Here is a 282,693-nt window from a genome sequence, read left to right as displayed (position 1 = left end):
TTACCCCCGCAAAACCTGCAAGTAAAGACTTCGTACATGCACAAGATTTCACTAGACTCAGGCTCAATACTTTATTTGGTTAAACAGTATCAAGAACATCTATGCAGCTACATAAATAATCACATCCAGTTAGTGCTGTCAGCTGAGCCAAAGTAGAGCTTTTAAGTGCCAAGGACTTAGAACATCTCTTTCTAATTTTATCCTGGCTTGAAGTATGTTTAGAAGATAAGGTATAGATAAAATCAGATAAGGAAAACTATTTAGTATTCTGTCACTTGTAAAATGTTGATCAGTTAAAAATAAAGGAGGTGAGAAAAATATGCTAATCTTTTTCAAGAAACAAACCCATATCTAATGTCTGGATTAAGAGCTGTGCTCAATAAGCAACAAAAGATGATTACAAACAGTCCACAAGGGCTGTTGACAGACATCCTGTTTCTGGTGGTTTGTACATACTTCACAAAGAGATGGTACCTGCAGAAGTAGTGAATCTCTATGCCTTGTCTTAGCCGTAGCTAATTAGCTGGAAGATGGGTAGAAAAACAAGAATGACTGAAATGAGTACTGGAGCTGTTTGGAGATGTTCCACCTGACTGATTTTCTGCTAGAAAATGTTTTTTCCAAATGATTCTTTCAAACAAAAACATTTTGCTAGATGAGGTAGCCTCAATGAGACTGTCATTTGTGGACCTTCCAGGCTGTTGTCCCACTTTGCCAGGCTATTCAGCAATCTGCCAGGCAGGTGGTACAGAGAAGAGCTCTTTTCCTCTTCCTCAGCTGGATGTGCAGTGCCTCCTGTGCTCTGGGTCCCTGGATCACTGAGCTCTCCCACCCTGGGGCCATGCAACCAGTGACCATATCTGTTCTTACAGCTCCCTCAGCTGACTGTGTTGGCTGTCCAAGTCTACCACTCCAGCTGATATTTTTCTTAATATGTTTGCAATATTTCTCAGGTTGGATATAAAGTTGCATCTTGTTTTGGCTCTGAGGTGTACAGGTTCTTCACCAGAGGGATTTATTTTGTGCTTGGCAATTTATATCTTTGTGTCACGGATATAAAGTCTTTGTAACATACAAGGCAATAAAAATGTTGAGCTCAGCAAGCTGTATTCCAGGAAGAAATGTCAGCCATGAACTTGTCCCTCCTGGAAGCAAGATATTACCTTAAGGAGAAACAGAGAAGTCAATTATGTTTGTTTATCACAGCATCAGGACTAACTTACTGGTGGTGGGAAGTTTGTATTCATCTTTGTCTTTTCTATACAAAAACTACTGTACTAATAAGGAAGGAAAGAAGAAGAAAAAAATGGGACAATCGCTAGACAATTAATTCTTGCAAAAGAGAAAAATATGTTTACAGAACATTGTTTATGTTATGGGGTGGAACAACCATTAGTGACTTTAAACATGAGCCATTTCAGTCTCTCTAACTCCCAGATGTTCCTGCTGGCAGAGGCTGCCTGTCCCCCAACCCTACCACTGGTGCATCCTTAAAAGGGATACGCAGTGATGTGTTTTCACCTTACAGCTAAACAGGTCAAATGGTGATTGGTTTCTGCAGGCAGTGGTTGTGCTGTTTCTCCATGTGCTGGTTCTAGCCTCTCATACAGCCTGTGGGTGCCATTCCAGTGCAGAACTAAGGCTTTTTTTCACTTGCCCAGTTACTGTATCTGACATGAGAGAAGTAATGGGAAGAGGGCGCAGGGTAAAGCTCCTGTCAGTGCTTCTCTACACGTGACGCTGGCTTGGCTGTGTGGCATTACACCCTAGGGGACATGTAGATTACTCCTTCGGTGTGGACTGGATGCCATGCCTGGAACTCAGGACACCTACTCTGAGGGACAGAAGTTTAGGAGGAAATGGAGTTTTTTGATCCACAAAATACATGTTTGTGGGTCAGATGACTTCCCCTTTTAGTGATAATTAGTGAAATAAGAACGAAGCCAGTTTTTAGAAGTGTGTGTTGTCGCAATAAAGAAAAACAGGGTTGAATTGAAAGACTGGAGATTGTCCCATGGCACAATGTTTAATCTGTATCTGGAATCATGCCTTTTCCCTTTGTTTTCCTTGGAACTCTAATTATTAAAGAAAGAAGGAAAAGTCCAGCACAGCAACAAGATAAAGCAAGACATTTTAAAAGCCTCCTTCCCTCCCACCCCCCGTGAAACATTTCATTTTAACCCTGAACTAATGGACACAGGGTAAGCAAGTTATTATTCCTTTTCTTTATGAGGAGAATACACCAGTATTTTCCTATTCCTGATCAGAAGATTTCACCAATAATATAAACGACATAGAACACTTACATTTTATTTCATATAAAAAATAACTTTGTCACAGTTCAGAGAACTTGTGAGATGGCCAGGTTTTTTTCTTTGAATAAATATTTGCCTGTGCTTTCCCATTTATTTCTCCTATTTACTTACCTTTTTTTTTTTTTTTTTTACTTTTTGTGGTTTTTTTATATATATATAACAAATTACCTCTCAAGAATAAAGCAACACATGAGATATACTGTGGCAGGAATCCCAGTGCAGTGCAGCCTATAGAGCTGCTGAAAGAAAGGCTGTCAAGCACTAAGTAAGAGTTAAGGAGAGGGTTCAGTGAAGGAAGGCTGGCAGTACTTTTAAAACTGATCCCCACTGGCCAGCAAAGCTGCAAGAGCTGCTGGTGTTGGTGGTGACTCATGTTGCATTTTAGTTGATAGATAGAGCTGCGGGTAGTGCCAGGGTCTGAAAATATTGCTGCTGAACTTTGTATGGCCCAAAAGCTTGGATAGCAGGGTCCAATAAGTTATGAATATTTTTGTATGCATATTGTATGGGCTGAATCTTACAGGCAAGATGGTGGGCAGGTTTCAAAAAACAGGTGCTTGAACGTCACATCTGGTCAATGGCGCAGTGTTTGCGGTTGCAATGAAGCAGATGGTGGTCAAGTTTCAGTGACAGTGGCTTAGTTTTAGTACTGGCATGTATTATTATACACAGCAAGTTTGTTTGAGGGTTGTTAGTTAAACATGTAAGCAATCCACTTCTGCAGTGAAGATTCCAGTTCTGAGCTTTTCACATTCCTTTAATCCCTGGGAAGGGACAGGGGAAGCATGAGCTCCAAGAGAAAAGCACATCTTACATTTTTAGAAGGTACTTTAGAGAACATGTTCACATTATTTTGGTTATATGCATTCCAAAATTAAATGCAGTTTCACCACAGGAAGATGTTTAAGTCATGCAATCTCATCTTGAAAAAGTGGAAAATTAACTTCCCAGTGTGATATTTCAAGGCTCACTTGTATTAAAGGTTTCTATCTCTTTCAGTACAATATCAAGAAACTCAATCTTCTCGGGGCCAGAGGTAGATTTAAAAAAGCAGAGAAAGGATGCCTGCCAGAGCTCCTTTTCCATCAAAGGTTCTTCTTCCACATTTGCTGGGAAGGAAACAAGGAATAATTACAGAATCACAGAATGTTAGGTGTTGGAAGGGACCTCCAGAAATCATCAAGTCCAACCCCCACTGCCAGAACAGGGCCATCACAGAATCTAGGGCAGGTCACACAGAAACGTATCCAGAGGGGCCTTAAAGGTATCCAGAGAAGGAGGCTCCACAGTTTCTCTGGGCAGCCTGTTCCAGTGCTCTGCAACCCTCACAGTAAACAAGTTTTTCCTCATGTTGAGGTGGAACTTCTTGTGTTCTAGTTTGTACCCATTGCAGCTTGTACTATCAGAGGGCACAACAGAAAAAAGATTGGCCTCCTTCTTGACACCCACCCTTCAGATAATTATATACATTAATAAGATTCCCTCTCAGTCTTCTCCAGACTAAGCAGCCCCAGGTCTCTCAGCCTTTCCTTGTAAAACAGGTGTTCCAGTCCCTTAATCATCCTCATGGCCTGCCGTTGGACATTCTCAAGTAAATCCCTGTCCCTCTTGAACTGGGGAGCCCAGAACTGAAAGGACTGTTAATCTATCTTCCTTTTCTCCAAATAAATTCCAAGAATTACCTGAGAAATATTCTGTCTACATCCTTGGAGTGGATGTGCTCTTGCTTCTCCAGGTCCTCTTCAGCAATGACAGAATTGCTGTAACAGGAATAAAATCAATTCCTTACCTGGATTTGTTTTGAAACTAGAAACAGATTGTTAAAAGAAGAACTTGAGACCAAATTTGCTCCCAAATATTATGAAGAAATGCTAGTTTGGTGGAGTGTGTGTGTGCAAGTCATAAGAATATGCTCAACCCTCTAGGATTTTTGCTTGCAAATTTTAGAAAAGAAAACGGTGCCTCAGAAGGTAAATAATCTCAACAATTATTCCCACAAGGAAAGTTTTTAGTGCCCGTGAGAACATTTTGGCTTGCCTTTGTGGGTATAAACAGTGCAGTTTTGTTTGGTTGGCTGTCCATAGGTGTCATGAGGATGCTGAAAATTCAAAAATGCATTGTTTCTGTCATGTGATATTTTCTTCTAATTGTTTTGGACAGCTAACAATGGAACAAATTTTACCATATAGTTCTGCTACTGTTGTTACATGTTAGTGCTTAAATTGCTTCAGGAGCTTGGAAGGACCTTCTAACAGCAGCCAGTCTTGACAACTGGGCTCCCTATTCTCAACAAATGATATCTGTTGTCTCATTTCCAAAATGCTTGTCTTCCATTTCCTTCATAATTGCATAATACTTTTACGAGATATTCTGTGTCCTGAATCTCATTTCTTCTCATAACTAGATGGAAGAGGCTTTATAAAAGTCTCCTTCAGTGGGATATTGTTTGAATAGCAGCTCTCTAATATTGGAAGGATTTTGCAGACTAAACATACTGTTTAGCTTAGTTTATTTTTTTATAGTTATTTAAGATGGTAAGTTAATACACTCTTGTGCAAAATCATAATGTTCACCAGGAGGATTAAATGATCCCACTCAAAGTCTGTATAGTTTGTCTGTAAACAGGGGAAGCAAATTAATAATGATTCACAGAACTCTAGGCTCAGTGCGAAAGAGGTCTTTCTACCCAAAACCCAGAAACTGCTTCTTGGACATGAAGTGCATAATGTTTTGAGAGATAAAAAGAATCTTTGATTTTGGTGTACAAACTTAGAAATCCAGAAGCATTAGGATGGCAAGAAAAGGAGGAGACATTCCTCGGCTGCCATCAAAAATATAAGCTAGGTTCAAGGAACTGGCCACCAAGGAAACAGGTTTAAAAGAAAAATCCTACAGAGAAGAACACGATGGTTTGCAGGCAGGACGTGCTCTTCTGTAACAGAGAACAGAGGAGGGTGGCAAGGGGGCAGGTGGTTGAAATTCCTCTTCTGTCTTACTGAGAGTAAATATTCACAGTTCAGCATTGTCTAGGGTGAGAATTGTCGGTACACCTGCTGGCAAATACAGCACACTGAGATGGAGCCGGGCTTTCCCCGGCAGGCGCCGGGCAGGGCTGGGCCTTGCACAGGCTCCTCTCACCGCGGGGCTGGGCCCACGGGCCCCACGGAGCTGCCGCCAGAGGCGGAAAAATCTGCGCCAGGCAAACTATTCTGACTTTAGTCGCTTCAAAAGTTCAACAGATGAACACCGCAAGGAAGGAGAAGAACGCGTGTTTTGGGTGGAAGAAGTGCAATTCGTTCCCGCACGCGGCCCCCAGGTCGGAGTGTGCAGGGCAGGGCCCTGCTGCTCATGGCTGCCGTGACTGCAGGGGGTGCCGGGCCCGCCAGGCTCCTGCTGAAATGTCTTCAGGCAGGTTACCCTTTTTTGCTAATGTGTATTAACGTTACCTCACTGCTTGTAGAGTGAACATGGAGCCCTAATGAATGATCATTGCCATAGACGTATTTAGCCAAGGAATGCAACCTGTTCACAGATATTTTTGATGACTGTAATGAGCTTACTCTGGAGACGCCATCTTACCCTCTACTTGTTGTCTATTTGCAGCTGTAGCATTTTCATAGCTAGAAAAGGAGTGTGCTTACCCTTTTAACTTCCAGAGAATTAGTCAGAGGACTTGTTCAACCCATAAAATATCACATTATTTTGTTTTTCATGTTTGGGGTTTCTTGGCTATACCTTGTTTATCACAGTGTAAACATTTGATATACTTCCAGGTAAACATATCTGATAAGACTTTGCATAAAGGAGTATTTTACACTATTAACTAAAATATTTATTTAGTCCTTAATTCATAGGACTGAGGCTGGAAGTCTCTCATAGAAATAAGCAGCAAGGTTTTGAGTGATTTCCTCTAGCATGAATGTTAACTTATTACTAGCTTTACTAGCAAAGTCATGGCAAAAAACATGGAACTATTGCAGTCCTGTAAAAGTCCATGAAAGATGGCTGTGAAACCTGTCTGAAGAACAAGGACTTCATTCTCTGCATGGCTGCAGTGGTTCCTGCCTTCAGCTGTATGTCTGCTGCAGAGAGCTCAGCTCCCAGCACTTGAGCCCCTATCAGGATTTGCAGTGTATCATATCAAGATAAACTAAAATAGCTGTTTTATTCTGTGGTCTCTTAGCAGTTGTTCTGTCATCAGCTGAATCATTCAGGCAACATGAAAGGGAATCTCAAGGAATATGGTAGATAGCTGGATACAAACTGTTCCTTCCTCTAATAGGAGAAAAATAGGTAAGTAATTCAGTTTGAGAACATAGACACAAGAATAGTAATAAAGAAATGTAGTAGGGAGAGAAAGGAAGAGACATTGAGAAGGTCAGGAAGATATTGGGTATCACATGGCTTGCAGGATGCCATGACTTCTTGTTTTCAAGTATGTGTACATTTTGAGGGAAAGAGGAAATGAGGCAAGTTTTGGGGCATTAAATTTGGCAGGTAGTTCCTTTGAGGACAAATTGGTTAGTTTTATAAGGCCATTACTTGCAGCTGGGATTTGCTACATAGTACTGAAATGTACATTGTAAAAGGAGGGCTGTAGGGATTAGTGTGCTCCCACAAAGCAATTTCTTTTTCCTCATGATACAAACATTTTTCCTTCTTTTTTTGGTAGTGAAAAGGAAAGTTAAGGAATAAGTTCCATATTTGTGAATTCCTCCAAATACTACCAAAGATTGTATTAATATTGACTTATGTGAACAATAAACTATACAAAATTCTATTTGCCCGTCTTCTGTGGCTTGTACAACTCACACTGTATGTGAGGTAGTTCTTTTGCCTGCAATACCTTGAGCTGAGCTGAAACTGCAATCAATCTGGAAAAGCTGCAGTACAAACTGAATGTACTGAACCACAACATTGACGAAAAATGGTCTTATCTCATGTTCTGTTGTAGTTTCAGACTGTTTCCTAGCCTGATGCCAGAATTTAGTCAACAGGATTTTTTCAAGGACTAACAGGATTTGGAAAGAAAATATTTGCATAGGCATCAGATGCTCTTTTTGTTCCATCCACTTTCTTAAACTGACACTGAGGCTGGCCTCTATTACTGAAAGTTAATACACCATTTTTGAACAAAACTATATTGCTCTTCAGCAAGACATACTGTAGCAGTCATGTTTAAAGGGGACAACACAGCAGCTCTTTAAAATAACTTCATTTCCAGTCAGTACTAACATAGCATTGTGCTCGATGGTTAGTTAACTAATAAACTCTAATCTTTCAGTAATGGGTTTCTTCCAGTGAAATGATTTCTTATGCTATCTTGTGAGGTTAGTTATCTATTACTAGCCTGGGGAGGTTTATGTTTTTCACTTTACCTCCCAGACCTGAGCTGCTAGCTTTGAGTATAAGAGTGTAAATAAATGGCTGGGCTTTAAGAAAGGTCAGAGTGACCAAATATCTAATTAAAACCTTGCACAGTTGTGATTCAGTCTTCTAAACCAGAGTTCATGGGAGCTAATCAACTGCAGGTTGTACAACTATGTGCATAAACACAGACAAGAATCTCACTTTTGGCACCTGTTTTTTGGAGAATTTTGGCACAGATTTCCTGAAGTGCAGCATATAAACCATTGCTATTTGACAGTTTCTCCAGAGAGTAACCATGACAGCTGTCCCGTGATGTGTCTATTAAGGAAACAAGAACAGGCTCAGACCATTGCATTTTAATCTCCCCCTCTGTATTTCCTCTGATCTCAGAAGGAATTTGGCCAGGGCTTTCCACTGGTCCATCTTTACTGGAAATTTGTGCTGAATTAATTGGCAGACTTTGTAATGCTTTTCTACTTTGGCCAGCAGTGATTACAAATCGGTGCAACAGCAACCTGGAGATGACAACTGCTCAGCTGCTTAAAATGAACAGCAGATAGCTGTTCTCTTGGGGTTATAGACTGCAAGCATAAAGTTATCTTTTTGTTAATGCAATGGCTGCTTCAAGTTTTTCTGGTTCTCTAATAATGGTCTTATGTCAAGGGGTTTTGCAAATGCAAGTTTAACACCATGTTTTCTTTGTATACCAATGACATGTGCTTGCAAATAAAATTCTCCTAAACTGGAGAAAATGATGTTTTAGAAAACACTATAGAGAAGAAATACCAGGAAAAATCTGCCATGCGCTTGGAGGGAGATATTCACCTCAAAATCAGCTGTTTTTGAGTAAGGGCAACCTAACTTAGATGAAGTATCAGTTCCTGCCTCACTGCAGATAGAGTTTAACAGCTCATTTAGCAGCTGCTGCTGGTTATAATCTTGCATCCCTATCCATTTGGGATCATCCTACATAGTAAACAGGTGAGGCAGTAACTGTTAATGGAGAAATTAGCAGCTACTATATAGAGATGCTGAAGTTTCAGGAGGTTTTGAGTAGAAGGAGAGAACACTTTTTAAAAGGAAGGGAGGAAAGGAGTTGTTTTGTAAAGTTTAATGTGAGGAGTCTCTTTTATTTAAGATGTTTATATAAAATATGTAGCTGAGTGATTTAAGAAGTGAAAGCTATGCTGAATTACCCTTCTACTTCAACTAACAGGATATTTGCAGTGGTCATCTGAGCAGCTCAGGTTTGAAGATTCCTACAGAAAACTCTGGTACAGAATCCTGGATATACACTCTGCAGGTTAGTTCAGTGGGATTCTAGTACTGCAATTTTAAGTCAGCATTATTCATCAATTGAATAATCACTCATATTTTATGAAACATTCCTTGCAATGTGGGCTTGAACCCCTTCAGGGAGAGGAAAGACTGGAACCAGTGTTTCCTACACAAAGTGTCACCTCCTTTACTGCTGACAGAAGCTGTATTTTAAAATAAAGATTGTGAACTCTGCCCAATCCATTAAAGTGATGGGTTTCAGAGCAGCGAAATATGAATGAACACTGTGATGGTGTTCTGGGTATTCTACTGTCTAGAAGCAACGCTTCATGGAAGCTTGTACTGTTATCTGCAGGCAGAAATCACCTTGGCCTGCCTGTATGCTGAGCTGTTGGGAAGGGACATAACTGTAGCTGCCTTGAGCTTAATGGTGTGCTACACTTGCCTGCCAAGTCAGGAGTTTTACTTCAGGATTTCTGCTGTGCAATTTGTGAGCCTCTTGTAGCATAGGCAAGAGCTTGTGTCTGGTTGGTAATGAGTCAGTCAGCTCAAATCTGCTGGCAAAGTACTCTAAAGATAACCTGTGTGCTTAATAGAAGGGTAAGGTAAACCCGGCCAGAGTATACTTTGCATAGTTACTGTCTCTCTTATCAATTCTGTGTCATCTTTATATTTTCTGTTATCTTTTGATAAAGATTTGAAAGAAATACTTCCCATAACTGCTGAGAAATAAGCTTGGGAGCAGGGGTATAGATTTGAACTACTACCAGGACAGAATGTACTTACTTCTCAGTAATTTATTAAAGACAGTAAGCTCAGCCCGGCTCATGAATGTGTGACTTAGAGTCTGACCAGCAGTATTTCCCAGCACTACACAGAGATGTGTGTATGTACTCTTCTGTTTTTCTTTGTTTTAAACTCATCTTTCTGCTTTTTATGGGGAAAGAGTTTTTAGCCAAGTTCTACATGTGTTGCCTTCTGCTAGCTGAATATCAGGGATATTCAGCAGAGAGCTACTAGAGCTGAGCCCAGACCTGCTCTGATAACTCCCATAAGCTTTTGTTTTGCTCTTTGGCACTTAATGAGCTACATTGGCTGCTTATCTATGAAATACCTTATGTCACTGCAGCTGTTTCCTTGAACAGGTATGTGACCCTGTCAGAAATAAAAATAAGAGGAAAAAAAAAAGGGCAAAAAGTTGGTGCTTCTCTTTTTTTTCTGTGTTTTGGTGTTGTTTGTTTGTCTTGTTTAATCTGCATTTGAAATCCATTGCAGAGCCTAGAAGTGTCTTGCTTAAGAGCTGTAGTGTTTTGATTGCTTCATAGTCTATATGAAGTGATGTCCACCATGTAAAATTGCAGTACCTGTAAATTGTGTAAGTAATGTTATGTGTTCTTTATGAACCAGCAGAGTTTCTTTCTTTTTTCTTCCTTGTTCAGTTTTTGTATTTTTCAGCTGTACAGAAGGACAGGGGAGGAAGGAAAAATAAAAGCCAGTTACATCACAGGTTTTCTTGCATAAAATGAGGCTGAATGAGTTAAAAAATACTTTTACAAATTAAAGGGTTAAGAAAGAGTCACTGGGATATAAATGAAATAATATAAATGAAATGATATAAATGAAAAATCACCACTGAAAATGCAGAGATTATCAACATGTTTCTAGAAGAAAATGAATGTCAGGGTGTGTTTCTCTACTTCCATCTGAAATATTCTCTTGAAACCCATTACAGAAAGTGGATGTAGAATAAATGGCTTTGATATTGCAAATACATAGAAAAGAATGTCATGTATTTGTTTTATGTCACTTAAACCTATCAGGCTTAATGAACTACTGTTTCTTGCTAACCTTCCTTGACCTAACTTGGCACTTCCTTTGTTAGTTAAGGTTTTGCATACTTGCAGTTTTTGATACATTGTTCCTATGTCACAGGAGATAGTATCCAAAAACAGAACAGAGCAAAAAAGTGTCAGGGGATTAACATTTCAGTTATAAATCTGCAAGCAAATTTGAACAGTCTGTTCTATAATATTTTGTAATTCTGGCATAAAAAGACAGAAAAGCTATGCTGGTAAGCTGCAAGAAGTTTTGTGTTTGTGTGTATGGTATGTGGGGGGTTTTGTGTGTTTTAAATCTGGCCAGATCTCTGTGTGGTCTGTAGTTCATCAAAGGTTTGATAATCAGGACCAGGCTAATGTGGAGTTAATTGTTGGCATTAATGTTTTGTTGGAGATTATGCTTGATATTCCCATCCTGTCTTGTGCGTGTGAATTTGTGCAAAGCTTGTCTCATCAATTGCCTTTCATTTCTTAGCTTGCAACATAAAACCAAAATACACTTAGTCTACAAGGAGTCTGGAAGGATTTAGATCACTAGTGACCATTAGTACCATGTCCTTGGTCAAGCTGGCTGAAACCTATTTATGTCTAAATTATGCCTTTCTGAATTTCTGAGAGATGGGGTTGTTTGCATTTTTTAAAAAAATCTTCCTTTTCAAAAATATCTTAAATATTTTTTTCAGATGTTCTTTTTGGAAGCTAGAAGAAAAAAAAAACCACAAAAATAAACAAAACCAACACAACAAAACCAACCAAAACCAAACCCAACAAACAAAAAACCCAACCAAACAAAAGAAAACACACACAAAACAACCAACCAAACAAACAAAAAAACCCAACTAAACAATAAAAAAGCTCCCTTGAACCCAGAAGAACAGTTTTGCTATGGGGTTGGTGTACAAATAGGATACACATTGTAGCTTGGACATAGTAGGAAAGGAGCTACCTTTCCCACCACCTGCTGTCAGCAGGGTGACCTTTTTCTGCTCAGGCCCATGAGCTGAGTGGAGGCAGCTGTGCTGCTGGGACTTGGGCACTGGGGAAAGCAGACAAGCTTCGGCAGCAGAGTATTTCCTGAGGGAGCGATGTTGGTGTAGGGTGTAACTTTGTATCATTACTCTTGTACTGCTTTACATTTAATTGCAAATGCTTCCCTTCTGGTTGCCTGCTGTCACCTTCTGGCTCCTTTCCTTGGTAAAAGGTTATCTGAGCAAGGCTGTTGTATCTCACCAGGTAGCAAATGCCTGTTTCTCCTTTGTTCAGGTTTCAGGGGAAAAAAAAAAAAGCCCGATGGAAATATAAGAGATCACATGGATGTACCTCTGTAGACATCACTGAATCAATGTTTGTGGTAGAGGTAGTTCTCTAAATGTGTTGTGCTTTTTCCAAGTATACCAGGAGGAAGCATGCCTCATTGACTGGGGACATTCATGGTTCTATTGAAAGATGGAAGAGTAACTAAACAGAACACTTTATTTAAAAAAAAAAAAGGGAGGGGTGGGGGCAGGGGGAAGGAAAAAGAAGAACCACCTCTGGCTTCTGGGTACCAGAAACAATACTGTTTGCTTTGATCTTTTATTTACACAGTAGTTATTTTAATCTCTCTTATTCCAATTACAGTGGCAAATACATATTGCCTGTTTCACTTCTGTTGTTGGCTTTTCTATTCCAAGTATTGTAGTCCATGTAGGATTATCTGGAAATACTAAGTTTGTTCTTGATGTAAATTGATTGCTGCCAGTTGCTCTTGAGTAGAGTTTTGGCCCATAGCTGATGGAAAAGAATGGCATAGTGGTGTGCTGAGCATGGTTATAAAACAACTAGAGTGATCTTTATATCTCATCTAAGTGTCTGGCAGACGATTCTTGTACTTCAGCATGCCTGTATTTTCTTTCAAGCTGTGCACTGAAGCAAAAGGATGGAGATTTTTCAGTTACACCTCTAATCTGATCTGTGCTGTTGGATGACTTTCTAAATGAGCCTGTTAAATCTAGGTACTAACTGCTCTTTTTTTGCCCCCACTTATGGCATCACTTTCCCTTTATTTTTATGGAAAGATTGCATGATATAAGGGAGCTGAAATACAGCCGTTCAACAGATTCATATGATAACTGATGGAACATCTTACTTATGGAAAATATTACTTGAAGATATGTGGCTGTTAGATATAGCTGATGATCTTCAGCTTTCTTGTCTTTCCCTTCCTTCTTGGTATCTAACCCTGCTAATAAGCTTGTGAAAAAAAACATAGTAAGTTTAGTTCCCTGTCATATTCCAAGTCTCTTGCTTAAACGTAAAATCCCAAAACAAAAGGCAAAATTCATATGAATGTCTCAGTTGCACACTTGCATTAGTTTCATAAATGAAACGTTTAACTCAGCTGAACACTTCAGTTGCCCTGGCTACAAGCTCTTTATGTATCAATGTTTTCTTCTTATCAGAACTTGTCAGTAGCTTTCTATAGAAGAAGAAAATTTTAATCCCACTAGTCTTTTCAGTTTTGACCAAAATCAATGATATCTGAGTTGCTGCTGGTAAAGATTTCTCAGCTCTTTCCAAAGTTGAGAGAAATACACTTAAAACATATTGTCTGGACACTCAGGTGGTGTATGAGAGACCTGGCTTGAAAACCCCATGTCCTCCATTCGTTTTCAGAGGGCTACGTAAAGCAGCAGATGACTGGCTGTATTACTCTCTTCTGCTTCACTTTGTGTAACCAAACTTAATTTTCTTCTGTAGAGCATCTGAGGATGCTGATCAAATTGTTATTTCAACCAGGTTTTGGCAGAAGGTGGAAACTCACTGTGATGTAACCTAAAGCTGTCTGTTTGTGGGTTGTAGGGATTTAGGATATCTACTTCTGGCTTTGGATGGCAAGGTCTGGCAACTAGTTATGTCCTGAAAACACAAAGGGGCACCCAAAACTAATTGCTGTCATTACTAGCTTCCTCTCAGCCTCAGTTATCATTGGTTCAGTCTTCATTAACACTTTAAGGAAACATTTTGTTGTTTGCAATGGCACATTGTGAGATCACCTGGAGAGTTTGTGCTCTACAGGAGAAATCTTTCTAACATATTGCAATCACAGAGCTTGCCTCTGTCAGCAAGCATGGATAAAGTGGGGCAAGTTTCTATGAGCCAAGGGTGATAGCTGGTGGTGACAAGTCTCAGTCTTGCATTTGTCCTTTTAGAGTATGCTTTGTTCATGCTAAGGGGAATTTGTGTTTTCTCTTCTAACTGGAGTAACAGAAATGACCTTTTGGAGGATAATTAATTGGATCTTTTTGTTTGCAAATTTCTACTGTCTCTAAGATGTAAGTGTGGAGACTTGCGTACACTGTGGTCTGTAGAACTGGAGCTTCACTCCTCATCAAGGCAGCAAATTATAAAGCTCTGATATCTGTTGATGCTGAATTAAGGACTCAGTGGGGACCTAAAATTCCAAAATATCTAGTCATCGTACACTAGTATAGAAGTTTTGAGTAAACAAATGTGTAAGAGTTTCTGAACTTTTGTACAAAGCATTTAATGTGAACAGCAAAATTTGAAGCATGATTTTTCAGACCATTTACTTTCCAATTTATATTTGTGTCAAATTCTGTCAGTATGTTGTTTAGGCACAACACTGCTTGGATTCTTATTTGGTTTTATTTATAGAATCATAGAACTATTCAGGTTGGAAAAGACCCCTGGGATCACAGAGTCCAACCATCATCCCTACTTCATCACGGCTTCAAGCTCCCTCTGTTTGTTGCTCATACTGTGTGCATTGGTACAGATGCACTTCAGATGAGCTAATGATTCTGACACCTTTTTTCCACTGTGGCCTCCATTTCCTACCAGACCCTTCTCAGGTGCTTCCACAATTTCTAAACATCTATCCTTTCTCTCAAATGAAACAACAGAGAATCCTCCCTAGTCCATCGTCCCTCAAGCCCTGGCATGTTTCCCTTGAGCTTGTCCCTAACAGGCCCAGTTATCTCTCCTTCCCCTTTCATATCTAGTTTAAAGTTTGTGTTAGAATTTGAAAATTTTTCCTTCTTTTACACTCATATCTTAGTACTAACTCTTTTATTTACGAGTAAAGCAGTCAAGTTTCTGGAATTTAAAGTCTCTGGAGAAACATTATAGTGAGCTGCATTCTTTACAGATGCAAGAAGGTAGAAATCAGCTGCACCTCTGATAGCTGCAGCTTTTAAAGGAATTAGTAAAAGGGAATGTTAGTGATGCATCTTAATGAATATTTATTAATGTGCCAGAATAACATGAGTTGCTTGATTGGCTGCTGTGCCTTCTGTAATGCTCACATACCCATTACAGTTTTGGTCATGTCAGCTATTAGCTACGTCACCTTAATCTTGTTAAACAAACTGCAGTCTTCACAGAGTGGAGGTAAACATGAGTTTCACTGTGAACAGATTGGTCAGATTGCTTTATATGGGCTAAACTGTAACAAGACCAAGGACAAGTGTGGCTTTTGGCAGTCTTCCAGTCTCATTTGGAATGAGGCAAAAAAAGCATCTTTTAAGTGATGTTTAGGAGTCCCTCATCAATAATGGGAAAGAATTCCTGTAAGGAAGCTTTTGAGGTTTAACAAATTTTAGGCCTTTTAATGTGAGTCTGTGAATAGAAGATAAAATCTACAAACTGGACTTATATGATTCTTGAAGAGTATATACATTTTTTTTCACTTGGTTCATTAAGTGAGTCTTGCACAATCCTGACACTTCAGTTAAAAGCCAAGACATCAAAACTACCTATAATATTTTAAATCTTCTGCCTCAGATTTTCTAGCATCTGCTGAACTAGCCTGTGTATAAGAGAAGAAAAATCTGTTTCTACACAGAAGTTAACTAAAGTGACTAACAGTAACAGAAGTTCTTTGTTCCTCTTCTGCATGAGGTCTAGGTTCTCCTGGTATGTACCTTCATTGGCTCATTTCAAATTTCAGCTGTTGCTGATGAGGTCCTAAGCCCAACAGCTGGCTGAATAGCAGAGTATATGGGTGCACAATCCAGCAGCCAAGATGTGGAGCTTGTTTCTCTAGCATCAGAATTTCAGGTCTACTTTTTGAAGTTAATTCTCAGAAGGGCTGGCAAAGGCTGGGTATGGTTCATCTTCTCTCTAGCTGAAAAGGATAAGAAACAGGAGTGGCAAATTAGATCTACTTCTGACTATTCAGGACTTTTTATGAAGCCAGATGCTTCTAATGGTAGGGAGAAGAAAAAACTAAACAGGAAAAAAACCCCTTCCCCTGGTCCTCAAGAATGTACTGGCTGGGGAGAAGATGAAGCAGCAAGAACTTGAAAAGTAAAGCAAGTGCACGGGCTTGTTGAGTGTGTTGTTTTGTTGCTATGGGGTTTTTTTTTTCTCTCCACTGAATAGTTGTTATGCCTTCCCATTCTGGATACTGTCATCTGCAGTTCTAGAAGTGCTTTGCCATCACCTGTCATTAGATAGAATTGTTTTGTTACTTCAGTGTTTTACATTACTGGCAGGCTAATATAATTTGCACTGAATAGGAAAAAAGGGTTACAGCAGCAGGTTGTGCAGATGTGGTGTGACTGTAAAGGTACCATTAATAATGAAGTAAAACTTCTCTCATGAGATGTGCTGATTACATACTTAAGAACTATGTATGGGAGTTGTAATTAAAGAAGGAAGTCCTACCTCTGTTTTTTTAAGTGTGATCTTTATTAAAGAATGAGAGGGGAAGAAAATCTAATAGAAAAAAGCCACAGAAACAAGAAAATGGTTCAAGCAATAAATAACTGTTCATCTAAGCTAACTACATCTTTTTATAAACCAAAATAGCTAGGTTATTAATGTAGTTGGTGAGCTTGCTTGGTTTTGAAGTCCAGTTGGGTTCTTTGTGTGTGAGAGATTAGCCATATGTTCCCTGGAAACTCTTGCTGGGAGCTGGTGAGGTCTTTCAGATGTTTTTGGGGGATGTTAAGCTGATGCTTGATAGCAGTGTTACTTTTAAAAGCATGAACTAGAAACAGAGGGAAGCATAAGACCTCAGCTACATGACAGAAATCATGCTGTATCCAGTTGTTGCCTTCCCTTCTCTTGGAGCAGTTTTGGCTGCACAGCAGTGCTGACTGGAAGGGATAGTTCTAGTTGAAATTTGATATTAAAGTGACTGAGGGATATAACTGGACTCTTTGCATGTTTAAATTGGTGTGGCTTTGGAGAGGTTGGAAAGGAGGTGTGTAAAAGGGTATAACTTAAATGTTTCCCAACCATTTCCTAAATGCTGGTCTGCTTGTGAAACTACCATTGAAATCTCATTTCTTTCTGGCAGACAGATTGTTCTTTTACTATCCAAGTTGTCACAAATTGTTGTTCACCCACTTTCCTGGTCAGTAAGGGTTGGTCAGGATGAGGGCAGGTTTAATGCAGGAATAAAATACAATGATCTTTAAATCACTCCATATGGAAGTTGTTCAAGTTGTGCCTTTACATTTAAAGTGCTGGTTTGTGTTTGCTTCTCTTCTTTTTTGATTGATGTTGTAGGTGTAGGTACATCCCCTCTTGTGATATTGTACTTCTTGTTTCTTCACTTATCTAGGAATCTGTTTTGGGATTAATCCTGCATTGGATAGTGTGGTTGCATTTGCCATTTTATTTGTCACACTGTAGTAAAGCAGAGTATGCTTTGTGCTTTTAGCTTCAGCGAGCTTTATCACTCATTACAGACTTTAATCATTTGTTGATGTAAATTATTTTCAAATCTTGCATTTCACATTAAAAAGAAGGGTAATGGTAGGCAGCTGAATTTAAATAACAGATCTAACAGTGCAATTATTTCCTGATAGAGTTCTTTAGACAAGAAGCAGTAACAATTTTAGCTTCCTGTATGTGTTTGAGGACCATATTTTCTTTATCACATAAGATGAGATTCTGCTATGCCTGTCCAGGCAGGTTTGCTTTGTACATCTGTCAGCAGAGATGCTTGGCCAAGAAAGAGTGGAGCTGGAAACAAAAGAAAAACAGCAACAGTGGAAAACTGACCAAAAGCCATTTTGATTCATTGAGAACCAGAGGAATGTTGAGTTTCTATACTGGTATTTCCCATGGGATCCAAATTGCCCTCTTTACAACACTAGTCATAAATACTTTTTTCATTGCTTCAGTAATATTATTACACATCTGGGCTAAATATGATCAGTCTTAGATATTGCTGTTCCAATGTATGCTGGTGAATTTGCATGAATGAACTGTGCATAAGTTGGGAGGCAGAAGAAAGCTTCTGATCTCTTCCACATGTGGAAGACTTTAAATTGTTTCTGAGAGGTTTAGAAAGTTTTGTGTTGGACTAAATGGGAAGCCACAGTCTTTTTATAGTTTTGTTTCTGTTCTTAGCTCTTGTTATTTCTCATCTTGCAGGAGTGGTGTCCTAATTAAAACATTCTGCCTTGTGAAGCCTGCTAGTCACATGTTAACTGTGGTTTTTCATGGAAAAAAAAAAAATCAATAAAACAGAAATAGGAAGGTCTGTTGGAAACTTAAATTTTCTGATTTATGTCTAGATGTTTTACTGATGCAATTTGTCTCTAAATGCCTCTGTATAACTTAATGATTAAGGCTGATTGTTATGTGGGGTTTTTAAGATGCACACATGAAAAATATTTTCTAATATAAAAATGCATAATTATGCCCTCTTACCAAAATAGATGATGTAATTTAAGATTGCTTGATGTGGTAATGTGGATATTCTGGGTTTAGTTTGACATTTTAGAAGAATTTATATTAATGAATAGCAGAGTTTTACTCATTGTCTCAATTTTTAACCCTGTTCCTTTGAACACTTAACTATCACCACTAACAGTACAGTAATTGCACCCAAGCACTCCTGCAACTGATAAATTTCATGAAGTATGACGTTGGAGTTTGGTTGCCTTTGGTGCAGGGGTAACATTTTATCTGGTGGTTGTAGTGGATAAAGAAAGTGCCCTAGTCTGTTGTGGTTTTCCATTCAAAGAGTCCTGAAAATCCAGCTGCCTTGCGAGGCAAGGCCTGTGCCAATGGAGATGGATAAAGCTGTCCTGCAGCTTTCTCCCAGGGTAATGTGAGGGGTTCTACTCAAGCCCTTGTGGGCTGGGAGTGGGTTGTCTATCTGCATGGGTCTTGGTCAAAGAGGAAGGTGGAGGGGAAGAAGTCAGGCTAGAGATGAGTTAGCCTTCTTCCAGACTTCTTTGAGCTGCTTGTTTTATTTGGGGCAATGTTTGTCCAGGAAACATGGTGTGTGTCTGTGTCTCATTAAGTTTCTTACCTTACTCTTTCATGAGTTTTCTAAGGCAGCATGCACTAACTCCCTGGGGCTTTCTGTGAGAACTACCAGCATTAACATAATGTAAACATATGGCAGTCTAGTCCTCTCTGTCCAGAAATCTTTCCAAATTACATCACTGCTAAAGCCTAACTGCCTCAGAGTCATGAGATGAGCTTTTATCAAACTTGCTTCTCAGCAGTGGTTATAAACTTGTGCTAGTGGGGTCAGATAGTTCTTGGCACTGGAACTGAGCTTTCTTCTACTGATGTGAAGTGTGGGCAGAGTAGATTAATACCTTTTTACAAATGCTGTTGTTGTATTCCAGTTAGCTGACTTCACTTGTAAATTGTTAGATGCTGGGTAGAAAAGTTATCTTACAGCCAAAATGACTGGCAGATCCAGTGCAGATACAAAAATTAGAATTATTTCACAAGCTGTGGAAAAATAACTGAGTTATTTAGACTATTAGCTTCATGCACCACTGCATAATAATTGGTAAATCCAGACTCAGTTGCTAGAGGCAAAATGATTAGCATGTTCTATTAGGCTTTCACCAGTCAGAACCGGCAGTTTGCTAGATTTTGTCTTTTCTGTTTGATCTAATTTCTGATTGTGCTGAAAAAAGCTCTGAAGTCTTTGTAATACTATAGCTTTAATCTATTAGTGAAGCAGGGCTAGGCAGACATAATTAGCTTGGTAACTGCTCTGATTTTTACAATGACTTACTTTAGTTTTATAATCAATACTAGAGGTGGCTTTCACCCACTCTTTAATACATAGCAATGTAAAACTATCTGGTTTTAAATGTCAGTGAACTGTTCATCCATTGTGCTACAATTGCGAAGACAATACAGGTTTATCATCCTTTGAACAATTTTATACTTCTACCACTAATCATGTTGCTAGGAAGTAATTGCAACTCTGATGTAGCAGCAATAAAAGGTTAACTAGAGTAGTCCAACTGTAATTTGTTCCGTGGAATTGTTGCTGTGTTTGTATTCTGGAATTGCATTTGATAACGTGGGATTCACCATCTGAGTCTCTTAATTAATCCCTCTGAGACAATCAAGAGGCCCATGCAGTCTGTGGGTTAGATGGGTGGCAGCCCTTCAGAGCAGCAGACAGCTGCTGTAGGCAAGCAAAGTTTTACTTTGCCTTGGTTTGAGGGGGACTATAGGAAACCTGTCTCCAAACAGCATTTCTGGGAAGGCTTTGTTGTGTGCTGACACACAAGTGGTGCTTTGGGGCATGTTCTCTGGCCTGATTATGGAGACAGACTCTGGCAATGCTGGACACCATGCTGGAAGGCTCAATGTGTACAGGGTGGGGAGAGGTCTTTAAAGGAGCATCAAAGTTGCTTCTGAAAGAGTATGCACTTGTCCAAAAGGGCTGTAAGTGATGACAGTAATCTAAAACCAATGCAATTTACAGGATGTAAGACTTGAGTTATTTAAAAGAAACAAACCATAAACCCTTTAAAATATTGTTAAATGTATGAATGTTAAATACCCTTAAAAATAATCAGTATTGAATGTAAAGAGAAATTGAGGCAGGTAGAAAAGGAAGCAATCTGGAGAGTTATCAAGATAAATATACAAAGAAAGTGTACTAGAAAACAAGAACAGAATGGCTACCAACAAACTTGAAAAAATACAGCAAAATGAAATGTAGCAAGGGAGTGAAGAAGAAGAAACAAGTGATTTTTGTATTGGTATCTGAACTGAAATGAGAAAAAATATCACTTATAAAGTCCATTTCTGTTATAAAATTATTTCAGCACCTGACAAAATTTTGAGTAAAGGGCCAAAAGGAACAGTGATTCACAGGCTAGAATTTTCTAGATATCTCTTCCTTTCGAATTTTTGAATTAATGATGAACTTCTTGACTTATGAAACTAAAAACTAAGTATATCTTCATTGATAGGGAGTAATTAATAGAAAATATTGATGGCTTCCACTGTTGAGAAGTGTTATCTGCCATGGTACTGAATGTCTCATTAATAATTGACCAAATCATGTGTTGTGAATGGTAAATCTTTATATAATTGCAAATGTATTAGAACTGCTTTTAGAATTTTCCAGTCAAAGTTCTTTCCCTGAGTGTTCATTAAATTAAAGTTACAGTCCTGTACCCTTTTCCTCTATGCAAAGGCTAAGTGGATCATGGCATGGTAAAAAGGAAATAATACCATGAAACAGATGAGTATGTAAGCATTTCTTCAGGGGAAAAAAAAAAAAGAATAAAATTGTTTTCTTGTTTGCTCACCTGTTGTTACTGAGGTGATTACTGGAATCCCTGTTTGCAGACAAGGAGTGTGAGAGAAAGAAATATTTGCCTTGGCTGGTGCTGTATGTAACAACTGTCCTAGTGATGGATATTCTTATCAATCTGAGACTAGCCAGATACGCAAGACAGGGCACAAAGCAGAGGTAACAACTTAAACCTGTGAATTCCATGTTCCTTAAGGACTTGGCAAATACAGTGACAATTTGCCACTTGTGGTTCTTGGCACTTGTGATGTCTATGAAATTTAATCTTTCAGCTGTGGTTTCACGTTATACCTTAGTCCGGGTTACCAACCTAACAGTGCACTCTTACTACTGCTATAAAGCTTCTGTTCTTTGCAACTGGACAGCAATGTTCAAAGTAAGTCTTTGCTGTGTGTTTTAGGGTTTGGCTCACTGACTTGTTTCCCACAGAGATGTACGTGCTACAGATCTATGGGGTCCCATAGAAATGACATACAGGGTATGTGGTTGTGAAAGATGAACTGCAACCTTGCCTCCTGCCTTCATATTGTGAAGTTTCAGGTCTTTCCTCCTTATCCTTAGATTTGTTCAGCTGATGTAGAAATCCAGAGGATGTGTCGATGAGGAACTAGAGTTGTGAAGGAGGTCTGTAGCCCAGCAGTAAGGGGTTGCTGTAGTTAAAACTCCACACCAAAATAAACTTTTCAGGGTGGACTTACCTTGTTTCCCATTTTGTCAGGTTTATGTCCTTGCAGTAAGATGCTGCTCTTAGTCCCTGGGTTAGGTGTATTGTACTTTGAGTTGAGCAAAACCTGAGGTACAGGACACAAAGATTTCTTTATAAGCATGGTCATCTTGAGGTAACGGATGGCAATTCTGCAGGGAAAATAGTTACAGATAAAAGAGCTTTTCAGTAAATGGCTTAAGATGCTAGGGGTGGGTAAAAAGAGCTAGTAAATGTGAAACCTTTAGCTGATATAGTTAAGAAAGCAGGCTTGATTCAGTTGTGTAAACAGTCATCTAATCCTACTGAGGTGCCCTAGGATACCTGTGGCCTCCATTTGTCCCTGCAGCAGGGAATTGGCAGTATGTCCACATTCCTGTGTTAGATCTGCCAGCCCCAGGGGATGTTTTAGTCCAAGAGCACTACATACTGTACAGTTTTTATGCAGCTGAGTCGAGACAGGTTGTGTATGTACTTAATGCTGACCATCTGCAGAATACCTCAAGATATTTCATTCTATGTCACTGTTTCTATAAGCCTATAGAATGCAGACACATTAAAATAAATGGAAAGACGTTACCTGGAATCCATAATATGGTCTCATGTTTTTGCCAATTTATATTCTTGTCTAAAGAACCAATTGTACAGTCTGGCTGCTTGGCTGATATCTTGTTGCTGGTGTGATGAGAATTCATAGTTCTTAGAATCTGCACACTCTAAAAGTGTTTGGCTACATGGTTTGCTTCCCCAACATGTAATTTGCACCTCCTGTGTTTTTCTTTCTACATTGTTGCACCTGCTTTTTTCTTTTCATTTAAAGAAAAAATGTTGCAGTCCTTTGTGTGTTCTAATCAGACCATGAAATGGGGCTGCTACTTTATAATTTAATTTTTAAAAATTATAATTTTTTTAGAGTTTGCATTTTAAGATTTTGAAATCAAAGCATCTCAAAGCTATACAGCTGTTCTGGGTTACTGAGAGCTTAAGTGGGCAATGTTACTGAGAGGGGTTACTGCCCCTGTGAAGTTTCCCTGCAGGAGACTAGGCAAGCCTGTGTTAGGATGCAGTTTTTGTCCTGAAAAGGCTATAGTTTGTAACCATGTAATCCAGATAGCTGGCATGTGCAGCAATATGTTCCTCTTGAACACTCCTTCTGTTGCACTGTTTCCCCATGTTTAATGAATGCTAGACTGAACACCAGCTTCCAAAGGGACCTGTGATTGTGACAGGACTGTCTATTTAGCAATACCTGGAAATGCTACAGTCATTTCCCTCTCCTCTGAGCTAGTATGTTCCTAAATATCCTCATCTGCCCTGTAGTTAGTGATAAACATCTCTGCTCATAATATTTGTTTAAATGGGTTGTCTACAGTACTAAGTTCTGGTTATAACTTCATTGTTATGCTTAGAGTGAGACCGTGTATAGTTGGTCTTGGAATTTAAAACCAGAAATATCTACAGGTAATATGGAAGAATGGAATAAGAGAATTTGTCAGAAAACCCTGAAAACTTATTTTTGGAAGGCTTTTGATCATACTGTGGAGAGACTTTATACAGTCAAATTTAGCACTCATCTGTGCTAAAAAAATAGTTTTGACCAACTCTAATTATAAGCATGTTTACTTTGGTTTTTAGACCAGATATACAATCTGCATTTGTTATTCGACACTTACCACCTGCACACCAGGAGCATAAAACTCATGAAAACGGCAGTAGAACAACAGAGTATAAAGAAAGTAAGCCAACATAGCTTATCTTGACAAATTAAAAAGGCTCTGTCAGCTGTCTTAAAAACAACAATTAAAAAAAACACCAAAAAAAACCCTTAGACCATCTGTTTGGTACGGACTGGTTGTTTTTTTAGGGAGCCTCAATAGGTCAAGAATTTCCAAGGCTGGATACAGTTAATTGCTCTAATGATTCTTTTAATCTGTTTTTATCTTCCCAGATTTTTTGTATTTGAAGGACTGTCATTGCTTTGACTTTAAAAAGTTTTTTAATTCATATTAAGTAAATGAGGGGAGTTTGAGAATTCTGCCAATTTAGCTATTTAAAAGGTTTTTTAAAAAAAATCTTTAACAGTAGCCCTGAATGATTAATGTGAGCAAATGCCTTTTAGTGTTGCCTGCCAGTGGAAAGTATACCTGAGCTCATTCAAGTGCTGTTAATGAAAATGTTAAAAGCAGTGATTTGTTATTGCTGCTACCATTAGTTACTGTTTTATGAATCATGTGGTCTGATGAAATGTACTGTTGTCACACTTCGGGTATCACAAGAAAAATCAAGCAGGAAAAATCTCTACCGGTTAACCATAAATATATTTTGGGAAAAGGACTCTCTCTTCTATCAACTTTAAAATAATACATAAAAGCTTTTAGTTATTTCTAGAAGGAAATATAAAGTTAATATGCCCTCCAAGAACAGGGATTGCTAGACTCATGACCTGTTAGCAAAATAAACACTAAACATTTCATACCATAAAACTATGTGTGTGAGTCCTTCTATGATTTCTCTGAGCATTCTCTGTGAATTGTTTTTTAACTCCTTCTGGACAATCCACTTTCCACAAGGAGAAACATTCTGTCTATCAACACAATACCTGATCAGCCTCTTCATGTAACCCCTTTAGAAGACTAGGCTAAGCCTGTTTAGAAAGGTGACATCCTTGGTCATCACAAGCCTCTTTCCCTCAGAGATCAATACCTAGCTTTTTTTTAATTTCTAATCCCAACAGAAATGGGAAGGCTTTTCACAGTGTAATTCTTTGCTTGTTTAGTTTTTTCTCTGCTCAGGTGGGCTTTTGTCACAGGTCTGTTTCCCTGCAGAAATTGTTTTTTAATAGTTTCTACAGTTTTAATTTGCTATGAGACACTGGCATTGTAGGACCACTGAATCCCTGGCTTCCTCTGGCTTTTTAGTGTCTCTGCTGAAGTCCATTAAATGAATTAAGAGATTCCAGTGTTAATGAGATCTGAGAAGTCAAATTGGTTTTCAAAAGTAAACCAGAGTACTTCAGTACTTGATCAATGAATTAACAAGTTGTCTTTTACAGTTTATACACAGGAGAGATCTGTTTGTGTGACAGGGTGATGTTCAAATGTCAGGTGGGCTTCTATCTAATTAGGGTGCCTGAAGGGAAAGCAAAGTATTTGTGCATACTGAGAGAAAAAAGACAAGACACTACTGAGGCTTATCACTGGAGATAAAGTCAGGAAACACTGGCAGTATTATAATATACTGTATGTCAAGCACCTTTATAGCATATGTAGTGCATCATCATGCAGCATAAAAATCAACTGTACACCATGTGAATGCTTTACTTTGTACCTTAAGATTTGGTTAACAGCTGTACTCCACAATTTATATTTTACTTTGAAAGAATATAACAGCAACCAAGTGCAGCAATGCAGATACTTTCTTCTTGTGTTGCATATAAGAAAATACAGATTTTTTTTTCCTAGCAGCAGAACTACTTTTTCAGATTTCTCAAAACAAGAATACTGAAAATGTTTTATTAGTTGACAAATATCAATATAAGAGTATAACTTAGGCTGTCATTTTTGGCTGAAAGCTTCTTATACCTATTTTTCACTAGTTTTTAGGGTTCTATTGAGGGGAGAGGAAAACCAAAAGCAGAACTCTTCTGTGGGAAAGGAGGAAGATAGTACCTCATCAGTTCTGACATCAGCAGAACAGTTTAGCTTGTAGTTTCTATGTACTTAAAATCCTAAACACTGACATGCCAGAAGACAACTTCCTAAATTTTCCACCTTTCTCTTTAATTTACCATTGAATTAGTGTCAGCAGTTTGAAGGCTGTGTTTGAGTTGTTCATAGAATTTTGACTCAAGAAATCATGGATAAGAATCTCTTTCTATGTGCATGTAGATTATTCTCTGTGTTTCATCAAAACAGGACTGTGGTGGCTGTTGAGTATTCCTTATAATGGCTTTCCTTTCAGGACTGTCATTGTTAACCTGAAAGAGAGCAACATCATTAAAGTATAGCTGAATACCTAGAAAAGGAAAGATAAGGCAGGTTGAATTTAGGGGACCTGTATGGAATGCCTTTTATTTATATCTTTTGATATGTCCTCTCATCTATAATTAGCACCTAACAAAAAATATGGATTCTAGAAGAATGGATTTCTCCTTAATGTCAGAACCTTGTCTTATTAGTTGACCAATTTGCTGCTGTTTTGCTGTTTGATTTAGTACTGTATGTTAGTGGCTGGACAAAGAGCTTGTTTCCTTGGGGACAAGAAGCATGGCATCCTCCACATCTCCCCTTAATGGAAAAGCCAGTTTAATCCTGCCTATTGTAATCAGTAGAGCAATGGTAATGTATTGTAAATATTGGCCCAAGACTTCAAACCTTAGAGAGCTTAAGTGGTACATGTTTGATTCATTCACTAGTTCTAGAAAGAATAAGAGCGTATGTGTGACTTAGGTGGAGGAGGAAATCCAGAGAAGATGGTTGGCACGGAGTGGCCAAAGTCAAAGGAGTAGCTGAAAGGTGCCGAGATCCAACCCTCCTTGCTTTTGTTAATAATTGTTCCTAAAAATGGGATTAGATCCCTGATGAGGTAGCCTTGTTTCTGATTTCTAATCTATCCATGAGGCTAGAGGTGCACAGTGAAAACCTACTGCTGAAATTAAATTTCCTCTGAAATAAGACAGAAAACTGAGCCCATATGTCACCATTATTTAGGGAAAATTTTGATTTCTAGAGCTCTTCTGCTGTAATCCAGGATTTGTAGCAGATAAGTTGAAGCTCTGTGCATATGTAAGAGTAAACATGTCTAGTAATACAAAAATATACCAGAAGATAAAATGGGAACTTTTGATAATCCATTAGTTCATGATGAATTATATGGCTTTTTTTTACAGCTTGACTTTGTTAGTGTTGAGAGAACTCTAAAGATGACAACTTAACACCAATGTCTTTCAGAGGTTGGCATCTTGGTCTTGCAGTAGAGTAATTTGAGTTGAACCTTTTAAGTGCTGCTGAAATTTGAATATAGACTGTGTTGAAAATCCTCATGAGCACCTTTGTAGAGTGGTACTTAGTTCTGGTATGAATACCACGAAAATGTGAAATCACTGGAGACCTAGAAACAAGACAGACAATAGCAAGATTCAAATATGTACTGTTTTAGCAAAAATGTACACAACTTATTTTTGTCCTGATTTAAGCCCTTACTTTTGACTAATTGATTTGTGGTTGGTAATACTGACATTTCTTTTGTGGAAATGCAAATGTCTTGTTGAATTTCCCATAGCTTCACATGCTAAAAATAAAATCAGAAAAAGACAGAAAAATGCATTGTCTTTCCCATCGGCATTAAAAGCCAGCAGATGGAACTTTGAAACTTCCTCGAGCTTCAGATTAGTGGGAGTGGTTTAGTCATTCAAACCAGCAACTGCTCTCAGCCAAAATTTGGAAATCCAGCTGAGTTGGTTTTGGCTTGCCCTTCAGTGTCAACAGGGAGGCTGCTTTTTGAGAGTCTATAATAGTTTTATTGTTATGAGTAAACCAGAAAATAATCTAGCCTGATTTTTCAGTTATGTCAGTCTGCCAGAGGCAGTGGCAGTAAAAGCCAGTATGAGCTTATTTCTGCAAGGACAATAATAACAAGTGATAGTTAAAGGTCACAGAGCATGACTGGCTGAGCATGAATTACTTTTCTGTATGGCCACATGTCAGGAAAAGAAATAAATCACTCTGGAGCATTTTACATAGAAGTCTGCTCTGTTTTCCCTAAATCTTCTGCTGCTGGAAGCAGAAAATATGTCTTGGAACCTTTTTTTTAGCCCATTTTACAAAGGGATCAGTATTTGGTTAATATTTACTCTTGTGAAGACCAGAGTAGTATATACAGGTAGCAGTGGCATAATCCAAATTGTTTTGAAGTGGCAGCAATGGCTGCTGGATCAGATTCTAAAAAGAACAGAACCAATAATTGGTTATTAATCTAGTTGTGCCTTTTGCTTGTATCCTTGGCTGGGTATAGTTGAAATATTTGCCTATAGGCAAGGTGTGAATGCAAGTATTTAAATTCTGGGTGCAAAAGAATTTGGGGAGGATGAATAGCAACAGTTTTCACTCCCTTTAATACAAGAGGTGCTAGGCATTTATTTCTGCTTTTTGTCAGCTATGTTGTACATCACACATTTCTATTGGATGAAAGAAAGAGCTCATGACACTGTCTCACTTTGTTGGGAGCCTGAGTTTGAATGTAACATGTAAAATTTCCTAGCCACAGCCATCCTTTTCCTCTGTGATGTGATCTTCTTGTAAGCTTCACAAGCAAACTAGAATTCTGTTTTCATTGCTGCACTGTCTGCAAGTAGGTCTTGCAGATCATAGGCCCATCTGTAAATATTTCAGAAGCCAAATTTATGTACCATGTATATGCACATATATGTATATTAACTTTGAGTCCTTTGGAGGCACTAGGGATGTTTACAAGGCAGTATAATTCTTGATTGTACACCTATAAATATTATTATTGGACTATATCAAAGAGGGCAGTTGAGCACACTAACTTAGGGAGCACTACGCTTCAACGTTGCCTTCTCCTGCATATGCAGACCTCCCTTTGACCTTGGTAGCATTTCACTCTGCTGGACAGAGCACTGAAAACTTTGTTCTTCCTGGTCTCTGAACCTATCCAAAAGCTGACAACATATATATTTCTATACACTGCTTTAAGCAGGGGTATGGCAGATAAACCTGCCCCTGTCACATGTCCTTAAGATAATCATATATGCTTGCAGAAATGGCAAGTGAGGGAAAGTATTTATTGCATGCTATAGATATTTTCAGTGTGATGCATGCTAAGCATGTCACAAAGTTGTTTTACAGTTCTTGTGTAGAAGACAGCATACATTATGCAGCATGACTTACTCATTTTGCTATATGGGAAATTTTTTCACTAATCCATCTGGGATACAAACATGGAATTACTTACATTTGCTCATTATCAGCTTTTCAAAAGATTGGGGCCATTGTAGCACTTCTTCCAAAGACACCCTTTAAAAAAAAAGAAGAGATTATTAGCTTTAGTTCAAAGTATTAAAAAAGCTAGATTAATTTATGTTCTTGAAAAACTGTCCCCTAATTAATTTAGGTCTGCATGAAACATTTTAAAAGTTTGTTCTGTATGTCCTGATGTTGTGTTTACTGTGCTGAAGAGAATACTCTTCTTGCTGTAACAAATACTGTTTCATCTCAAGGTGTTCCATGTAATTTCTTTGGAAATCAGGAGTACTAGCTTTCTAGGTAGCGACTTCTTTGGGCCAAGACTCATTATATAGCTTGTTTATTAAATGTTAATGTCTGTATTTAGTAGCAAAGTCTTTAAGGGCTCAAGATCTTATTGTAATATCTAAGGACCTTTAACACCTAAGTTATCAGCTAAGAGCTAAATATAAGCTCTCTACATAAGGCAAATAATGAAAGGTTAATACAATTCTAGCTGTAAGGGCCTTTCACCTCTCTCTAGTCGTTTTCAGTGCAGTATGACACATTATTACTAATCTAGACTGTTCTTGGTGGTGACTAAAATCAGATTTCTTTCTTTCATGTTTGCTGCTCTTAAGCAATAATTTCACAAGCTTGTAGGAGTCTCCTGCCTGATTCTGGGAAAGAGTATGGAAGTAGTGAGGTAAGAGGCTAAACAATTTAAGGAAAAACAAATGTTTGAGGGCCAATAGCTCCATTTAAATGCATGTAGCATGTGCAACAACTATTTGTTAAGCATTGCATTTATAGGAAATCAATGCTGGTAACTTAAAAAAAAAAAAATCATTATGCTTATTTTAGAAGAAAACACAAGGGATATATTCCAGTGAGTGCTTTCCATTATGTGTTAGCCAAACTTGAGAGGATATCCCTTCTTGTTGAGTACTTTATTTTCATATAAGCTACAATTTTGACAACAGTTATTCAGTATCACAGAATGTTTTTAAAAATTTAAATGAAAAGCAAAATTGGCTTTGGTGTGTGAGCTGCATGATGCTTCATAGATTTCTGCTGCAAAACAGCCATTATTAGCTTTTTTTTTAAAACTGGTGATCACTTGTCTGTTTTTCACTTTACATAAAGTCTCTCTTACCCTTGTTATGTGGCTCTCCTGATCACTCTGACCTGATTGTATAAATACATAGAAACAGAAATTTTGGAGAACATAAATACTATCAAATTCTGGGGTCAAAATCTCTCTAACTCTTGCCGTAGACTTTTTTTTCCTCTTGGGAGCTACTGGCCTCTCCTGTGTACAAACTTATGAAGCATGTGGTTATGAGGAGTGAGAATCTCTAGTTCTTTAAATTTTTTTTTCTTCAGAGCTGCTGCTGAGTCACCCTGACTCTTATCAACGCAGATAATTTTCACCGTTGTCAGCAACAGTGTGCGTATATAGAAGGAGTCACAATCTTGTCTGTCTTGCTGAGCATCACCAGCAGGGCCACCTTATTCCATTTCTGATTATTTAGCTTCAGCATTAATTTGTGAAGCAGAAATAATGCCACCTGATGGGGCAGCTGACAGAGTGAAACCTTTTTGTCTTTTTACTTTCCTTTTGAACTCAGGAAATTATGAAAGGTAGTAACAGAAATGTGAACACAGGTTATTAGGGTCTGAATTAATGCCGCTTTTTGCTGAAATACATGTTACACAGAAAAAAAAAATAATACTATCTGAAGTAACTAAGGCTTTATAGCTGGGACTCCAAAGTTCAAATTGGAAACTGCTGTTGTTGTGCCTTCTGGGAGCGATCGTTCACACACTGTACCCTCTCCAGCTTGAGGGGCTTCCCTGGTCACTGCTGTGTGGGAGAGAAGTCTCTGTCCAGGAGGCACTTGTGGTAAACGCTGTCTGGAGTTCTGCCACTTAACCTCACCCAAACAGCAATGTCAGGAGTCACCAGGCATGTCAGTATTGCTGTGGAGGACATGTTTTTCTCTAATCAATAAATCAATACTAAGTATGATCTGATTCCAGTTGGCAGTTTTGTGAGATGGAAGCATTTAATCACCCCAGTGTGACACACCAACCAACGTTCTAGCTATGACTGGCCTCCACCAAGGCTGGTGGCAGCTGAGGACTTGTAGGAGGAACTTGGCCATGTCCTTTATCTTAATACAAATATATTCAACTTTTGCCAATAATCTGAACTCTTTTAAAGGATTGACCCAAAATATTGGGCTTGCAAATTTTTCGCAGGCCCATATCTGGACTTTTTTCTAGGGTTTAGTTAGGCCTATGCCTATTTTGTATAAAAAGTTCCCACTGGCATATACCATCCTTCCACTAGAGAAATGCCAGTTTGCACTTCATGTACTCTAAAGGAAGTGGCTGTATGAAGGTGGTCAGCTGAGGCAGTTGAGATTTTGCACTGTTTTGCATGATCTTGCAAAGAGGACTTGCTCTTTGAATTTAGATATTGTTCTTTCTTACTTCAGTGCATGTAATGCAGAGCATAAGATTCTTACCGTTGCTTAGAACTGATCCCATTTTCTTCGGCTCTGAATACCTTGCAAAACCAGAAAGTATTTGGACTCATTCTCCTAAACATGGAAAACATGTGAGTTTTAAACCTGCTGTGCTCATTCTGGCTATCTTAAATTCCACTTATAATTATGTCTCCATGTAGCAGTGTTACCAGTTCTAGCCATAGTCTTTTTTTATGCATCTAATCTTTATCTGTGAGTCATAGCTGAAGTATTAGACCGAAATACATTTTTGTAGCATGCAAGAACTTAAAACAAAAAACCTGTCAAGCCATCCAATGCATATCTCATGGGGGGGAGAACAGATATGTTAATAATTCTCCCTTTGTGCTTCTTCAATTGTGAAAAGAGATTACAAGTTTAAGTCTGACACAAAGCTGAAGAAAACCACAAGTCTTTTCCCTGAAAGTTCAGAGTGACCTGGATCAGGGATCAGAGCTAAATGTAAACTGGACAATGTTGAGTAACTTGTTAAGTGTATGAGTTTAATGTTCATATTTGTCCAGCAAGATTCTCAAAGTCAATAAATATTGGTATTAAACTTGCTTTTGTGTAGAGATGATTATTCATAAGACTGTAACTTTTTATCAAGAATGAGACAGTCTGTCAAAAGAAAAAAAAAAAATCTTGACCTGAAGTATGTTTCTCTTTTTCTTTGGCTTTCAAAAGATGCAAAATTCTTAGCAAAGTTTGCATGGTACAGTGGGTAAGTTTGTACAGACCTGTATGAAATAAAAACCATAGTCTTATATGCTATTTATTTAAACTTATTGGTTTTTTTAGCTTTTGGTTTAACTGGCACACACTTCTCATACAACCAATTATTCCTTCAGACTAAAACACAGAACAAGACTTATGTCCCAGTGCAGCCTTCTGGACCTGTGAAATGATTCCATTTACCTTTAGTTGTGTTTTCCTTGTTTCCTGACATCAATATCCAATTTTACATTATATGAGAGTCTTACCCAGTAAATTTCCTACAGGATATTGAAACCTCCTAACTCTGCCTAACTGCTATACTGCAACTTCTTCTGCTCAGGCTCCCCACATCCTTGTAGGACTGCCAGTGGCCATTTTCTGTTTCCTACTTTTGTGGAATTCTCGGAACTACACTGTGTGGTTTCTGCATTACTTCCTCTACACTTGCCTATTGCCTATTCATTTAATATTTACTCATCTCACCCTCTGCCTAAAAGCAATCTTTTAAATCTACACAATATTCTGTATTTAAGGTAAAGTTTTGCACCTGAATTCTGACATATGGTTACTGTTTATCACCTTATTTTAGACTATTTTTCCCAATGCCCTCTATTTTGGGTGTGCTCATGTTGCAGTTGTTAGTCTTCTATTCACTGAAATACAAGGGAAATACAGCATTTGTGGCTTTTTTTTTTTAAACCTGGAGAAGCTTATGTAGGCTGCCTACCATGCAGAATGCTCAAGAAACATTAAATGAAATAACATTAATTTATTTCAGCTACTTATGCCTACATTGAAAGTGTCAATCAAGAATATTTTTTTCCCCAGGTAGTTGCTGCACAAAGTCATATTTCTACAGGGAAATTTTATCATACTAAGGAACCACTTAAATTTGAATTAGAAGCTTTAAGCAAACATCATTCCCCAGTGCTTGTTGAGTACATATTTTTGCCGAGTACACATTTAGAGCTTTGTGATTCTCTTATTTTTATATTGGAAACGTTTCTTAATAGAAATTATTTTATCTTTTCCAGTGCTTCTTTGTAGTGTCTTCTTCCCACTGAAGCATAGTCTATGCTTTGTTAGTCTAATGTTGCTTGTTTCTGCTGGCAATAGTCCTAAAATAAGGTGGGAGTAGTACACAAAGCTACAATGTGTTATTGAACAATTTGTATAAGTTTTGAGCTGACTAATTGTAAAGTGACTTTACCTTTATTAGTGTCTTGTCTTCTACTATAAATAGTTTCCCATCTAAATCTTAACTACTTAATGGAGCTTTGTAGCATTCAGGTAACTAGGTTCAGATTCTGGGAGCCGTTTCACCCTGATACGTATAAATAACATGTATCCTTTTTGTTTGCTTATTCTAAGTTTTGTTGCAACAAGACCACAAGTTTTTTAGTGTAGGATCTGTGCTTCCTGCAGGTCTTGTAATCAAACAAACTCACATGATTACACTTTGAGAGAAGGAATTGCCTGACTGATAATAAATGAATCTAAGTCCTGCAGTTATTTACATCTATAAAAGATACAAGCAGTACTGATCTGGAAGTGACTGTGGAACTGTTATTATACTTTCTTGGAAAAATATTAGGAAAATTGCTTTGCTAGATCAAATAAAATGTTCTGTTTTTCACAATGCACCATACATTTTTATTTCCCAGCACAGTCACAGGTTTTGATGCACAGCATCAGTTTCAGCAGAGTCTTCAGTGAGAAACTCAATTATAATAGTTCTAATTAATTGCCTTCTGTAATGTCACTCAGCTTAGTTTATAGTAAGACTATTCCACAAAGTATTCATACATAGATAAGGATAAAGTTGTTGATACATCAAAACAATTTCTAAAGCAAATTCTTTTGCTATTCTGAGAATTTTATATGCCAAGAGAAAAGCAGTGTTTCGCTGCTTATGCTGTGCTTCTCTGCTAATATTTTGAAGTACAAAACCTCACTTGCAGAAGCTCCTCTTGAGTCATTTTCCTTGATTAAAATGCTTCATTTAGTAGTTGTATTTGTAAGGATTATTTTTCAAATTATTTCACTTTTTTTCATTTCTTTTTTTTTTTGAGTAGATGCTCTTGTCACCCTTTGGCAGCATTTATGCTGCCTGGGTTAGTGTCTGACTCCTTTCTTATACATACCATAGGCAAACTGTGGCTGTGGTTTTTATCAGAAAAAGCTCAGTTGGACTCTGTGCCACTGATAGAGGCTGTTTGCTCTGAAATTATTTTGCATTTCTACTGATCAGCTGTAATGACAAAGCTGGTTTACTTCATTTAATCTTATGTTTTGTGAGTAATATTTTCCATGTCTTTATCAAAGTCCTTTATATTAAATTTCAAGTCCATGTTGAAAAGAAAAAAAAAGGCAAAAGTAACCTTGTACTAAACTCAAGTTTCACTTCCTTACAGGCAACATTATGAAGCAAGTACTTCAGATAGCCTGGGAGAGCCTTTATTTTCTGCTCTGACCCATTAGTGTGAGTCCTTTATGTGATGCTAACTGGTGAACGTGGTATTGTACACCACTGGAGTGATGCTGAAGCAGAACAGTCTTTAAACTTGTATGAGGTCCCCTGTAATTTTTCTCACAGCTGTTGCCTGGGTTGTGGCCTCATTTTAAATTGAGACTCAAGTTATTTATGTTTCAGTTATTCTTCTCTAGCTGTGTGTTTCAGAGCAGCTGTGCAGTGTAATGGCACTGAAGTTGCTCTGTCATGTCAGCTGTAAACTTATTTGTAGTGATGCTGGGGCTTTGGGAGTAAGCACAACTCAGTTATTTGTTGTAAGTTAGTCACAGAGTATGTGGGGATGAAATCTTTCCAAGGGGCTTTCTGTCCTTTCTGGGGGGGTAATTGTGAGTTGTGATCTCTAGAGACTTGCCTGTGTCTACAAGGCAGAGACTGTGCTGGGGGGGAAAGGTTAGTCTTTCCTCTGCTTCATCTGACAACCCAGCTGCATGCAGTGTGCAGTTTTTCTTTTAATCTTATCTCTCTGCTTTGATTAATCTTTCTTTCTCTCTTACAATGCCTCCTAGTCAAAGCAGGTACTGTGTAATATTTGAACTTCCTTTGAAGCTTGAACCTACAATAATATATTACACTGGTTTATTTTATTGCAGCTCACCCTACTGGTATACAGGCTTAGTGTAGAAGGATGTACTTCCATTTTCCAACAGTAACGATTCTGCTAGGGAGGAAATGTGTGGCATGCACACCTACAGCAGAAGCTAGTGTTTGAGCAGGGCAGCAGGAGAACCTGCCTGTAAGAAACTCGGACAGGACCTGGCCTGTGCTTATGGAAATAGAGGGACAAATATCATACAGTGATTTATTTTATGTGGCAGCTATGTAGCTACATATTATGTTGCGTTCTTCATACATTCACACAGGTCTTGGGAGGGTTTTGTTCTATTCCTGTAATAGCAATGGGCAGGAGCAAGTATCAATGTAATTGAGCTGATTATTCAAGTAATCAAAATAGCAAGATGATCCAACTTCTGTGCCTCCTCAAAAATAGTATTTCTAATGCCTTCATGTACATGCTGTTATATCCCCCTCAGATGCTTTTAGTATATAGCTTTGGCCTGAAATTGACAAGCTAAAAATGGCTACAAAGAATCTTACCTGTAGACCTACTTAAATATAAAAACAAACAAAAAACCCTCAACAAACCCCAAACAAAACCAAAACCCACCATATAGATAAATGTGAATCTTAGAAAAATTTCATAATGAAAATACCGGTTATGTTAATACTGTCCCCTAGTAATTTAACTATTATTTAGCTGTTTGATTTACATCTATTTTGTACAAACCTTGTATGTATATATACATACATATGCAAGGTCTTTTGCAAAAGCTTTAATGTATCTTAGTTTTCCAATAAATTTTATTGGCATTAAAGGGTAGCTCATCTAAAATCTTTGTATTAAAATGAGTGATAGTGAATAATTTGGGGCTTTTTTCTGTTGTCATGTGATGTTCACTATCAGGACACCATGTATGAGATAATGTCTTTCTAAATTTAAATTGTGCTTTGAGTATTAGTAGCCAGTGACTGTTCAAATATTTTTTTACATATTGCAGACATTAAAAAAAAATACTTTCATATTGCTTAAAATGGAAATCAACCTTTTTTTTCCCCATGAACTTGTTTTTACTATGAAGTTAAAGAAAATATATCGAAACCTCCTTTTGACTTGTACCATTGAAATGATATTCAGGTACAGAATTTGTTGCTTATTTGTTTGCAGTATCATGGAATCCTTGAACGTGCTTTAAAGCACTGCTGGAAATGTAATGAATATCTGAAGGCACTTAAAATTGCTTGCATGCCTTAGTGTTAGTGGTTGACTTGTTGGCAAATCTTCCTTTGGATCACTGCAGAGGAACTGTAAAATTAAAGAAGCTGCCTGTCTGCATACTCTCAACAGGACTTGAGGCTTGTTGTTATTTCCTTAAACTTGTTGCAAATATGATTTTACAAAATGTTTCTCTGAGAAAGCTGATTTCTGCTAGCATTATTTCATAGCTTGATACCCAGAATTTTGCCTTTCTGCCTTACTTTCCAGAGTATTTAAAGTTCACAGGAGTGAAAAGTTCTTAGTCATTAACCAGATATGCATCACTGAAAAATTATGATTGAATCTCAATCATATGCTTCCTCTTATTACCTAGATATTCCACTAGATGTCATCTGGTATCACCACGAAGGAGAAGGTGTAATTTCTGTGCGCAACAGTTCAAACTGGTCTCATGAGGGTGGATGCGGATGCAGACTGGGGAAACTAGTTTTGTTGTAATGAAAGGTCTCATCTAGCCTGAAAGAGATCGCTTGCCCAGATAGGTGGGGTATCCAGAGGAGCAGGAAACTGAGACATAGGTTGGATGGGCTGGTTAACACAGATTCTGATACGGCCTTGGTCCTTTGAATTCCTTATGCTGCCATGGGTATGGGCACAGCACACCCTTATTGTTGTGAGGGCTTGGGCTGTGTAGCAATCACTTATTGCTTGGTTCATTCAGCAGTTGAGCTGGGCATGATTTTCAGATAGAAAATGATGAGGAAAATTGAAAAGCTGAAGTATCAAAAATGTGATAATGGCTATATCGTATCACAGCTGCTGAATTTGTCAGTTGTTCTGGCCTGATATTTTCCTAGGAGTTATCTATCAATTGCCAGCTAGTTTGGAAAATGTGCTGACCATCTTGATTGCAACAATTTATTATTTTCAGTGATAATGTTTCCAGATGAATACTTGCTTGTGGTCTTGTATTTTCTTTTCTCTTAGCTTGTCTTCACTTACCTACTAATTTTTTTGTTAATTCTCAAGTTGTCTTCTTGTCCTTATATTCATTCTTTCTTATTTGTTTCTATCTTAGTGCTCTTCTGCTCAATAGACATCTCACCCACCTACATCTGTTTCACACTAGTGAACGTGGAAGTACTGTCTGTTTCATTATTTGTACCCATTCTTTCCATCTACCTACATACTCTCTTGCTTGCACATTGCTGCCCTGTCTCTTGCACTACACCCACACGCTGGCATTCATGACGGTAGGAGCACTGTTTGCTGGGGCTTGCCTGGTACTTACATTTCTGATGCTGTGTCTTACAAGGGCATGTAAATAGGAGTACTGAGGATGTATGTAGATGTCTAGGGCCAAACACAGGAAAAGCAGTAAAATATTAAGAGGCCTTTGTTAACCTCGAGGAGAGCACAAAGTGGATACTCTGATCTAGGTGCTACTCATCCTCATTGCTGTTTGAGGTGTAGTATAGAAATTTATCAATGTTCTTGCTTGTCACCTAGTACAGCCATTGAAGTTTCCAGAGGACAGTCATATTTCTCTGATTGTGTCTTAATTGGTGGCTTTAAGGTCCTTTTGGGAATTTTTTTGCTTTATCATTGAAAATAGCCTCAGGAAATGTTAGGTTCAGTGTGCAGCAAAGATGTGCTCACAGAGCAACAGGTAACTGTTCACAGGTTCAGCTCTTTACTGTAGGCCCAACAACCAAGAAACTGTCTGCAGCTATGCAGATGAAGTGGTTTCTGTTTCAGGATAGAAGTAGGCATAGCCTGAGAATAGTCACTCACTCCAAGAATTTGAATAGTTTTTGTATTTGAGGTGTGAGGTTAATTGATAAGGTTGAACAAAACTTACATTGCAGCAGGTCTCTGCAGACTCTATTAATGATCATCTGCTGAGTGAAAACAGACTGAAGCCTGGATAGCATTTCTGAAAACCTTACCTCAGTTGTACACTATGACCTTTCTCTTCCCTTTTTCTTCCTAAAAGCCATGATGTCATTGTGTGAGCCTGATACCCTGCAACCATCAGAGTAGAAAAGAAAATCATGTGACTGGAAGCTTGGACTAGTTTTTACATTAATTTTCAACCCTTCCATTCCATCAGGCTTCAGAGGAGCAGGTACTCTGTTAGGGACCAAACTGTAATCAATAACATTACTGGCATCTTCAAAACGATTGCAGTTTGGTCCAAGTTACTCAGAACAGTTGACCATATTAATCTAGGGCCTCCTATCCTCCAGCACATGAAGAGTTCCTGGTTGGAGTTTGAACGTTGTTTGAACATCCTGTGTGTTCACTGTTTCCTCAGACTGGCATGATCAAGTATGTTGCCTTGCTCAGACTCCTGTCTGCTCAAATTCTCCTCCATAGCAAGTTTCTTCTCTCTAAGGCTGACTTCTTGACTGTCATGGGTGACTAAACCATTTGCTACAGTAAATATAGTACAAACTTCTTCCATAAGTGGTATGAAATTCATGGGATATTCAGTTACTGCTATTATGCAAAGACTGTTTATTTTGTTTTATTTTTAAATGTTATCCTCTAGTAGCAGAAGCCCTCCAACCATAGTAACTTGGAAAAAAAAAAAACAACCCACAACCAAAACTGTCTTGTGACTCAAGTGATGTCAAGTTTGCAGGCAGTTTTACTGACACTTAGGTACTTTGGCTCTATAACAAACTTTGAAGAGAAGTGTTGTTGGTCTGCTCTGTTTCTTTCTGCACACAAGTCTAGAGGGTTCCTGGAAGGTTTACATTTCTACATTTTGTCTTACTCAGGCTATTTTAAATTTTATTAGTGAAAGGGATCACATGAAAGCTGGTCACTGAGGTACTTTATATGAGTGCTTTAAGGCCATCTGATGCTTAAGTTGATTGAGAAATTCAAGGGACATGCTCAGTAGAATTTAAGTGTTGATCATCTTTAGGGTCTTTCAAGAGAGTACTTTCTGGGGCTCTTTTGAGAAATGAGAATGAATGAATTTATTCCCAAAATAACCACATCAGTTCCTGGTTGATGTACATCTCCTTTGAGGCTGCATTAAAGAAAAAAAAAGTGGGGGGTTAACTAACTCCTCTCTGACTTTGTTTTCTGAGCATCTAAGACAAATTTAAATAATCCAAGGAATTTTAAACAAGAACTTGTTTTGCAGTTTCTGCCTGGGTTTAATGACCAAAAAGTTAATTACAAAAAGGTTCATTTATAGGCATGGCACTCTCTGATACAATCAATCAACCCATGTCTCTGAATAAAAGATGATAACATCTAATTTTTCCACCTATTGTTATCTGGTTTTTGTTTTTCAAACTCATTTCACAACAATAAAGGAGGTGACATCTGGAAAGCCCATTACTTCAGAGTGTGGGCAGGGACAGGTGGCACTTAGAGATCTAAGTTGGTGAACACTTTGGCTTTAATTTCTTTCCTGCTTGACTATGCATAATGATAAGATTCCTCTACTAAGTCTCTCATAGATGACCTTTTCAATATATAGGAGAGATAGACATTATATTGTATCATATTTTTGGGTCTATTTGGGATAATATTAAAAAGTATTTCAGGGAATACATATAGAGAAGGTTTTCCAGATTGAACAGGTTAAGGTTAGTCTTGTATGTTCGCATTTAGGGTCTACTGGATTCTAGAATCCTCCTATAAAGAAAACTTTCTGCAGCAGGGAGAAGTTAATTCACTTCAAAAGGGTACCTGGAGATAGTACAATGTTTGGTTTCTACACTGAAACACTGACAAACAGTAAAAATACTTCCTTCAGAGATAGGGTAGAACACTTAAAGAAAAAAAGTGAGTCACTACAGTCAAATCTAAGTTTCTCCATGTACTGCATCCTGTTTTCCTATACTGATCTGTAGCTTATGGCCAATCTGATTCAACTGGTTTTCTTAAGAGGCTGTGAATGTAACAGGAAATTTCTATTTTCCTATGATATGTTTTTTCCAAAAAGAAAGCTAAATGTAATTTTTTAAAAAATAATTAAAATCAAATAAGCTGTTTGACATACATATGAAATACTTTAAATATTGGTTTACAGTCAGAGCCTGACCTGGAAAGTTTTAGCAGTTGGCTGATAATTATCTCAGTCCAGCTTCTGTTGCCCAGTAATTTATTTACAAAATCGTAAATAGAACTTGTGTTCAAGTTTCTCCTCTGATCATGGGAAGTTTCCAGGGAGGCATGCTTTCCATATAATGTGTAACGTGTCCTATTTTGGAGGAGTCTGCCATGCTGGGCTGGGCACAGCCCACAGCTGTGAAACCCGCCTGCAATGCTGAGGCTGTTTGTGTGCATGGGGGGGAAGTAGGTGATAAGTAGGAAATCACAAATTAACTTGATATAGTGCATGCACCTTGTAAATGAACCAAGGGGTACAGAAAAGTCCTTAACCCTATTGATCTGTATATTCTGCTGTTTCTCTGAAGAACCTCCATTTAGGTAATATTGAAAAAAAAAAAAATACATTGCAAAAGAAGTATGTTATGCTGCATTTTGAAAAAGATTTTTGAGAAATAGAAAAAATCTCTGGATTATTTTAAAATATGTAACAATCATTAAGTGTCTTAAAATGCTACAAATTTTGTACCACTGAAATATTAGAGTTTCTTTCTTTTGTACAGTGGACTAACACAGATGGCACTTGTAAGTTGCCATAAAATGCTTCCAGGTCTCTTGAACCTTGTTTAAATAACTGGCTTTGTATAGTGCTGGTATAGCAACAGATATTTAATACCAGGATTACGACAGCATCCCAGAGACAGCTCTGAATTTCTGCTAGGCTGTTTGTTGCTTGGTGAAATGTGGTCATTTTGCCAGGGACACTGCAGTGGGCTGGAATATCTCTGGAAGTAAAAACCTGGTGATTGACCTTTGTAGTTGTTTTCATGTTCCTACTGCAAATCAGATGAAAGACTTGGAAAGGTATCAAAGTTGGGTTGTAAGGAGCAGAATAGTTTCTTTTTGAGGCAACACCACTTTCCATTCCCACACTGTATCAAATCACAAACCAGAAGAGGTGCTTGTCAAATAAGAGTGAAAAGTCCCTTCATTTTCCCCTCCTCAGATGTTCTGGTCTTTACTAGCTCTGTGTAACACAAGTGGTTGGTGTGCTCCCCAAGAGCTGTGTTAGTTTCTTCTGTACATAGGTGTAGCTTCTTTTTAGAGGGCTCTAATGAGCATGTTATAGTGTTACTTTCTCCCCCTCTCCTGTTAGGGTGTACTGGTCTTAAAAACAGGAAAATGTGATTTTTTCAGAGGCTTCCAGCTACAATAATAAGTGATGGTGGAAGTTGGCAGCAACTGTGACTTAGCTATGTTCCTTCCAGCAGAGTTTTGCTTCTAATACTGAAGATGAGGACCTGCAAGGAAGGAGAAGATGTCCCCAAAGGGTGGCAGTATGAACACAGTTTGATCTCTCTGTGAGATGTCTGTTGGTTTACAGCTTCTCCATTTGCTATAGAATAATGGAGTGTGCCTGACTAACCACTGTTATACTGGAAAATGGAAAATTTGCAAGGGTGACATAAAATCTTGTCTTGCCACTTGTGTGATAACAGTGTCTTATGACACTTATGGTAACTTATCAAGATCAGGGCATGTTTTCATTCACTTTCATTGCAAACTCTAATGTCACAAGATCTTAAACACTTCAGATATGGTAGTGCCCCTGTTTGTAGTTGCATAGTTCAAGGATAACTGCAGCTCTTCTTTTACTTCAATTCTCATCATTACCCACTGTGGTACAGGCTACTTGTGACATTGCATATTTTGCATAGTAAATTCAATGCAACATTTCCAGTTAAATTAAATTACTTTTGATATGAATATTGGTGTTGTAAATTAGAGTCTGGATTAGGTTAAGTAGTACTAGTATCAATATAACTGCTAGTGAGTCTCAGCAGTTGCTGCCTCTCTATGTGAGCAAGTGTGGGGTGATCTGTGCTCAAAATATCAGTATCAAAGCAAATTGAATGAGGGGGTCAGTGATTAAATGGCTTCTATATTTGGTGTTTGACTGGTGCTGGTAGCTGGAGGAAACAGTGGCATAGTGTGACAAGAGAAACATGTTTCAGTGCTTCAGTTAATACAATGGAAAGATCACTTAACATAAGATGTAAAATGACCATAAAATTTTATTTTTAGGTAGATTTGATTCAAGAGTTGCCTGTTATTTTGCAATAAATTAAACAAGATGCTACATATCTGCCTATTGAGTACAAACTTAGAAAAAGTAGAGCTTATGTCATTCTTATATATAATTTAAAATATATCCATTTTTTAAGACATACCAGTTAATATATTTTCATAGCACAATAGTATAATGGAGCTGCACTCATGCATATTAACATTTCACAGACAAAAATAGCCTTTGATCAGTCTCGTCTGAACACTTTATGTACAAAATTGTCACTCATCTTTTTTTCTTCTGAATGTGACAAATTTTTCTCAGCATTTGGCTTGCTAGTCTTGCACTTCCTAATAATCAGCAGTTCTCTGGGCACTATTACTTAGTTCAATGTTCACAGTGTAGTTCAAACAATAAATAGTATCCATATCCTGTCTTGGCTTCATGGTGTACAGGAGGAGAGGACTTTCTCCATCTACTGCTCCCACCCTTGTAACAGTCTTCCCAACTTTTATCCTGTGTTCTCTTGGCTGTGGAGCTGTTTGTATCTCCCTTGTATCCCTCCACCCAAGACAGGGGTTCTCCTTGCCAAGATCCAACCACCCTGAAGCATCTCTCCACAGGATATTTGACACAGAGTCTTCTTTGCTCCTCAATGATTCACACAGTTCATTTTGAAGTGTTGGTTTGCAGCTGGTTTAAAAGCTTCAGGTAGGCTTTGGACTTCAGAAATCTAGGGTATGAATCCCTTTCCATGAGGATGTACACGGTTTTCTGGACTTCATCAAAACTTGTACGAGTTGGGTCTTGAGCTTTTTTGGCCGTTGCTTCCCTAATCTGATGGTCAATATTGATCTGGAAAGTGAAAACCAAATACTATTGACATCTCAAATTTATTCTCTTTCTATATCTATCACTTTGTTAACAGATTTGTAGCCTCAGAATTCCCTCAGTCATTTTGTTCTGATATGGAAATATCAACACACTTCTAACTCTTACATCACAGTCATGCACAAGAAAATATTGCATTCTATTGAAATACAGTTTCTTACAGAGTCAGAAATAATACAAACTCAACAAGGGAATAAGTAGAGGAACATGTCCAGCTAAATCTCCAATTAAAACCATAAGAGAAATCTTGCATAGGACAAGAGTCTCTAATTTGAAATGTAATCAGCATATGCAACTTCTGATTTTTTTTAATGTCCGCATATTTAAAATGTCAAGAAATAATTCATGTCTGCCTTACTAACAAAGATCTGTAAGTATCTGACTTGAAACACCAGCAGTAATTCAAATGGAACTGACTCAGCAAAACATCATGTGCTGAGCTGCTGGTGCCTCTGCTGAGCTTCTGCTAGAGCTGGTCCCAAGTACTGGTCTGTCTCGTGTGACTCTACTTGTAAGATCTGATAATCTTGCAGCTGAAGACAGAAGTGATGCAAGTACACTCATACAAACATGTGGCTGTGTCTTGTTCCTGTATAACTGAATGAATGTATGAGCACCTCTATGAAGCTAGACTGTCTTCTGACTCTCCAGAATCCCTGTACTGTAACATGAGACAGATTTTGTACATACCTGTTTAATAGCATCTGACTGAACAAACTCCTCATAAATCCTCTCTGCTTTGCACTGTAAGTGATCAGACTTGGATTTCTTGTAATCCTCACAAGCCAACCAGAATTCAATGTTTTCCTCACTGAACTCTGACTTCAGAAACTCCCGGAAGACACCTTGACCACCTAGAGCCAACACAAATACATCATCATTTACAACATGACTTTTTTAATGAGGGAGGATAAAATAAGTAGCAGTTGTATTGGAATCTGTTATAGAATCTTGTCAAGCTACAGTTTTTCCCTTCTTTAACATACTACAGATACTTTAATATTAAAGGGTGATGGGAGTCTTCCTAGTTTTGTTCAGTGTTTTTCAATCTAGACCCTTGATACCAAAATAAATAAATAGATTTTACTTTTTCATAAATGGTCTGTCTTAGGGTACAAGTGGAGAGAAAATTCCAACTTCAACTGATGTATTAAGCAGGGACAGAAGACTGAACAAGAATCACTGATTTACTTGGAGTTGATTAACTATACTAGGAGTAGGAAATAGAAGGAAAAACACTTGGAAGCAAAGCTGAGTACAGTAGCCATGTTACACTAAAGCTGTAAATAGCTGAAATGCAACTCGCCAGTCTGCTTGTGTTTGCAGAATGATACAACTTAGTTGGCAAGATTAGATAAAATTTTGTCCTCAGAATAAGAAGAAAGTTATAATGAAGTAATAGACCTACTTTGACTGGCCAAGAGCTTTTCCAAAGACTGGGACCACTGTATAACTTCTTCTGCAGAAAGTCTAAAATGACAAGAAAAACAAAAGACTTAGCAAGAAAGTATGTGGGCTTATTTGCAAGTTTAAAGGAGACAAATTTTATGACCTATTATTATACTTTAGGAATACTTATTAACCTTATGGCTTTCTTATAATATGAGACCCTGGAAGTGAGCTGACATTGAGAGAAATAACCAGAGACGGAAAAAATAATGAACTATGTTGTCCTGAATTCTTTTCTCAGATGAGTTTTTACTGTAACTATGAAGAAATAATTTTGTATCTGTACTTCTGTTTCCATATTGCTGAACCTTTAAGAACAGTAATATCTCTGCATCCCACTTCAGTGGGAAGCATCATTTCTTGTGCACCTTTAGAGGATGGATACAAGGTCCCTCTGAAGAAAACTGATTTCACTGCTGTGTGTTATCCCTCACTCTTTGCAAACACATAGTCTTCACTAAGAAAAAGCTCTGAACTCCATGAATACTTCCTACTTTTTAATGTTCCCATCTTTTCTATTTTGAAAATTCTAGGTATTAAAATAATTGTCATTCTAGTAGTAGTTTAGAAAATAATAGTTTACTATGTAGTAAGCTAGCTATGCTTAGATTTTTTTATAACCTATTGTGTTTCAGTACTTACATGACTGTTTTGGAGTTGGAGGTCTTGATCCCAGATTCAATATGTGGTACCATGCACTTCAAATAACTTTTGAGATCTGTGCCACTGAAATAAAAGAACAGAGGTTTTTTAATCCATTAAGACAGCAGGTGCATTTAAGTTCTGCGTAAATTTCTTAAAACTTTAAACTGAGGCTTTTCCATCCTGTGAAAGGTAACTTGCACATCCAAGTAACTCCTTCTAAAAGACTAAAAGGCTCCCAGTGTATCCAAAAGGTACTCCTGATTACTTAAAGTAATCCATTCATTGTTATACATCATACCAAGCCATTTTAAACTATGTTGTAGTCCTGGGCTTTGAGTAGGCTTTGCAATCATTTAACCTAAAACATGGTGCTAATTCTTAACCTCCAAGATTCTAGTGTTGTTTTCACTTCTAATATGTTAATGTTTATATTAAGATGTATATACTTACAAAGCCTTCTGCTTCTTTTTATGGATTTTGCCTTCTGCATGCTTGCAGTCTTCTTTCCCATTTAATTCAGTCATGTTATTGTGGGGGAAAAAAAATCCGAGCATTGTACTTAAGTTTAATGCAAAGCGACTTTCGCGATAATCCTCCAGGCGCCAAATGTCAGTTCACTGACTGCTCCTGCCTTTTATTGACACAGGCAGCCCTGCTAGTTGGTGTGAACAGATCTGTTTATCATGTATTCTCTCCACAAACCGTGGAAGTTCCCTTTTTGCAGTGCACAGTGACGTGAGTCTTTTGAGAAAGAAAACAGCCGCGTCTCGTGGTTGAGGTTAAACCGGATGAGACTGAATTACTTTGGGTTTGTTTTGTGTGTCTGTGTATGTCTTTGTTACCAAAAAAACACCCAACAAACCCCTCTAGAACTTTGAATTCTTGTCCTTTCCTGATAGGTACTTTCAAATCAGAAGTACTTACTTTGATCAAATGGGCTGTAAATAGTGCAGTTTTATCCTTACAAAATTCATCTGCTGCACATCTGTGTTCTGACATGTTATACTTTATAATGGTCTTGATGGGCTCAGTGCAATATTAGAAAAAAGTCCTTTAATACATGCCCAGTATTAAGGCTCCATATATTGCAAGCTATTTGCAAGTCATCCATTGCTTTTCAAGTTAGAATTCTGTGCTAAAGGAATCTCATTTGTTTAGACACATGTGCTGTGAACATGATTAAAAGTGGTTTTCATGGGAATCGGTTTTGAAGCAGTAAAAAAACTTTAATTTGGTATAAATTTTAAAAATCAGATTATTTGGAAGCATGCTGTCATATTTCAGCAATGCCTCTATTTTTAAATTATTCAGCATGTGTGAAGATTAAGTTAGAGCTTCTGTTTGTAAAGATAATGTGAACATTAAATCATGTCTGAGGGATGCATGCATTCTTCATATGTAGTTGAGCTGTACTGCAAGAAACCATGGATACAAGGCAAGATGAAGAATTGATTGTTACTCTCTGGGTTGATGATCTAGAGGTTTAAGTACTTAATCTAGTCCCTGGACATCCCAATTTCTGCTTGCTGCTTGTTTTAGTTGGGTATTTTCTGGGAGGTTTCAAAGATTTTGTTTTATTGAATAATGCATGTAACTTGGATTCATTACATATAACTCAAACAATTTGTACAGAGCTGCATATAGTTATAGCAACTGAGAACTTGCTCACATGTGTACAGTTTTGTAGTGGAGTGTGATACAAAGGACTTAGACTGTAAGCAACTGTAAGATGTGCAAGCAAGGACAGACAGTCTGCATCACGGTGGCTTTAAACACGGGGCTACTGATCCTCTGGATGTAAGCAGTGACATAAATGTGTCTGCATAGGCTGTACCACAGAACACATTTGTCTATGTGCTATTAGGCAAATGTTGACCTTTGTAAGGCACAGGTATTTACTCACTGTTCTTAACCCCCCGAACACAGCTAAAAAGGAAGGAAGAGATGTTATCAGTACTGAGTTTATTTTCATCCCTAGCATGCTGGGTTTTGGTGTTCAGCCCCTCAGTGTGTTGTGTATTTCTTTGGTTAGTGGCTGTCCTCAGTGAATTACTGGGAGGGTTGTAGAGATGCTGCATCCAGCTTCTTCTCAGAAGGGTGCAATAAAAGGATAAAAGGCAGCTGACACAATCATATAATCATAGAATTATTGCAATTCAGGTTGGAAAATCCCCTTGGGTTCACCCAGTCCAACCATCATCCCTACTCTACAAAGTTCTCCCTTAAACCATATCCACCAACACTACATCCAAACAACCCTTAAACACATCCAGGAATGGTGACTCAACCACCTCTCTGGGCAGCCTGTTCCTGTGTCTAATCACTCTTTCTGGGAATTTTTTTTCCTAATGTCCAGTCTAAATCTCCCCTGTTGCAGCTTGAAGCCATTCCCTCTTGTTCTGTTGCTAATTACCTGTGAGAAGAGACCAGCACCAACCTCTCTACAATGACCTTTCATGTAATTGTAGAGACTGATGAGGTCTCCCCTCAGCCTCCTCTTTCTCAAACTAAACATTTCCAGCTCCTTGAAGCATTCTTCATAAGATTTATTCTCTAGGCCCTTCACCAGCTTCATTGCCCTCCTCTGTACTCACTCCAGCACCTTTATCTCTCTTGAATTGAGGTGCCCAAAACTGGACACAATACTCCAGGTGTGGCCTCACCAGTGCTGAGCACAGAGGGACAATCACCTCCCTGCTTCTGCTGGTCACATTATTTCTGATACAAGCCAGGATGCCATTGGCTTTCTTGGCCACCTGGGCACACTGCTGGCTCATATTCAGCTGCTTGTCAATTAGAACCCCCAGGTTCTTTTCTGCCAGACACTTTCCAGCTGCAGTTCCCCAAGCCTGGAGCGCTGCCTGGGGTTGTTGTGGCCCAAGTGCAGGACCTGGCACTTGGCGTTGGTGAAGCCCAGACCATGAACATTAGCCCAACGATCTAATCTATCCAGTTCTCTCTGTAGAGCCTCCCTGTCCTCATGCAGGTCGACACTCCTGCCTAGCTTGGTGTCATCTGCAAACTTACTGATAATATACTCCATGTCCTTATCAAGATCATCAATGAAGATGTTAAGCAGAAACGGTCCCAACATTGAGCCCTGAGGAACACCACTTGTGACTGGCCCCAGCTGGATTTGACTCCGTTGACCATCACTCTTTAGGCCCAACTGTCCAGCCAGTGCTTGATCCAACAGATTGTGTGCTCATCCAGGCCATGAGCAGCCAGTTTTTTTGAGAGTTCTATGGGGAACAGTGTCATGTTTTTTGGAGGTCCTGATAGACAAAATCCACAGCCTTTCCCTTGCAAATAGTCAGGTCATCAGGTTATAAAAAGAGATCAGGTTTGTCAGGCAGGACCTGCCTTTCATAAACCCGTACTGACTGGCCTTGATCCCCTGGTTATCCTCTATATGTCTTCTAATAACACTCAAGATGATCTGCTCCATGACCTTCCCTGGTACCAAGGTCAGACTGACAGGTCTGTAGTTTCCCAGGTCCTCCTATCTGCCTTTCTTATAGATGTGTCTTATATTTGCTACCCTCCAGTCCATTGGGACCTCTCCAGTTAGCCAGGACTTCTGGTAAATAATGGAAAGTGGCCTGGTCATCACGTCTGCCAACTCTTTCAGCACCCTTGGATGTAGCCCATCCAGTCCCATTGACTTCTGTGTGTCTAAGTGGTGAAGAGCTTGTCACCATTGATTGTGTCACTTCAGTTGTGTGATGCATCCCACCACGTTTCTGTGATAGCCACTATGTCATTGTTTTCCTCTCACCACTTCCTCTTTAATGGTGATGACCTCATTCTGCACCTCCTCCCTGTCTCCTAGCTCATGTGGCTGTACATCCATGGAACAGCTAGTTCCACTGCCAAAGATGGAGGCAAAGTAGGTGTTGAGCATCTCAGCTTTTTCTTCATCCTTTGTTACTAAGATTCCCTTTGCATGCAATAAAGGATGGAGATTTTCCCTAATTCTCCTTCTGCTGTTAATGAACTTATAGAAACATCTTTTATTATCCCTAACAGCTGTAGGTAGTTTGAGAAAATCCCTGATCCCTACCACATCTCTTTGTGATTTGTAGCTTCAGGCTTGAATTTAGAATTACAGTCATGTGTAGGTATGACACCTTAGGTTCTGTGTGTCTAAGAGGTACTAGATAGAGTTGCTCCCCCGAAGAACAGGACAGTTTGCTTGTTTGTGACTATTATCAATGCAGGATTGTTGACAGTTTGTTACCAGACAAAAAATGTCTGTTTTCTATTCAAGTTGCCATATTTACCTTTCTGATTTGTTCAGCTTATCAATGCATGTTGCAGATGTAACTTCAGATAATTTGCTAGAAAGGGATTTTCATGCACTACTGTATGGATTTTTGTACTTCACCTTCTTGGAAGAAGTATTCTCCTGAGTAAATAAAAGATGGTATTTTTGTCTCTTACATCCAGGTAATGCTGTTATCACATGATATTTGAATTGTTTTCCAAGTACTTTATTTAGTAGAGGATATCAGTTCTGTTATTATTAGACAACGGTGTAGTTTGTGGGGTAGAACAGTTTGGTTTCACTATGAACTTTGCCCTTGATATCTTAAAGGATTCTGAAATGAGGCTTTTGCAGAGGCCCCAAGCTTATATGCAACAGAATTCCATCAATTTGAGGTCTTTTGCAGCTTTATACATTCTACTTATTATCCTGTTGGGACTTCAATAGGAGATGATATTACTTTTCTTGTAAGTGTTACACTGAATGCACTCAGGAATATATTGATGATGACAGACACCAACAGAAATAAATGCAGGAGGTTTTTTTGGCTGCATTTGTTACAGGTTAGAGGAAGTCTGGGAAAGGTGGGAGGTAAACTACACAAGAAAAACGCCTATTTGTAGAAAGATTGTATGTAGACCCTTGTAGGATATTACACCACTGGCCTCTGGGGTAAGTAGTAGCCTTTGCTTTTAGGATCCTGGTGCTACTGGATCTGAAGACAGTCAAAAGGGAAGGAGGAATAGGTAGAGTACTGTAAGAGGAGAAAAAAGTTGTGGTTACCAAACAGACCACCTGGCATTAGCTGACGTTCTTACGTTTTGCTGTTCTCATATTCTGAATTTATAACAGTCTTAGGATACTAATGTTATGTCCTGGGCCTCTAAGCTGTAGTCTGAGAGCACTATTCAGACTTCCAAATCAGTAAGTCCCAGTCTCTGGACTACTATTGCTGCTTTATCCCTATGCAAAGAAAATCAATTTTTTGATTTTGAGAAGGAATAACCAGTGTGTATCTAGGAGGAAGTGTGGCACCTAAACTTCTGGATTTGGGTCATAGGAAGTGTAAAGATAACGTAAAGCAAAAATATCTTCCCATTCACCTGTCAGCCTTGCTCAAACTCTGCAAAGCTAAAGGCTACTGCATTCAGTAAGCACAAATCTCAACATGGGAGTCTGGTGATTATTCACCTTTTTTCCACTATAGATAGACATCTATTTCTTCCTCTGAGTAACTCTGATCTTGAAGGCATCTTCTTTTCTCAGGAATAGCTCTGATTTACTCATTCTGTGCAAGCCTATGCAATTTTAAGATTTTGTTTGTTAAGCCCAAAGTGAGTTACCTGACTTCAAGAATGGGAAAAGTGTCTGCAAGACTTAAGGTGAGAGGAAAAAAAGAAATTATAATATTGGTAGGGCTGACAAGAATTTTTTATTACTTGAATTACGTTCTGCTTCTGCAGACCACAGGAAACCTGGAGAACATCTGCATGGAATTCCCTAAATTAAAAATAATTTTTAACTTTTAATGTAGTTATTGATAATACTGCTTTGAGCAGGAGTTGGACTAGATCCCACAGAAGGACTCCATTTTGAACTCCTCCAGCTTGCATAACTATTGTTTTTAATACCCTGGCTTTTATCTGTCAAGAGTGCTATTTACTCTTAACATAACTTTATAATACTTCAAGGTCTTATATGTTGATCCATGTTTACTATCTTTGTTTCCTGTTGACAAAAGCATAGTATGGACTCTGGTGGGATTTAACATAATACCGTGAGTTACGCTTATGCCCTGACCCAATGGAAAGATTTTGCATAACTTTAGTCCTAATTTGCTGGGTTTTTTCAGTTTCATCATGAGATGCTTGGTAATAGACCTTTCACCTCCCACCATCTTAATCTACGTATATAATACTACTATATATTACTATATGCTATTACATATTACTATAATACATATTATATAATACTATATAATACTATTATATACTCTATTTCATGTGAAGCATGATGGCTAATTGCTTCTTGAAATACTTTTAGTAGTCTTCTTTTCTTCTATCATTATCATTACAGGAAACAGCAGAAAGTATTTTTTGAGCTTTACCATTTTAAAGCTTACTAGAATAACCCCATCAATTCGTAGAGAACCCTCTTTGTTCCAAGATTGGCACTGCCTCATTTGGCTCTGTTTGATAAAAGGAGTGTTTTTTACAGTAAAAATAGCCCAGCTGGCTACCACCAGCTGCTTTTTACTGTTTTCTAGATGTCTAGTCAGTTTATGATGAGTAATTCACTGAACTTAATGTGCACAGAAGAAACTTGCAAATACTTGCTAGTATTCAATTTATTTCCATGCACTGTTTCCCACTCTTTCAGGTGATCACTTGGTAGAGTTCAAGAGAAAAAAATGTGAGAGAATTTCCAAGATTGCAACACTGGACAAGTTCAGTTAAAACAATCAGGATAAAAAGTCCCATGAACTTTAAGTCCCACTTGCTGGTGTAAATAATCTCAAGCTTCTCCTTCTCACTTCTGCTTTTTGTTTTCTTTTGGTGTCTCTTGACTGGCCTTACCCTAATTTGTTCTCCTGTTCAGCCCTGGCTGTTTTTTTTTTAAAGTTGTATTTTGGTTTAGGCAAGCTCTGTGTTTCCATGTATGTCCAATTTTTAGCTTTACTGAACCTTGTTTTTCATCATATGCTTCTCTGGAGTGCTGGGCTGGAGGGCCAAGCTCAAGTGCCCACTCAAGCAGTGCTGCCCCATTGCAGAATTTCCACTTATAGGTCATGTAGATGAGCTTTAATTATGAAAACAAGTGATTTCCTTGAAATTCTTCTGTCTTTTACATGACCTGAGGAGACAGATTACTGATAATCAATCTCAAGCAAAAAAGGCATTTAAAGGAAATAGAAACTAGTTTCTATGTAAGAGGATATAGTGTACATTTTACAAAAAAAAGGGGGGGAGGGGTTATTTTTATTGGTAGGGATAATATTTTGTTAACAAACATTTTCTCTAATATCATGCAGCCAGTCCATAACAAAGTGTTGGTATCCATTATGATTTTTTTTTAATTGAGTTTCTGCTAAAAGCAAAGGTTTTCTGGAATGAAATCCTGAAGTCACTGAGATTAAAACGTTGCTACTGGTTTTAGTGGTCTCACTCCAACATTCTTGATGTTGGAGTGATTGGATTGAGAATTGGGGCTTTTTGAGAGAGGTTTCTTTGGTTTGAACTTTCAGATGTTCCAAATGTTAGTTGTGTTCCTAATTATTTCAATGGTAGTTTTATTTTTGCAACAAGTAAGGCATAATCAGAGCTGAATGGTGTTAGGCTTCTCAATATACAAGAGGACATACATTTGAGAAATATATGAAGCCTAATGCCAACTTAGAGGAAGGATTGCCACAAGTTAAACTAGGGGTAACAGGCTTCCACTTGAAAAAAAATCTTGTTGCATTTGTTCTGTGGGCAGCATAAAATGAGTAAAGGATTTACATAGCTCAAAGTTTCAGATCATGCACGAACAGAGCTAGAAACTTGAGCTTGGACGACAAGTAACCAGAGCTTTCCTGAATTCTGTTCTAGCTCTTTCACTTCCTCAGCATAAAATGACTTCACAGAAACACTCCTGCAAACTGCCAGTTGTGTCCAAAATTGCTTTGTCTCCTTCTGAAGAATGTGCAGGATACTTCTAGGGGACTTTTTTTAGGGGTTCCCCTAGCTTCTGTAGGGGACCTTGTGGAGTTTTCCTTTTTACAGTGAAGGGGAGACCTTAACATCACTGTGGAGAGCCTGCAACTGAAGTGCTCTCCATTCTTATGGATCATATGGAGATTAAAATATAGTCCATTCCCTGCATCCATTCTGGTATGCCCACTAGCTCTGTAAAGATATTGACAGTTTTTTTCTCTCTGTCTTGGCCTCTAAATATTCTCATGGGTTCTGAGCTCCTAGCTTGTGTGACTTTAGCCATGTTATTAACTACTCTGGCCACTTCATGTGGCTGTTGTGTGTCACCATTAGGTATTGGAAGTCTCCCATTAAAAAGAAGGGTTCTTAAGGGTTCTTACAGCTACTGTTTTCTCCATGGCCTCTTTTCAACCTTTTTTGATTTGTCTTTACATAAAACCAGTAGCAATATTCTATTACAAATGTTGTTAGCTTTAACAATCGTATTTATGCTGTAGAGTCAGTGCAAGGAATTATACAGATACATTTCCTCTTCACACTGAAGCACACTGAACTCTGAAACACAAATACCTGTTAACTTTTTTTTTCACATGCTTGTTTCTTAAACTCTAAGTTTATTACAGTCTAATTATCAGAAATCAGATATTTTTCATTCTGGGGCTTTCCATCTGAAATAAATTAACTGTTTTATTTCTGTGAAATCAGGGGACTTCTGGTTCTCAGGCATGCTGCCTGACACCTGAATTGAAAAAATGCAGTACAGTGAGTTTTGGGTGCTGATGCTTCCTGTGTCTGATGTTCAGTAGTGCAGGAAATGTGTTCATCATGCACTATCTGGGAAATGCACACATTTCTGATTACATACATTTTTTATGAAGTTGCACATTGATGCACTGAACCAGTGCACAGTTTCTTGTGTGTTAGTAAGCAAAAAAAGTGAACAGGGCCTGAGGTAGTTGGGCGTGAAGCAGACTTTGCTGAGTTTTCACTGTGAATGTGGAAATGTGACACGGGAGCACAAGTTCAACTTTTGCAATTTGCAGGCTTCTGTTTCACCTGATTGCAATGGAGAAAAATCAGATAAATTTTCCGTCTTGCTGTTCTAATAGATGGTAACATTCTGTATCCTTCACCTTAAAAAAAAAAAAAAATAATTGTTTGAGCATAGACAGGAGGGTAAAACTCTTGGTTTCCATTTTGAAAATATTTTTAGGCACTTGAAAAATATTATCAAAGGATTAAGTGGACTTGTGCTGATACAACTTTTCAGTAGAATTACAGCTCCATGTGTCTATACTTGGTGTTATAAATTTCCTAGATGAATTATCACATCAGTGCAGGCTCAGATACAGCTTTCACTTTGACCAAAAAAATCCTCACATGGATGGGCACATCCAAAGATGGCCTTGTTACTGGAAGCCACTCAAGACACAAGAAGGGTCTGTCCTGACACTTAGGAAAACCAGCAGATATATCAGGGGACTTGGATAAGCAGGAAACTCATGACAGAGTTCATATTCAAAAGAGCAGCTTACAGGGAGTGGACGAATAGACAAGCTGCAAAGGAGGAATTTAGAAACATAGTCCAGGTGTACAGGAAGGCTGTGGAAAAGCAACCTCACACTAGGGTTATCAGAAAGATTAAACCAGGCACTCACAACAGTGTGTGGAAGGAGGATGAGAGAGAATGGGTGCAAATTGGTGTAAGAGTAGTACATGCATACACAGAAAAATACTCTTGCCCCTAAAGGGCAGTCAAGCAGTGGAGCAGGCTGCTCAAAGTTGGACTATCTCCATTCTTGAAGACATTTCAGACCAGACCTAGTCTAAACTCATAGCTGATCCTGCTTAGAACGGGGGTGGGACTAGAAACCTTCTGAGTTCGTTTCCAACCTGGTTTATCCTGAGATCCTGTCTATAACTCACAAATGAAAGCCAAACCACAGGAGTCTAAATTAGAAGAGGCCTGCTTTGCCAATAACAGTAATTGCAGAAATAAATACAAGTTTCCAGTGTGACCTTTTTTTAATAAGAACTGCATACAGAAAGTGCATCATTCAAAGTACCATTTCCTCTGAAAATGCTGGAGTAGTATACAAGTGAAGTAACAGAATCTTTAAGAAATGGGAAAATTTAAGATAGACACATACTCTCAATTATATAAAGATTTAAAAGGCATATGTTTTCTCTACTCTTCCTGTAATGAACCAGGGAAGGAAGAGAGTTTAGTTCAATTTCCTGTCATTTACTTTGAGTCTCACCTGCTGCCCACTTTGAAGTAACAGGTATTAGATTTTGTGCAACAGAAAGACTTGAATTTACTCATGCTTGACATACTTGCTGTTTTATGTGAGAACTTGGCATTTTACAAGTTGTATCACAGAGACAGACCCCATCCATCCTAACAGCCCTTTCATATGTTTTGCACCTGACACTTCTTAATAGTACAGCTGAATCTTTGATTTCCCTGATGCTCAAGAAGGTTGTTTCCTGCTAACCATGCTGCAAATATGTTGAATTTTTTTTATTATGAGGGTGGTGAAACACTGGAACCCATTGCCAGGGAGGTGATAGATGCCCTATCCCCAGAAACATTCAAGGTCAGGTTGGACAGGGCTTTGAGTAACCTGATCCAGGTGAAGATGTTCCTGCTTACTGTAGGGAGGTGGGACTAGATGACCTTTGAAGATGCCTTCCAACCCCAACTATTTTGTGATTCTATACAATGTCTTTACTGAAGTGGCTGCTACTTGTGAACTGCTGGCACCTCTGGGAATCCGGGGAAATCCAGCTACCAGCAGTTAGCATATCATTCCTAGGAAGAATGTGTGCAAAAGCATTGTTACAATGTAAGTCTACTGTGTTTCTTTGTAAACTGGACTCTTTAATCATGTGCTTTATGGTTAAAGCAAGTTAGTTGTGACAAGCTGTGGTTTTATGTTTGACAAGACAATTCTGACTGTATTTCCCCATGTTACCAGTGCCTGTGCTTGGCCCCTGTTTTCAGGCATGCATCGTTCAGGATGCCAGCCTGAATGCTTGGCAAATCTTTGGTGCACCAGTTTGATTAAGAACAGCCTAAACCTTTGCATATCTTTTCTTCGCAGTTTTAGAAACAGAGCTTATGTAGGTGCCCATGGTTTTACTAAAATGTGTATCTGTCTCTCTAGGTCCCAAAGTATCTGACTCCTCTCCCAAGTGGGTGGAAAATTAATCTGCAGGACATAGATAGGGCCTTGTCATTAAAACCCCTGTTCAGTTCCTCACAAATTATCTCTCTGGAAGTCTACAGACCTTGGCTGATATAAGCACTAAATATAATCTTTGTTCTAAAAGGAGCTGTCACACCCTCAGAATGGATTTTCCTAATACGTGTCATTATTAAGTACTAAAGTTACCATGTCCCACCAGTTCCTCACCAGTGGTGAAAATTAAATACTTTTGCTTTGTTTCTGTAACTTCCATAAATGATTAAAACTGCTACTTCTGCAACATGGGTGATATGCTGGCACGTCTGGAATTCACCACCAACTGTATGCTGTACATGTCAGTATTGTAAACCAGGTGTGTTTTAATGTATTTTACCTTTTCCCTTTAATTTTGAAATTAATTTGAAGATGAACAGAAGAAAACTCAGTGTGCAAACCAAGATAATCAAATCTGAAGACAAGGTTTCGTATGAGCAGCAGGAAATGGAACCTGCTGAGTTTCATGACATGAATAGTTTTGTCATTAACTGCTGAGCCTTTCTGTGCTGCTCTGAGTTACTCTGAAAGCAGTCATCAAAACTCGATGTATGTTCTGCTAACCTCGACCTGAGAAATGAGGCCTGAAAACCACAGGATAACAACTCCCCTATAAAGACAGCTTTTCTATTGGTTGGCACTGCCTAGGCAATGTCAAAGAAGCAAAAAAAGGCTTTAAAAAATATTTTCTTTCTTAAAAGTTAGATACCTGTAAAAACAAGTGTGGATATGAATTTGTATATGTGACTTTACATTATCTCTAATATCCTTTAAAATGAAAGAGTAGAATGGTTCTTTCCTTTCATTACATATAACATCAGAATGTTTCCAGCAGATCTGATTAAAACATAACTGTCAGGAAATACTTGTAGATCTTTACATGCAAGTTGTTATTAGTATTACTTAAAAACATCTCTGCAACTTCCAAGTTCCACTCAAACACAGTTAATTCTTGGTTTTCATTTAAACCTTGGCTGTCATCTTTAACACTCCAGCAATGTACTGGAGCATGCTGCATTCAATGACACAGAAGCACTGGATGTTGCTGCTACAACTAGAAAATAAGAGTAATATAATAGATTTTTTCTGTATTGAAGCACAGGCCTGACTTTCAGTGTTGTTCAGAATCTCCTTTCATATTTTAGTGTAAGCATCATTTCACCTACTCAGTTAATGTAGGAATATCCACAGTAAATTAAGGAAATAGAAGGTGACACTTTTCTGGTATGACTTTCTCACTTTTTCATGTTTGTTAATACTCTTGAAATCCTAATGCTAGGTGTATTTTTTTTTCTGAAAAGTGCAGAATAGTGTCCCCTCCATTTACTTTTAATGAAAAAATCAAACCAGGTAATTAAAGTCAGTGGAGCTGACTGATGCAAAAAACTTGTCCCTTATTTGTAAAGGTAAGAGGCACTTTCCTCAGCTTGGAAGCTTTTTCTTTCTTTTAAGTTGTCATTTCTTGCCTCTCATTACTGTTTTCCAGGAGGAGGAAATTATTAATAAATTTGCAGTGGTTTTTTTTTAGCTCTGTTAAAGAGCATGGAGTAAAGATGTCCTGGACTATTCAATATAAAAGTTGGGGCCTTAGGACAGAAATTAATAAAGACAAGTCAGCAAATCTATCTAGAAAGCTGTCTTCTGAGCTGGATAATAAGTCTTCATCTGCACCAGAAGAGCACAGATAAATAGTGGGAGATTATTGATAAAATTCCTACCACTACTGGAAAATGGCAGGATTTTTCCTACTTTATTATCTTCCTCTTGTGGATTGCCATGTCGTGACACTTATTTTTTTGTTACTATTGGTTACAAATTTTTCATGGGTTTTTCCCAAGGGGAAATTTTTTCTTATTGTAGTGATTTTGTTTGGTTATATTTTACTTAGGATCTTGAATGTGGCAGATTCCCCCTGACACAGACAAATATTGCTGCTTTGAAAATGACAAAATAAGGATGCCTTATTACTGCTGAGGGGGGAAAAAGTGTCATGTCACATTCTGCTTAACTCGGCCACCCTAAGTTTGGGCATCAAGGATGGCATAAGCAGAATATACTAAATGGAAAGCTACAAGGAACTTTGAATATTTAATAAATGCCTTACTATATTATCATATTTTATGCAAATCAACCTCCAAAGTCAGGTCGTAATAAAAGAGACACTTGCATCATCAGAAGTTCAGAATGCTTTTTGTATATTGATCTTTTTTTTAATTTGCTTTTGGCTCCTATTGCAGAAATTCGCTTTTAACAAGCCAACCTCTTTCTTTTTGATTCCTCTTATTCTTGTTGAAAAAACAGCATAGCTTTCATTTGTCATCTGGTTTAGTCTCACTGTGTGTTGCTATGGAGCATTCCAAATATTAGGGAGCTTGTGGTATAACAGAGCCCAAGGCCCTCTGTGGTTTCTAGTCACAGAGCAAAACAATTGGAAAAATATGATCTTGGAACCCAAGAGTCTATCACAGACCTCAAAACATGACATAACATGGACTGTATAGTTCACAAAGCTGGTGGTTGTATTAAGTAAGGATGCTGTCAGTCAGCTGACAGGATCAGTTCAACACAAGACGTTTTCAGACTTATGCTATTTCTGCAAATGTAGTTTCTGTGAATTACCTTTCTTGCTTTCGTTGGCTCATACTTCCACCTGTTTCCTTTTGGCCTAACTTTTGTTGTAGCTTGTATTCATAAGGAAGTAAGAGCACTTGCAGTCTAAAAGAATCTGTTGAGGGGTTTATCCTCTGAAGACAGATAATCACAAAACTCGACTCAGTTTTGTGTATACTTATTGTATTGTCAAGAAAAGAACTGAAGGCTAATGCTAAGGCAAAGAACCAAATAACATAATTGCCTAATTCTTTCAGATATCTCATCCTGGACATGTAGTTTACTTGGATTTTTTTCCCCTTTTGATCATCCAATCTGCTTTAATCATCTCCTTTCTAGGAAGAATTCCTGTCAGTGCTAAAGCAACCATTCAGCTCTGCCTTTCTATCATGTTACTGTTCCATGTGAGCTTCAAGAAGATGGCAGTGTGCAAAAGGACTATGGGTGAGGCAATAATGATAGGTGACTGAAACAGAGGAGCTGATAAGAAGGAAAAAATGAAGGAATAAAAGACAGACAGGGCACTCTTCCTATATAACCTGCAGATGTGCTCTGGAATAAGTCCAAGCCCTGTACATTCTCAGGTCAATAAACTTTATGGAAATGAGTAAGAAGCTGTTACTCATTTTTTCCCAAAACCTGATAGAGCTGAGCTTGAAATTTCCACATGTTCATAGAAACTTTCCATAAAAATAACAAAGAAAGTCCAGCACTGTCCCAAGTGCAAAACTTGCCAAGGACATATAAAATGAGGACTTAGAAACAAGTGACATAGTTTTACACTTCTCAATCTTTTGAGGGTGATAGGGAGATCTCCTTGTTACCATACATTGGCTCCTGAAGTGATATAGAAACCCCATCCTGCACAACCCCATTTATTCTAGAGTTAACACCAAAGCTCTAAGGCCTCTCTCTCTCTCTCTCTCCTCTTTCATGTGATCTGAGGCATGATGCTTAACTCTTAAACACACCTGAAACAGTTGTGGCCATGGGTGCATCTGCAGCTGCTCTCCCTAGGGGTTGGCAAAAGGAAACCGCTTCAGAATGAGTGGTTTTCCGCTGTCTATGCAATGTTTATCATCCTCTTTCAAAAGGTACCTGATTCCTTTTCACTGTTACAATAGCCAACAAGACCTGGTTGGGAAGGCACACCTGAGACTTAGGACAAACCCAAAGCCTTCTACATAAATGAGCCCAACTGCCTTTGTTGGGATCTTTGCTGAATATCTGGCTCATTGCAGAAGATTTTTGGCAGAGGCTGGGTGAGAAAGTCTTATGCAGCATTCACAGAACTGTAGGATGCTCTATAAACAAAATCAGCAACTGTGAACAGCTCACCCAGACAGTGAACAGCACTGATCTTATTTCAAAAGAAGCTAATAGCTAGTCACCTGCCCGTTGGCTCTAAGAAATCTCTGGCACGGCTAGAGTAGTATTAGGATGCTTATCCATAATTCTTAGTAGACACATTTGGATTTTCAGTGTGTATTTTCACTGGAAAATTCTAATTAAAAAACAATATTTCATAGAATTGCACATACACTAAAAAGAACTCACATAATTTTTAAGTTGAGATAAATTTTCTGGTTCATTATCAAAGATCCAGCTCCATCAATGGCCTCTCACTTCAGGCTCATCTCTGCAAGGTTCACTCTAGTGACCCTGCTCTGCTTGACTCTTTCCATTTTCTACCTGTTTCCTACCAGTTGTTCTGGGAAAGGTTTCTCATGTCCTTTGTTCTTTGATTCCCCTAACAATGCAGATATGTGCATTTACAAGCACACATTGCCCTTTCCAGGTGTGGATTTCCCTGTTTGTTGTGGGTGACCCAGCTTTACATATATGCCTGCTCCTCCCTGCATCTCCATGTGCCAGTAAGAAAGCCACCAAGATCATGTACAGGCACCCAGGTGCAGACCCCTGCTGCTGCACCCTGCACTGCCACTGTCATAGCTGGGTGCAGGCTGCTTGTGACACCGACAGGGTGGCTGCTCTGTTCGACCTTGGCAGAGGTCACGGTGTCAGTGGAGTGATGTCAGCGTCAAACACACTTTGATGCTATTTGCTCTCAAAGTTCTCTTTCTTCCCAGTGACAAATTTTCATGGTTTTTTTTTTTTCCAGGTTTACTCCTCCATTGTTTCAAAAGTCTCTTGTAATTCCCTAGTCACTGTTGAACCTGGCTGATGGTGGCTGGTTTTTCTCTTTAACATGGGCAACTTCGAGCAAATCCCATGCAAACATTCTTATTTTAACAAGCTATCCAAACTATTTGCCAAGAGTAGGCCATGCAGACACTCCCCCAAGGAATACCAAATAATTATGTCCATGAGTAAAACGGGGAAGTATGTGAAAGCTATTTTGCAGAGAAAAGGCAGAATGGTGTGCTCTGAGACCCACCACACTGATAAACTTTCCTAATTACTAAAGTTAGGTTCACTTTGTACTCATAGGTAGTAAAGAATTTCAGAAGTCAGTGTGAGTGCAGTGACAACATGCTTCTTTATTAAGCTCCTTGCTATAGTGATGGTCATGTTAGTTTAACTCAAATCATGAGCATGAGGGAGTTGCCAACATCTGAGAGAAAAGGTTAATTTATGCAGTTTGGCTACCTCTGTTGTCATAAAACCTGGAACACGGGCCTTGATCCAGTACTGTGACGTATAGTGGAGCCTACTGCTGCCAGTGCACTAATATAAATAAAGTTGGATGTGGAGAGACCTGGAGGACAGACAGTGAGTGCTGGATATCCAAAAATAATTCATGGAATTTATATAACATAGGGTTCTGGTTAGCTGTTGACATTGACTTTTATAGATGTATATTTTGTGTAATGGAAAGAGTGAGGAAAAAATGTCTTCTTTTATGCTTGAGTAGAACTTAGGGGAAATATTAAGGAGATCATAGCAAAATGGTTTGGACATTGTGTTCTGGGGCATATTGATTCTGAGTCCCAACATATAGCAGTCTGCATTTGCAATGCAAAAAGGTAGTTTAAGAATTCCTGGAACAGCTGTTGAATGACAACATATAAGATGGGACACTCCCAGAGTGGCTGCAACAGGTATAAAACCCCCCAAGCCCCACAAAATGCTAGATGATGCTCTTTGGACTTTAGACCTTCAGAAGTTCAACTCAGTTGTTTTTTGACTGAGTTTGTCAGTAAACTGTAATATCTTTGAATTTTTGTGAAGAAACAAGTATCCAAAAGTGGAGGTTCTTGCACAAACAGGGTCGTAGATTGTATATACAGTAGCCTCAAGTTGTCTGGGCTTTGTGGGTCCTGCTGACACATGAGGCTGCAGTATTATCTTGCATACCATCCTGTTTTCAAAAAGGTTTTGTCAAATGTTTTGTGTAGACCTAAACTTTACTGACTCTTTGGAAATTATTTTAACATTAAACCTTGGCATGATTAAAGGAAAATTATATGATCCTACTACAGAAACCTTCAGTTAGATGCTTGTCAGCCTTTGCAGAACATCATATGATATTTGACTTTGGTTCCAGTTCTGAGCAGAAGTGTTGAAAAATGTTGCTTGCTCTTTGTAACATGAGATTTTGATCTTAACTTGCACTTTTTAGCCTCTGAAATCTAGTAACGTGCTCTCTAACATGTGAATTTTATTCCTTCTTTAGACTTCTGCTTTTTTTTTTGTTTTGTCGTAAAGAGCTGTCTGCTGCTCCTGTTGCTTTTCCTCTGACTTACAGAAGTCACCAGCCACTAGTATTCTACAACCTGTTGAGTTCACTTTCCTGTCAGTTCACTAGATGCAGCTATGCACCTGAATAAGTATCAAGGCAGATAAAAGACATTTTGGATTGGTGAAAAAATGGCCTTGTGGAGTCACGAAAGTGGAAGGCAGACAAGCTTGCCACTTCAAAATGATGAGAAGAATTCAAATATGTATATTTTTAATTCAAATAAACTTTGTTTTATTTGGCTTATAACTATTGTGCTACAGATGAAGTTTCATTATACCAGCTAGACATCATTTCTGAAGAGCACACTGTGTATGATATTAGAATATTAGATTAGCAGATATGCAGCTTTGTGCCTCAAGGGATCTTAATCTGTACGTTGGTCATACATCAGCAGTATGTGCTGCTGCAGCAGTGGGAACAGTACATGACAGAGAACATGAAGGAAGTAGATCAAATGTTAGGGACAAAAATAGCTGAGAAGTCGTATCAGAATGATTGGAAGATAGAGCACTGGTTTCTATGTGTTAAAGTATGTATAGAAAAAAGGTAGTTTCTCACCACCAAAAGTGGTGGTCTTCAAGCTTCATTGCTGGCAGTATCAGAGGGTCTTGTTGTTTTGGGATGACACGTTAGCAAACTGGGTCTAGTTTCTGGGTTTGTCGTGTATTTCCTATGTGAGTTAGAGACAAAGTTGGTCCTTCTGGGTTCACATCAGTTCTCCAGGCATAGGTGTCTACTTCTATATGAGATTAATAGGGGATCTGGAAAGTCCAGGCAGTGTTGGCAAGTATGACACAGGATCTGTAGGAGACCTGTGGTCTTCTGAGGTGATGAATGAAGATCAGGTGAAACACCAGGGGATGTCTCAAGGCATTGTATCACTACATGTGGGCAACCAAGCTGAATCATCTATCTTTTTTGACACCGGTAAAGTAAGGGAAGGAGTAGTAGCTGCTTCTTGCTCAAATTCATTTCTTTCCTCCCTATTGAGATTGTAAAATAAGCCTTCCAGAGGTTATACATGTTATAACGAGTCTGTGTGACCTTAACACTCCAGAAGTCTTTTACTGAGTATTCATGAAAATATTTCCATCTCTTAAGTAACAGCAGAGAGAAAAAAAACAAACCTGCCATCCTCACTGTTGTTAACAGAGATTTGATAGACAGAATAGTAACATTATATTCAAGAAAAATTAAATTTAGTGTCACAGGGTGTGAACATGGGTTGCAACTTTCTTCAATGAAAGGAGATTTTCTTTAAGTTCTTTAATAATTATAAATTTAAGCTTTATTAGTAGAATAAATTTTTTTTTTTTGAGAGGGTCATTATCTGCCATCGTTAGCCAGCACAATGAGAGCTTTTGGTTTTGTTTCCACCTGCTTTTAGACACTGCAAGACTGAAGAGCTGTGCTCTGCTTTTTACAACCATTGAATGCATCTTCTGTGAACCATGGAGAAACCTTTTGTCCCACATTCGGTCTGGGGCATAGCGAGGGAATAGACTCACAGCCCTCAATCTTGTGAACTATTGTAAGGAAACAGAACTTGTAAAAGTTCATATATAGGAAAGAAAAAGTAGAAAGTACTTACATCTGTTTTGACCACTGATAAAGTAATGGCAAGAACAGAAGTCAGCAGAAAGGACTTGTATTTAGCAATTGTACTGTAGGTAGTAGAATAACCTAGATCCAAAAATAAACTTGTTAAGGAGAAAATGTAAAATAAATCTTGGCATAGTTTCATGTGAGCAAAAATTAATTTTGGGTTTTATAATCAGAATGTTAGTGTTTCTGCATTTCACCATAGCCCTGGGCTAAGAGTTAGTGTTTACAGTGGAGTTTTATTCAGTTTAGATATTGTCCAGACAGAAACAGGAAAGCTGAACCAAAAAGCTTATTAGTCCAACCTAATGTGGATCTGAAGTGAACAGATAAGTTTTATAAGGATGTCAAAGGTACTTGGCCTCGGTCAATTGGATTTTTCTAAGTTGTTTGCTCAGAGTATAAGTAGGCAAAGCATGTAAATTTTTGGCAGCTTCAGACAGGCTGACTCTGCTTCACAGATAACAATGCTGTAGTTTGCCTTTTGTTTGTGGGACCCACTTGAAGATGTTTTTTCTCTTTTCACTTTATTTATTGCTCCTTAGATAATTACAAAGAGGAAAGCATTTTTTCCTGCTTGTTTCCTGTTCTGCAGCTTTAGGAAGCTATATAACGTGACTGCATCTACCTCTTTCCTTATTTATGTTCTCTACTTTTTCACTTAAATGTGAATGTAGGGAGACTATTCTTCCTCCATGCCCTTATGAAGCCCCATCATTAAAACAGAGTATCAGACAGGCCCTGAATGTCTTCTGTCTACACAGCTTTGTTTAATCTCACCGTGAGATGACAAATATTGAGTGAAATGAGTAACATGAGACCCGACTGATTAGTCAGTCCTCTAAAACGGAAGCAGAAGACTTCCACCCAGAACCATGCTACAGAGGAAACCAAACTCAAAAAAAGGAAATTGGGGACAAGCAGTCTGAAAACCTGCGTTCAAGACATACGTCCCACGTAACCACACTCTTGTCAGACAGACCTGAATCTGGTCTTACGCACTGTCTCCTCATATGAATAAATCAACGTTATAATATAGATCTTCATGACATCATCTCTTTGTTTGGGGTGTCTTTTTTTTTATTACCCTGGCTTTTCCTAAAAAGAAAAAGATATGCTTATATTTTCTTATAGTGTGATGGGTTATAGTTCATGTTAGGTATTAAAGCTATTAGTATGTTTTCAGTATATGTAATTAAATTTTTAATGAAAATGCTATTCCCTGACTGACTTTGACAAATATCAAAACAGTTACTCTTAAGCCCCAACTACTTCCATCTATGCTTTTTTTTGCTTTTTTTTTTTGCAAAAGGTGAGATCTTTTGGAGAATCTTTATACAAGATGATACAAGGAAAGATTTCAGACTGATAAATACATTTTGACTCTCCGTACAAATCAATAGTTTCAAGAAAAAGATAAATGAGACACCAAAGAAACTCCAATATCACTTCTTGGACTTGATAGATAGTGTCTACCTCCTAAGTATTAAAAGGTTAAAAAATGGATTCTCACTGAGTCACAAAAGCCTTGGATTTTCTCTCCTTTCTCTCTCAGTGTAGCACTTGCCATGTACCAAACCTCGGTGCTACCTAAGGGAGGGTATAAAGCATTTCCTACATGTTCAGTTGCACATGCAGACTTCTAGTAGTACCTGTGAGCACTTACCTCTGATACCCCAAGTGAGTGAGAAAAGATGGTCAGGATACTAAACTAATATGGATTTTAATCTTACTCAAGTGTCTGTGGACACTATAAAGTTTAATAACTTTTGCCTTAGACAAGATTGTGTAAAGGCTTAAAGAGAACATCAAACAGACATTATTGGTGTTTTGTATCTTGTTTAAATAGACACAACGGGGACAAGACTGTCCTGCCTAAAAGACCTACGAATATGCTTTCATATGCATTCCCTTCCATAGGAAATGCACCACAACCTGATCATCTTTACATGGGTTTGTATTAAACCCATATTTTAATTTTTTATCTCAGGTAACAAGGGAAAGGTAAAGGCTTAAACAAAAAAAAAAAAACAAAAAAAGCAAAAAACCAACAACATTAAAAAAAAAAACCCACACAAAAACCCCACAATAATAAAACCAAAACAGACAAAACCCCAACACCTGGGTGATACAACTTAGTTATGTTCCTGTTGTTGTTCAGCTCCTGAAGCTTCAACTGACTTCACTGTGATCTGCAAAAATGTAACTCTAAGAATACTCTTTAATCAAGTTCATTAATAATTAATATGATTTTCAAGTTCTTGTAAATCCAGTAGACATTGAAACAATGCAACCACCAGAAGCTTAAGACTGTTTCTAGCTGTTAATAGCAACCACTGTGTATCATAAATATCCAACAGCCAGGGTGTTCTGTGTTTTCTCTTTTTGACCAATATTTGATTAATGTTAGTATGCTCAGTTTGCATTAAAAAAAAGTATTTGTGGGAAAACGGATAAGAGGCACAATCCTCCAATTTCATGTACCTCACAAATAGCAATAAAAACAACTGATTCTGCTGATTTTTTTAATCTAGTGAGTAGTTATAAGGTTCATTATGTTTACGGTGGGCCCTACAGTAAGTTTAGGTGTCAGATCACAGAGGTAATTATAACATTACAAGGTGCATTAAAAATGCTTGCAAAAGAAATTCATACAATATATTAAGAGATTTCAAACATCAAAGTTTTTGACCTAGTCTGACCTCCTGCAATATAAAGTCTTTAGAATCACGTGCAAGTAAAACATTCTTTAGAATCCTGTCCAACTTGGGTTTAAAGTCTTAGTATAATGTGGCTCATCACAATGTTGTCATTAAAAAGTATGTCTTGCTCGAGTTTGAAATATTACTTTTGTCTTTTTGTTTTAGGTGGTCATGAAGTTTTTTGTTGATTTGTTCCTTGAAAAATTACACAGATTTAATTTCTTTGTTCTTTTACTAGTAAGAAGATTGCTGGACCTCAACCCTGGCTCTTTTTAAAAGCCCTTTAGATCTGGAAATGGTAGTTTTAAAACATGGAACTCAAAATTAGGTATGGGATGGTATCTGTGGCTCACTTTGTTTGCAAAGACAGTAAACTCTCCCTGTGAGAATAACCAAAATACAAAAATGAACTTCCTATTCATGTTTAGAATGCAAGAAATATGCCTGTGTATGTAATATATATTTTTTATATAATACAGATTTTTGGGTTATGCTCTGTTGGTTTGACATCCACTCACTACAGGTGGTGTGTGAGCAGTTCCTGAATTACAAAGAATGTAGTTTTGTGCCTGAAGAGCAGGAATAATTTTTCTTTTTTTAACTCTAAAGACTTCTTTTCAAAGGAAAGTACACTTTAAATACCAACAGCACAAAATATTAAAGGTATAAGGTTGTCAGCTACCATGTTGAACCTGCAGATCCCTGCCCTTCTGAAATAGCAACTAAGGGCAAGCAGGATCCAATTCAGCATGTAAAATACTTCAAGTATCTTTATTTTAAAATGTAAATCTCTCCCTGGATACTTTGGTAGGTAAAATAGGGTGATGGTTATTGTACATTTAATCTAATTTGAGCCTTCAGATCACTACTCTGCATCTTTACTATTACTAGCATACAGCTCTGGCTGAATTTGAGTACTAGTAACTCTTCCTTTTTGGAAGCCTTTGCCCAAGGGTATCTAAAGACTCAACAGTCTCTTATCCAAAAAGAAAGCAGATAAATTCCTGTGTATGTATAAAGCCCTGCTGTCCCCTGCTGGTCTTTTCTGAGGCCACTTTTCTGCAAACTAGTGTTCTTTTTGTCCCTTTAGGCCTTGGTAAAGTTTTTGTATGTTTTATTTTCATGCTTGTGTTTGAGCAACTTGTTTCATTGAGGTAGAGTCCTTAAAGCCAGTGGCTCTGCCAGCGCCTGCTGCTGTATGTAACTAGGTTAACAGGACTGAAACCAGGTTCTATTCCTGAATGATCTATTCTTCACAAAGAGTGAGATTAAGGAATTTTAAAACTTGTTTCCCATGGAAATAAAGCCTAGTAATCATGTTGTTTTCTATCTACTTGGTCATCTTGCACACTACCTCTTTAATCTCTCAGCAACTCTTTAAGCTTTCAGCTCACACTAGCTGAGCTTGAGAGAGGGGTGCAGGTGCAGTCCTTCTGGCTTTGTGAAACTGGTGACTGGGTAGAGGAGGCTGGGTTTGATACACTGCTGACAAACAGCACCTGGTGTCTCTGCACCATGTGTTCCTGCTGTTCCTTGCCTTGCCAGATGTCTATGAGCAGTGGGAGGGAGAAGCCATGAAATATAAGGGTTATGGGTGTAAAAAATGGACTCTTATGTAAGGGTCAGGTGGTAGGTGACTGCAGGGTAAGACTTTGTGATATTAAGAGTGAATGATACAAGTTCCCAGGGGAAAAACTGTCTTTGTTGGTTCCAGTGTTCTCAGCACAGCTAGCTATAAAGATGCAGTCACAAATGTTATAGCTAGATTTTTACTTTTCAGTCTAAGAAGCAGTTGTCTCTGAGCAGAAAGGGGGATAGTGTACCCAACTTGGTCAGGATGGGCAAATTCAGAAGTGGTAAGGAGGCCAGTACAGAAGGCTGACTCAGGCATGCATTAATAGGAGGGCATGTTGACAGATACTTTCTGTGTCAGCCAACACTTTCTGGTTTTTGAGATAGCGCTTAAAACCTGTAGCTGTGGAAATGTCACATCTGTACATCTTTATATAGACTCAAATGTGGGCCAATATGCTATCTCTATCCTCCTCCTACAAGTCAGACAACCCAAAAAAAGAACCTAAGGCCATAAAGTCCCTCCCAGCCCCACACTGAGTAGCATCTAGACTCTGTGGGTAGAGACAATCATCATCAGGACCTCAAAAACCAAAATAACTCAAATGAAGAAAAAAAGCAAGAGAGGAGAATGGGAAGTGGAGACAAAGGATCTGGCTTAAAAAAAAAAAAAAGTAACAGTTTCACTGTAGAAGAACTGAAACTATTGCTCTCATGAAGTCACAAGATAAGCTGCATCTGGAGTGAGGAAAAGCTGAGATATGTGTCCTGTGCTCTGCACGTATCTGCATATGTCCCAGCTTAGCCTTTAAATCACTTCAAGAGAGAGAAGAAACAGGGTGATGAAGAATATAGTTTGGTTCTTTTTTCTTCTTTTTTTCCCCTCCAACCTAGTCCTGAGAAAATTTCCTGACAGCCCTATTGAAAAACATACACTTTTCTTTAGAAAATAAGGAGATTCATTCAGGATTTTCTGATCAAGAAGCTTTAGTTGAAAAATCCTAGCCAGTTTTAATCACTTGACATATGGAAACAGAGACTTGCAGGTTATTCATTTGTATATTGATTGCACAATCTGAACTTGAAAGGATCCTGCCTACAAAGCTGAGGAATGAGGTGCCCAACGAAGCTGAGATAAAAAATTGTTACAGTTGCGTCTGATGAAAACCTTCTCCAGCTTTGTGTCTGTGCCACCTTTCTGTGCTCCACTTTGCTGATGGTTTGTGGATAGCAGTTTACAGCTTCCTTATCCAGTCCACTGGAGCACTCTTCAGTCTGTATTATAGTTAAAAAAAAAAAAGTATACAAGGGCTGCATCAGTCTGAAGGCTCTCCCTGAGCCTTCACAGTTTTCAATTCCTGTTCTATGTATACAAATGAACATTACATCTTTGTGATCATACTATTATCACTAACTCCATAACTGCAGGAGCACAAATGAAGGAAATGGAGTTTTCACCTGTCTTCTTGCATAACTCCAAACTGATTTCTAAGATGCTTTCAAAAGAAAACTCTGATATAAACTGAAAGAGAGCAGATTTAGATTAGGTATTAGGAAGAAATTATTTACTGTGAGGGTTATGAGACACTGGGAAGAGGTTGCCCATGGAAGCTGTGGATATCCTCTTCCCGGAAGTGTTTAAGGCCAGGCTGGATGGAGCTTTGAGCAACCTGGTCTAATGGGAGGTGCCCCTGTTTATAGCAGGGGCTTGGAACTAAGTTCCCTTCCAACCCAAACTATTCTGTGATTCATTATATTGCTCTTCTCTTCAGGCAGTCATGCCCTTGTTTTCTCATTATGTTCCTTCTCTTCCTCAGACTTCACAGTGAGATACTTGACTTTCTGCTCACCAGCTGTGCATTAAGCATGTGTTTAAATACTTTCTGCATTGGTCTCCTTTATTGAGGAGGTGACATGTGACATGGTCTATTACAAGAACACACATAAAATTATAAATGGGAACTTAGTGTGTTAAGGTTAGAGAAACTGTTTGAGAAGCCTTCCTTTAATTAGCTCAATATATCTTCCCTTTCTGCTTCTTCTCTTGTTATGAGTTATGACTTAATTAATATAATAAGAAGGCATGGGCTTATAGCTACCATAAATGATGGATATTTGCAAAGATTATTTGACAGGTTACAATCAACATTGCCTTATAGAGTATGTACGAGAAAGTCTGGAAAACAAATGTCTCAGGTACATAAGTGTCTACTTACTGGAAAATGTTTTAGTATAGTAACAGGCTGTGACACTTGCTGGTAACACAGTACTGTGCACTTCTGAAGGGTAGCTTTTAAAAATGAAGAAAATAGTGAAAAGTACATACTTGATTATTCTGTCAGAAACTAGTATCTACCAGACTGCCTCAGGAGAAAGTGTTTATACTCCTCTAGTCACCAGGGGGGAACTCTTTTGTGGTCTTCTTTTAATCTGAGTCTGAGAGTTATTGCAGGCATTTGGGTGGAGAGAATAGAAAGTGTGAAGAGAAGATAACTAAACAGAGTGTTCTTGTGAGAGTGTCAGAGCTTCTGGTTACATTTTCTATTGCTTTATATTTTAGCATTATGCTTTCTCTTCAGCTTGACCCAAGCATTTGTTCTTTTGACAGTTTCATATTTGATTGCCAACCTTAATCAATAGGTGCAGTAGATAATCCCAGTGTTTTTCCCTTTGGGGTTCAGCTGGAACCTAGAAAGCAGGGTGCTGGAAGGGAGCTAGACCTCACAGAGGCAAAGCCCTTGCTTCAAATTGACTCATTCATGACTACTTTCTGTGCCACTTTGTAGTTTTTATATATATATATATATATACATATACACTAAACTGATGTTTTTAGTTAGTGATTAAAAGAGGAGCATGTATGGGTTTGAGCTGGAATGAGGCAAGCTGCTTGAAGTTTGAAGCATTAATTTGAAGAAAGCCAGAGCTTCCTTGTACGCATAATAAACAACCTGTTAACTACCATTTTCAAACAAGAGAAGTTCTCCTTCCTGCTCTGTGTTTTCAAATCAGTCAAAGCTGTAAGAGATAAATGTGTGGCTCAGCTTCAATACCCTGAGATGGACCTAAATGAAAGCACAAAGTTTGAACAGATGGTATGTCTTGTTTAAGAGCTGAAACCTCATTTCCTGCAGGGATGTGGAAAGGTTGGTTTAAACATTTGTGGGAGATGCAGACCATAAGGTCCTCAAAGCAGTACTGTTATACTTTTGTATCTCTAAAAAGATTCAAAATCAGAAGAGTAGAGGGGCTAATTAGCTACTGGCCCAGCCAGGTCACCTAAAATAAATGCTTTTTCTGTCTGATGTCTCCAGTCAACTTAGTAGTATCCACATTTCAGTGTTTTTCTTTCCAAAAGCTCATCTTTACCACAGCAGCTCAGTTACATGCCTGTTTCCCTTCAGGAGTTTATCATGCCTTCCTCTAACCTTAACATCTGAGAGCAGAAGGTTGTCTTCACTGCCTCACCTCTCCTTACCTCTTACTGGCTTCTTTCCCTTTGCACGTATGTGAAACAACAGGGACAACCTGGGCTCCTCCACTTCTGTTAGTTACCTCTTGTATTGCTGATGCTGGCCAGCTCTCAGCAGCCTCCCAAGCTTGCACAGACAGGGACATGCTTGCAGGAGCTGTCGGCCAGTCCTACCTGACAGATCTACCAGGTGACTTCTCCCATCGATGTGCCTCCAAAAGAGGTTTGTGTTTGTTTATGCAGACTAGAGTTGGAAACACTCTCACTCATCTGTCCCTTGCTTGTGTCTTTTTGCTTCCCAGCTTTGACACTATTTGAGTACCTGCATAACTCCAGGCTGAGAAGATTCAACTGGTGAATTCTTATATATAAAATATGTACTTTTCTGATAGTGCTGCAACATTGATATCTGCTTTCACCAAAATACCTTTGTAATTTCCTTCAAATGCTCTAACACAGAATAAATCCTATATTCTAATTAACAGAAGTGGGCAGATGGTTCTGAACAAGGCTCTAAACTAATCAGAGCAAATCTTAGTTGTTCTAACTTCGTTTTTCCAAGTAGTCATTCACCATCTTAACATCAACCATGTTATGTGAAAAGCTGCCACAAGGTGGTACCACAATATCTTGTAAGATGTTGGAAACTAGTTTCTTAACATAGGTGTAATGTAGTAGACGTGGATATAAAACATGCCTTTAAGATAATTCCCCTTAGTGCTGCGGAAGCATCCTCCACAGAACTTTGAATTGCTGCTATAAATTCACTAGCCAGACCCTCTGCCAACACTGATTCAACAGGACACTGATTTTTGCAATGTGCTTTTCTGCCATAAATACTTCAAATAGAGAGCTTAGGTGCTCAAGGTTAAGATGATGAAATATTTTCCTAAATTACTGCCTAAATAAGTAATTTAGTCTTGATGTCTGCCTTGATTTTTCACCTTCCTTCTCCTATGTTTTACCGCATTTTCTGCTTCTTTGGTAAGGATAAAAGAGCCTGAATTGTGTAAAGATGTTTCCCTGAAAATGCCAGGATACTCAGGAGTCAAAGGAACAAGAAACCTGGGCAGTTTTGCTGTATGGGAACTGAGCACCAACTTTGTTTTCAAGCATCTGCTATAGTGGTGGGGTCAATGTCCAGGTGAAGTGACTTACGGGCAGAAAAGAGTTGTTTAATGGTGAGGTCCATCTGCTGTTCCAGAGAGGTTTTCTTCTCTGGTCCACTACTTATTTATTATTCCACTGAGTGTCCCATCTCATGGGAATTTGGTCTTTTTCCTCAGGTTAAACAAGGAAAAAATCCTAATGAAGCCTCAATCTGTATTGTGCAGCTGTAACCCAGTCACTCTGGTTCCTTGAATCACACTCTGTGTCTTCTGTTTTTATGCTGCTTTAACACACATGGTTCACACCTCCTTGACTGAGACACTGTACTTATGCCCTAATGTCCTAGTCACTGAGTTCCTGCTGATTCAGTAATGTCTTTCAGATAAATTCAGTGTCTCCAAGTTCAAAATACCAATGTATGAACATTTTGGAGAGGAACAGTTCTCTGCCCCGTGAATACTAATAGTTATTTTGGAAAAAAAAAAAAAAAAAAAAAAGGAGCACCTAAAGATTTCCAGACTGTAATGTTCAATTGAATTCCAGGACTGTGTTTGGACCTTTCTATTCAGGTCTGTACATACTTTTTTCAATCCTTGAAGCAAAGCTTAGTGGAGTGGGTTATGCCTCTGGAATTCCATTTCTATACTCCCCATCATAGCCAAAGCTTAAAGGAGCATTATATAGACACTATCTATTGGTCCAGATCTTTGAAAGGGTTTTTTTATAAGAGTTAGTGTATATCTGAATACACAAGCTCTTATACCAAGATGCACTGTGTCTTTCAATGATATTTTTACATATTATCTGCCCAGTGGGCTGCATTTCAAGTTGCCTTTCATTAAATATATTAAATTAACATTTAAGAAGCTGACTCTCATTACATTTTTTGTCATTATTCTGCTGCCTCTGTGCAGTTTCTCTGCAATTACATTGTGCTACCTTTCTTTTTAATGTCTGCAGACTTTGTTTGCATATGAATTTCCCTAGCTTTTATGTAATTGAAGAACTTGAAGAGGAGCTCTGATAGGCTATAATTCCTTTTCTAATTTTTCTTTTTTCATATGTACTGCTAACAAAAGATCAATTCCTGGGTTAATTTTAAATTATAAAAACCTCTAATAATAATACCAGAATAATATTGAACTTTATTGCAAAAATAAGATGTGAGACAATTTTCTTTAAAAATAAAACCAGATAATTTTGTGGCACAGACTGCTTCTGTAAGTACTTTGGTAAGCAACAACGCATAAGAATTGTCTGTGGGAATTCAGTTGCCAGTGCATAAAATCCTGATTTCACAGCAGTAAAGTATGACTTAATCTATTTCCATTCATTCTAAAAGGAAGCTAAATGAAACAAAAAAAATCAACACAAAAAAACCACCAAAAAAACCCACAACCAAACAAATTTTTGTTTTAGAAAGAAACAAAATGTTTCATTTTTGTAATTATTAAATCTGTAGATACTCTTGACCTGAAACTGCATTTCTAGGGGATAAAGTACTTAATGGTGGTAAGCATTCTTTTTTATCAATTCACTTCACAGAAGCCTGTGGAGATTTTTAGGGGACAAGATGAACAATTCTTAAAACTGAAATCTTCTGTTTCTGAATCCTGTCCTTTAACATTCCTTAATTCTAATTTCAATTCAGAGTCCAGATTTTTTACCTGGTCATGTGTGGCAAAAAAAATAAAGGTGTTGGTCCTAATAAAAATGTCAGAGAAAGCTTGAAGATTTACCATTAAAAACAACTTCAACCAGCAAGCATATTTTTAAAATATCCAGTTTTCCTCTTTTAAAATGTATGCAGAAATGTAATTTTGCTAAGAAAGAAAATGTATTCCTGGCAACAGAATTCAGCTCCGATGTGGTAGGTCATTGTTACTGCAGAGAGAGCTACAGAAAGTGTGGGAATAAGTGAAAAATTGCATAAATATCAGAAAGGATGAAGTATGATCCAAGTACATTTTCTTTTAATTCCCCTTGCAGAATATAGAATTTCCAGTACTGACTCACTATCAACAGTGGAAAACATTTGAGACTGTACAAGGTTTCAGTATTAATGAGTCTGTCTAGTCTGGAATATGTTGCACTTACCATATGAAAAGATATTGTGACACAAAACCCCCTTTTATGCCATCTAACAAGCCATGGTTTTCATTTTATTCTCCTAAAAAGCTCCACTCTATTAAGAAATTCAATACATACAGGGGTCTTTCCCTGCTGCCATTTTATCTCATTACAGCAGACATAATGATTGCACTTAGAGCAAAACTCAGTCCCTTTGTTCTGGAAATTAAATTCAAATCAATTTTAAACTATTCATATTGTGCAGTTGCTGATGGGGCTTCTAGAAAAGTGACAGCACTGTACAAACTTAGAACGCACTTGAAACAAGAAAATTCCTTTTGTGATGAGGAGCTTGGGTATAGGACCAGTCTGAGTGCAGGACTTGGAAAAATATTAGCAATAGAAGCAGCAGTGTCATAGTGTCAGTCTGTGGCATTTTAGCTGGTATCTCCTACTTAATGCATTGTCATTTTACAGTGTCAAGCACTGCAGAAGTTTTCTATTGTCAGCCCATTCTGCCTGCATTTGCCTACCCATCTTCTATATTGAATACCACGTTTTAAATAACAAACTAGTTCAACCTTTCAAACGAGCTTCCTCTGTTATATTACGTGAAGAATGAGCTTACTTGAGTTTGCAATATTTCTACTTCTTTACATTCTTTGTCTTTTATCTATTTAGAAGCAAACGTCCCATGAGCCCTGGATGAACAGTATTTCTTTAGGTTAGTGGCAGAAATATCTAGAACAGATCAGAAGAACTATTGATAACATTGTTTATGTGTGGTTGCAATTAAAGCACTAGAGACTCTGTAGCCTGTGGTTAACACAGCACGATTACTCTATATTTCCAAGGGAGAAAAAGGTTATACGTTTTTAATAGAGTTTTTGCTACTGGAATTTGGTGAAGAATTGCAAAGTGAATACTGTGCAGCTCCCCAAAAAAGCTTCAATCTAGGGATGAGAGACCAGTGTGGGAGACTGAGCTGGGTAATATTTCTGTATCCTGCCTTGCTCAACTCCCTGTGCTGCGCAGGCACGGAGATGTTGCTGCCGACACAGATCATCATACATCTTCAAGATTTCTTCTCCTCCTGCCCTCTTATCTCTGCTAAAATATGATATTTAGAAGACAGCACAGTACAGATGACATTATTCAAGAAAAATGACTTATCGAAGGATTTTTTTTCCCCTTTCTTTTCTGGCTTGTGAGCCTCTAAGTTATAAGCACTGTTTTAGAAAAAATTGTTTCCCCCAGAGTTTTTACTGATGACATGCTTTTGTTTGTTGTTCCAAGACTGTTATGCATAGTAGGGAAACTACTCATAGATCTAAAAATAACCTACATGCAAACCTAAATGGAAACAGATATGGATTGAGAGACAAATCCAGCTCTGCTCATTTTAAATGCAAATAACCAAATCCATGCAATATAGAAAAAAATAAAAAAATACAAGGCAATGTCTCATTTAGGATGAAGAAATGATAACATGGCAGCTAGAAACCATAGCAACAATATAAAAAAATAAGGCAGGGAATCATATGATCTATAATTGTCTCATTTTTCTCACTAAAGTTTAAAGCATCCAGGGCTGCCTCTGAAATGTGTATACATTGATTCTGATTTCCAAGACCTAATATTAGAGAAGTTGAAAAGCTGGAAAAAAGGAAACTTTTCTGGAAGGTATTTTCTCTCAAAATGAGCAGTTTAGGAATGCTTAAAGTGGAGCTTTTAGTGATGATTTTAGTGTCACTTGTCTGTTCTTCCAAATACTTTGCGTTATTAACTTATTATTTCAAATTAAGTTATTTGAAACTTACAATATCAAACAATTTCAGTTTGGAGGCAGCACTTGCTGTTTTTATTGAATGAGGGTGAATATGCCTGGGGATGAATACACCTTGAGCTGCTTCTTGAGCTACATGAGGTATTTAATTAGTGTCAACAAATATGACAGTGCCTTTTTTCATGTTGCTTTTTTCCCCTTGTTTTCCAGTGTATTGAAAGGCAGGTTTGCTTCATTTTCTAAATTCATAATGTGCTTTAAAATTCTACCAGCAATACAAAGTGTAATTGTCATTCAGAAATAAAGATGCTATACTGATTAATTTAATCTACGTGCCCATTCTTTGCAGGACCCAAATTATATATGGTAGGTTTCCCTTTCTTAGGCATAGCAGTAAAGTCTAGATGCAGCAGGTAGTCTTCCCCAGAATTCAGAGAGTCTTTCTGGTAGAAAACGGTGGGTTTTCACCTCTCATTTTCAGAACATCTATATATTTTATATTTCTAGTTCTGATCACTTTATCTCATCATCTTTATCACCCACTAGGTGAGCCAGGGGCCCTTCTACTGGCATATGTGCCACCATTCACAGGATTCCACGTGAGCTGGACCATTTCTAATGATGTGTGGCATAGAGAGAAGATAAAAATCAGAAGCATAATGAGCCAACTCTGACATGCATGTTGTCAAACTGAATGTGTGCTAGCTGCTGGTTACTGGAATAGTTTGACCACACTGATATCACTCATCTTTGGGTAAATTGCAGCAATTTAAGCTCTTACTGCCCCTTTCTATGACTGAAATTAATTTCAAATGTTGTGTCCTCTAAAACAGTTGAACTGAATAAGGAAGGGAATCTCCCATAGCTATCTTATCGAGAGAGATCTATATAGAAAACAAGGGTAGTTTGAGCTGGGTGCAGTTTCCCCAGTGTCCAGAGACAGTGCAGGGAGGAGAGGATGAGCAGGGGACAGGTCTCTCAGGTCTAACATCAACCAACATGCCTTAGGAAAGCCCTAGAACACAGTAGAACACTGCTAATTGAAAATCCCCTTTGACAGCTCTGTAACCAGAGATTAGTATTAGACTTCCTCATTTGGGGACATGAACAAAGCTGTTACTCAATATGTGTTAATGGCTGAAAAACTCTTCTCAAATTTTGTAAGTTATTAACATGATGCTCATCTTATTTAGCAGCAGACACTGCTTGAGGGATTCTTTATTCTGAAATGTTGTTTGGCTCAAGATCAAACATAACTCTAGGAGGTTTTTGTGCAAAGCCTGCGATTGAATGTCTGTTCAATATATTTTGCATCAAGTCTATGTTGGCATTAGAGTGTTAGCAGAAAATTTTCTGACAAAACTGAAAATAGGGAGTCTTCATCTCCAACGTTTATGGAAGCATGCTGAATTTAACAAACCTTTGACAAGATGTATGTAGGAGTCTCCAAGTCCTGTATACCCCTGGAAATATACCTGCCTGCTTATAATTTGGGATCCTGTGATTCAGAAAAATCCTGGTATCAGTCTTGTGTTGAGGACTAATTATGCATTTATTATATCTGTGCATATGCTTATAACTGTTTAGGTTTCACATTATATACATGTATATTACTGGCTTTACTATTATGTTGTTATACTTTTAATTCTGGGATAGTCCTGTAATGATGTGAACACGATGGATCAGATGGGGTCTGTGAGTCTATACCTTTAGGATTTGTACTGCATGCAGGAATGGAGATTTAAAAAAAATAATAATTGAAATTTTTTTTGCATTTATTTCTTTATTATTCCTATTTGGTGGGATTTTTTTTTAATCTGTGTTTTTGTGCTGGAAGAGACTGAGTCCTTTAAAAAAATAATGATCCTCAGAATTGAATTTTTTGTTTGGCTTGACCATGTAAGCAGTGAGAGGGGAAAAAAAATGCAAGTAGCCACTTCTTGTCTTCCAGTGAAAGCAATTGGAAGGCTTGGAATGCAAACATGGTTTCCAATGCAACTTTTTACAAATGTTTTCTCTTTATCTGCAACAGTATTTTCTTCCTTTTTTTGTTATGGGTTTGCAAAAAAGCCTCACAACAAAACCTCCCTAAAAATTTCACCATAAATTCTGTAAGATAATTATTGAACATGCAAAACACTGTACTAACAACATTGTGTTCTGCTCTTCTTTTCCCACCATAACCCTGAGCTGTTACTACAATAAATAATTCTGGTCATGTGTTAGTGTTTGAGGTTCCATGGGAATAAGCAATATATAAACTTTTTAAGAATAGTAGTGAAGCTCTCCACAAAATTAATATCCAGGTTTTTCAGACATTAGTGTCTTTGGCAATGAAGATATTACTCTGATATTAAGTGGCTTTGCTCTGAAAGATCAGTTTGAAGCCTAAACATGGATCCTGCCTTCCTGGAGTGTCTGCATGTTCCCCAAATATTTGAGGGCATAAACATATTACATTTTGATAGAAGGTGAAGGTAACTTCTCAATTTCATAACTGCTGTAGAAAAAGTTATGCAACTGGGCCATCCTCATGCTGGAAGTCCTTGGTAAAGGTCTAGGATTTTGGCAAAGTTCAGACTAAATCTTCTAAATCACACTTCAATGTCTGGCCTTTTCCTTTGTCAAATTACCAGAGCTCAGATGCTTGGCTGTGACCTTTTTTTGGTGTTGTAAAGGTATGAATCACCAGGTTTAGACCTAGAAAATAAAGAGAAATAAAGAGTACTGGCTCCCATCTTTCACATCTGGGTGTTTTCACATACTTTCTGAAGTGTATCTTCAATAATAACTTACATTATTGAAGTTCTCAGAAATTTGATTGTTCAATTCCGACGGACTTCAATATGCCATAGATTCTTTTGATTAACTGCACATGACAGAGCCAGATAGTGCTCTGAGGGTTTTAAAAACTAATTTGAATGTGCATCCAATTATCATTGGATATATATGAATTTATAGTAATAGTTTATTTAAACTTCACCAAGTTTCATCTCATCTAAGCGCCTGACACAGCTTAAGAAAAATGACGAAAAGTCTTGATCAACAATCAAAGTTTAATTTTGTTAATTAAAAATATCAGTTTTAATTAGGGGCTTATGAAAGGATTCATACTCTTACTTTACACTCAAGTCTGTGATAACCCATAAAAGTGCAATTAGTGTACAATTATCTTAAAACATTCTAAATTAATTGGAAACGTGTTTAAACCATTAATGATTCTTTATTAGGTAATTACTAAAATGTATGTCAAACACTAAGTGTTGAGCATGATCTCCTCTTTTGACAATAATTATGCTATTGATCACTGAGAATCAGCCAGATGTGTGGCCATGGTGCTTCCTACTTCTGTTTTAATATAGTTGTCAGAAGAATAATATGCATTATTTTTATCAAGTTTGTTTTCTAGACATTTTTCTCTTCTCCTTATGCTTTGTTTTCCAACAGTCAGGAATTGCAGAACTCTTGCAACTATCTCTTCTACCACCAGTTTTATCTGTGATGAAGTCAGAAGTGTGCAAGTTTTAAAGGAGCACAGAGAGAGCTGTGAGATTCATGAGCACACATCAGTTTTCAAGGTACATTAGGTCCTAAACGATTGGTGGAGCAGAATTTTTTGGCTCTCCGCTTGCCCTACTAAGAAAGGTGACATGATTCTACTTCTTCCTACATGCGAGAATTTTCTATTTTGAAAATGAAAATTGGACTCGTAAGATGGGAAAATTGCTTGCTACATTTTTGAGCAAATGATGTAATTTCAGCAATCCTGACTGCTCTCTTTGCTGTGGCTCTAACCAGCAGAAATCCCCTGGTCTAGAAAGGCTACCAAGGTTGTGCTGCAGGCGGAAGTTGCAATTTTCCACTGAAATATCATTGCAAAATGAATGGTAGCTCTGGGTCTGCAAAACAAACCCACATCCTCCTTTTGTAGCTCAACATCAGTGATAGTGTTAATTTCTCTGTGAGCTGCTCAGCAAGAAGAAAAACTAGATGATAGAATAGATGACTGGTATCAAAAAATAGATATCTTACACCCTACCTACCTGAGCTGTGGCAGCACATGAGCCTAAGTACATAACTTAGCAGCATATTGGGGCTTTCAGACTACTTAATATCCTCTATTGTCTAAATGAATTAGTTACTTAATACAGTTAGATAAGAGAGAGAGAGAGAGGATCTTTTCCATAGAGGATGTGGTAGAGGGCATGTGAACAGAGTTCCAAATGGAGATTTATAGCAGCTCAAAAGGATCAAACTCAGATCTGGTGAAAGCTTTTTAATTTTTTTGAAAAAATCTTATTACTGCCTCTTGTATTTAGAGTTGTTTTCCATAATGATGATTCTTCTTGCCCATTATGGTTTAAAATACTTTTTTCTTCAATACCATGCCATAGCTCCTTTCCTCCCCTAAATATATACAATAAATCCTCCAATAGCAATGAAGGAGATGAGTTTGTGCGTTCAGAGACACCTGAAGATTGTACTAGAATCCTATCATATCTTGTTTAAAAATAACACCACGACTAATTTCTGATTTACATATTTAATTTCCTAAAGCTGTTTCTCTGATGCCTGCTTTTCTGTTAAACTGGATTTAATTGAAAAATGGTAGTAATTATTGCCATTACTCCTTCATGAGTGCATGGGGACAGTATCACTCATATATTTGGAAAAGCAAAGCATATTAATCATTAATTGAAAATGTACAAAGGAAGATTTACTTAGATTTTTTCTAAAATGCCCACACAATTAATAAATGAGGCTGTTCAATTTAAAATTTAAATGGAATAAACACAAAAAATTTTGGAGAGTCATATTGAAGATGGCTGTATTATGAAACAAATTTGCTCTGAATGCTAGAAACATTTCTTACAAAGCAGCTGACTATTAAATATTACACTTGTGTGTTATCTACTATATTCTACTCCTCTTTTGAACTGGTATACAACACATTTAAAAGATAATTTTAGGGTTTTTTACAAATTACATATAAGATGAATGAATGATTAAATGTATTCAAGTCCCCTGAAAAGAATTTATTTTTGAGGCCATACTTGTAAAGAAAAATCAACAGGAAATCAGAAAACCAAAACATTCTATTTAAAAATGTGAAAGCCCTTTGACAAATACAGAAAGCACTTGGAATAATTATCAATGACACACTTTTTCCTAAAAAGGTAGTTCAAATGTCTTATACTTCCTCTTGTTTCTTCAATATTTCTCCACTGTTATTGGAAAGTATCATGTGCATATTGTTCTTAAAAACAAGCTAGCAAAGGTCATTCTTAGATCTGGTTTGTACAATCAATGGTGTTGAGTTGCAACGGGAGACATTTACAAAATAATCCCTCTGGTATTTTCTCACAAAAATGGGAGCCATCTCTTCTGATTTCTGTTCTGTCTCTTCTTTACTAGTTCCTTGTATGCCTCTGACCTTAGAAACCTGGGAAAAGAGTCCTTTGCCATGAGGCTATAGATTAACCTCTGAGCATCATCAAAGCAGCTGAGGGTGGGCTCAGAGATATTCTGAGAGATGTGGGTTTTGGTATGGAAGTCAATATTAATCTGTAAGAAGAAAGGAGATACGAAAGCAATGTCAGTTTGATTGGAAAGCTGAGCTCTGATCTTGTACAGGACAGTCTGCATTGGAATTTCCTCCCAGATACCCTGGGTGATGCAAAGGTCATTCCTTAATTTTCTAGCATGCTCAATTCTTGATTTTATTTGGCTCTTAAAAAGATGTCATCACTGAAAAAAAGGGAAAAACTTGCTTCTGATTCTCATCTTTTTGCCAAACTAAATGGTATGATGTGCCAGTTACCAAACAGTACATTGGAGCAGAAGGTACTCAGCATCATTTTAGGTTTTGGATCTGAACTTTCCCCTTGATTCCCAACCTCACTACCCATAATGCCCCTATTTACCTCCTTTGGAGCATCATCTTGTATAAAGTCAGAGTAAATCTTTTGGGCTTTTGAGGCTATCTTAGTGGAGGATTTAGTTTTCTTGAAGTCCTCACAGGCCAGCCAGAACTCTACATTCTCCTCACTGAACTCTGACTTCAGAAATGTCCTAAAAGCTGCCAAGCCATCTGGGGAAAAATGAATGAGATTATATGCAGATTATATGTGCATATATACATGTGTCTGTGCATATATACAGTAAATATAGCATAACCTATGTCTGATATTGTTTTGATCATCAGCCAGCAGTTAGTCTTGAGAAGCTGCTGTAGGAGAAAAAAACAGGAAATGAAACTATAATGATGGTAAGGTGCCCAAGAGAATTCCTGATTGAGGAATGCTACCCATACCCATCTGCAGTGGTTTGGGCTCTCTAGCACTGATAAACACTAGTCCAGAGGGGAGCCTGGAGATTTTGGCCTTCCAGAGAATTTTTAGTGACTAGAAAATCAGGGTTATAAGGCTGACCCCTGGTCTAAGAAGGAAGCAGAAAAATAAGTCATATTGTGACAGACTGGTACTCTCAGAGCTAAGCTAGCCTGCCTAAATAGCACTTCCATCTCCTTTCAAGTAACCATTAAGACTTCAGTGAAGGGATGGACCCTTCGCTACTTCTGCTTCAGTAGTTTTTTTCACTTGTAAGACCAAATATGAAACAAACAAAGGTTTGTTTGGAATACATTGGTTTAGAAGTAATCCAAATCACAAACTCTTAGAAAAGAAAATTGGCAACGTCCAAATACAGTTATGTTAGTCAAGCTCATGATGTTCAGAAACAGAGTGGAGACACCCCAAAGACATTTTTAAGTTACAGTGGATTGGGGTTTCAGGTCAGTAGGAATGGGATCTCTTGGAGAAGAGACTTTGAACATATTAGAAATAGTAATTTTTGTTTGATGCAAAGTCAATGCACAACACGTATATTTCTTCATAACAGGAATACCGAAGAAAAGGTTTGTGGTTGGTTTCTGGTTTTTGTTGTGGGTTTTTGGGGTTCTTTTAATTAAAACAAAAAAAAAAAAAAGGAAAACCAGAACCATTGCATGGAGATTTTAATGGGTACTTCTGCCTTCTTAAATGTCCCTTAAGCATTGGCCAGAAGGTACGTTGTGTTTGCAGCTCAGAGAAACCTGCCCCTTTGCCTCTCAGCACTGCAGCCCACGTGCCTCCAGCAACAGCACTGGTGTGACTCAAAGCACAGCTCTTAAAAAAAGTTGTTCACCTAATACTTACCTTTGCTAGCTAGTACTGTATCCACAGACTCAGACCAATCCATTGTTTCCTCAGTGTCTGACCTGTGGAAAAAACATCTGTCCTTGAAAACAGCACTGTGATCTTCTTCCTGTGCAGTCTGTGGTAGCTGATTTGTTACCTGCCTATCTCCTTGAGGGAGCAAGGGGGGTAATTCGTGTTACCCCATGTACTGAATAACAGAAAGTCAACAAAATGTGTGACAGTTCTGTTTTAGAGAACCACATAAGACTATAAAGTAAAGCAGTATTTGACATTGGCAGCAGTGTCAGACACCGGAGACAGCAGTAATGCTTGCAGTTGGTTGAACTATATTAAAAGCATAAGGGGGATACTAATGTTCTTGAGTATGTGCTGAGTTTCTTCTTGAGTTCAAATGGATTAACCATTAATTTATATGGCATTTTTTGCTTGGAAGGACTCAAATTGTCTCAAACGTTATCATGCTAACAGTGGCAGGATATTTCCATTTCTCAGTGGTGTAAAATGTTGATTAAAGTCATAGATTTGGCGCTTCCTTTGAAACTTGCTGTAGGCTCCTGTTAGAAATGAGACACAGAACTAAACAGCTGGGCTGTTGGGAAGATGTCCAAGCTGGTTCAGAAGCAAGACAGTGTGCAGCTCACAGAGAACAGATGCACCTTTGCACAGGTGATGAGACAGGCTGGCAGGTAAGGGAGCTGCCTGCCAGGTGTGTGGAATGTTTTTTCTTGTAACTTGGGAAGGAGGGTTGTATTGAATTTAGTCCATGAGTATGTAGATAAATCTGTCTTCTATTCCTGTAAAATTATGTTTTGATTAAAATTACCATTGTATGAGTTCTTAATTGAAACACCCAGCAGAAAGAACCTTCTTTACCAGCATTGTTGTTATTATTTACACTTTTTGTCACAAACCCTTGTAAGAATATGATTTTGTGGAAATGTCAGTCACACAGATGGAGATGTCAGCAAGCATCTGCTTCCCTGCATGCTAGTTTTTACAACTGTCCTTGGTCAAAATTGTTGAGCTAGAAATTTGAAGTGTTAATTGTTTCTTCTTGTGACCTTTAAAGACAGTTAATAAAAGACGAAGAATTTTGTTGAGCTGATACCCTATTCTCTACTCAGAACAGCCTCAGTAGAAGGTTTTGTCTCAAGTTACCTTAAATTTTAGTGGAATCAGTGTATTTTTTAAAAAACACAAGTTTAAAGGGAATAAATAGTTTATTAGCATTGTATAATTGTGAAAGATCTTGAAATTAAAAAAAATTATTCAAAGTGCAAGGCCAGAGCAGAGTAAGTATTTTTTTTCCCCATTTTGGATTGAGATTTCTATAAAGAGACACATCAACCCTAGAATACCTGCAAGAATACCTTGAGAGGCAAGTAATCATTAAAAAGATCAGTATCTCATGTTCCTTTTGTTGACACTGATACATATTATTCTAATAGTAGAGATCTATTAACCAGACAGAAGAAACCAACTTTCTAATCCTCTGGTTATGCATCTTGGTAGGCAGGGTGTTTAGAAATTGAATTTACAATCTGTGTGAATATAGTAGTCATTTGATGTCTTGACAGTTCTGGAATGATTTGTGTTATCTCCTCTTTCATTTGGTGAGAAAGGGGAAATTGGAAAATTTTGAAACATCTGATTTTGTTCAGGGGCAGAATCAAAACAAATTCCAGGATTTTTGACAGAAACATCAAGCTTATTTTCTTACTGTTGCTGTTTTAAAAACCTCACAACTTAATTTCATTGAGGTTAGTCATTCTGTACTGAAAGGTTTTTCTCACTTGGTTTTTCTCTTTTCAGACATGCAAACTCACACATCTATGTCTTTTTTTCCCATCCCTTAGAGATGAAAAAGTTTGTCTTAACTAAATGAAGAGCAGGTCATCCTTGGCTCAGCAAAGCACCACAAGCCACAGACACTGCCCACCATACTGAGAGGTGAGAAATTTCGGTGAGTGGAAAAGAGGGTGGAAAAGGCTCTTCTGAAACACAGCACCTGCCTGCACACACAGAGCTGCTCTTTCCTCTAGGCTAGAGTTAAAAGAGCATGTGTTCTCAAGACTGACAAGATGCCCAACCATCAGGAGAGCATTTAAAAATAACCTCTGAAGTGAAGTTCACTGTGCTTTTGTGTCTCTGACTAACCCATGTCTGAAATCGCCTATGGAAAGTCCTTTATACTGCTGACTTTCTGCCACTGTACATTCTAACTATAAAATAGGTATTTTAGGAGCTAGAAGGCTCTGGAATCTGATAAATGGGCCAAACCCTTTGTTCTGTACAGAGCATTACAGATTTTTTTACTTACAAAACCAAAACAAACAAAAAACCCCAACCAACCAACAACAACAAAAAACCCAGCAAACCCTGGAATTCTGTAAAGAATACCTGGTATCTGACTCTGAGAGCTTGACTGTCAAAGCTCTGCTCTGAAGTGTACAGGCTAGTTAGAGAGCTGTATTCCACAGCCTTTTCTCAGCATCACCAGTATTTTCTAATTGTAAATTTATAAAGACATTATATGAAAGTGTCACCACATTACATAGCTGTAGATATAATTATTACAATAGATTGTGGCATTGACACCTTTAACAAGCAAGCTTTTTTGTAACTGTCAGTTTGCTTGTATTCAAACTGCACAAAGTTAAATTTAAATGAAAAGAATAAAATTCTGCATATTTAAATACATATATATGCACATATACATGAGAGAAACTGGAGTACAAATAAAATCAGTCTGTATTGGAAGCACAAATGAAAATGAAACACAGCTCTGTGTAGTGCTTTGTGAGACATCTCGTGCTTATGAAATTAATCAGGGAATTTGTTTAGTAACTGTAATAAACTTTTACCAATATATAACAATTTCCAGGTTGTTCAGTAAATTTTTACTAGCTTTCTTGTCAAACAAAAAAGCAAGATGAAAGACAGGGATAAAACAGACAGCATGAAGCTAATTCTGCTTCTTTTCCTTGTGGGTAATAATACTTGGTTTAATATTTACTTATCACTCAGAATTATCTCACTGACCTCATGGGATTTACTTGACAGCAAGGAATCAAAATAATAATATCCACTTTCATGGAGGAAGGGAAATAAAATCTGTCCAGATTATTAAAAAGTTCATCATCCCATAAACCTCCTGTGATTAAAATAGCCAGAAACAACAACTCACTTTTTTGGCACCTTTTGTCACACTGTCTGACTGTCACAGGTAGGGCAAAAATTTCTTTTTCTGACTGATCTTCAAGCTGAAGGGAACATGACAGCTGGAACAATGCAATCAGCATGTGAATAACCAAAGAGTGCAATGCAAATTGACACACTGTTTTTAATCCTTCCTTTGAAATAATTTATTTCAGAAACATGGCTTATTTTTTAGCCAGTGGCCAATCTAGCTTAATCTACCAGATGCAATTTTAACTAAAAACAATTCACATGTAAATATCTTTCAAGGCATATTTATGTTCTGAACAACATCTTAACAGAGAAATCATCTTGTAATTTTTCTTGTTGACAGTTTGGCTTTCTGACTGTGGAAAAGCAAAAAGGAAAATGGGACCAGAGCACATAACTAGAAAATTCGTCACTGATTATATACCTTATGAAAAAAAACAAAGCTCCAAACAGTAAAACAGATGCATTTTAACAAAATTCTCTCATTGCCTGATGTCCAAATGATACTGACGGGACCATCTCTGGAAGATTTTCAGTGCCGACAAATATTTTAAAGTCAGTCTCAGCAGCCACAGAAGGATGCTAAAACAGCATGAGTATTCTGATTGCACAGAGAATGATGAGATTGGTACAATCCAATTGCACTTGCATTTTATGGGTACTGATCACAAGTCACAAAAATACAAGGAGCTATGAGACGTTTACAGTGACTGCTTAGTCAACATAAGTTGATTGCGTTTCAGGTACACAGCAAATAATAGGGTTGTTATGATTTTTATCCCAGTACAAATATCACAAGTACACCAATCAAAGTTAGGTGCAGGCACCTCTTCCCATAAAAAGTAGCTGGTAGTATTGTTATCTGCTTCTTCTGCTTGAAACTTAATCATTTCTGGAAAGAAATTTCAGTTTTACTGAAACTTCAGAAGGAGAAAAAGCGATCTTAGTATTAAATGCATCAGTTGCTTGTTGAAATGTGTTAGCTATTGATGACTAACAGTGTCAAGTAAACAAAAAGAGATGTAAAAAGGTACTAGAGATGGGCTGGAAATAGCTCATGCAATTATTTCTAAACTTTTTGGAAAACTGTATCGGGTTGACACTGCTGATGTTTGCGGCTTTGGTTCACTAATGACCCAGTCTGGACTGGCTGAGTAGCAGAGGCCCTTATCTGCTCAGCTGATTTCAGTTTTAAAATCTTTGTCTGTAAGGTCTTTGGCTTAACATTTCTGTGACTTTGGGGACTCTGCTATGGATTTTTCTTTTGAGTCCCCTGCCTTTGACAGGCCATAGGAGAGCTAAACAGTAGGAAAGGGAATGATTGAAAGTTTCCTTCTTGGGCAAAATTACTTGCTAAGGACTATTGATTTATTAAATATTTAAATCTCCTGAACTTTTAGAGTTACTGCTTGACTTCTTACTGGTACTCATCTTTTATTATTTAGCTGTCTTTAGGCATTAGTTTCACTGAGTTATCTTCCTATATGAAAAGCTATTGCCTGTTTAAGGGAATAAAGCATGTCATCTTTTTGCTCTGCTGACGCACATCTGAGCTAGATGCTAATCTGAATAGACAGTATAAAACAACTCTTCATGTCCCAACTATTGGTGTATTAACCGAAGAAATCACTTTCATTTATGTGTGTTCCTAAAAGGGTTGCTTTGTACTCACCCGAGTGCAATGTCAGAAAAGGTCACACTCTCCACAAGCTGTTTTGGTGTGCTGGTGTTTTCCCTGGGGCAGGTTCAATACGTTATTGCCCTTCAGCACTTGGCCTCTGTTAAATCCGTTCCATACCCAGGTTTGCTCGGAGAGTGTTATCATGTGTAGTGTAACATCAGCAGGAAAAAAATGTTAGTTCTACTGGTCCGAGCAATTCAAGCAAACAGACTTAACTGCATTTCTTATGTTGGGAGATGCCAAGATGATCTGAGCACTGCTGGCATCCTAGGAACACGGAGGTGCCTGTCAGACAGGATGCAAATACATTTTAATCCCAGCACTATGTAAATGTCAGCCTTGCATTAGCACTGTACAGCACGGTCAACTCCCAGTTCTTATTTTATTTCCCTACGAATAACTCCAGGTGCCTTCAATATGCTGCAGAGCTGTTTTGCCTAAGAAAATGAGCTGTTGTTTTCTACCCAAAGTGTGCCCTTCAGGTAAAATGTTTTGATTTCAAGAACAATCAGTCAAAACATTTTATAGCATTCTGAGCTCCTCATCTACAGGATTTTCAAATGCTGCAGAAATGCAAACCTGTAACAGAAGAGAACTGGAAACAATTATCAAGAAAATGTGCTGACTTTAGTGGTGCTAACTGGCTGATTCCTTGGCACAGCTCCTGGATGAATACACTGTTATTTGCACAGCATCAGACTTCACAAAACTTCATACCAGAAGCATACATGGCACAAACATATAGGGTCATATCATGACCTTGTGTTTGGAGATGGATACAAAATGCTCCAATGAAAGAACAAATTAAAGATAGGCATTTTGCCTCAAAAAGCTCTTGAACTGTAATTGCCCCCATGAGTAGTGCCTTGTGAGTGGCCTATCCCAAGCCAAGCTGTGCTAGGAAGGGATGAAAGGGAGAGCAAATATACCAGTATTGTTAGTTACCTCTTTTTGTAAATGACTTCTGGACTCTGGCTTCTCCAGTGTGCCCATACCCAAGTAATCTGGGTAGAATGTGTGATGTAGGAGAGCTCCTACTGACACCCTCACAGGGGGACATCCACACAAGCATTTAGTCCTTAGAAACTCTGTCTTTTTTAAGGGAAAACTGGAGTAGCATTAACTGCAGAAATTTAAAACAAGTCTGAGAAGTTGGAAATAAATGAGAGTTTCTAAAATACAACCAAATTGCATGGTGAAGAAACAGGTGTTCAAGGTTGTTCTTATCTTAGGCATTAGCTTAATCTTCTGTTTGAAAACTCTAAATTGACTTCCAAAGGATTGTGTTCCATGCTAGTTAATTTTAATTTCATTTCACAGAGGAGGCAACCATAGAGACTAGACTGTAAATCTCGGTGTCTAGATAATCTCTTGTAAGGACTTACAAGGAGGTTATTCAAACAGGTATCATGCAGTAAAAGAAAAAAGCTTTGGTATAGCACCAAATGGAGCTTTTATGAGACCAGCCCTAAATTATCAGAGTACAAAAAATGGAAGATGACAAGACATGAGCAAGAAAAAGGCAGGAATGGGAGCAAGCTGGATGGTGTGGAGAGGAAATACATTTTTTTCTTTGGCACGGAGCCACACGGGAGCTTAAAGGGCATTTGATTGAGGCATTTGACTAAAACGCAAAAACTAGAGTGAAATCTAGGACAGGCATTTGATCAAGGCATAAGTCTATAAGCATATGAGTCACTGAACAGAGGAAGATGATTTTATGCAAATTTTTTTTAATCTGTTGTGGTATTTTGACAATATGTGTGGAAAGGAGAGGGAACTGTGTTCAGAATTGGTAGTTAATTAAAGCAGGTGGAGCAGCTGGGGACAAAAAGGAGTGAAAAATTATATGCCTTTTGTGAGTTACTTGTAAGTTGTAGCATGTAAGAGCCATATTGCTGATTGCCTTCTTTAGTGAAAGATACAAATTATCTTTTTCTTTGAGGTTCTTTATCTTAGAATTTCATTACTCTTGTTTCTTGTCAGTTCAAGAATAAATCATGTTGTCTTTTGCACAGTAACAGATCCCCAAAACTGAAGATGTATATGTGTACTTCCATCTCCCTCGCATTAAACAAAACCAGCAGAGAATAATTCAGCTAATATAAAGCATTTAATTAGACCTAAGTATTCAAATAGGAGACAAACCTTTGTGCTACACAAGTCAGCAGATAGTTTCTCTTGTACTTTGGTGACTTAACGTAAGCAGAGGAGTAAAGTGAAGGGTTTATGTAGGGTAAATATTTGTGTTGGCAAGAGAAATATTTTCCGAGCTCTTAAGTGAATGCTGAATGGCACATACAAATCAAAAAAACTGCTACATAAAGTAATCCCCAATAAAAATACTTACCTAATAGGCTTTGTATATAGATTACTCACTAGGTCAGCTAAACAGGAGGATTTACAAAACTATGGCGTTGATTCTGCCAAAACTAGAGAAGCCCAACTATGTTTTCCAGCATCAACTATGTTTTCTAAGGTTCATACTGTAAATACACCTATGCAGGGCCAGCCCTTAATCTGATCAATTCTGTCTCACTCAGTCCTGGAACAGCACCACAGATTTGTTCTAGATCTATGCTTAGTTCATCTTCCACAATTACAGTAGAGCAAGCACTCCCTTTCTCTCATGAAAAGGAACCTTTTCTAGAAAAAAAAAAAAAAAGCCTTTACCAGATAATTGTGTCATTTTTATGTATCTTTGTGCCCTTTGTCTTCCTTCCTCTGAATTTATCTTGACTTTCTTCTTACAGTATTTCCCATAGCATTAGTCTGCTGTAAATTCAGCTACGGTTCATAATTATCTTTGAAAAACACACTTGCATAAATAGCTACCAGGGATATCTTATTTATTTGTTTTCATTATAAAACTCATAAGAGGGACTAGTACAGTCAGTACCACAGACTGATTGTTTTGAGGAAGGCCTCCCTGGAGATAAGCAAAATTTTCCATGTGTCTGAGAGATGAAACAAAGGGCAGCTGCTGACTTATGTTTATCATTACAGACTTGTTTGACTAACAGCTGGTTTTTTTGCTAAGAAGAAAACCTCCTACCCAAGATACTATATTTGTTACTTGTTTGGATTTGGGGACTGTATTAAATATACACTTTTTTTTTTTCATTTATTTAATCCATGGCTAAAATCAAGGTACATATTCTCAGCAGGTGTGAAGGAACATAATCATACCAGGGGAGAATTTAGCTGCAAATGTGTAGTTCTTATGGCTGTGTTGCAACAGACCCACTGTTAATGCTCAGGTGAGTCTGTTCTCACATCTGTTCTCTTTCTCTAACAAAGACAGTGATACAAAACATAGGAACAGGCATGTTTTACATATCTGAGAACTCCAGCATCCAGGCAGTGTTGGTGATATTAGAGATTCCCTAATCAGAAGCAGGATCACTTCTGGCAGAATTGATTCATATTCAAGGGACAGAGAGTAAATAATCTATCCAGAAAAACTTATTAACTTCAGCAATGAAACTGGGTTATAAATTTGCCTTTCACTGCATTTACTCAGTCACATGGCACCTGTAACAATGACAACAGGAGCATAAACTGTTCTTAAAAAAAGGAGGCTGACAAGCATCAAAGCTGCATTTGATATTGATGAAGAGACTGAAATGCAGTATCAGCACTGGTAAAAACACTTCATTTATTCCTTAATCATTGTGCACAGGTTCTGACTGCTTATACAGTTAGAAATAGCCTGTGCATGGAGTTTGGGGATCAGGGAAGGATAATGGACTAAACCAGCAAGGATGGTAGTCCTCCTATTTACAAGTGTTTTTCCTGTCTGTTGCCCAGGTAGAGCCAAGAGCCTGGAGATGCTCCCCAGGTCCTCATGGCTCAGCAGCGTTTCCTGGTGAGTTTGGGTCTTTGTGCACAGTAACACTTTTGTTGCAATGGTGATGGTTCCAGCTGGTAATGAGTTACAGGGGAGGTGAAGTCTGCACATTGTGCCCACCAATGCACTCGTGACAAATGGAATCCTGACAACTGTGTAAGTAGACCACTTCAGGTTTATTGAAAGTTAGTAAAGCAGACGTGGAAACCCTCAGATCAGGCAGTTCACACATGCCCCACATTAGTAATGAACATAAAGTCCCACCTTTAGTAATTGCACCTCTTCACTTTTTCCACTTAAAGAGAGGAAGGGAAGAAAAGAGAGAAAGCTTAAATTCCATGCAGAGTGACAGAACGTACAAGCCGTAGTTACAACTAAATACTCCAGCACTTGCTAAACTGAACCCAATGTTTAAGATTTGAAGAATTGCCCCATGCTTCACATCTGCATCAGTTCTGGAAGAAAAGGCCAGGACAGCTGCGTATACTATGGAAAAGGCATGAGTGGCTTCAGTAGCAAAGAAATAAAAGGGGAGATTTCTCCTTCTTCCTCTATAACTATAGAGAGTAATTTAATGAATGGTAGAACTGAAGGTTAGTCTCCCCGAGTCCATGAGCTGCTAATTTCCAGATCCTTTTTCAAAATAAAAGGTGAAAAAAATTTGAACAGAGTTTAGTGACAAAGTTGGTAAACTAGGAATATTTACAAATAAAAGTAGAAATATTTTATATATATATATATGTACATACTCATGACCTCATATTTAATGAAACACATTGTGTTAAAAGAGGATTCTTGGCCCTTTGCTGCTGCTCATCTGGTTGCAAAAAATCAGAAGACAAGTATTTGATGGCAAAGCTCATTGGTACAGCATAAATTAAATACAGAGAACACACATGTAATAAGAAAACAGTACAAAATGTACCCCTCAAAATTAAATACATATTCTTATGTTCCTCTTTAAATATGCAATAGCTATATTTTAGTTGTGCAGTGGCTGTAGTTAAAATTCCATGTAGCTTCACATTACACCTAATAATGTTCCTCTGTGTTTTGCAGTATGAGAAAATACTTCAGAAGCTCTGTGCTTAGTGTAGGAAATATTGCAGAAATATAAATAAGTGCAAAGGGTAAGTGTGGAGATTCTAACTGTGATGAAACTCTATCCTAAATAATACAGCCCCAGAACACTTGGTGGATATTATCTAAAGGCATTTTATACATGTTTATGCAGGAAACTCAGATCTTTCCTCCAGATACAGTTACAGCTCTTACTTGAGTTTAAAAAAAAATACTGTCTAAAAATTTTACATGATTTGTCTTGCCAACACATTGTCTACTTCTCTATACTCAATGAGATTAATCACTGGCTGGAGAACTCCGACCTAGTATAAGTGCATGTAACTTTGCTTTCCACTCATTTACACCTGCTAAGGATTTGGATTTTAAAACAGGTAGCAAGAATGTATGAGGGTTTCCCTGTTACCAAACACTAAAGTCTGGTCGTACACCCTGGAAATCATTGACAGTAAAAGACCGTGATCGTCTCCTTAGGGTAGGACGACTGGGATTCCTCCCCTTAACCAAATTCAAATAGGAATCAGATCTTAGGAAGCGTGGGTAACTGTCTTGCTCCATCAGCCTGTAGACTGTGTTTTGTGCTGCATCAAAGGTGGTGATGATGGGTTGTCCAATATTCTGACTCGTGACTTCTTTGGTTTGAAAGTCCAAATTCACCTGGAGAATGAGGAAAAGTATATTTCTTCAATGTACATTCATGCATTTTCTATGCTACTATCCATAGCAATGTTGCTGTACTTTGGCAAAAATCATCTCTTGTTACAGGGAAATAAGTGTTTCACTTTTGCTATTCCGACAAAGAAAGAAAACAAGGGAAAAGGAGCATTAGCAAGTGAAATATTTGATCTGCTCCAAGTTGATGGAATTACAGGAAGTGTTAGGTCCAAAAGACCTGTTGAAGAGACCAATTGTGACTTCAGTGAGAAGTTATTCATACTCTCCCAACCTGTTCAGCTCTTTCCTAGAGCAGGCAAAAAATGTTCTTTTTGCTCATTTATAAACCATTTATAACATGATTCAGTAATGTGAAGAAACTGTAAATATGAAAATCTTCTGCAACACTGTAATACAGAAAGATCTTCATGCTAGTGAGGGTTGACATATCAACATATTTTTGTGCAAGTGCTGATAGTAACTTACCAAGAATATGCAAGTAGAGCTGGCAGGAAGGAGGGGGGGTGTCAATCGAGAAAAGTCTGTGCTTAACACATAATCTTGTTTTAAAGATATGTTTAATTTAATAGTTTCCTCTAGTCTCTTTTAGTCTTCTGGCTTATTTAAGAAAAAAGTTTCTGAATCTAAGTTCTGTAGTAATTTAGTAGGCAGTTCCTGGTTTAAAAGGAAGAATGTGTTCTTCTGGAAGTAGCTTTAAATAAAGACATCTAATGTTTTTTCTTAAATGCTAGCTGATACGTCTTATGGAAGCTTTAACATTTAATATCACTATTTTTTCTTAAATGTACCCTGTATGGGTGTGTATATATATCCTGGCTATATAGACCATTAGGAATCTCCAGTTCCTCTGATATCATATTTAAAATCAAGCTCTACGCTTAGAATAGTAACACAGAGGGGTTACTGAAAGGACTGGGGAGGACACTGAGAATAATCTATGCAGTTGCTTCCAGATTTGCTTCCAGAGCTTTGACATTTAAGACACAGCCTTCTTACGTCAGGGACTACATGATTAACTGTTGCCCCTGCTTTTGGGCATGCACTTCTTAAAAGCAGATTTCATCAGATGCAGTTGTGTCAAATATTGTGTCCGATGAGGAACATTTTTACTGTACCTCTTTTGGAGCATCCTTCTGTATGAATGTTTCGTAAATGGCCTTAGCTTTTGGCAAAAGTTCATGTGCAGTTTTGCTTTTCTTGTAATCCTCGCAAGCGATCCAGAACTCGATGTTCTCCTCACTGAACTCAGTTTTCAGAAACTTTGTAAAGGCATCCAGGCCAGCTGCAGAAAGGCATGTTGAATTGCATCAAAAAATTATATCCTAATCAGACAGTTCCTCTTTTCACACAGGCTGTGCAACAGAATAGGCTGCGCTCCCTTTGAGTTACATCACATTATAGAGAATTATTTTAAAATACATAAAGGTTTTTTAATCAGTGCAGTTCTTTCCTTATGATCCTGAGTGCTGTAACTCCCAGTGCAGAACTCTCAGCCTCTGCAAAAATCCACTCCCAAGATCTGGTGAATTTAGAAAGAAAAGCAATCAAAACACCTGGATGTACATGGAAGTGATGGGCTTCATTCTGGCTGAGTATCAATTCATGTTGACTGAAACACGATTTGAATCTTTACTCATAAGTAGTCTATTTGATCTTGCAATTAGGGATATTTGAGCAATATTCAAATTAAATTCTACTGTTTATTGAAGGAGCTCTTTGCTGTCTGTGATATAACTTTGTTCAATAAATTACAAAGCTTAAAAGTTTATTCAACTATTTTCAGCAGTTGACAGCATGCTACAGCCTAAGCATGAGGAGAGCAGAAACACATGCTGCTACAAATGACCCTTCATACCCATAGTTTAGATAACTGCCAGGTCTATTTAAGTGCACAAATGAATGTTATAATTTTCCATCAATTTCCCATCCAAACAGTCTACAGGGAGAGAAAAAAAAATACTAACCTTTCTCAGAAAGCAGTTTGTCAAAAGATTCTCCCCATTTCACTGCTTCTTCAGGAGACACACTGCTTAAGAAACAGAAAGCGGTTTTGAAGACTTGAGCATATTGTGTATTTATGAAGCTGTTTTAACATATGTTCTCAGGATTATTATTAACATATTATTGCTCAGGACTGTTTCAAAAAGCCTTTGATTAGATCATAGCACTAAGAGAGCTAATTCTCTTAGGGACTTCGGAAACATTTGGCTTAATTTTTTTCTGACATTTTTCCTGCAGAGTGTACTTTCTCCTTCTTTTTTACAAAACATCAGAGCAGAGATTTTTCTTTGGTGTTTGTGTTGTGCTACTGATCTTCAAGGGCACTGAAATCATGCAGTATGGCAAAGCTCATAAGGGAATCAGATCAGTCACCTATTTAAACTTAAAAACCAGCCTTGCAGAGATGTGGGTTTCAGTGCCCTCAGTGTGAGGCTGTGTGACCACAGTCTATTTTTAATGAAGTACAGGAAATTCAACAGCCTGAAGACAAAACTGTAGCAATATGGTTTATGTGATAGTCTTACAGGGTAAAAGCACACACTATGCTTGCTTGTTTACCAAAAACATATTTCAAATGTCATATTATTCTGAGACACCATGCTCCGTGTATAAAACTCCTTGTACTCTTCATCAAATATGCCAAGCTGCATGTATTTTACTTTGATTTCAAATATTCTGCCCTAGAGAACAATACAAAAAGGAGAAAAGAACACCCTGCTTGGTTCACACAAGTACAGTTTTGGAGAAACCTATTTTTTGGTTTTGTATAGATTAACTCTGGACACACACCTGGACAGTACTTTGATTATTATTAGACCAGAACTGGGGTATGCCCGGAGATGAACTGTATCATGCTAGGATTTAAGTTCCAAGCCTGAAGGTGAAATTATTTTTTATTATGAATATGAACCTTTAAACCATTTTTACTTGAGGGCAAAGCAAAGTACACTGAAAGTATAATAAGTAACTTCTCCAGGGTTAGTTGGTTAGAACTTCTCATGGACTGAACCCTTTTTAAATATGGTTCCCTCTTCCTGGTGGAGGACTGCCATTCTCCTGCCTGGTTCACATGCTTTGGGTTCCCTTGGCAAGATCTGCAGGCACATGAAGTTCAGATGAAAGGAAAATCCAATCACTTTGGTAAGGAATTTAAACCAGTAATCATCTTGGCTTCGCAAAAAAACTGAAAGGAGGAAGAATTTTGGTTTGGTTTGGTTTTTTAATTCTTATAATGTCACAGTTTTCCTAGATGAAATCATTGCTTATAGAAATGAAATTTTTAACCAAGGAGAAACAAACAGTTCTTGAAAGGCACAAATGCTGGAGAGCTGAAATTCAATAAATTAGCATAGGCCAGTAAAGTGGGAGGCTTCCAGAGTCCAGGAAAATGAGACCTCAGTCCCTTATAGTCCCTTTTTTAGTTGTGAGCAGTTTAGAAAGTGCAGTTCTCTGAACTGTGTGGACTTGAAAGTCTGGGAAGAGTGGGTTCCGACAGCTACAGAAATTAATTTGATCTTAGTGAAAAATAAATTCTGATGACTTCAGACAACATACACAGTCTGCAACTGCATGGAATGCTGGAGAGATTCTTTGCTGGGTTTGGAAACTCAGTGTGAATTTCTGGTTTTCCTTCAGAAACTGCAGCAACCCTGTAGCCTCTCAGATCCCCAGGACCTGGGTGCAACATTGAGTTGCTGCAATAATAGACAGAAACCAAGATTTATTCAGCTTTCCCACTTTCTAAATATGAGAAGAAACTAAGTAGCAGGCCACAGGCATTTCCACTATCACCCCGCTGCCCATTTGCAATGTTTCTTTAAATTTTCTTTCTATTTATATTAGTTGGTATCTCTATGTGAAGAACACAAATCTTGAAAAAAGAGTAAGTCACTTTAAATCTCAAATTCTTTGCTCGCTTTATTATGAGAGTAATTTCTTTTTTTTTTTTCTTCTGCCAAAAATAATCTACACCCCCCTCTAACCTATATATAGAGAAAGATCAGAAAGATCAGCAGAAAATCTACCAGTTCCTCTTTTATACAACAAGAACAGCAGAATCCCCATCAGTCAGGCACCTGGCTGAGAGTAATGTAAAGGGCAGTTGGATGAGTGAGCAAGTGATAGCCTGTTAAAAAGGTGACATCCTTCAGATAGTTATTTATTGCTATGGTATCTGCCTCTGGAAGTGCCTTGTCACAGATTTTAAGAATGTATTGATGGCTGTGTGCTTTGTGTGAAGTTCCCAGGGGGAATCAGCCCCCTAGTGCTGTCTGCAAACAGCTGGCATAGAAGCTGTGCTTTCTCTTCTTAGATACAATCTTAGAATGGTTTTACCTGTCTGGGACCAAGACATGGAAAAAAAGGTGTTCCCAGCACTGGTTTACCTTTGCTTATTGTTGCAATGTCTTGTATTGCCAAGTGAACTCTAAAACCACTGTATTGAGCTTTCTGTCAACAGCAAAACAAGAAAGGAGGGAGAAAAAAGGAAGATAATAAAACCCTTAATGAGCAGGGATTGAAAGTCTTCTAGACTGGGAGGACATCCTGTCATTTGGATGGGCATAATATTTGGCCATGTAAGCAACACATATTGCCAATTGCCCAGCTGCAGAGGTGCAAGTGTTTTGATATTGACTTCTCAGCCACTTTTTCAAGGGTTCTAGAAACAAGTTTGGATCTTTCTACAGTTTCTACCATGTGTGCAGCACTAGTAAGGGCTTGTAGAAGCCATTTCGGTCTAAGAAGGAATCTTGCCCCCCAAATAGGAACTGCTTAAAGAAGTCTCAACGAGACAAAAGAGCACAGGAAGCACTGAACAGTTCTAAAGAGCTCTGTCATGGAAAGAAAGAGGTGTCAAATTTTTGAGGCCATGGATTTGCAGTACTTTACATTTCAGTCAAGAAATGCACAAATGCAATTCTTATGTATCGGTGAGATCCTGGCACCCCACTGAGGTCAGGAACTAAACTCTTATTGAAGTCAACCAAACCAGGATTTTGTCCTGCATCTTTATGAAAAACAGTGGAGCAGGGACAGTATTAAAAGTGTTCAAACACCAGCATCTAAATTTTTGAGACAACCAATTAGTGCAATTATTGAGGAATGATTCATTCAGTATTTGACATGTGTTTGGCATTTGCACATTATGGAATTCCTTGGAAAACCTGCTTTCCAAGGAGCTGTGTGATTTCTCTGTAAGTAGTAATTCGTCAGCTATATTTCTGCATTGATGCTGGCTCATTATAGTCAGTGGACTAATGAAAATGCTGGTGGCAAGAGCAAAGGTTTCAATATATCTGCAAGACTGTGGGGACCACTCTGCACTTAGTGATGTGAAAATACTAGTGGTGAGTTACCTTGATGCATAACCAGATAATTCCATCATGTTTGTGTGCTTGGGTTAGATTGCTAACTTTTAAACTGAATAGACCTTGAAAGCATTATTCTCTGCCAAGTCTGAATGCGCACACACAACTGCAGGAAACCTTCTGAGTCACACAGACACTTTCTGAAAGGAATTTCTATCGGCTCAGCCTTTTAAAACGCTTACCTTGCTGCTTTTGTCAAGTTTCCAGGTTTACCAAGATGATCACCTTCATGGAATTCAGGTTTCTGCAGGAGAAGGCTCAGCCTATTTCTCTTCTGCTTAGCTCTACAACAGAATTAGGGTATCTTTTCAGGCAACCTTGTTGAAAAGGGGTTTTACCTCAAATGTTTCCTTTGTCTAATATCTTTGCTTCTGCATCATAGATCTCCCTATGTTCACTCACAGTAATGTTGGTGATACTTCTACGTATATTTTTTACAATATTTTTTTTTCTTTACAGTTCAGCACAAATTTACATATGAATCACTGGCAAAGAGAAACTAATCTCTTCAACTCCAGTGTCCTTTTCATTTGTTTTAAAGATGAAGGGATGAAATCTTACATTAAAGAACATACACAGTTGGCTCAGCACCTTCTGCTTCTAATGTTTCACAAAGAAAAAGGAAGTATTGCTTCCTGTCACTTTACATTTTGAAAAAGAAACTTTGCCAGATCATATCCAGGCTTTAAAGGAGCACTTCTCAGAACTTCTTTAAACCTCCCTTTCCTTTTTTCTTAGTTTATTATTTGATATTTTCCCTTGGTCTTAAAAATATTTTTGTGATGCATAATATTTTATGTATACAATTCCTAGGATTGCAGTTCATGAGTTCTCATATATATGTCAAAAACAAAATGATCCATGCCCTGAATTCATACCCACAAGCTGTGTTAGAAGAATCCCTGTATGTAAGCAGAACACTAGGAGTGTCAGCCTGACCTTAAAACTTACCCAGGCTTGCTTGCTTTATGTGGCTCTTCTTTAAGTGTTGATTTCATGACTTTGTAATAGGATTTATCCTTTGAAGCAGAAATGTTTAGTTGGGGGAATAAGAGAAGTGGGGTCTCCATCTTCCTCTGAAAAAGCTTTCCAGCTTCAGAAAACGTCTCTCTTCCTTCCTTACAGCAGCTGCATCTGGTGTCACTGGTGTGCTCGGGAGGTCTCCCACATGCTGTATCAGGCTGAGTTGTCCCCAGTTGGCCGTTGAGCAGTTTCCAGAGCAGGTAGTGGAAAGAAGGAGGTTCTGCACCTTCTGCCACTGCGCGTAGGCAGGACTTTCAGCAGAGTTCTGGTTTTGCAGTCGTCACATAGGGAAGTGAGATTGCAACTTTGCAAAATGGCCACTGGTGCTCCAGACAAGCACAGCTACAGCAGAGAGCAACTCCCAGGCTTCTGCTTGTGCAACTTGGTGTTTTACTGGATTTAGGATGATGCCATCGTTTCCCCCCAAACACCTGCGAGAAGTGAACATGGTTTCTCTAATATGAACTTTAATGAAAGTAATTTTGCATAAAATAGCATACAAGGTTGTCTTAAGTTTTTAGAAGACCTTAAACTGCCCTCTGCAGCCTCAGGTGCCATATGCTGGACACCAAATCAGTTCTATCAACTGTTAACCTGAAACTCAGGGTTTCTGAGTCTCCTGCCAGAGCCAGAAAAAGCTGTGGTTGATCAGGTACTTCGTAAGCAGAGATTTTATTTTTTGCACCATTTTCAGAAATGATAAGCACCTACTTCTAATTTCAAATTTGTCCACTTAAAGCTCCTTCTTTATCTTTTATATCTATGGCATTATTTTCATTTACAATCCCCCAGCCAGGATAAAAAGTCTTTAGTTCAGCACAAAATGTTGTGAATTTTTGTTTTTAATTTTGACAGCAAATAACCAACATTTTTTCCTTTACATTTGTGCAACTTGATGTATTCATTTTTTAGGCTGATCAGCACAAATTACCTCTTCACAGACAAGCCTGATGTACAACTTGTGTTGGAGATGTCATAGGAACAAGGCATCTACCAAAGAAACCTCTTCAGCGTTAGCAGAGTGAGGGGCTGGAAAAGACTAAAATTATGCAGGCCTCCTTATTTTTAATGTTAATGCCTTGTTTTGATCATTCAGGTAAGACACTGAGCATCGAGATGACATGACCTTATCTTCCTCCCACAATTTTTCCCAGTTCTGTGCAATTACTGCAATGGGTAAGTTCCAGTAAGAGTCCCACCATGGCCTCTTCCTTGTGTCCTGCAGAGCTGAGGAGGATGGGAGGTACTAATATTCAAAAGAATCTAAAAAACCTTTCCTGGGACTCTGAATTCCTGAAATATAACAAAAAAAAAAGGTTTTGTTTGTTTGTTTGTTTTTTTCTTGCTATGGAGAAAATTATAGTCATGCGTATTACATGTGTGCTACAAATTCTAAGTTAGATGGAATGGGAAATATTTAGTGCAAAACTGCCTTTTGTGCCCCAAGAACCTTTAAAAAGGGGGGTTACGTTTTTAAGCTTAATTTTCAGCTTCAGATTAGGGTTATATATCACATCCTGCTTATTTTAAACTGGTTTTTACTGCAGTTGTCTTTAATAATATATTCTGCCTGTTACCAATAAGTAAATAAATACAGATTGCATTAATCTATTTCAGTTCTCTGCAACAGTGGTAGTCATGTGAGCTGTTCTTTTTGGGGTTATTTTCCCCATTATATTTTAAAATAATACTGTCTCTGTTCACCTGCCATTATTTCACTACCTGGTGGTTTCAGTTCCTGAAATATGTTGTTAATTGTAGCCTGCCTCAATAGGTCATATAAGCTGATTCAGTACAGATTTCTGGCATGAAACATCACTCAGACATGAATTATGGTGGCCTGGCCACTATACCATGTAACTCAGAGATGGAAATGACCTGTTATATCACCTCTCTCAGCACCCACCCATGATGGGCTCTCCCCAGCCTACATCTGACTGACTTGGCCAATCCACTCTTAAATGACTCTAAAGCAATAGGTGTCATGTCTTAGATACTTGAAATATTACTGTACTTTACTGTGACAACAGCCTGAAAGGCAGCAACGTGCTGTGCATCTCGTGAGAATTCATTGAGTTGTGGGGTTTTTTTGAGGTAGGAGACAGGGAAGGGAATAATTCAAAACAATACTTATTTTTTCCTACTATATTTTTTAATTATTATTTTTTACTACTGATAGGAAGCTAAACCAGACCCTGAAGTGGCCAAATTGCGTCCAAGTCAGTCTGTGTTTTGTCACCCATGGCGCTGGTAAGCACTTCTGTTTTGCACTGCAGGCTACAGTAGCTATAGCAACAGCATTAATGACTCTATAAATGTTTCTGGGCCATTTTGTAGACTGCAAAATGACGCTATAGAAAAACAAGTAAGTTATTTTAAGCCAGAAAAAAAGACCCAGAATATTATGTTGATGACATGACCGGAGACCTAGAAAGCTCTAAAGAAATTTGGGAAGAGAACCAAATGCCCCAATTCCCAACCGTTTCACTGACTACTGAAATGTATTCACAAATCTTTTGGGAAGGAGACCAGTTATTTTTAAGCCCTCAAATCAGAATCATCTCTGCAAAGTGAGAGCAACATTGACTTAGCAATTTATTACACATAGAAAAGAACAAATAAATTTTGCTTTTATAGTTAGATGACTAGAATATGTATTTTCAAAACAACCTGTATGTGACACAGAGCAAAACTGAATAGATCATGAAGGAAGTTCCTTGAGGTGATGTCCTGATCTCTTTGGGCCTGTTTCTCAGCTGACAAATGGCCACACGGGCTTCTATTAGTGTTTCATAAGATCCTAGCAAATTGTAGCCATGCTTGACTTGTGTAAACCAGATAGCTACACTCTGTGAGAGAAAAACTGACTGATGCCATTAGCAACAATTATACACTGAATATGTGATATTTCTTTTTAGAAGGAAAGCACTGAAAGATACAGACTTTCAGTCTAGCTGAAGTGCAGTGAAGCCTTAACTGAGTGTCTCAGCTCAGCACAGAGAGGAGTCCTCCTTTGCTGCTGTAACCCCTCTGATGCTTTCTTCAAGCGATTTTTGTTACTTGTCGTGTAAGTATAAACTTGACCCCCTTCCTGTCTGTGCTCGTGATCTAGCACTGAGCAGGCTCCTCCACAACAGAGCCTGTCATTGTTCTTATTCAAATCCAGTTTTGTCAGTTTGGCTTTTGTGAGGTTAAGTCTATTTTCACTTCTGCTGAAGGGAAGTGATACCCATCTTTGTGGGAAGAAAAAAAAAAAACAAAACAAACACACCAAAAAAACAAACCGAAACACAATCTCTTGACTGTCCTGTAAAGAATAAGCATGGAAAGAAACTTCACTGAAGTTTCCCAATGGACTGAAAAGATTTATTTTTATATTTCTCTTTATTTTTTCCTGTAAAGGGATTTGAAGAGTTGAAAATTAAAACTACATGGTTTTAATTAATTTAGCTTTAATAAATAATTCTGCTCTTCAGTAACTTCTTCACAATTTATCATTCCTCAATATTTATGTTGTTTTTTGGAAATCATAACTGGACCTGCAATTTAATAACTATATGATCCAACATATGGTTGTTTTTTTTATCTTCAAATTTTAAAAAGTAATAAATTTTTGCTTAATGCAGCAATACCAAAAGGAAAATAGTTTTACTGTAAAACTCAAAGAGAGCAGCTTGCAGTCTGCTAACTCAGTCAATTTCTTTAGTGGTTCACTTTAAAGCTTGATTCTGCTGGAGGAACCTGGCATATGTGGATACTTCTGAGTTAGTAGAGGAGAAGCATTGTTATGTGTGCACATAGTTCACATTATGAAACCCTCTTCTGTTGCTGCTGTTTAAAAGGAAAGAAGCAAAACTGCACTGCTTCAGCTATGGCTCTTTGACAACAGCAACATACTGGTTTGCATTTGGGGTCTGTAGGGCCTGTCAGCCAAGGGTTTCAAAAGAATTTTGTAAGGCATCTGTGATGAAAACTCAGGCTTGGAAATCTCTGCAATTTCTGCAGAACTTCTGCTGTGAAAAATGTTTACATCTGTGCTAAACTGAATTAATTTATTTTGTCTTTTGAAAGGTCAGAATAAGAGAGTGAGTCTGCAGAGTCCTCAGCTGTATTCATTTCCCGGCTGCCCCAGGGTTACATGGCCAACATTTCTGATTAGTTCTATTTACATATTACATACATCACTGTCACAAGTAATCTACAGGAAGCTGGTTTCTCAGCTGAGCCACTCCATGTTTACAGTGAGCTCTCCACAAGTGTGGAGCAATGACATCAGCACTCATTAGCCTGTTGCGTTTTAATGACCAGCTTCCGGAAGCACTCACCTAGGACACTCACATTCATTTTCAGATGTCTTTTTTAGTATTCACAGGAAATGTTGAAGGAAGGAATGTACTCTAAATCCTGCCCAAAATATCTTGATGGAGTTAGGCACTGGTGGATTTATTTCCATCTTACAGAAACCTAGAGGGATTCCTCACAGGACAACCTGCCTTTTTTCCTGGAGAAAGATGTTATCAGTCCCTGCAGACAGTGCAAGCAACAGCAAGTACTGAGCTGAGTGTTTCTGGTCCTCCTGTGAAAGGTGTGGGAGAAGAGAATGGAGAGTATCTCTTAGTCAAGCAAGAGGGCTGGGACTCCTGGTCTGCTGAATATTAGCCATGAGATCAAACTCCCTACAGTAGACAAGGAGTAAAATCTGTTTACATCAGAACTGAGTCTGCTATGACTAAATGACTGGGTGTTCTAAGTAGAGCCCTCATGTGCATATCAGGCATGTCCTTGCTCTGTTTTTCCAGTCAGATGATTTGGGGATATCTCAGGGATGCTGCACCACAGGTTGGACTACTACGGCAGACGTTGTCAAACCTCCATAAAGCAGAACTAGGGAAGCCAAAAGGAGTAGTTTGTATTCAAAAGGCAGCTCTGCAGGGATGAGGGCTACCCCAGGGCTGAGGGAACACTCAAAACAGGGTTTGAAGGTGACATCTATGTATTTAGGATGAAATTAGGAAGAACCTAAGAGCTTGAGTTCTACTGTAAAGCTGCTCCTGACGGCTGCAGTGTTGCATCATGTGCGCTCTCAGTGTAACACGGTGCTGATACAGATACACCTGATTCTGCTACTTAAAGCACTGCTAAGATTCCTGCAATAATACTTTCTTCAGCTTATATGTTGCTATGTTTTATTAATTGTTACTTCTTCCTGATCCTACGTTGTTCTAATGTCATGATTTAGCTGAGGTAAACAGTCCTAAGGTTTACAAAGCAGTATGGTGGGTTACTCATCGGGGCAGTAAAAACATTAATACGAAATATTATAAATTAGTTCCTTGGTCCTCCCTAACTATATAAATACATATGTATATGTACATATAAATATATTCTCTTCAAAGTCTGTCAAAAGAGAGCATCTTAAGATTTTGAAACTACCGGTCACTTTTTCTCATCAATAATTACCCAAAGAATTTCACCACTAAAATTAGATACAACTTTTAATAATGCCAGGTCACATCTGTAAGAGTATGAAATCTGCACAATGACTGAAAAATGCTCTGGGAAGGTTCAACTACTTTTTGAGGGTTGAGAAAAGCTGTATCCTAAAATAAAAGTTGGGGCGGTTTTATTTCCTGGATTATGAAAGTTTTGCAGCAGTGGTTTTCTTTTCCTCCACCTGATCTGTTTCTTCTCTTACAAGGAGGCTTCAAGGCAGGTACGCTCGCTGTCAGTGTTCACCCATCAGTCATTGGCTCTCTTCTGCTTAACTAATACCGGAATTTCCAAAAAAATTTCTTTAGTTATCAAGTATCAGGGTAACACTGGCTATCCCAAAACTGCCATCCAATTTCTTCTTCAGATTAGCAAGAATCCTCAAGAAAATTATGCTGGTTACCTAACGCTGTAATATGCTGGGGGCTGTGATTCTTAGTTAGCCTTCAGAAAAGCTACAGGCATAACAGAGATAAAGCTCCTCACTAGTTAAGTATTTACACATATGTTTAATTTCAGTCATGCAAGAAATCTTATCTGATGAATTTGCTGTGTTGGATTGGAGACTGTGTGATCTGGCTAAGATCTGAGATATTTTGGGAAGCAGCAGATGTGAGCAGCATCACAGGAGAGAATTGAGACCACTCTTCATTCTATACTCCTGGCAGCAGTATGGATTTTATGGATTCCTCACTGCCACCTTTGTTGTCGTGTTCATGACAAAAGACCTTGCCATTTGGGGAGTATCCATTTCTCGAATGTCTCTGGCTGTTGGCCTGAGTCATGACATGCTTGGTTATTATGATTTTAATTTGACACAGTCCTTGACTTTTGCAAATGTTGACCTTGGCAACCTTTGGTTTTCACACCAGCATCTAAAGCAGATTCTGATCAGGTCCAATCCACTGCATCTGTCTTTCTCGTCCGAGTTTCTTTGTCACAATTAGCATAACTGGAATCACAAAAATAAGTTTTGCAAAGCTTGCCAAAAATGCTTCCTCAAAACAGAGGAAATAAGATATTTGCACTTTCGGTATGCACACCAGGAAGCAAGCTATTCTAGTCTCTCTATTGAGTAAAAACAGCTGCTCATTTATCACAATATGCTGTCAATTTGACAAAAGTAAAACCTGTAAAAATTTTGATTACCGATCAGCCTAGATTGCCTGAGGATAGAAAACTGCTAGTCTGAAGCATGTCCTTGTGGCATGTATGAAATAATTTCCATTCCAACTTTGTGACCACAAGTAATTTTTTGTAATTCCTAGGGAAGGACTGCAGACTGCTTTGCTTGATCCACAAGCACTCTCAAATCTTAATTTCAGAGATTGTCACTAAAGCTAAGTAACACTGTTTGGCTGGTTTTGTTTGTTTGTGTCTGTTGGTTTTTTTTCCTCCCCCCAGAATTGTCTCTAAGTTTAAAATATTTGTTTTCTGATGACCAGTTTACACCCCAATTCTGACACTGTTGATGTCTCTTCCCCGGAGGATGGAAGGTAAGAAGAACTGTACAGGTGACTAGGCTTTCCAGTGCCCAAAGAAAGGCATCTCAGGTGATGGGGTTGGTGGTGCAGTGGCCACAGCTGTCCCTCTGCTCCCTCTGTTGGAAAAATTCTGATATGTCCTTTTTCCTTTCCTTCAAAAAAGGAGACATGAACAGCCCTGCTTGGAATTCAACATCCCAGCAGTTTTCCAGTCAAATCTAATCTGTGCGAGCACAGCATGTGTCCCTCTGCTGCAGGTATGTTCCTTCTTCCCCACCCAACCCCTGGGTTTGTCAAGTAGACAAGTACAGAGAAATAAATTTCCAAGGACTAAAAAAAACCCAACAGTAAAATAGTCTGATTGCTTGCTAATATTTTCCCTAGAGGTTCTCCAGAGAAATGAATCAGTTGTCAGTTTGTTTTTTCCAGGAAACAGCACCTGGGTTCTCCAGGTGGGTTCCCAGGGCAGGGCACGGCCGTGAGGCAGGTTGATGGCCCCACCGAGCAGCACAGCCTCAGCCCCCGCTGCGGCAGTGGGTGTCATTTAGCAGCAGGGCACAGGGACATGCTTGGGCTGCAGGGCCACCTTTGCTGTCAGGCTGTGTGACTGAAGGCAGGGCAGAGCTCTGGGCTTGCCCTGCCTTCCTCTCCCTTGGGTGGGCAGAGGGAGAGGCGGGGAACGGGCTGAGGAGATATCACCGCGGGGGCGGCCAGGCCCTGGGTGGCATCAGAGTTATAAAAATAGTGTTCTGGCCGCTGGGTTTCCTGCAGTGAGTGGGTGATGGAAAGCCCTGGTCCATCACTTATGACTGCTCATGAGAACAGTCACCCTGCACTGGGTTAGCTGTGACGAAGGGCCAGCAAACTTGGCTCCCTGGCCCTGCTTATCCTACTCCTTTTGCTTACATCCTTTTCCTTATCACACTGTGCTTCTTTTCTTGTGTAATTTAGTCACATCCTGTTCCACTGGAGTTTCCTCCAAGGTTTAGAGTTCACTAGGAGCAGGGCTAGAACTGCAGCCAACAAAAGACTAGGTAGAGTCAGTCAGCTACAGCCAGCCCAGGCAGAGCCTGTGGCTGTACAGACCCCTGCTGTCTCCTAGGGGGACAGCCAAGCAGCCTCCGTGGGTGCACGGGCCCTGTGTTGTGACTGTTGCCTTGGCCTCAGGTTGGAACTCACAGGCCGTGTTCCCTCATGATATACCTTGTGAGCTGGGGGAGAGCTCATACGGGAGCCAGGCCTCTCAGGCACCTTCAATTTTGCTCCCTGGTTCACACCAACTTGTCCCAGACATGCGCCAGCATGTGAACTTTCTTGTCAACTGCCTGGATGGCAAAAGAATTGGCCTTCTTGACTCTGCAAGCTCAGTGTAAAGATCACCGATATCAGAAAACCTTCTGTCCCTGCTGAGAATGACCAGGATGCTCTTATTGACTACTCAGCCTCTACATTGTCACTTCTGGTGGATCCCCATTATCTAGGGATGGGAGATTATGCACTAGTTTCCTAGTGACCCTCTTCCAGTCACAGCCCCATCAATAACAAATCCCTGTTTGTGCTGAGGACATGCACCCTGTTTATTTTTGTTTCTGCTACTTTCACAGTAGAGCTGTGCAGACGTGGCAAAAGACACAACCGCTTTGCACCTGGTATTATCTAGTAAATAAGTGCGTGCAGGAACCTGCGTAATCTCAGTTGGAAAAAAACAGGTGGACTGGGAGCTGATGTCCTTTTCTGGCTTCTGAAGAATCATTTGTCGCTGCCTTGCCTCTGTGCTTGCCATGCGGTGTTCATTTAGCCCAGTGACTGATGGTTATCTGAGCAGAGCTGAAAGCAGCAAACTCTAGCAAGCCCCCAGGGCAGAGCTAGAGCAGACACTTCAAAGTAAAACCCCAAGCCTAAGCCTACAACACGAGAGGGAAAGCTTCTTGTGTGCAGGTGACTCTCTGAAGTCTCACTCAGGCTCCTGAAAAACGTGCTTTTTTTCAGGAAACTTCTTTATCTGCACTTCCTGCTTGTCATCACTTGAGGGCAGTTAAGCCCATGTCAGGTCTTGCTCTAGCTAAGCATGATTTGATCAAATTTTAGCGTTTTAGCTGTAAAATTATACAAAGCCTAGTGCAAGAAAGGAAGAAGTTCTATCTTCTGGGCTGGCTGTGCACAGACTGTGCCAGGGAAGCTGTAGTTTGTTAATCACCATCTTCCTTGGTGGGGAGAGGGTGCTCCCCTTTGCTTGAGTATCACCTGCTTCAGCAGCCCAGCTGGTGCACCCTAAGAGTGCTAGATGTGAGACTGTACCATGGTATTTCTTGAAGCAGTCTGACCTACACAGGACTCTTAGGTCTTGGACAGAAGTTGATAGCAAACAATGTTAGTCACATGAAAAAAAAAGGTTGTCCAGTGACCAGTGTTCAGCCCTCAGTGTTTGTTTGCAGCTGAATGCCAGAGTGATAACAGGAGGCTGAGTAAGTTCGACCAAAGTTAGTTTATTGAAGAGGATGGTATTTCTTATCTCCTGTACCCAGCAGGAGCAACTCAGTGGTTTTGTATGGACGCTGTGTTGGACACAGGAGACATGAGTACCAGAGCTCCCAAGATGAAGGGATGCAGGGTCAAGGAGAAAAGGCTAAGCAGTGAGCCTTCAATTCACAAGTGTGTGGTGAAAACCAACCTGAACAAAAGTGATGCTCAGAGGTGTCTGTCTAACCCATGACAGGCCCCCAGCCGACTGTAGCCTCCTTGCTGAACTTCTGGCAGTGGTGGTAGTCCCTATGCCATGTTCTTGCCCTTCCCCTTCCTTAGGAGGCACTGGAATTTTTCTTCTGAAAAATTTCAATCCCTGCATTAGCACCTGTGAGCTTTGGGAAAAGAGGTGTTGGTGACAGATGTGCACAGTTCCTGTCCCCGGCCTTAGCGCTCAGTGTTGTGAAAAAGTGCAAGATAAAGTGGTCCAGTGTCATCTGAACTGACGTTGAAAGAATGAGCAGTTTTGCTGCTGCCTTGCAAAGCTCTGAGTCTGCTAATTAGCCATGGAGATGGCATGGCTGGACAAGGCTGGGTGTGGTGCTGGTACAGCTGTTTTGCTGGTATGTGCAGGGAGGAAGCCTTCTTGACTGAAGTTAAACTACTTCTAGGTCCTCCCTAACATGACTGGTTGAGATTTCCTTTTGGTGGGTCCAAATTCCACCTGATCCATAGAAAGGATACAAGACATCAAAGCTGCCCTTGCTTTGCATGAGTGTTGGCCCTGATGGGTCCTGACTCAGTTACTCTGTCATTCTGAATTCACCAAAGGATTCAAGAGTCTCCCCCAACAAAAACAACCCAGCAAATTGTCCCCATTGAATCAGAAAATTGTAGAGCAACTAACAGCACAAACCCCGTTGATCTTTGCCTGAATCCAGCATTAGCAACAGAGGGAGTTGTACCTTGGAATCCCCACCAGTTTGCTCAGGGATTTACATTCCAGGGGCTGCAGATCCCTGGTAGGAGTAGGAATGTGCATGGCTCTGCCTGGACCAGGTGCTAGAGCTGCTGCTGCTGTGTCTGCCTAACCAACAGAGGTGTGTGTTTCAGGGAGCAGCTGTTGAACAGAAACCATGGAGGATCATGGAGCTCGAGCTCAAGCAGAATCACAATATAAAGGGTTTGCCAAAGCAGATGTTTTGCTGCTGGCAGGACTGTGCTGCGCACGCCAGCAGTGGGCAGTCAAAGTCCATTCTAGTGTCCACCCAGTGTCCGACTTGCACAGGGTGTCCCCAGCAGCCAGGGAAGACAGTTTTACCTTGTGTTAGAAGATAGATTTGGTCTTAGCACTGCCCAGGAAATTTAGCACCTAAGTGGAACTAGGAAGGAGGATCAATGTAAGGAAGAGGGTAAAACAGCTTTGATTTGTTTTCAGGAAAGATGAGATAATTTCTTCCCTCCGTGTCATAGTTTTTAGCTCTTGTATTTTTCATGCTTCATTAGAAGTGTTTGTAATTATATGAGTGGCTTCAGAGGCAAATTAAGCCTTCATTTGGAGGCTGCTCTGGTTGCTGGAAGCCCTCCATTAGCCTGGGCTTCTGCCAGGGAAAAACACTATGTTGTCTTTTAACAACTGCACCAGCTCCTATCTGCTTAATGTTAATTTTCCTATTAAGTTCAGCTAATACTTTTTTAATTGTGTGAGCTGGGCCTGCAGCCAGGCTGGGTAATTTTTGCCTGCTGCTGAATCAGAGATGAACAAAACCCTCACACACACTTCACAGGTTTGGTTGCATCTGAGTAGTCACTGTTGTCTGCAAAACTAACTCAGGCTTTTGTTTGTGCCCCATGTTGCTTCTCAAGGCAAGCCCCACACAGGCAGGAGACATGGATGCTAGTGAGCACACTCACCAGAGCTCTTGGGAATGCTGTTCATCTGCTGGGAATCTGGAACTCATGAGAGCGTGGTATGACAAACCTACTGGACCAGGCACTTCTCTCTGTTCTTGAGGCAGAGGTGTGATGTGGACCACCTCTTCCCCCACTGTCTAACTGGAGAGGTTAATTGCAGGCTTGGCCATCTCTGCCCAGGAGCTGGTTCAAGAAGCCTTAAGGAATGATGGGACTTTGTTTTGGGAGCAAAATGGTTTGAAACCTAATTAATCTTGGAATTTCTGGCAACAGAGCATGTTTCCTGCTTAAGGTGTTTGATACACAGAGAGGAAAGTTTAGAGAGCTTGAAAGTATCTGCAACACCACGCTAGACATGCCAACAAGTCATTATTGTAGATGGTTTCCTGGTAGCATAAAGAAGCAAGAGTGAGCCAGGGCTATTTCAGAGCAAAGCTAAAAGCACTAATTGGCTTTTGCTTATTGCAGAAGATGATGTAGCATGACAAATGGCCTGTGGTTTGAATCATTAGAGGCTGAGGAGAGAGTCCTGGCTTAATGGAACTTTGTTGGGCAGAAATGGCTGTGTTAAGATTGCTGTGAGCAATTTGCAAGATGTGCTCCTAAAGCACAGGAGGAGCCAGCAGGACCCTGGCTGACACTGCCTGGCCAGGCAGAAAGCAAGGCAGGAGAGGGATGAGGCTAGGAAAGATCAGAGAGGAACTGGGCAGCACCACATGGTTGCCTTCTTCTCTGGCATGAGCAGTGCTGCACAGCTCTTCTGGGGAGGCCAGAGATGGCTCTGCACATCTGAAGAGCAGGTTCAGAGGGCAGACGAGCTGTCAGAGTCCTGGGGGCATAAACAGGCCTTAGTTGCCCTGACCAGCCTCACCTGGGTCCCCTCCCACACCCTCTGCTCATGAGCCACAAACTCTATTTAATCTCAGGCCTTGGGTCCAGTCCTTTCCTGAGATTCGTTGTAGATAGGCCTCCAACTCCATCTTATATTGCTCCCTAAATCCTAGAGCTGTGGATGGGCCATTAGTTGGTCCCTGTGCAGCCTGCCCTGCTCAGCTGCTGTATGATGGTGCCCCTCAGTGAGGGCACAGCCTGTTCTGGGGTCATCCTCAGCTCCTGGCTTGTTCCCCTTTATGGAGCTTCTCCACTCCTGCTGCTTCCTAACACAGCATGTTTTGCAGTGGGTCCTCCTGAGAAAGGTGACTGAAGTTTGATGAGCTGCAGATGGATCACCACACAACCCCTAGGAGGAAGGAGCTGCTCTTCAGTCTTGTGGCCTGTCTCCTGGAGGAGAGATGCCTTGTAGGTACAGCAAACATGTTTATTTGTTTAAATAATAAGGTATGAGTCCAATGCTCTTTATTTCACATCGTACACATCAGGGTTTGTTCTAGCTGCTGGAAGAAGTGAGCTCAGAAAAAATCCAAGGGTCAATTTGGCCAGTTCCAACATTAGACTGGAATTGTCTTTATTTACTTTTACAAACTTGGCCCAGGCTCAAGGCACTCTAATGTTATGTATTCTTCAGTAAACACAATTAACTGGAAACTCGGAAACACTGATATCATCTTTTCCCTTGGGACTGGTCACTGGGAGCTGCCTTCTCCAGCCAGAAAATCAGCTTCCTTTTCTCCAGGGTTGCAGAGTAGGTGGAAATCCATTAAGGTCAAAAAAAACCCAAACACAACAAAAATAAAAGTGAATAGGTTTGATGATGCAGCTTAGCTTGGTTGACTGCAGTGGTTAAAGGGTAGCAAAGCTTAGTAAGAGTGTGAAGGTCTGGATTGTGAATGGCAGCTGCACTTCCCAGGTTGAAGACGGGTTGTACAGAAGCAACAGGTCCCTGCTATTCAGCAGCAGTTCTCTGTTTCTGAGGCAGCCAGGTGGGATCTTTAGGAGCAGGACACCCCATGCACCCAACATTTAACTAAAAACCTTACATGTGGATATCAAAACTGAGCTTTAGACTCCTGTTTTATTACCTCTTCAATAAGCCCTTGCTAAGGGAATGCAGAAAGGCCATCCAGAGCCTCACCAAGGTCCAAGGCAGAGACAAATAAACTGCATTTGTAGCAGGAGCTTTTCTAAGAGGTGTTATAAGCCCTGTCCAGGTGATCCGGTCCAGTACCTCGTGATTTTACAGCTGGAAAAATCTTGTCTGCTGTCTAATCTAATACTTGCTGTAATTCAGCAGACATTTCTTGTCCTTAACAAGCATGGACAGACTAAATAGTTTATCATCTTCACTCTGTAACTGCAGCCTTTTATGGATGTGACATTTAGGTACTTCATGTATCGTTACCCTGCGTCCCTTTGGTCTGCTCGCTTCTAGATTGAACAAACTCTCGTTCTTCCATCTTGCCTAATAGGTCTGTGATCTGGACTCTCTCCAGTTGGTCTACATCCTTCTTGAAGAGCGAATACCCATCTTCCAGTCTCTTACTGGAGGCAGAGCATATTGATTATCCCACATAAACACGTATAAGAGATCTGTAGCAGAAATTTTTAGGTGGAGGTGAAGTCCGAATTTAAATGTGTGTGTAAACAATGAGAGAAAAGCAACAGAATGAGGATTAAAAGAATGACCTGTGCGGCTAACGTAGAGCACTGCTCCCAGAACTGGGTTCCTGGGATGCCATTCCTTGTTGTAAAACTGAGGAATGTGTTTATGGCATGACCAAAAGGTCTGCCCTCTGGTAAGGTCACAGCACAAACAAGTCATCAGCAGAAGACCCCACATCCTGCTCAGAAAATGGCCTTGAGATACAGCAATTAACATACCATTGCTTTTCTGACAGGACTCCAGGAAAACAAACGTGTCCAGATGTGGAGAAGCAGATGATTCTCAAATCTGAAATGTTTAGCTCATGCTGTCGGTAGCAGGAAGGGTGCTGTGTACAGCTTCAAGCTGGCATACCTGGCTTTCTGCACCTCGTATATCCTTCTCTGCCCTCAGCAACCTTTTCTTTCCATTCCTTCAGCAATACCAGGCTGCCCTAGCCTTTGCTTTTCTCCTGTCTGTACTTCTAGGTCTTTTGCTCTTTGGTCTCTGTTGCACCTCCTCTGCAGTCTCTCATCTTTCTTATTAGTCTTGCAAACTTTTCATTCTGCTGCTGCATCCCAGCTGCCTCTGTTTTTCTCCATGGCTATCACAAATTCATAGCTACTTGCTGTCCTGTGCTTTTGACTGCAATAGTCCTTGTCCTGCTTCTCAGTGCACAGTTGTCCTAGGCTGGTGCCATTTTACCTCCTGGGAAAAACTTTATTTGCTTAGCTTTGTAGTTGATTGAAAGCCTCTGTATCTCATCCATTCATCCTGAGCTGACCTTCCACAGACTGACTGTGTGGATAGCATGCTCTGCTCTCCCTTTGTTTCCTATGCAGGATTCTCCATCCTTTTCCTCATTACCAAGTCTGTATTTCCACTGCATCTGAGCCCTGTACATGCTAGATTGAGCATTGTTCTTCCATGGCTGAATATATGGAGATTCTGGACTGATTAGGAAAAGGGAGGGTGTCTGCAGCCAAGCCCCTTGGAGGTCTCATCTGATGTATTTGCATCTAGCAAAGTATTTGCTTCGCTGAATTGTAAACTCTGGGTAATTGAGACAGTTCATCAGTGGAGGTTGGCTGAGATAGTCGTGTAGAACACACAATAGGGCTGGATAAAAATTTGATGGGAGTCTTGACTGGGAATAACTTCCACACCCCTATTGATAACACCTGAGTGTATACTGTGGGTCTGTCTGGTGTTCAGGATCTGTCACTTCTATTGCCACATGAAGCAGATATTGCTCATCTGAAGGATTTGCTGTAAGGCTCTCTTGATCTCAGGCTAGGGGAAAAATATCTTCCCTTCACTCTCTCATGAACAACTCCAGACAATATTTGAAAGGGAAAATGAAGAAAAAAAAAATACTAATAACCCTTCCTCTCTTAGAGCTGTCCCCATTCTCCTTCCAGCCTCTGCTGCACATTACCTTGTGTGACTCATGCAGAACAAAGACAAACAAGATTTTAGAGCTAATTTCTTAAAATTTTAGCCCACTTCAGTCTCTGCTGCTGACAGAATTCAACCTGCCTCCCCTGCTGGACTGATGGGTTTTGGACCAAGTGTGCACATAATAGAGAATTTAAAATGCAGTAAACCAGCACAGTGGGATTCAGTCTCTATTATCCAGAAGCCACAAGTAAAGGCAATCCACAGCTGGATGCAGGAAGAGGGAGAAAACCAGAAGCAAAACCCACTCCTGCCAGCACCAGATTTCATGCAGTGGCATAACTCTGTTTAGCTCAGCACTATCACAGTGATGTACCTTGGCTAAAAAGTACATGATGTGGATGTCATCTGTTGTCATCTCGTCAGCCTCTACAACTACCTGAAAGGTCACTGTAGAGAGGTTGTTGCTGGTCTCTTCTCACAGGTAATTACCAACAGAACAAGAGGAAATGGCTTCAAGCTGCAACAGGATAGGTTTAGAGTGGACATTAGGAAAAAAAAAATTCACAGCAAGAGTGGTTAGACACTGGAACAGGCTGCCCAGGGAGGTGGTTGAGTCACCATCCCTGGATGTGTTTAAGGGTCATTTGGATGTGGTGTTGGTGGATATGGTTTAGGGGAGAACTTTGTAGAGTAGGGGTGATGGTTGGACTCGGTGATCCCAAGGGGCTTTTCCAACCTGAATGATTCTATGATTCTGTGACTGTGCCTGTTCTCTCCTAGTATGAGCATCATGGTGTGAAGTCCCTTTGACAGACCAGCCCTGGGGATGTGGCACAAGGCTGAAGATGCTGAACTGGAATATGCTGGCCCAGTGAGTTCTCGAGCAGGAGCAGTCTGAGCTTTCATGATAAAACACTTTGAGCTGTGCTTTCAGGGCTTATGGCACTGCTTGAGGTGATTATGTCCTTGCCCTTAGTTCCATTCCTTTCTCCATGACCTTTTATTTACTTTTCTTGTATTAGGATGCAACTGGCAAGACAGCTGCCTGCTTTGCTTCCTGGCTCACTTCTTTCACATCTAATTGATCAGAGGCCACTTCAAGAGTTCCTCATTAACCTTCAAAGAGAAAAATCCCATTTAAACACAATTTTTGCTTGGTACAGGAAGTGTCACAGTCCCCACTGGGAAGCTGCAATACAACAGCTCTGCAGACCAGTGGAAGCAGCCCAGGATGGTGGCTTTAGATTACTACAGCAAAGAGTGCCTTAGCATAACAAGGATATGAGCACCAGTGATTAGCAGAGAAACCAGGCTTGAGGGCTTATTTTGATTTCAGCTTCAGCCTTCCAATCTAACACACTTAATGTGCATCAGGGAGCAGGGAAAGGAGACACTTTGTTCTCATATCTTGCAAAGTCAATCAGTTGCATAATATGAATCACAGAGGCAGCAGAAACGTGCTCAAGTGCAGAGAAGGGACACATCAAACACCTTATTGTGGCCATGGGGAGGGGGGCCCCAGGCCTCTCTTCTACCCAACTTATCTTCCCAAACTGCCTTTGAGCCTGGTTTGCATCAGCTGCCTGTCACTCTCAACACAGCTCACACTGCAAGGTAGCGTCCCTGGAGCCCTTGTCTTTTAGAATAGGAGAGGCAAGTGCTCCCAAAAGTCTCCAGAACAATTTGGAGAGTTTAAATTAGCCACTTCCTCTGCATGATCCTCATAGCAGGGCAGGGATTGCTCAGGGTGTGTGAGGACCTTGCCGAGCAGAGAGCATGGTTAGAGCCAGCATGTGTGCCAGACAGGTGAGACACAGCACCAGGACAGGGTGTCACCCTGGCCCTTTGAGTCAAAGGGCTGAACTCTGAGAGGAGAAATGGCCTTTTTTCTTAAGGGAAGGCTTAAACCTGGAGCTCCTGCAGCTTGCAAGAGGTGTCTAGGCAGTTAGTCTGGTCTGGTCAAAGTGAGTTTCTGTCTGTTTTCCTCCCCATCCTTCTGAAGCCAGGCCACTGTGCAACCAGGAGTACCTGTCACACCATCTAAAGGAGTGTGAACACCAGGGATCCAGGTGCTATGGCAGCCTGAGCTGTTGGCTGATACTCCTCCTGAGCCTTCTGCTTTCCTTCATCACCAAATGCTTAAGAATTTTACAAATCTTTACTGCTTATCCACAGGTTGAGCTGCAGATGTACAAGTCCACATCAGAAGGGACAGACCCTCCACACAGGGCAGATGTTGCAACACTCTGACTGAGGGTGAGCCTGAAAAAAGCTATATGTGTTTTAGGCAATGTCTGTCTCTGACAAGGCAGAAATGTCTTGTAGAAGCTTGACTTAGAAGATGACAGGTGACCAGCCTGTATTCTGCCAGTGCAAGTTTTGATGTGATGCCTTACCAGGTGCTCTGTGTACACCTGCTGGCAACGTATTTTGGTTGAAGGAAGCAGGGTTGCAAGGTGGGTAGCAGTAAGGTATGCTGAAGGGAGAGGGGAGAAAAACAAATCACTCCAATATGCAGGCTTGCAGGCATCTGTCTCTGCCTTAGACAATTTCTTTCTTTGCCTAACAAACAGCAAGAGCATTTGCTGTTGAAAGCCGTGGGAATGTATAATGACTGTGAGGGGTTTCTGGGCTTTCTTGCTTCACTTTGTAACTTCATCTCTCATCATTGCTATATTAGCACTATTTTTAGCTACTCTTATTCAGAGAGAACATAAGTGATTCTCCATTGTGAATCTCAAGCACAACAACAAAGACAGATGGGGATGTTGCCAAGCAAAATGGTCATGCTGGAGGCCAGTGCCTGGCACAGGTCCCCTAGAGATCCTACCATACTGTCCCAAAGCACTGGGGCACTGGTTTCTGCTCTCAGTGACCTCCCTCGGAGGGCCGCAAGGCCACTCAGCATGTGCACACGCGCCCCCCAGAGACAGCAGAGTCTCCCTGGAGACCCCTGGCTGTGGGACAGTGTTCCCAAGGACTGTCTTGTCCAGATGCCATGGGACGTGTCCTCCTCCTTCCCATGGCTAATCTCTAGGGCCTTTCCTTACACAGCTTCCTGCCCCCTCTCTACATGACTGACCACTTTTTCCCCTCCTGCTCTCCTCCTTTCCCGCTCTCATGACCCCAGCCTTTCCTGTTTGTGGCCAGCTTAGCTCAATCCAGTTCCAACCTGGCCTTCCCTCCAGAGGCACCCCCAAGATACTGGTGCTCACTGGGCTGGGGAGGAATACAGCCAGGGTCTGCTGGCAGCAGAGAGGTAGGACACACCTCACAGAGTGGAGGTGAACACAGAATGCAGTGTGGTGTGACATGAGGCTATCTCAGTGGCAGGAGGAGAGGACAAGCAACGCCCAGGGAGGATTTATTGGGTGATGGGCATGTTTTATGGGCATCTAGTGCACTGTGAAACAAACCAGGGTCCAAGCCTGGCAGTCCTTTCTAGGTGGGACAAGCTCATGAAATTAGGCTGAGTGGCAATCTCCTGTGAGAGCTTTGCAGGTGAAGTTTAGCTGGACTTACTGGAACTGCAGCATTATTTAACAGAAGGGGGTAACACAACTTGTCAGTACTACCCTCCCCAGAGGCTTGCAATTTCCTATGATGCTCAAATAAGATAAACACTCCATACTTAGGAATATCAATCACTTTAACATACTTGAACTGAGAAAGTCCAGGCCCATAATGTACCTTTGTGGCTTCATCTCTGAGATTATCCGAGGCAGCACCTCCTTTAATTTTTGCATTATGCACTTGGGACCCCAGTCCTCTGTGGATGACAGTTTAACAATTGCTGCAATAGGTCTTGGTCAGATTCCCGTGTGATCCAAGTGATCCTACGTTAGATGAGCCAGTTATGGATACTGGAGGTTTGATTCAAAACAGATGTAGAATCCTATATTTTTTCCTTCTATGCTGAAACTTACTTCTAGCTGAAACACCAAAGCACGAATGTGCCTTAGGGAAAGCAGCTTGCAGGACTCTCACCTGCTGAGCCGGTAATTGCAGTCTTTAGCATCCAGCCTGCATCCAGAGTACCAGAAAGCCAGGCAAACACGGTTTCAGAAGAGGCAGTAATATCTCAGCTGCGTGCATCCTGCTGAGAAGTTCAGGGGGATGAAATATAACAGCATGAAGCATTTATTTCTTTTTTTGAAAAAGCAGAGAATTCTAAATTATGAAGCATAAAATGTTGTCACTCTCAGCATGATGCTGTGAGCATCAGCTGCAGGGCACAGCCGTGTGCCATAGATTTTGCTCACAGCTCTTTCTCTGCTTTATTTTCCCCTGTGACACATTGAAGCTCAGGTCTGCTTGGATTTTCAGCATTACTGCAACATAAATTTTAAATAGAAAAATAGTCTTGGCCAAAAAGAGCCTGCGAAACGGTGACTGTTTTCCAGGAGTCTTTGCATGTCTGATATAGCCTGTATGCATTTCCATGCAATCAGAATCTGCAGCAAGTGGCTTTTTCCCACTGTAGCAATTTCACATTTTTGTTACACTGGATGTTTACTACTTCTGCTTTTATTCTGTCCAATTCCACCCTGAGACATAAATCAAGGAGCTTCAGGCTAGGCTCAGCCAGCTGTTTTCAGTGCAGTTCCATTCTGCCGCTGCCTTCTTTGTGATTTCTAAACCAGCTGTGGGTCAGGGCTGACAGATCCCTTGAATACCTGGGACCTTTTAGAATTGTCCTTCAGGCTGAGGCCACATCAGGAGCATTTACTTCTACAAGTCAGCCCAGCTTTTGTGTGCAGCAGGCTGGCATCACACTGTTTGAATAGGCGCTGTTTCTCTGCTGCAGGTGCTTGTCCTTCCTTTTGTATTTCTTTAGCCTGCAATCACGATGCTCTGTAACCCCATCCAGAGACTTGTCAGGCATCACCTTTTAAATAACTGGCATACCCTTGGGATAGGCATTGACAGATGCTTGCTGCTTCCAAGGTGCCTTTTGTAAGCCGGTTTGGAGAGTTAAACAACTAAACTGTGACCAGAGCAGTAAGCAACCTGCTTTGGATGCTGAGCCATGACCACGCTGGTAGAATGTCCCCAGGGCTTTGCACTTCTGAATAAAGCTGCAGCCTTTGTTCCTTGACATGGGCCTTTGTGGTATGGCAGCTCTAATCCTGCTCAACTGCCACTGGAAAGATAAGAGGAAAGGAAGTAAGAAAGGTCCATCCAAGGTTAAGACAGTAGATCTCACTAGATCTGCAGTGAAGACAGATTTAGCCTTGCAGCCTGTAACTTCACATCCTGTAGTAACTGTCTAGGCAGAAGATAGCTCTATCACATTAAAGAGTTGGGATTTTTAAAGCTGTAGAAAAGAAGTCACTGCACAGCTGGGTTGCTAAGGTGCAGAATGCATGAGGATAGGTTTAGTTGTACACTGTACTAAAGGCGTCTTAATTTCTGACGCACCAACCCTCTTCCTGCCTCCCTTTGTGCCGCCCCCTCCCCTGTACCTTAGGGCAGTCTCAGGGGAAGCAATCAGCCCACCAGTCCCAGGTGAGGTGTGTGCAAACCACTGACTGCTACCTTACGTGGTGATGTGCCCACAAGGGTCAATCTGAGCTGAACCACCATCACCCGTCACATCCTCAATAGGGGATTTCCCTGGAAGCTTCAAGCAGTAAGTGCAAACAGCTTGTGAGGAAGAACCTGAAGGAACGGGGAATTGTGTGTTTAAATCACCAGCAGCTAAATTCCTGCCATGCTACATATCAGGTCAAAACATGGAATGAAAACACTTAGATCTGGGTGCTGTCAAGGGTGAAACTGTTCACTGTGAGCAGTCTCCTGTGCATGTCTTGCTAGAGTCAGCTCTGCTCAGTGGGAGCAGCACGCAGCTCTTGGGTGCTATGCTTCAGCCAGGGTGTGTGGGCTGGGGAGGGGCTGGCAGCATGCAGACAGGACAAAAGCAGCTGCTTCACACTCCCAGGCATGTTTCAGGGACAGAAGAAGTAATGGCAGCACAAGGGTCTGGCACTGGGAGACTTCCAGAGGAGCTGCAGGCAGAGCTGGGACACAGTGCAAGTGTCTGCTTGTTGTCCCTTGCAAAAGACCAGGGAGTGTCCCTGCCCAAGGGCTATGCAGCCCTGGGGACAAGTACACAGTTTTATACCAAGCAAATGCAACTGGCTTGCACTAAGATCCTTGGAGGAACTGGCTAAAGAGCTCTCAGGACAGAGAATGGTCACTTTTCATACACTTCAGAATAAAAGGAGACTGGAAGAAAGCCATGCTTTAAGAGGAGGGGAGCTATATTGTCACAGAGGGTGCTGGCTTGGGCTGAGAGTTACTTTCCATCATAGTAACCACAACACAGAGCTGTTAACCTTTTGATGAGTGTAGGAGTACTATTGGTATGGACAACAGCAGGCTCATTTGGCAATGTGGTATCACCAGCTGATGTGATTTAATGGAAAAGTAGATCATTTCTAATGAGCTTAATAGAGCTCTTATGATAGAGTTGTGGTGGTGAAATAGATTTATGAATGAGTATGACTTGCTATCGATATTTCACGTAGAATGTCATAAAATCCATATTAAATGGACTCTAAGTGGCTAAAAGAGATATTTTAAAGTGTTTTTAGTGTTGGGAAAGCATCAGTGAACAGGCATATGTTGGCTTGGTTTGTGACCCAGTGTCATTCCAAACTTTCTTAGTGATTAAGAGGAAATGTTTAAGGGGCTGTTAATCAAGATCGATCATGAGACAGAGATTTGGGAAACTGGGCAGCAAGTTACTCAAATTATAGCTTTTTCTGTTGACTGATTTCCACAAACAAGAACAATAGCCAGACAAAAAAATACAAACAAAAAAAAAAAAACAACCCACAAAAAAACCCCAGCACTTATTTCATTAGCAAATCCAAACCAGGAGAAAACAAAGTCCGTTTGGGCTGAACAAAGTTCTTCCTTTGATACAAGGTGAAGTGTTTTCTTTTGGGTGGTAACAGAAGTAGGCATCCCAAAAACTCAATGTTGAAACAAAGAGAAACCCAACCAAACATCCCCCAGAATTATTTGGAACTTCTAAGCACTTAAAAATGGCAAAAATCTATTGATGTAGTAGATGAACATATAAGCAGAAAGCACCTGAGACACTGGGAAAATGGTATGAGTTGTGTGTTTTGTTGTATGAAGCTGGGGCTAAGGAACACGCTGGATGAACGTGCTAACATTTACGGAGCATCACTTCAGAGAGGAGCAAGCTCAGCAAGAAACAGCAACAACAAACCAAAGCTGCTTTGTCTTTAAAAGTTCATCTTTGCCCCATCCAAGAGAAGCAGAGAGCTGACCAGGTTGATCTGGAGGTATATCCACTTGAGAAGGTTTCTGTGTGGGCAGGGAATTAACCATGTGGCAGAATGGTGAGTCATCCCTCTCGTTAGGCCTAATTTGGGAAGAGAGGCTCTCTCCTGGAAGGCTGCCTCTGGGGGCTGGTTGTAAGGGTTGCGGTCACATGTGAAGTCAGGCGGTGCATTGCAGGGACATGGGAAAGAATTCTGTCCTCTGACTATACTGTGGGACAGCATTTCTGGGAATCCCAGTGCTGGCAAGGGGACTCTGTGGAGACAAGCATGGCTGAGACTCCATGTGTCAGGCCAGAGAGGTCAGGCCATAGCCAGTGGCCTGAGACAGGAAACGCGGCTGCGTGCAGCGTCGGGCACAGGCACACGCTAAGCTGATTCATCCAAACCCACATCCAAATGGTCCTTCCAGGGCACTCCACTCCCAGGTCATTAGCCATAATTGGATCAAAACATACATGTATGTGGAGAAGATGCAGCCATCATTACTGGAAGGGAATCTTACCCACTAATGGGTGTACTGGAGCAGAAATCAATGGTGGGAGGTTGCACTGGAAGAGATTTTGTGCAGTGTGCTTGGGGCTCGGATATGGGACAAGCAAATCAGGGAGTTCAGCACCACTCCAGGCCAGCTCCCTGCAGCAGGGCTTAGTGCTCAGGCAGCTTACAGGGTCTTGGGGACCAGTGCCACCCTGGTTAGTGCTTCTTAAGGGTGTGGGAGCTGGTCCAGCTCCTCACCAGTGCTGTCTGCAGAGCAGATTGGGGGCCAAGCATATATTGGGATTGGGATGCCTAAGAGCAGATGGGCAGTGCTCTGCTCGGTGTTCCCCCATACATCCAGGTGATTTGCTAACTCAGTCCCAAGGTGCCTGGCTAGCTTTGTGAGACATTGAGAGGACGAAGAGTTGGCTACTGTCAGCCTCTGCAAGGCAGATCAGGGAAGGCAGCAGTGACAGAAGAGGCTCTGGCCCAGCAGCACGTCCTCACAGCTCTCATGTCATGCCCTTCTCCATTTCCAGTGACACCAAGCAGCCATCTTCCTCACACACTTGTGCATCCCACAACATGCTGCTCTGAGATGGGAGTGGACTGAGGCAGAAGAGCTCTGCACTGCTGGCAGGGCAACAGCCCACAGTCCCTTGGCCCTGGGCAATGACCACTGAAGCAGCGTTCCCTGTGCTCCCTGCCTCCTCCCACAGCCTGCCACTTGACTGCTGAGCGGAGGGACAGATCACACACATGCTTGTGTACGGGGGTGAGCACACGTGTGTGACATTTTTCCCTAGCAGTGATGGTGGGAGGGAAAGCTCCATTTCGTAGCCTTGTGTCTAGCTGCTTGGGGAGGCAGAGCGGGGGATGCAGCAGAGGAGAGTGGGTGGGGGATGAGAGATGCCAGAGTGGAACGCAGATGTTTGCTGTCGTGCTGTCCCCTGTGAGCCCCTGGGTGCCTCCACAGCACAGCCAAGAGATGCATTGGCCAGGGACCCCACAGCCCCAGCCTTGCAACCCCCACCCCATTCTCACTGCTGATTTCTCTGTGCCGCAGGTGAAGCGAAAGGCGGCGTGAGCTGCTGCTTCTCTCTCTGGCAGGGAGGGGGAGACGTTGGTGCTGTGCATGGTACATTCTGTGCCCTAGAAGAAACCTGACTGTGAAAGGTGGCACTTTTGATTGGGGATGAGCTGGAGAAGCTAAAAGAGTATTAAACGGGGAGGTGGGAAAGATCTTAGAGGAAAAGCAGTGCACAAACCCAAACTCCTCACATGGGGGCCAGACTGAACCAGTCTGTGTTAATGAACTGGAAAAAGAGAAAATTCAACTGCAGCAGTTCTAGGATTAATGCTGGCCCAGAGTTTAACTGTGACAGAGTCTGCATACCCAGTCCAGGGAGGATGGTGTTAATTGCAAAGCCCTTTGGGCTGGCTGTTGTGATGGTAGTGTTAGAAATGTACTGTTGCTGTCTGCCTACACAGTTGGGGAATGCAGAAGGGGACTTGATGTTGACAACGCCAGCATCCAAGTGTCATTAGAACCATGCAGTGCACGTGCTTACAATCCATAGAGAAGTGTGACATTCCTCAATCTGGTTATGTGCTAATTTGCAGAGAAACTGCAGAATTTCTGTGATCTGCACAGAGGTTCCCTGCCCTAGCAAGCAGCTCTTGGGACCTTCCAGGAGGTCAGGCTCTGGCTGCCAGGGGTAGGGTCAGAGTTAGGGCTTGGAGACACCTGGATCGTGTTGATCAGCTGAGCTCCTAAATTGCTTGAATGAACATGTTGCTGTTGGACACAAACAGCAGGAACGTTGCACAAGTTTGAGATGAAAACTAAATGAATTAAATATTTGGCAATTAATTAATTAGGGTTTTTTTCCCACTGGCCATATTCTGCCCTTTAGCCTCTCCCCTGCCCAAACAGAAGATTTCAGAGAGCTTTGGCACCAACTCTGCCAGTGCTCAGTCACTTTCTACAGGTCCACCCAAGTGCTGTGAACTTACCAACACTAGAAACACAAGGGGATTCACTCAAAGTTTTGCATTGGGCAGTTGATTTTTAGTCCAGACCATGCAGGGCTTGCAGACATGTTGCCTCAGATTTGGCAACAGGGTAGTCCCATTCACAGAGAACCATCCTGAAGTTAATTAGAGAGTTGCCTTTCAGCACATTTAATGATCGGAGAGGATGCAGTATGCAGTGCAGGTAAACTAGTCTGGGATTTGGGTTGTCTTTGCTGCTGGCTTAGGCACTAGAGACACAGGATGAAAAAGCTCACCCTGCAACTTCTGTGGGTTGTGGGCAAAGTATTAAAAGGATTCTGGGAAGAGGGAGCACAGCAGAGGGTAGAGTGGGCAGAGAGTCTGCTCCTGAACTGAAGCTTCTCTACTTCACAGCGGGAGCAAGACTTGAAGTGCAGCAGACCATATGCATGTTCATCTGTCCAAAGCTTTCTCCTCTTTTATAATGATGGTACAGGCTGTGCTGAGCTACAACTCAATAAATATCAGCCAATTCTCTCTCTCCGGACCCTCCATGGGCTGAGGACAACTGGTGTAGCTGGAGTCATTCTGCTCTGTCTTGGGACTACAGCAGAGCCAGACAGTCCACTCACCACCAAACATCTGGGCTTCATCCTTTAGCCCAGTGTAGCCTCAACACTGTCACAAAGTTCTCTCTGGGCAGCCACAGTTATGCCTATTGTTTTAATTAAATAATTGCTCCTTGGGGACTTGGGGAGTTCCAAATCCTAAGGTCTGGCTTTTGATTATGGGCAAATGCAACTGGACAAGGTATTGCAGTGATACCCATCTATCTAGTGCAGTTGTTTTATCCACCTTCTGTTGTTCTTTTTCCTACACGTGTACATGAGCTGTCCCCAAATGTATGTGCCAACACATACCCATATTTTATATTCCAACAGTGATAATGCCTCTTGGAGCTATTTTTTTAGCTTCACAAAAAGCACATGCCCACACACCTCTATAAAAAAACAGGACAGTGTCATCTGCCTGGGTAGTTTCTGGTGAATTTACATCCTTCCTTCCTTAAAGCTCTGGTTTCTGCATTTGGTGGGGATACAGAAATATTTTTATTTAAAATGCTTGATCCTTGTTTTCCCCAGGTTGCTCTAAAGGGAAGGGGAAAATGAACAAAGGAGCCGGCAAAGCTCATCTCACTTCTCAGAATTTATTCTCTGAGCCTTTTTACTGTCTGTGCCCATCTGAGTATCTCCAGCTTTTATCTGCACCACCCCACCGTCTGCAATTAAAGGGAAAGCCCCTGAAGCTTTTTCCGCCCTTTCAGAAGAATCCACCTCTGCAGCCAGACACCAGGCTTCATTTCTGGTAAGGTTTTCAGTCCTACTGACTCCTTTGTCTCGGCTTAGACGTCACCCTCCTCTTCTTGGGTGGGCAAAAAGGGGACGGGTGCTGCCGCTGTGCTGAGTCCTGACTGGGTCACTGAGTGCTGCTGGGCTGGCTGGGCTGGGCTATAAAGCAGAGCCAAGGCAGCCCAGCTGGCTCAGAGAGGAGACCGAGCTCTGCAGACAGCAAAGGACCCGCACGCAGTCCCTGCCGCCTCCTGCCTTGTTTTTCCTGGAATACAGCACCAACCTCAGTTGCAAGATGTGCAAGGGACTCGCTGCTCTGCCAGCCACTTGCTTAAAAAGGTACTGTTTATTTCTGAGCATCTCTTGATGGTTTGGGTAGTCTGGAGATATGCTGATGTAGTCCACTTTGTGTCTGAAGCAGAAACGGCAGATTCAGCTCAGATTCTTCTGTAAGATTAGATACAAATGATTGCTTACAGGCTTTTTTCTGGTAGGCAGAAGCAGAATTGCATAAAGGTTTTTTTACTGAGCTGTGGGAACTCTAAACCCATCCTTCCCATCAGCAAAACAAGCAGCTTTTAGCATTGTTATATTTTTATATTCCTGTCATCTGATTCTGCCACAAGCTTTGCATTCATTTTTCTCCTTTGAATCCTCTTTCTCTGCTGAATTTTCTTGTCTTGATTTTTTTGAGGGGGAAGCAAGGCAGACAGCATATTAAAAAAAAAATATTGATGGTCGTTCTCCAAAATGCATCCCAAATGCAGGAGCCCAGCCTGGCAGGGCAGGGATGTGGGCCAGCCCAGAGCACCAGGGATCTGGATGCTGCACCAGCTGGTGTGGGGCCAGCCGATGTCCCCTGGCTGTGTGCTGATGGTGAGGGGCCAGGCCAGGCTGTACCCCCAGTGCACAGCCCTGTGGGGCTGCTGTGGGGCTGCCCAAACCCCCATCCATGGTGTGGTGCTGATGAGGGTGGGCTGAGCTGCACCCCTGCCTTGGCAGGGTCTGTCTGTGCCTGGTGTGCGGTACCCGCAGCATCCCTGCACCGGCAGAGCCGAGCCTGTGCACCCCCAGGCATACCCTGGTGGCATGGCCTGCCCCGCAGCCCAGCATGAGGGGGTGTCTATGCCTGCAAGGTGGTCTGGAGGGATGTTACTCTCTTTCAGGTGCTACAGGGCCTGGAGACCCCCAGCAGAGTGGCCCACGTCCCTGAATGGCAGCAGCCCCACAAAACTCCCTTCTCATCCAGCCCATGCGAACTTGCACTGGTCTCTGATGGTGCAGTGTTAACGTTTCTAGCTGCTCATGCCTTCAGGAGCACTCCTGAGGCTGCTTCCTTTTGGCTGTGCACTGGGAGAGGGTTGGGAAAATACAAACTGAGGCTCAGCCTGCTCCCATCTGGGAGAAAAAGCTCCTTCCTCATGATGGATTTGAAAGGAAGTGTTGCAAATGTGAGGAAAAAATATTTATGCTCTCTCTCCCAAATTACAGGAATGTTTGAAGTGGGGGGAGAACCCAAAACTTCTGAAAAAATGCAAAGGAAAAAAAAGGTTCACATCTCTTAACCACCTCTGTCCAGGATTCCCAAAAACATCCCTCTCTCCCAGAAAGCTGCAGGACTCACTGCTAGCAGCAGTGTCTTTGCTGCTGCTGCCTTCCTGCAGACCTGAGCTTCTCCTTCTGGGACAGGTAACATGGCAGCAGGAGGCAGCCCAAGTCTGGCAGCACAGTCAACCCAATGTCTGCCTGGGCAGGGACTGGGTGTTGGCCCTGGTCACATGCAACTCTAAAACAACTATGAGCTTTCTTTCCTCTCACCCTGGTGCTGGAGTTGTTAGGGAAATGTTTATAAGCACAAGCAAGCAGTGAGATAAGATATGGCTGGGACTGCTGACAAGGTCCATGGCTGGAGCAAAGAGCAGTGCTGGGATGCTGAGCAGCTACCAGAGCTCAGCCCTGCGGCACAACCTCTTGCTCGTTTCGAGGCTCTGATCTGAGGAGCAGAAGAATTTCCTGCTTACGCTGTCGTTACACCCTGGGGCAGGCCAGGGCTTGCACCTCTGAGCAAGCAGGACAGATTTACCTGGCCCCATGTTCTTAAACTGAAAGGAAATCCAGAGAGATGCTGAGGCCAATACCAGCTGCATATCTAGATGCTGCTGTTAGGCAATGATTGTCCTAAGCAAGCTGAAAAGCAGAACAAAATCAAGCATGCATCTTTGCTTGCTGTGGAGCAAGGGAGTAGCTTGCAGTCAGCATGGGCTGGTTGTGATGAAGCTTCTGCCTCACCCCCTGATCTCACCCCTTCATCCTGCCCCAAGCCCTTCACTTCCTCCACTTCCCACTGTGTCACGACCAGCTGATCAGTGGGGTGTCCTGGCACAGCCTTGCTGTAGCTGGGTGATGAGGTGGGGTAGGGCAAGGGCTGCAGAAAAGGATTGGTGAGGGTGTAAGAACCAGACAGAGGCAGCCAGGCAAATCAGCTCAAGGAAAAAGTGACACAGCCCAGAGATGCCTTTCTGTCATGGGATTTTAACTGTAAATGAACAGTAGGAGAACAGCAGCTTACCCCTTCCCCCCCCTTGCCATCCCTGCCTCTGGGCTGATGACCTGGCAGAAATGTGCATGATGTGAGGAGTGGAAAGTCAGCACTGGAGTCACTTGCTGTGACCTGCATTAGAGTCACTGAGTAATGCTGAGTGGGCTCACTGCAGGTGAGGAGGCTGCAGGGGGAGTTGTAGCATGTTCTCTTCATCTCTTTCTTGAATTGCTTCTTCCAGTGCCAAAGACATGAAGCATCGTCTGGGCTTCTTGCTGCAGAAGTCAGAGTCCTGTGACTACAGCTCTTCTCAGGGCAAGAAGGAGAAAATATCTTCAAGCCAGAGGTAAGAGCTGATACTGACATGTAGTCAAGCCCAGGCTGGCTGCAACATGCTATTTACTCCTTTGCTGAGCTGAATTTCATTAGCATTTCTGCTGCTGCTTTCCAGTACCTTCTGAACACCTGTGTGTGTGAATCTAGAGTGACAATAGTCCTCAGGTATTGGTAGACCCTTTCCCTGAAGAAGGTTGAACTAGAGGCCTTTTTTGCCACAACTTCTGTGATTTTATACGCACGTGCACATGGAAAGCTTTGTGCAGTCTCCTGCTTAAGGCAGTAATGCCATCACAAGCCCCAGTGTGACCTGACATGTTGCAGAACCAGCATCACTGTCTCTTTAAGCTGGATTTGTGCAGTAGTCCCAGAGCTGCACAGAGCTATTGCCACAGAAAACAGAGAGGGCAGCCTGCTGGAATATCACTGCTCTCACTGAGGTGCAAGTAGATGGTGTCCTTCCCAAGGAGGACTCCAAAGGCCAGGGTAAGTTCCTGGAATAGATGAGCCCTAAGATTTTCTGGTATAGTAGGGTGAATGAATGCAGGATGTGTTCCCACATTCCCCATCTATTTCTAGTTCCCATGCTCTTCTCTCTTCCACACAGCTACTTACTGTTCCCCTGACAGGTTAAAGATGTTAGCCCTTTTGAGGTCACTGATACAACCTGTAAGAACAATTCCAGGTCAGTGTCCCAGCAAGGGATGCAGCCAGTCACAAAAGAAACGCAAACTCCCCAGCATTTTTCAGGAAAATTCCTTTCCAGCCCGTGGCTGGTGACAGGGATTGTAAACCAGAATCTCTGTATATTAGATCTGGGATCCCCAGAGATCTCGCTAACGCAAGCAGACATGTTCTTCTTGGTCTCTCAAGTGTATGCTCTTGCAACAATCAGAGAAAGAGATTTTTCTTATGGTGCTGAGCAAAAAACCAAATTTGTCCTTTCTGTACTCTCCTTAAATCTTTCCTGTGTTTCTCCCTTTGTCTCCCTTTAGGGTTAGCCAAGAGGAGGTCAGAAAGTGGGCAGTTTCTTTGGAAAACTTGATCCACCATGACAGTAAGTAAAGAGAGCCCTTCTGTTAGAGCAGCTGAGAGTGCTGCCTGCAAAATGTCTGCACTGAGCAGTCACTGAAGGGGGCGTGGGGAGTTATGTCTCTTAACAGTGCACAGTAGTTCCTTTAGCCACACAGGTCTCTGGGAGGGGTGGTGAAGGCTTCTAGTGGTCAGATCCAAGGGATAAACCAAATATATATTATGAGTGAGGCTTTGACCTACTGCTGACCTGTTTGTTTTGTGAAGGCAACTGGTTTAGCCCTTGCACAAGGGGAGGGCAAGACTGCAGCACACGGTTCAGAGTGGGTTAAAATCAAAAAGTGAAGAAACTGCAGCTGAGCCCATGGGAGACATTGTCTTCCCATCAGCTACAATGATGTCCTTGATGTTTCCTTTGTGTTGTTCCCATGGCCTGAGACTCTGCAGCGTGTGTTGGCTGTCTCCCTGGGGCCTCCTGGGAACGCATGAGTTGCTTGTGTTTTCCTGGCTGAGCCACTGAAGGTTGCAGTGGGAGCAGGCAGCTAAGGACCCACGTGTGACATCCCCATGGGGCCTGTCTGAATTCCAGCCTCCCTTGGAGTGCATGAGCAACTGCTGTGGAGACAGGCAGCCACCCCTGCTGTGAGCCCCAGGGGAGCCACTCATTGAGCTCTGGGAAGGAGAGCCCAGAATTGCTGTTTGCTGAGGCACTGAGTTTCACAGGTACGACTATCCAGGAACCAACACTCTGACTTGTTCTGGTTTTCCTCTAAATCTGTAGGAGGACTGGCTGCTTTCCGTGCTTTTCTCAAATCGGAGTACAGTGAGGAAAACATTGAGTTCTGGGTCAGTTGTGAGGACTACAAGAAAACCAAGTCACCAGCCAAGCTCAGCCCCAAGGCCAGAAAGATCTATGATGAATTCATCTCTGTGCAGGCAACAAAGGAGGTATGTGCACAGAACATTTACTGGACAAAGTCCCACCCTAAATTCTGAACCAGGCCAGCAACACAGGAAAGTAGAGGTTGGTAGTTTCACAGGAGTTGAAGGGTGCTGTGTCTCTGCTAGTTAGCAAGGAAATGCTCTCATTTTTATTGCTTTTGTATTAAACTTGGATAGAAAGAAAGCGAGTCTAGTTGCAACCATGTGGCCATTCCACGTGCACCTTCAAATGGGAGAAGTCCAACAGGACTATGTGTCCCAGTGTCCCAGCTGCTCCTGTGCAGTTGCTCAAGTTTCCTGGCTGGCTGCATCCTGGAGGAATATGTGTCAGTCTCCCCTGAAAGTTCATCTGGCAGCAGGGATGCTTTGGTGTCCAGCTGCACAGGTTCTGCCAAGGCTCCAGAGTGCCCAATGGCCATTTCAGACCACTGCCTATTAAGGACAGCTTAAGCACACTTAGTGAAGAGGCACGTGGGTTTTCCCTTACGTATGCTAGCCCCTTCTGGGACAGATTGCACTTATGCTATCCCTTTGGCCCACAGGTGAACCTGGATTCATGCACACGGGAGAAGACAAGCCACAATATGCTGGAGCCTACACTGTCCTGCTTCGATGAGGCTCAGAGAAAAATATTCACCCTCATGGAAAAGGATTCTTACCGCCGTTTCCTCAAGTCCCCCTACTACCTGGACTTGGTCAGCCCACCCGGTGCTGGCTGTGGGCCTGAAAGCTCCAAAAGAAGCCACACTCACACCTTAGACTGCAACTCTAATGTCATCTCTCAGTGTGCCTGAACTTGCAGCAAGGCAGGAGCAGGCTGTGCTCTCACAGGAATATAGGGCAGCAAAAGCATTCATTGGCATGAAGCAACAGAGCTCTCTCCAATAGCTGTCTTATGTCTAATGTCCCAGTTGTATCCCATGTCATGCAACAGCCAGCATTTGTAACCCAAGCCAGGCTCAGTTTGTGTAGCAAACCCTCCTCTGACTCCATCAGTGTAGGAGCCCTGGAGTCTGTGTCTGACATGAGAGCTGGGTGCCACCACTGCGTGTCCACTGTGTGTCTGGGGGCCCAGGAGCGGTGGGGGAGCACGTGCTCAGGCCCAGCATGACCCACCGAGGGACCAGACTTGCAATGTTGCAGAGTGAACCTAGCAAGGGGCAGGGGACAGGAAGCCAAGGGAAGTGTCGGGGACTGTGATCTTCCCCTTTCTAATCAGCAAAAGCTGAGATGAAAAGGACTTGCTCTGGTCCTTAGCTGTTCTTATAGCTCTCAGATGTCTAGGCTTTCAGCAGTATTGCTCAGAACTCAGGCTGTGCCATGTTACAGTCATCAGGCTTAAGAAGAGCTCCTGCTCTTTCTTGAAGGGAGACCAAGACTTCTCAGACAGCCTCCCTCGATCACCACAGGCACAACCACAGGGCAGCTCTCTCCTCTGACCCCTTCTCTCTCTTTGCATCTAGTTTATGCTGGCCAAGGATCTTTCCTAGGACTGTACAGAGCTATTATTTTGGGGAAGGCTCATTATTTAATAGATTATTGTGTCCTTCATGCTCTCATAGCTGAGCAGAACAGAACAAAGTTCTTCCCCTTCCAGACTGACAGGTGTGCATCACTAACCCTGGGAGTGCCATCTCAATTCAGGTTTGCCTGCCTTGGCTTGTGTGGAGCAATTTGTGACAGAATAGGACCACTACCACAACAGCTGGGGAGGACAAACCCCGCCTGGAAGTACTTGAAAATGTCTTTTAAAAAAAAAAAAAAAAAAAAAGTTATGTATAGGAGTTTTTAATTCAGTGGTAGCATGACTCACTTGTTTCCTGAAGATAGTAGGAGGACTTTGTCAGTCTCTACTGCTGCTGCTGGGCTTTGCCAGAAGGCAAATTACTTTTTAATCATTGCAGTTAGACATGGCCTTTATCAGGGCCTTTGAGACTGACACTGACCTGCAGTTGTAGGCACAAGGAATGGATGCAGGGCTTGCTGTCCTGGGCTGCAGTACTGACCAGCATCACCAACCAGCAGTTGGGACTGCTTCCTCTGAGCAGTCCAGCGGCTGTTGGTGACTCTGTCCCCCAACCCTTGGTCTCCTCTTAGTCAGATATTGCTACTCTGACAACCATGCATTCTTTGCTCTGCATCCCTGTCCAGACAACAGTTCTCACACCAGGGTTTTGACATGGCAGGAGGAGGCTGTGGTTCTCCAGTAGGCACATCCAGGCCCACAGAGAAGCATCTCTTTCAACATGTGCTTTATTTTTTATTTATTAGGTTGTACTGACACATACCACCCCTGCATGTTCAGCTAAGACATAGAGAGGCTTGCTAATGCTCTGAACATGGCCAAGCATGTGGCTATGTTTTATTTTCCCCTGGTACTGGGAATTCTTGATAACTATTGCCAAAACTGTATTGATATTTAAATAACAATGGATACATTCTAAATAAAAATGTTTGCATTAGTAACTTCTAAAAGGCCACTGTGTGAACCAAAGAAAAAGAGTGGAGATGCAACTCACTGGTCAAGGTTACTCTAAAAAGCCATTTTCAGATGGCTTCACTCAGAGGTTGTTTTAAATTATGGAAAGAAACAGCCACTATATCCTTCAGATACCCTTGGGACAGTGAGCCTGTGGGATGCTGGGCTTTTGGGGGTCCATGCTGTGCCTGACAGTGACCTCAGGGACCACCCGTCTCACCGAGGGCTGGGCTGAGCATGAGCCCCCCTCAACAGCCTTGGAGATGGGAATGTAAAGGAGCAACCTCCTCACTGCAAATGCTTTCCCACCCAGAGCTCCAGGGGAGCAAGTGCAGAGCTGCTGCCTGACTGCAGCGTGGATGGGGGCAAGCAGAGCTGGAGGCCATCTTTTTATTCCTTGTGCAGTTTCCTGAGAAACCACCACATCTGTTGCAACAGAAGCTTTCAGAGGCCTTTGGTCATGCCAGGGCTTTTGGGCATAGGTTCTGGGAGTACCCTTTGGAGGGTAAGGAAATGCTGCCCCTTCAGTGTAAAGAGACAAAATGAACAGTCCATCAAAGTGGTAGCAGAAATACATGTTTATGTGTGGATTACTGAGTGGTACATAAATATGAGTTGACACAACCAGTTCCTCGGTGCACACCACAGCCCTGCATGAAGGTCTCTACTGGAAAACACATGGAGAACATCAGACAGAAAACCTGCTGCTTGCTGGTGTGAAGAGCCAATCCCCTCTCCCAACCTTGCTTAAGACCTTGGCCACAGCATTTGGCACCCTCCAGGGAGTGACCAAGAACTGGGAGGAGTCTGGGTGAGAGTCCTGAGACACCTTCATCCCCATGTGGGCAGGGGGCAACTCCTGCCACTGACTCACAGGCTTTGGCAGTTCCCAGGGCAGCAGTGGCAGAGCCCTCCCTTGGCATGGGGGGGAGAGCTGTGTGATTCACACCACAGCTGGTGAAGTGCTAGGGTCCAGGTCACTGAAGTAACCAGAAAACACCAGAAAATTATCCTCTGGCATTAGTCTGAATGATGCAGCTGCAAGGAGCCCTCTTCTGTGTGTCCCGTGGTGGTGAGTGGGCACCAGGGAGGCACGGGGGCAGCGCCTGGTGCCCAGGGACCCTCACTGCAGCATGGGGTTGCCTTGCCCCACGGCAGGGATTGGGGTCCCTTGGAGACCATGAGAGCTGCCCCCTGTGCTGGCTCAGGTGCTAGGACACGCTGGGGCTGCAGGCACTCAGCAGCCATGAGCACAAGGTGATTTCAGAGGCTGTTTTGGAAGCTGCACCTTCATGTTCACTCTGGTGGATGGCCAAGGATTCCCTCAGCAGGATCTGGGACTGCACTAAACCCACACACGTGCATCTCTGTGAAGGACCCCAAGCACAACATCCAGAAACTCTGCTTTGTGACTCTCTGACCCACTGAGGATCTAGATGCTCACGTTACAACTACATATATATGTGTGTGTGTGTGTATATACTTATATATGACCATAGGGATACAGATGTACATTGTTGTGTGTATAGTGCTCATACCTATGCCAAATTTCATGAGAGCAAAAGTGATAAAATAAATGAAGTATTTCGTACCAGAAATATGATGGTTGGTATCAGCCTGACAGTAAATATCTCTTGGCCTTGGGGTGGGTACAGGCATTGCTGCCTTTCTGGGGTGAGCCTGCCCGACTAATTAGCCAAATGACCCTTCTACACAAACACACTTCCCAAGAGCTCCAGAATGCTTCAGGGGCCACATTTTATCGCCACCCAGTAGCTCACTGTCACCTGTTCCATCACCCCCTGAAGTAGGCTTCCAACATTTTAGCAGAAATCAAGCTGGGGAGGGATTTCCAATAGAGCTGTTTCATCTCTCCTGAATCCAGCCTCCGCCTTTCTTTTAAGCACATACATACCCAGACACCTTCTCCCTGTCCCACATGTTGCTGTTGCAGCTCATGACATCTCAGGTTCCAGCAGCATCCAGACTTCTATGGCATCCATGTTTGGCTTTAACTGTGAAATGTGAGAGGGTATCTGGAAACAGCTGCCAAAGGATTAAGTAAAAATGAAAGATCTGGGTCTTTCTGAAGGGAAGCCTCTTTCATTTTGCATTTCTATGAGTCACACTCCAAATAGGGAGCTTGAACATGCTGAACCCACTTGTTCTGACACCAGTTCATGGAGACACCAGGGGGAAGCCCGGAGCACGTGGGGGCTGAGGCGGTGGGAGCCCCCTGTGGCAGAAGGGATGGCCAAGCCCCCCTCCCATGCCCAGCCCTGCTCCTGCCTCCCTTGTGTTGCCCATCAGCTTTGGGCAGCGGGTGCTGCTGGGGGATCCTGCCCCCTTTCAACAGGACTCTCCTCCCTAAGGCTCGTGGGCTCCCTAACAGCTTTTCAGGGACACCGAAGCCACCGGCTGTGCTCACCCAGGGAGAATGCCCAGCAAACATCACCCACTGCTGCTCCAGCACCGACCTTCTCAGGCCATTTGCTCCACAGGAAAAGAAAAAAAAGTCACGTTTGTGATGACCTCCATCCTTCCCCTGTCTCCCCATCCCTGCCTGGAGAATGCAGCCCACTTCCTACAGATTGGGATGTATTTTTCTTCATCACCATAGTGACACCATGTAAATATTTGGGGCTGGTGAGGTTTTGATCAGGTTTTGAAAGTCTTTAAGAGGCTGGCAAACCCGTTGTTTATGTTACTGTGTTTTGCATGGAATCTCATGACTTGCAGCTGAGGTTGAGCAGCCTGAAGGAGCGTGGCTGGCCCAAGATGCCTGCTGGGAGAACAGTCACTTGTCATTTCACCCACATCTGCTGGGTTGCTGGCTGGGCAAATCCATTCCCGCAGCATGTTGAAGACACAGGTCTGTGGGTGCTGCTCCAGGAAACCACCCCAGGGATGAAACAGAGCAGGTGTTCATCGCAGTTGCCTCGAGGCTGACTTGAGACCCTGGCTGCCTTTCACATTTGCCCTTGTCCCATCCTCAGGTGTGATTTCTTCTGCTAGGGAACAGTGGGCTGGCTTAGGTTCATTTGAAAAGAGTTGGACTTTTTAAGAGACAGCCTTATGGAAACACATGTCCTAGGCAGAGGGGAGGAGACAGGAGAGAGAGATGTAGCCTACACAAACTCAGCAGTTTGCCATCTCTTCAAGCAGGCAGGGGTTTATTTTTTATTTTCCAATAGTGTTTTGGGTTTGTTGGTGTTTTGTTGTTGGTTTTGGTTTGTTTGTTTGTTTTTTTAATTGGATCTGAACAGTTGCAATTAGCAGCTTTTTCTCCCCCAGCATGATTTTTTCCTCCCTCCTCTAATCGATGCCCCTCAATTGGGTTTGTGCAGAAGTATCACTTTGGTGTGCCTACTGCAGAGAGAAGCAACTGGAGCAGGGAACAGCTGCTGTGACCACTGCAGCTGGGATCTGAGGGGTGGCCAGGCTGCAGGGCTGCGGGGGCTGCACGGGGGGCGTGGGCACAGGCTGGGGCTGTGAGCTCATGGCATCGTGCAAGGGGTCGGAGTGAGTGGGAAGTCTGGGTTGCTAAACAGTCCCGGTGTTTTGAACAGGCAGATCGTGCTTGATCCTCTTTACTGTTTTTAGTGTGAAGCAAACAGGCTGTCTCAGGGCTGCCCACCCCTCCTGCCAGCCAGGTGCACCCTGCAGCCTCCAACCCTGCTGTCACTGCTGTAGAGCCACCTCTGCCATCCAACTGTCCCTGCCATCCATCTCTCACTGTGCCTGCCTTCTGGAGGCAAGCTGATGCTGACACCACAGTGGACATGCCCACCTGCACACTGGGGCTGCTGGAATGCTGGGCTTGGCTGGGGAGGGCAGTGCCCGTAGGGTGCCCTGTGCAGCCCCAGCACTGCCCCAGGAAGCCTGGGCCAAGCTAAAGCTGAGCCCCACAATGTCAGGGACACACTGGCTGCCTGAGGGACTCCTGGCCACTGCAGGGCTGAGGCTCCACTGCCCTTCTGGGTCCCAGACCCAGGGAGGACCACCAGGGGTTTCTGCTAATTGGTCTTGTGTGTGAGAGGGAAGAGACTGTAAGAGAGGAAACACCAGGATATCTGACAGTCCAAAGCACAGAGGGAGATGTTTAGCAATGCCCCTGGGTGCTCTTCTAGGGTGGTATCAAGAAAGCAAAGCAGCTGCAGGAGAAGGGGCAGGTGTTTAGACAGAAGCAGTGGGATCACCCGCAGGGAGCGCCTCGCCCAGCCCTGCCGCGTTGCTACTTGATTAACTCCTGATAAAACTCCGACCGCACAAATCTGGGCAGGGAGTCTTTCTCCATCAGGGCAAAGATCCTCTTCTGGGCCATGTCAAAACTGCTCAGCGATGGCTCCACCAGGTTTTTCATGGTCACGGCTTTGGTGAAGTGGTCAATGTTCACCTGTGACAGGAGTGTAAGAGAGATGGAGACCTTGGCTTTGCGATGGGTGGGTGATGGCATCTCCCTTCACCTGCTCTGTCCCACCACCAACCCCTCAAAGGTTAGGAAGAGGGACTGAAGCAGGTTCACTTATCTGGGGGAACTGTTGGTGGCAAATCTGTAAGGATGAGGTCTATCCTGCAGCAAATCTACCTCCAGGGGGAGGTTTACATAAGCTGTCATTCCCTTATGATTAATTTAAACTCTCTGCGGGGAGAGGTGAACAGACAAGTGCTGAAGGTGCCTGTGGCAAGAGGCAGCCCAGCAGATGCTGAGCATGGAAAGAGGGGCACCAGGGCTGTGAAGAGTAGAAGTGCAGCCTGTGGGGATGCAACTGCCCTTTGCTAAGGGCACAGCTCCCTGAGCTCCTCAGCCATAGTCCATGGTGCCCTGCAGCCATCCCTCTCCTCTGGTACAGAGGTCACCAGGGCAGAGGCCGCAACCCCCCCAGTACTATCTCCTGCCCTGCCATCACTGACCTCTTTGGGTGCCTCGGTCTGAATGAACTCCTCGTAGATCTTTTTGGCCTTCTCCACCATCTTCTCAGGTGACTTGGTTTTCTTGTACTCCTCACAGGCCACCCAAAACTCAGCATTCTCCTCACTGAACTCGGAGCGCAGGAAGCTGCGGAAGCTGGCGAGCCCGTCTGGGGGGAAGGGGCAGGGGGGGGAAGCACTCACTGAGCACTGGGGGTCCCCGAGGGGGCTGAGCCCTTGCTAAGCACCAGGAGTGAACATGGGATGGGGGCATGTGACCACAGGGGGATGTGAACTTACAGGGGTTTTGCAGGAGCTTCTCCAGGGAGTCTCGCCACTGCAGAGCCTCCTCCAGTGATGGCCTGAAGGGATTAAAGAAAGCCCAGGTGGTCCACGCTTACCCCACAGCCCCAGTCCGGGGTTCAGGTTTTTAAGGGACTCCTTTAAAAATGGGGGGGGGAAGAAGTAACAAGCTGTGGAGACTGTTGCAGAGTGGGGGCAATGGCCGGGCAGTGGGGATGCGGCTGCACGTCACCATGAGCAGCCTCCTCCGGTGGAGAGCCCAGTGCCAGGGAAGGTGAGGATGGGGCTGGGTGGGCAAATCCCCCCGTGTTTGAGCAGATCCATGACTGAATCCCAAAGCGAGGGGCCCCCCTCTGCAGCCGCGGGGCCCCTCCTTACCCCAGCCCCCGTGCACGGGAGGGCGGAGCGGGGCTCTGCAGGCAGCCGGGAAGCATCCCTGTGTTTTCCCGCTGGGGTGGGAAAGGATGCTCCTCGCCGGAACGCGAGGGCGGAGGGGCCGGCTCCTTCCCCCGCTGCGCTGCCGAGTTGGGGTCAGCACCCCTGCACTCCCGCGGCCGCCCGCCCCGTTCCCACGCCCCGCGGGAACAGGACTTTGCCCTCCTCTCCCTTCCTCTCCCCCCCCCGCGCAGTGAAACCTTCAGGGTTTTACCTGTGCGGGGCTTTTCCTCTTCTTCTTTTATTATTTCTTTTTCTTTCTCAATACAATGCTCATTACGTGACAGAAAAGAGTTGTGGGGATATTTGCTTGTGGTTTGGGGTTTTATTTAAGCCCCGGGAGCAGAGGGTTCCCTCCCTGCTGCCCACCGTGGCCGGTGCCCGGTGCCGGGGGGGAAGCCGAGCCCTCCCCACGCCCGGGTCTCGCTGCAGACCGGGCATCCCTGCTCCCAGCCGTGTTTTGCAGTCGCAGACACACGTGAAATGCTCTGGGTGAGTGGAGCATCTCTGGGAACGGGGAGGGAGCAGCAGGCAGGACAACCTGTCGGTCCTGGGTGCTTTACTGGTGGGTCTGGTGGAAGCACAGGTGCTCCCACCCAGACTGCTCTGCCCAGGTGGCTCCAGGGGGAGAGGAGAACAGCAGAAGTGCAAGACTTGCTCAGGTTGGACATCCAGCCCTCACTTGTCATCAAACTGTCAGTGCCCATCAGTAAAGACCATGATGGGGGCTCTGGTCATTCCCTTTCTGAACCCTGACTGACAATTGCACTTGCTGTCAATGATCATTTTTTCTAAAGGTTTATTTTGCCTCCTTGTAACTGCTGATCCTGCAGCACACACCATCAGCCTGACTTCTCCTCTGTTTTGCTTTGTCATTAAACCAGCTCAGTGGTGGAGAGCAGAGGCTCAGGAGAGCAAGGTGGGAAGGTACCATCTCCATGGAGCTGCCTAGAGCCAGGCATTGTGCTGTAGGACCGTGCACCGAGCTCAGGGACACGCTGCCCCCTGAAGCCACCAAGCTGTGCAAGGCTGGCACCTGTGGGCTGAGGTAGGTGACTCAGAGGAGTTCAAGTGTTGGATGCCCCTGGCAAAACCTTTATCAAATAATATGAAATCTCATCAAATGTAAATTAAGTTTCTGTGAGAAATCTGGTTTCTATAAACCTGTATTGCCTGACATGTCTCATGCTGCCCTGATGTTACCCTCAGAGTCAGCACCAAGCTGGTGGGTCACAAAGAGTTTGCCACAAGCTGCTGCCCATGTAAAGCCTTCTGTGCCCACCCTGCATCCCAAAGCAGGGGTTTCAGCTCCTCTGCATCCCAAAAGGGCTTGTACCCTTCCAGCTGGGCACGGGTGCCAGCACAGCCTGCCCTGGCACTGTACTCACTTCTGGGCCTTGGGAGGCTTCTCCGGCTTCTCTGGGTGGAGGATAATGAAGTCAATGGCTGAGTCGGGCTTCTGGAGCAGTGTGCCCAGCTTGGTTTTGATCTCCTTGGCCCTGTGGGAGGGGAGAAGCAAAGGTTGGTCAGGCAGAGGGATGGTCTCCTGCCCTGTGCCAGCACAGACGCTGGCGTGGTCACCAGTGAGGTAAAAAGCTATGTAATTAATTACACACAGACAAATGGACCTTAATGCTGTAAAGGCGTCTGACTGAGGCATCTAAAATTGGGCACTCAGAATCACCGGCAGTTCTTGATCTCTATCTCTTTGTTTTGTCCCCATCTGTGGCTGGGATAATTGTATCAGCAGAGCTGGTGTGTTGCTCTGAGGATGAATTATGGGATGTGTGTGCAGCACCCAGTTTCTATAGTGATGTGCCCTGAGGAAATGCTGGTGAGGAGATGGAAGAGCTCCCTGGGTGCTGTGCTGGGCTGCACAGCGGTGCCTGCCTCACACTGAGCCCCATCCCACATCACATTCACCAGCCCGGCTATACCTCCAGAGCACGGTGCCGGCCCCCCGTCCTGGTCTGCAGCCACAGGGAGCAGGAAACTATCCTCATCGTGTTCCCTGAGTAATGTGAGGTGGCTGTCTCTGCCTCCAGCGACGCAGGGTGCAGCCCCCGAGCCGAGCGCTCCATGCTGAGCACCCTTGCACCGCGCAGCCAAACCCTCCCTGTCCCAGGGGATGCACGTTAGCAAGTATCTCTGTACTTGCCAAAGTCAGGGTGAAACTCTCCTTGGTGTGCTCTGTGCCCACCCCTGACCTTCCCAAGCAGTCACGGCTGGGGGCTTCCTCCTTTCTAGGCACTTCTATTAAGATTAAATTATTTTTCTTTTGCTGTCTCGGGGACCACCAACAACGCCTGCTGCCAGCAACCCACCACACTTCCTGCTAGTGTGCACGGTTTCTCTGCTCACTCCTAAGTTATATATGAGCCTTATGTCTGCAACAGAAAGGGTCCTGCAGACAGGTGACTCCTAGGTGCTGCTTCCCCAGGAAGAAGGAGAAGAAGGGCTTCAGGCACAGCTGTGGGAGCTGGACTGCAGCTCCATGGCTCGTTGGTTGCTCTCTGCTGTTTATTTGCACAAGCCCTCTGTGGATGATTGCTTCCTGCCTATGTCTGCTGTTCCATTTCCATCCCTTCCTTTTTTTTTCCCCTCCATGAAAAAATCCCTCTGTGTTTTGGTTTTCCAGCTGCCAGCCCCTATGGGTGACTTTCTGAAACCTGTCATGGGCTCTGCTCTCCTGCCAGCTGCCTCCTGCTTCTGCTGCAGCCACCAACCTCCCACAGCCACCCCGGCACAGGAGCAGGGCCAGCAGGGGCCAGCAGCCCGGCGCCTGCCGGGGGTGCACAGGGAGCACAGGGCCAGAAACCCAGCTGTTTGCATGGAAAATGTCAGCTGCTCCAGGGATGGCTTCTGTTGTTCCCACTTCTGAGAAAACTTGGGTCTTGCCTGGAAAGACCAGGACCTCAGGCAGAGGGTGATGAGGTCCCCACGCTCCCCACACTGAGGTGTCTCTGGAACAGGGATGCTGCTGTGCACCCTTCATCCCTCTCCCTCTAAAGAAGTGCAGATGAATGCTCCAAGCAGGAGCTGGCTCCCGACACCCAGAGCCTGGGGCTGGATGTCCTGCTAGCCTCAGGTGCTCCTGGGCTGACACCACTGTGCAGGGTCCCCATGGCACAGCCCTGACCCCCATGGGTGGCACAACTGCAGCAAGGAGGAGTGGGTGAAGGGAACAAGGGGCCACAGCCAGGGACAGTCTCTTCCAGGCAATCAGACCATGCACTCCATCGTGGGGGTTTTATTTGGCAGGAGCAGAAATGAAGAGGAAGAGGGAAGGGGCTCACTTGCCTCTGAAGTGAGGATGGTGGATGCCAGGGGGCCCCAAACAGTCAGGGAGAAATCATGGGCTGTGCTGGCAACCCGGGTACTGAGATCCAAATCTAACAGGACAGCCTGATGAGGTGGAAAGACAGGACCAGGACTCTGTCACTGCCCAAGCAGGACCTGGGGACCCCCCACCCGGATGAGGCCAAAACATGCACAAGATTTGGATGCAATTCACAGTGTCTTCACGATTAGACCTGGTTCAAAATCTTGCTGTCCAATCCCCATCCTGTGACAGGGACTTACCACCACCACCTGTCAAGCTCAAAGTGCACTAATGGGCATTAATGGCCCTGAGCAGCCCCAGGTGAGGCTCACACCAGCCCACAGCTGGGGGCACAATTTAAGTTCAACCCTGGGGCCACCTCTCCTTTTGCTTCTCCCCAGCTTGGTCTGGATGGATGTTGGACCTATACCGCAGCCCCACACCTGCTGCTCCCAACAGGGCTCCTTGGGTGGCTCCATCCCTGCTCTGCCCTGTGGGGTTGTTGATGGATCACCACCAGCTGCCCACCTTGCTGAAGCCCTGCAGGTTCTGGTGTGGGGACAGCACCAAGAACCTCCCCACCTCAAGCAAGTCCTTGGCCGTGGGGCCTCAGTGAAGTGTGGGGAGCCCGCAGAGTTGAGGAAGCTTGTTGAAAGGAAGCAAGTAAGGAGAGCCAAAAAGGCTGAGAGCTTGCAGGCTGGTGGGAGGGGAAGACTATTTAAAGACATCGTTCTGGCGTCCTCCAGCAGACAAGCTTTCAAGCAAGACTTCAGCAAAGGCTTAACAGCAGGGTAAAAAAGGCAGTTATAAACAAAAAGTCATCATTCAAAACCCGCCCCCTGGCTATGTCTGAGTGAGAAAAAGCAAGATGACCATAAACTGTGGAAGGTTAAGTGTGAGAACATACAGGAGCAAGCCAAGAAAAAGTCTGAGAAACAACTTCCAAGAAGCGTTAAAAGAAAATATGGGCTCTGTCAAACACATCAAGAGCAAGAAGGCTGCTGGGGAGGGCCAGGAGAGGCTCCAACTTTAAAAACAAAACAAAACAAACAAAAAAAAAGCTCGAAGAAATTAAAGCTGTAGCTGAAAGCTAAAGCTGCTGCTGTGCCCAAGGGCAAGGAGGTGCCAGAGGGAATGTCCCTTGAGAGGAAAAGGGCTCCAAGGGGGATTCAAGGAGCCATAAAGCTGTAAGTGTGGTACTGTGCATGCATGTCAGCAGCAGCTGTATCAGACAGCCCTGGTGGACACATGGACAAATATGGTCTATTGGAGAGGAGTCAGTGCAGCTCTGGCAGTAGGAAGAGATTCCTTCAAACCTATCAGCCCCCTCTGAAGAGCCCAGTAAGCACATGCCTTGGCGAGAGTCAGGGGTACCAACCACTTGGGTCTGCAGCAGACCTTGGAGGGGCTTTCCAGACCCCAGGCAGCTGCAGGGAGAAAGGTCATCTCAGGGATGACATGGGAAAAGTAGGAACCAGCGCATAGAGTATGTGGTGTGTTTTCCTCTGTGGGATGGTCACAGGGGAACGTGGGCTGGGACCATGCTGTTAAACATATCAGATGTGTGGGGAGAAGGGCCAAGCAGCAGATATTGTGCTGCCCAGGCACAGCACTGGGGGACCAGCTGTGAGGAATTGCAAGAGGGTCTCATAAGACTGGCAATGAAACAGCTCTTGAAATTCCTCACAGAGGAAAACAGAATGATGCACGCAGGACAAATCCAGTCCTGACTCTGTGTATAAAAGTGTAAGGCAAGCTGCCTTCAGGAGTGAGGATTTGAGGGCATTAACAGAGGCCAAGGAAAGCATCAGCACAGCAGCAGTGGGGAAAAAAACTAGTTTAGTATTAGAAAGTAGTGGAAGAGTGATGGCAAAGATGACAGCAGAACAGAAATGTGTGGATCAACCACCTCTGGAAGAGCGCTGCTCAGATGCGCAAGGTCCAGGAGGCTGCGGGAGACCAAATAATGTGAGCATGGGGCCACAAGGATGGCCAAAAGGCATGTTTGAAACAAAGACAATGTCACAGGCCCATGCTCCTGCCCGTGCCTGTGACGGGCATTCCCCTGGATTTTGGGCAGCAGCATCAGCCCTCAGCAGCACAGCTTCAGCCAACAAAGCGGGACTTCTCTTGAGCTCCCCCCAGGACAGCAAATGCCACCCTCACTCTCAGCTAAAAAACAGCTTTTTGTACACTTGCAGCTGTGAGGAAATCCTTGCTGGGTAATTCATGAGTAAAGCCTTTTACCGAGTTCCCACCTTAGGTGAAGGATCGAGCGTCCTGCTGTGCAGGGAGACCCCAGCCTCGTGTGGTGGCCTCCCTTGCACCTCGGCTTCTCCCTACACCCCCTCCAAAACCCCTCCAATGCCACAGAAGGGGAGCAGAGGGCAGGTTTTGATCAGCATGAAAAGGGCTGGGGACTGGACCCTGTCTGGGATCCCAGGGGGTGGGAGCAGCCTGGAAAGCACCAGCACCTCCAGGTGCTGGGATGGAGGGGAGTGAAGATGAGGATGAGGATGGATGCCACAAGCAGGGCAGTGGGTGCTCTGCACAGAGCCAAGCCTCCTGAGAGGGGCTAGGGCTGGCTAATCTGTGTGCAGGGCAGACACAGGATGTTAAAGGGGATTTTGAGGCACCTTGGAGCCAGGGTTGGTTTTGCCTCAGAAATGCAACCGCTTTCCTGTTCTTTTCCTCCCCCTCATGTTTTGCAAATATTCAAGTCTCAGGACTATGTTCTCCCGCTTCAGGTCTGTACAGGGCAGCAGCTGAGGTTGAGGGGTAGGTTTGGGGCAGCCCAGACTTCCCCAGCAGAGAGGTTCCCAAACCAGAGGGAACTTTGAGACTGGATCCTCAACTACCTGCCTGAGGGTCCCACCACTCGCTGCACCCCGCTGAACCCCTCCAGCAAGCCTCCCTTCCCTCCCAGTTCAGAGCTGGGCTATCCCCGTGCCCACAAGAGGTGTCCACCATGGGGATGTGCCGGAGGAAAAGCCTCCCTGTCCCCAGCCACCCCTGGCAGAGCCCGTGGGGAGGCAGCCCCCCACCATCCCCGCACAGCCTGGCCACTCTCACCTCTCCAGGCACGTGTGGGGCAGCGCTGCTAGTCCTTTGCACATCTTGGCAGGCTGTGGTTTTCCTCAGCCACGAGAAGAGAGTGAGCAATGGCTCAAGCAGGCAGCAACAGCTCCTTCTGCAGCCCAGCTCCCCCCTCTCCCTCCTATATAGCGCCGGGAGCTGGAGCCCTGCCAGCCCCATAACCAATGCTGTCTGTCCCGCCGCAGCTGGGCCCGGCAGCTTCTGCCTTTTGTTTTCTCATCTCTAGGCTCTCAAGGGGGGCAGAAAATGTGGGTTTTCTGCGGTGAGATCAGGAAGAGCCAAGCTGCTGTTGAGAGGGCTCCAGGAAGCCCACAGGGTTTCTTCTGAATGATATATCAGGCTCTTGGTCAGTATTTAGAAGAAGCAGGCAGAAATGCTTCATTCAGGTGAGGGTTTTTTTCAATTTAAAATATCACTTTCATAAAATAGAGAAGTGCTTAGCAGAAGACTTGCTGTTGATGTAAAGGCTGTGGCTGATGTCAAAATATCCACAGCTTCCACAGTGGTTACTGGCTGGTGAGGAAGAGTGACTGTTGTTCCAGAACAAACTCATTTTAATGTAAGCTTTAAAAAATAATAATCTTTTAATCATAGCAAAGGTTCCAGTTTTATCTGATAGTGACACTTTGATGAGGCCCAAAAGGATTCCCACCCAGAATTCTGTTAAACGGAAAATTTAGACCCTTTTTCCATCCCCCTCCACAGCAGTAAAACACACGCCAGAGCCCAGAGCTGCTCTTGATGTGGGATGAGGGGCCTGAGCAGGGACTGGTCTCTGCCTCCCCCTGCATGACTCTGCCCCGTTTCTGCCCCACCAGGACGCAGCCCCTGGCTCACCTGCAGCTTGGGTGCTGCACAGCACTGCAGAGTTTCTGTTTGCTCGGGTGAGATGTGTTTGTTTGCTGCACAAAACCCTGCAATCGCAGAGCTGGTGCCTCTCTGTGATGGTGACATCTGTGGCTTGACGTCCTCCCAGCCTCAGCCAGGCACCCAGGCCCAGCAGAGACGCAGCTCCAGAAACAGGCTGCCTGCTGAGAGGCAAAGACTGGGATACCCTGGCTCCGGGGGGCCCTGTAGCCAAAGCTGTGGCTCCCCACAGCTGCAGGCAGCACCTGCAGGGGGGCCACTCCTGACACTGCCTGGTGGTGCCCAGAGCAGAGAGGGTAACTGCAGCCATTCCAGGAGTTTTCTTCCCTTCCTGGCTTCCAGCTGGGATGTGACAGCCCATCCCTAACATGGACACCTGGGGCACTGCTCATCACAGGTCTGCACTGCCAGACTAGAGCCAGTACAAGGAGAAAACCCTCAGACACACACAGGGTGGCTCTGGGGGCCTCGGTGCCAACTCTTTTGCAGGGTGTGTAGCAGGACTGACAGCAACATGGGCCTTTGCCCCCACACCAGTGCCTGTGCCATTACACCTGCTCCAGCACAGGCCCACTGAGAGTGTGTGGCTCCATTCTGCCTCCACCTTCTGCTCTAGCTCAGCCAGGGCATCCCCTTGGCATCCTGCCCAGAGTGTAGGCTCAGGGTTCACCCTGGAAATCTGCCACCTGCTTGTACCCCAACCTCAGCTGCCTGGGTGACCTTGAAAATGTGCATCTAAGTGTTTTGTTTAACATCTACAGCTCAAAGCTGGGAATATGAGACCTTGCTCCCAATTTGGCTGTCCAGCTTCTGGGGGCACTAATGGCTTTAATTGCCCCAACCAGTCCCACCTGTCCCCTCAGCCCAGGGCTACATTTAAGCCCAGCCCAGGTCCCACTTCCTCCTCTGAGAGGTGTTAGAGGTGTGCCTGGCTCTGGCTCCTGAATGGACTCTGGACCTGCATTGCAATCCTATCTCTTGCTGTTCTGGGTTTATGCAGCAAATGGCTCCTGCGTTTCCATATGTGAGTGCAATAACTGAAAGCTGGAAGTCTGCTCAAAACCAACTGAGCCTCCCTTGGGAGCTTGGCTTAGCTGTTTACTGGTTTGTAATGGAAACAGAAGGAAACACACCCTAAAATTTCAGAGGATGAGATGCTAGGGACTCCAAGATGTACCCAAGCAGGTGCCAGACCTGCTGGAACGGGGGCTTGTCCCTTCCTACTGCCCAGCTTTGGGGTGCTGCCCACCTTGTGCCTCATAGAGGAGAGAAGGAAACAATGGCAGCAGCAGCAGAGGATGGAGGTAGGTGACTCCTTCCCCAGCTGCTATCATTTTGCCCTGTCCTTTGCCTCCTTCAGGGGAAGGCTCTGTTACTAGTGTGGAGATGCCTTGCCCCGGTTTGGGATAGCCCAGAATCCACTTGCCCCACTGGTCTAGTGGAAGGTGTTCCTGCCCATGTTGGGTCCCTTCCAACCCAAACCATTGTCTGATTCTCTGATGTCCCAGGAGCTGAAGTGCAGCTCCCCACCCTCCTGCAGACTGCAGCCTTGCAAGCTGGGCAGGTCTGCTTGGCTGTGCCAACTGCCCTTGGGGCCAGAGAGTGTTTGCTAGGAGGGGTGTCACCAGGGGATGCAAAGTACCAGGTCAGTACCTACCATCTCAGTAGCTACTGCAAAGCTCCTGCCAAGTTGAGGTACTGTTTGCAGGGTGCTATGGGGACATGGAGGGGAGCAGGTGGCAGTGAGAGGTGCTGCAGCTTGCACAGCTGCCAGGCTTGGCAGTGGGGCTGGGGGACCACATGGGAAAACTCTACAGCCTTGTGCTTGGCTGCAGAGCCATTGGGAGCACTGTTGGGTTTTTTTGTCATTAGTCTTCGGTAATAAAGTCAGGATTGCGAATCCTGGGGGAGCTCAGATCTGTGGGATCAGGTGGTGTGTGTGAATGCTGTCCAGCTGGCACCCGTGTTCCCCTTCCAGCTGCGGCCCTGGAAAGCAGCCAGCCTCTCTATGCACACCTGGCTGCCTGGAGGAACCTGGAGCTTGGTCCTGTGAGACCCCACGGAGGAACTGGATCTGTCCCCTAAAGACTTTTACCTACTTTACCTCTTTCAGTCCTGGGTGGGCAAATCCCCTGGTCCTTTGGTTCTGCTATAGCTTGGTGACTGACACTATAATCTCTTCCACAGCCCTAGGGTGGGTGTTTCATGAATGCACAGAGCAAGCTGGGGAAACTGAGGTCCAAAATGGGTGATGAGGCTTCATGTGAGAGGATCATAAGGAAACCATGGCTTGTGTTGGGGTTGCAGTTGTGCATTTTAAGCAGAGACTTATCTGAAACACTGAAAAAGAGAACATATACCATTAAGCAGAAACAAGGGTTACACAGAAATAGCTTGTATTTTCCCCAGACCTTTGTCGAATGAGAAATATTTGGTTTGTTCATTTCAAGGCTTTGGAGTGCTACAAAAATATTTCCATAAGAAACTACCCAGACCTTCCTTTTCTTCCCACGACAGCTTAATTTCTTTAAGAGCCCTTCTGGGAGAGCTTTTTGGAGCTCCAAGTACGCTCTGAGGACCAGATTGTCTTGTGTACACAATGGCTGGTTGTCTCCAAGAGAGCTCTAGGTTTGTGCCTTGCAGCTGCCCCCTCAAAAGCCACGTGGAATCTCCCATTACACCAATTTTATCCTGGGCTCTGCTATTTCAAGACTTTGTTATCCTTTCTAACAACTTGCCTTTTATAGAAGGCAGCCTCACTGCTTTGCAGTTTCCTGGTTCCCACTGGAACTTTTTAAAACTTAGAATCATATTTAACAACATTGGGTTTTTGGTAGAGGGATCACTGTAATTGTTGCCCAGGCAAGTATTTGGCAATTCATCTGAGCGCTCTTTGCAGATTTTTAACCATGTGTTCTAAAAATATGGTTAAAATGTCTTTTTTTTTTTTTTCCCCAGTGCCTTGGGACAGTCACGCAAAAGCATGTCCCCTAAGGAATGAACCTCGTGTGAGCTTCTTCACAGCAAAGGCTAATGCAAGTAACTCACCAGGCTTTTTCATGATGGTATTTGCCTTCTCTCATAAAGCTTGATCACGTCCTGTCCCTGGGGGTCTTTTTCTTCTCACATGGTCATGATTAATTTTCATACATCTAAGATGCTTTCCTCAAGTATTCTGTGCCCCTTCACCTGTAACTTTCCAGAGCTTGTATTCTTTTTTACTCTTATTTGTATGCAATTTTCACTTATTTTAAGGTTTTTCTACTTCAGGCGTTTGTTTCTGCTCCCCTGTATAAGGACATCACCTTTTTTAAAGCCATATCCCTTTGATACTAAAGTTCCTGCTTTTGCTCTCACAGGACAGTCTGGTCAGTAATTATGACTCTGTGGCCCCTCATCTGTTACCTTTGAACTAAACCCTGCTTATGGTTCAGGAGTCATTCAGGTGGGGTCACACAATCCCACTGCCTCCACCAGTGAGGTCCAGCCCGATGATTAAAGCACTGGTGTAGAAGGAAGGAGATGGGGGATCCCGGCTCCCCCTGCTTGCTGCATCCAAGTCACTGACACAGGAGCCATGGGTGAGGTCAAAGAGGAGAAAACCCTGGAAAGCAGCATTACCCAGAGCACTGGGACTCCAGCCAGCTGGGAATTTGGGAGTCACGTAAGTCCTGCATCCCAGCTGTGGAGCTGCCAAGTTCCTCGACCTCGAGCACAAGGTCTGAGAACAGCCAGGGCCGCAGCAGGGACACAGCACTGCTCCTCACATCTGCTCTGTGCCAGCACCAGGGACCTGCTCCTCTTCCAGCACCTGGGCAGTGTGGGGCAGGCTCTGAGACATGCAGGGGGCTGGCCTCATCTCCTGCACATGCAGACCACCCTTGGGAACAGGGCTGAGCTCTGGTTCACTCATGTCCATAAGGAAAGCCCAGAGGTGACAGGCATGTTCAAGTAACCACAAGTATTTGCATGGTAGTTTTGCTACTATAGGTACCAAAGTGGATTTGAACAGCAGCATCCCTGTAGCAGCCTCTCTGCGCCCAGAGCAGATTAGCAAGGACTAGGCACATGCTGGTGTTTGCAGAGACCTACTGCGGGCGGAGCCAGTGCCCCAGGCACACCAGCAAGGGCTGCTGAGCTTCCAGGAGCCCTGCTATCCAAGTGGTGCCACCATGTGTTCTGCAGGCTCAGCACAGGCAGCTGCGTGCTGTCTCTACTTTCCTGTGTCTGTCCTAAAGCGTGGCCACTTGGCCGTGTGCGTTCTTTGAAGTGTCACCAAAAGACAATCTGAGAACTGATGTGGTTGGGTTGGCAACGTGCAGGAGGCAAACACAATTTTAAGACAAAGTTGACACAAACAGACCAGTCATAGGATTTTATTCAAGGCCTGAATTCCCTGGCTTATACCATTTGCACTTTGATTTCCATGCTGGTTCCAGGCAGCAGAGCACATTGTTTGTCCTTACCCACCAGCCAGCACCTGCATTTTTTTATCACTTCACAGAATCAGCAGCCATGCAAAGAAGTGCACCTCTACCTGCACATTGGCCATGCAAGCACCCCACTTCTTGCCCACACATGCATTCATCCTTGGCCCAGAAGAGCATCTGAACTCAAGAGCATGTGAGCTGAATCAAGCTCTTTCCTGCCCTTCCCTTTTGCTCTATGTGCCCTGCTGTGGCACTGCCTTTCCCAGCTTGTGGATGGTCCCATTCTCCAGCACCTCCACCTTCCCCTCAGCTGGCTGCAGCACACTGGCCACCATAGCCCTGGCCACTGATTCCACAGGCACAGAGTAAGCGGTGGGGAAGACCCGAGCCACAACGCCCAGAAACTGCTGGGCCACCCACTCGCCGGGGCGCGACTCCTGGCGCTTGCACAGCAGCACCCTGCAGAGCGAGGAGGTAAGGTGGGTCAGGCTGAAACCATCCCTTGGAGAAGAGCTAGAGACTGGCTTCTCCAGCTGTGCTGGGACCTCAGCCCAGCTTGCTAAACCCACATGGGGCCCATGGGGCTTTAGCAGGTCTTGAAATGTGACTGAGCTGAGACCTGGAACACTACACTCCTTTCCTTACAGGGCTGCCAAAACCAGGATGCCAGTTCTCCTGGGCAGTAAGAACATAGTACAGCCAAGAGGATACAAGTGAGTACCTCCCCCTGCATAAGGTCAAGGTCCATGCAGAGATAAGCTTTGACCTAGGTCCCTCAACCTCCACTTTCAATCCAAGCCTCTTCTCCCGGCATGGCATGTGACACTAGCATTGGGATGGGATGTGGGAAACTGCAGTGCTTGCTCCCAGCAGCACAGAGTGGCAGAATTTTCTCTCAGGAGCTTCACTTGCAGCTGGTGGCCTTCCTCACTTCCCTTCCCAACCCTCCCCTTATGCCTCCTTTCCCTCGTTCTCCACCTCCCACAGCCTGCTGCCCTGACAACCCAAACCCTGTGCCCTCCCTCCACTGCTACTCACGCTGGCCGGAGAATGGTACAGCGATCAAAACCAACAGCCTGGACCAGGTTCTCCACTTCTCCCTGTCAGAGCAGTCGGGCAGGATGAAAGGAGACAAAAGTGACTGCGGGCACTGCCCTGCCACTCCATGAATTGGCAGAAGAGGGCTGCTGAGCTGCGGGGAGTAGGGCACTAGTGCCAGTGCAAAGCTGGTACAGGGCGGGCACCACCTGGGCAGCGAGCAGCTCTTCAGGAGAAGGTAGCTTAGGGAGTGTCCACGGTGGACCCCTTGACCATTAGCCAGCAGCGCACCCTTGCAACCATCGTGCTAACTGCAACTGGATGTTCCTGAGCATCTGGACAGGCTGCAGCCTGACGGTTCCAGCACAAGACACTGTCAGACAGCAGTACGTCCACCACATGTTGGGGACTGCAGCACACAACATACGAGGAAGAAAAGTTTTGCAACAGGTATGGTGCCACCCAGGGAGCCTATGAGCTCTCTACCCTTGCAAAGTTCATGTCTCACTTGGACACAGCCCTGAGTCTCCCCATCCTGCTGTAAAGCCATCCCAGCTTGGGGTTGGGGAGCCAGGGTTGGGCTGGAGACCCCAGCAGTTCTTTCTGTGGTCTGAAGAGGTACGTGCTGCACGCAGCTGTTGTGCTGCTTCAGACAAAGCCAGACGTGCCTGTCCCACCATCCCCCTTCCCTTGTCCCCCTGTCCCGCAGCACCAGGAGGACCCCTAGAGCCATTAGCACCTCTCAAGACCTTCTGAGCATCCCAGCATTTTGTGACTCCTGCACGAGCATAGGGAGCCCATCCCAAACGCCCCCTCACCTTCACGCGGAAGTAGAGGAAGTGGCTGTGAGGGTCAGCCCCTCGGGAGGACTGCAGGACAAAGTGTTTGCAGCCCCCTGCCCGCGCCAGCTCTGCTGCCTGCGCCACGTAGTCCCGGTCCACACGGACGAAGCCGTCCTGCAGAAAAGAGGGTCAGCGCGGCGGGGAGCGGGCAGGCAGGACCCCCGCTCCCCCATCCCGGCTGCTCCCACTCACCGCACCGGCCTTAGCCCTGGTGGTGCCCAGGCAGCAGAAGCCGACGTCGTGACCCTGGAAGGCAGCAGCGTGCTCGCTCAGCCGCTCGAAGTCCACCACCTTCTGCTCCTGCCGCGAGACCGAGGGTCGGTCAGCCCGCCCGCCCCTCCGGGCCGCCCCCCCGGGCCGCCCCCCGCCCCGCGCACCACGGCCGCCTCCGTCTCCTCGCCCAGGTCCAGCCGGCGCCGCCCGATCAGCGTCACCCGCGCGAAGAGCCGCCGGGCCAGCAGCTCCCGCAGCAGCGCCCGGCCCGTCTCCCCCGAGGCGCCCAGCACGAAGCAGGCCCGGCCGCCGCCGCTGCCCGGTGCTGCCATGTTAGAGGGGGCGGCGGCCGCGCTGGAGGCGGGGCGGGCAGGGCTGCGGGGCGGGCAGGGCTGCGGGGCGGGCAGGGCTGCGCTGCCGCCGCTGACTTCCGCCTGCCCGGGCCACCCCCGGGAGAGCCGGGCTCTTCCCGGCAACGCCCGGGAGACGGGCACAAGCTGCACGTTGCGGTTGAGACACAAGAAAAGGCTTTTCAGAGGGGGTTGCCTGGGGAGCCTGCGGGATCTCTGTCCCCACCGAGCGGGGAGGGTTGCGCCGGGTGACCCCCTGAAGGGCAGGGAAGGACGCTTGTTCGTGTCCCCCCTCTTGTCCCGGTGTTGCCCCTCTTGACCCTTCCTCGGTGTCCTTGCAGTAGCAGAGCGCGCGGCTGAAGAGGGGTCCCTGGGAAGGTCTGTGTGCCTCCCTTCTGATGGGGAGGGGATGTGTCTCGGGAGGGATGCTCAGAGGGGTCTGTAACCTGCCGGGCGGCTTCTCCCAAAAACCCCCATAGCTCAGTGCACTGCCGACCGAGGTGCCCTGCAGCCCTGTCCCCCGGGAAGGAGGTGATTCACCCCCCCACAGGTATCAGCTCCGGACCGGCCACAGCCGTGTGGCTCACACCCCAGCGGTGATGGCATCCCTGCCCACGGGGAGTTGTGACTACGAAGCAGCTGCCTGTGCCCGAGGGGATGGAGCCCACTTGCCGAGGGACCCTTTCTGGGCAGGTCCAGCACGCCCACCCTCTGTTCCAGAGTCCTGCCTAGTCATTGTCCCTCTGATGGGAACGATGTCAATCATCACCTGGGGTACCAGGTCCCACCAGAAGCCAACCCAGGACACAGCTCTGAAGCAGCAGGGGCACCCAGGGGTTCTGTGCAGCCATTCTCACAGGCACAGTCAATGAGCCCCACAGCACCCCGATCCCGTTTGTCCTGATTCCTGGAGAGGGAGGTGCAGAGGCTTGAATGGCTGCTTTTGAGATCAGCCAGGTGATTTTCCAGCCTAGCGTGTCCTCTGAGTGTTGTCTTTGGCCGAGGGCTGAGGATGAATCCCTGGTGCACGTGCCATGTGCGAGGCAGGACACGCGTCACGACCATCAGCGGGTTAATGGCCGGCATCCCGCTCCACCTGTCAGTGCGCCCCTGGCACCCGAGCCACGCACCCCGCTGCAGCAGGCAAAGCCAGGTGAGTGCAGGAGGAGGAGGCTAGGAGGTGCTGAGGCTTGGGATAGTGGAACAGGTGCTTGAGAGTGGGAGGGGAACCCACGGTGTGACAGCATGAGGTATTGGCAGCAACAAGTACGGGGCAGGCGGTATGCTCTAGTGGGCCATGGGGTGGTGGGGATTCCTCTCGGGAGGGGTGGACCAGGATGCATGGGTGCCATGTGGCACTCCCACTGCTCATGGTCCGCTTCTCCACAGCAAGGCTCGCTGGGGCCGGCCAGGCGCTGAGGTGCCTGCTCTCCCGGCGGCATGGAGGCGCGGTGCCGGCACAGCGAGGCGTTCGACTGCACGCCCCAGCCGGCAGCCTGCTGCCCTGACTGGATGGCGAGGCTCCCCGACGCCCTGCCTCTCTCCCACCTCTCCATCCCTGGCACCCACGACTCCCTCAGCCTGTTTGGCGGCCAGCGCCTGCGGTGCCAGAGCTGGGGCCTGGAGGCTCAGCTGGCAGCCGGCATCCGCTTCCTGGACGTGCGCTGCAAGCTGTCACGGGGCGAGCTCCACGTCTACCACCTCTGCACCTACCAGCGGGCCAGCCTGCGGGGGGTCCTGCGCCGCACCCTGCGCTTTCTCCGTGCCCACCCTGGCGAGGCGGTACTCATGCGCATCAAGGAGGAGCTGCCCATCTTCTCCCGGCCCGGCTTTGCCGCCCGGCTGCACCGCTGCTTGCTGGAGGAGGGACGGGGCCGAGTGTGGTGCCGGGAGGAGGTGCCGACCCTGGGCCAGGTGCGGGGGAAGATCGTGGTGCTGGAGGCACTGGCTCGCGAGGTGCTGGGCATCCCCTATGAGCAGCTGAGCATCAGCGATGCTTGGAATGTGCTTTCGCTGGAGCGCAAGTGGGCCCGGGTGCGGCGGCACCTGGAAAGGGCAGCCAGCGGGGACCCCACCACCATGCACCTCACCTTCTGCTCCGGCAACGGGCTCTTCACCTGCCCCGAGGAGGTGGCCCGCTTCGTGAACCCCCGCTGCTGCCAGCACCTGCGGCGCCGCAGAGGGCAGCCCGTGCGCTGGGGAGTGGTGATCATGGACTTCCCCGGGGCAGGGCTCCTCCGGCTCATCACGGAGAGCAACGCCCCGCGGGCCAGCAGACACAGCACAGCAGCCCCCAGCAGCCCCATGGCACCCCCCCGGCACCCCCGCGGCAGAGGGGACAGGCGCCGCAGCCGGCACAGCTCAGCTCGCTGCCCACGCCGCTGTCCATCAGGACAGACGCTGCTCCCTGTCCCATGCCTCTGCCGAGGGATGTCAGCACCCACGGAGCAAAAAACGTGTTTCTAGCTCTTGCTGGGCACCGAGAAGCCTTCGTGTGACAATGTTGTGACAGCGCTGGAGGTGGCAGTGGAGCTGGGCAGCCCTGGGAGCTGCCCCCTGCGTGCTGTTCTCCTTCGAAGAGCCAGGTATGGTTCCAGCACAGGGTTGGGGCAGCCAAGTCCAAAGCAGAGCAGCAGGGATGGGATGGGATGGAGAGATAAGATCCAGCCTCGCTATCTCTTGGGCCAGTGAGTCCATCCAAAAATGCCTCTCTGCAAAAGTGTCCTTTTCCTTTCAATGGTAAATATAAATGAAAAGAAGCTAGGAAAGCACTCCCTGTGTTTCCTTGCCATTTCCTAGCAGTAAAGTGCACAAAAGACCTTTTGCTTTTGCTGCTCAGCTGTGAAAGAGCCTGTACTCCTCTGCCCATGGCTGAAGCCCAGTTAAACTGGGGTTTATAACCATCTTGCTCTTAAAGCAGAGCTGAGAGAATTCAGAGGAGGAGGAATTCATTTCAAAGGTGACAACTAATGCTTAGGAATATTCTGCCCCTTGTTATTTTAGCTTTTTTTCTTTTTTCTTGCAGGGGCTTGCCCCCAGAATCAGGACTGTTAGAGAGAGGCAACTTCAGCAGGCACTGCTGACCCTGTGCAAGGAGGACTGGATGGCCACAGCAGTGGCAATTCCGATGGGGCTGCCCTGTCCCTGGGGTCACACAGCCAGGAGACACTGCTCAGGGCAGAGCCTGGTGCTTTGCAGCAGTGTTGGCAGCATGGACGGGGCAGTTCATAGATCCACAAAAGCAAAGTGGTTGAGCTGTTTAAAAAAACTTAAAACACATGTTGTGCCAGTGCCTGCCCTACCTGGAGAAATTTAATCTGCAATTTAAGTAGGCTGGCAAAGCAAAGGACACAGTAGCTCCTTGGAGCAGAAAGATAATTAAAATCCCAGGGGAGGAAGCATCAATCAACTGGCTGTGCTGAAGTGAGGAGGCGAGAAAGAGAAGAGGAAATCTCAGCCCCAGCCTGCCAAAAGGTGAAGAACTTCCTCAAGGATGCTTCTGTCTTGGGGTAAAACAAAGCTGGGCTCAGTGCTCGCAGGAGGGGATGCCACAGGATTTCCTGGCAGGAGGAAGGGACATTGTTTGCTCCTTGGGGGCTGGCCCCAGGCAGTGGAGGCATTGACAGCTGATGGGAGCAGGCCACCAGCACCCCAAATGTCACCCTGGCTGGAAACATGCCTCTTGGTGCTGAGTATGTTCATCTGCTGGCCTTGAGTGGGCTGGGGCAGCTCTGCCAGGGGAGCAGGGGAGGGCTGAGCCCATGCTACAAAGAGCTATATGGGAGGGGAGCAGGCAGTAGCGTGCAGGGGGTGATGGCCATGGGAAAACATCTCTTGCCTCGCTTTGTGAGGTAGGAGAAGACTGATATCTCTGCATTAAACCAGACGTAACAAACGCACAGGTGACATTTGGGGTGCTGGTGGCCTGCTCCCATCAGCTGTCAATGCCTCCACTGCCTGGGGCTGTTATCCCATGCTGAGCCAGCCTGATGGCTGTGGGCATTGCCCTTGCTCTGGGAACGTCCGTGCTGTAGAGGGATGGCCAGGCAGGTCAGTGGCCCCAGCTCTCCAGGGAAGCACAGTGCCATGGCAAGCTGGGCAGGTTCCCTGGAATGGCTTTGTGGGCTGGGAGGTTTTGTTCTTGCTTAGAGCAAGGGCTGCCTGCATGGCTGTGGGGCCATAGATGCAGCACATCCCTGGAGCTGCCCCCAGCACCCTGTACCCATCCTGTGCCCCAGCTCATTGGTAGGGCAGAGGTGGTGCCTGGGATTCCCCGGGTGGGCAGAGCCGCATGTTTACTCTCTGGCACATAAGCTGTGAGATAACTCCGGTGTTATCTACGCCCCCGGCATCCTGTTTGGCAAGTCCTTATCTGTGTCATGCACATGTTGCTGCTGCCACGTGCCAGGGGGCTGGTAGGCAGCGTGGGAAGGGGCAGCCAGCTGGCAGTGGTGCCCAGCAAAAAGGCCCTCCATCACTGGTGAAGCAGAAAGCTGTCCTGCAGCTGACATGAAAGAAACATCTTTGAGAGGGACCCTTTGGGGTGGGCAGGAGTGATTTGCCCAAAACTACCGCTACAACCTGTACAGGGGCTGCCCCAGCATCATGGGGTTGCTGCAGGGTGCCAAGGCACCTAGGCTCCTAGAAGCATCCCTGTCCTGGCCCCAGCTGATCCTTGCAACCACCTCACTCCCTCCAAGCCAGGGCACACTCAGATAACACATCTTCCTGTGGCCAAACACTTTCAAATCGTGAGAAAGTTTTTATTAAGCTCTGCTTTCCTCCGGGACCATGGGTGGAGGGTCTGGCTGCCCAGGCTGCAAGCCAGGCGTCATGCTGGGAGGTGTGCCCAAAGGCACCCTGCAGCTCAGGGGCACACTTTGGGTCTAACACCTGCTGGGGACCTGCAGTGGGGGGAAACCATCCCCAGCTCATGCTCAAGAGGTGACTCTGAAGCTTCTGCTCGCCAGGGTGTTGCAAGACCTGGGATGAGCTGCCCCAGGAGCGCGGCTGCACCCCAGCGGGGTGTGGGTCCTCACCAGCATCACCCCACGTTCCTGAAGGGGTACCATCAGGTGCCTCCTCACTCTGGTGGGCTGCTGAGCCCTCACCATCAGCGGGTATGTGTGTGTGTGTGTCCCCAGGAAGGTGCCCGCTGTATCGCCGGTGGCAGCCGAGCCCGGCGGGCTGTGTCAGGGTGACTCTGTTCCTCTGTGGTTTGCCGGGGGATGTTGCACAAGGAGGGGGACAGGCTGCTCTGCCGTGGGGTGGGAGCCTCTGCCCAAAACAACACAAGTGTGCCTCTGCACGGGGGGGGGGGGGGGGGGGGGGGCGGTGGGGGGGGGGGGGTGGTGGTAGTGTAGTGGTGATGGGGGTGGCCCTTGCACCCCCTGCCCCCAGGGTCTCGCTCCACCAACTCCTGAGCACTCCCAGGGGACACAGAGTGGGGTGCAGCCTGTGTTTATGCCTGGGGCAATAACTCTCTGCAGAGGCTAAGCCCTGCCTGGAACATCTCCACCAGTGCTCACTTCCCCATGCAGCACACACAGCCCCTGTACTGTGGGACCTGGGTGCTCCCAGGGCGGTCGGGTCGGGGTACTCACGCAGGCACCGCACCCTGCCCTGCCCATCGCTCCCCGCCCGCCGCACGGCCCAGCCCGCCAGGAGGGAGCGGGGGGGTTGCCCAACCCCGCCGCCGAAACAGCACCTTGGGCAGTGGTTTTGAGGTGGGAGTGAGGCACCCGTGGCCCTTACCCATAGATACAGCCTGTGGCAGGTCTCTCGGGAGAAAGCATTGCCTCTGGCTGTGGCCAAGGACTGGCTCACAGCAAAGGAGGCATTTTTCCATTCCAGATCGCTGCAGGGCTCAAAGGGACTGTGAGGAGGTGACACATGTGCCTGCCTTTGTACCTGCTTCCTTGAACCCCTGCTGAGAAAAGCCCTGGCTCGCAGCTTGTGCTGTGCCCTCAGAGGGGTGTCCAGGGGAGCAGGAAGCACTATGCTGCTTCCTTGGACATCCCTGCACTGCTCAGCCCATAAGGCAGGGATGGGCCCTTCCTTGGTAAGTGGGGCAGCAGGAACCCAGCAGGGAGCATGTGCCCTGCAGCACCCTGAATCCTTCTCGGGCAACCAGCCTTGGAAACCACTTGAGATGAGAAAGGGCTCCTGGTGATTAGCCAACTCCCAGCAGAGCTGCAGAGCTGATTTGGGTTTTCTCTCCCTCCAACCCCATGTGCCTTTTTCTACTATCTGCAAAGCAGCCCTCAGTACCCGTCCTGCCATGCAGCACCCCCTCTCTAAAGCCAGGTACTTGTGGGCCCCCACAAACAGCTTTAAACTTGGCCACATTCTGCCCTTTGCAGCATCAGCCTGTGTCGCACCACCTTGCTTCTGTTTTTAAAACAATACTAGAAACTATTTTTAGTTACAAAAATAGAGGTAGGAATATTTTTTTCTACTGCCCTACCATGTCAGGGCTCAGCAGAAGTGAAACTGGCAGGGGCACCTCCTGCTCCCCTTGGGGCTGTGTACCTGCAAACACCTCTCTGACTCCCAGTGGGTCTCTCACCCCATGGCAGAGCCAGCTCCCACTCTCAGTGACCCTCAAGTGTTTGGAGATGCTCTTCTGCCCCAGCAGCTGCCCTTCCTCCTCTCTGCCCTCCTGGCTGCTCCTTCCTTTGCCGTAATTGCACACCCTCTGCCCAGGAGGTGCTAGAAAGTGAGCACTACTGGATTACTGGACATAAAGCCACAGCAATTCCATAAAAATAGACAACTGCAGTAAGACATTTTGCAGGGAAGATAACCAGAGACAGGAACTAAGTCTCATTTACATTGGCTGAGTATAAAGTCATTGTAGCGGGTTACAGCTTTTGTGGGATGGGTTCCTCCTTTTGTCTAGCATGAGTCCCAGTGGAGCAGCATCCATTTCTCTGGAACTGGAAAATGCATGTGACCTGCATGGCTCTCGCCATGGCTTTTGCTGGAAGTGATCAGAGTAATTTCAGCAGAAAACCCTGCCAAGGCAATTTTAATTAGAATCATAAGAGGGTAAGGAAAGATTTCTGATGATTCAGGAATGGTTCAAGGGAAGGTGGACACAATGAGACATGTTCCTGAAGCATCGATGGAAGTTCATAGAGGATATTAATAAATCAGGGGAAGTTCCTCTGGCATGTTCTTGGACCTTTCTCATAAAGACTTAAAGGCAAAGGCAGAAAAATACATTGTGTAATAACTGTTTATAAACTGTATATAAAGAGTCATAGTCAGAGAAAAAGCTCTGAGTGAGTGAGGAGAGCATCAGGCAGAGGAGCTGGGAGGCTGCAAGCCACACTCCCACTCAGCCAGTGCAGGAACTCATCACACCTTGTCCCTCTCCCATCCTTCTACGGACAGTGTGGGCACCACAACATGGACATGGTGGGTCAGAGACGTCTCGGAGCCCTAGGCACCAAGGGCTGGGGCTGGACCCTTCTGCACCTTCTGGGGGGTTCTGGCAGACTCGGCTGATTGTGGGTTGGGTCACAGGCCAGTGTGGGGATGCACTCAGCTTCCATCCCATGGGGCAAGTGAGGAGCGGAGTCCCACCAGGGCCATGGCAGAGGCTGCTGCCCCTTGTTCCCCTCTGCCCCTGGGCTGGGAGCAGGATCTCTGGGCGTGGGAGAGCCCTGTGGTGGGGAGGCGGAGGCATGGGGCAGGATGCGGGCTCACAGCAGGACTAGGGTGGGAGGGGAAGAGGCCAGGGGCAGGGAGCTCTGTGCACTCGAGGAAGTGTGAGCACTGCTGCCCACTGAGGGCCAGACGTGCCTGGTGCTGCCGGCGGCTAGGCAAGTTGTGTCAGCGGTGCTGGCATGGTAGGTCCTGCTCCTTTCCTTGGGGGTGGGTTGGATCTGCCTGGAAAAGGGGGATAGGGGAAGGCAGGGCTGCAGGCAGGAGCTGCCAGGAACCAGTGCCACTACTGGGGACCCATGGGATGGACCCGGGCTGCCCAGGGAGAACCTGCCGTGGGCAGAGAGGCCATGCCATGTGCAGAGGGTGCTGCCAGCTCTGGGTGGGGGAGAAGGGTGGGGGCCATAGGGCAGGAGCTCCCCTGGAGTGAACTTTATTGCTGGCACAGCCTCTCCCACTGCCCAGCTGTGCTGCAGGCACAGCCTCCCTGAAGTGCCTCACTTGAGGGGCCCCTTCTGTAGCAGGGCTGTACCTGGCCAGAGGCACTGTGTGTGCCCATGTGGGAGCTGAGACAAGGAATTTGCTGCCAGGAGCACCTGGCAGCAGTGGGGGGTGCATGGCAGGGTGTGTGAGCCCCCACGGGATGTGCATGCTCACACCTCTCTCCCTGGCATGCAGGGCACTGCTGCAGGACTGCGGTCTGCTGGGAGGACGAGTGCTCTGGCCTCTCATGGCATCTGCTACCTGGGCATTGCTGCCATTGCATGGGGTAAGCCATCTGCTGCCACCTCGATAAGCTGAGCATGACCCTGCTGCTGAGGACTCTGCAGGTCCAGGAAACTGGAGAGGGACAGCAGTGATACTTTGGGGGCTCATCAGGGACACCCCCAGGCTGGATTCTTCTGAGCTGGGAGGGGGCTGTGTCTGCCCAGGCCAGTTCCCTCCAGCCAGACTTATCACAGGACTCTGTTCCCTCAGGCAGGGTCAGACCACACATGGGATCCCCACAGGGTGTTTGTTTCCCCAAACCCAGCATGGCATTTGGTGAACTGTACCGTGAACTGCAGCAACAGCTGTACCGCCATGCTGCGGAGCTGGGTGCAGACATAGCCACAGGACCCACAGGTGTAAGGGCTGGGGGCACAGCTGGGGCAGCACAACACAGAGTTAGAATTGCTAATTGACATAAGGAGAAGAAATCAGAGTAGAAACTAATCTGGTTTTGCTGCCTGTAGGATGTTTCCTTCACACACTGGCACCGCACAGAGCAAAACCTGCTGGTGCCTGCTCTGTCCCTAGAGATCCTTCATGAGCTGGGTTATTTTCCAAAGGACCTTTTGTGATTGAGCTAAGGAGCAGAGGCAAATGCAGAAGTGTGAGGAGGAGGCTGAGATTTAGCTCTGAGTGGAAAACAAAAATGCAAAGACTGAGCACCACCTTGGGGGGAAGCACCAGAGGCTGCCAAGGGGTAGGCAAACAGCATCCACCTGGGGGCTGAGCTCCAGGTGGGGCAGGGAGAGGTAACATAAGGCTGAGGGGATGGAATAGGGATGAGCTGTACTGCAGAGAGGGTATTACTGCTGGAGGAATGAAGTTGGTCAGCTTGTGGAGGATGAGTATGTAATGGATCGGCTCCCTTGGTCCTTCTTGGTTTGGGGATAGGGTGTGTGAGGGTAGCAGGGTGGCTGTCCTGAGCCATGCTGGGGAGATAGCAAGGGCTGGGTGGTGGGTGGTGGCAGCTGAGCATGGGGCAGGCTTCCAGGAGTTACCCTGAGCTTCTGCTCTGCAGCCCTAAACTCCCATGGGATGAAGAAGGTTATTGGTAAAGGTCATGTTTTCTTCAGCTTCAGTTTTGTTGAACAAAGTGGATAGTTTGCTCTTTCACCAGGAAAAACATACAAGTTTTGGGAAATTTGCTTACAAAAATATGTAATTATTGGCCAAAATAAAGACCTAATTAGACTTGGGAAGCCCTAGATTTGCATCTAATCTGTGTGACCATCATGTCATACATTCTGCTGAGCCACAGGGTGCCCCAGGCTGGTTGCTTTGAGCAAATTTTAATCCTCATCTCACTTTCTGCACCGAGGGAGATATGATTGCCATCTCACTTTCTGCATTTATGGAGGTACCTGCTTCTGGGGAGGAAGGGAGAAAGCTTTTTTTGTGGCTCAAACCATTGCATTGTTGTGGCTCAAGCCATGAAGTTGTGGTGTGAGATGCTGTAAATACAAGCAGGGTTTCAACAGAGTGCCCTTTACTTCTGGGTGTGGTTTCCAGTTAATCTCTGCTCTTGCCTTGTTTGGTGAGCATGACTAGGATGTAAACTTGGCTTTTGCAAGATGTTATTTTGCAATACTGAGTTTTACAAGACTCTTCAGACTATCTGTGGCTTGGATGAACAGTTCAGGATCCAAAGGCTTTTGGGGTAGAGGAGTACTAGTTGTTCTGCCTTGCTCCAAGCTAACTTGCATGTAGAAGTGTAAAGCAGAAAACCCTGAAGTAGCACACTTCTGTGCTTGAGGAAGGAATTGTGTTTTAAGGAACCATCTTGATGTTTGGTTTCCCCCTTTGGGAAGGCTTTGTGGGCAGGGGAGCAGGGCTGCAGCACGCTTTGTGCTTGAGGAGGGGTTGGCATCACTGTTTGGGGCTCTTCTGCCACCTGTGATCAGCCTGCCCTGTCCTATGCTGGTCTCTGTCTTAGCTTTCACCCCACCCTCCCAAACTTTCCTGAGCCCTGTGCCTTCCCCCTCGGTCCCACCTCAGCTCCTTCTGCCACGCCTGATCCACCCAGGTCTCTGTGAGCCCTGTTCTCACCCACACTTGTCCCTTCATTTTGTTCCCTCACCCAGCTGGTTGCTGGCACCTCTTGGCCCAGATGACAGCCCTAACTCACCCTCATCTCCCAAAGGACCCCATCCTCAACTCGGTGCACATCCTTTCTGTAGTGATCTCAGACCACATCCTCTCCGGCAGGTGCCGTGACGCGATTGGAGGTGGGTGCCTGGATGTACCACTATAGCGACCAAGGAGACTACACATGGGAGCAGGCCAGGAACTACTGCCAGACATTCTTCACCGACCTGGTGGCAATCCAGAACAAGCGGGAGATCGAGTACCTCAACGAGAGCCTGCCTTTCCACGGGCGCTACTACTGGATTGGCATCCGCAAGCTGGGCGGCACCTGGACCTGGGTGGGCACCAGGAAGGCGCTGACAAAGGAGGCGGAGAACTGGGCAACCGGGGAGCCCAACAACCGCCGCTCCAACCAGGACTGTGTGGAGATCTACATCAAGCGGCAGCAGGAGTCTGGCAAGTGGAACGATGAGCCCTGCAACCGCAGGAAAAAGGCACTGTGCTACCAGGGTGAGTGTGGGGGCCACGGCGTGGGACAGGATCAGGAGGGCTGGGCACCTCGGCAGGCTGGCCAGCGGCCCCTCATCACCATCCTCTGTGTGTGCAGCCTCCTGCCAGCCCTTTTCATGCAGCCAGCGTGGGGAGTGTGTGGAGACCATCGGGAGCTACCGCTGCGAGTGCTACCCTGGCTTTCACGGCCCCGAGTGTGTGGACGGTGAGCATCCCCATCCATTCCCATCCCACTGCTGGAGAGCCTGAGCCCCGACGGCAAAGCAGGCAAGATTTTTATGCTCCTAACGTGCTGGTGGCGCTGTGACTCTCCCAGTTCTGCAGTGTGCTGAGCTCAAGCCCAGGGGAGCGCCAATGAACTGCAGCCATCCCTTCGGAGACTTCAGCTACAATTCCACCTGCACGTTTGAGTGCCGGGAGGGGTTTGAGCGGCAAGGGACAGGCACACTGCGGTGCCTGCCTTCCCAACAGTGGTCAGCAGAGCCCCCCACCTGCACAGGTAAGGCCTGCCAGGGGCTGGGGGTCTCGGGCATGTGGCACTGATGCTTTGGAGGGCCAGTCCTGCTTGCCCAACATAGCTCAGGCAGGCAAGGGGCTGGGCTTGCTGTGGCCCTGCCCTTTGGGGAAGCAGCTCCTGGTGCTGCATGCAAGGAACAGTCTCCTGATGATGTTGCAACGGGCAGAGCAGCTGTGAGCTCAGAATAACGGCCCTGCTCTCCGCGGCTCTCCCCATGCTCTTACTCCCTGTCCTGGACTGCACTCAGGTGTCAGTACTCACCGCATGCAGGGGCAGAACAGTGTTTTGGCACCTCTGTCACCCTGGTGGCATCATCTGCTTCTCCCTAAGCCCACCCTGATCCACCTTTGGAGGGTGCTCAGAATCTCGGGGGTTTCTCAGAGGAGAGCAAAGGGAGGCTGCTGCCCCACAGCTGGGGAAAGGGTATCTCCTGGCAGGGCTGGGCTACTGCAAGGTGGGCAAGGACTGGTGAGATGAGGTTAGATATAAGCTGGGTGGAACAGAGCATAGCAGGAAGCCACAAAGGAGAGAAAGCTGCCTCATTTTAACCTCATCCATCCTGTCTCTGAAACCTGATTTCTTGTTGCAGCCATCACCTGCCCAGTGCTCAGTGCTCCAGACCAGGGAGAGCTGAACTGCTCCCACCTCCATGGGGATTTTGCCTTTGGCTCCACATGTTCCTTCTCCTGCCAGATGGGGTTTGTGCTGAAAGGGCTGGGGAGCCGTGAGTGCACAGCCACAGGGACCTGGACTGGGGATGCCCCATACTGTGAAGGTAGAGCTGCTGCTAGAGCTCAGGGTGTCACTGGCCATGATGTGACACTAGGATGTTCCCCGGGCTCCTTGTCCCAACAGTTTAGTCTCCTAGTTCACAGGCTCCTGCCTGAAGTTTGCCTCTTCACCCTGCAGCAATCACTTGCCCAGTGCTCAGCGCTCCAGACCAAGGAGAGCTGAACTGCTCCCACCTCCATGGGGACTTTGCCTTCGGCTCCACATGTTCCTTCTCCTGCCAGACGGGGTTTGTGCTGATAGGGCCACAGAGTCGTGAGTGCACAGCCACAGGGACCTGGACTGGGGATGCTGCAGAATGTAAAGGTAGAGCTGCTGCTCAAGGTGTCTCAGGTCTTGGGTTGGCCCTGGGATGTTCCCTGCCCCCTTGCTCCTAACAGCATTTAGCCTTGCAGTCCCCAGGCTCCTGCTTGAAGTATATCTATATTTCTGCAGCCATCACTTGCCCAGTGCTCACTGCTCCAGACCAGGGAGAGCTGAACTGCTCCCACCTCCATGCAGACTTTGCCTTTGGCTCCACGTGTTCCTTCTCCTGCCAGATGGGGTTTGTGCTGATGGGGCCACAGAGTCGTGAGTGCACAGCCACAGGGACCTGGACTGAGGAGTCCCCATACTGTGAAGGTAGAGCTGCTGCTAGAGCTCAGGGTGTTTCTGGCCATGATGTGACACTAGGATGTTCCCCTGGCTCCTTGTCCCAACAGTTTAGTCTCCTAGTTCACAGGCTCCTGCCTGAAGTTTGCCTCTTCACCCTGCAGCAATCACTTGCCCAGTGCTCAGTGCTCCAGACCAAGGAGAGCTGAACTGCTCCCACCTCCATGGGGACTTTGCCTTCGGCTCCACATGTTCCTTCTCCTGCCAGATGGGGTTTGTGCTGATAGGGCCACAGAGTCGTGAGTGCACAGCCACAGGGACCTGGACTGGGGATGCTGCACAGTGTAAAGGTAGAGCTGCTGCTCAAGATGTCTCAGGTCTTGGGTTGGCCCTGGGATGTTCCTGGGTGTCTTGATCCTCTTGTCCCGCCAACTTAGTCTCCTAGTTCACAGGCTCCTGCTTGAAGTGTATCTATATTTCTGCAGCCATTACCTGCCCAGTGCTTAGTGCTCCAGACCAAGGAGAGCTGAACTGCTCCCACCTCCATGGGGACTTTGCCTTTGGCTCCACATGTTCCTTCTCCTGCCAGACGGGGTTTGTGCTGATGGGGCCACGGAGCCGTGAGTGCACAGCCACAGGGACCTGGACTGGGAATGCCTCACACTGTGAAGGTAGAGCTGCTGCTCAAGGTGTCTCAGGTCTCGGGTTGACCTTGGGATGCTGTTAGGTGTCTTGATCCTCTTTTCCCAGCAGTTTTGCCCTGTGGTTCCCAGGCACCTTCCTGAAGTGTATCTCTGTCCCTGCAGCTGTCACCTGCCCAATGCTTGCTGCACCTGACCGAGGAGAGCTGAACTGCTCCCACCTCCATGGGGACTTTGCCTTTGGCTCCACATGTTCCTTCTCCTGCCAGATGGGGTTTGTGCTGATGGGGCCACAGAGCCGTGAGTGCACAGCCACAGGGACCTGGACTGGGAATGCCTCACACTGTGAAGGTAGAGCTGCTGCTAGAGCTCAGCATGTCATAGGTCTGGAGGTGAAATTAGGATGTTCCCTGGCCTCTTGGTCCCAACAGACTCCTGTCTGAAGAGTGCCCCTCTACCCTTGCAGCTGTCAAATGCTCAGCACTGGCCACCCCTGAGATGGGCCAGGCTGCCTGCTTCCACCTCCACGGGGACTTTGCCTTCGGCTCCACATGCACCTTCTCCTGCCAGACAGGGTTTGTGCTGTTGGGGACAGAGACACGTGAATGCACAGCCACAGGGACCTGGACTGGGGATGCCCCACAATGCAAAGGTAGATCTTATGTTCACAGGTGTGTGTGGAAGTGCTCTGCATAGCAGCCTGCATTCCCCAGCATCCGTTTCCCCTTAACACTCCCAGTCCATGGCAGCTCATCCACCTGTCCCCATCACACCGCCATTGTCCTTGTCCTGTTGATGCTACTTCTGTGCTTTATCTCCAGCCATCAGCTGCCCAGTGCTGGACCCCCCTAGCAAAGGCCAGCTGAACTGCTCTCACGTGCACGGGAACTTCAGGTACAACTCTGTGTGCACCTTTTCCTGCGAGGAGGGGTTTGTTCGGATGGGAGCAGAGGTGCTGCAGTGTGCGGCCACGGGGAACTGGACCAGGCAACCCCCTGTCTGTGCAGGTATGGTGGGACCCCCAGCTTCTCTAGCACTGGGGAGGGTCCAGCTTTCTGCAGCACATCTCAAATGTGCTGGGGGTCACCCCACTAACTTGGGTGCTGTGAAGTCCTTCTGACATCTTTCTAAGCTGCGGGTCTGTGATCTGTTTCAGAGGACAGTGCCCCCTTCCTGAAGCAAGTCCTGGCTTACAGCAGCGGCACGGCCCTGGCCGTGGCGGGCATCGTGCTCTCGGGGTCGCTCATTGCCCTCCTCGCCAAGCGGCTCAGCAGCAGAGGTACAGACACGCCTCCCGCCTGTCCCGCTGGCGCTTTGATCGGGCTCTCGGACCAGGTGGTTGCAGGGTCCCAGGGGAGGGTGGGTCAGAAGAGTTTAGCAGAGCGACGGCCTCAATCCTCGTGTCCTATTTGCCGTCAGTCACGTTGGTCCAGCAGTACCCTTGACATCCTTGGTATTCTGTCCAGCTAAAAGTGTCCGCAGCTGAGTTTTGGAGGACAGAGCCAAAAAACCCAGCTTCATTGTGAAGGGGAAGAGAAGGCAAATGCTTCGGCTCCCCCTCCCTGCTCCATTCCGTGCTTGTCACACTGTTCCATTTCAAATGTTGCTGCTGCAGTTAAGTCCTTCACTAAAAATATCTGGTTATTTCTTTTCTGTCTGCGGTCCCTGCTTGACACCGTCATCAGAGGAGAAGAAGCAGCTCCTGAACCCCACCAGGTGAGAGCCTGCTCTGCAGGAGGGTTGCTGTCACAGCTCTGTGGTCACCCCGTGTCACCCACATCTGCCTGTGCGGTTTCCATACACAGTCGGAGCCTCTTTGGGGCAGCGCTACCCTCTGCCCTTCCCGCTCCCTCGTCCCCCCCAGGGTGACACCCTCGTGTCTGTTTTCCAGCGACCTGGGATCCCCGGGCGTCTTCACCAACGCAGCCTATGATGCCAACCTGTGAGCGCGGCCCGGGGCTGGCGGGACCCCGCGCTCTCGCTGAGAGTCACGCGTGGAAAGCTCACCTGGACACCCGCCCTCGGGGCCGGGGGCACCGCTTGGGCCCCGCGTCCTGCTGTGCCGCACCGAGCCGGGAACACCAGTTCCGCCTGCTCCGCGCTTCCAGCCCGGCCCTCGCCAAACCCCCCCGGCGGGCCCTGCCGAGCAGCCCGGGGCCGCGCATCCCCCCCCCGGGGCCGCGCATCCCCCCCCCGGGGCCGCGCATCCCCCCCCCGGGGCCGCGCATCCCCCCCCGGGGCCGCGCATCGTCCCCGGGACCGGCTCCTTCCCCGCGCGGAGCTGCCTCCCGCTCCCGGGCGCGGGGCTGGCGGCAGCGGGGCCTCAATAAACGCCCGTGTCTAACGAGCCGCCTGTGTCTGCCTGGGGCGGGAACCGGGCTGGGAGGGAACCGGGATCGCTCCCTGGGCTCTGAGCGCGAAGCCCGAGCGCCGGCAGGGGACGCTGTGATTTGTCTGCTCGCGGCCGCCGTCGGCGCGGTGGGGCGGCGGCTGCCCGGAAGGAGACGTGTGTTTGGGAAGGAAGGCGGAAGCGATGGCGGCGGCCGAGGCCGAGTGGGAGCCGGCGGCGCTGCTGCCGGCCCCGGGGGGCGGCCTGGACTGGGGTGAGCGCGGGGGGCCGGGGCCGGGCGGTGGGGAGGTCCCTGCCGGGGCCGGGCAGGCGCTGAGGCCGCTGTCTCTCCCGCAGAGGCGGTGCTGGGCGAGGAGCTGAGCGAGCTGCTGGGCGCCGCGGAACCGCGCCGGGCCCCGAGCGACGAGCCCGAGGTGAGCAGCGGGCGGGGGCGGGGGGAGGCCCGGCTGCCCCTGCCGGCAGGGTGTCCCACGGCCCGGCTCGGGGGCTCGGAGGCGCCGGTGGGGGTCCCGGGAAGCAGCGCGGGGGGTGCGGGGTCTGAGGGCGGCGGTGGCTCCCAGGCCTTCAGCCCGGCACCCCGCCCGGGCTGCGAGCTTCGTCCGTCTGCTGAGAAACCGTCGGTGTCTAGTACTGGGGATTTCAAAGCCCGGGTTAAGGGGGAGGGTGTAGGGTGAAAGTCTGAGGCGCGGAGCCCAGGAGGAGCTGCGGTGCTGCCGGGAGAGCGTTTCTGGGGCACAGGGAAGGAGGCCCCTGGGGATGTTGCATCCCTGCCCGCCGCTGCTGTGCTTTATCACCTCTCCTGTAAGATGGCTTCTCCCTTTGTTGTTCCCCTGCCTTTTCTCCGTTCATGCAGCCTGATGCATTACCCCTCGAGTTTTGCTCTCCAATCGTACATGCGGCTGGTTTTGCCCTGGGGCGTTTGCCTCATGGATCCTCCACTCTTTGTTCTTCCCCTGCCTTTTCTCTGTTCACCGTGTCCTAACCCACCTCCTGCACAACCCCGGGGTTTTCTAACACAAGCCTCAGGTACTAAGAGCATTCCTACAGGTCTTGTAGAGCTGGGTACTGTAGGAGATTTGGGAATTTCTGTGTTGTACAAGGGAATGACTCTGCCTGTCAGCAGGTCAGCATTAGTTATCTGTGTGGAGGCTCTTACTGCACAACTCTGGCTGTGGGTTTTGGTAACTTCTTCCTACAAATATGCTCTGTTTAGCCTTTTCTTCATTCTGCCCTGAAAATACTAATTTCTGTGCAGTCTGCAGACTTGCTGAGCTTACCCTTACCAGGCAAGTTGGGAACACAAAGAGAAGTACCTTTATAGGATACTTTTTTAGCAATAAAATCTTTGCTCTATATTAGTTTCAGTTTAGTGTGTAATATTTGTATTTTTTCATGTAAGAGCTCTTCAAAGTGTTACTTTTGAGTAGGAAACTGAGACTTACAGTTGCATCAGCAGAAAAAAAATCAAGCAAAAACCTAGTAACTGTTTTAAAGATCTTTTAATAAATAACATATATGAAGTTATTTTAGTCTCTCTCTTTTTTTTTTTTTTTCTATTGGCAAAGGCAAATGGTGTCCCTGGTTTTAGAAGATGATGATGCTAGTTTACTCAAGTATAGGGAGGCTTAATACATACTATTTTCAGATCTTGGGCAAGTCAGTCTTTTTGTGTCTTTTGTACTGCTAAACTGAGGCTGATAGTGCTTGTGTTTATAAAGTGCTTTGAGATCTGTTGGTGGAAGGGCATTAAGTAAATCTTTCACTCAAGGGAAGGGGAGGATGCCAACAAGTTGTAAAATGTGTGGTTTATATAAGGTGGTTCAGTGACTGGACTTAGAACTTTCACTTTACAAATGACTAATACCAGTTTAAGATCATCACTAATTACTGTGCTGTTATGTTCCTTTCCTATAGCTCTGAGCTTTAGGAGAAGCCTTGTCTTGTGTATTCCAGTTGAGAATTGCCCCCTTAAGGGCTTCTATCTCTCTCTGCCTTAAAGCAGCTGAAGTGTCAGTTTTGTTTTATTTCCTAGGGCTGTAAGAATGCAAACCATTTGCAGTGGTGGTTTCAGTGTGTGTTGTCTTTTTCTATTGTTCCTGTTTCTGAATTGCCATTTCAGGAAAACGATCCCTGTAACTTCCATTTTGATTTGGATTTGATGTCTTGGGACTCGGATCTTTGGAATATCACAGGCCATGCTTTCGCAGGTAATTTTCCTTTTCTATTTTGCAGGTGTGACCACTCCACTCCACCCCACGAGGGTGAGCTGTTATAACTTTAGGATAGTGGTACCTTAGGTGGAACTATTTGATGTCCTGCAACATTTCACTCTGGTGAGAAGTCATGCTGTGTTTATGTAGGGTGAGTAGAGCTGGAGAAGACTCCCTACAAGCTAGGCTGTTCAGTATCTTAGATCTCATCTTTTCTGCTGTGCCTTCTCTCAGGAATTAAATAGCTGGTGTAGGGCAAGTGTGTTCTTATGCGGATCTCCCATCATTATTACACTTGTACAGTAACATTTCTTTATCTGCCTCTTGCAGATGAAAGTGTGAAGACAGAACCCTTATCACCAGCTGCTTCAAATTGTTCGGTCCCTTCTCCGTCATCTGTGGACTCTCCAGTGCAGAATGTGCCTGTATGCAGAAACCTCCATGTAACACAGATAGCAGTGCTTATTCAGACCCAGCTGTGGCAAACAAAAAGCCAAGTGATTTACTTGTCTGACCAACTTCATGGCATAAGACAAAATAGCTTATTTTTCCAAGCCTTGCAAAAACAACTTCAGTGAAGTTCCTTCTGCTCTTGTTGTGACCCAATCTAAAAAGAGCATGTTCAGCTCTGATTCCTCCATTGTGTATATTTGCCTGCTTGCCAAACAAATGCCTTCTAAAGTCTAGCAGTTGCTGGCCTCTGTCCTGCCTTCGCTCTGCTGATAAGGAGAGGTAGTACTTTGGTTTTCAATGGTACTTAACACTGGCCAGAATAAAACTGTAGAACAAAATCTTTCTCCTGTCTGCTGAAGCAGCAGCACAGATGTGATGGAGGCAGTTATAATCTGAACTGCTGGAAGACACTTTTATGTGTTCCTGACTTGTTAATCTCATGTATTTTCTGTCTGCAGGATGATGGGGACTTCAGCTGTAGCTCCCAGATGTCTCCTGTCTCCCTCTACAGCAAGAGCTGCAGAAGCCCTGCATCCCCTGAAGGAGATGGAGGGAAGAAGCCTGCTGTCAGCATCACCTCCTGCTCTGGTATGAAGGATTAAGTTGCTTTGATTCCACAGATAGTGTGTCTGTTGTCCGGCATGCAGGTGCTTACCTCACAGACATCTATCCATTTCTGACTTGGGTTTGTGATCTGTGTATCTTTAGCAAATATTATAAATGGATTAAAAAAAAAAAAAAAAAAGCCATACCAAAAAGCCATTCTATTCCTCCTTGAATTCTTTATTTTATATTTTCTGGTCCAACTCTGACTCTTTTTCCTTTCCTAGCAAACAATTCTGCAAGGACCCTGAAGAGGTGTGTTCAGATGGGGTCCAGACCTTCGATACAACCCAAACTCCTCTTGCCCGCTGTCCCCGAGGCTCAGGCTAACATTGGCATCCCAGCTAAAACCATCATTATTCAGACTCTGCCCACACTTGTGCCACTGCCAAAGCACCAACCAGTTAACATCCAGCCAGCACCCCCTAAAGGTAGGTGGATTGTCTTGACTGAGTCAGGAGCTTCACTGTGTCGGTTTGGGACGGTTGCTAGAATGAAGTCAGCTTTGGCAGGTGGAATGGGAGGAGTAGGAAAAAAAAGAGGGAGCCTACAGGCTTTGCTGGAAAAGCTTTAGGTTGAGAAGATGGCCTTATTCCTCTCATATAGAAGAATATATATAGAGATGTTTCCTGTCAGAAACAGCACTCTTCTGGACCCTGTGTGGAATGGAAGACAGCAACAGAGATAGCAAAAGAGACTGTGCTGAGCACTGGCAGTTGTAGAGATAAACTGCTGATTTGTAAAGATCTCTAGAGAGCCTTTGCTCTACTTGTGATGGCAGGTGGTTCATAAAGTGATGATAGTGCTGTTCTGTTGTAACCAAAGGAAGATCCAGCAGAATCAGTTTGAATGGCTTGAAAGAAGCTGGAAGGCTTGGGGGAGTGATGAACACTTATTTTTACCTACATGAAACTCTGCCATAGGATGGTGGGAACACGAGTGGATGGGTTTTTATCTCACCAAACAGCATTAAATAGGATGTTGGGAAACTTGCTAAGAGTTGAGAGCCATCTCAGAGGTTAGAAAAGCTGCTTACAGCTGCAAGCTGACATTAACAAGATGCAAGTGGTATCCTGTCTGCTGGTAATTCTTCTTCCTTCCTCTTGACTTTTAACAGATTTTTTTAAATAGCTTGAGCCTTCTTTTCTGAATCCCAAACATTATTTTACTCTTCTGCTTCAGCAGCATCGACATTATTGGCATTCCTGAAATGCTCAGATGCAGTTGCTCCTTTTCACCACCCGATGGCTGCAGTCTCCTGCTGTTGACTGCACTGTCAACGAGACGTGAAAGGAAAAGGTGACAAGTACTTCAGGGCATGTAGCTAGAAATTATTATAATAGCTAATAAATTGTCTTAATTACTAGTGGTTCCTCCATTAGGAGTTAAGTGAAAGCTGGAGATGATGACATTTGTTACCAACATGTCTGAGATGGTTGGACTGCTTAAAACACAGGTCAACACAGTCAGGCTAACCTAATTTTTATTCCTTCTGATGTTCCAGCTGAAAAATATCTGGAGTAAGAAATGTTTGGGATATGGATTTTTTGTATGTAAGTACAGTACTGTGAAGATCAGTGTCTCATTTTCCCTGAAGAAAAGTCTGAAGAGTAGTTTCTGTGAGGCACTGTAGAGGAAATACTTTAGGAAATTTACTTTAACTGATGGTGTGTTTAAAAGTTCTATAATGTTGCTTCCATAACAAAAAACTATAAGGATCTTTTTCATTGATCAAAATCCCCTGCACATGACAAGGTGGAGCTACCAGTTTAAAATATACTGTTATCTTCAAAGGAGGATGAGGAATGTTATTTTTACTATCCCTTTTGTAAAAGCTTAAAGAAGAAGGCACGATTTTAGAGCATCACATATTTTATGCATTAAAATAGCTATTGAAATAATCTCAAATTCACCATTTGAGGTTCTTAAATAGGGTGGTACTAACTTATCATGTCTTCAAGTTTATCTCTGCAAGAAAGGAGATCTAATCTTACGCCTCACACATAAGAGGTCTTAGCACTAGGTAAATGACTTAATTTTTCACTTTCCAGAAGGTTGGGTAAACGCTGTAATGCATTGTTGTACATCTTGGTTGGAATGCTCAGCTGGGACATGCTGTTACTGAAAGCTGGCAAGGTCATCCTGTTGCAAAAGATTAAAGAGGTGTTCATGTGTTTTCAGACAACAAAATATTACTCAGGCATCTGCTTGAGTTCAGTGTAGCTGTTGGACTGATGTTTCTTGGAAGTGACTGTTTTAAATTCCATTTCAAACTCTATCAAAATTACCTCTTTTTTTTTTTTCTGCTTTGCTTTTCTTTAAGCTCAGTTCATCTTGTGCATAAAATTTCTTACATAAGACATTTTTCAAAAAAATGGTTTGTCTCAGTGGGAAGTGAGGCTTTAACTTATGTTACAAAAGTGCAACTTGCATTGTTCTTTCTCTTTTTATCTTCTTTATGCAGTTTCTGAATTGGTTTGTATAGTGTGAGTCACTTCTGTAAGTTTTCCATAAAATAAAGCACTAAAGTAGGGATAGACAAAAGGGAGAAAGATTGAAGTAAGCTGATTTCAGTTCTTTGAAAAAGTTGCTGAGAGTGCATTGAGTGTTAGCAATCCACTGAAATGAGTAATGTTTCTAACAAGTGTTGGCTTTTATTAACTTAGAAGAGCCACTGGGTTTTGGGAAAGAGCTTGATTTAGTGGATCCCTTTGATACGTGTAGTTTTGGTTTGCAGGGTAGATTAAAGAGTGCTGCAAACTTTAGAGCTTTTTTTTTTTTTTTTTTCATTCCTATCCTGTGGAATGTACTAATGCTGAAGAATTGGACTTGAGATAAATCGTGTGGGAGAGGAGAGGAAGGAATGCTCCCTACCCCCTGCACCACTATTCCCTTACAAACTGGTCATGTACAAACCCATATCGTATCATATGCTGAGCACTTCTGTTTCTTCTTGTGTTCTAGGTCCGTCAGTGGTGCTCCCCCAGCCCACTGTGGTACAGCTCCAGGCTTCTGGGGTGCTGCCTGCCTCCCAGCCAGTCATTGCTGTCACTGGAGGAACCACACAACTTCACAATCCTGTGGTGAATGCGTTGCCTCCAGCTGCGGGAAACGGCTCAAGTGGCAAAATACCAGGGACTAAGCCCTTGCTTCAAAGCACCACACCAGCAAGGGGGATGGATGTAAGTTCTGACTCTGTGATGATGGCTAACAACCAAAGCTTGGAAGTTAACCTGCATGTGGGACATAATGGGAGAACCTGATCACTTCAAGAGTGTCAGGAAGACAGAGCCGTAATTTGCCTCATCGGATAGGGTTTCTAACAGTAAACAAGAAATTCAACAGCTTGGCAAAAAATGGGGAGGAACAGCTTGGTATCTGCTGGTCTGCCTGGAGTGGCAGGCTGGGTGTGGAAGCATTGTGGCAGAAGACAGTGCTGATATATTTTTTCCTTCACTTGTCTTCTCAACTGCAAGTTCACAATGACTGAAGCTCTTTTACGTACAGGAACATGTGATATATCTGATTTTTGATTAGTGTTAAACCATTTTTATGATGCATATAACACTTTTGGGGAAGTAGATTAATTGGAAATGTCAGCAATAGGCCTGATTCTTTTTCCATCCTCTTTATCTCCCCAGATTTTACTCAAATTTTTAGAAACTTTAGGTGTTGATTTTCAGATGATCATAATATCTTTAGGCTCCCTTTTGATCATATACTGAATGAGTAGGACAGGGGTAAGCTCTCAACAGTCATTGCACAAATGAGTAGGTTTTTCCACAGCAGCTCACAGTAAGCAGTAGATGTCAACAGGAACAGCTTTTGGTATGTGTGGGTTTTTTTTTTTTCTCCCACTTCAGCTTTGACACCTTAACTACCTAGCAAGCTGGGTGTTAACTTGATGTAGTTCCTAGTAGTTTGGAGCTGCTTGGGTTGCATTTTGTTGTCTGAAGGAAGGATGCTTGCAGAAAGGAGTGAAGCTTCTTGTTTGCAGCTTTTAAACTCTCAGGGTGTTACACTCCAGCGTTGTATTCCAAGTGCAGTTGTTATGAGCTGAGGGTCCTATTGCATCTCCCAATGTGAGGGAGAAAATACTGGTGTCCATTCACATGAAATTATGCAGGATAGTCACCTGCCTGTTAGCAGTGCAGAACACTGCTCCTCAGAGGCACATCCCTCCTGGCTTCCTTATTGTACCGTTTCCTAGTCTCTGAGAGCTGCCTCTCCTGTTTGATGTTCAATTTTCCTCACTGTTCTTTTTTGTGGGGGGGCTGTGTTTTTAAATGAAAAATTATTTGCTACAAATAATTCAGCAGCCAGACTGCAATGGAATCCTAACCTTGAATTTGCAGGAAGCTAACAGAGGTCTGCTAGTGGACAGGCCCATTAAGAGCCTGTTAAATGATAATTGCCTGCCATGCAAAGCCAGCTGAAGAGACCTGTCAGCAGTCCTTAGATTTGTGACTTCCTGCAATGAGGGCTAGCATGGCACCTTGCCGTTGTCTGAATATAAGGTTTAATTGACAAAACCTCTTTACTGTCATCACACTTCATACACACATCTGTGACAGACAGATGTGTAGCTGGGGTAATGGGCAGCTGTTTGTTTTGAGCGATGGATGTGTGGGTATTTCCACCCCAAGCTGTCTTAGGGAGGCAGTTTTAAGACTTGCTAGCAGCATAAATGCTGCACATCTTACCTGTGTTTCTTGAAACATGACAGAGCAGTTGCAACTGTTCTTCAGCACATGCTGTGACATAGCACTTGGAAAAAGAACAAAAGTTTGGGGATGCAGCTGGAGCCAGCAGGGTAAACACATCTTGCGACCGCCATATGTGGCGCTCAGAGCCACATAGATTCAGCTGTCATTTGAGTTCTGAAGCACGTGTTTTTGTTTCCTAATCTAAGTAGATGTTGCAGGATAAAAAGAAACATTGCAGGGCTTTCTTTTTGGGTTTAGGAGGGATAAACTGTTAGCTTAACACTCAGCCCTTCCAATGGATGAGCCTGAGATCAGCTCTCAGCAGGCTGCCCTGCCTTGTGCTGGCCCTGATGGCAACGCTGGTGCAGCTTGGCAGCCATGCACAGGGCAGAGCCAGGCTTTCAGGGCTGTCACTCTTCACTAGGAAACTGGTGAAGAACTTTCCACTGGGAAACTGGGCAAAAGAAATGCTGCCTAAGCAAGCCACTCTTCTGTTTGAAGGGAGGAAGCTTTTAACTAAAAAAGCAGATTGTCTTTCCTGTGGCAACTGAATGATAGGAGGATGTAAATGGTAGGTGTGTGAGGGAATCTAGTTTAATTGTGTCCTTACAGGGCCTTTCTCTGAAATTTCCACTCTGTGGAGAGAGGATGTAATCCTGCCTACCAGTTCTGTTGATAAAAATGCTGAAAAATTAGATTGTTAGTTCAACATGTGAATTTCTATTAAAGGATCCTTTTTCTCTGTGCTGTACATTGGGTAATCTTCGTATGAAATAAACTAATTAGTCAAGTTGTGTTCTGTTGAGTTAGAGACAAGAAAACCCAGGTCTTTCCTAAGAACAGAGAAAATGCTTGCAGAGATTTTGTATTCCTGCATTTAAAATACATCTTTGGAGACAGCAGTTTTCATAAGCTGAGTTAAGAAGCCAGCCTGTGTAAGGTTGAAATGGTTTGTACTTTCAACTTTTTATTGACTTTTCCAATGTGTGTACCAAAAACTCTGTGGAGAGTGAGAAACATTCTTACTATCTTGTGCTAGAAAGAGAGTTTGCTTTGGAATGGAGGTTAAATTCTGCTCAGAACTGAGCTTACTTCGGAAGACTAAACTGAGGTAGCAGTGTTTATTTGTAAAGTGCATGACTGTGAAGATAGAGGACAATCTGAATCTAGTTAGTACTGTTTGAAGCAAGGTTTTGCAATGAATCTTTCACTTCTCCATATTTACAACATCTTGTGTGTGTGTGTTAGTGTTGGTGTAGTTTTTAAAGCCAGGAAGCAGAAGTTGCATCATCGATTAATGTTTGTTTTTAATGCCAGTGTTTTCCTTTTATGGGCTGTGTTTCCTGAGAACCAGAACTTACTATTTTGAGTGGCACATTAATACAATGCAACCTACAAAGAGAGAGTCTGCAAAATGAGTTAAGAGGTGTTTGCTACATTTAATCATTGTTGGGCACTTGTGCAAAGCAATGTTGCTCAAGCAGTCAGACATTATAAATTAGTTCCTCTCTCTCTTCTCACTATCAAAATGCTCAAGCAAGGGGCATGTTTATCTTGATACCAAGCCAGCTATGTAAAGCTTAGTGCCACACTGTTTCCAGGTTTAAGCTTTGTTGTGCTGTTTCACACACACAACTCTTCCCTTTTCCTGCATCAGATTTAGGTAGGATCAGGTGTGCAGTTGTGGCTTATTCCCCAAGAAATGCCAGGCAAGGGCTAGAGGGTTGACCAAGGACCTTAAAAGTGTTTTAGGGATTGTAAATTAAAACAAAATAACTTGAGGATAAGAATAGCTGGGGTTCATTTACACAAGCTTAAGAAACACGTGCAAGTGAAACTAGTGTGGCATAGACTGAAATGCAGTTATTGCACAGAGCACCTTGGGTTGGATCAGGGAGAGCTGTTGTTCCTGCTAGCATTTGGAGAACACTGAATAAAGGAGGGCAGTCTAGATAAATACTATCTGAAACACGGGCAACTTTCAGATAAGTAAGCTAAGCTGGTAGTGTCTGAAACAGCAGTTGATGTACCTTAGGATGTGCTCTCAGTGTACAAACACTGCACCGGTGCTTTAACTCCGTGTTTTCTCCATGGAAGCAGATCAATTTGCTAGAGTTTTCAGACACTTAATCAAAAGCTCTCCAGTAGTGAATAATCCTGAGTAGGTCTGCAAACAAGGACGAATGTAAACAATTTGGTCTTCTCTCTTTGACTTCATGATGCAAAATCTCTTTTTAAGAAGAGGAATGTAACTACTTGTTTGGAATATCGCACAACTCAAGCCAAAGCTGCTGCATGAACTCATTCCTTATTATTTAATCTCTGGACAGCTGCAGTGATCCTGGCCCCAAATTGGTGTGTTCTATACACTGCAGTCCCTGGCTAGCCTGAATATTATTTTTTTTTCCAAAATTTTTGTATGTCTGCAAAAGCTTTCTTATGTTAAGTATTGCAGTACTTAAACAACTGAAGACAAAGCTTAGTGTTAATGAAAATAGGTTAAAATCTTTTCCTTCTTCACTCTCTGCTAAAGAGAGAAACTGGAGTAAGTACAACAGCTTCACTTTCACAGAGTTTTATTGGTGGCAGCAGACTAGACATATAATAAATGATCTTTACAGAAAGCAATTAAATCAACATAGAGGCAGCCCAAAATGTTAATGCACTGTAACATTTTTTCTTGGTCTTTGTCACTCGACTGCAGTATCATGAAGGATGACTTCTTCAAACAGCCTGCAGCCAATTTTTCTTTCATACACCAAAGCCCTAGAGCAACATACTGTCTGTGAGTGGGTACATAGAGGGGGAGAGTTAGAAAGCTATGGTTAAGATTCATTAAGCAGTCAGACCTTAACTGGAGCACACTGAGTTTGTTAATGTTACTATTCTGTGACTTGTTTATTTTTTTACTCAACTGAGATTTCTGGAATAGTTCCCTTTTTTTTCTTTAGCTTTCATGCTCTAATAGATAGAGCTTACTTCACTGCATATTTTGGTAGCTACAGGAGGATATTCAGGTCTGTAATACCCAGCATTCAGTTCTCTTTCAGTGTAAACATTGTTAAGCCATATCCTGTTGTAGCTTAATAATTAAACAGAGTTACTGTTGCTAATCTGTGAAAGAAAGGAAATCAGAGCAGTATTTAAATGTAGGTTTCAAGTAGCTTTGTATAAGTCTGCAGTATTGATTGTTATTAGCATTGTCAGCAGCGAGATGCTTTCAGTCTATGTGGTCCCACTCAGTGCAAACCACAAAATGAGTAAGTGGTGAAAGACACTAGACTGTTCCTGCTTGGGAAAAATACCAGTCATTATGATTGTTGGAGGATGGGAAAAGGTTGCAGGGGCGACTTTGAACTGTCTTGGGCTGGTCTTTCAACTGAATACCTGCTAGTGGTTGGAGTAAATTATGTGCCCTCCTGAAGTGTATTTGCTGGCTTAACTTCATCCAGAAGGAATCCAGTTTGTGTGCTTTATTGGAAACTGTTCTGTGGTGTGAACCAGAGCGTATTAAGTTGGACAATCAGGAAATGAGCATTAAAGCCACATTTCTGATCTGAGATAAAATGTATGTAGACTGCATTTACACTGCCATGGAAGTGCTTGATACACATAGAATATGCACTCTGATGTCAGCAACAGTATTCAAAATCTCAAAAACTATATAGCACAGCTGCAAAAGGTATAGAAATGGGTATAATCCGTGTGGAAATGGCTTCCATACAGGACAAACTAAAAAACCATAGGACTTTCCAGTTAAGAAACCAGATGGCTGGTTGTAGCCTGTAAAATGGTGCACGGTGAAGTGAAAAGTGAAAGACATTTTTGCTACCTTGCAAACCTGTAGATAGGTATTTTCTGTCTCTGTGTTTTGATTGATCAAGTCGAACTGCTGCTCAACTATGCATTTAGTGTCCTCTACACATAGGAGAAGGTTGAGGATCCAGGAGGAGACAGAGACAGCCCAGGACCCTTTTTTCATTGTCAGTGAGCCATGACACTCAGAGGGGTACCGTGATTTCCCAGTTGCATCTGTGCTGGACATTTCAGCTCATCTGAAGCAGAGCGCGAGAAGCAATCGGTGCAGACTCTTGACTTGTAGAGGAGCAGAAGTTATGTGAGAAAGGAGAGGTGCTTTTAACTTGCAGATCACTAGCAAGCCTCTGTGTTGTCTGCCTAGGTCAATGTCTTGAGAAGACAGCAGCGCATGATCAAAAACCGGGAGTCAGCCTTTCAGTCACGGAAGAAGAAGAAAGAATACATGTTGGGACTGGAGGCAAGGCTGGAGGCAGCCTTGCTGGAGAATGAGAAGCTCAAGAAAGAAAACAGCACACTGAAGAGGCAGCTGGATGAAGTAGTATTAGAGGTAAGAGATTGTGATGAAGATCTGACTTAAATAAAGACAGTTTCTCAGGTGGAATGCACTTGAAGAGAATCATGGAAGACCTTTGGGGCTTTCTAGCTGAGCTGCCTACTCCAAGCAGGACTTCCACTAACTCTAGGTCAGATCAGCTGTTGCCTTGTCTAGTTGACTTTTAATTTATCTCATGGTACTTCTGAAGATTTCACTGGGAAAAGAGAATGGTTGGAAGCTGAATATGGTGCACAAACAAAAGAGTTTTATTTTTAAGTAGTCCTGGTGTCTATTCATTCATAAATAGGCAAATATAAATCTAAAAAGCAAAGTGTTTAGTTTCTGACATACCTTTACATGTCTGTGCCCCTTTTTTATTGCATATCTTCTCTGTTTTTTCCTGTCTAGAACCAGAAACTCAAAGTATCATCTCCAAAGAGAAGGACCCTGTGTGTGATGGTGATCCTGGCTTTTATAATGCTAAATTATGGCCCACTGAGGTAAGCTGCCTAGGAATTCCTCTTTGCATAGCAAGTTTGCTGTCTTGCAGGTTTTGTTTTAATCTTTAATGCAGCAATTGCTGTGTTCTAAAACCTTGAGCTTGAAACTTGATTGCTGTCCTTTACTCTCCTCCTGCACAGGGGAGGACTGTATAATTGTTCCTCTTCTGGAATCTTTGTGGCAACAAGAGCTAGATCTTGTACTTTTCATTTCTCTTGTCTTGGCATTTTGTTAATCAGTGCAGCATATGCAGTTTGTCTGCTCCATTTATTCTTGAAGATATTAAAAAGCTGTGTTTAGAATCCTTTTAGAAAAGAAGTCACAACCTTTGAGAGCTCGTCTGCTTGTTTATACCTGTGCTAATCTCAGTAGCTATGAGTTTAAGCTGCTTCTCCTACCCAGTGCAGGAAATCCCACTGTTTGTTCCAGTGCTTTGCAATCCTGAGCATTAGTTGTGTCTAGCCACAATCTTCCTCATTACAGAGTAAGCTGTGTGTTGCTTGTCTTCTAGATCTAGTGAAGAGGTTGTTCCCTCTCTTTAATTTAATTTGTTGAAGTGGTAATCAAAAGCCTGTCTTCTTCAGACAGTGTCAGTGGGGCATAGGAGCCAGAGAGCAGGAAGGAAATGCTGCTTTATTTCCCAGACACTTTTTATAAAGAAATCTGTGGAAGAGAGGGATACTTCTTGCACGTATATGTCTATTTAACCTGGCTTTGAAAAATAAGGGTCTTTTACATGAAGCTTGTTCACCTTTTCAAAATGTAAGGTCATTTCAATAGGTTCCCAGTGTGCAGTGTCTCCATTTGTCCTCAAAACCCCAGTCATTCTCAAGGAATGGCATGGGGTAAATCTGGAGGAGGACTTTGTTTCCAACTGTTATAAACTTTTACAGTGTTGGTGTTTGTATTTTTAATAATATTAGAAAATTTGCTAAAATTGAAATAACTTTTAAAGTATTTGCACTTACTACAAATACTGTTTATATCAGGCAGAGAAATGCAGCTGGTGTTTTTACTCGGATATGGATGATTTTAAGGTAGACTATTTCTTAGTGCATTTAGGGTTTGTATTGGGATTTTTTACTATCAGGTGGAAAAATCAGCTTCCAGATACTAAGCGATTGATTTGTACATTCCATCTGCAGTTGCAAATGTTACTGCTTCCCCAAGAGACACTGTTCTTGCTTGGTGAGAGCTAATAGGGCCAGTAATATTTTTCAAGCTAGAAGAAATTTTAATTGCCTCCACGTTACAGTGAGGAGTTGGAATGCAGGAAGCTCTTTGTTAGTTCTGAGAAGCTTGGAAGCATACAGAAGATGACTGGGAAGTGTTTTTACCACAATGCTCTGAAGCTCCTGTGTCAGCTCCTCTGCCCCACAGAATAAATAAGGTGTTGAGTCTGATGGCAAGAAACTACTGTTGAAGTAGACAGAATAGTCGGTTTGTGTTCATATATTTACAACAATCAGTAACTACAGAAATGTGACAGGCTTAATTTTGTTGTTTAATAAAGTAGATAAAGCAAACAGAAATTCTTGGATGTCTGGCTGAGCAGGTAAGTGTAATTGTTGTGCCTGAACTAAGTGGTCTGCATCAGTATTGGATTTAGGAAGTGAGGAGAAATGTAATTCTGGATTTGTAATTCTAATTCTAGAATCTAGATAAGATTTCTCTTATCTTTCTGCTTTTTTTTTTTTTTTTTTCTAGCAGAATAAATGCTTGCACTGCAATTAAAATACTAGACTGTATCAAGGCAGTGTGAATGTTGATTGTGCAGTACCCTCTGAAGGCCCAGAATGTGGGTTACGCAAACCATTACTTAAGATTTTACTCCTCCCATATACATTTTCTTCCTTTTATAGAGCTGTCACTGACTGATAGCTCCACCAATTTGATAGTCATGACTGCTCTTCTGCTTAGACCTTAACAACAGAAGTTTCTAATACCCGTGTTGTTTTTCAGTCCCTGCAACCTCTTACAGAAATAAGGTGTTTTAGGGGGTTTATGGTTGTTTGGATTTTTTTGTTAAAATATCCATCCTAGCTTATACTTCATCAAAAGTACTTCTACCTCCCCCCATGTTAGCTATCTCTGTAGTGCCTAATTTCTATGCAGTGGTCAACTGGGGATAAATCTCACTTGAAACTTTGTGACAGTGTTGCCATTTTTGCTGTGTAGGAAATAATTTCACTTGCACACCTGTACCGAGGTGTAGCATTGTAAGATGCTTCTCAGTTTCTTAATCGGAAGTGATAGGATTCTTTGAAGAGTAGAAGTAAAACAAAATAACAGAAGTATAGGTTTTTCTCTTTAGCTGACTATTTCTGTCAAATCAGAGAAGGCAGAGAATTGGTTGGGTTGCCTGGGGACAGGGGTGTGAAGCTGAAGGACAGACAGTCCTGCAAACACTCTGTGGCCTACAGCAGGTCAGCAGAGGTGCAATGCAGTGTTTGGGCATTTGGCATTCCACAAAAAAACATCTGGATGGTTGGTCGTGTGTGTGTAGTTCTGTGTTTTCTTCTGCTTTAGTGGATATGTGTTGTACTAGCACTGGTTCACACATTATTTTGTTTATTGGTCTTAAAGTCTTGTTGACTGTGTGTGTAAGTGTGTGACTGTGTGTGAGATGTTTGTGGTGTTTTACAGAGGACTCCAAGCCTGTGCTTTTCTGCTGTTCTATGCTTATGAGAAGCAGTCCAGGATGTGTCAGCCCCTGGCAAACAAGTTTAGAAGATAAAATTGTTCTGCTGACACATTTTTTTCATGCTGACAAATATACTGTGTGGTTAATCTGTAACTCTGAACATGGGAGTGGGGCTGAAAGTCTGGTAGGGAAGCTGGCATATCAACCCAAGAAATCTGAAAATATTGGAGGGAGAGTCTAGTCCAGTCTGCTTACTTGCCAGCAAACTTTTCAAAGCATCCTTCAGCCTTGGAAATGGCACCATGTTATCTCTTATAAAAATGTCAAATTAAGTATAAATTCAATATAAACGTGAATTCAGTATGTTCTCGTTGTGAAAGAGACTTGTATAGAGCTAATGGTAACTCTGCATTGTGTTGTGCTGTGTTACTAAACTCTTTTGATTTTGCTGGTACTTGTAGAGACAACTGCAACTTTCAGTTAGTAAAAGCAGAAGTGATGTAGCATGGATTCTATTAGTGTAAGTTTCTGTTTAATCTCTTGGCTTTATATTAGAAGAAAGGCATCCAGGAATTTCCCATCTGTGTCAATGAACTATTCTCTAATCTTTGTGAATTATTTGGATTTGGATTTAACATCTATACAAATTTCCTTTTATTATTATTTAAGAATGATTGGTGAGGTGTATGAAGGGAAAAGGGCACAGTTTGATTTAATTCCCTGAAGAGGTCACCCCTGTGCCTCAGTCTTACATACTATGAGGTGCCAGACAGCCCACCACCCTGTGCACGAAAGGCAGAGAGCACATAAACCCTTCAGGGTGTGCAGCAGGGCTGGGAACTGGAACCAGCACATGTGGAGGAGGCAGGAATCTGGGGGAGGCAGCATCTCCTGCCTTTGCACTTGCCTTCTGTGAGTGCCACTGTCAGCCTGCACAGCCACCTTCTCAGCTGGCGTGGCACCCCTGAACAATTGCTGACTTCTGGCTTTAAGGAATAACTAATTAACTGCACTTTTTTGTTTTGGTCATTCACAACATGAAATCTGAGGATTGTCAGCCTGTTACAATCTCTAGGTGTTTGGGCTTTTTCTTGTTTAATTTCCATATTTGTGTTAAACTGTGCCTGGGTAGTCAGAGGATCTGAAAATGTGTTAAACAAGCCCAAACAATGCTGAAATAAATGGAAACTAAGCACATGCTCTAGTCTAAACAATCCATGTATTTATTTTGGGAATCTTTTTCTTTTGTTTCTTTTCCCAGTTCCAAATTGAATATAAATTGTCTTATGTGTTTATTTTTACAATACAAGTCTTACATAGGATTGTGAAATATTTTCAGGAAACTAACCCAACTCACATATAGAAAGTAGGGAGGGAGAAAAATCACAAAAGATGCAAAAGGTAAATTTTCTACATCTCTGCTACTTGGGGCAGTAGCAACAAAGCACATAAGCCAGGTACTTGCTAGTGGCCCTAACATTCTTTTCTTGGCTATGAAAAATGTTCAGCTATTTATTTGTTTTCACCCCTAATGAGTCTACTCAAGCATACATGGTGGTCATCATCTAACAACAGTCTTAGAGCATTTAAAAGGTTGTCAGCCAACCAGAATGTGTTCCAGCTACCATTTCAGATATTTAGTAGACAGAAAATAAAGAACAAAATATTAAGTCAGAGAGAGGAAAGGCAGATCTGCAATGAGATTGGAACAGAGGGTTTGAGAAGATGGTGTGACTTTTAATTTTGTTTTTTTTTTCTTACAAGTTGGCCATCTCGGTATTGCTGGAACCCCTTTCAAACTAGAAAACAGACTTGATGATGTAACCAAAAATGCTCAAGCTGTATTTGTGGTTGTGGTGGTGATTGATTTAGCTAAGTAAAGCTGCTGCTTCAAAATCTCTTGTGTCCTGTTGACCTACGCAGCTGCACTAGAGTTGCTGGCCTTTTCTGGTGACTTCACTGCAGCTCCTCTCTAGAGCATCCTGACGCATTTTCCTCTACTTTCCAGGACTATCCTGGAAACTGAATGATCTGTTAAAAATACAGATCCACTGAGCAATCTGAAAATAAAAGACACCAGCCTGGGTTGCTGAGAAGTGTGATTTTTCTGCTACTGATGTAGAGTGCAACAAATAGAGAAGTGATGATTTTTGACTCTTTAAAGACAGGGGTGTGTCCCATTTTTTCGGTTGGGAGCACAAATGTTAGGGGAAACAAAACAGAAGTGGTAAGCCTAGTCATCTTTAATACGAGGAAGTCACCCAAGCGTTGTTCAGCTGCACGCTGCCATGATTTGCTGCTTATAAGCATGGAGTAAGCAAAACACAAGACCTTCATTATCACCCAGCTCAGCATCTCACCTTGCCTGCAGGCTGGTAGTCAGTATTAGTGTATCCTGCTGAGCTTTCAGAGCACACATGTTTTGGGCTGCTGAAGCACCATCCAGAGCACACCTGTACTGGTGTCAGGATGGGCTTGAGCCCTTACTCAAGCTGAGCAATCTTGAGCAGGATTATTTGAAGTTTGGTGCATTCAGCAGTGTTTTTGAGCAAGTTTGCTATTGTGTGTGCCTTAATGCTGGACTCCTTGATTAAAGAAACAGACCTGTCTTACAGCAAGCAGGAGCCTAGGGATACCTTGTTGGTGGGATGTCAGAAAGTTAAGACAATTTTGTAGTTCTCTTAAAGGGAGCATTATCTCTGGGGGCAAAGGAACTGATTCTGCTATCATGTGTTGCTGCAGAGATGTTTGAGCTGTATGTTTTGTGCTCAGATCCCACCCACATCAGCCAGTCCTGAGCCAGGGTCTCAGTGTAGTCTGGGTCTCACCACTCTGCTGCCCTAGGAGGTGAGCTCAGTCGTGAGATCGCGCAGTGTTGTGGCATGTTGGAAAACACCCTAAATATCTTCTTGAGTAATAATTGCTTCTAGATGAGCTAAAGCCTGATCTGGGAGTGGTGCTGAGCTGTGAGCATTGTACCTGTGGTCCATGATTTCTGTCAGCTGCAGGTTGGATGGAGTTGTCTAAACTTGTGCTGACTGCTGAAGCATCTCTAAAAGATGAGAACAGAGAACCATGAATCGTGGGCTGTACAACAGGTTGAATTTCTTGCTGTCAGTTCATCCAATCCTGGGCTTTTTTGCACTGGGTGAAGGATGGAGAAGGATTGTTTCTCTGCTTTTTGCAAGCCTCAGCAGCCTTCCACATATCTTCAGGAGGTTAACAGACTTAAATGTGGTGCGTACCTGAAGTATGCTAACAAATATACATACAAGTGATGAGAGTCAAAGGAGTATTAACTTCTTACACGCTAGTAGAGAGAGACTGGTGAAATGTGATGAGAAGATGGTTAGGTGAATGCAAGAGGCATTCAACAGTGCCATGTTGGCCAGCTCCTTCTGGCTTCCAAGCAAATATGGAGCCCTCAGAGTGTTTTAGCAAAACCAACAGAATCTCCAGAAGGTATTTGTGGCTTCTAACACTTGTAATATGAGAAACTGACTTTAGTGATTGTGACAGTGAATGAGTATGTTTCAAGGCTGAGTTGAGCATACGCTTGTGTTGGAGGTGGCCCAAAGCTAGCGAGCTGCTTCTGTAGCACATCTTTCGTCTTGAGTTGTAGTGTCTCCTTGAAGAGAGAGAGAGAAAGTGAGAGGAAAAGGATAAGTTAGGTAATCTGAACTTGAGTTTGAGTTCCAGACCTTTCAGAACCTCTCTTGATGGCTTGGTGCTTGAATAAAAGTGAATATCCTTGATTTTCTAACAACCTACAACTGGAGGAGCAGGAAGTGCTTGCTTCCTCCTTCCTGTACTGATGACAGCCACATGTTCATCCTGGCAGAGTTGTGCCTTGGCCTGGCTGTACTCACTTGCCTTGTCCTGCTGCTGCTAGTGCAGAAACAGCACAGAATGCCAAATGCACTCACTGATAACTTACATTTTTCTCCATGTTTTCATCTGCCTGGGCTGGGAGTGAAATACAGAAAGTTTTTGCCCTGGATGAACATTGCAGTTGAGACTGTTTGCATCAGGCCTGCCCAAGCTCTGTCAGTAAAGGCCAGTCCACTTCCAAATAACTGTATGTAATAACTGTATGTAGTTTTCTAAGCAAAAGTAAATGCTCAATTGCTTTCTTGTCTTTCTAACACATTTATTAAAAGTAAATTGTTTTTTTAAAGAAAGGAGAAGACAAGAAAAACATAGAGATCATCTCTCCAGTTTGGTTGGCTTTCCTCAAAGTCCCCAGCAGAGGAGAGAGACTCGGCTCCTCTTACTAGCCCAGAACTCCCAGAGGTTAGCTCTGGAGCAGCCTGGCAGGAGAAGGTAGAGCCTTGCTGTTGGCAGATGATGCCCTCATCGGAAGTAAGAAACAAGAAACACTTTCCAGAGAGAGTTTGGCACTGTGGCAGCCTTGTCTGGAATCAGTTAGGAAGAGGACAAGGTCTTCGGCTGGTGTCTCCTTGCAATGTCAACTTTAGCCCATTGGAAACATCCCAGCTCATATTCAAAGATGGTTCTGTCCCCAGAAAACTCTTTGTTATGATATCACTATTGGCTTCAGTCTAGAAGTTACTGTACAACTTAAATGTCAGTATTCAAAACTCGAATTGCACAGGATTTGTTCAGCCAGAAGTAGAAAAGAAATTTGGTTCGGGCTCCTGGCAAGACATGCTTCCAAATTTATCAAACTGACATTCAAACCAAAGAAGTAAAAATACAGCTAAAATATCAGGTGCCATTGAATGCCTGGAGAAACCATGACAAGAGTGTTGCTTTTCTTTCCCTCCTATAATCACATTTATCTACAATTCTGAACAAACATCTGCATGAAGTATTTAGTGGTTCTTTCTTTTTTTCCCTTGGATCTGATTTTGTGTCTTAAACAAGCCAATAGCTCAGCCAGCTTGGACAGGGTGTTTGTGGCTGTGTGAAAACCCTTTGATGCTCACAGTATCTGGGATGTCCAAGTGGAGGCTGCAAAGCCTTGGTAGGCACCCCAGGTGTGGAAGTGTGGCCAAATAGAAAAGGTTCCAGCTTCCAACTTCTAACTGCTCGCCTTGTCCAGTAAAATAATTTCTCAGCTTCAGTCTTTCTTGACTTTTAATATGGGGCAGTAACTCAATTCCTTCAAATAGTAGGACTTGCTCAGGGAAGGTATGCCAAAGTTCCCTTTCTTTTCCTAATTCACATCATGTAGCCCAACAAAATGAAAAGATTGTCCATGCTTTTACCATCCGTCATATTATTTAGAGTATTTATTAGAGTATTTTTTTAAGCAGCTATTGATGCCTTAGCTGAAAATACTGTTTTTCAGAAGCTTTTTTCCCTCTGAACAGAATCATCTACCTTTCTTTTTCACTGTTTCTAGCCTCTTCTACCTGATGTTTTTAAATGCTAGATATTGGCTTCATCTTCAGTGTCATGGTGTTTGGATCTGCTCTGTAGATGTTTCCTGTTCCAGCTTGTATTGCTGCTGCTCTGCCTAGCACTTGTAAAGCTCTGTCAGGTGGGCAAGTGTTTGTGTAGCTCTGCAGAAGATGTCTGTCCTTCATCCCAACTCCTGAAAGAATTGGTCCTGAGTCACACTTTTCCCCTCATGAAAATCTGACATGTCAAAGGAAGAATATTTTGATATCCGATGTCATCTCCTTGTGTACCCCCTTGGCAAGGAACGGTCTTTGAGAATGCCAGGTTAGAGGATATAGATTGTTACCTGTGTGTCCTCTCCTATCTGTTACCTGAAGATGGAGCCCTGTTTACAGACAAACTCCACAAGTGACCTCTTGTGGGAGAAGTGCAGGGGAAGCAATGATACAACACAACAACATCTACTCAGAGGGCGGAAGAAACGAACAAAACTCCCCAAGTAACTAGATGGTTGGAGCAGGGCAGTATTTCAGATTGAGGGGTTTTTCCTTATGTAAAATGAAAGTTTGTTTGGCTTTGGGTCCTTGCCACAAACCAAAGGAGCAAGGAAGAGAAATTATTTTCATTTGTTTAAATCATTTTTGAGATTTTGAGAAGGAAGCTTCTGATAATCTTCAAGATCCTAAAAAAATGAATGGGAAAGGGGAGGCAAATGTAGCCCATGTTATTTAAGGCAGAAATTTATGCTAGTCTTGCTGCAAAATAAGCATTTTATGGAAGAATGATAGTCCTGATAAAGGAAGGAGCATTGGAATATATAAGTAATCCTGTATTTTGTCCTCAAATTAGTGCCCATGTTCTCAAAGTGGGAGCCATGGTTTATGCCTGTAAGGCATAAAATACGTAAGGCATACTCTGTTTGCCTCTTCCTTTCTCTTCTGCTGCTGAAGATATCCTCTTACAGGTTGAAACATCCCACACTTAGCTACTGCCAAAAATGAAATTTTAGTTTTGATGAAAAGATTAAGGTTTTTAAGCATGAGAAGAGTAAAAATAAACATTTCCTTTCTATTAAAGCTGATACAGTAAAATGAGGTGTGTGGTTTTGAATGGCTGTACAGCTAAAACAACTAAATTACAAAAACTAAAGATTAGCTGTGATTGCAGAGTGGTGCTTATCTTTATCTTTGATGGACTTGGTTTGGATTTTTCTACTTTTGTTCAGAGTTCAGGGTGAACTGGAGTAGCAACGTTTTGCACGTGGCACTTCACCTCGAACTAGTCACCACGTTGGAACTTGAGATAACAAGAATTGCCTTTGCATAAGGCAAATAGGAAGGAAAATGCAAAAATGCAGATTAGTTACCATTATGATTAGTTTTTTTTGCCAGCTTTAGCTAAATAATTACATGGAGAATTTCTCTGATTCAGTGTGTCATTTTGAACAGGAAGGGAGAGAAGAAGAATAGGATAAAACACCAGTCCCAGTAGGTCCATCAGCTTCCTGGATGGCTGATGCACTTCAGGTTGTGGAGAAACAGTTTGCAGGAGAGTTACAACTTTCGTCTCACGAATGAGTGACTTCTAGCAGGGGTGTGTGGCATCCCTTTAAGCATCAGCCTTAGTTTTGAGCTCTGATTCTGGACTTGAGGTGCTGCCAGCTGTGCTGATGCTTTCATTGGAGGAGAAGAAACAAGATCTCATAACATACAGTTGATAGTGGAGATTGTTCCTGCAAAAATTAATAGCCTGGTGTTGCCTGATCTATGAGACTGTGAATAAACCATCCAGCTTTCCATGCTCTGCAGTAGAAGCAATGAGACATCTGGATGCTAGTGTACACATCCAGTAAGGAAACTAAGTACTTTTCTGCCCGCTGTCACTAGTGAAAACAGAGCCTGTAGTGTTTCTGCTGGCCTGGTTCAGTACTGCTGCCTGGAAACCTGAAGGAGAAGAGACAGTCTAAGCAACGTCAGCCTAGATCTGGGATTGCCCTGGCTCCAGCAGTTCTGCAGAACATGACACAATTACCCATGGGGAGACCTGGGTTACTGTTAACGGGAGCATAAATGTGTCGGCAAAAGAGGGGATTGCTAGGCAACTCTGTGTGCCTTCTGCTTAGTTGTGGAGTATCTAATCTCCCTTTCTTGCTAGTTCTTGTCTTTCTCTGTTATTACCATTTGTATTTGTTGCCTATTGCAAAACGATGCCATGAAACAAATGGGAAACTGAGATCTTCCCCTCCAGAGTTTATGTTCTGCTGCACAGGAGGGGTGGGGCATGACCTAAAATGCACTCTGTAGGAAGTGATCAACATACATAGTAAAGATCTCATTGTCATGCTGGGATCTTGTTGTAGTTTTGTATTTTGGCTGTGTTGGTGCTGGTGATGCTCTGCTGTGGTCAGCTAAGAAGGTTAGGACTTGATTTTATAAACACACATTTCAGGAAGCAACCATGTTTATGAAAGAGTAAAGCTGACTGCTGGAGAGGATACCTTGAAGTATTGCTTTTGTACTTGCAGGATTTCTCACTTGTAAACCACCCTTCTGAAGTAGGAAGTAGTCAGTCTCGTGTAGCAGGTTTTTGTTCATTTTTCCATCTCACATGTGAAATACTGCTGCCTTGCTTTGCACGGAGAGCAGCACAGGTGTTCCTGCACTGCTGGCTGAGCAGCCTCCAGAGAAAGATCCTTCAATCAGTGCAAGCACAGACCAGGATGGCAGGGTACCTGTGACCTTGGCCTGCTGCCACTAGGTGGATGGGGTTGGTCAGCCTGGCCAATGTCTCTAAATCCTATTAGAATCTATGCCTGATATAATGTTCCAGGCTTTCAGCTGCATGGAATTTGGTAGCTATGTTTTCCTTACACATTATACTCATATAAATTCTATCAGTCTTGCTTTGAGGCTGATGAAAGTTGAATTTCAGGGGTACTTTTATTTGAATATAGGTGATTTTCTTATGCCTGCTCGTTCAGGATACAAATAGGTTGATCTCAATGTCATCAGGTGAAGCCTGTGGGAGAACACAAAAATCAGAGCCTGAAAATCCTTCAAACAATTAAAACTGAAGCAGAGAACAGATTTGCTTTTCTTTCTGCTAATGCTTTGTATGACAGTAATATAGTGACAAAAGTCATCATGTTTTTACATTAGATATGACATGAACATCATCCACCAAATGTAGCAACAGCCAGAAACTTACCCACCTGAGCGTTCAACATCTTATGCTAAAGTGTCTTGTGGAGCCCTTATATATGTGGTATGTTTTGCTGTGGCTGTTATGTTTTCCAGTGTATTTGAAAAGGATCCCAATGGTGTTGATTCCACTGCAAGTTCCAGCCACCGGACCAGAAATCTTCTGGAGTTCTCAACTAGCCAGGAGTCCAGCACAGTTCAGAAAACACCCAGTGCCATCATTCCCAAAAAGAATAATAGGTGAGATTAAAATCTTTAACTTGTTTTCCATGGCAGAGGCTAATGGTGCTTTTAGACCTCACTGCCCTTCCATTTGCTAACCTTTTTGGCCAGCGTTACTGCTGCTTTTGTAGAGCAACTGACCTTACACACACAGTGTTTTGCAAGCTGATCTCTTTTTAAAAAATTATTATTATTTAACAGAGTTTGCCAAGTTGCTTTTCAAAAGAATATGATGTTTTATCTCCAAAATTACTCGATACCTAGAGCTTCAGAAGTGCATGTGACTGGTTTTGCTGTAGGGTGTTAGGGAGAGCGTGGTGAAAGGAAGCATATAAACAAGTGTATGTCATAGAGTTTTTCATCACCTTCTTCAAATTTTCATGTTTGATTTTTTTTTTTCCCCATGATCTCGATTTTAGCTTGCATAGTTGTGATGTTTGTCATATTATGTCTCCTTACTTTTCAAGCCAGAGTATTTATTTTTCTTAGTTGCTCAAGAGAAGACCAGGGAAGTTCACAATTAAGAACATAATCTGAACATAGCACTGTGCTTTTTTAGAAAACTCAGAGTCCATCCTTCTGTTTACCCATTATTTAATTATCTAGGTGCTTTCAAGCTTCCTAGATCTCTAACATTCAGTGCATAAATGAACATATAATTGTCTCCAGATTGAAGTCTGGTTAATCCAGTTCAAGTTTTCCCCTTACAAGATTTATTCTATCAGATTGTTCCTTTCCAGTAGAGTGTTTTGGCTGCTTGAGCAAAGCCAGGCACAGATGTGCAGAAAGCCCTAATGTATTTTGCCATGCAGAAAGAAGGTAATAAATCAAGAACACTTTAAGTCTGTAGCCAAGGTGAGGGCTTTGTGTCCTGTGTGGCACGTTTCAGACCGTGACTTATGCAACGTGGTAGTAGAGTGGTTCTCTAAGGAGGATATGTCTGTCCCTCCTCCTGTTCTTTTACTCTTTCACCCTAGTTTTTGGCAAGCAGTGAGCTCTTTGCTGCATATTCTCCTTTATCAGTTCTAGATGCAGTAAACAGGAGCAGCAGACATTAAGACGGAGAGAAAGCTGGGAATGGGAGAGCAATGTGAATAAGGCTTTCAAAAGCTCTTATAGCTCATTTTTCAGAAAGAAGTTCAGGTTTAGGAGCTATGAGTTTCTGTGAAAACCAAGAGGACTAGGGTTGTTACACTGATGTCCTATCAAGACAGGAACTTTTAATAGGTATTTGGTGATAAGTATACAACCCATCAGGAGGTACAGATAATGAGGAAAGAGGAATATTAGTCTTTGCTTTGTTGCTGAGTATGCTATGCATTTTTGTATTGAAATACATGCTCTTTTTTGCTTCTTATTAAAGCCAAGCTAACTTATGAAGACTGTTGGAGATGTAAATCCTCTCCTCACCACTTAGTTGTAATATAGTTTGTGGCTGCTCCACTGTCATGTTGTTGATGGTCTTCACATCTGCATGGTTTTAGTTGCTAGTAAATTTAGTGTTTCTGTAGCAAATTTTGTACAGCTCTGGAATGAAAGAGAAAGTTGCCTCTGCAGAGGTCTCATAGTTTACATATTATGGGGAATATTCTGTGGACTTCATTTTCTTTAAGTATCTGGCCTATTTCGGAAGAGATCCAACATCTGCTAATGCTCAGCTGTCTGTTAAGTGCTACCAGACCCCTTTGGGGAACTGACTAAGACCATTTGATAGAAATTGCTCTTCACCTGTTTCAGTGGTCCCATAGGAGCAGCTCTGACCTTTGTGGGTCTGCTAATGGTAGTGCTTATTCTCTGGATTTGGTCAAAGGTTCATGAAAAACTATTTTAAGGGATTTCTTTATGTCTTTTTTTTTTTTTTTTTTGTCTTTTTTTCCCCCCACAGGTATGATCATTCTGTATCTGATAACAAAGCACTGATGATAGTCTCAGAAGAACCACTGTTATATATTTCACCACCACCACCCCCCTGTCAGCCCCTGATCAACCGGACAGAGTCACTCAGGTGAGCAAACTACCTTTTCTGAGTATTTAAGCTGTTTTTAGGAGTTTAGACATAAACTTTGTGTTGGATGAGTACTGCTGGACAGTCAGCTCTGAGTGATGATACTGTCCATTCATTGTATTCATCCAGCATGTGAGCAGTGCCTCTGTGTCTGCACTCTCCAGTGTCTACTGCCATGGAGACAGGAGACTGACTTTGATCCTTGTCATCTTTTGATGTTTTTAGTAGTGATTTTCACTCAGTTATCACACTAGTCACTTAGCAATAACCAAATAGCAATTTTCTGATTGCCTGGAGGTTTTTGATGACTGGAAAGAGGAATCACTTTATATGTGGAAATGCTCATAATATGTAAATCAAGTCCAGCTAAAAGCCTTTTCCATCTGAAGTACATAAAAGATGGTCTTCTACTTCTAGCTTCCAGTACAAGCAGACTTAACTTGACATAGCAGATGTGCATTATTCAGTTAGTAAACACCTAGCTCCACTTTTTCCAAGAATGTGAGTGCCTCACCAACCTCATCACCATTTTGCTTTGTCCATTTTTTTCTCTCAAATTTATTTGCTGAATTTCAGCCTTCTTAACCAGTATTTTGTCTTGAACTGATCAACTTTTGATTTTAAATTTCAGTAGTCCTTGCAGTAATTTCAGAATTACTGTTCATTGGGCAAAATAAAGTACTGTATCTGCTTTATATTGAAACATCCCCAATCCCAGTAATTCACAGGTATTTTCTTGTAAATTCCCTCATAGATTTAATGTTGCAAGTATGTTTTCTTACTCTGGTGTTAAAAATAAGGTTATTATAATGTAGAAGTAGTGAACTGAAATATCTGTAGAACAGTCTTCTAAAATAAATATTTCTGCCACTGTTCTTTGAAACATCTGTTAATGCTGTGGGTTTTTCTAGGCTGAATCATGAACTTCGAGGTTGGGTTCATAGACATGAAGTGGAACAAACAAGATCTAGAAGGCTGTCAAATAACCAACAGCAGAAAGCACGGGTTATGCAGGTAGGCAGTTTTATGCTTGTAAATCAACAGAATGACAAGATAATTTCAGACAACATAACAAAATATTCTCTCTTACTTGTCTGTGCTTGTCATTATAGACAAAAGTAGCAATGGTGCCTGTAATTAGGGTACCCAACACTTCCCATTTTGAATTGCTGGCTTTGGTTGATAATTATGTTGTCAGAGTTCTTCCAGTCCTGCTCTTGAATTCAGGCTAAAGGTTTTTAGGTTTTTTAGCAGTCATCAGAATATGTTCAGTGTTTTTTTAAAATTGCTTTTATGACTTCTCTATAGGGCTGTGTAAGGATAAACCCTTGGTTAATGGAGAGAAATGTAACCTACAGCACATTCATGCTGTAACTCATGGTTAAGGGGCACAGCTGATTGGTTTTTGTTGAGATTTTCCTATTTATTTTTTTCAGATTTTTGCTAGAAGGATACTTTTTTGGCAAAACTACAGAATTATGAGATTTGTGCTCATATTTCCCATTTTTAAAAATCCCTTTCATCTCCATGTCATACCAACAGTGAGGATGAAATTAAAGCCATGAATTTTCAGTGTGTTTCATTTGATTAAGAGCTAGTAACAGCCTTAAAAGGAGTTGAACTTAACAATGTGGGGAATACCACACTTGTCTAAAGAAAAATTATTGAATATGAAACTTCAGGCTCTTCTCACTGGTGCTCAAAGGAGAATGGTAGAACATTTAAGCAGAGCAAGTTCAGGTGCTTCTAGTGTTTCAAACACCAGAAGTGTGTTGTGGGTAGTTAATGTTCATAGGGCTACAAAGTGGGTGTCTCCTCAGAAGAATTTTGGAGAGCTGACATCATTGATAGCAAATTTTGCACTTGGATGGCACAATGTGTGCAACTACTGCATATGGTGCCAGACTCCCTTCTTTGTCTCTGGATGTGTGGCTGCAACTTTTGCCATATTGAAACCCTTTCCATGTGTCCAGCTTGATTGCTGGGCCATTTCAGTTATGCATATTTCACCAGTGGGAAAATGTACATTTATTGCTCAGGGCACTGATTCACCTCTGCACCCCTTTATATATTCACTCTCTTATACAGATGTGCCTGGTGTTTTCTGTGGTGCCAAACCAAGGAAATGTTTTTTGTTTTCACTTTTTGTCTTCTTTTGTTTTGCCCCTTTTCAGAGCTCCCTCAGTGAGAAGACAGATTCCCAGCTAATGGCCATGCCTTACACAGACACCAGCCTCAGGTAAGGCAGAAAAACTGCTTTTTGATTGCTTTCTACTTAATCATCTAGTTTTTCACCAACAGTGGGTAGAAAGTGCCAGTTTTCACCTTGTTGTCAGGATTCTGAAGCCAGATGCTAACTACATATATGGGCCTAATTTCTGTCTCTTAGCAAATAACTGCTTCTATTGATTCAAACTACATTTAAGAAACCCCTGTATTACAGCTCTACTCTTCTGGGGCCTTTGTGCCAATTAATCTTAAGAAAACCTTATTTCACTCTCCAGAATCCCTTCCTAAACAGGTTTGAATCTTTAGGGAATAAAAAAGGACATTGTCTGGAGGAACATCAGTAGTTTATAAGATGGTATCAAAGAGTCTGGTAAGAGAAAGGTTTATCTCACTGTCCTCAAGAGTAGAGCCATTATAGCTATTACCAAATTATTTCAACAGAGTTGAAGTACATTACATTCTTACTTGCATGGTTTGTTTTAATCTCCTGATTTTCCCTGATGATTAGAAGATCATAACACAGAGTTTCCTGATGCCCTCTCTCCCCCATCCCATATACCCATCTCTTCCCTCAGAACAGGAAGAACTGGAGGGCAAAGCTTAAGGAAACAAAAATTCACTCTCCTGAATTCTGTGTGACAGTAGGTAAAAGGTTCTCTGCCTCAAAATGACTAAGAGGAGTAAGCAGAATGGAGTATAAAGTGATTTTTTGAGAATACCTGAAATACTGACATTGAAGTAAGAAAGATGTGGCCCTCCTGTTTACATTGCCCAGGATCAGCCTGGGAGAAAACAATAAGCTGCAGGCAAATGTTATGGAAATCAGGCTGCCAAATTTTGGTGTCTTAACTAATTTTTTTTTTTTTAAAAAAAGGCATTTTTTAGTTTTGCAGGCAGATGAAGGATGTTTGTTTTAACTGAAGACTGGATGAACAAGCCTCATGGCATAAGGCAGTTTAATATACATGCCTGTATTGCTCTTAACAAAATATCTGGGGCATTAGAAACAGGCTGCAACATCATGCAGCTCTGTATGGAGTAATCTGCTGTGCTCAGAAGGAAGTAAGGTATTTTTTTTTTCAGATGAATGATGTTCAAATGAACAGGAGCAGTGAGTCATGGCAGCTGCATGTTCTGACGGTCCTGAAACTGCTAAGAACATAGAACAGACTTGCAGTTCCTCCCAGAGCCATCAGCTATTAGATGCTCTGTGAAATCATAGAATCACAGGGTAGTTCAGGTTGTAAAGGACCTCTGGAGATCTCGAGTCCAACCTCCTACTCTTAAGTATGTTTAACTTAAGGTTTCTTGGTGCCTCTGTCAGAAAAGACTGTCCCTATCTTCTTTGGTAATCTGTATTAGGAAGATGAGGATTGCAATGAGAGCCCCCTCAGCCTTCTCTTTTCCAGGCTGAATAAGCCCTGGTCCTTCTGTCTCCTGTCTCTTCATGTCCATCCTGTCCTCCAGTGGTTTCCAAGTGCTTTGGAACAACTGTCTCCCATGGCTGGATTTAGAATTATAAAAGGCTGTTTTTTAGGTCTAGCTGTATCTTCTTGAGTGTGGGCGAGCAAATGGATCTGCGGGACCTGTTTCATTTTTCAGGATGTTTCACTGAGCAATGTGTGGGCGTGATGCCTTTTATCACAGTAAAACTTCAGTGCTGAATCTCAGGGGTGGTTTGGTGGGCCTGCGTGTTTTATGAATGAGTAATCAAGCTCAAATTAGCTCCACTCTCTGTCTCCTCTGTGTGAAGGATGTGATCTGATTCCTCACTTGCATAGTTCTGCTAAAGAGGATATATATAGGGTAGAGCTGCCTGCTTTTGATCTCCCAGGATTTACACCCCCAGTCCTGTTAAAGGGCAACTGGTTTGGCAGCTTCAGTTGCAACGGGACTATATTAGCACTAGCAGAGGGGGGAATTGTGGTCTATTATTAGTGCTGCTCAAGCAAATTGCCTAATGATAGATTTGTGCCTTGTTTTGGGTGCACAGTTATGTACATTATAGAAACATACCATGATAATCTAAGTTGGCCACCAGTTTAAAATGTGGGTGAGCTGGGGCCATTGGGAGGAATAGCCTGATCAGTGTTTTTGCCATAAATACTGCAAACAGACAGGATGCTATTAACATGGCATAGAGTTAAAATGACTGGGTAAAGGTCCAGGTAATGGTTTGTGTAAGTGCAACTTTCCACTTTGATTAAATGTTATTTTTTAATGAGATTGGGGAAGTATACATGATAGCAACACATGTTGGGCATTTCTCACCTTTCGAAGATAAACAGTGGATAAGTACCATGATTGTTTGACTTGCCAGTGTTATTGCTTTGAATAGTTTAGACAACAGCATCTTTTCCTCCTATCTGATATATATAAGAAAAAAATAGTGACAAAGATAAGCAGAAACTGTTAATATCTGATTTTGCTCCACTGCCTAAATTTGAAAATCAAGAGCAAATCTTTGAGTTGACCAAAGAGATTAAAAAAAAAAAAGGTGGGTTAGAGTGAAGGTGACATTGCCACTTGACAGTAAATGAGAAGGTTTATGCTGAACTTTGCAACTCTTTCAATTTGAATGGTTTGGATCCTTAGCAGTAAAAGGAAACAGAAAAATTATTAAAAGTTTCAATGTTTTTGTTTCAGAATTGCAAATCATTTTAAAATTTGCTAAAATCTATTTTCAGAAGTCATCATGCCAGCTTCTGAAACATGAATAAAATCAACAAACTTGGAAATGTTTCCAGCAGCAAGCCCTTTAAAGCACCTTGAACTTAAAAAAAATACCCAGTAGTTACACTTGTCTTCACCTGTGTTTAATGTTCCTCATGCCTCCCTCAATGGATGAAGAGCTGCTGTTCTTTTGAAAAGCAGATCTTTAAAGTCGTTGTCTCACTGAAGTTAACTTTCCTGTCTAAAATAATTACCTTCTCCCCTTCTGTATTTCAGCAAGAACTCAGGGAATGAGCTGCAGGTGTATTATGCCTCTCCAAGGAGCTATCAAGACTTTTTTGAAGCTATTCACAGAAGGGAGGACACATTCTACGTGGTGTCATTTCGCAGAGTAAGTCTCGTACTTGTTCAACCCTGGCCTTTTAGGTGTAGCTATAAGACTGTTTCTAACACTGAGTGTCTTCTGTTGTAATACGAAAGGTGACTTAGTTGAGATTGAAGCTAAATTTGTTTCTTCATAAGTGATGCTTCTGTCTATCCTTTACAGTAATATGGGCAGGGCATGGTCTGTGCACAATATGCCCATCACAGTGAGGAATGGAAAGAGCTCTGCAGAAAACATTGTAGTGCTAGGGCAAGACAGCACAAAATTACATGAACCCTGTGGTTAAACCCTTAAGCATAGTCCATAGACTTGGGCTGCAGCTTTGGAAGGCACATCCTCACTTCTGCAGCTCAATTAATAGCAGTAAAAGCGGCTACAAAATTGAATTCCAGGTCTTTGATGGCACTTTCTGTACTGCTAGCCGGAATGTTGTGATACTAGATTATCCTATGCTTTCTCACTCCCAGCCACAGTTTTCCTTGGACCCTGCAACCCTCCATTTGTTTCCTCATCAAAAGAGTATCCTGACAGGGGTCCCAAGGTGGTGGGAGACCAGTAGTTGCCACAATAGCCCATCCAGCTACAACCAATTCTGTGTCAGAGCTCAAAAATGAGCATAACTAGTTTTAGCAGTTTCTGTGTCAGATGTACATGCCAGATGTACAGAGGTAACACATCCCTGTCTGACCTCATCTACAGGAACTTTCTTCAGTTGTGAGACACATGTCTTTAGAAAAGGTTCAGGCAGATTAAAAATAGTGGTGCTCTTGTTAGGATTAGGGTTTTGTGCTGAGTAGAAATATGAGGTTAGTTTCCAGTCCTGGGATTACTGGATTGTGTCACAAGGCTGGAATTTTGTTATTAAATGCTTGGCATGTTCTGCTGTTCTTGCAGCTAGCAACACAAATATAGCCAGCACCAGGCTCCACATATCCTGAGGATGAGTAGAAGGGAGTGGAGAATTGATTATAAAAGTTTTTCTGAAAACTCAGAGTAAAAAGCAGAATAGTGTTTCTGTTGTTCTTCACTTGCAGCTGTTGCTCTAGTCCACCCGAATACAGGTAATGGTCCACAGGTTTGGTTTACGCTGTCGGATTAATGACCTGGAAGTTGTCAGCTCTCTTTCTCATCTTGCAGCTTTCCAAGCTGTCCTTGGAAACAGAGTGTGTCTTGTGCCACAGAATCCCTACTGCTTGGCTCTGCTCTTTTGCAGAGAGAGATGCGGAGCCTTTTTTTAACCATTTAGAAAGTTTATTTGGTTGCAAATCTGTTGGTATTTCTGTTTTTATGAATGAAATGTCCTCAAATCGAAGGCAGTTTTATGCATTACCTCATTTATTATTTTAACAGGGCAAACCTGATCTAGTGACAAGCTCTGCCCTGAGGCACTTTTAAATTACTTGCTTGGATTCTTTTGTGAGTACAGAAAGGACTCCTGCACAGCCCAAGGGGTGCCATCAGAAGGGCCCCAGCCAAGGAGGTGCCCTTTCACCTCCTCCTGAGGACTGCTGACCTCATTTTCTTTGGACCACAATTCCCTTTTCACTGATTATTAGGAGCTGAGAGAAAGGACTGAGTTCCTTCTCAGCACTGTGGGACAATTCGCTTGCTTATTGCTTGCACACTTGTCCAAGTTAGAAGACAAGGCCTGGAGTTGTGTTCTTCTGTCTGGCTGTTTTCCATGCAGACACTCCCAAGCACTTAATAAGCTGTTAACAACCACATACAAATGAACAGGAATCATGCAGTTACGAGTCCCAGGGAGTGGATGGTTTGGATATTGGTGATGGTTCTGCTGTGGGATATAGGACTATGAAACTTAAAGAATTCCCTTCCACCTGATGTCTCTGGGATCCTTTCCACATGCTTGCTGCTCTGGGTGCAGTGTCACGTAACCCCACATCTCTCCTGGGTACATGACCTGAAATGTAATACAATTTTTGTGTGTTTTCTGCATGTTCTCCCCTGCACTACAGGAGTTGTGCCATGAGTTCCTTGGATTTTCTAGAAAATGGCATTTGCTAGAGCTGCCCATGCCTCTCATAGAGTCAGCCAGGGCTTCTGAACGTGCAAGGCAGGGGAGCAAAGCTCAAATGTGCTGTGTCATCTACTGGTGATGCTTAGTACCTGTAAGACTGAATTTCTCATGATCTCTTCAACTTTATAATCTTTCCTTGCCATGGAAGGTTTCTCTGTTTGCATATTCATATTTAGTTTGATTATTATTAATTTTTATTTTTTGAGGAGGAGAGAGGGAAATGAAGCAGTATTTGGATCAGCAGAGTCCATACAAGAAGCTGGACTTTCACTCTGCAAGTCTAGAAAAAATAATTTTCTGCTATTGTGAGGGGGAATCTGTAATGTCATTTTTTAACAAGAAGAAGTAAGTAACTGACACTGAGTAAAGAATTCTTGAACTGGGGCAGTGTTGTCTGCCAGCTCTGCCAGGCCTCAGCAGCCAACATCCCTCATGGGCAGGGATCATCACCATTTATTTCTGGAGATGTTAATTTGTTAATTTTATGTTTTCTCGCTTCTTAACTTTTAGGAAGCCATTGTTTTCTGTGGTCATTTAGCACTGACACCAGGCAATGGAACAAAAACATGTTCTCTGTAGTATATATTCACACTTGAGCTCTCTGCTGTCCCCACATGCTCCAGCACTCTGAAGCTATGTCTTTGCAGCCTGCCTCTAAGTTGGGCTGTTTTGGGTTGGTTTTGGGAGCATGTTCAGAGCTGAGAAGTCTGTGCAGTGAGTACCAAGAGCAAGGTGCTGTGTGTCTGTGAATAGGAATACAGCAGTTTGAGCTCTGCTGAAGCGTGTTGGGAGTCTCCAGCTGGCACTGAACCTTCCTTCCATTTTTCCCAGGTCTGAGGGACAGAACTGAGAGTCTGTTGCTCTGCTCTTTGACGTCTCTGCTACCAATCTCTGCTTGATCTGTTCTAAAACCCCAGTGGAGAACAGCTGCAAAATTCAAGTTAGTTGATGTAACGTGCTCTGTCAGCAGGGAGACAGACACCTGCCTGCTGCTGCAGTGCTCCTGTGAGCCTGGCACCCAAACAGTTCCCTCTCAGAACTCACATCTGTTTTGCCATGGAGTATTCAGACCTTGAGGTTGTGTCTAGAATTACTTGAATAGCTAGCTTAATTTGAAAGGTAATTAAGTAAATCATTGGAGAAAACAAATCCGTTCCAATTTACTTTGGCCTGTAAATGTGGCTCCAGATCATTCCAGTCCTGCAACTTGCAGTGATTAAGCAGTAGTTTTTCCCCATCCTGGAAGATTCTAACGCTGACCCTTTGATGGCATCTCTGCAGATTTATTAAGGACAGTGATACTTTTTAGGGTAAGAGTGTAATTACTGGTCTGATTTGCTTGGGAAATTTAGAAGGCTACTAGTATTTCCTCCCACTACTTTCTATGTTTGTTTCAAAGTGCAAATGTCTCCTGATAGCAAATTGCCAATTATATTTAATGCAGCACATTTACAATATCTTACAATATAGTACAGTAAAAAAATTAATATTAAAAGGTGATTCTAGTTATTTTTTAGAGTGAGAATGATGCTGGAAATCAATGGCAAAGCTTTTACTAACTTCAGTGGGACCAGAATTTCACTTTGTAAATTTCTGCTTCGGTGCTTAAACCATAGAGCTTCAGGGAAATGTATTGTTATGGATGTGAATTTCTGGTCCTGCAAGCCAACATCTGCAATGAGCATGTAAGGATTTCTCAGTTCTGCAAAAAAGTTTTCACTGAAATGATTAAGCCCAATTTAAAGCAGAACTTTTGTGATTTCTTTGTGTGAATGCTCAGTATGGTAGGAATAAAAATATGTAGGTTATGTTTTGCTTTTATTGGTAATAAGCCTGTGCTGTGTTAATCATACTTGGGATGATATATTACTTTCAGGCAGCAAAAGATGGTAATGCCTGGCTTTGACATGCTTGTGTAGCAGTAGTTTGCTGTGCTGCACACACAGTTCTGGCAATAGTTTGAATTTATTGAGAGAGCCTGAGCGAGGCAGGTTCCAATTGACTGCACTTATCGTGCCATCTACATCCTGCGGGCAAATCTGCTTTGTAAGAAATCAGTTTCAGATGATGTTTCATAGCCAGAAATTCAGGCCTAACATATACTTTTCTCCTGTGTTGTTTCACTTGACAATGGGTGGTTTTTAATGAACATGAAGTTTTCTACTGTTGACTTTGTGGATTTCTGTGGACTGGGATATATAATTTGGTCTTTCATTCAGATAAAAAGCTCTGATTAGACTCACATATCCTGCTGCTCCTAAAGACACTGTAGCTGGTTTATGTGTTTGAGTCCTGTGGGTTTGCAACTGCTGCAAGTTCACATGCAGATTTTTTTAAAGATTTTACAAACTCCCCTTTCTCCTGGGGAGCCTGACCTTAGCTATTCAGAGGAAAAAAGTGACTTTATCCCAGGATCCTAGGATTTTATGATCTTGTCCTATATTGTATACAGATGCTGAGAATAATTGATGTTGAAAGAAGGGAGGCTCAGGGCATGGTATCCATGATAAAATTGCCTGTCCTTTTCAAAGCAGAGGTCACCCTTTAGCCTGTCTACTCTGTGAGGCCAGCTCTTGCCTTCCTGGGAAAATCTGACAAAGCAAACAGTGTGTGTGATTGTGCTGCAGCATGCTCTGCAGCTCAGCAAGCCAGCCTCTGACAAATTATGGCTGCATTTGACTTTCAGATTTGAAAACCCCTTATGAAAACCTCCTGTTTCCATCTGAGTGTCGCTCATGAAAATGAAGGCTGGCCTGCTGCATTCTTTGTTACAAATTCCCTCTCTTCTGGCAAAACTCTGAATTCTCTCCATGTCAGGGAGAAGTTTCTCCTTCCAAATCCCTGGTGTGAAAACAGTGAAGCAAGTTTTTTTTTTTGGTCTTTCTTTAACTGTCATTCTTCCTGGTATGGAATATGTCTGGCAGGTGGGAAGCAGGGAGAGCTGACGATCAAAGGGTCTGGGCACTGGTGGGGAGAAGGGCTCCCTGTAGTCTTTTGGACACTCAACTGGGGAAGATGTTGGTAGCATCTTAAAGCTTAGTCTCAGAATCTCCAAGGAGAAATTCAGTATCTAAAGTTGAGTCTAAAAATTTATGTCGGTCTATAGAGCACGAACGGCCTGACCTCAATCCTTGGATTATCAAAATACAAGTGTATGAGAACAACACAGCTCCAGGTTTAAATAACAGGAAGCTCAAAATAAGCCTTTTTTAGGTTTGTCGATAAAGGCCAGCAATTCTTTAAAAGCATTTCTATCAGTGCCTTATGGTATTTTCCAGAAAAACCTCTGATTGCTTCATTATTTCTTCCTGTTGTTACTCTGCAATGCCTAGAAGTTGTGTTCCCATGTGAGGATGTACTTTTGCGAGTGAGGCAGCAAAGGGCTACACATGTGCTGTAGAGGGCAGGCTGGGGGACGAAGGGAGAGAAGGAGCTAGGCAGTGAGACACCTTGGCTGTGCAGTGAGTGGAAGCCAAAGAGGAGCAGCCAGCAAGTACCAGCTGCAGTGAAGCCTCTTCTGGGCAGCAGCTGTTTGGCTTAGCCAGATGCAAACCGCAGTGAGGAGGGACCGGAGCAAGGGCGCGAAATGTGTTTCTGAGAAGGGAGGTAATGCCTGTCACACCTAAGCAGGGTTGTTTCCCTTGGAAGTGTCTGCTCTGTTCCTCACTCTCCCAAGACACTTTTGGAAGCAAATTCTTAGTTGCTCTGATTTTTATCTCCTTTGGTTCCTTGGAGGCCCACTATCCTCCAAATAAAATTGAGAATGAATGTGGTGTTGAGGAAAGATGTATAAGCAGGGACAGAAAAGTCACTCAAATATGTCTGGCATGGAGCAAAAGATCCCCTTGAGTTTTGTGTGTATAGTCTTGATTCGTTTGTCTTCTGTATGGAGTCTGGAACTTCATGAATCATATTAATGCCGTCACTGAACTTCTTTCAGCCTTGTGTGTCCCAGGCCTAACTAATACTTAGTTATTTTTAAACTAGTATTTGGAAGGACAACATAGACTGTAGATAATTATAGTTAAAATAAAACATACTGCAAAAAATGTCCCTAAAACCTAAGCTGGTTGCAGACAGACGTGACCAGTAAGAGTATACATGTATTTAAAATGTGCTGCATGCTTGACAGACGAAGTGTTGTGGGCAAGAAATAGATGAAGATTGTTGGTTTTGGAAAGCCTCTGTAGAAGACCCAGTGCTTATGAAATTGGTGTGGACATAGGCTAGAGAAGTATAATTGGGAAGTTTGGGAAGCAGATGTAATTATAAAGTGGGAATTGTCTCAGTAAAGGAAATGACAGCAGTATCTCACTTATTAAGAACAGACAGCAGACAATTGCTGACAACAAAGTGGGCAGGAACACAAGTCTATCCACAAACAAGAAACGTGCATTCAGTTAGAACAGGCAGGGAAAATACAGCTCTGAAGCAGTTCCTTTCCTTCAGGAAATAACCCAAATTTAATAATGCATTAATTATACTTTAATAATGCCAGTTAATCACTTTTCTTTAGTGAGAGCATGGTGTTGACTGAAGAAAATTTGCATCAGATTATTCTGAACAGTTCTCGGAAGGGAATGATGGGATCTGGCTTGTGACCTGTAGCAGTATTTAATTATGGAATTGATGCTGACTGAGCCCGAACTGTATAAAGACATTAATGATACCTTCAACTCTGGAGCTGCAGTAGCCAGTAGGGCATTGCTTTGTGTTTGGTAGAAAGGAGCTTCTGCATGAAAAAATGACCTTCATGATAGTTCATTTGCCTTGAATGATATGCAGAGAGCACTTTGAAACACCTGTGCTTAGTTTCTTAGTTGGACCGCACACTTTCACAGCTTTCATACTACTGAGTTTTTTCTGTTAATTTTGTTTTTATATCTGACAGCCACAGACAGGGTCTTTATAGAAGTAAAATTTGTAGAACTGAGATGTTCTTGATTTCATTAAGTAGTGTTTGTGTCCACAAAAGAAATCCTACCTTTTAGCAAATGTTCATTATTACAGTACTACACTTGAAAGCGTTACTTAAAATCTTAGGTAGCCTTTTAGAGTTAATTCTGGTCAGATTATTTGCTTCCAGTTTGAATTAATCCTTTTGCCAGATTTTTAGCTGGACAGCACACAGAGCTTATTATATGAAGTAAGAGCCCAGGTGCTATTGTGAGTATGTACAGATTATCATCACCTCCCACTGGACCAAGCAGAGCACTTGTGGCTTCCAGGTGTTATTTTTAAATCACTTACACTCCTAGGACAAGAAGTGTGATAACATTAACTGTACATGTTGATCTTTAAACTGGCTTTGAAACTTGTAACTGGCTTTAGAGCTGTTTTGAGAGTGGAACACGAAACTTGTTTGCTACTTCTGGGACTCATGTAGATAGGCTACAAGCAACCATATCTACTGGGATGGCTAATGGAAAGACAGAGTACTAGCTGCAGAAATTCACTTGCTCCTCCTAAAGTACTAAGAAATATTAGGAGATTCTTTGGCACCCAGATCTGCTCTCTGTGAATCCTAGAAAGCATAGGGCCTTTTCCCCAGAGTGCAGTGGTTTTTTTCTTCACTGTGCTCTGCCACAGAATTGGGATGGGTTTGTTGCAGAAGTATGTGCTCTGTGGCTAAACATATGGCCCATGTAGGCGAGTTCTGCCTGCATCCACAGCAGTTTCTCACCGCTTCTTCTAAAATATACTTCCATTCCTAGTAGGGTGGACTTTTGTTTCTGATAGTTGAAGCAGAGAGGTGGGTCTCAGAATGAGAAAATTTTGCTTTATGCCTGGAAAGGCTTGCTCCTCACCATGTAATTGCATAAACTCCAGTTTCGCCAGTGTAGTTGATGGAAACTGTCCGGCTTCAGGTCAGTGATTCAGAATTTGGAGTATCTTGGGCTAAGCTAAGAGATCTTTTGTGCTGGAAATGACTGTTCAGGAAATCCTCTTTGTGTTTTGATTGCAAATGTTGAAATGTGCCTGTGAATAATTCTGGCACTAGAAAATACTTCTCATTGAGAGAAGGCAAAGCTGTGCCGGAGGGGCAGGTGAACAGCTCAAACTTCATGTGCTCCACAAGAGTCCAAGGTAGAAATGGCTTGTCTGTTGAATCCTGTGAGTTTGATTAGCAAAGCTCCACTAAGCATTGCTTGGCATAAGTGATTGTTATTGTTCCTTGGTTTCACAACCACCCAAAATAAGGTTGGAAGTGTCCGCCATCTCAAAGAGGTGATACCCAGTATGAGGAAAGCAGTCTAAGTGGTGCTCGGGCTGAGAGCTTGCTCTGTGCAAGGAGAGTACACAGCCCATCTTCTCTTGATCTAAGTCCAGCCAGGCTCTCGTGTGTTAAACAGTTCTCTCCTCTGAGACTCTAGAAGTAGGCGTTCCCAAGCTGTTCTTCATTGATGTTTCCTTCCCTGAAGCCTTGGCCACAATGGAGGTTCCTGGGTTGAGTCACTTGTTAGCATCTGCGAGGCCCTTGTTTAATCTCCTTTCCAGGAAACCAGTGTGGAGCTCTTCTTCTTTCTAGGAACAGTCCTGAGCACTTGGACCTGCAGTTTCTTATCAGGATCAGGAGCTCTGTAGGCAATCACTGGGCAGGTGACTACTGGATAACAAGGTTGAAACTTTGCTGTCTCAGGTATTCTGGGGCCAGCATCTCCAGAGGGGTATCTCCTTGACCTCAGAGAAATAGACTGTGTTTCTCTTAGCTTTTGCCAAACTATCTGTTTGGTCTTTCCTTACCAACTGATAGCTGTGACTCTCCAGCAGGCTGCCAAGGTGCCACACAGGCAAGATGTTTCCTGACTTCTCAAGCTCGGTTTCCAAAGTGCCAGCATAGAGAAATGTGTACAAAAATAAACAGGACATAAACATGCTGTAATTTGGAGGAAAAGGACCGATGCAACAGTTTTCTTGGTGTAAAATTTTGACAAAAGCAGTTAATTGTGGCTCTAGGAGAATAAGTGCAAAGCTACATTTACACAAGCAGGAAGGAACTCTTTAGGTTCAGGCTAAACACGGAGTTGATGCTACAAATGCTAAAAAAGGAGCATTAAGCCAGCTGGGTAAAATGTTGCTTTGTCATGACAGGGTATTTCCATTTCAGTGTAGAGCTGGGTGGTGTGTTTTGGTGTGGCAGTCCAGGATGGGGATGTTACCTACAGCATGTTACTTGTCAAAAGGATGTAGCAAACGTATGTACAAAGTGTGTGCGTCCTTTGGTCTCATCCTCTTGCATGTGTGTGTCAGTAAACAGGAGAGCATGGCTGCAGACCATGTCAGGGAGAGCAGGCTGATGCACTGTGTGTTCTCCAGTAATTAGCTTTTCGTTCCTTGCAGCACTCCTATCCCTCCTCTGCTCTCTTGGCAGTTATAACCAGTGGATTAGGACCACATGGATCAAATCTGACAGCCCTTATGACTTACATAGTCTCTTCAGATCTCAGTAGTTGGTTTAATTTACCTGCTTGTTTATAGAAGTCACTATAGTAACTGAATTCTCATAGGAAGTAGATACCTAAAAACAAGACTAATCTGGATTAAAAGAAGCAAATAAACCCAGAACCCTGTACCTCAGCTATGGCACCTTTTGTCCAGTTCTGTTACAAATCCCCTTCATCTGCTTGCAGTGCTTTTTCTGTTTGAAAACATCCTAACAAAGCCTTGATGCAGCTGCTTGGCTGGTATGAAGTTACAGCACTTTATCTGACCCATCAAATGATGGGTTGCTGTGCTCCCTGCCTGCGTTTGCCTCCCAGCAACAGCATGTGCTGTTGGTACAGGGCTGGGTGCACGTCAGGTATGCTTATAAACAGATTTCTGTGTGATCAGAGGGAAAGAGGGAGGTGATCTGCATGTCAGGGACAACCTGAAATTCACATTGCCTTTGTGCAGGTCCAGGGTAGCTTTGCAGAGCCAGCAGAGGTTCAGAGGGCAAGAGGGATTGGAAATGAAAGGGAGCGCGTCCACCAGGATGAAGTAGCCTCTGGCTCTTGCTGTTCTGTACATCCTCACATTTGAGGGCCTGATCAGGTATTGTCATTGATCAGCTGGAGAGATAGAGACTGCACATAAAATTGGTTTATGGCAGGCTGTGTTGGAGGAGAGGATAAGGAGTTAGTGCCTTCAGGGTGTTCAGTCTTACACTGATACTTTGCAGAAATTGTGGTGAGTCCAAGATGTTCAGTCTTTCTCTGTAGAATTAAAACTACTACAGTAGTAAGAGAAAGAGGGGAGGGTTCACAGGGGAGCATGATTCAGGTGATTAAAAAGTGCCCATGTGATTGATGTTATCCACATAGTGAGATCAGTTATTTTGTCATAGTATTTGTAGCCTCAGTGTCTAAGAGTGGACTGAGATACTTACTTGTCTAACAGCCTTTATGTGTCATTCTTCACATCTTTAATCTATTATTAAAATTCCCATATAGCCTTTCTTTGACCCAAGTAGTTAAAAAAGCTAGAAACTCCAGTGGTTTGATGAAATGTTGTCAACGGGGCATTTCATTTTTTAAAACCCACATTCATTAAAACATGGCTTCTGTGGTTCTCTGATACGGTTGCATCATACTTTACAGGATATTGGCAGAAAATGTTGAAATTAGCTTTAGACTACTTGTTTCACAAGCAAAATGTACATAATTGGAATAGTTGCAGGCAAAAGTATTTATTGTACTTCTAGATGTTTAAGTTAGTGGGACATGTCAGCGAGATGTGCACAGATAAAGGCAGAGAACTGCACCCATTTGTTTCTGCTTGGTATTACTGGCACCATCTCCCTGTAGTTTGTAAATAATCCTTAACAAAAAGGATTTTGTAAAAATCCACTAAGGCTAGTGCAGTATTGCCATTTTGTTGTTCACTTGCTAACAGTTGCACTCAAAATGTGAATGTTCACAAAATCTCTAGTCCGAAGTGGGACAATTGTCAGCACTAGATCAGATCAGCTGTGGCATAGTCTAGCTGAGTCTTGGGTCCTTGCGACCCTCCACCTCTGTGGTGACACGTGCAGGGCTGCACTGCCCGGCAGGGAAAGAGTCTGAATGTCCCAAAGCACCAGACCTGGCTGTGGCACCATTGTCTCTGTAACTCCCTTCAGATAGTTGTAGGTTGCTCCTAGATTTGCCCCCTCGCCTCCTCTTCAGCTGACTGAACCAGCCCAGCTCCCATCATTTCTCCTCTCAGAACACATACCCCAGGCCCTGACCATCTTGCTGGCCACTCCAGTTTCCCCACATCCATCTTTGCCTAGGAGAAGGTGAGGGAACCCAAAACTTTACATGGTATTTCTGTGGTCCCACCAATGCTAAACAGATGGTGACAAAACTTTTCCTCAATGCCCTGGCCACATTCCCTGATTTGGCTAGGTTTGCTTGATTTGCTGTGTTCCTCTAATACTTCTGGTTTTCTTCCTTAACATCTTTGCATCTGTGTTTTTTACTTAAATCATTCCACAGGCTGCTGTTGCTACGTTATGCAACACCAGGACCACAAATTCTCAAGCACCATGCAAAGCTCCCTCTACACTTAGTGGGGGCAGAAAAGCCCCTCTCAATTTTTCCCACCTATCCCAAACACCTACCATAGCATGGACTGAATTTCCTTCTGGAGGTGCCTCTCTCCTTCTGTAGGTTTAAAGGGAGACTCAACAGCTCTGTCAGACAGCTAAAGCTGGAAAAAATTAATCTCACCCGAAGTGGGGAGATGAAAGGCTTCTATTTGCTGGAGCCATTATGTTTTAAATGTGGTTGAGAGTTGGCAAGTACTGATAGAGGAAAACATACTGCTCTCCAGGAAGAGAGACAGGCCCAGCCTGAAAGCTATAGCCTGGTGTGTCTTTTGAGTAGTGTGCCAACAAGCATTGCTCTACATTTTTATCTTCCTGAAGCTGACCTTTTACTCTCTTTAATCTAATCTGGTGCCTCTGATCTTGCTAATTCAATTCCTGTGGCAGACAGGCGGTTACTCACATGCGCAGTCATGAGATGGGCAAGATGTGTGATGTTCCTGTACCAGTTTACACCCCTGTTTGTCAGTCAGGCTTCAGAGCGACATCCAAGTAAGCTGTTATTGTCACAAGAGAAAGGTTTTTCTAGGGAAATAGCTGGTTTGATCATGAGAAGTACACAGTGCTTTGCCTCTATCATGGTGCTATAAGTTTTGATGGCTTGTGTGAGTTCCCACAGCACTGGAGTAAGAAAAAAAAATAAGTGCTGTGCTCTCACACTGTTCAAAATAGGATGTGTATTCTCTTCCCTGGCTACATGAGCAGCTTGCAGGATTTTTTTTTTTAGGGTAGAGACCAGTGAGACAATTGAACAGTTTAGTGCCACCAGAAAGGAGGGTTCCTGTTGTCAATGTTTCCTTGGTTGTGTGTGTGTGATCTGCCCTTGATCCGTTTTACAGTGTTGGCAGAAAAACAACCTGAAGAGTTCAGGGGATATGCAGGAGAGTCTGATAGTTGCCAGAGGTTGGCAGGGAAGGTGCAAGGGCTGAGGGATGGGGAAGGAACCCTTGTTTCTGGTGGCCGTGGGGGTCAGGTTGCTCAGCTGCCTGTGGGATATGCCCAGCCATTCTGAAGTGCACTTTTGTAAGGTAGGTTGGGGTGACTGAGGAAGGATCTGGAACGTCAGGTGTCCAAGATCCTTTTTGCCACCAAGTGTGAGTTAATGACTTATTTGTGCCATTTTCTGTCATTTTCTTGTTTTGGTTTAGGGTTTTCTTTTTTGGGGAAAAAAATGTAAATGTTTATACCTTGTAAGGTTTTTTATGTTACAAAATTACATCCTGTTATACTTTGAGTATGCACAATGTAACAATATATAGTTATAGTTTCATTGTGTAGCTATTCAATGTATACAGCAGTGTTATAACATTGTAACTCTACAATGGTTTTCCTTTTGTAAAATCAAGTTTGTTTCTAGAGCTGATTTACTTCTTCCTGAGCGACAATAGAAATTCAAACAGAACAGGCGCTTGGCAACAAAATTGGACTCCAAACTGAGACTTAGAAGTGAAACTTAGCTACAAATGTGAGGAGAAGGAAGCTCATTAAGTTGGGGTAAATACGAATTAGGCAAATCAACAGGCAAAAAAATGCAAGGAAGCTTTGTTTTCATGCTCTCTTGTTTTAACTGAGATGATTACTAACAGGGGTGACAACTTTTTTAGCATTATTATATTGAATATCTTTAATTAGATGAAGCTATGAATAGCGGGTGAATCCTTAGCTTACAGATGTCCTGGGATCTGCAGAATGAGAAACATCTTTCCAGCAAGGATCTGTAATGAAATGCACATTGCACCAATTAAAATGCTCCATCAAATTTGGCTTCAGCCCAGTGCATCTTGATACTCAAACCCACATTTTGAGAAAAACAAGAGGCAGTTTGGATCTGGAGCTCCAGCCTTGGCCCGAGTGTGCCAGACCACCGTCCAGCCATCAGCAGCCTAGGAATTGTGCCTGTCCCTGCTGCCAAGAGGTACAGAGACCCACCCAAGTCTGAGCTGAAGTCATTGCTGAGCTCTGGGTAAATCTAGGGGATTCAGGCAAAAATGCAGCCCCAGTGCTGACTGGGAGGAGCGTTTGTTTCCTTCTTACCTGGTTGTGGTTTTGTCTCTCTTGTGTCACCTTATTGTTGTGATTTGGACAGTGGCATATGCATTTCTCTTCATATAAAGGCAAGCTTTTATGCAACTTTGGCAGGATGTGGAAGGAGAAGGAAACCATCTTCTGTAGTGAAATCTACAGAAGAGAAGAGAAGAGAGAGAATGATAGGTGAGTAAAGAAGGAAGAGCACCCATTTGTTTAGGTTCTTCAGAGAGAGGTTTCTAAAGCCACTTTACCCACCAGATACTGACAATATGAATAAGACCTAAATTAAAAAAAAAACAAACAACAAAAACAACAAAACAGAAAAAACCAGGTTAAAAGCAGTTTACTGAAAGTATTGTCTGTATTTTTAAAACAGCATTCTGCCTGTGATCTAGAACATAATTTCTTGCCACTACAAAGAGGTGATACCCCCATCTCATTGAGGAGGAATTACCCTTGGAGAGCTTAAGGGCATACATTCAGGTACCTTGAGCATATGAGGCTAAAGGATGGAGGGGGCAAGAGGAGATTCCCAGAGACTTAACTCATGGTCAGTTGCTTTTTCCAGAATGTAGAGGGATAACAAATATTTCTGACAGAAACTTTCCAGTCCTTCTGGTGTATGTCTGTGTAGCTGATTCAACTTCCACAATTAGGATCCTAAGATTTGTTGCTGCTGATTTCCTGTACATCTGCTGCAGTCTCAGAAGCAGCATCTCTCTGGCTGCAGATTAGGATCAGGCTGCCACTGTCTGCTCTTGGGCAGTCAAGGGCAAGCAGCAGCAAGCTGTGACAGTCCCAGCAGGGACAACAGAGAGGAGGACACTCTGCTACTGGGCTTTGGGGTTCACTGCTGACTGGAACCTTCAAGAAAGCAGAAGTTGAATTTGCAGAACTGGGATCATTTTTAGATAAAAATAATTGCATTTCTTTATCAATGATTTTGGCCTGGGACCTAGTTCAGAGTTTTACTTTGCTCTCTCCTGTCATCAGCCTTGAAAGCTATTCCTGGTTTTTGCCACTCACTGCTTTCAGTTTTTTTCTTTCTTCTTCCATATGTATTATCCTCCACAGTTAAGTGTCTTGCCAGCAAGTTAACAACAATCAAAGATCAGTGGATGGAGCAGGAAAAGGGAGAAAGTCACAGTGACTGAGAAATAAATTGCCATTGGCCAAGTGTAATTTTATCCCCTCAAACCAGATTTGAATCCAGTACCTGATATCCTGGCTACAAGGGCCATGTATGTTCTTTGTGCAGACAGTTAATATGTTTTAAGGTCAGTCCCACGCTGGGTATTCAGCTCAAGAATGTGTCTGTTCATATTCAGTATTTGGGCTAATGAACAGTCTGGTCCCTTTGTAGAGTATGACAAACTGAGGGCATAGTTTTTAGAATAATTATCAGCTTCTGTTAAATGGAGCTTTACAGTCTGGCATTACTTTTATCCAAAACTCTTATGTATGTTCCCCTGTACACTAGTAATAAATACTACTGTTATTTTCATCAGAACATCTTTTGTATCCATTTTGTAATGCCCTTCAGCCTGAATCCTGTATCTGTGTTCAAATTCTGTCCCTTTGGTTCTTTAATTGAGCCATCAGAGATGCTGGGTTCCTTGCACTGACAGCTCCAGGTGATCTACTTCTTGCTTTGCAGCTATCTGACAGCATGGAGATTCAATGGGAGATTTCAATAAATTATTTCTGTTGCTGCAGAGAGCAAGAAGGCAGTAATTTCAAGCCTGAGCTTGTGCCATGCATTGTAGGATTAAGCACACTGTCATCAAATTAATTACCTTGATTTTTAAAAAGGTTAAAGTCTGGACTCTCCTTGACAGTTGTTTCTGGTTAGGATTTTAAAGTTATCCAGCGTTCCTGACTACCTGCCTGTGTGGGCATTTTTGCTCTGGAAGAAAGGTTGTTTTCTTCTGCTTTGAAAGGAAATTGTTGTGTCAGAAGAGTGTTCAGTCACAGATTGTGGCCTTTCATGGACTTCTGTAGCTATTCCTAGACATTTTGCATGTGTATGTAGCCCTGATTGGTGTAATTCTCTTTCTTATACGGTCTTTTCACGAGTGGCCTGCAAGTTAGTAAGACAAGGAAAGGTTAAGGTAAAAGCATAATCTTGACAGAACCTTCCAAATTTGAGACAAGGTCCTTATGGATCTTATAAAGGGTGTTTTGAAGAGCATCCATCCTCTGTGTGAAGGGAAGACTTGCTGACACTGTGTGAGGTTGGCTGTGGCATTGTCAGGTGGGCTCTGAAGACCTCTAAGGATGAAGGTCTCACCACAATATGAGTTCAGTGCTCTGCTACTTCATTGTCCTTAGAACTCAGTCAGAAGAGAAAACGGAGCACAGCCTCATTAGCAAATGGATTTTAAACCACAGTGTTATGATGATCTAGCAAATGGATTTGAAACTGCAGTGTTATGATGATCCAGCATTTTGGAGAAAGCCTGACATAAAATTATTTTTACCCTTCCAGCTTATGTTTTTTGGGGAATCTGATCTAGAGAGAATTCAGCATTTGCAGTCTAGCTGATCACCTCATGATACTGGATCCAAGGAGGGTGCTCATGAAGCTACATTATTTTTGTGCACTGGTTGTCTCTCTGCTTATGTGGCAGGGCTGCAAAGGCAGAACAGTGGAAAAAAGGTGTTTGTAATAACATCCCCTTCTCCAGTTTGTATTATGTGTGCTCTTTTGGGGCTGAGTCTCCACTTGGGCAGTGATTCTGGGACTACAGATTTTGTCTCATGTAGAAGACCTGAGGTCTTGTAAGCAAATATAGAAACTTTGGGTTAACGTTTTGTCAGAGAAGCAAAGAATCTGGATTTATATCCTTTTTGGTTTCCCTGGACTTTATTCACATGCCCTACCTAAATTACATGTTTTTGCAATTATAGATTGCAGTTGCAAAGCTAAAAGCCTGCAGATGCTCTGCAAAAGCAGAGCTCTGCTGCAGTGAATTAGAGGAGAGGAATTTCTTTTTATGGGTAGTAGTAATAAAACAATTAATTCCTTCTGGGTCTTACAACTTTGTAAAATCTACAAAGATAATTGACAGACTCAACTGGGAGTTAGATGAACTGCATTTTTGTGCTTATACAGCCCATGGGAAGGACAGAAAATGGCAGAGAAACACAATTTTCAAATAATTTGGAGCAAGCTTTTTAAAATTTTATTACAAATGTTTGAAGAAAGAAAGTCTCTAAAAGAAAGCTTGATCCTTATCCATCATGATAGGAGAAACTTTTCCACTTGGATGTTGTTTTTTTGTCTTCACAGAAGCACAGAACTGAGTCAACTGTTCACATACACGTATCTTTTCCAGTTTATCTGGAGATCCAACTAATTTCCACAAATCACACACACAGATTATCAAAGCCTTTTCAAGTCCTTAAAAATCTTCCTTTACAATTTTAACCAAAACTGTTTATTTAAACATAGAATTCTGTTCTTCACATCCTCTTACTTTGCATTTAGGAATCTTTTTTAATCTGCTGCCAAACCAAAATTACATCATAGCAAATGCATGCATTGTTCTTTACTTTTGGGCCTTGCAAAGCAGTTCTGCAGACAAGTTTAATTGGCTGGATTGCTGTCCAGTCTCTGTCCTGTGCCCTCCTTGATCACATGGGCTTTCTTTTTCTTCCATATCCAAAGGAAAAAAGTCAAAACTACAAGAAAGAATATGTTTATGGAATCAGAGGAAAGCATCAGCTCTCAGGCAGCAGCAGGAATGCCCTGCCCAGGACAGGCAGGAGAAGGAAATTAGGAGCAGCTTCAGCAGTAGGAAAGGTTCATTTGCCTCAAGTCCTTGTGCAGCTGGGTCCTCTGCTTTTACACCTGGAGAGATTTTTCTGTTGTTGCTCTAGAATAGAATCATATGGTGACTATTGTTATGTCTTGGATCTTTTGGGAGTCAGGAGCTAGTGGAGAGATTATCTGAAAAAATGTCTAAGCCTGAGACACTTGCAGTCCATTTAAAACTCTCAACTAGAGCACTTTAATTTGGCCTCTGTTTTTAAGGTTCCTTTTGATCTTCAAAACAAGGTAACGTAAATTCAATCCAAAAGGAGAAGGATCATAAAGTAGTAGTTCTTGCTTTGCTGTTGTTTGCTGTCTCCATTTGTGAACTGCAGAGAAGGACACAGGTCACACCAGGTCCTTAGTAGTCTCCGTAACCTTTTCAATTCTTAATCCAAAAGAGGTCTTTTGTCACTGGTTCTGCTTTATGCTGAGGAAAGGCTTAGTGCTGACCTCCAAAGCTGAGCCCTGCTCACAGACAGGCAGCAGTGCTGCCACTCAAGGGAATGGAGGAAAATCCTCCAAAGGAGGCTTCCAACAGAGCGAACTTTCCATTCCTCTGAGGTCCCTTGGATTTTCACTAGGCTGTCTACTCACATCGAGGTGCTTTCCAGTTAGTTTAGTTTAGTTTTGGAGCCCAGGCTGTGTCCCCTCTGGCAGTAGCACAGTTGATAGTAAAAGGCACTAAAGACTTCTTCATTAAAAGGTCTCTCATGTGGGAATTAAACTGGATAGCACTTCCCTCTTTTGCAGGGACACTGACCAGAAAGTGTTTCAGAGCAGTTTGGTGTTATTTCTAAAAAAAAAAAAAAATTGGCTGGGAATGTAAGAAAGGTGTGATTTTACAAAACAGGACATTTTATTGACTGTGGGATTGTACTATTTCTGGTAAAATACTTAAGTAAAAAGCATATCTCATCACTTCCTTGCTGTGTGCAAAGTATAGGCTGTAAAAACCACCTGTGCACAGAAACACTGGGAATGGAACAACATCAGTGTGAATAGAAGCACTTTTGGCAAAAGAAAAGTAGAAGCAGCAGCTCTAGTCCCACCACTTCTGGGACTTTTCCTTGAGTGGGACAGTCTCTGTCCCCTCTCTATAGGCTTAAAACTTAGAAAAGTAAATAAATTCTGTGATTAGGGGTTGAGAGTTGAATTCTCATTCACAAACTCTCTTCTTCTAGTATGCTGCAAAATCAAACTGTTCGTATACACGACACTGATGCTCTTTCAAAGTTAAATGGGGCTTCCCAGGGTGGGCTGTTGAGAGCTGGTGAAGAGAGACTGAGACCTTGTGAATTTTTATTGTGGGTTTTCTGTGGATCCCTTGCAGTCCTTAGCCCTTAGTCCCTTAGCCCTTGTGGCTAAGAAGGCCAATGGCATCCTGGGGTGTATTAGAAAGGGTGTGGTTAGTAGGTCAAGAGAGGTTCTCCTCCCCCTCTATTCTGCATTGGTGAGGCCGCATCTGGAGTATTGTGTCCAGTTCTGGGCCCCTCAGTTCAAGAAGGACAGGGAACTGCTTGAAAGAGTCCAGCGCAGAGCCACAAAGATGATTAAGGGAGTGGAACATCTCCCTTATGAGGAAAGGCTGAGAGAGCTGGGTCTCTTTAGTTTGGAGAAAAGGAGACTGAGGGGTGACCTCATCAGTGTTTACAAATACGTAAAGGGTGAGTGTCAAGAAGATGGAGTTAAGCTTTTTTCAGTGATGACCAGTGATAGGACAAGGAGTAATGGATACAAATTGGAGCACAGGAGGTTTAAGGTGAATATCAGAAAAAAAATTTTTTACTGTGAGAGTGACAGAGCACTGGAACAGGCTGCCCAGAGAGGTTGTGGAGTCTCCTTCTCTGGAGACATTCAAAACCCGCCTGGATGCCTTCCTGTGTGATGTGCTCTGGGTGACCCTGCTCTGGCAGGGGGGTTGGACTAGATGATCTTTCGAGGTCCCTTCCAACCCCTATGATTCTATGATTCTATGATTCTTTGTCCTCTCTTTCACTCACTCCCTTACTCGTCTTTGCATGTCATGGATTCCTGTAAAGACCCATGATGGGGTGAGTAAATCTGGTTGGATTTATAAGGTCTACCTTTAAATAGAAAAAGAAAGGGAAAAAGACACATCAACTTTAAAAACAAGACAGCTCTGCAGTCCATGGTGTAATGTGTTAAGTGTTGTGGCTATGAGTTTGTGCAGAGGCTTAACTGGTTTCTTATTTTTTCTGCTCTTTAAACTATCCCTGTCCTTTTCAGATATAAGGGTCAGACTGAACTGGAAGGATAGTCTAGTTAATTTCAGAGGCACCCTCCCCTCTACAGCTACTGCTCTGTTTAATGTCCTCCTGTAGGTAAAGCAATATTGCAGGAACTTCTGGCATGTTCAGATGGACCAGCGCTGTATCCAGTGTGGTGTATCCTCAGGACACCATATGGTTGCCATCACCCCACCGAACCAATAGTGAAATTATACAGCCATTTCCTCTACAAATTTGTAAACTTTCCTACATGTCCTCTTCGAACTGACAGAGGAAACCAGAAACAGATATGCTAGGACCTGACTTTCATTTACACCAGGATCTCTGCTATGTGCTTGCCAGTGTTGGGAACAGCTGAGATGGATGAGAATCAGTCCCTAGGCCATGAGTGCATGGCAGTAAGTTCTCTTCCCTGGAGACCAGCCTCCTTTCATGTCCATAGAGCTGCTGAAGTTCATTCCAGCCTGTCTTGAGGATCAAGTTCTAGCTTCACAGGTGGTGTTCCCTGATTAGGAGCTGTGTGCCACAGCCTGCAGTGCTGCTCAGTGCAGCTTCAATGGACTGATCAGGACAGAAACACCACATCTCTGTGGCAATGGCCAGAAGACAGCCTGAAACAATTATGTTGGAATTTTCTAAAAGTGTGAAATCTGTGGTTTATGAGAGAAAAGCTGGCTCATTGGCTCTGTCAGCCAAAGGTTTTAAAAAGTCCAGCTCCTCAGAGGGCCTGTACTGGGCAGTCTCTGAAGTGGCATGCAGCTTCTTGGGCCTGTGAAAGCACCTTTTTGTTTCACGCTCTTTGTCTGGCCAGCAGTGTTCCTCTGAAGAAATTTCAGTGTCATCTCATTGGCCTGAAATCCCTGAAGGTGTTCAGAAAAAAAAGATTTGAAGACACCACATGGATTTGATGCAGAATTTTTTTCACAGTCAAAAAACCACTTGCTTTCTCTCTGCTTCATCTTGTGATCACTAGATGTGGATGTATAGTTGATAGATGAGCTTTTAATCTGTCAGAACATGCTGAACCCCACCAAAAGTATTGCCATTAAAGATAAATGGTACCCCCAGCAGCTTTGGGGAGCTGCCAGTGCTTCAGTGGCATGTGGGAAGCTCTTTAGCCTGTATTGGCAGTGGTTGTAATCCAGTCCTAGAATCACAGCATGAAGATTCAAGCTGGAAGAGATTGAGGCACGATTCCCTGGGAGACCTCTTAGTCATAAACAGAGATGAAAAAAATGCCCAGCTGCAGTGTTTGTTTACTGTAAGAAGCCTTTTGAAGCTGCCTGGACAGAGTACCCTCTGGCATGCCAAGGCGCCTGACTCTGTTTGCCCCCTCTACTCTGGCAACTGGTTTTCTTAGCTGCAATATTCTAGCACATAGTTGGTCTCCAAGGCAATGGCAAAGATCAGATCTCCTCATCAAGGCAAAATCAAGAACAGCACATTAAGGTTTTCCTTTGGCATTTTAGTCCCGTCTCCTTGAGGATTTTATTCCTGTAAAGTAACAAATGTCACTTGGTTTCGAAAAGAGGTGGATCTCTAATGGAGAGCAGGACTCTTTTGGGCATCTTGACAAAGCCTTTGTGAGAAGAGAGAGAGGGCCTGTCTTGCAGGAGCAGAGTCACAGCTCCCACATGGATCACATCTGTCCTTTGCCAGGGACATGCTCCAGACCAGCGAGAAGGATCATGGCTTGCCCCTCAGTAGCGTGACAAGCAGTGCTTACATAGGCAGATGTGCTGTAATACACTGTAACAAAGCACATGAAAATCAAGTTATGTTACTGGTTTTCTAGCAGGAAATGCTTTTGCCCAAGACATTATGAAAGGGTTTTGAAAAATACTTGCCTGTACCTAAGCACAGCAGTGAAGAAACATCTGGAGGAATTGGTTTGACAGATACGTAACCTCAGAGGTAGGAGGAAAGACAGCTCATGCTGAGAGTGCAGAGCCTTGGTGGGTTTGGAAGTGGATTCCTTTGTGTCCCGTGTCACTCAGGTATCCCTCAAATGCATGCACGTCTCCTCTAAACATTCCCCGTAGCACTGGTAATATTTTCCTCCATCCCAGGCACACTGCAAGGATTAATTCTGTTGTGTTTGTTTCACACACACCAAGGGAGGAGGAGCTCTGCAGATGGCCTATAGAGGGTGGCACTGCTCCCTGGGGAAGTGTCTGTTGCTGGGTGCAGCGCTGCTGAGGGGATATGCATTGCAAAAGCCAAAACAAGCAGTATTGCCAATTCCAAGAATTGAAAAGGCAAGAATCTGGATTATGAAATTTTGATAGTTAAAATTAATAATAAATAAAAAAGACCCTTAAGCAGCATGTTTACTCTCTGTGTAATGAAACCTCATGGTATGCAGTGATGCTATATTCTTTATGTCCTTTAACTATGAGATTTAGAATCAATTATTTTCTTTTTAAAAAAATAAAAACAGCTTTTCACACATCTAGGTAGTAGAGACTTTGAGAAGCAAACCACGTGTCATGAGATTCAGGCTGAAGCTACAGGGGCAGCAAATTTTGGAACATTCTAGCACAGTGGAACAGGATTTCCATTGCCAGTTGACTGTGGGGGTTAGAGATACACAAGACTCCAAAGCTTAATCCCTGTTAGAGCCCTGACAACACTGATCTTATGTAAGAAGCCTTAAAATCTTTATTGCAGTTCCATGTGTTACTAAGTCCAGAAGCAGATCAGCCAGCAATGAAATAGCCAGCAGAGTAAAAAGATTCAGTGAGGAAATTCATTCTATAGAGGCGCCTTGTTTTTAAATGTTTGCAGCTCTCGTTCGTTATATTCTAATTATATAGTGCCCAGGATATTTTATGGTGGCAAGGACTTAATAAATGTCATCATTATCAGAAGTCTAACAAGCAAAAGCTTCAGACTTTGTTCCCAGGAAAAAATGGCTTTCTGTATTCCAGCTCATTAAATTAAGTCAATGTATTTGTGGCTGGAGTTTTAGTAGCTGTATCTATATTTATCTATCTGCTCATCTCATCTGGCTTCACTATCACCGAACTGTAGAGATGATCAAAAGCAAAATGAGAATGGTAAAGCTAGGGCCTCGTTTGAAATATTGTCATTCCAGGCTAATATTTTTCCAGTCATTCTGCCAGCAGTCTCGGGTCTGAAACGTCTACTTAAATTGTCATTTCGCCTAAGTGCAAATCTTGGCCCAAGCCAAGGCCATCTGTTGTTGGGTAACAGTTGTGATTTATTCTGCCTCTGGTTGACATTCGTGCTCATGGGCCAGATGCTGACTTGTAAGATTTGCTTTTCTTCATTTTCAGTTTTGTTATTTCAGTTTTATTTATGTATGTGTTAATATCCCAAACAACATTTTAATTTTAGATATTTTTGTCTAGTGTTTAAAATTAGGGATGAGTAATAGCCTCGCACACACCCCTGGGATGCAGTTTTGTGTGCTTCAGAACAGGACAGGAAAAATTGTTTTACATGTTAGAAATACATTCAGGATCTCTAAATGTTTAATTTCTTCCTAATCGCTAATCCATACACTAATTTATGTGGCATATAAATAATTATTGCTTTCAAATAAGAGTTGTGGACTGTTTGAAGACTTTTGGGCTCAAGAATGTTTTAAGTAGCTAAACAGTAGGCAAAATATTCATGACACTCTGCAGCATATCCACTGCTACCTTTGCCTTCAGTGTAGAATGAGGGTAGTTAAGAAAGTTTTCAAGCTTGGAGTGATTGTCAGAGGGCCATTCCTGCATATAAAGGATAAAGATTATTAGGGAGATAGATGCATTTTCATTATTCCATATATTTTAAAATGGCTCTTTGTAGTAGAGATGGGCAGTATCCAATTTCCAGACAATCTGTGCGTCCTGCACATTCACTCTTGGTATCTGTGTGGACTTAGTGTCTCTTTATGTCTGTCTTTTCCAAAATTGATGTTGAAATACTGATGAATTGTGCAGCAACTCCAGAGCATGTTCAGATACACAAATGTGAGTGCAAATTTCTTCACTGTCTCACTATCTGCTGTGGCAGCAGAAGCCTGTGGTCTCCCTTCTCACACTGTTCAAGCTGCTCCAGTAAAACAGAGGAGTAGCAGGTGACTTGATCCATGATCTTACCATTTTGCTGTGCAGTTCTAGGAGACATTTCAGAGTCTGGAAACTAAGGGGAGTTAATATTAATACCTTGGGTAGCAGAGTGGCTTCATTGAAAATGGTTCCCTGTGCAACTTGTTTCAGATCCAGTGAGTTGATCTTGTTGGGTTGTGTGTGGAGGGACAGTGCATGTTTGGTTAGGTTTAATTATAACATTCACATTTTATATATCTGTCTTCCTATATTCCTTTGATTTTGAGTGATTGTAATTGTGGTCTAGAAACAATTCTCCTCTGGTTCTCCAAGTCAGACAAAGACAACTGTCTGAGTGGGATTAATTTAATAGAGCTTCAGGTATTTGGATGTTGGTTGACTAGTCTGAACTAGACCTCATTCTCGTGAGAGTCACTGAAGATCAGAAGGCTCCTCTGGAGCTCCTCTCAGCTCCAGTGTCATCTTGCTGGAGTTGCCCACTTCAATTGAGTGATCTACCAGAAAATGACTTGGTAGGTTTGGTTTAAGCCATAATTAGGAAGGGGAGCAGATAGCGCTGAACTCTTTTCTTCTTTGCAGCTCTTGAAACATTATTTACAGAAGTATAAATTACTTGTAATCAAATCTAATTCCTGGTATTAAAAAAAAAAAAGGTGAGGCAGAACTAAGAAAGGTGAATTTTTCATATCATTTTCAGTGCAAGGTTTAGAATAAAGTATTGTTTTCCAGCAGATCAATTTGGTGGAATCTGAACCTGCCCAGCAGCATTTGTACATAGTTTGGCTTCGTTGTAGTCCCGGAACTACAATTTATTAACTGCAGAGTCAGAGTGCACCAAGTCTTTGAATTTAACCACGATGAAGGGGATGCAGAGCTTGTAAAGGCCAAATCTGAGATGTTTGTACTGCCTCTGTAGTTGCCATAGGAGTTGGTGCTGCTAGTGCCTGTCCTGTGGACTGCAAAAAGAGAATCAAAAGATCATCAAAACAGGTCGAGAAAACCTCTGGTGGTGGCTAGACCAGCCTTCTCCTTGAAGTGGGGTTGCTGCTGACAGTAGATAAGGGCAGCCAGGGCTTTGTATAGCTGGGTCTTGGAAACCCTCAGGATCCCTTAGCCTTCTGCTGACCTCTTCCAGGATTGCACCGCGCTGTGGGTAAAAAACTTAATGAATGTCCAACCTGAACCTCTCATAGTACAGCCAAGAAAGGTGATAGTACAGAAGGTATCTGAGGAATTTTCCTGATTTTGTTAATATCCAGAAATCTGGCATTATCTCTGTCGAGACACTGCTGTTTCCTTCTGTAGAGGTTCTCTGATTGTAAAGGATTTGTGGTAGTTCTTAATGCACTTTATACCTGCAGTAAGTAAAGGTGCCATTATAAGCACAACTAAGCCAACATCAATCAATGTACCAATCTTCAGATATGTTAGCAAAAAAAATAGTAGTTATTTGTAATGATTCACAGGTGGTCATTTATGCAGTACTTGTGTTTTGCTCGATAATGATGTTGTGGACTCTCAGAAGCAACGAAAAAAACCCAACAGGATAAGCATTTTTTAAGCAATCTTAAAAATAGTAATCGAATCATGACAAGGACGTTGTTACAAAATGTGGGTTTAATGGACATAGTATCTATGGCCTGTTCCCTTGGGAGCATTGAATTTCAAGAACAGATTTTCTGTAAAGTTCATTGTCTTACTGAATGTTGTCTTAATCTCAGTGGTTCAAAAATGAAATGGGAATTACATATGTAGTCTGGGAATTATACCAGAGTGGTTTTATAATTTTCGTACCAAGATGTTTTTAATTACAGTCATTTATTGAAGTAATGTTTTCTTCTCATGGTCAGTCATTTGGTTTTGGGGAATTTTTGGTGGGGAAAAAAAGAGAGTGATATTTCTGCAATGTATCTACAGAATATCTTTATACATAACACCTAACATTGGATATAACTCAGTTTCCTGAAACTTAGATGTAAAAATGTCTTTAGATATTAAGATGAGGAAAATACAGTTACTCTGTCAGGAAGAAGTTAACAACTTGTCCTGAAGGACGTCTTATTCAGTCAGCCAAAAAGACAACCTGGGCCAAAAGCATGAGATGGTTCTGTGCCTGTTCTTCCCTCAGCCAGGAAGCTGAAAAGATGCATGTGAAGTTTCTGAGTGCTAGGTTTTTAAAATATCATGGGAGTTTTACAAATGAAATGAGATGAGAGCATCAAACTTGCTTCTGCTTTTTCACCATGGGAGACAGATGGCTGGATCTTGGGAAGCAAAGGGCAGATGTACTGATCTGGTTTTAGGACAGTTGCAAAAACTCGTTAATGAGTTGGTTTTCTCATGTTTGACACGGTGGCACCTGCCAGCTTTTGTTCTTTTCAGAGGCACTGGGACTGGATTTGGCATTTCTGGGATTGGGGAGAGGGGCAAACACAGGGACTGGGAAAATAAACTTTTCCATGAATTCTTTGGAGCCTGGAAAAGACACTTAGTGATGGGCAAGTTTTTGTTTCACTTAGAGCCTGAGTTAGAAATTTAAACTCAATTTGTCAGTTACAAAACCACAGTCTTCTGCTTCTACTTACTGAGAGAGAGCAAATATACTTTCCTCACAATGCCCACTGTGTGCCAAGATGAGGCAGGGAGGTGACATCCTGTCAGGGAAGCAAAGCTTTGAAAGGCAAGGGGAGCTTCCCTCATCCTTAGTGGTCTTTTGTTGGTCCATCAACATCCATATCCTCCTGCAGATGTAGCTTCCACTGCTAAAACCCAGGGTGGTTAGTTTGAACACTGCTGCCTTACAGCAGCACCCAGGCACCCCACAGCTGAGATAAGCTACCAAAGCACAGCTTTGCCATCAGACTTCCCTGGTAGGTGTTGTCAGCAGGGCTCATGTTCCACAACCCTGACTGATACAGCCCTACTGCAGAAGGCACGTGGTGTTGAGCTCAACATAGATAGAGCAAGATGACAGTTATATCTAAAGCAGACAGCCCTGCAAGTAACAGCTCCAATTCAGCAAAGTCCTTAACCACATGTTGAATATCATTGAAGTCAAATTAAATTACTTTAATGGGATACATAAGCACTCTGTTGAATGAGGGCCTAATAGTAGTTTCCATCTCTTTCCCCACGATCAAGGCTTTCTCATACGCTGCCGCGTGTGATGAGGATTTCTTTTTGGTTGCACAGCATGAGCGATTGCTGTGACTTTTGGAAGGCTCCCTCAAAAATTTGCATTTGCTAAGCTGTTGTAAGTAGTTTTATGTGGAAAGCCCGTAAGACAGAAAGAAGAGGAGTTTTCCCAGCTCTGTACTTTCAGGGTACATTTAACGCATCTTCTCCCTTTTTTGCAGGACCACCTGTTGTTGCCAGCTACCGCACATAACAAGACCCGGAGACCAAAGATGTCTATAGTGTTGCCAGCTGTAAACATCAATGGTAAGTCCAAAACATAAAAGGGAATGATAGGAGAATAATTTCAAAGAGATGTGCCTGTCTTGTATATGGAAACCAAACAGACCAAATGTCTGTTGTTACAGCTTTGAAGAAGAAGTCAGACTGGTCATTACTGAACTGTAGTTGCCAGGGTCCCAGCTGGAGCTGGGGTGCTGACAAATCAGCAGTGCCTGATCACCAAGACCGTAAGGAGAGGCTACAGGACTTGACCAGCAGTTCTGCAGGATCTCATTCTAGCTCCTTCAAGGGCACAGGGGTGGTGCCGTCCAGTCCTGGCGATTTTATAGACAGCCAGTTAAGGGTTACTTGAATGTGATCTGGCTTCTCTCCCTTGGTGGCTACAAGGATCCCATCAAATGCAGAGACTCATCCTCTCATTGGGGCTCCTCCTACGCCTGCTTAGCAGGGCAAATTCCTTGGCCTTGCTGGTTTTGAGGATGCTGACTGCCTTCCATCAGTTTCCTCAGCTGTTTACCACTCAGTTATACAACACTCAGTGTGAGTGGGACCTCACAGCGCTGCGTGGTCAGGATGAATAACAACTGTGTTACAGTGCTGCAGGACAGCAGGGAGAACAGCTTTGCACTGGGGTCACAGGTTTATTAGCAAAGAGAAATGCTCTTGATCTGCATTTTAGAGCCACGTGAGAGGCAGGACAGGAACTGTGTAAATATATAATTAATTCATATGGTGAGGAACTGACAAGTTAGGGCATGTCTGGGGCACAGGGTCACTGGCACAGGCATCAAACCCATTGTGAACCCTGTAACAGTACAGGCTTTGCTTTCTGAGTGTCTATGCATGTAATGCTTTCCAAAAACTTGCATGTTTTACAGTATAAGTGGATCATAAACCCAAATGTTTTTTGTTAAATTCAAACATGACCTAAACATTATCTGTTTATAAAAATTCTCATAACTAAGAAAAAAAAAAATAAACTCAGGCTTTCAGCATTGTGATAGTGACATTTTCCCATGCAGTACAGTAAGTCAAGTGTGATAATCTATAACCAGCTATCTTAGGGGGATTTTTATTAGATGTATCAGAATTATTTTTGGCATTTATCTGCCTGATGCTCACTTTTCATGTCTGTTAGAAAAATCCATTTCTGGCTGAGCTGAATTATCATGTGCAAACGAGCTCTTTATCACTTGAAGAACAAACACTCTTTCCTCTCAACATGTCACTGAGTCTTGTTTTCTTTTAAGTAAATGTAATTTGGAAAATACACATCAGAATCCAATGACAAATCTTATCCATCATTAATAACGAAACATTGTGAAACTGTAGTTACTTGGGATTTTTCTTCAGAATGCCAGCATAATCCAGGAAATAAAAGAATGTCCAGGGATTTGGGCAGAGATGTTGAAACAGATGAGATACAAGGATAGCGTTAAGTAAACAACAGCATCCAACATTGTTTCCTCTGTGACACTCAGCCAGGTATTATGAGAAAAAAATTGCAAGATACGCACAAGCCAGTAGGTAACTTGGCTTATTTTTTAATTTGATTATTAGTAGATTACCCGGAGGGGACAATTCCCTAAAAAGTTCTATCTGGAGAGAAACCCCTTTCTCTCTTTTGAGAACATTGCTCCTCCACCCTATCCTGCCTCTGCAGGGACATAGCACGTCCTGAACAAGCATCTGGAAGTTTTCTGACAACAAAGCTTTCCTCCCAGCTGTCTGCTGATCTTCTAAGCCCACCTTAATTCTTTCTCCACCTGCAGAGTGGGCTGCTGAAAGAGGATAGGTCTCCCTGGGAGGAATTGGCAAAACTTTCAGTGAAAGAACTTGTCCCTTCCTGCCTTTTCTCATGCCTCAGCCAGATCTCTGTGGAAGAAGGAAAACCTTTTCCACTGCCACTTACTTGCCCCTCCTTCTTGCTGCCACAGCCCTAGCAGTGGAGATGAAGGGGAATGCAAATGAAGTGGCCTTTGCTTTGAAACTTTTTTGGAACTTCATCATTTGCTTTCTTCTGCAGGATCTGTATTTGTGTACTAAACTTTACCCATTACACTGTTTCCGAACATGAAACAGCTTATGGTTCAGTCAAGAGCTTTTTGAACTGCTGAGACAGTCTTTTCCCAGCAGGACTATCAACCTTTTCTGATTGCACTTGGATTGCTGGGAGTGCCTGCTCTCCCCCCACCAGCTGCAGGGACAGAGAGAGGTACAGATGAAGATTAGGAAGTAAAAGGAGTTTTCAGTCGGTGTCCTGATAACAAGGAGGTTAATGACATGGTTCCATGAGACTGGTCTGGCAGTTTTCACCAGTGTAGAAAGCAGAATCACAGTACAATGTTAGGAGTTTTTTTTGGAGGGCAGAGCTGGGATAGGTCTGGGCAGTGGCAGTGCTTGTGCTTCGCAGATAAGGGCAAATCTCAACAGGAAGTTTTGTAGCAGACGGGTGTGTATGTGCACGTGTGTGTGTTCAGTAAGGTGAAAGTTTAGTAGAACAATATTGTACAAAGCAATAACAGTATGTTACTCATTTTCAATATAAAAACTTGATAAAAACTATTCACTTGTTTTACATTGGAAAAGAGTAAAAATGGCTGTTACCTTGCAACTTCCTCCTGTGTGCAGCTTCTCCTGGTCATCCTGAATCCCCCACACCCCTCTGTGAGCAGGAGGATAACCCAGTGAAATGCCCTCTGAGGTCTTCTGTGCAGATGCAGAGAACTATGTTTAATATGTTAAAATATATTAAATATGTTTAAGTATTAATTTTTTAGAAGTATAGTAACTTGTTATAGGTTGATACATGTTGATCCTGCCCTTCTTAGTCCCTTTTTCTTCTTCCCCACCACGTTTCAAGCCCCTTTCCAAGCTTGCTCGGCCACCCTCCCAGTTCATAGCCAGTACGTGCTGTCAGCAAGTACTTCTACTTCCCCAGATGCTCCCGCTGCCCTTTACCCTTCTCCCATTTCCCTGCTGGCTGCTGTCCCTCAGTACAGCCCTCCCCTTGGCCCCTGCAGCCAGCCATGCCCACATTTTGACCTGCCTCTGCCCTATGACAAAGCTCCACCATTTGCAGACACAAGTAGTACCCACAGAAAGTCTGTTTGATGGGCTCTGAGGACCTTGGGATTGGTAAGTCTGGAAAGAAAAAAGGAGAACTGGCTTGTGCTAGTTCCACTGTAGATGGTTTTTGAAGGACCATTGGTGTGTCTTTACTGATAAGTTATTCCAAGAAGAAGTATCTTTCAGTTTCTCATGGAAATGAAAGCCAGCTGCCATTTACAGTTAAACTCCAGCTTTTGTTTTCAAGCAAGTCATGTTTGTTATGCTGGATTGCAGCTATTATTTTAGAAATACAACTATGCACTTGAGACCAGTTAAGTCTCCAGTAGATTTCATTCCTAGATTTGCTTTTATTGTCATTCAGAGTCCTGTTGGCTCATTACACCAATTCCAAATTGACATATAGGCGGTGCCTTTCTTGAAGTTTAAATGAAAACATCTGCCATTAGCCTTGTATTTACTTAACTGCTGTAAAAAATGCCGTGGGTTATAATGCTGATCTTTGGATCAAAATAATCTATAGAGTACAGCATAGCTAAGCCACTCTTCCCACCCCAAGCACAAGCCTTTTGTCTCTGCAGGACGCCTGCAGCTCTGTGGCGCAGCACACACCACCAGTAGTCCTCTCCTTGCTGCACACAAAGTAAGAACATATGTAGAGTTGCTCAATGTAGGAGATAGTATTCAGCATTTAGCCCAAGAAGCTGCTTCAGTTAATGCATTTCTGCCTAGGATTAGATTCAATACTCTTGCAGTTTGCACTGGTTTTGGTAGGAGCAGCTGCAAACGTCTGGGCAGGTGTGTACCCACCATGAGCACTGGTGGCCTTAGCAGCAGCACAAAGACCAAGAAGGCCTTTTCTGTTCTTAGGACCCCTGTGTGAAACAGTTCCCTGTACGTGAGAGTCCTTCCATCATTTGCTTTCTCTAAACTGAGGTTTGGTATCTGCACTCTCAGCCAAACAAAAGTGAAAGACAGGATGGGAAACCCCCTTGTGAGATCCAAGGCTTATTTTCTGGGAATTGGCAGCCATGGCAGAGAGAGTTTTGAATTTTTTACAAATATTATGGATAGGTCCTTAATCTAATGTCACACGAGGGAACTGGTCTTCAGGCTGCCACTGGGATGGTTGTTTGTGTGCTTGACCCTCTATAACTTGGATGTTCCTGGTTCTTAAGGAGTCCTGTTCTCTTAAGGATTGTTTTTTTTTCCATGAAACACAACAGCAAAGTAGTCTCCTAAAGGCAGAAATTTACTGTGAATGGGATGGTGAGGTTTGCAGAGTTCATGTGCTCTGTTGTGTTGGCCAGCTTCTAATGGCTGCCACTTCCCTCAGCCTTCCTTCCCAGCATCCATCCTCATACTGATGTAACAAACTTCAAAAGTGAAATAATACATATTCTAATTAAAATGGTCAATAACAGATCTAGTGGTAAGGCCTTTTGATCAAAACTGGAGGAATTTCTGCCATCAAGCAGCATGATTATTTGCATGCAGCTACAAAGAACATTCTTTCAACTATCAGCCACGTGCAAAAGCTGCTCACAGATGTCTGAGGCTGGTAGCAAACTGCCTGTGAAAAATCCATAAGGCAAACAGAACCCACACAGGCTGAGAAGGAAAATAAAAACAAAAGCTCTTTGGGAAGTGACAATGTTCTGTAAGTTCCCATGTCTTGGGGTTGAGTAAATAAAGTCTCCAACTTCCTCTGCCTTTCAGGGTCAAGCAAACAAAAGATGCCATTTCTGTCTTTTGGAGCAAGAAGCAGAATTCCCAGTCAGTCCTCAAATGAGGACAGTCTAAAACAATATATAACACTTAGGGCAGCTGACTTCCCTGAAGGTTGCTGCTTAACACTTTGCCTTCTCTCTCTCACTTTTGAATAGCTTCAGAATGGTTTCCAGGAGACTGATGGCCCCAGCTATCTCGAGCTGTTGTTGCTTCATTCTTCTCCCCATGTTAGGTGGCTTCCTCTCACAGCTGCTGTCCTTGGCCCCACACTGAGAAGCTCATGGCACTTTAGGAGGTACAGAGGGCTTCTCTCTTGGCTACACAAGCATGATCTGTAGAGATACTTCTCTTAATAGTTTCTGCTTTGATCTCTGGATTTAGCAGAAATTACTGAACTCAGCACAGCCTCACAAGCTACAGTGTATGAGCAGAAATCTCTGCAAGTATGTAGGATTACAGCCTATCTGTGGGGTGGAATAAGGGTGGTTGCTAAGGTTTCTTTAAGAAGGTCACTGAGATTCCGTCAAAGCATTTAGATCTCTAAACCAGGATGTAGGAAAATCTCTCTGGGAATGTCTTCGTGCTGTAAGTCTACAGACAGTTTTGAAAATGCCAGTCTTCTGCTTCTTGAGCTGCCAGTTGAGGAATAAAAGGAGTTACGTGAAGCCCGGCCAGGAGAGAATCAGAGCCATGGTTAGCTCTTGGTTAGACCTCACTGCCACAGCCAAGTACTGGGCCTGGAGTGAGAAACAGGGAGAGTCTCCTACCTCCAGAGTGCAGTCGTGGACAAACAACATGTCAGGTTACTGTGGTTCTGCTGTAATTAGGATGATTTGCTAATGTCACAGATGTACTTCAGCTCTCATGCGCTTGTCAAGCTGTGCTGTAGAGGTCAGGATTGAAATCATGCAAGAACATGTTTTATCAAGGAATTTTGATGACAGACCTTAGTCATATTGAAAGATGCTGCTGTTCTCACTCCCTTTCTCCTTTCTAAGTGATGTAAAACAGAATTGAAAACAGAACATCCCTCCAAACTTTCCTGCATTTCTTTGAACATCAGAATTGTCTGGAACATAATTTTCTAGATTCAAGTTTTCAACAGATTTTGTAGTCTTTGCTGTCCCCAACCATTGTCTGTTAGTATATGTTGTCTTCAACAGGAAGGAGAAGACTAAGTTATTCCAAAAAGTATGAAAGAAATCATTCAAGAATCTGCACACAAAAATAATGGAATCTGTGTCACTTGAGTTCATGTTTATTTAGTTAGACAGGAAACGATCAAGAAATGAAATCATAAAGACTTACTCCCCAGTGACTCTTCATAACGAGCTGTTTACCTAAATTGCTAAATGAGTAACCTATTTTTATGTATTCAAAAGATCAGGAATACGGTTTCAGAGGGTCTTCTGGGGCTTTTTTTGCCCCTTCATTAATATGAAAAAAGAATATCTCTTGGGTTTTGTGTGGTAGAGCAGGCCAAGCCCCAGTGTGACTGGTCTTCCCTGTGTAGAGAGGATGAATGCTGCAGATGGCATTTCATGGGAACAAGCTGTTCATGAGGGGGGTAGAGAATGAGTCATAAATTAATTGGACTCCATACTTAGTATTTCCAACGCTAGTGTTGAGTTACTACACCAGATTGTTTTTTCCATGTAAAAAACACACTTCTATAAAATCCACAAAGTAGAAGAAAGAAGAAACCCAGGACATGAGCTGCCAGCATGGATGCCAGTGTGGAGCTGCAGAAGGAGCCAGATTCAGTGTAGAACAGGATGTGTATGTGTCTGGCTGCAGAGCCCCTGTCTTCTCCATATTCTCTAAGCCTGGGTGCTGATGCCGTGTGTAGGTCTTCTGTCCCACCAAGCTTGGCAGAGCACTGTGCTGCGAGCCCTGCTGCAAAGCAAAGGGAAAATTTTCATCCTGATCTGTTCCATCTCAGCTGCATCCAACTCTGCAGCACATTGTAACTCCAGCCTTGAGCCCAGCTGATCTGCCTGCATACATTTTCAAATGTAAACTCAAGATTACATAATTCCTCTTAGTGTTAAAGTGTAGGTGGCAAACCCAGTTTCGTGTTTGGGATACACAGGCCAACTCTGATTACTGGTAGCTCTTTATTTCTGCAGTGATCTGAAACATAATTATTCATAATGAGCTCACCCTGTAAAAACATACAAAATTGCAACAGCACTGGTAGAGGAGGTGCACATTTATGAGTTCTGTCTTGAGAACATCACTGGAGCAAAACTAGAGATTAGTAAAAATACTGAAGTCCAAGACAGCCTTTTCCAGTGTTTGGATTGCAGTCTCCAAGGAAACTGCACCAGCAGGACTGGGAGGCCTTTGCCTTCTTCTCATATCCTAGGTCTTGTCCTCCATGCCACAGCTTTCCTCAGCTGCTTCATCCATTCCACCTTACCTCTGGCTCTTCCTGGTGTGCTTCCTGAGCATCCTCTGGGCTTGATCCTTTGTAGTAGGTTTGCTGTGGGAAAGCTTTTGAAAAATACATCCTGAGCATCTGAAGAACATTCTCAATGTCGTTTATCCACCGCTACATAGTAAATCATCTGCCTCCATCCCATCTTGTCCTGTAGTAGCCCCAGGTGAAAAGACCATGGCATACCCCAGGACAGCAGAAATGTCTTCTGGATGACTGTGGAGGAAGAAATGATTGCCAGCCTGAGCTGCCCCTCACTGAGAGAAAGAAAGGAGGCACCTCTGGTTCAGAGCAGGGCTTGGACATTAAAGCTGTAAATCTCCTGTGGCTGTAGCTGGGAAACAGAAATCTTTGAAACTAACATCTCATTTTTATTAGCGTGCTGTGCTCGGATGGGCACTTCAGCAGGTGGGTGAGAGGGTTTTTTAATTAACTTTCAAATGCCCTGAATCAGAGAAGCTCATATGGAGCAAAGTGCTCGCCTCACACAAACAGAAGCCTCACAGAGATGGTGTTAAAAATACTCTTCTATGAGCAAAAGCTGATCACAGTATCTAAATAAATGAGGTAATTTTATGTATCCAAGTGAGACAGGTGGAAAATTCAGCTCACTCTTTGGATGAGATCCAAGCCTATAAAGACATTTCAGCTGTAAGTGAATACAGGCTCACACCAGCCCTCACTCTTAAATCCGTGAGACTCTAACACTAGGATACAAATGATATTGGGTGACAGAGAAGGAGCATGTCAATGAAGAAGTGAGACTACCTCTTGAAAAGAAATAAATGAAGTCAAATAGTTAAATTAATTTTGTCAGTAAGTGCCTATAAATTGAAATAATTAAGTACTTACTACGGTTCAAAGGTAGGGGCTAAATAAGAATAGGAGAACATATTAAAAGGAAAACCAATAAGGTAAAATGCTGGCAAATGGTATGACTGTTGATCAAAGATTAAAAGCTCAGTGCAAAAGTCTTAAAAGGACCCTAAAAAATCCAACAAGCATAAGTAACACATTCCAGTAGATTCACAGTAGTAAGAAGATATCTTTTAACAATAGACATTGTAGCCAAATGAGGGAATAGAAAAAAGAGCACAGTTGCTGGCAGACTAAGTGTCAAACCATAAGAAGTCAAGCCAGAAAAAGATGTTGAGGAACCCTGTGCCTGAGGCATAAAAAAAATACTAGAAACATTTTTCAAAGATTGCCTGCCAAGGAATCTCTAGTGCCTGTTGAGGACCAAGGTGTGAAAGAGCACTTAATATTGAAGTCAGCACTGTTGAAGGAAGGAACATAAAAAAGTTCTTGTGCTGATGTTAACCACTGAGGCTATAACATTATCAGGAGAATGGCAGGTGACACGTAAGTTGAGCTCTTTTAAAATGGCCTCAGGAACTGTAATAAAATCAAGTCTCACTTTTGCACAAAGTGGCTGGCTCTGTGAGAGCTGACCATGCCTGGACATGTGGAATAGACTGGAAAGAGCACAGGTTCTGGAGAGGGGAGTCCTACCTTAGTGCTCCATCACAGGCCTTGGAGGGATAGTGAGTGTGAAGATAAGGGCAGTCTCTTCAGCACTGTGACATACCTGAGTGTTCAGAACACTTGGAAAATAGTAGGAAAACTGCTAAAAGAAAGCAAGTTTTTTGTGAGGCAAGAGGGAAGGGTCACTGGGGGATTGGTAACTCCCTAAATGGTGTATATGAAAGTTGGAAACATATGATTGCATTTTGCAATGAAGGGGATGCTACTTGTAGACTCCCATGGAGGTCTGTGCTGGGGTCACTGCCCCTGCATTTCCAGGTACAGGCTGGAAGATCATAGGAAGGAGTGAAATTCTGTTCAGCAGGTGAAACCTGGCATAAAAAAAAATGCAAAAAGGAAAAGTTCCTGACCAAGCCCACGGTGGCAGCTAACTGAGCTGTTACTGCTCAGAGAAGCCACACTGCATCCTTTCCCAGAGTGTCAGTTTAGATGAGGAAGAAAAGCAATATGATGTTTTAAAGAGGGAGCAGAAAACAAAGCATGAACCATCTTTAGAGCCCTGCTGGATTCCCATCTTCAATACTATTTGTTTTTGTATATGAAAGGTGCAGGAGAGAAGCAACAGGAATGAACATGAAGTGTAAGAGTTTCCCTGCCACAGCAATTGCTGAATTTGCCAGCAATGGCTGAGGGAAGGGTTATAACAGAACCTGAAGAACCATGAATGGTGAAGATAAGGTATCTGGGAAGCAGTTACTCTCATATATCTCCAAAAGTTAATTCTTGCCCTGATTTTCCTTCTGCTATTGGTCACTGTGAGAGGCAGAAGCACAGACTGGATGGGACTTTGCTGCCAGGACTTTGCTTTCCTGCCTGTGCAGAACAGCCATCCTTAGGCAGCACCAAGGCTAGAAAAGGAGAGCAGCCCATCTGTCAGCACAGCAGGAAAAGGCAGAGCTTGCTGGCATTTAAAACCAAAGGTAAGATTGGACCAGAAAGGTTTTCTGGCTCTGCCAGCAGCTGTAGCATGTGATACCCATGGTGGGGACCAAAGGGAACATGCCCATTCCTCCTGGTCCATCCCGGCTGCACTCAGAGAGAATGGTCCCCTACATGGTCTCCTGGGACAAGCCCTCCAGCCCTTGTTCTTGAAATAAGCCTCTACCAGAATGCCTTTTTAGGCTGCTCTCCTGTGTACAGTTACTTTTCTTGTCAGGGAATATGTCTGGATTTGCAGGCTGTGTGGAGAGTTTGTTTAGACTTCTGTGCCTCCCAAGCAGACATGGAATGGTTCTGCCTGGCAAGAGTTGTGCTCTCCAGCCTCTGTCCTTCACTCCCAAAGGAGCTTTTTGTGCAGCAGAACTGTTTTGCCCCTTGCCTTTATCTTTTTTTTTCCCTTGTCATTAGCATTGCCACAGCTGGTTAGGTTTCAAACATGGCCATCCTGCAGCAATGAAACCCTGCCAACAGCACGCACATGCACAGCCAGTGCTGTCAAAAATGTCTCAGTATTTTTGAGAAATCCTGAACCTGAGGGAGCTGTAAATGATGTGCCTGGGAGGGTCAACACTGGTGATTCTGATTTTCTCTTCTTGAGAGGGCCTTTGGCTCCCTTTCCAAAACGAACAATCACAGGAGATCCACACCAGACCCTCTTCTCTGTTACTCATACTCTTTCTCTTAGAGCATGCACATGCCTGTGCAGCATGATAGAAGATTGGAAGGGGAGGTGAGAGATCAGGTGGGAAATGTCCCTGGGAAGAGCCAGCTTTCCTTCCCTCTCCTTGAGACCTCCTGGTCCAGACCAGGTACTGCAGAGCACACCTGACACAGATCTGCCACTGACCATGTTGCCCACAGGCATAAAAGTCCAAAAATCACATCGTGGCATAAGCTAAGGTCACGTTGTGTTCCTTCTCTCCAGCCAGTGCTGATCTTCCCTGTGCTTCCTTTATTTACTTAGGAGGCTGCAGCTTGTTTCCTCTATTTTTCTTGCGTGCCCCACATGCCTGTGTATATCCCCCTTGGATAGCCCCTGGCAGCAATGCTCCCAACAGCTTACACATGGAGAGGGACTCTGTCTCCTTGCTGACAGCTCGTGGCTCATCAAAGTGACTTTTGATTGTGTGGATCCAGTGTTTCTGACCATGGCCCGTGTTCCTGTATGCCTGTAGACCCAGCAGCCTGGCTGGCTGTTTGAGACCTGGAGAACCAAAATGCCCAGGATCTCACCTAAGCCATGTCAGGGACTGAGGATAGCTGAGTCCACAGAGGTGAGACCACTACAAATGGTTTGTTTGGAAACAGTTCCAAGCAGAAATTTGCTTTTAAAAGATAAGTTATTTGGGTCCCAATATGACTTTCTTCCTTGCCTCAAATAATCTTGTCTAACAGGAAAATCTGTAAGTGTTTTAGGAAGCCTGCTGCGTTGCAGCACTGAGTGTATTTTTAGTCTTTGTAGCTGTTACAGTAACACTGCTTCATTTATATACTTATTTGGTAGTGTATACCAACCCTTCAGAATGAAACATTGTCCAGATGTGCTGGGTTGGACAGTCAGGCCTGCTCAGCAGAGATGAGATGGAAGATTGCAGAAGTGACAGGGCAGAGAAAGCCCCCTGGGTTGTGTCTGGGGACAGCTGCAGCCCTTCAGCAGGCCAGCCCAGCAGCTGCTGCCCTCATCTTCTGAAGCTTTCTGAACTCTAGGCTGCACCAGGCAGAAGCTCTGTTTCTGACTAGGGCAGGTTGGGCTGTGAATTGTTTGGGTAGTTTGGTGCTAAATCATTGTTTAAACCAAACTTTAGCATCATCAGCCTGGTGCAGCTAGCACAAAGCACCCAGGTACTGGAATACATCTGGAGGCCCTTTGAGCTGCTTGGGTTCCTGCTGGTGTGATAGATGGGGCTGCAGAAGGGGCTCCAAGTGTGAATTAGTACTGACACTGACTGTCCTTGGGATCTGGTGTGGCAAAGCAAGCTTTCTCATTAAAAGGAATGTGGAATGTGTAAAGGACAGGAGTAGCAAAGGGAGTTGATGGTCTTCAATCATCTTATGCAGAGACAATTCCTTGACAGCTGCTTTGACATCAACTAATCTAGTTCAGTGAAGAGCAAGTTCACTCTCTGCTGTTGTCTGTAAGGATGGCATGATTCTCTAGCCTTGCTGACAAAGACAGGTAGTTAAAGTAAAGATTAGGCAAATTATTTCCTTCCCTGTATCTTACCAGTAGAGGCAAGGACATGTAGTCCAGATTTATGTGGGCAGCAGTGGTTTAACTGTATATTCAGTGGACACATTGTGGGAGTAGAGCAGGCAGGTTCTGACAACTTTTACAAGTCACCTATAAAGAAACCTGCAGGTATGTATGTGGGTTATCTACTGCAAAGGCAGTTGGAGCCTAAGAGAAAAGTCTTTGGGTTGGGGGATGTCAAATCAGTGGCCCAGGCCCTGAATTATACAGTTGGGTCTCACAGAGTATTTTTTGGGTAGTCCACTGTGGGACTGTCAGGGGTAAGGCAAAATTCCTTGCTGGTTTTGGTAGAACAAGGCTCTGACAGTGTACCTAGGGCATGAGCACATCAGAAGCTGCAAAGTTCTCCCATGGTGGTTGGTGACAGCCTTAAAACACCTCACAGGGTCAGGTGACATTTCAGGGGAGCTCTGTTGCAGCCTCTCTGCAAATTGCAGTTTTCAAGCCAAGCATTTTCCTGCAGCAAAGCTTTGTGCTGAGGGGTGCATGGAAGTGGGAAAGGGTAAATTACCAGGATAACTTGTTCCTGGCCTATGACTGCATTCATAGGACCAAACAGCCCACTGGTGTGTAGAGTTTGAATCTAGAGAGACAATTCACATAATTTGTCCTGAATTATTGCAGAACAGACACTAAGCTTTTCAATGCCTGCCTCTCAAGCCCTCTCTGCCTGCCTTCCACCTAAGACAGCCTTTCTTATGGAAGTAGATGCTTGATCTCAAAGATGGACATTTGAGCATTCAAAAGATTGATAGGTGTCAGGACTGCTGAAGGGAGAAGAAGGACTTTGTTTTATGGTCTTTCTAATAAGCCTGTTTTGAAAATCTAGCACTTCAAATCTGAAGACAATCTTCCATCATCTTGGGTAATTTGTAGCCGTGGTTATTATCCTCAGCCTTATTTGCTAAACGTTTTTGGTTTGGACTGGTGACGTCAGCTTTCATCAGCTGGGTCTTGCAGCACGTTTGTTTTTAAGAGGAGCTGCCATAAACCCTGGAGAGCAGTGCTGAGGAATTAGATTTCTGTTCCCTAGACCAAGCTTGTGCTGGGAGTTTGGTGCAGTTCACGAGAGCCAATGAGCCTCTTTGAGAAGGTGCAGGGAACAGCAGTGCTTGGCACAGTTACCTTTGCTGTTCATTTTAAATAGTCTATCATCTGAAGCATGGCTTTTAAACCTGTTAACAAATAATTAAGTGCAACACAGCCTTTTTGGCCTGGGAAGGACAGCTTCTTAACCCTGAGGCTGTATGAGTGGCTGTATGTTACGTACTTCAAAGAGGAGCAGTAAATTTATTTATAAATCCAGACACCTCTACAGGAGATCTGTTCCTGGGTTTTCACTTATGTAATCCCACGAAACATCAGTCATAGGTAATCAGCACGATAAACTTTTGAAATAATTCAGGGTAGGTGTTGCCTGTAGGGAGGGAGCGTCAGGTACCCCAGGGCTTGTCTGAGAGGCAAGAGAGTCTGCCAGTCACAGAGATCCTCTGGTCTCCCAAGGTAGTTCATGCAGGGCTTGTATTTAATTATAATTACAAATTGGGTCAAAGGTAAGTCTATTTCTCTTGGAACCAAGCTAATAATTTCTAGTCCTGTCATGCTGCTGGCTGAGACACATTGATACTCTGCAATACTCAGGCTTTTGTGCTTCTGCCCAGCCCCATTTTGTGCTTGTGTTTTCCAGTTCTCTCGAGTGTTGTACTTCACTCTGGCCTTGGTTGAAATGCATCCTGAAGGCTTTGGACAGCTTCTCTCTTTTATTGAAGCTGCAGTCTAATCCAGTACTCCAAGTTGGTTGAAATCCCTCCAGTTTATCATCTTCCAGAAATCTTATAAGTATGCTCTCTGTTCTTCATCCAGATCATGAAGCAGTGTAATGGCATTGAGCTCAGGCTGGAGACACGTGGAATCATTTTTACAATGCCTGCCCCTTTGACAGTGAGCTAGTCTTTCCAAACATGCAAGTCACGTTTGCCTGTTGTTTTGCTGAGAGCATCACGTGGGCTTCACCTCCGTCCTCTGTGCTGGGGAGGCACGGGCAGGGCTCTCCAATGGTGGCCAGGCAGCCTGGGGCTGGCACGGCTCTCAGCCTGCTCCTTGCAGTGCAGCCAGTCCAGCTGCCCAGCTGCAGGAGCTGCTGTCTCTGCAGAAAATCCCACCTCCTCTTCTAGTCATGTTGGTGCTAATAGTAGTGAGAAAAGCTGCCACAAAAATGTCTGTAGTGGGAATTGAACTCTTCCTGCTACTGTCCTCATCCTTGTGTGACCAAGGTCCTTTGCAGAGGCTTCCTGCAGCAATTCTTCATCAACAGTGCCTTCAGCCCACCAGAGGAAGGAATCAGATACCTGTCTTTAAACCTGAGTGTCACTCCTGTGCTGATTCATGTGCCCAGGACTCAGGCATTTTTTCAATGTCTGTGTTGGTGTGTGAGTCCCCACCTTGCTTGCTGGCCAGAGAGGTCAGTTATGAGCATGATTCCTCCCATCTACCTCAGCTCAGCTCAGAAGGCACAGCACCTCTTGCACAGGGTAACAGAATTTTCTGACTTACTTAGTTGTGGTCCTCTTAGTTGCAGAGGGAGCCTGTGTCAGCACTGGGAGAAGCAGGACCAGCTGACATGTGCCACTTGTGGCTTTGGAGCACATTTTCTCACAAAGTCAGGGTCCTATTGAGCTGTCATCTGCAGCATGAGAGCCCAGGAACTGTGTTTTCAGCTGCCTGTGTCACAGGGAGCTGGTCTGGTCCCATTTGCTCTCTCCAGGCTCTTGACCTGGAGGTGATGGCCTCCTAAAGGGTCCAAACTGGGAAACAGCACCCGAAGCTATGGCAGGGTTTTATCAGCAGCACTGAGGCCAGGAGGGGTGTTTGGATCAGTGGCACAGACGTGCACAGCTGCTCCTGGCCTCAGTCATTCAGTGGCACATGTGGAGCTTTTTCCATTTCACTTCTGCAGGTGGGATCTTTGATTTCCCTTGCAGGCCCTCAGCCCCCTTAGCAAGGGTTTGCTCCTGCTTTTCATTACTGTACCAGACATACTTGATCTAATGGCTTCTGCAGGTGGCGTGGGGTACAAGAGGGTCCGGCCACAGTTGTCAGCTGTCATCTAGAGTCAGAGTTAATCCAGGAAAACAGTAAAATTTAGTAATGTATACTGCATTCCTCCAATCCATACGCTTTCCATTAGGTGCTCTTCAATCCTTAGCACAGAAAGAAAACGCTGCCGATGGCAGTCGATGTTTCTGACTCTGAAAGGCAAGGATTGGTTGTGCCTGGAAATCTGATCTAGGCTCTCGCATTCCTGGACACACTGTCTATGCAAGGAATAGTCTCCCACCTTTAAATCCAGGCAGCAGATGCTGGCCATGTGCACAGCCTCTGCCTGCAAGCCCAGGAGCTTCTGCAGCAGCCAACGTGCCCAGCCTGGGGCCGTGCTGGGGTGGTGCAGCCCTTTTGCTGGGGTCCCAGGTGCTGGCCTGGGTCTCCCCATGTCTGGAGGCCCTCTCTAGGGTTATGGCCTTGTCCAGTGTCACTCCACAGTGCCATGCAAGTACAACAGTCAGGTCAGCACAGTAATGAGGTGCAGTTAATTCTTACAAGAGATATCTTTTTTTTTTTTGTTAAACTAATTGATTTTTATTATTTATCTGGTGAAGATTATTAGTTCTTCTAGATTACTCTAGATCCTCAGTGCCCGGAGGGTTTGCAGTATTCTTAAACTAATGAAAAGAAAGTGAAACATTCAGTTTTCTTAAATAAGCCCTATCTTCAATCACCCCGATGCCTTAATGGCTCAAGAGCACCAGTTCAGTAACAAATGTTATACAAGGCAAGCTCCATTGGTAATTATGGGAAGGTGAAGAAGTGGAAAAGACTTACATTAATTTCTAGGTGTGGCTGCACATGCTAAGTGTGGCCTGCCCCTTTGAGGTGTCACGAGCAGGGCGGGGCTGGGTGAGAAGTATCTCCGTTTGTGGAGCTGCAAAAAGGAAGCTGTTCCCCCCCCCCCCTCCAGCTCCTGCTCAACAAAAACAGTGGTCCAGAAAGCTCTGCTTTTGATGCCTCTGGGTCACGAGCTTGTTGGGCTAAGCGCAACTTTTTATTATTTTTTTTTTTCTTACTTTTGCAGAGAATGTGATCAATGGGCAGGACTACGAGGTGATGATGCAGATCGACTGCGAAGTGATGGACACCAGGATCCTCCACATCAAAAGTTCCTCTGTCCCTCCCTACCTCCGAGAGCAACGCAGAAATCACACCAACACCTTCTACAGCGCCTCTCCCTCCGTCCCAGAGACACCCCATGCCCTGAGGGCTATTGTCAAATCCCTGCAGTGACAGCCCCAGCACCCCGCGTGCAGCAGGTCCTGCTGCCAGACTGAAACCCTTCCCTGGTGGCTCCCTCAGGGCTCCGGGCACATCAATGCAGCAAGGGCAGTCCCCACTTAGCCCATTCCTGTGCCTGACCCTTCCCAACAGCTGAATCCTGTCCAGGGAATATACAGCTCAGCCAGCCCCTCGCTCGGGACAGCCCTGGGGGAACTGATGCAGCGTGCAGTGCCTGATGCCAGGGGTGCAGGTGAAGCAGGCTGCTGCAGTCCTGGTGTCAGCATCAGCAGCTGGTGCCTGGGGCTGGCACAGAGGGGGCATGGGCTGTCCTTACTCCTTAGGCACTGTCCGAAATTGTGGTTTGTTTTTTGTTTTGGTTTGGTTTTTTAGTCCCTATGATACTGTCTCCCGAGGTGGGGTGCTGCCCAGGATTGCAGCAATGCAGCTCAGTGGGGTGGTAGGAACCTGCACCTCCAACCAAAGCACTACAAGCAGGGTGACCCACACTGCCACAGAGTGTGGCCCCCACTCCCAGGGTTGGACCCCCAGGAGCAGGACACCTGGGTGGTACAGGGCTGGGCCACCCTCCCAGGCAGTGCACACCCCCCAGCAGAGCTCTCTTGCCCCCCACATGCTGCTGTCTTCCCCAGCCCACATGGCTGTGTGGAGAAAGGCTGGGGCCTGGCCCAAGGGTGTGATTTGGTGCAGCACATGCATTGCTAAAGACTTTACTGCTGGGGATTTTTTTTTTTTTTCCCCCCTGCTATTTTTCTTTTGATTTTTTTTTTTTTTTTTGGTGTGTGATATTTAATGTTTTTTACAGCCCGCAGAGCAGCACTGGCCCTGCTGGGACAGAAGAGCTGCTTCAGTGCAGTGGGACACAGCCACAGCACCTTCCCCTCCTCTCAAACACACACACACCCCTACACCGACACCACCCCACACACCCACACCCCCAGCCCCTCCCATTCTCTGCCTTACCAGCTCTGACAGACTGACAGCCCCCAGCCAGGCAGCAGAGGAGTGTGCTGTTTGCTCCGAGCCCTGAGCCACTAGCCATGGCTCTGGCTGCAGTGGCAGAGCCTGCTGCAGAGCTCTGGTCATGGGTCTCATGTTTGTCACCAAGCCCTGGCCAGAGCTGGGCCGAGGGGCTCCAGCACACTGGGGTGCTCAGTTGGGAGGAGACACCAGCAGAGCAGCAGCCTTTTGTAATGACTTCAGCATGTCGTATTATTCTTTCCCCCCTTTGCAGTTAGCACAGAAGATGCTGGGCCTCAGTGTGCCAGCCAAGCTGCCTTTCCTTCCTTGTCTGAACCGCTGACTGATGTGGGGTGTTTTTCTTTATTGTTGTTGTTGTTATTATTTGTGTGTGGTGGTTAGGAAGTAAAGGTTGACCCTGTAGCAAGACAAACAGCTTGGAGGAGGGTGAGGAGCAATACACCCCAGTAAAGTATGTGCCTTGCAACACTATGGAACAGCTTTGCCCTTTGCCACGTAGTCAGTGAGAGCTGCCCAGGCCCCCCGTCCCCCCGGCGCTCGCACTGCTGGGAAGCAGCCGGGCTCAGCGAGGGGTTTGGCTGCTCTCCTTGCACCAGTTCTGTTTTCCTGGCCCCGGCCCCACCTGACTGTGGGCCAGCTCACACAATAGTCCAAAATAAAAACCCCAGCGGTGCCCCAGCCAGAGGCACGCAGCTCCCCCTCAGCTGCAGGGAGGGAGGGAGGGGACCAAGTGGTGGCTGAGCTCGGCACAGTCTGGCACGTTGGCAAGGGCTGCTGTGGCACCACGTCCTCAGCCAGCACCTGTGGGCTCCAGTGGTGGGGAGCGCCTCGTCCTCTGTCAGTCTGTTCTCTGTGTCCTTAGCACTGAAGGCAATAAAATTATTATTTATTATTAGTAGTATTTTGTTTTTTGATAACTGTTTTGCTTAAGCAAAAAAGAAGACCAGCACAGTCAGTGCTGGCTCTTGGGCTGTGGTGTGGCTCTGCCCAACACAATGTTGACATTGCCCAAGGTAGATGCCCCCAGGATCCCCCCTCCAACTCGCAGGGAGGGGTATCCTGCACCAGCTGCTCACCCAGGGCCCGAGGAAGGAGAGGCTACAGGTGGGGAAGAAGAGGAGGGTAGGGGGTTTCTCACCACAGCCCCCAGTGACCTGAGGGTAATTGCAGTTGTGACAGAGCCAACTCTTCTTGGCTACATCCACATCACCCAGCTGTGGTGCCAGGACCAAGCAGCCTAGAGCCCCCCCCCAGAACTCCCCTCCAGCCAGTGCGCCTCACTTCCGCTTGGTTTGCAAACTGACACTCCCCAAACCAACCAAAACCCACCCCAAAAAAAGCCTATGTGCACTTCAATCCACCCAGAGGGTGAACCAGGCCCAAAGAAAGCCCCAAACAGCTGGGAAGCTACTTGATCTTTTATTATTAACAGCAGGTAAATACAAGATGCTGGCGGGGCCGGGGCTGTGATGCCTCCATGATGGGCTCCCAGTGGCCAGGAGCCAGGAGGGGAGCCAGCTGGCAGTGGAAGGCACAGGGGCTGAGATCCTGTGGGAAGTGGAGTGGCAGCAGGATGGGGAGTGAGGGCTCCCCCAGCCACGAGGCTCCCCCAGCCCCACTGGTCCCCCAGCCCCCCTGCTCCCGCCTAGGCAGCCCAGCGCCAGGCAAACAGAGCCTTCACCCTGCAAGTGCCAACGGGACCTATTCTAGGTTACAAAAGGAACAAACAAAAGCCATCTACACCTATTTACAGTGTCCCTCTCCCACCACTGGTGCACTCTGGATGTGACTCGGGGGGGGGGGGTCAGGGTGCTCCCGGCCCCTCCCAACCCCAGAGCCAGTTGCAAAGGGCAGAGTCCCAGCCAGAGGGGACAGTCCTTGGCTAAGCACCAGGTGCTGCTGGAGCTGCACTCACAGCCCTGTTGCACAGCAGGATTTCTGAAGGGCCTGCCAGCCATCGGCTGAGAATATGGTCCTGAGAGATAGGACATTCCCATGGGACATTCACCCCCTCCACCAGGGCAGGCAGACATCAGCATGTGGCTGGTACCTGATGCCGGAAGCAGAAAGGCCAGCTTTGCACCGGTTCTTGGTCTCTTGCTCATCATCTTCAGCTGAAAAACCTCATCAGGAGGACCATGTGTGGGCCACCTCCTCCTCCATGGGCAGGAGAGCCAGGTCTGCCATCCTGAAGGAAGGACCTTCCTCCCAGGAAGGAAAAACAGAAGCAAGGTTACAGCAAAGACAAAGGGGGATGGCTCTGGCCTGGGGATCGATCTACAATCCACCATAAAAACAACAGCTTGAAAAAAAAAAAAAAACAAAACACCTCATCATTTACTCTTTGATTTGTACAAAATAACAATAATAACAATAAAAATAATAATAAAAGGTGCTGGTGGCCCCTGGCTTGCAGTGCCCCACTGTGGCAGGGGGGGTCTCAGTAGGCAAAGATGACGTGGTAGGTGACCTGGTGCCCATTGTCCCAGGCGTAGAGCAGGCGGTCCTTGGGGTTATAGTCTATCTGCGTGGTGTAGGCGTACTCGTTCTCGAAGAGCAGCCGGGGGATGATCTGCGTGTTGGTGTGTGTGTCAAAGGCGTAGGAGATGTTGGCATTCCTCTTGTTGTAGCTGTCGACCGCGTACAGGACCCCACAGATGACAAAGCAGTTCCCATAGAAGTTCTTCCTCAGCCCCGTCCGCCAGGTGGTCTCCTTCTGGGTGCTGAGGTCGGCCGCGTTCAGCTTGCTCAGCACGATCACCTCCTGGTTGGAACCCTCATAGCTGATGGCTGGGTAGATGATCCACAGGCCGTTCTCATCCACCGCAAAGTCCACGTCCGAGTGGCCCCGCCACCTCCAGGGGGTGGACTCCTCGTAGGCCACGTCGTGCAGCATGGCCCAGGCGGCCACGTAGCGCTGCTTCAGGTCGTACTTGATGATGTTGCGTGTGAAGGCCCGGTTGTAGTAGAAGGAGCCATTGTAGACCACGTGCCCTGTCCCAATCCAGCTGTATGGCAGCTTGTAGGAGTTGCTCCAGCGCCCTGTGGGGCAGAGACAACTTGCTGGTGAGACCCTGCCTTTTGCTTTGGGATTGGTGGCCCGGCTGCAGCAGCCCCCAGGCACCCTCCCCCCCAGTCCTGCCTGCGCTCCCTCCCGGTCGCAAGCTGCAGACTGGCATGGGGACAAGAAAGTCCAGAGCCACCACAGGCAGTCTGATCTGCCCCATGCTCTGGACCCCACATGCTGGGTACCAGTGCCCAAGAGAGGAGGGTCCCTGGGCAGAGCATCCCCAAGAACAGGGACACTACTTGGACCAGCCAGGCAGCAGCCAGTGCAACACCAGGTATGCTGCAAGCCCACCTTGCTTGAAGTTGTCAAGGTTCCTGAACTCCACCAGTGTGTTCCCGTAGTAGTAGTTGGTGACGTAGATCCGCTCCTCCTGGGCCAGAGGGTCCTTCATCCAGGCCCCCTCGTTGCGCCCATAGGTGTTCTGGGTGGTGGGCCCCGAGATGGTGGAGAGTGTGTCCTTGCAGCGCCCTGTGTGGGCAGAGAAAGGCTCGTGAGGCCCGAGGCAGGGTGGCTTCAGCTCCTTGCCCACCCAGCAGGTACCTCCTGCTGCCTCTGCCCAGCACAATAAGGCCCAGCAGCACCAGCCAGATCCTGCAAACAGCTCCCCACAGCCTCAATGTCCCTGCCACAGCTGAGGCTGCTGCCTGTCCTGGGTCCATCTCCAGGGAGGCTTCTTTCTGCCCTGCACAGCCTCTCAGACTGGGAGGAGACTACAGTAGGTTCCAGCCTTAACAAGCAAGTAAACCTGGTGCCCCAGTAAAGTGCCATCCAGCCACCATCTCCATGACACCTCCCACCCATGACCAAATCCAGGTGTTCCGCACTTAGCAGGACATGCTGTGGGCACAAGCCAGCTCCCATGTGCACAGCTGGATCGGTGCAGAACCTGCAGGCACTCACCAATGATGTTCCTGATGTCCTCCTCCTCCAGGACCTGCTTTGGGGTGGCAGGGATGGTAGGGCTGACGGGCATCGCAGGGGTGCTTGCCTGTCCCCAAGCTCCTGGGCTGCTCTGTGGGGCAGAGCTTGTTCCCATGTCCCTTAAGGTGGCAGCCTCATCAGGGCTGGGGACAGCAGCGGTGGCTGAGGGCAGGCTCTCAGAGGCCGTGGCCACCACTGTGCTGGCCAAGGCTGCTGGTAGCTGCGGGGTCCCCTCCTCCACCAGCCCCACCAGGGCAGCCATGGTCTCTGGGGTGGGGGTCAGCCAGCTCACAGCGCTGGGGTCTGGCGTGGGCCCCATGGACGTGGCAGGGGACAGGGGCACCGTGGCTGTCACCGCAGCATCAGCAGCCGGCGGGGTGGTGGGGTCGCTGCCGAGGGTGGGCGGCCATCCCACGGGGGAGGGCTTCCTCACGGCCTCACTCACCCGGCTACTGGGCCTCAGGAGCTGGTCCTCGATCAGCAGGTCCACCGTGTTGTCCCCGCTGAACAGCTCGTCCGCTGCCAAACACAGGCACCAGTGTCAGCCCCCGAGCCAGTGGGAGCAGGTCCCTGCAGCCCCCCGTGCTCAGCCCACTGCTCTGGCCCCTCTGCCCGCTTCTCCAGGCTCTCTTGTACTGAATCCACCTGGTTTCCCTCTTCATTCCCAGCCTGTGAAGTGCAGGGGCAGGCAGATCTGCAGGAGTAGCCTACGTGATGAACCTGCGTTTATTTTCAGAGAGGTGTTGATGCTGGGTGTTGTACACCGAGGCAGTCACCTGCTTCCTTAGTCACCCGGGATTTTCCTTGGAATAGCAGCACCACAGTGCTCCCCTGTGCAGGGCTCAAAGGCAGCACAGCGCTGAGGTACCAATCGTCCCACCTCCTCCCACCTCCACACCCTCCTCCCTGTGGGGACCCCACGTGCTTTGCCCACCCCTTCCCAGGGAATGAGGCAGAACTTGGGAATGGACGTGGGTTTAGCCAGGGGGAGCAGCCAGCCCTCCTGCCAGGCGGGGCTGCAGACCCAACTCACGCGGCTCCTCGATGTCGTTCTCCGACTCGGTGGACTGGGCTTTGTAGTAGGTGACCCCCCGAACGATGGTGGGCTTGGAAGGAGGCCGGCCCCTCACGTGCAGCTTCCTCTGCAAGATCTGCTTGGGCTTCTCATCCTCCGGAGAGACAAGGGTCTCGACAGAATTTATCTGGTGGGAGATGGTTTCATCTTTCAGGAATCTTTCTTCATATTTGCCCTGGAAGAGACGCAGGAGGTTGTTATGGGACGGGCCTGAATGGCTGCGTTTTGGGGGTGGGACAGGTCAGCCTGGCCAGCCAAGGGCTAGGTGGGACATTTTGCCCTACTTCCTATCACAGCATCACCCTCCATTTGTTCTGCCCTGGGAAAAGCTCCAGGAGACAGTGAGTGGGGGAGCAAACCAACACTGTCTCTGCGTGACCTTGGTGCCACCTTGCAAACCTGGGGCTTGGTGCTCAGTAAGGGACAGGCTGTGGGACACAGGACCTGTGAGGAGAGTGGGGAGACCCCGGGGTGGCATTAGCACTGCAACTACTCACATGTCCACCCACCAGACACCTCCTCACATGCCAGGGTCTGGCACACAGAGACCATGCACTGAGCCTTGGAGAGCAGAGAAGCTGAAGGCACCTTCCCAGCGGGGCAGGGACCCCCCTAGGACAGGGACCAGGTCCCTCCTGGGGCAGGGACCGACTGGGAACCCTGAGCGGAGGCAGCCACCAGCTGCTGCAGCTCATGCCTGAAGGATTTCATCTCATTAAGTGAAATGGGAAAGGCAGCCCAAAGGTTGAAGCGGTGCCCACTTGGCTGAGAGCAGGGGCCCACAGCCCTGCTGCAATTAACAGGGAGAAAAGTGGAACACTGGGAAATGAGGTCACTCAGGGTAATAAAAGCCGTGCTCTTTGCTCCCCCACCTGGCCTGGGCTGGCTCCTCTCCAGCAGGCAGCAAAGCCCCCACCCAGGTTACTGGCTGGGGAGCAGGGGGAGAGGGGCTGCGGGTGCTGCCAGACACCCCCCACCATGGGCACAGCCCTCCCGAGCACAGCACACTGGCACATCACAGCCACTGTTATTTTCCCACCTGCTGGCCCCCAGCACGTGCCTGGCAGCCCAGCCTTCTCCTCACCAGGGCTTGGGGAGACCACTTCTGCTCTGGAACCCACAATGCCTGCTCTTGGGGGCAGGGGTGGACACATGTGGCCTATCCTCACCCCAGAAGCTCAGCACCCCTGTTTGGAACTAGAAATGATGCAGCAGCTGCTCCCCCCTCCCCGGACACCTCCTTTTGCCCCTGCGGAGAGAACCTTGGGGTGAAGGCAGGGTGCTCTAGGAGCCATCCAGCATGGATCAGAGCACGATGAGGCCACCCTAGATTGCACCACTGAGGAAGCAAGGGGTTCAGGACACCTCGGGAGGGCCTTTTCCCAAAACACCCCTCTTAGCCCTCTCTGAGGCAGCACAGAAGCCGCTGCCCTGTGCAGAGGATGCTTGTGCTGGGCAGGCCCCGCAGACACCCCCATGGGCTGGAGCTGGAGACAGTGGAATGTCCAAATCTCTGCCTGTAGCCAAGCAGGAGCAGGGGCTGCCTGGGGAGGACTAATTGCCCCGGAGGAAGGGCGACAGGCTGTCCCTCCACCGAGCCCCCAAGCCCTGCTAATCAAAGGCTCCGAGTTTCCCAGCGCTTCCCAGCCGGCCCCACAATGACATCACTCTTTCCGAGCAGCGCGGCCGCCGCTGACCTCGAAAACCAACAACCCCGCTGGAAGGGGGGAGGCCTGAGGAGCAGCCTGCTCCTGTTCCCTCCTACGTCCCGCCAGCAGCTGGGCTGTGCCGAGAGAAGCAGGCTGGATCCGGAGGTACGGAAACGGGGTCGGCTGAGTTGAGAAGAAATTAACCCCTGGCGGGTGGCCTGCCGGGCAGCCCTACCTCTGCGTGGGTGTAGGCAGCCTCAGCGTCCCGCTGCAGCGAGCTCTCAATGTCAGCAAGGCTGTTGGTGAGGAGACTGGAGCAGTTCTCCCTGTCCCTGTGGTGGGCATCCTGCAGACCCTCCTCCACGTTGGCTCCTGCCCTGTGGCCTTCCTGCGTGAAGTTCCTGGACATGCCCTAGAAAAGCAAGAGAGACTTTACCCCGTGTGCGGACAAGGGATGCTGCACAGCCCCCAGCCACAGAAGTGAGCTCTGTGCTCCTGTCCTGGGCTCACAACCGGGTTTTTACATGAAGCTGGGCACTTCAGCTACTAAGAGGGTACCTCTGAGCCTGGTGGGATCCAGAAACCCCATCCCTGGCATGCACATCTCAGATCCACTCTTTGCCACAGGGCCCCTTTGAGTGGGAGAGTTGCCTTGAGGTTCTTCAACACCCATCTTCAGCCATGCTCACTGGCTGATAGAAGGAAGAGAACAAGACAAGCCAAAACATCTGAAGTCCTAGCCCTGTGTCTTTTGGCAGCAAGTTCTTCTCTCATTTATTAATCCCACTTCAATCACAGGGTCCCATCCTGGCTGGCCACTACCTGCCTGACCTCTGATGTTCCACCCTACTTTGCTTTCTATTCTGCTGGTCCTGCCCTGCTGCCTGGTCACACGGTGCCTGCACTCAGGGACTGCTTCTCCCCACCATCCTCTGCTCCCACAGAAAAGAGGGGGGATCAAGGGAGAGGAAGAGAACCAGTGGCCTTCAGACAGCTGTCCTGGCATGGGGAGGGAGCTGCAGCTGGCTGCAGCTCATCAGGCAGCCCAGGGCACACAGACCCTCCACCCTTCTCAGTCCCCCAGCCATAGGCACACCTTGTCACCAAGGGATTGTTCAGTCTCTGCCCGTTGCTCCCTGGCCTTTTACATCTTAAATGACAATTGCTTTGAATAGGTGGCACATAAATCACAGCATTTTTGCAAAGACTGAGGGTGGTTGTTTCTGATCCTTCACTTCCAATCTGTCCTGTCATTAATTTCTCCTAAAATCCACTGTGACCTCCATCTGTGACCTCAAAATTGCCAGCTGATGTAACAGCTGCAAGCTAGAGACAAAGCAGAGGAGCTGCATCACTAGAGAAGTCTCTAGCTCTGCAGACCACCTATTGGGACATTAGTTCCCTTGACTGACACCATTTGTGTAAAATACCTTGTTATACTGGAAACATCTTGCAACACCTTCTCATCTCTGCAAAAATACCATCCTAAGCTCAGTTAACACCCACCCCACTCCATGGATATCTGAACTCCCAGTTTTCACCCAAGAATTGTGAGTCACAGCTTTATCATGCAATTAAAAGGCTGAGTCCAACAATGCAGGGACTTTTCAGCAAGTATTTTGCTGTAGTTGGAAAAGAAACAGGGGATCTCATCCTAGGAGCAGCACAGGAGCAGAAGCAGCTTTGACACCCTCCTACTTTTGGGAGGATGGCTGCTTCTGACAGCCTTGTGCCCTTATCACTTATTCTGTGTATTATTTGGCTTATGATCTGCTCAGGGATAAAATCTGCCTCCCCCTGAGTGGGGAGGCACCACCAAAGCCTGGCCTGAGATGCTGCTTGAGGCTGCTCAGCTGCTCTGGCAGGGAGCAGCTGCCAAAAGCACACCCGCCTGGGAGGCTGATGCTTTGAAGCCATGCCAGGCTCTTGTTCAGCATCTCAGCTGTCCCTTGTTTCAGGCCCCGTGGCCAATGAAGGGTGTGATCCTCTGCCTCCCAACAGGAATTTGTGCTAAGCCAGCAGCAGGAAGCGTTTCACACCTGCTGCCTGCACCGGCTCTGCCCTGCCCCAGTGGCACTGGGGAATCTCCATCTAATCCAGACCCCTCCTGTCCTTCTCCATCCTGTTCAAGTGCCTGCAGGCAGCTTCAGCTGCTTGTTACATGATCCTGCAGCCTCACTTCTGGGAAATTAAATACCCCAAGTTGTGAATTCTCCCTTTCTGCACCTTCTCTGCTCCATCTCTGTCCGAACTACTTCAGACTACTTCAGGCTGAGCTTCCTGCCCATTTGCCTCCCTGCGAGCAGAGCAGCCATGTTGCAAGGTCACCCCGATGTGCCCAGAGGAGTGCCACCAGCACAGCTTACACTGAAACCCCTGTGCAGGAACCAGCTGGTGGTCAGGGCCACGCTGGTACTGAAGAAGAGCACCAGTGGTACCCACACATGAAGTAATCACTTGTGTCATTTGTCAATACTCAAACTCCTAACACTTACCTCAGCCTCTGACGGGGCCATCAGCAAGGTTTTTGAGGATCTTACACTCCCCACTCACTGGCCTGTGTGACTCTTGTCTGACTTATTTAGAGGTGACTATCACACAGAATGACACAGAATCACCAAGGCTGGAAAAGACCTTTAAGATCATCAAGTCCAGCCTATGCCCAACACCACCACATCAGCTAGACCATGGCACTAAGTGCCACATCCAGCCTTTCCTTGAACACATCCAGGGATGGTGTCTCCACCACTTCCCTGGGAAGCCCATTCCAATGTCTAATCACCCTCTCCATGAGGAAGTACTTCCTAATATCCAACCTAAACCTCCCCTGGAGCAGCTTGAGGCCATTCCCTCTTGTCTTGTTGCTAGTTCCCTGGAAAAAAAGAGCCTAGCCCCCACCTGTCTACAACCTCCCTTCAGGTAGTTGAAGAGAGTTGATAAGGTCCCTCCTGGGTCTCCTCTTTGCCTAACAGCACCATTTTCAGTCAGCTAGTTTCAGGGTGACACAAACTAAGGGGTGATACCCATAAAGGACACACAAAAAAAAAGGTTGTCCCCTTTGTCATCCCCAATCCAGCAGCTGTGGATGTTAGTTACCAATAGGCCATTGGTTGGTCCTGATGGAGCATTTTGTGTCCACTGCAGCACCCTCTGCTCTGGGTGAACCCAGTTAGCCATGCTGTGGGGCAGGGCTCACCCCACCACCAGAGCTGTGGTGTCCCCAGTGGGGACCTACGGCCCGGGGCTGGTGGCACAGATCCCACTTCCCAAACTCCTCTCTCCTAATTAGCAAAGACTCAGCAGCAAACCCAACTAACAATTGGAGAACATGCTAAACCACAGGCAGAGGTTGGGATTACAAACAAAAACACTGGTGCTTTGTTATTTTTAGACCTTAAAACCCCTTTCCCCCTTTTTTTGGGTCAATCACTGTGCTTGGAAGCCCAGAGCCCCCTGGGCAAGCACGCTCCTCTCAGCTGTCTCCTTCATGACCCCGGGATGGAGCACACCGAGCCTTCCCGAAACAATTTGCAAGTGGAATTTTGGCTTTATAAATTATGGCCTCTTGGCTTCTGGCTGCAGACTAATGGGACTGCTCCACTCTGACAAGAATGTGGAATTACTGTCCCAGATATGGACCACGGGAGAAAACTCCAGTATTTAATCTGGCAACCTGTTGCTACATAGCTGAGGGCAGCTTAACAAACTGCAAACCCCGTGTTGTGCTGGCCAAAGAAATATTAAACCGTATGGAAGTGAAAATTATTTCACTGTAAGTTTGCTTTAAAAAAATGGAAGGTATTTTATCTGTGTTTTTAGCAGTGCTGAGGATTCATCTCTACTGAAAAACAGGTCAGGATGCAGCTTGGTCCTTAAGGAATTTGACCTTGGTTACCAGCTGTCCTGTTGAGCGTGTCCTGGCCCTGGCCCTGAACCATGCACCTCCACATCAAACAGGACAAAAGCACCTGGTTTAGAGCAAATATTACACCAGCACAGACATAAAATTAAGAAGAGGGAAAACTTAACAGCAGTCCCTTTGGACCCCAAGGGGATGCTGGTCCTGGTGAAGCCACGGCTGGGATCCTGCACCCAGTTTGGGCCACAAGGGATGAAGGAAACTTGAGAGTACCAGAGGAGGCTGATGGGGTGGTGATGCCTTGGGCACTGCCTGCAAGGAACAGCAGAGATCTAGTTTGGAGAGTCTAGTCTGGCTTAGTTTAGCTTCAGTCAGTTAATTACCACATCTTCCGAAAGGAACAAGGCTCTGAATACACCAAAGGTACCAAATACTTGATTTGAGGCAAGTCCCAGCAAAGGCAACCACCTCAAAAGAGAGCAGGACTCATCTTACCTCCTCGAGCTTTTCCACCCGACCCACCAGCTTGGTTGTGACAGAGTGCAGCTTCAAAAGGTCCAAGCCATAAAAGGCACTTTCCAGCATCTCCATGATGGACGACAGCTGCAAGGCCAAGGGAGCACATCGTCAGTCAGAGGCACTTGCTATAAAGTACGTGGTTGCATGGTTTCTACAGCCAAAAAGTCAAGGGTAATGCACACATCAGAGCACAAGAAGTTTATGAAAACACAAGTTTTTCTTGTCCAGCCCTGCTGTACTGCTGCTGCAGTCAGGAGCACAGCCTGCAGAGCTTCAGGGGTTCAGGAGCATGTTTTGCGTGCTGGGGATTAGTAAGCAGAGAAAGGAGGAGCACGGCTCTCCTTGCCAGCTCTGGGCAAGCTCCCTCACACTCCCAAGGGCTCAGCTACCCCACCAGTGACATGGCTGGCAACAGAAGAGGCAACAAGCGAACAGCAGCTCACATAAAAGTGAGTTTGAGATCAGACTCTGAGTTCATGCCATCCCATATTTGCTTTTTATTGCTTCCTGGAACAAGACAAAACTTGTTAAAAAGTTCAAAAATTTTCACAAGCACAGAAGTGAAGCAACTGAAAGTCAGTGCCAGCCTGGTAACAGTTTGAGTCTCAGAAGAAAAATTGTGTCAGAGGGATGCTGCCTTTGCCTTCAGCCACCCATTTCAGGGGCACACTCACCCCCTTCCCACAGCAGGAGAGGCAGTGTCCCCACGTCCTGCCCAGCACCAGCCCCTGTTCACCCATCCTGGGAGTCCAGACAGCAATAATACCCTCATCCTGCATTTCCTGCAGTTCTGCTGCTCACTCTGCAGAGGACAGTGCCGAGTGAGGCAGGGGCTGGTGGGGAGAGCCCCTCAGTCACTCCCTGCCTCTGCTCCCTCCAGCCTCACATGTCCCCACATGGACAGCATGGCACTGCAGACCTTACAGCCCTACAGCCGAGCAAGTATTTTCAATACATGGTAATTACTACAAGGCAGTGATATTTTCTCCCAGCAGCTACAGAGTGAACAACAGAACTCCATAAACATGGGAGAAGTGCAGGCAACACTGCTGGCAGCACTCTGAGTTTCCATCCCAGCCTCTGCAATCTCCCTCCGGAGCTGACAGCAAAGGAAAGATTTTTTTGGGCCAGATAAAATGGCAACATTAAGAGACAAGTAGTGTTTTATGGCTATGCATCCACTTTCCACCGAGAACTGGACAGAGACAACCAACAGAAAGCACACCACCTGCCAGACAGCCGCTGCAGGCACGCGCTTTCCCTCCAGGCTGGATCGTTTCCATCAGCACACAAAGGTTGCAGACTTTATGAATCACCTTCCAAATCTTCCTGAACACAGAATCCTTGCCCAGACCCTGCACCTGAGACCCTCAAAACACACACTGTGCCTACAGCATGCTGTGATTTCACAAAAACAGATCTCAGGTTCAGCTACCCCATTGCAGACACCAAGCTGACCCTTCTGAAGACTGCATCACCACACACGTCAGCTCGTTGTTCCTTTCCCTTCACCCACTGTGGAATTTGTCTTTCACTGATCTGATGGGCTCTGCATTCCCATGGAACCTTATTAAAGGCTTAGAAAGGACTGAATTACTGGGATGCTCAGCATAGACAATCAACTGAGTTGGGGTGCCCCAGGGGTACATTCTTACTGCCTGGGCTTATCTACTCCTTTCCTTGCCATTCCCATGAGGACGTATCCTGCAGCCCACTCATTTGCAATGAAGGGCTCTCATGTTGGGGAACTTCCCCCAGATCTCCCACATATGGATTACCTGGAGATTTTGAGTCAGAGCCTGTTCAAACACCATAGACATTGAGCATGAACATACATGCTTCCTGCTGCTGGACCAAGCAAGAACGATGCTCATCAGAGGAGCAAGGAGAGAAAAACCCCTGGGGCTGTTAGGAACAATGAGGTGGCCTGGCCCGGCCCTCCCAGCCCCTGCTAGGAGCGTGGGAGCTGCTCCTCATGAGTCACACAAGAACTGGAGCTGTGTCCCCTCCTGCCCCATCCTTTGAGAGGCGGCTGTTCCCAGTGAGCCCAACTCCAGGAGGAACTCAGTGCTGGGCGAGGAGAGCCTGTTGTCACAGCTCCCAGGGTTTGACTTTCACAGCAAAGAAAAAACCTCTGTGTGTATATTTGGATAAACCTTGTGAAATCGCCTGGCTGCGGATCCTTGCAAAATGAGCGGGGGAGCCTGGGCCAGTTCCTAGAGGACAAGCTTTCACACCACAGCTGGCTGTGAGCAGCTCCCTGGTGGGAAGAGGCAGCCAGAGCCAAGGGCGAAGCTAGCCACGCTGCTTTGCTCCTTCAGGAGGTTGACTGGCTCTGGAAAGGACAGGGAGAGAGGTGGCAGCTGCTGGTGGAGGACCTCTGCCTGCTTCTAGGCAAGGGACAACAAGGGTGGCTCAGTCACCTGGGACAGTGTCCCCTCTCCTAACTACAGACTGCTCACAGCTTCTCACCTAAGGCCACCTGGGATGCCCTGACTTGTGAAAGGGAGCACTGAACAACTCCAGACTAGGACTTCTCCTTCCCTGAGATGATGGATTATCTGCCTGTGCCTGTTTATCTTCCCTAGCCGCAGGGGAGCCTGGACTAGAAGCTGCTAACTGTCTGCAGTCAGACAAGATGAAACACATCCTCAAGCTCCAAATTAATTAGAACAACCCATCCTGGTGGCTGCCCCACAACACCCTGCACACTGCCTGCCTCCCCACCTGAGCTGGGACCAGCAGCACTGCCCTTGGGTATGTCCCGTCACCACCCAGATGAATGCCATCACCACTCAGCCTTCTGTGCTGGGGACTCCCCAACACTGAACCAAAACAGTGGCTCTTTGGGGAGAATTTCTGCTGCCCTACCCAGGTAACTAGCTGGAAAACTCAGTAAAGTCTGATGCCAGCTGCTAAGCCAGGAAAAGTAAGCATCCAGTAAAAGGCATGACTACTCAGAACAAACACTGTCACGTTTGGAAAAGAGATACTACATCTTACTAAAGAGATAACAAACTAAATAGTACAGAAGTGTCAGCATTTAAAACAACAAAACCCATCTTGCCACCATCCAGCTGTGTAACACACCCTCACGCTGACGCATCAGTGGCTTTTGGCCCATGGACATCAAACCAGCTTTTTGCATGGATCCTTGGGAGCCCCTCTCTGCAATAGGAGTGAGACCTGACAGCTGCTGAGCGGAGCAGAGACATCCCCCTGGGGATATTTAGTGCTGGACAAAAGGCAAGGAGCAGCCCAGTCCCTCCTGGGCTTCCAGTGCAGGAAGCCACAATGGATCCCAGGCAGCATGGGATGAGTTGAGTGAATCATCGACTGCAGCTGCTCGAAACCATCCCTTGAGCTGAGCTTGACTTTTATGAAAGTAATTAGGAGACATTTTAGGACACAAAGTTTAGGGAAAAAAAGTTTTTTAGAAAAAGCTCAGAAAGAAAAGGCTTCAGAAGATCTCTTTCTCCCCAGAGAGCCCCGAATCCAAGCCTCTCTCCTACCTTCAGGTCACTGCTCTCCGCCTCCCGCAGCTTCTTCAGCCTGAAGTCCCCCTCGCAAGGGTTGAGTGCCGAGGGGGGGGCCACGCACGCACACTTGCAGCTGGGTCCTGATGTGATGGTTTCCACTGTGTAAAAGTCCTCTGCTTTGAAAGCACCTTCATTAATCCTTTGGCAGGCACCACGGCCCAGGGGTCTGACCAGGCATTTGCACCGACAGTCGGAGCCTTCGGACACCGCCTTCACCTTGTCGTAGTCACCTAACAGCTGAGCACAGGGCACCCGTCAGCAGAGCTCCTGTCCTCTGCTAGCCCAGCAAGGGACAAGGACACCCTGGACCTTAAGGTGTAAACAAGGACACTCTGGACAACCTGCACCTCGAGGAAACTAGATGGCTCTTCCAAAATCTGCTGACCAAGAAGCTTTCTAGAGAGCACAGAGCTTTCTGATCCCTACCTACAAGGGGAGTAAAAATCAGCTTCTTCCAGCAGGGTAATTTTTTATTTCACTTTGCATAAAATGGACTTAGCCACTTTGAGCTTTAAACACAAGCCACATTCTGCTGTCTTTTCATGTTCTGTGTCCAGCAGACCCTCTAAGTCACCTGCTACCCTGAGCGAGATTTCTTTAAGCAGGCAAACAGGGTAAAAGGGTAGGCTGGAAGGGTGACTGAAAGCCACCCTATAAGCAGCATAACCTGGTGGTGGAACAGTATTTCTGATTAGTCCCATACAATTCCAGGAATTTCCTTTACAGAGGTTTGCAGACAGCTCTTCTGAAAGCCCAAGCACAAAAATAACTTTGACGGTATGTTTCCAATAGCCTCCACGTTAGCCGTTTCCGAGGGCAGATAATAGCACACAGATCGGCCAAATCTAACAGAAACCTCCACCGCATCCCACTGGCAGGGAAAGAGTCTGGATCCTGGATCCCTCCCCTCCACACACAAAGAGGCTCCGCCAATTCCCCTCCCAAGGAGCTCCCCGTTTTCTGAGTTCCCCCAGGAAAATGATAGGACGGATGCTGGGAACTGCTCCCCGTTGGGCTTCGGGGGTTCACCGTACCCTGGGCGATAAAACTCCCCCGCATCTGCACTCACCCAGCGCTGCCGGTGAGCGCTGGATGAACGCACAGCATCACCCAGCACCGCTAAACATCTACATCCAGCACCACCCGGGGCGTGCACAGCACTCCCCGGCACCCCCCCCCCGCGCAGGTGTCCCGCAGGTACCTGGGAGAGGATGTTTTCCTGGTTGTCCGCCTCGTCCTGCAGCGGTTCGGCGGAGGGCCCGGCCGTGCCGGCAGGGCGGGAGCCAGCCCGGCAGCCGGCGCCCAGCGCGGCCAGGCAGAGCAGCAGCGGCAGCGGCCGAGCCATGGGCGGGCGGCGGAGGGGGCCGGGGCCGGGGCCGGCGCGGAGCCGCCGCTGCTCGCTCAGGTGCGGCGCGGCAGGGGCGGGCGGGGCCGGGCCGGGCTCCCGCCCCGGTGCTCCCTCCCTCCGGTCCTGCATCCCTCCCTCCATCCTTCCCTCCCTCCCTCCCTCCTCGGCGGGACGGGCCCCCGGGCGGGGCCGGGCGGGCGGCGGGGCGGGGACGGGCCGGGGCCGCCCCGGGCGGTGCTTCCCACCTGCGGCGGGTGCTCCCCGCAACCCAAGCCCAGCCCGATGCTTCAGCAGCCTCCTTGGGAAAGGGAGAGCCTTGTCCCGAAGGAAAGCTAGGGTGGGAAGGCCCGGGGGGACTTGAGCACCGACATCCAGAAGCAGGTTGCGATGAGTTTCTCTGCGCAGGGGGCTTCCCCAGGGGGCTTCCCCCCACCCGGCAGCACGGCTGCCCGAAGTACCCGCATTGCCTGTCTGGGCCAAGCAAACCTGTAGAGCCCTCTCCTCCAGTTTGCCAGGGAGCCTGTGGGGAACAGTAAACTATCCTCACAGCCTGCCTGGCTCATTTTCCATCTCCAAGAACAGCCCGGCTCTGGTCCTCTGTGTCAGGGGGAAGCCATCCTGATGGCCCAGCATGGCACACCACGCCTGTGACTCTCCAGCAACACAGGACCCACTGGGGACATGGGGCAGTTGGTGTTCCAAAGACAGGCTCCTAGCCAGGAGTGCAGAACTCCATGTGCTGCTGAAATGTAGACTGATGCCATTGGGAAGCGGCTGTGCTCTGGCAGTCCTGAATCCTTCTGCACGTCCTGCCAAATGAAAAAGTCCTGGACACACTGTTCCTGGGGAGAGCACAGGCACAGCATCCTCAGCTGCGTAGGTGGCTGCGCTGTCGTGATGATCTCTGGGCCTCCCTAATCTGTGATGAAACCTGAGATTCTCTTATCCCTTCCCAGGGGCAATGAAACACACCCCAGCACTGCACCCCAGGCATAGCACGGGCTGACCATCACCTCAAAACCTGCCCACAGACCAGAGGGAGAATCCACTCACACATCAGGTGGCACGAGAGGCCCCATGAAGCTCTTGCTAAAGCAAAGCTGTGCACCAGCAAAGCACCCCAGGCCTCAAGGCACACGTGTCCCAAACCCACCCCAAACCTGGTGCCTGCAGCCCTGGCATAGGGCACCTCTCCACTGGGGCTCCAGCTGTTGCATCCCGTTGCTCTATCCCTGGGACAGACCACAGGGATAGGGCTGCCAGACACAAAGAAAACATCGTGTGTGAGAGAGGAAGTGGTGGTAGCACAGGAGACAGCAGAAGTTGCTGACTTCAGGGCAAAGACCACAGGCTCTGTGTGGCATGGCACTGTGCCCCCGGCTCCTCTGGCCTCCCCGGGAATCAAAGCCTGTGGAGAAGGGAGCAAGGATGCACTGCAGCAAGGCTGAGCAGCATGGAGCTGGAGGGAACCAGTCAGGGAGGATGGGAGAACAAGGACAGCCAACCCTTGTGCAGCTGGAGAGCTGCAGGAAGGGAAAGCCATTTGTAAACGTCTCCCCCCACACCCCAGCCCCTGTCAAGGATAAAACATCCCTTGGGCACCAGCTCCTTCACTTTTGTTTCCATGGCTCTGTGCTGATGACAGCTGAGCTTCCCTGCAGGCAGCTACTCCATCTGTCAGCACAGCCTGCCCTGAGGCTGCCAGACTGGGCCTTCTGAAGGCCCCAGCTCACATCCAGCAGGCTGCCCAGGAGATCTCAGCTGGCTCAGAGCACCAGACCCCTGTGCAGCCGTGTCCCAGCCAGGGCTAACAGCCGAGAGAAGACCCAAGAGGTGCTACAGCAAGCCTCCCCTCTGGCTTCTCAAGCCTTTTCCTAATGGTCAGTTTCAGAGGCTGGGAAAAGAAGGAAAACAAATCAACCACAGTATTTTGAAACATAAAGGAAGGATTTCACATATTACTGACATCCTTTGTTGATTTATTTTCTTTATAAGGGGAAGAAGCCTTTCCTGGTGGTATTTAGCTTGGGTTAGAGACAAGTTTAAGCTTGTCCTTTGGGGGTAAAAGGAGACAGCAACAGGCAGTTTGGGTTCACTGTGGTCATCTCTAAAGTCTGAACATTCCCCCTTCCAGAAAAAAAAAAAAAAAAAAAAAAAAAAAAAAAAAAAAAACACAAAACAACAAACCAGAAGACAAAACCACAGAGAGAGGAGCAAACAAGTGTGGCCCTGGCTTTTCTGCCTTGCTGAAAAGGGCTGGCCCAGACCCTGGCCCAGGCAGGAGGCCCCCATATCCCCAGGCCTGGCCCCATTCTATGTGACTGGTCCAATGCAAAGCTGGGGAAGCAGATGAAGGACTCCAAGTGATAATATCATGCAGCTTGGGAAAAAGGCAATCTAACAGCTTCATCACATGCTCCATGCCCAGAGCTGTGGGTGCAAAAAACTGCCCCCAAAACCCTCCCAGAAAGCACATAGTTTTGTGCTTCCATGAGGGCCTTGTCAGAGACACTAGGAGTAGGGAGATGGAGACGTTATGGGTCAAGCAAGGCCATGGATATGATGGTGGGCAGCTTAACATCTGGTCTGACCCCCATGCTAGGTCTGCAAGTCATTAATGCTGATTTAGGGCATGCCAAGTTTGGCAGGAGCAGGAGAGGCAGCAGCATATTGTGGTCTCCATCCTCATCTCTGGGACGGCCGGGGGCTGCCCGGGCCCGGGGCCCCTCCCCGGGGGATGCTCAGTACCGAGGGCCGGCGGCTCCGGGCAGGTCCTTGCCGCCAGTCCCATTCCCAGCCCCGCTCCATGGGGACTCAGCACCACCGCGTGGCACCGGCAGCCCCGCGCACGGCCCCCTGAGACCAGCCCGGAGCCTGGGGCTGTCACTCTTCAAAATGATTTGCAGTTAAAATGCTTCATACGGGGGCGGAGAGCCAGCGCTGGCCTGCCTGACACCCTCCCCGAGCCTTCTCCGGGCTGCACGATCCGGGGTCTCAGCCTTTCCTCTCGGGAAGGAGGCTCCAGTCCCTTTATCTTGGTGGCCCTCTGCTGGACTCTCTCCACTATGTCCATGTCTGTTTCGTACTGGCGAGCCCAGGGCTGGACGCAGGACTGCAGGTGTGCCCTCACCTGAGCAGGGGGGAAGGATCATGCCCCTCCAACTGCAGCACCTCACCTAACACAGCCCGGGACACCGTTCACCTTCTTTGCCACAAGGGCACATTGCTGGCTCACGTTCAGCGTGACATCCACCAGGACCCTCACGGCCCTTTCTGCCAAGCTGTTTTCCAGCTAGGTGGCCCTTAGCACCTCATGCTTGCAAGGGGTTGTTTGGTCGTCGTCCTCCCCTGTACAGGACTTTGCTCTTCCCTATGCTGAGCTGCATGAGGTCCCCGTCAGCCCATTTCTCCATCCTGTCTCTGGATGGCAGCACGACCCTCTGGCGTGTCAGTCACTCCTCCCGGTCTTGTATGATACAAGAGGGTATGATGCAGGGTGGTGGAAGAGGGAAGGACACATACCTGTACAGTCTGCAGTTAACTTCAGGCCAAAGGCTAAGAGGTACTTAGCATTCCCTTTGGGATACATCATCTTCCTGGTTGTCCGGCTCAGAATTACCAAGCAAGGTGAGCCAGAGGCTGTGTTGGTGCATGCTGTAGCTCATTCCAGACCTCCCTGTGATGTCAACTCCTGAGGCTTTTGGTCCCATGCTGTCAGGTGCCAGAACCACGTTCTGTTGAGAGACACCAAAGCTGTAGGAGGCAGGTCTCCTTGTTAGCACCCCCGTGCTGGATTTTGCCAGGCACTCTAAGCTAGCCCAGCTGTGTCTTCCTGAGGTCACATATAGAAAGAGGCTTGTGGGATGTGCTGTCATATATCATGCCAACAGCAGCCAGGGGCCCATGGCTGCAGCACATCTGTAGCTGCCAGCAGCCAACAGAGAGATATCTGAGCATTGCAAGGGAGAGGTGGACACAACAGATGCCACTCACCTGGGAACAGCACAAGGCTGAATGGCAGGAGGCCATGCAGCCAGGCAAATGACCACAGCAAGCAGTGACAGTCCCTCATGCACCAGCTCTCCCATGCAGATTTGCTGTGGGTGCCCAGGGCAAAGGCAGCTTCCTCCTTCCTCCATCCGCTGAGGGAGGAATTGCATCTCGTGGAGCAACCTAAGACAGCAAAGCTCATGATGTGACCCTGAGTCACACAGCAGTTTGAGAGGTTTCACTACTGACCTCAGCAGTGACACTTGTGCTTATAAGTGTGAGTCAAAGGAGACTTGGGTGAACAGGTACATATCCCAGCAACCAAGTCCCGCTCAGGCTGTCTAACCCATCACATGTGGGAGGCACAACTGCATCAAGCCTGACCATTCAGCATCCCTCCTTCAGCAAACCCTGAGCACAATTGGAGAAGCATATAAAAAAATGTCTTAAAGATGATGATGATGATAATAATGATGATGATGACGGTGATGATGATAATAATAATACAACTTTAAAAGAGAGGTTTTTAAAACCTGGAGCAAACCAGGAGAGCTGCCAGCGTTGGATGGGCTGGCTGGCTGGGGTGAGCCCCAGGCATCCCAAGCAGGTCTGTTGGACCTGGTAAGAGCTTATGAGAGCAGCATAAAGCTGAGCTACAGAAGCACCGATTACAAAGCTCAGGCCAGAACACTGTAGTTTGAGAAAAGTGGGACTTCATACAAGATCTGCCTTATAATAATATTATATAGAAAGTCATGGCTTCCTGTCTATTCCCATCCATCAAGCAGTGCCAGACCCTGGGGCCTGGTAGTTGCCCACTGGGAGCAGACAGCAGTGTCAGGAACTTTCTGGACACACATGGGTTTTTTCCTGCATACAGTAGGTGCCTGTCCTGTGCCAGCACTAGTGTCTGCAGGGTGCAGGTAGCACAGCCCCAGCAGCAGCCTTGGACACCCTACAGCCCTGCTGCTCTTCATTAACCCCCTGCACCCTGCCACATGGTTACCCCATGCACGGCACAGCTGGGAACACAGATCTGTTGTCTTTGAGCAACACTTCTTTTGTTGTCCTAAAGAAGCCAGAGAGTAGCATCTGTCCCTCCTATCCCTCACCTTTTGCCTACCTTCTTCCTTGGCACAGGGTTGCAACAATGCACATCCTGCATCTCTGAGATGACAGCTGCTTGTACCCCTCCCCACTGCACACTGTAATTAAAACTGATCAAGCCCCCGTGATCGAGATGAGGTTCCACCTTGCTGTGTTTCAAAATATAAATCCCCTTGAGCACATGCATCACAGGAGCACGTGTCCTCTTGGCTCCATAAGACTGTCCCTGTTTTTTGAGGCCACTTGGCCAACACTGATGCCCTGCCACATCCACATGCTCCCAGCACACCCATTTTCTGGCTGCTCCATCAGCATCTCGACACACAGGGATACGTGAGCTACCCCTCAGCTTCTGAGCCACCCAGAGCTGATCAACACTTTCCAGCATGGTCACAAAACCAGCACCTCTAGAGGTGAACTTTCAGCTGAAAACAAATGAGTGATCTGTAGGCAAAAGCTGTGATTTAACAAGCTTTTCTGGAGTAGGAAAAGGAGGAGGGTGTCGAAGCTGCTTCTGCTCCTAGCATGAGATCACACCTAGGCAAGGCAAGGAAGCAAACCCTTCTGTTTTGATCTCCCAGACAGAAAGCAGCACCAGAGTTTTCTGGAGAAATCTTCAAGTTGGACAAAAGTGAGTCTCTCTGAGCACTGGTTGTCTTCAGCCCTTTCAGCTCTGGGGAGAAACAGCCAATCTAGTTCTCCTGCACAACTTCTGCCACTCTGGCAGCTCCCTTGGGATGTCCCTCTGATTAATATCCTGCTCTGCTCTCTCCTGAGCTGAACTGTGGACTTGAAAGGTCAGGAGACCTGGGCTGTGCAGGGAAACCTGGGCAGAGTTTGTGTGCATTGGCCAGCTCCTGCAGGAGCTGCTGGTGGCCAGCATTTGGCAAGGCTGGCAAAGCCAGCACGGGTAAGGTCCAGGACAGACTGCCTGTCCTGTTCCAAGCAGCACTTTTGTGGTGTCCAGGACACTGTGGTTGGACCCACAGTTCATGTGCTGCTGCTCTGCTAAACACAGCAAAGGCCAACCTGTTTCCTGCCACGACTGTGTCACCTCTGAACACCTCAGAGAGGGACACGTGAGCACAGTCAAGAGAAAAAGATGCTGAAAAAATAGGCATTAGGAAGCACAGATAAAGACACAAGCTCTGCCTGGCAGAGGTTTGGGTCATGAGGAGTGTTGGCAGAGTCTGTTGAAACTAATTACAAAGGTCATCTCAGCAGAGAGTGGGCATTAATCACCAGCTCAATCTGCAGCATTCAGGGCAGGTGATTGAACAGGTAGCGTGGATGCTACATGGCAGGTCTCAAGAGACAGCTGCCACATACCAGTAGCACCGGTCCCTGAGGTGCTACTGTCTCCAAGGCAGGACATCCAGAGATTAAACCAGCCCCAGCACCACCAAACCTGTGCCAACACCTTTCCTGTTTGCCCTGGGATAAAACAACAGGCTCATGGGGCACCCAAGGAACATTTGAGACACATCCATCCCATGAGCTTCTAAGCCCACCATCATGAAAGCGTGCTTAACCTTCTCTTCCATATCCTCACTAACACTACTGCTCTACACACCAAAAATGTTGTCCTTGAGTCTAGGAAAAGAGAGGAAAGCAGAGGCTGGACCCAGCTCTCAGCCTCCGCAGCTGGAAAATGACCATGCACGCTGAGGAGTGATCTCCTGCAGGAGATTTCCCACTCTCAGGAATCCTTTTCACTAACCACCATGCCCAAGACCTTGCAAGAGCCACCAGACTTGCTGAGGGCTTTGTTGAGGAAGAAAATGCCCAGAGCTTTTGCCGTGTGGGTGTGAGAACAGGCTAGTGCTGGTGAGTCTGAGGCAGCTCTGCGGCATCCAGCGGGAGCCACCCTCCAGGCTGGCACGTTGCTGAGCCCTTCACCTGCCCAAGGGCTGGGTTTCAGCAAGGCAAAAGTTCAGTCCCAGTGTCTACTGTGGGAGACAAACTGGGCACTGCTCGTGTCACTGGCTGGATCGCCCCCCAGCCAGGGGGATCTCTGTTGACTTCTGGTCTCACCACAAATGGCGAAGAGGTCCCCAAAAGTCCAGCTATGTGACAGAGCGGCTGCCAATGCACACACTCCCTGTAGAGAAGGGAAGTCCACCATGGATGTCCCCATTGCCAGGCACCCCAGGGGCTATGCTACCCTGGCATATCTTCCCCCTTGGAGATAGCTCACCGTAAGGAGCTGTTTGGGCACAAGGACTGACCTCTTACCTCAGCTGCAAACAGCAAGGCCAGCACATAACACCATGGGTACAAAAACCTCATGACTCAGGGCATGAAAACAGACCCCCAAGGACATGACCATGACCAGCACTGTGGGCCCCTGAAAGGCCCAGAGAGGTGGATTATTAGGCCTGGTGCTAGTCCTGCTACAAGAGAGACATCCTCGACAAGGGACCTCCAGAAACCCAAGTCATCAACACTCCAATAAGCCTATAATAAATTATCTGGAGACACAACCCACTGCCTGTATACAGAGAAATGTCCAAACTGCCTTTTGCTCCCACCAATCCAAATTCTCTGACCTTAGTTCTAGTGTTTCCTTCCAACCTAAACATGAGGCAACATGTATGCTATGGACTCCTCCCCGTAACTTTGTCAACCTCAATCTCTGCCACTGCTCAGCAACTTGCCAGAGATGGAGCCATCCTCACAGCTAGCCTCCAACCCTTTCCATTCCCTGACAACTCTGGTATCACATGGACCCAAGTGGTCCCTCCCCAGGATGTTCTGCCCGCTCCCATCCAAGCAGCACAGACCCAGGTGACAACACATCCCTCTCCAGACAAGAATGCCTATCATGAGCTGGCTGGGGAGCTGCTGGGCACAGCAGGAAGAGCCTGAGTCAAACCAAGAGCTGCCCAAGGCCAAGGAAGCCATGATTTGTGGAAGGATATCCAGGGAATTTGAGGTATGGATGTGATGCAACTCCTCTGACTTCCAAACGGTGGTGGCTACTGACAGGCAGAGCATGGGCAGGTAGTGTGAGGATCTGCTTCATTGCTGAGTGGTGTTACTGCATTACCCAAACCATCTCAGTATGTCTGCCTTTTGCTGGCTAACCATGGATGAGCCACCACCTATGATGAGAACACAAGATATTATTGCGTCTGCTTTGTGCTTTCCAGAGATGTGCAGACCACAGTGACTCATGGTGCTACTTCAGAGGTGAATGTCAGGAGCACCTGAGCTGTGGGCAAGCATTTCTAGATCTCCAGAGCTGAATATGATGCTCAAATCAAGGCAAGACTGGGGCTGTGCCTCCATGGAGCACCCTGAGGTCATCTTTGTCTTTAGCAGCTTCTCTTCCAAGAGAGGATCTTGCATTAAGGATCAGCACCTGCACAGCCTGACCCCAGGCAGCTCCTCCTATTTGGTTTGCTTGAGGCAGTTGTAAGGGAGAAATTAATGCACAGCAATCAGTTCAGCTACATTCAAGTAGCTGAACATCAGTTCAACTCAAGATGAAAGTCATCCAGTCCTGGTCATTCATCTGCCTGCTCTGTGATCTCCCCTGCCAGCACTTTGGTTCAATACAAATCCTTGCATCTGCAGGAGGGTTCCTGGCAGGGTAGCCTCCCCATGCTCCTTTCCCTGAGCACCAATGCCAGAAATGTTAATTACAGCAGCACAGTCCCTTCAAGTTCTGCTCTCACACAGGAGCATCTATTGATGAGCTAGAAAAAGAATTCTCATTCCTTTCACAAGCTGTTCTTGAACTCAACCATCAGTTCCCCTTCAAGGCTTCTCCTTCTATGGTTCTATGATTCAGATCCAAGTCCCTCTTGGCTCTTCCCTGCCAGACAGACCCATTATGCTCCTGCAGCATTCCCAGAGGGATTGAGGGGTTTCTGCTCCCCATTTCTTACTCTACTCTTCAAAGCTATGTCTCTCCTCACCCCAGCCTTGGCAGCATTCCTCCAAGCACTTTCAACACCAAAGTTGGCATTGAAAGGCCTAGATGTTTTGAAACACACTGCCTGTATTACATTCACCTCTGTTTCTGGGGCACACGCTGGTCCTTGTTGTTTCCTTCAATCCCATCACCTTTCCCTCCTGGAGAGACAAACATCATCCAGCCATGGAGATTCTAACCCTGCCATTCCAGCCTAGTCCAAAGCTTTCTCCTCCTCTGATCATGGCTTGGGATCCAGTTCCCACCTACACCCTTATTATGAGTGCCCTACATAGCTAAAAGCCAGCTGAGCTGTGAAGTGAAGAGTCACAATGGTTAGATATTAGTTGTCTCAGGATATTGTAGAGCAATCTTGTTGAATTCTAGCACTCCAGACCTGCCCCAGAGTATCTCTGAAAGCTCTGCATCTAAGCATAACAAAAAGCTCCTGTCTCAGCACTGACTCAGAGCTGCTTCTGCAGGCTCATGCCCTGTCCCATGCCCAGCATCTTTCACTACCCTGTGCCACCCTCAGCTTTCCCACCGGGCCCTGTGCTCTGGGCAGGACCTGTTTTCGTTGCACAAAGGGCTCAACAGCTCCCCTTGAACCATCTCAGCAGAGCCACCTAGCTCCTGCACTGGCATTAGCAGCGTCTCTGCCACCTTAGCAAGTGAAGGCGAGGGGGCAGGAGCACCTTGGGAAGACATCAGCAGATGCACCTACCTGCCTGGTCTCCTTGATGCGGTTGCTGCTTCTCCACTACTGCTCTCATGCCTAGATGTGCCTGCTGGCCAAAAGGGTTTAGCTGGGGCATTATGCCCCATGCATAGTAGCCAAGAATGGGAATGAGGAGCCAGCCCTCCCTACAGACATGCAGCTCCAGAGCATCAGCCAGCTCTGCTTGCAGTCACCTGGGTAGGCCATGGGAAGCTAAACCAGGTGGCATGGCATCCCTTGTGCTGGGTTTACCAGGCAAAGGTCACAGGGCAACAAACAACTGAGCCACTTCCTGCCCTTTGGGCAGTCTCCACCTCAAAGTACCAGGTCCTACCTGTGCTTTCAGGACGAAGGATGAAATTTGAGCTGTGGTTACAGTTCCCATCCCACATAACAGTCCTGTCTTTTGGATGCAAAGATGTCCAGCTTCTCACAACATAGTGGAGAGGAGCAGAAGGTGAGGTTGAGCACAGCCAAGTTTTCTACTGCAGAATTTCACAGACAATGGCACCCAGGGTCACAAAAGCAGGCAGATACCCCTACAAAGCAGTGGCATCCTGTGACAAGTGCTGCAGGACACTAGAGCACCTCTTCCAACTGAAGAGCAGTCTTCTGGAGACACTTGGGCTGCTTGTGCATCTCCAGCTTTGTGCAGCACCATACTCACAGGAAAGCATCTTTCCAGGTTGTCCCATCTCCCCAGAACTCAGATTGTGCTATTTGCCACTTCATTCCAGGCTAAAAAAAGAAGACTTGTGCATCAGAAAGCATTTATTTTTCCTGACTATGCTAGCTTGTCCACAGCCACCTTCTCTAGAGGTCCTCAAGACCTTACTGCATTCAGATCCACCTACAGAGCCAGCAGGCAGCCAGTACAGGACAACAGAGGTGATCAGCTTGGCTTAAGTCCCCTGTCCTTCTCATCTCCCACAAAGCTGCACTCATTAAATGAGGTGTTGTCAGACTGCTTTGAGTAACATTTGCTATTTCATTTACCCTGCCCTGGAGAGAAATCAAGGCAGAGCAAGTATGGGAGAGCAGTCAGAGCAGAGACAAGTCATGACTCAGAGATCTTGGGGTGGGTGGGGAACCCTAAAGGTGGAGGGGGTGACTGATACACATACTACAGCCCTGGGCAGAAGCACAGCAAAGCAAAGCTGAAGGTGTTAATCCAAAAAGCAATCAAGATTACATGCCAAATTTCTCTCCAAAACAAGGAGTCAAAAACTATGTTAGGATGCTGTGGGGACCACATCCACCAAGTTGAAGGGTGAAACAGCCACCAACTCCTTCTCTGTGGAGAAGAAACAGCACCAGAAAAGGGGGGCTCTGGGCCCAGGAGAGTTCATGACACAGCTGAACAAACCCACAGCACCCTGATGCTGGGGCAGAATTTATTGCATTTAAATAAAGGCCCACATAAGGACACCTACATCTGCTTCACAACTCTGGGAGCTACAGCTGAGGGAAGCACCAGTCCAGACTGGCCAACTTCCTAGTCTGCCCCGAAGTAAGGACAAAACAGAGCACAGCACATTCTCATCCACACCAGCACTGGTAGCTCAGGCATTCACATTAGGTCTGAGCTGTGCTGCTCAGCCCCAACTCCGGACTGACCTGTTTCTATAGACCACACCTTCAAAAATCAATGGAAGTTGGGAAGAAAGAATAATAAACTATAAATCTGTCTCTGCAAGCCAACTCAATGAAGAGCTTCTGCAGAGCTGGATTCTCTCTTTCCTACACAGAGCCCAGAGCCAGCCCTCCCTCTGGGCACCCTGGCAGGATGCACCAGCCTGGGCAGCACAGCAACCCCTGCAGAGCCGGGGAGCCCACACCACAGCCAGGATGGGCAGCACAGCCTCCAGCAAAACCTCCCCAGGGAAGCGTCTGGGCACACTGCAATGCTCCCTGAGTGGGGAGCATTAAATACGTCATTACATGACACACCAGGGTGAGCAAGCACCAGACACACACCTCCAAAGTTGTCTAAGACTGGGAAATAAGCTCAGACACCCAACACGTGCTCAGCACACAAAACCACACTGAAGGTGTCACAAGTCGCTCTTGTCTTTCATTAACTAGAAGAGCAGTAAACCCAAGGAGGTGGTTAACAGCTCTCCTGCAGCAGGAGAGGGGACACCCCACACTTCCCAGATATGCACAGCCTTGTTGTGCAAGGTACCAGAAACAACTTGCTTCCAGCCCTCTGAGTCAAAAGCTATTGGAGTAAAAACATCACTGCAGAAAGGACAAGTCAGTTCCAGAGGTTTATTCATTGCAGCATTTGAAGTACACCAGGTACTTGGTGAAGCTTCCCAGACAGACAACAGGAAGAATACTTGGTACAGTAGATATATAAAAGAGATAAATAGATAAAATAACATGGTAACCTCTCACTCTGGCTACAAACAGAGCAGACTAGCCCTGAGCCCAGGTTAACATAAATAGCCTCAGTCTTTCTAGCTAGTCATGGTTAGAACATATTTGGTCCCATGACCAGGGAACAGCAAGGCATCTGTCTTCACAGTTGAGGCAAGGGGTGCACTTCTCAGACCAGCTCAAGGCTTCAGATGCTGTGCAGAGCCTGACTTCCAGTAAGGTTCAATCTTACTGAGCACACCTGGAAAGCTGGCCCAGCTTTGGTGTACAAAGAGCAGCTTTTCTGAAGACAGGCCTTCAAGTACTTCAGGATCAGCCACAGGTAACATGTTCCAGCATCTAGAAAGGCTGGTAGAGTTAAGGCACAGGGAAGCACCCCCAGCTGTTTGTTGCCCTTCCTGCACTAAACCAGATTTGAACCACATTATGAGGCTGTTCCTGAACTGTGCACAGTTTAGTCATGCTTTTGGAACACACTGCTTTGCAAGTCTGCTAAGACAAGTCTCCACCTATTCCAGGTCTCCAGTCTTACACCAGGAAAAGAAATCCCATACCAAAAGGAGTAAGTATTTCTATTCAGTTTTCACATTTCCATTTTCAGGAACTGTTCACCTTCTGTTGAGAAGGAAGATGAGGTCTGAAGCCATGTACCTGCAGAATGGCAGACATCCCAAGCAGCACCAGAATGAAAAAAGCCCATGTTACTGATACAAGACTAATCCCACTGCAACTGGCTTTACTTAATCTAGGAGATCACTGTATTTCTCTAGAGTCTGCTCCTCCAGTTCCAACAGCTTTTGGTAGAATTTCTTAGCAGTTTCTTCATCCACATCCATCTGGAAGACAACAAGAACAGCACTGTGAGACCATCACCTTGATGGCAGACAGCACAGATGCTGAGGGCAGTTCTGCAGAGGGCAGAGAGCATCTCCAGAATTTCTACATTCACAGAGAGACAACCAAAGGCACCTATCACCAGGGCACAGCCTGGAATATATTGTGTGAAAGCATCATTGCACAGTCCTTCTGTTCTAACCATCATCTCCACTGTCTTCCAGACTCCAGCCTGAGGCAGGAGTTATTCCAGGAAACCTCACAGATAACTCCATGTCAACATTCCACATGCATCTTGTCTTCAACTCCAGCCACAGGACACCCTTGACATCAAACCTTCCATGCAAGGCAAATGGCAGAACCCTAGCCAAGTCCCCTGCAGCAGGAGGCTGCTGCTCCATTTACCTTTCTGGGCTCCACATAGCTCTTCCCCAGTCCAGATGTACAGCTGTGGTATTTGACAAGTGCATCCAGGTACTCTGGCTTCTGTTTGAACAGCCACACCTGGGAAGAACAGCACACACATGTACAGGTCAAGCACACACTTCCCCAACCAAACCTGCTGCCAAGGATGTGACTGCCAATGGACACAGGAGAACATGCCACAGGTACTTCTACCAAGCAGGGGGAGAGTTGATATCCACAGAAGATCTGAGCTGGCTCCCCATAGCTATGACTTACCAGAGCCAACAGTGAACCATGTGTATGGCCCAGTGCTAAACCAGTCCACACGGCTAAACTTGCTCAATGTTCTTGAGACACAGTGCCCTGCATTGCTCACTTCTGTCCCCTCTGCCTGCATGTTTATGGCTCCTTGACCACAAGCAGGCAGAGCAGCATTCTCCCTGACTGGAGGGGGAAGGAATAGTTTTTCTAAAAGTTTATTTTACAGGCATCTGACGAAAAGCATAAACCACCACCCAGTGGATCAGCACTCACTGCTGTGTGTTAATCTGGGGTGAAAAACAGCACTCACCCACCATCCCTGCAATTTGTTCAAGCCAGCAGACCCTAGAAGAGCCACCCAGAGGGAAGGAATATTAAAATCCAACTTGTGAAATACTTACATGAGCTTCTGCTCCATTATACGGTGTCAGAGTGTAAGTTTTGGCAAAAAAGCGGATCTGAGGGGAAAAGAAGTAACACAACAGAATATGTATTTTGGCCCACGGCTTCTTTGGCAAGCCCTCTGCAGCCCAGACACTCCAGGACATCTACCAGAGGTAGAAATGCTTCCCAAAGCTGACTAGAGGTAGCACTGCACATTTATGACTAAAGCCTCCCTTTATCACCACTAACTCCAGTCTCTGGAGCCACCCAGCAGATCAGCAAGCCTTGCTGCATGTCCCCAGGCAGAGCTCCCCCCCCACAGCACAGGGCAACATCCAGGCATGCACCTTGCAGGCACCTCTTCTTGAATGGTCTTAAGAGACCATCAGGCAGGAGGCAGAGCAGGTCTGCACTACTTCCAGCGAGGAGGAGTGAGGAAGCATTGCCTCTGCAGTGCCAGGAGGAACGTGATCCACCAGGATCAGCTGCTGTCAGCTAGGGCAGCTAAAGCAGAGGGGCCAGTCTTGCAGAAATTGCATCAAGGGTCAGAGCTCACAGACTTCAGGGACACAACTGTAGTGAACCTGAAAAGCTGAAGCCCAGAGGAGGAAAAGCAAGGAAAGCTTTGGGGAATCAGGGGAAGACAACAGAAAGCAGAAGGCTTGGCTTTCCAGAGGGATGGCAAGAAGAGAGCAGGAGACACTGACTTCTAAACGGATGGAAAGAACACCACTGAAAAATACGGAGTCTGTTCTAGAAGTAACAGCATTTCAAAGCACAGGGGCCAAGTTTTGTCTTGAGAAGATTCCACAGGTCTGCATCAGGCTGGCAACCCTTCCTAGCGGAGCCTTGACCAACGCTGCTATGGCTGACAGGTTGAACCACAGATCTATGTAGAGTGCATCCAGTACCACACCTCCAAACTGAGTTTGGGAATTAGGGCCCCAAAGTAAAAGGAGAGGTCTGCAAAGGGCCCAGCCTGCCCAATCCAGCAAAAGGACAAGCTGTAGAGAAGCATGGGTAGCAAGGAGCCAAAAATATGCTGCACATCACTTGAAGTTCATTTGAAGTGTATCACAGCAGGACTACCTCAACCCAAAACCAGCCAGGAGATACACTTACCAACCACATGATGGGCATTAGCAGCTTCCATAGAAAAACTGGCAAAATTCCATAAGTCATGTTAGACATGACGAGACCAGGACAAACAACACTGGAATACAGACCCTGCAGAGAAGAAGCAGGGTTAGTAACACAACAGCTAGTTTAAGACTGAATCATACTCCTTCCGTCCTAGTACTTCCTAGCAAGAAAATGAAGGTGAGTACAGAGACCAGTTAAACAGAGGAAGCTGTACTCTCTAAAGTTACCAGAGCCAGAGTGATTCCTGAGAGGTCCAAAACGGAGATGTTCACGTTAAATCTGTGCCCACTGCAAGTCGGTGAGACAGAAGATGCAGCCTCCTCACACACCACAGCCTCACATTACAGCCTACAGCAGTCACCCCACAAATTACAGCCTTCTCAGATCAAAGGCTACCTCATCTTTAAGAGACAAGCATTCAAGCTTCCTAGGACTAAATTTTCTCTTGGAGTCATTGCACTCTGTTGAAACACTATCGCTGGCCTAGGGCTGCAGCTTACCCACGACATCTGTCAGTCCCTCGGGACAGGGAAGGTAGGTTTGCTCACTCATGTTAGGGTGGCAAGCTTGAGCACCAGCATGGAAACCACCAGGAGAGCCTGCTGCTCAAGTGCTCACAGGCAAAGCTGCCTGAACAGCCCTGTTCTGATAGGCAGGGACGCCCCAGAACAGCAGCAGCTCTTTGCTCTAAGACCAGTTCTTTGGTCTGAAGAGACAGCTAGAACTCACAAGGTAGGGACTGCTCCTAAAAACTGCTGCTTTCAACTGAAACACATGGACCAGAGCCCCAGAAGCCACCTCTCTGGCAAATTCCCCACTACCAGTTCAAGCTCAGCTGTGCTCAGTTCTTATGTGCACACTCAGGTAAATGTCAGTTTGCTACCAAAAAATGCAACCAGGTAACAACACTGTAATACTTATAAATTGTAGGAGCTCATTAGGTTTATTCAGACGTACAAACCCCATCATCACCTGCTGATTAAATTTCCTGTTTAAAACCACACTTGTTAGGTCAGTAGCATATTTGGAAGAACTGTATGATTCCTGCCCCTTGGCATGCTGATAGTCAGAGAGGCTGAAGGCAGACTCCCTGGCATTGCTAGAAGAGGTCCAGATGAGTCGTGAGGGCTTTTCATTACTGCAGAGTAGAGATTGAAGCTGACGAACCTGCAAAAGAATTGTTGACTTATTTAATACAGTCATTTGAAAGTCTGACAGTACAGCCTTAAAGTTCTTGAGAGCTGCAAGCTTGTTTCAGCTTTCCTGGCCAACCATCACTAGCCTAGCCAGAAGCAGCTGCTGTTCAGGAATATCTCAGCCCAAGGTTCCCTAGGAACATTTCCAAGCAGCCACCATCCCCTTGCACAGCTCAGCTGAGCAGCTCACAATTTGATACAGCCAAGCCTTGGTGTTCACTCTGGACAGAGAGAACTATGTAGGGTTTACCACTGTCCCTTAACAGAGTACCCTCAAAATTATGTCCAAACTTGCAACAATGACTATCAACCATTTATTCCTATTTTGACAAAGCCTTTGTCAAATACCTTTGCCTTATGATTCCTTACCTGTCAGGCTGCAGCCTGCATCAGCTGAATCAGTTCTGTCTCACCTCAGCACCACCTGCACCCATCCCTACCCACACTAAACACCAAACCAGCCTCACCAGGATAAAGTGTCCAAAGAGGTTAGTAGCAAACACCTCCTGCAGTCCATCTCCATTCAGCCTGTCTGTCTGGGTCATTACGCCTTCTGCCGTGGTCAGCATGTGAAGCAGCCTCCTGGAAGTCAAGGACAGGAGTCAGAGATGAACATGGCCAGAAGGCACCTGCTGCTCCCCTGCTTCTGTCCTTTAGAAGTATCCCCCACCTCACAGGCACCACACAGACGCTACTTTAACCTTCAAGAACCCAATTAATCCATGAAAAAAAGGGATGGAAAAAGCTTATGAAGTATCCCAGCCCCTTTACTTCCAAGTGTCTCTGTACTGACTAGACCAGAGAAGGCTTGTCCATCCCTTCCCCACAGTAAAGTGCCATTAAAAAACATCTTGCTCTTCTGTTTCACACTCAGATAACAAAATGAAGCTCCAGTGTGGCACTAAGCCCTAGGGTCAAGACTAGTGTAGAAAAGGAGAGCAGCCTAGTATCTACACTCAACATCCCCACCACTGCACTGGACTCGACACAAGTCACTTCACTCCCCAGCTCACTTTCCCCATGTTTCTTACTGAGTAATGTTTCTCTCCACTGTGCTTACTGAATAAGCACCAACTACCAGCTGCACAAAACACCACGATCCACAGCTGAGAGTAACTGCAAAACCCTACAGTGGAACTAAAACAACAGCAAGGAGACCCACCAAGAGCAAAGCTCACCTGCCCCAGACCACACCAGTGTTTTTTAGTCAGTGCCTAATGCCAGGAGCTGCAGGCTTTGGGTGAACCCTTGCCCGACCCTGGCACACAACAGGCCCCACGGCAGGGATCAGAAGTAGCACTGGGTGCTTCAGAGCACTGCCCCACTTCACCCAGCTGCCAAGCACACCCCACACGAGGCCACGCAGCCCCCTGGGGTGTGCTGTGTGTCACGAGGGGGAAAGGACAGGGGCATCATCCTGGGACCCGAGGGTACATCTTGGCTGTGACGCTGCTGCCAGCACCCCACCCTGCCCAAAAGCCACAGAGCAGTCCCCAGTCCCTCAACATCTCCTACCCGGTGCGGAGGCCGTGCCAGAGAGCCTTGAAGTTCACGTGTGGGTTGGGCATGATCCCAGCGTTGAGGTAGACAAAGTCCAGGCGCTGAAACCTACAAGGGAAAAGCAGGGGTTGGAGTGGCAGGTGGGCAGAGGGGGTGAGGTGGGGCCGGTGACACGGTACCTGCAGCGGAGCTCGCGGGCAACGCGCAGGACGGAAGCCAGGTTGCCCAGATCCACATCCACGGTAGAGACCTGGGCGGCAGGGTAAGAGGTCAGGAGGAGATCTCGGGTGGCTTCGCTCTTCTGGCTGTTGCGGCAAGCGATACAGAGATGGATGCGGCCATCCTCCTCCAGCAGCCGCCGGCACAGGGCAAGCCCCACTCCGCTGCAACACAACAGGGTCAGTTCAGCACCGCACCGCACCGCACCGCGCCGCGCCGGGCCGGGCCGGGCTCAGCCGGGCCGGGCTCAGCCGGGACGAAGCGCTTCCCGCCCCGCCGGCCCCAGCCCGCCCCCAGCACCACCCGCTCCAGCGCCCCCAGCACCCACCTGCTGGCCCCGGTCACCAGCACCACCCGCTCCATCACGACCCCCGCTTCCCGCCGCCCCCGCCGCCCCGCGCTATAACGGCGGCCCGCGCGCGACGCCCCGCCCCGCCCCGCCGCCCCCGCCAATCGCTGCGGGCCGAGGGGGCGGGGCCTACGCCTCCGGTGGCGTGATGGTGGGCCGAGCTGAGGGGGCGGGGCGAGGCGGGACACGCCCCCTTGGGTCCGCCCCTCGGTGGTTAAGCCACGCCCCCTGGCTCAGGCCACGCCCCCTTCCCGGGCCGCGCTGCCGAGCCCTGCGCCCTGCAGCCTGGCCCTGCTCTGCTTCGCTTTGGCGTTAGCTCGCCTTGCCTTGCCTTGCCTTGCCTTGCCTTGCCTTGCCTTGCCTTGCCTTGCCTTGCCTTGCCTTGCCTTGCCTTGCCTTGCCCTGCCTTGCTGCTTCTTGCCCTGCCTTGCCTTGCCTTGCCTTGCTGCTTCTTGCCCTGCCTTGCCCTGCCTTGCCTTGCCTTGCCTTGCCGCTTCTTGCCCTGCCTTGCCTTGCCTTGCCTTGCCTTGCCTTGCCTTGCCTTGCCTTGCCTTGCCTTGCTGCTTCTTGCCCTGCCTTGCTGCTTCTTGCCCTGCCTTGCCTTGCCTTGCCTTGCCCTGCCTTGCTGCTTCTTGCCCTGCCTTGCTGCTTCTTGCCCTGCCTTGCCTTGCCCTGCCTTGCCCTGCCCTGCCTTGCCCTGCCTTGCTGCTTCTTGCCCTGCCTTGCTGCTTCTTGCCCTGCCTTGCCCTGCCCTGCCTTGCCCTGCCTTGCCTTGCCCTGCCTTGCTGCTTCTTGCTCCGCAGCAGGCGGGCCGGCTCTGGGCAGGCAGCCCTGGCCCGCTCTGCCCTCCTGCCCGTTGCCACAGCGGGAGGTTTCACAGCTGAACAGACACGCCACCAACTTGCTGCGCCCGGTGCGGGTGGGGCGGGAGGCCTGGGTGCAGCCCCGCTGCTGGTGAGGCTGGTGTCACAGCTGGAGCAGGGATGGAGGTAGCAGCCCCCTGCACCTCCCCAGGCTGCTCGTCAGGTGCCCAAACCCGCTGTTTATCCGCTGGCCGTGCCACCTCCATGCAGGGCAGCATAGAGCCCAGGGGCTGGGCTCGGTGGGCGCTGCGGTGCCCAAAGGCAGACGTGCCTCTACCCCTCCCAGTGCTCCTGG

General features: G+C 44.6%; 11 protein-coding genes and 1 pseudogene across 18 annotated transcripts; 4 read left to right on the top strand and 8 right to left on the bottom strand.

Annotated features, from left to right (window-relative positions):
* Positions 1-15,914: 15,914 nt before the first annotated feature.
* LOC127387159 (regulator of G-protein signaling 13-like) lies at positions 15,915-34,245 on the bottom strand (annotated as a pseudogene).
* Positions 34,246-42,707: 8,462 nt separating this feature from the next.
* Positions 42,708-46,359, bottom strand: LOC127387381 (regulator of G-protein signaling 1-like). The gene is made up of 5 exons (XM_051625637.1): positions 46,154-46,359; positions 45,701-45,784; positions 45,018-45,079; positions 44,300-44,463; positions 42,708-43,573 (listed from the first exon to the last, which is right to left on the bottom strand). The coding sequence occupies exons 1-5, from the start codon at positions 46,255-46,257 to the stop codon at positions 43,388-43,390; spliced, it is 600 nt and encodes a 199-aa protein (XP_051481597.1). The 5' UTR covers positions 46,258-46,359; the 3' UTR covers positions 42,708-43,387.
* A 36,539-nt stretch (positions 46,360-82,898) lies between these two features.
* LOC127387158 (regulator of G-protein signaling 21-like) lies at positions 82,899-86,897 on the bottom strand. The gene is made up of 4 exons (XM_051625149.1): positions 86,894-86,897; positions 84,734-84,883; positions 83,462-83,628; positions 82,899-83,102 (listed from the first exon to the last, which is right to left on the bottom strand). The coding sequence occupies exons 1-4, from the start codon at positions 86,895-86,897 to the stop codon at positions 82,899-82,901; spliced, it is 525 nt and encodes a 174-aa protein (XP_051481109.1).
* A 6,716-nt stretch (positions 86,898-93,613) lies between these two features.
* RGS18 (regulator of G protein signaling 18) lies at positions 93,614-101,839 on the bottom strand. Of its 2 annotated transcripts, none has more exons than XM_051624524.1 (5): positions 101,532-101,839; positions 100,763-100,864; positions 97,176-97,240; positions 96,327-96,493; positions 93,614-95,193 (listed from the first exon to the last, which is right to left on the bottom strand). In XM_051624524.1, the coding sequence occupies exons 1-5, from the start codon at positions 101,648-101,650 to the stop codon at positions 94,939-94,941; spliced, it is 708 nt and encodes a 235-aa protein (XP_051480484.1). In that variant the 5' UTR covers positions 101,651-101,839; the 3' UTR covers positions 93,614-94,938. The 2 variants fall into 2 exon arrangements, with proteins under 2 accessions (XP_051480484.1, XP_051480486.1); XM_051624526.1 differs by having other exon boundaries at positions 97,176-97,237.
* Positions 101,840-127,725: 25,886 nt separating this feature from the next.
* Positions 127,726-135,358, top strand: RGS4 (regulator of G protein signaling 4). 2 transcript variants are annotated; one of them, XM_051624522.1, is made up of 5 exons: positions 127,726-128,050; positions 130,815-130,919; positions 131,905-131,966; positions 132,723-132,889; positions 133,426-135,358. In XM_051624522.1, exons 1-5 carry the CDS (start codon positions 127,851-127,853, stop codon positions 133,675-133,677), a joined length of 786 nt encoding a protein of 261 aa, XP_051480482.1. In that variant the 5' UTR covers positions 127,726-127,850; the 3' UTR covers positions 133,678-135,358. The 2 variants fall into 2 exon arrangements, with proteins under 2 accessions (XP_051480482.1, XP_051480483.1); XM_051624523.1 differs by lacking the exon at positions 127,726-128,050 and adding an exon at positions 128,102-128,373.
* Positions 135,359-135,922: 564 nt separating this feature from the next.
* Positions 135,923-147,528, bottom strand: LOC127386869 (regulator of G-protein signaling 5-like). The gene is made up of 5 exons (XM_051624527.1): positions 147,406-147,528; positions 142,400-142,510; positions 140,574-140,635; positions 140,277-140,443; positions 135,923-139,758 (listed from the first exon to the last, which is right to left on the bottom strand). The coding sequence occupies exons 1-5, from the start codon at positions 147,447-147,449 to the stop codon at positions 139,597-139,599; spliced, it is 546 nt and encodes a 181-aa protein (XP_051480487.1). The 5' UTR covers positions 147,450-147,528; the 3' UTR covers positions 135,923-139,596.
* A 5,128-nt stretch (positions 147,529-152,656) lies between these two features.
* Positions 152,657-155,164, bottom strand: HTATIP2 (HIV-1 Tat interactive protein 2). Of its 2 annotated transcripts, none has more exons than XM_051625454.1 (5): positions 154,984-155,164; positions 154,799-154,906; positions 154,583-154,720; positions 153,765-153,826; positions 152,657-153,185 (listed from the first exon to the last, which is right to left on the bottom strand). In XM_051625454.1, exons 1-5 carry the CDS (start codon positions 155,149-155,151, stop codon positions 152,960-152,962), a joined length of 702 nt encoding a protein of 233 aa, XP_051481414.1. In that variant the 5' UTR covers positions 155,152-155,164; the 3' UTR covers positions 152,657-152,959. The 2 variants fall into 2 exon arrangements, with proteins under 2 accessions (XP_051481414.1, XP_051481415.1); XM_051625455.1 differs by having other exon boundaries at positions 154,799-154,900.
* A 1,076-nt stretch (positions 155,165-156,240) lies between these two features.
* LOC127387295 (1-phosphatidylinositol phosphodiesterase-like) lies at positions 156,241-157,871 on the top strand. The gene is given in 3 exon segments (XM_051625453.1): positions 156,241-156,322; positions 156,559-157,510; positions 157,513-157,871. Coding segments are annotated over 2 exon segments (1,056 nt in total). The 5' UTR covers positions 156,241-156,322; positions 156,559-156,609; the 3' UTR covers positions 157,668-157,871.
* A 450-nt stretch (positions 157,872-158,321) lies between these two features.
* LOC127387294 (P-selectin-like) lies at positions 158,322-170,910 on the top strand. Of its 4 annotated transcripts, none has more exons than XM_051625449.1 (16): positions 158,322-158,643; positions 163,519-163,609; positions 165,817-166,206; positions 166,304-166,411; positions 166,523-166,705; positions 167,313-167,498; positions 167,633-167,818; positions 167,948-168,133; positions 168,268-168,453; positions 168,589-168,774; positions 168,910-169,095; positions 169,211-169,396; positions 169,566-169,751; positions 169,901-170,023; positions 170,430-170,460; positions 170,636-170,910. In XM_051625449.1, the coding sequence occupies exons 3-16, from the start codon at positions 165,849-165,851 to the stop codon at positions 170,688-170,690; spliced, it is 2,346 nt and encodes a 781-aa protein (XP_051481409.1). In that variant the 5' UTR covers positions 158,322-158,643; positions 163,519-163,609; positions 165,817-165,848; the 3' UTR covers positions 170,691-170,910. The 4 variants fall into 4 exon arrangements, with proteins under 4 accessions (XP_051481409.1, XP_051481408.1, XP_051481411.1 ...); XM_051625448.1 differs by lacking the exon at positions 158,322-158,643 and adding an exon at positions 162,939-163,025; XM_051625451.1 differs by lacking the exons at positions 158,322-158,643; positions 168,910-169,095 and adding an exon at positions 162,939-163,025.
* Positions 170,911-171,264: 354 nt separating this feature from the next.
* Positions 171,265-248,043, top strand: ATF6 (activating transcription factor 6). 2 transcript variants are annotated; one of them, XM_051625425.1, is made up of 16 exons: positions 171,265-171,347; positions 171,431-171,507; positions 173,214-173,301; positions 173,635-173,729; positions 174,216-174,345; positions 174,588-174,791; positions 177,325-177,542; positions 183,247-183,432; positions 183,829-183,920; positions 195,229-195,372; positions 197,240-197,359; positions 198,271-198,373; positions 199,534-199,598; positions 202,538-202,652; positions 229,785-229,869; positions 245,950-248,043. In XM_051625425.1, the coding sequence occupies exons 1-16, from the start codon at positions 171,278-171,280 to the stop codon at positions 246,156-246,158; spliced, it is 2,001 nt and encodes a 666-aa protein (XP_051481385.1). In that variant the 5' UTR covers positions 171,265-171,277; the 3' UTR covers positions 246,159-248,043. The 2 variants fall into 2 exon arrangements, with proteins under 2 accessions (XP_051481385.1, XP_051481386.1); XM_051625426.1 differs by lacking the exons at positions 171,265-171,347; positions 173,635-173,729 and having other exon boundaries at positions 171,438-171,507.
* Positions 248,044-248,548: 505 nt separating this feature from the next.
* On the bottom strand, positions 248,549-263,222 carry OLFML2B (olfactomedin like 2B). The gene is made up of 8 exons (XM_051625419.1): positions 262,982-263,222; positions 261,754-262,017; positions 258,218-258,325; positions 254,099-254,275; positions 252,173-252,389; positions 251,119-251,658; positions 250,510-250,686; positions 248,549-250,190 (listed from the first exon to the last, which is right to left on the bottom strand). The coding sequence occupies exons 1-8, from the start codon at positions 263,123-263,125 to the stop codon at positions 249,589-249,591; spliced, it is 2,229 nt and encodes a 742-aa protein (XP_051481379.1). The 5' UTR covers positions 263,126-263,222; the 3' UTR covers positions 248,549-249,588.
* Positions 263,223-275,119: 11,897 nt separating this feature from the next.
* Positions 275,120-281,583, bottom strand: HSD17B7 (hydroxysteroid 17-beta dehydrogenase 7). The gene is made up of 9 exons (XM_051625473.1): positions 281,515-281,583; positions 281,147-281,350; positions 280,983-281,075; positions 279,935-280,049; positions 279,244-279,438; positions 278,251-278,355; positions 277,146-277,202; positions 276,484-276,582; positions 275,120-276,080 (listed from the first exon to the last, which is right to left on the bottom strand). Exons 1-9 carry the CDS (start codon positions 281,547-281,549, stop codon positions 275,985-275,987), a joined length of 999 nt encoding a protein of 332 aa, XP_051481433.1. The 5' UTR covers positions 281,550-281,583; the 3' UTR covers positions 275,120-275,984.
* Between the last annotated feature and the right edge of the window lie 1,110 nt (positions 281,584-282,693).

Source organism: Apus apus, chromosome 7, assembly GCF_020740795.1.
Source record: "Apus apus isolate bApuApu2 chromosome 7, bApuApu2.pri.cur, whole genome shotgun sequence".
In the NCBI taxonomy this organism is placed as follows: Eukaryota; Metazoa; Chordata; class Aves; order Apodiformes; family Apodidae; genus Apus; species Apus apus.
The sequence above is the reverse complement of the archived record's forward strand: the minus strand, read 5'-3'. Positions and strand labels throughout refer to the sequence as shown.

What these genes read in the sequence shown, in the direction of transcription:
- LOC127387381 (XM_051625637.1), bottom strand. Translation starts at nt 46,257, where the DNA reads ATGCTCGGATTTTTTTTCCCCCACAATAACATGACTGAATTAAATGGG. An exon ending in TCCAACTCCAAAACAGTCAT is followed by an intron (nt 45,080 to 45,700) that starts GTAAGTACTGAA and finishes TTGTCATTTTAG; the next exon opens with ACTTTCTGCAGAAGAAGTTA. An exon ending in AGTCAGATGCTATTAAACAG is followed by an intron (nt 43,574 to 44,299) that starts GTATGTACAAAA and finishes TTCACTTTCCAG; the next exon opens with ATCAATATTGACCATCAGAT.
- LOC127387158 (XM_051625149.1), bottom strand. An exon ending in TACAGTACTAGCTAGCAAAG is followed by an intron (nt 83,629 to 84,733) that starts GTAAGTATTAGG and finishes ATTTTTCCCCAG; the next exon opens with ATGGCTTGGCAGCTTTTAGG. An exon ending in AAGATGATGCTCCAAAGGAG is followed by an intron (nt 83,103 to 83,461) that starts GTAAATAGGGGC and finishes TTCTTCTTACAG; the next exon opens with ATTAATATTGACTTCCATAC.
- RGS18 (XM_051624524.1), bottom strand. Translation starts at nt 101,650, where the DNA reads ATGGAGACCCCACTTCTCTTATTCCCCCAACTAAACATTTCTGCTTCA. An exon ending in CATAAAGCAAGCAAGCCTGG is followed by an intron (nt 100,865 to 101,531) that starts GTAAGTTTTAAG and finishes ATTCTGTTGTAG; the next exon opens with AGCTAAGCAGAAGAGAAATA. An exon ending in CAAACTGCTTTCTGAGAAAG is followed by an intron (nt 96,494 to 97,175) that starts GTTAGTATTTTT and finishes GCCTTTCTGCAG; the next exon opens with CTGGCCTGGATGCCTTTACA.
- RGS4 (XM_051624522.1), top strand. Translation starts at nt 127,851, where the DNA reads ATGAACAAAGGAGCCGGCAAAGCTCATCTCACTTCTCAGAATTTATTC. An exon ending in AAAATATCTTCAAGCCAGAG is followed by an intron (nt 130,920 to 131,904) that starts GTAAGAGCTGAT and finishes GTCTCCCTTTAG; the next exon opens with GGTTAGCCAAGAGGAGGTCA. An exon ending in CTGTGCAGGCAACAAAGGAG is followed by an intron (nt 132,890 to 133,425) that starts GTATGTGCACAG and finishes TTTGGCCCACAG; the next exon opens with GTGAACCTGGATTCATGCAC.
- LOC127386869 (XM_051624527.1), bottom strand. Translation starts at nt 147,449, where the DNA reads ATGTGCAAAGGACTAGCAGCGCTGCCCCACACGTGCCTGGAGAG. An exon ending in CCCCACACGTGCCTGGAGAG is followed by an intron (nt 142,511 to 147,405) that starts GTGAGAGTGGCC and finishes CCCCTCCCACAG; the next exon opens with GGCCAAGGAGATCAAAACCA. An exon ending in AGACCGAGGCACCCAAAGAG is followed by an intron (nt 139,759 to 140,276) that starts GTCAGTGATGGC and finishes CTCCTGTCACAG; the next exon opens with GTGAACATTGACCACTTCAC.
- HTATIP2 (XM_051625454.1), bottom strand. Translation starts at nt 155,151, where the DNA reads ATGGCAGCACCGGGCAGCGGCGGCGGCCGGGCCTGCTTCGTGCTGGGC. An exon ending in TCCTCTACTTCCGCGTGAAG is followed by an intron (nt 153,827 to 154,582) that starts GTGAGGGGGCGT and finishes CTGCTCTGACAG; the next exon opens with GGAGAAGTGGAGAACCTGGT. An exon ending in TGTACCATTCTCCGGCCAGC is followed by an intron (nt 153,186 to 153,764) that starts GTGAGTAGCAGT and finishes CTCGCTCTGCAG; the next exon opens with GGTGCTGCTGTGCAAGCGCC.
- LOC127387294 (XM_051625448.1), top strand. An exon ending in GGATGCTGCAGAATGTAAAG is followed by an intron (nt 167,819 to 167,947) that starts GTAGAGCTGCTG and finishes ATATTTCTGCAG; the next exon opens with CCATCACTTGCCCAGTGCTC. An exon ending in GAATGCCTCACACTGTGAAG is followed by an intron (nt 169,096 to 169,210) that starts GTAGAGCTGCTG and finishes CTACCCTTGCAG; the next exon opens with CTGTCAAATGCTCAGCACTG.
- ATF6 (XM_051625425.1), top strand. Translation starts at nt 171,278, where the DNA reads ATGGCGGCGGCCGAGGCCGAGTGGGAGCCGGCGGCGCTGCTGCCGGCC. An exon ending in TGGATGAAGTAGTATTAGAG is followed by an intron (nt 183,433 to 183,828) that starts GTAAGAGATTGT and finishes TTTCCTGTCTAG; the next exon opens with AACCAGAAACTCAAAGTATC. An exon ending in CTAAATTATGGCCCACTGAG is followed by an intron (nt 183,921 to 195,228) that starts GTAAGCTGCCTA and finishes TATGTTTTCCAG; the next exon opens with TGTATTTGAAAAGGATCCCA.
- OLFML2B (XM_051625419.1), bottom strand. Translation starts at nt 263,125, where the DNA reads ATGGCTCGGCCGCTGCCGCTGCTGCTCTGCCTGGCCGCGCTGGGCGCC. An exon ending in AGGAAAACATCCTCTCCCAG is followed by an intron (nt 262,018 to 262,981) that starts GTACCTGCGGGA and finishes CCCTGTGCTCAG; the next exon opens with CTGTTAGGTGACTACGACAA. An exon ending in GGGTGGAAAAGCTCGAGGAG is followed by an intron (nt 254,276 to 258,217) that starts GTAAGATGAGTC and finishes TTGCTTTTCTAG; the next exon opens with GGCATGTCCAGGAACTTCAC.
- HSD17B7 (XM_051625473.1), bottom strand. Translation starts at nt 281,549, where the DNA reads ATGGAGCGGGTGGTGCTGGTGACCGGGGCCAGCAG. An exon ending in CTGGTGACCGGGGCCAGCAG is followed by an intron (nt 281,351 to 281,514) that starts GTGGGTGCTGGG and finishes GTTGTGTTGCAG; the next exon opens with CGGAGTGGGGCTTGCCCTGT. An exon ending in TAATGCCCATCATGTGGTTG is followed by an intron (nt 277,203 to 278,250) that starts GTAAGTGTATCT and finishes TTTTCCCCTCAG; the next exon opens with ATCCGCTTTTTTGCCAAAAC.